Here is a 266,516-nt window from a genome sequence, read left to right as displayed (position 1 = left end):
AAGCAATTAGTTTGACATAAACTGTATTTCCTGGAATGTAATCAGATGGGCAGCATGCAGTCTAGACTTTTGATGCAGTTCCCAGAGGACTGCAACAGTTGGATAAGGATAGGTTATAAATGTGACAAACATTTTACATTCGAAGTTAGATTACTGTAGCAAATTTCCTAACCTACTACCAGTCCATTAGTGCTAGAATACAACAGTGCCATTAAAGCCCTGATAAACCAGTTACAGGTTTGTTGAAAACTGAGTGCTTTTTTTCTATCACACACCACTAATAGGCACAAGACATTGATCCACTGCTATATCATGACTCATACAGTCCATTGTCTTACAAAAAATCATTTACAGATATTCTGTCCCAAAAGAGAATTTTCTCATATTTATTGCTCCTCTTTCCACTCCATTTTTGAAGATATTTTCTTAAAGATGGACCACGACATGGGTAAAGGGATAGGGAATTAGTCAGAAATTTGGCTCTCACCCTTCATCATAATTAATTAACATTAATAATATATAATACAGCTATATATATACATAATAATACGGCTACATGATATCCATATTATATATATAATAATACATAATAATAATGAGCGGCACTGTGGCACAGTGGATAGCACTACTGCCTCACAGTGCCAGGGACCTGGATTCAATTCCCAGCTTGGGTCACTATTTGCAGATTCTCCCCATGTCAGCGTGGGTTTCCTCCGGATGCTCTAGTTTCCTCCCACAGTCCAAAGATGTGCGGGTTAGGTGGATGGGCCAGGCTAAATTGCCCCTTAGTGTCAGGGGGATTAACTTGGGAAATGCATGGGGTTATGGAGATAGGGCCTGGGTAAGATTAATGTTGGTGCAGAGTCAATGGGCCGAATGGCCTCCTTCCATCCTGTAAGATGCTATGATTCTATGAATATAGCTATACCATATTATAGCTATAACACCACGTTAGCTGTGTGCAGGGATGGTAGAGACTCCAACATTTTTCTGTTGTTCTCATAACCAGAAATCCCTCCCAAACCAAGACTTGTTATATACTCGTGCTACTCAGAAATACAATCATCTATGTGTGGGACAGGGGTGTGGATATCAGTGGTGGCACAGTTGTTAGCATTGCTGTCTCACACTGCCAGGGACTCCAGTTTAATTTTTGCCTTTGGTCACTGTCCATGCAGAGTCTGCACCTTCTCTTCGGGTCTGAGTGGGTTTTCTCCAGGTGCTCTGGTTTCCTCTCTCAGTCCGAGAAACATGCTGGTTAGGTACGTTGGCCGTGTTAAATTCTCCCTTAATGTACCTGAACAAGCGCCGGTGTGTGGTGACTAGGGAGTTTTCACAGTAACTTCATTGCAGTGTTAATATAAGCTTACTTCTGACAATAATAAATAAATAGATTGACCAGTAGACAAGGTCTGTGACAGAATATCACATGTCTACCTGATGGATGTGATATTCAAAATTATATAGGGCCTTGGTGAGGTCGCACCTAGAATATTGTGCTCAGTTTTGGTCTTCTTATCGGAGGAAGGCCTTCTTGCTGTAGAGGAAGTGCAGCAAAGGTTTACCAGATTGATTCCTAGGGAGGCAGGACTGACTTAAGAGGAGAGATTGAGTCAGTTATGATTATATTTGCTGGAGTTAAGAAGGCTGCAGGGGATCATTTCATCCAAAGACATGCAAGTTAGGTGGATTGCAATGATAAATTTGTGGAGTTACAGGGATAGGGCAGGGGTTAGGGAGTGGGCTTGAGTAAGATACTCTTTCACAGAGCCAGTGCAGACTCAATGGGCAGAATGGTCTCATTCTGCACTGATTTTATGGTATCATCTTATCGAAAGCTATAAAATTTTAATAGGACTAGACAGGATAGATGCAGAAAGGACGTTCCTGATGGCAGGGATGTCCAGAACCGGGGGTCATAGTCTAAACACGCGAGATGCTAAGATAGGAGAATCAAGTTGCTGAAAATGAAATGGACCAAATGGGTGTTCTTCCCCGTAATTCATGCTGTGCCAATGTTTCACTCATGCAGACTAGATAGAACAAATGGTGACATTGCTTAGACTCTCAGCTGCAGTACTCTGCATTCAAATACTTACACTAATTCTGCCATGCATCACTATAAAGATAATCTGATTCATTGGGCAGCGATTCTCCACTTCTGCAGCTGTAAATGAATATTTGGCTAAGTGCCAAATTCTCCATTCTCGCTAGCAGTGGGGCTGGGGTGCACAACACTGGAGAATTCCAGCCACTGTGCATCACCTGTTTTATTGTGCTGGGACTTTCCTTGTTGTTGTTAAGCAGGCAAACTTCAGTGTCCTTCTTCTGCAATCACAATAATTTATATGGTACTTTCTCTCTTTGTAACAAGTTCAATGGAGTGCTGTGCATTAAAGTTAATAAAAGAATGTGCGCATCATTTTAAAATCTAAAAGAAGAACAAACATTCCAGTTAGTATGGAGTGCTAAAAGAATAATATTGCCAGTAATCCAAATAGCACTTATCAGGCTTGTTTCATGAGACTCCACATCAATAAATGTGGCTTTGCACATGGCACACACAAATAGCTTCATTCTGTTTATTCACTAATCTCTAACAAGGCCTGAAATCATTAAATTGTACTGCATATTGATCGTTAAATGTGGGCATCACTGGCAAAGCTGGCATTTGTTATTTATCTCTAATGACCCTGACAGGATGGTTGTGGGCCGCCTTCTTGAATCACTGTCACGGCTGACAAATTACTCAGAGGTAGGTTCTTTACTCAGAGGGTAATAGGGGCGTGGAATGTCCTGCCTGCAGCAGTTGTGGACTCGCCAACTTTAAGGGCGTTCAAATGGTCAGTGGATAGGCATATGGATAACATTGGAATAGTTTAGGTTAGAGGGTCATTAGATTGGTTCCACTGGTCGGCGCAACATCGAGGGCCAAAGGGCCTGTTCTGCACTATAATGTTCTATGTTCTAAATTTGATGACGTGTTGCAGAGTTGATGAGGGTAGAGTGGTTCAGCTTGTACACATAAACTTTTAAAAGGCATTTAATATATTACCACATAATAAACTTGTTCACCAAACTGAAGCCTTTAAGGTTAAAGGGACAGTTGCTGCATGCCTATGTAATTGGCTCAGAGACAAAATGCAGGGAATAATGTTAAATGGGCATTTTTTTTCTGCTGGAGCATGATGTACAGAGGTATTACACATTGGGGTGGTTGTGAGAACCACTGCTTCAATTTTCTATTCAGTCATGGGATATGCACATTGCTGGCTAAACCAACATTTATTGCCCATCCGTTATTGTCCTTGACAAGATGCTGGTGAGCTGCCATCTTGAACTACCACAGTCCACATGATGTGGGTACACCCACTGCGCTGCTAGGAAGGGAATTCTAGGATTTTGACCAAGTGAAATACCAGTAAGAGAATAGTGGTTCAGTTCCAAGACAGGGTGATGTGTGACTTGGAGGGGAGCTTGCAGGCGGTAGTATTCCCATGCGTCTGTTGCCTGTTTTTCTAGGTAGCAGTCATAGGTTTTGAAGGCATTGCTGAAGAAAGTTTTGGTGAGTTTGTGCAATACAGCTTTAAATGGTATACACTGCTGTGTCTGTGCGTCTTTAGTGAAGAGAGTGAATATTTGTAGATAGGGTGGCAACCAAATGGGTTGCTTTATTGTTGATGGTATTAAGCTTCTTGAATGTTATTGGAGCAGCACTCACTCGGTTAAGTGGGGAGTACTCCATACACTCTTGTCTTGTGCTTTGTAACTGGTGGACAGGCTTTGGGGAGTCAAGCGGTGAGTTACTCCTCTCAGGATTCCTAATCTTTGAACTGCTCTTGCAGCCACAGTATTTATATGGCTAGTCCTGTTCAATTTCTGGTCAATGGTAACCCCCAGAATGTTGATAATGGGGTGTTCAGCAATGGTAATGCCATTGAACATTAAGGGATGATAGTTAAGTCTTATCTTGTAGGAGATGGTCATTGTCTGGCACTTGTGTGGTGTGAATGTTCCTTGTGTTTTGTCAGCCCAAGCCTGGATATTCTCCAATTTTACTACACTTGAAAATGGACTTCTTCAATGTCTGAGCAGTAGGAAATGGTGCTGAACAATATTTGATCATCAGGGGACATTCCCACTTCTGACTTTATGATGGGGGGAAGGATACAATATGCTACCAGCAGGCTAGTGATGACATCTTGGGTGCAAAGGGAATGGGCAAGCTAGAGAGAGGGGTGAGGTGGGTGGGATGGAGACCAGGAAGGATGAATAGTGTGTAAAATAAAAAAGCCTGCACACTCCCATCTGCCCACAATAATTGTATTGTGGCATGGGCAGCTCAGGGGTGAGTGGGAAGATGGTGGACTTGCCACCACTCATACTTCATTTGTCCTCCACTAAAAACACACCAAGCAGGAGAGACCATTAAATCCAGGCCAATGGCCTGAGCTTGATGACACAGAACTCAAAAATATAGTGACGAACATAAAAGCAAATCTCAAGAGATTTATTTGTCTCCAGTTCAGCAAAAAATGAAATAATATTTGATCCAGGAATTGAAGTAGAACAAGTGAACTGTGTTACAGTAGATTATCTAACTCACAGTGACCATACATAATTCAGCTTAAAGCAATTATGGAAAGAGACAGACAATATTAGAGTTATCAACTGGGGAAGAACAAATTGCAATGATTTGAGAAAGAACCCAGCACAGCTAGATTGGAAAAGACAATTACAGGGTGAATCAGTAATGGGGGACATTCAGGAAAGAGATTGTTCAGCTACAAACTAGGCATGTTCCTTTGAAGGGATGTGGTGGAGCATCCAAAGCTATGCAACCTGGGTTACAGAATAAATAAAAGAAAATAAAAGTAAGTTTATGACAAATGTCAGTCTTTTATCATATGTTCAGAGGCTAGATGGATTTGTTGGGGGTGTGTCTATACTCCCAAAGTAAGCTGCTTGAAACTGTTGTTTGTTAAAACCATTACTTGTTATTTACAGGTACTTTCCACATATTGGGAACTCTTCCCGAGATTGGAAGTTCTCCTCCCTCCAGATCTCTGTAACTTAATCAGGTAATGTTACATTATCATTATATCAGCCTCATCTGTGTTTCTGGTGTTAACCCTTTATGTCTGTCCCACAATTCTTTATACCTATCATATTTACATCCTCCTACATCTCTGCCCAAAGACTCATACTCCACAGTGTTGGTCTGTGAAGTGCCTGACCAAACTCCCTGAAGTTGTTCTGATCTCTTTCTGAAATCAAGAATATTCCACACCCTTCCTTCCATCTGTGTTTGTGTTTTCCTGGGTGGCACTAGAGCTTTGCCTTATTCCTCCTTTCTCTTCAGGAGCTAAGTTGAAAGCCCAAGTTTCAATTGGCTGTCTTTCAGAGGAGACTAAACATTATTTAATCAAATGTAAATCATGATATTTTCTCAGTAACTTCATTGCAGTGTGAATGTAAGCCTACTTATGATTAATAAATCAGTTTTACTTTTTTTACTTTATTTTACGTGAATACAATGACTGGCACAATGTGATTTAGCAATTTGATCATAGGTGTGACGAACTCACATTTTTCATTTAATGTTAGGCCTGTATCGGGCCTAAGGCTCTCAGGACTTCACTGACCCAGTGATCATGATCTTGTCTCATGGAGCCATGTATAAAGATGTTGTCCAAATGGCATTCTACTCTTCCCATGCCTTCAAGAGTATAAAATTTCTGGACTGGATATAATTCCAAATGGTAATCTATTGAAACAATGAAGACTGAAGGGTGTTATGAAAGTAGTCGGCAATCTAAATTATTTATCCAAGGCAGCAACTAAGGCCTGCAGTTTCATCCAATTTGATGAATAGTGTACTGTTGGCTATTTGGGAAGACTGTCATCTACTAAGGTAGATCTCACGTTCCATTGATCTGCTTTGTTGCATTAAATCCATGCAGACTTTTATAATGCTGTTTGGATTGGGGCTACAACCATTCCAGAACACCATTGGCATGGTAACCAAGGAGGTAACTCCTTGCTGTTATATTTTCTTATTTCACCCTTGACTTTCTACAAGAATGGGTGAGGGACTTTCCTCAGTACAAAGGGGCAATGTGGTTAAGCATCCGCTCATAAAGTGATATAGTACTCAGTCTTTAATTTCCCTCAACCGGTAATAATTTTGAAATTCATTCCTGAATTTACTGCTACAATGGTCATCAGTAACTTCATCCATTTTATAGGATTGTTTTCATTTTGAGCCTGCCTTTCAGCTTAGCAGAGAGCATTCTTGATTTTTAATAACATAGAGATGTTTGAAAATTATTCTATCTTTATACTTCAACTCTTCCGTAACTTAATCCTTGACTTTCAATGTTGTGTCACCAGGATCCTGTAATTTGATAGTTGAGGGTTACAATGTAATCTGCTTGAGCCATTTGACTTTGTCTGACAGAACAGAAACTCCTGCTTCAGTACCTAATTTTAAACGCCCTAGGGTGTCCATCCATGTCAAGTTTAAGGCTTCAGTGTTTGTTTTCAATATCATTGACAAGAAAGACTAGCAGACTGGCATGGGGAAGCAGAGGATGGCATGTCTATTGTTTTTCTGTCATTTTGCTGGTCGCAGGAAATGTCATAGACAGCCTGCCTACCCAGAGACTAATTGAGGCACTAAAGTGACCAACTGAAGATCTTTTTCCCAGCTCATTGGCATTTTACCAGTTCTTGGGGAGACCTTCCCAAGTGTGGGAAGACTGCTGCATAACCCTTTGCCTCCTTTCTCTGATCATCAAACCACTTCGTACTCCTTTAGGCCAGGATAGCAGGTCTCCAACCCATTCCATAAAATCCAGCCCGCAACGTATAACTGGTTTGCTCAGAAAAAGATTGAGACAATGAAAGACCCAATATAACATCGTCATGTATAGTCAAAGAATATGGCAAATGTAGTGAATGAGCACTGTGCATCTGTCTTCACAAAGCAAACAGACGCTGTGAGAGCTGTGTTAATAAGATGAGAAGGAATTTATACACAGGACAATGATAAATAGAGAAGACACACTGAAAGGATTATCAGTGGTAAAAGTAAGATATCTGGAATGAACAGAATGGATCTTAATTTGTCAAAGAAGCAAAGGTAAACATAGCAGAGGCATTGCTCATAATCTTTTAATCCTAGTATAAGAGGAATGGAGGGTTGCTCGTCTAAGAACACATTTCAAGAAAGAAACGAGGAGGGCAAAAAGTCAACCAACATAACATTGATCATGAAGTGTTTTTGAAAGCTATTATCAGGGACACAATAAACTTTCAGTTGGAAAAGCATGGGTTAATTGAAGAAAACCAACAAGGATTTATTATAGGCAAGTCCTGACTAAATTGATAGTCAATCTTATCCGTTACCTCATCAAAGGATTCAATAGATTCTATGTATGGATTTTCAAAGGCTTCTGCAGAATGTCACATTGGAGGCTGATAAAGAGGATGGAGGCCCATGTTATTAAGAGAAAAGTGGCAGTGTAGATACATAATTGTCTCAGTGACAGTGTGCAAAAGGTTATGGTGTATGCTGTTTATCAGACTGGAAGGTGGTTTGAAGTGTGTTCCACAAAGTTCAGTTTTTTTTCTGTTTTTGCAATGTTTATCTAGACCTGGACATTGGGAACAACATTATAAAGTTTCCAGATGGCATGAAATCATGATGAGGTAAGTCATATGCTTCAGAATGAGATCAGCAGAAATACAACAGATGGTTCAGTGTCAAAATTTGCTATATAACCCTCCTTATAAGAAATAGGAGCAGGAGTAGGTCATCTAGCCCTTCGAGCCTGCCCCGCCATTCAATAAGATCATGGCTGATCTGTCGTGGCTCAGTTCCACATTCCCGCCCTCTCCCCATAACCCTTAATCCCCTCTCTTATCAAAAACCCATCAACCCGTGTCTTAAAAATATTTAGCGAGGTAGCCCCCACCACTTCAACGGGCAGAGAATTCCAGAGATTCACCACCCTTTGAGTGAAGAAGTTCCTCCTCAACTCCGTTCTAAACCGCCCCCCCTTTATCTTGAGGCTGTGCCCCCTAGTCCTACTGTCCTTTCTGAGCGGGAAGAGTCTCTCCACCTCTATCCTATCCTTCCCATTCATCATCATATGCGTCTCAATGAGATCTCCCCTCATTCTTCTAAACTCTAACGAGTACAAGCCTAGTTTATTCAGCCTCTCCTCATAGCTCAACCCCCTCAACTCCGGCATCAGCCTAGTAAACCTCCTCTGCACCCCCTCCAAGGCCAAAATATCCTTGCGTAAGTACGGCGCCCAAAACTGCACACAGTACTCCAGCTGCGGCCTCACCAATGCCCTATACAGCCGCAGCAAGACCTCCCTACTTTTATATTCAATCCCCCTCGCTATGAAGGCCAGCATCCCATTCGCCTTTCTGACCACCTGCTGCACCTGCAAGCTGGGTTTTTGTGACTCATGCACAAGGACCCCGAGGTCCCTCTGCACCGTCGCCTGCTGCAGTTTTTCGCCACGTAAGTAATAATCCTTCCTACCATTATTCCTACCAAAGTGGACCACCTCGCACTTGCCAACATTAAATTCCATTTGCCAGTTCCTGGCCCATTCGCCCGGCCTATCTAGATCCTTCTGCAGACTCTCCACATCCTCCGCACAATTTGCCGTTCCACCAATCTTGGTGTCATCAGCAAATTTCGACACCATACACTCGGTTCCTTCCTCCAGATCATCTATATAAATGGTAAATAGCTGAGGCCCCAGCACCGACCCCTGGGGCACTCCACTAGTCACCAACCGCCAATCCGAATAGCACCCATTGACCCCCACTCTCTGCCTCCTATTTGACAACCAATCCTCTATCCACGCTAACACCCTACCCCCAACTCCATGTCCCCTGACCTTCTGCAATAACCTCTTGTGAGGTACCTTGTCAAACGCCTTCTGAAAATCAAGAAAGACCACATCCACCAGCTCTCCTCTATCCACCGCCTTAGACACATCCTCATAGAACTCCAGTAAATTTGTCAGACACGACTTCCCCTTAACGAAACCGTGCTGCGTCTGCTCTATCAAGCAATTCCCCTCAAGATGCCTCGCTATTTCCTCCTTGATGACGGATTCTAACATTTTACCTACAACAGACGTTAAATTACCGGCCTATAATTCCCTGCCTTTTGCCTGGCACCCTTCTTAAACAACGGTGTAACATTAGCCGTTTTCCAATCTTCCTTTGAAACACCGTGTAAGAATCTATTACAATACAGTAAAAGTGCTGTATAAAAACCTTTTGTTATTATTTATTTGGTTATTGTCAATGATAGCCAAACAACTTTTCTTGTCCAGAAAGTAAAAAACTGTAAGTGTGGTGCCTCCTTTCCTCAGGTTGGAGATAGTTGTGGGAAATTTTTTAAAATAATAAAGTTAAAATTTAACATTCCTTTTTTCTTATTTTTCTCTTCTTTTTTCTTATCTCTATTCATAAATCCAATCTTTATTGCCTCTTTATTACTCTTTTTGTTTGTGATTCGGCATTGAATTCACCCACTCTGCAATTCACCCTCATGCCTAGTCCTTCTGCACATTACTTTGTCCTTTAATTTCGTTAGTTAAGGGGTTAGACTGTTAGTCTCATAGTTCGGTAAGGAGTCTCACAACACTGGTTAAAGTCCAACAGATTTATTTGGTAGCAAAAGTCACTAGCTTTTGGAGTGCTGCTCCTTCGTCAGGTAAGTGGTAGTTCTGTTCACAAACAGGGCATATAAAGACACAAACTCAATTTACAAAATAATGGTTGGATTGCAAGTTTTTACAGGTAATCAAGTCTTAAAGGTACAGAATGTGAGTGGAGAAAATTAAGTACAGGTTAAAGGAATGTGTATTGTTTCCAGACAGGACAGTTAGTGAGATTTTGCAAGTTGTTAGGGTTACAGATAGTGTGACATGAATCCAAGATTCCTGTGGCCATGTCTCATAGTTCACCAGGGCCCCTGTTGCTCTGTTCCTGTCACTGCCCTGCTACCAGCTCACAGTTCCAGCAAGTCTGTGGGCAGAAATTATGAATACCTAAACATACACAGACAAGGCTTGCCAAACATGGCAAGACATAGGACAAATTTATAATTGATTTAATGCATGAACTCTCTTGAAAAATGCACTTTGCTAGTCAATTTCATATTCTAACTGCCTCACTGTCTACAGATAAACAATCTCTCACTGTCCTAATCTACACTAATTCTGAAGACCTCTATCAGGGTAATTTACAGATGTAATCAAAAAACTATCTAGTGTTTCTTTTCAAACTGTAATACATGACACGTAATGCCATTCTAATGAATTTATCCTGAATTTCTTTACACTATTTTTGTTTCCTCTTTCCAATGGAATCTGGAAGCTCAAAATCATCCAGGACAAAACAGGTCACTTGATTGGCACCCTCATCCATCATCAAAATCCATTCAGCACTGACCTGAAGCAGCATCAGGATGCAACCTCTACAGATGCAGTGCAGCAACTCACCAATGTTCCTTCAACAGCACCCTCCAAATCCATAGCCCCACCACCTAAAAGCAGGTACATGGAAGTCTCCCCTCCAAACCATTTGCCGTAGAACCATAGAATCCTTCCAGAGCAGAAAGAGTTCATTCAGCCCATCGAATCTGCACCAGCTCTCTGAAAGGACATCATGTCTAGGCCCTTTCCTCTACCCTAGCCCTGTAACTCCACGCGTATGCCATGGCTAATCCTCTCAACCTACACAGTTTGGGATATTAATGGGCAATTTAGTACGGCCAACCCATCTAACCTGTACATCTTTGGACTGTAGGAGGAAACCAGAGCACCTGCAGGAAATCCACGAAGACACAGGGGGAACATATAATCTCTAGACTGACAGTCATCCAGTTGAACCCAGGTCCCTGACACTATGAGGCAGCAGTGCTAACCACTGTGCCACCATATCGCCCTGTATAATCACCATCCTGAGTTGGAAATGTATTGCTGTTCTTTCACTGTTGCTGGGTTAAAACCCTGGAACTTCCTCACTAACAGCACTGTGGGTGCACCTACACCACATGGGCTGCAGTGGTTCAAGAAGGCAGCTCACCACCACTACCTAAAGGCAATTAGGGATGGAGAATGAAAATGCTAGCCAGGCCAGTGATACCCAAGGCCCGTGAAAAAAATTTAAAAATCTGTAGCGCAGCCACTCACTAAAATTCCTTCAACAACATCTTGAAACGCTTGGCCTCAAGGTGAACAAAGGCAACCGATGCAATGGAACATAACAGCCTGCAAGTTTCCCTCATAGTCACACAACATCCTGCCTTGGAAATATATCGCCATTCCTTCATCACCGTAGCGTCAACATTCTGGAGCTCCCTCCCTAACAACACTGTAGGTCTATGTACCACATGGACAGCAGTAATACAAGATGGTGGCTCACCACCACCTTCTCAAGGGTAACTTGGAATGATTATAAATGATTGCCTTCCTATTGATGCCCATTTCCCAACAACAAATTTTAAAAAATCTTCAAATCCGTTCATATTATTCCATTTGGAATCTCAGTGAGGATTTGGACAAGCTTAACATTGTCTTCCTTCTTTTGAATTATGTGCTTTTGGATTCAAAATGACGGATTCTGTTTATCTTTTTTAATGGCTAGATTCACGTAGCTGACATCTTTTAATAACAAGAAGGTTGGCAAACAGAGCATGCCTTTTAGAAACTGTACTGAGTGGCCTAAATCATATTTTTCTAAGGTCATAGTAATTTAATCTTGCATTTTATACCCCAGAAGTTGATCAACAAGAATTAGATAATTTTTTGATAGGCTAGAGATTCAAATGTTATGTGGGGTAGACAAGAAATTGGAGCTGACACCACAGCCAGATTAACCATGATCTTATTGAATGGTGCAACAGGCTCAAAGCGCTAAATAGTCTATTCCTGCTCATATGCTTCTATTCCTGTGGATTATGTGTTATTCCAGTTATCTTGTTGACTTCAAGTTTGCACAGAATTTTGGAATATTCAACTTATCGGGAGATATTGGTCCAATTATAAGGTCACTGGCTAAGTACTCCAGAAATCTAGGCTATGGGTTCTAATCCTGCCACAGCCTTCTGTGGAAATTAAATCATTTGATAAGTCTGGAATATAAAGCTACTTTCAGTAATGGTAGCCAAGACAGTTATCATGGATTCTTGTAAAAATCATTTAGGGAAGGAACCCTGCCATCTTTACATGATCTGATTGTATTTTCAAGCAAAAAGAACATAAGAACATAAGAGCTAGGAACAGGAGTAGGCCATCCAGGCTCTCAAACCTGCTCCACCATTCAATAAGATCATGGTTGATCTTTCTGTGGACTCAGTTCCACTTACCCGCCCACTCACCATAGCCCTTAATTCCTTTACTGTTCAAAAATTTATCTATCCTTGCCTTAAAAAGCATTCAATGAGGTAGCCTCAACTGCTTTACTGGGCAGGGAATTCCACAGATTCACAACCCTTTGTGTGAAGCAGTTCCTCCTCAACTTAGTCCTAAATCTGCTCCCCCTTATTTTGAGGCCATGCCCCCTAGATTTAGTTCTACCTGCCAGTGGAAACAACTTTCCTGCTTCTATCTTATCTATTCCCCTCATAATCTTATATGTTTCTATAAGATCTCCCCTCATTCTTCTGAATTCCAATGAGAATGGCCCCAGTATACTCAGTCTCTCCTCATAAGCCAACCCTCTCAACTCTGGAGTCAACCCAGTGAACCTCCTCTGCGTCCCCTCCAGTGCCAGTACATCCTTTCTCAAGTAAGGGGACCAAAATTGTAAATAGCACTTCAGGCGTGACCTCACCAGCACCTTATACAGCTGCAACATAACCTCGTTGTTTTTAAACTCCATCCCTCTAGCAATGAAGGACAACATTGCATTTGCCTTCTTAATTACCTGCTGCACCTGCAAACCAACTCCTTGAGATTCCTGCACAAGGACGCCCAGGTCCCTCTGCACAACAGCATGCTGCAATTTTTTACCATTTAAATAATAGTCCATTTTGCTGTTATTCCTACCAAAATGGATGATCTCACATTTACCAACATTATACTCCAACTGCTAGACCCTTGCCCACTCACTTGGACTATCTATATCCCTTTGCAGACTTTCAGTGTCCTCTGCACAGTTTGCTCTGCCACTCATCTTAGTATCATCTGCAAATAAATAAATTGCTTGAGCCATGCAAAATAGTATTGGGGCTTCTGGTGGTGAGGTGGAACCACCACATCACACCCTCCCCGCCCCCAACACAGACTTTCCAGCCTGTGGGCAAGGCCACCACCTCTGAGTTAACTCCCAGCCATTGTCTCTTTCATCTCAGTTGTGGTCAAAATGCTGGATATTCGCCTTCTTTGAACATCACACATTGGGTCTTCAGTACCTGTCGTTGAATTACAGTTCATTAACTCAGTAAGATATTCTTCCACCCACTTCATCCCCTATATCTTTGCAATTTCCTGCATTAAAATAGTGATGGTATTTCAAGATATTTGATTAGCTGTACTGCTTTGAGCCATTATGAAGATGTGAAAACATTAAACATTAGTCCTTCTTTCCCTGCAGTCTTGGATTCATTCTACTATTTCTGGCCTCTATTGCACCCCAATAACTGACTCGGGTTTTCCCCAATATCAGTAAAGGCTGATGCCAGACAGAAAAAGGGGCATTGATACAGATGGTACAGATGACGCTGCTGTAAAGGGCAGCTTTTGAAAAAAATAACTTCAGGTCATGGGTTCCATCATGATTCTCTGGCAGGTGACCCCACCAGCAAGTTACAAATGCAATGAATGGGGCACCATTTTGAAAGGCTGTCCCATCACACAGTGAGAAAAATTTCACTCTGGAACTGCTGCTGTCACCCACCCCCCTCCCAGAAGCAGCTTGGACACTCCCTCTGGCACTGGCTGGGCATCACCAGCACTGCCAGAGCAGTACCAATGGGTGCCTGGGTAGTTCCAGGAGGCAATTGAATTGATTTGAATCGATGTATTATTGTCACATGTTTTGGGATAGTGTGAAAATTATTGTTTCTTGTGAGCCAAACAGACCAAACATACTTTTCATGTAAATTGGGGAGAAGGATAGGGTGCATTCCTTCACAGTCCAATCATGATTCATGCCATTCTGCCATCATAATGCTGTGGATGGATTTTCTGAGGTGTGGGGGATGATTCTGGTGTAGGGACCTAATAATCATATATTAGTTTACTATAATGATGTTGACTGAGATGTTAGGGGACAATCACATCACATACTTACACCAAAGTTAAATGCAACTTTGCACTTCTCACAATATTTTCTGCTCTTGTTGTCGAATGTGCCCAACATGAACAGGAGTAGAAAATCCCGGCCAGGCTCTGCTGCACCTTTGATGGGAGAGTACTGGAACTGTCTTGGTTCCACACTCTGGAAACGCCTTTACCTAAACCCTTGTCACATCTCTTGATATAACCGTCTCTTCAAACATATTTCCTGTGCCATACTTATCTCCCCCTTAACTCTCTGCTCTTTCTCATCAACATTTTTCAAATCAAAACAACTGCACAAATGCATGCTTTTAACGCACATTATATTTAACACCCCTATTATATTACTTTGAGTAGGGTTTTAAAAAATTAAACTTGAAATAATGGATGTTTAATTTCTCCCTCCACAACAATTGCAATATTAGATTCAATTCGAAGATCATTATGTAAGGAATTACATTGGACCTTTTAAGTTCATAGATTTAAATTTGAAAGCATTTTGCAAACATAAATGTCCAATAAAAAGGTTTAATTAAAATGTATTCTCTATCATCTTATACTTGAATCAATATTTGTCTACATAAAATTTTAAGTATCCCATTTGAAGGGGAAAAATACTTTACCCAGAAGTGGTTGAAATCCATTAAAATCAGGATGTATAACTTGTGTGAGTGTTATGGGTTAAATATTTAAATATAGGGAGAAAGACTCATTCTGTATGCCAACTGAATTGAAATTGTTCATTTATTTACAAAGGTAAGATACAGTTGAAGATCTGTTATTTATTTTTCAGAATATTAGATGTCCAACTACATCAACCCAAATGAGTTATTTTGGCAGTTGCAAATGACTAGAACAGGAGTAGGCCGTTCAGTCCTTTGGGTCTGCTCTGCAATTCATTTAGAACATGGCTGTTCCATACATGAACACCAATGATACTCTCAGATCCTGGAAGTTCCAATTGCTCTAGCATCCAAAGTTTTTTGCCAGAGAGTTCCAAGTTTCTGCATTCCATTTTGTGAAATAGTGCTTCCAGATTTCACTTCTTAATGCTTGAGACCTAATTTGAAGATCGTGGGCCTGAATAGAACATAAGAACATGAGAAATAGGAGCAGGAGTAGGCCATCTAGCCCTTTGAGCCTGCCCCGCCATTCAATAAGACCATGGCTAATCTGAAGTGGATCAGTTCTACTTTCCCGCTTTCTCCCCATAACCCTTAATTCCCTTGTCTATCAGAAATCTATCTACCCGTGACTTAAATATATTCAGCAAGGCAGCCTCCACCACATCAATGGGCAGAGAATTCCAGGGATTCACCACCCTCTGAGTGAAGATGTTCCTCCTCAACTCTGTTCTAAACTGGCGCCCCCCCCCCTCTTAATTTGAGGCTGTGCCCTCTAGCTCTGCTATCCTTTCTAAGCGGGAAGAATCTCTCTACCTCTACCTTATCTAGCCCCTTCATTATCTTGTAAGTCTCTATAAGATCCCCCCTCAGCCTCCTAAACTCTAACGAATCCTCCTAATAGAGAACTAGTTTCTCCATATCTACTCCATCAAATTATTTTACGGTCACAGATTAATCAGATCACCTGGCTTGTGTTATTATAACATAATACCTTGGGCCTGGGCTTACTGTACAAAACACAAGGCACTAATCACTCATAAGGAATTGCTTTTTTTAAAGTTTATTTATTAGTGTCAAAAGTAGGCTTACATTAACACTGCAATGAAGTTCCTGTGAAAATTCCCTAGTCGCCACACTCCAGCGCCAATTCGGGTAGAGTCAAAGAGTAATAGAGATTTACAGCATGGAGGTAGGCCCTTCGGCCCAACTTGTCCATGCAATCCCTTTTTAAACCCCTAAGCTAGCCCCAAAAGCCGCGTTTAGTCCATATCCCAACTGACCCATATAGCTGCCTAAATGCTTTTCAAAAGACAAAATTGTACCCATCTCTATAATTACCTCTGGCAGTTTGTTCCAGACACCCCCCAGCCTCTGTGATAAAATTTGCCCCTCTGGACCCTTTTGTATCTCTCCCCTCTCACCTTAAGCATTTGTCCTCTAGTTTTAGACTCTCCCACTTGTGGGAAAATATATTGACTATCTATGATCTATGCCCCTCATTATTTTATAGACCTCTTTAAGATCACCCCTAAGCCTTCTTCACCCCAGAGAAAGAAGTCCCAGTCTATCCAGCCTCTCCTTATAACTTAAATCATCAAGGCCTGACAGCATCCTGGTATATCTTTTCTGCATTTTTTCTATTTTAATAATATCCTTTCTATAGTAGGGTGACCAAAACTATATACAGTATTCCAAGTGTGGCCTTACCAATGTCTTGTACAATTTCAACAAGACATCCCAACTCTTGTATTCACTGTTCCGACCAAAGAAACCAAGCATGCCGAATGCCTTCTTCACCATTCTGTCCACCTGTGACTCCACTTTCAAGGAGCTATGAACCTGTACCCCTAGAACTCTTTGTTTGAGATGACTGGCACGATGGCACAGTGGTTAGCACTGCTGCCTCACATTGTCAAGGACCAAGGTTCAATTCTGGCCTCGGGTGACTGTGTGGAATTTACGGATTCTCCCTGTATCTGCGTGGGTTTCCTCCAGGTGCTCTGGTTTCCTCCCACAGTCCAAAAATGTGTGTGTAAGATTGATTGGCCTGGATAAATTGCCCCTTAGTGTTACAGGGATAGAACAAGATCTGGGTGGGATTGTTGTTGGCACAATCTCGATGGGCCAATGGCCTCCTTCTGCACTGTAGATTCTATGAACTCTCCCCAAAAGCCTACCATTAACGAAGAAGTGCTGCCCTGATCTGATCTACCAAAATGTATCACCTCACATTTATCTAAATTGAACTCCAACTGCCACTTACTAACCTACTGGCCCAGTTGATCAAGATCCCATTACAATCCTGGATAACCTTCTTCACTGTCCACTATGCCACCATTCTTGGTGTCATCTGCAAACTTACTAACCATACCTACTAAATTCTCATCAAAATCATTAATGTAAATAACAAATAATAGCAGACCGAGAACTAATTCCTGAGGCACACTGTTGGTGACTGGCTTCCAGTTTGAAAAACAATCCCCTACAGCCACCCTCTTGTCTCCTGTCAAGAAGCCAGTTTTGTACCCATTTGGCTATCTCACCCTGGACCCCGTGACATTTAACCTGATGCAACAACCTGTCATGTGATACCTTGTCAAAGGCCTTGCTAAAGTTCATGTAGACAACATCAACTGCACTGCCCTCATCTAACTCCTTGGTTACCCCTCCAAAAAACTCAATTAAATTTGTAAGACATGATTTTCCACTCACAAAGCCATGCTGACTATCCGTAATCAGTCCTCTTGTCTCTAAATGCCTTTAGATCTTCTCAAAATACCTTCTAACAATTTACCCACTTCAGATGTGAGGCTTACTGGCCTGTAATTCCCAGGCTTTTCCCTGCAGCCCTTCCTAGGCACCCTTCTTTCCCTGCAGCCCGTCATTTGCCACCCTCCAATCTTCGGGCACTTCACCTGTGACTATCAATGATTCAAATAATTCTGCTAGGGAACCCATAATTTCCTCCCAATCCCCCCACAATCCTGGGATACACTTCATCAGGTCTAGGGGATTTATCTACTTTGATGCACTTTCAGACTTCCAGCACCTCCTTCTCTATTACATGTAAACTGCTCAAGACATCACAATTTATTTTCCCAAGTTTCTTAACGTCCATGTTTTTCTTTCAACAGTGAATATTGATGAGAAATATTCATTTGAGATCTCACCCATCTCTTGTGGATTCGCATATAGATGGCCCTGTTGATCCTTAAGAGATCCTACTCTCTCACGAGTCACTCTTTTGCCCTTTGTACATTTGTAGAGGCTCTTTGGATTCTCCTTTGCCTTATCTGCCAAAACCATCTTGTATTTGCTTTTTGCCTTTGTGATTTTTCTCTTAACTCTACTCCTACACCCTTGATATTCTTCAAGGGATCCATTTGATCCCAGGTGCTACACATGTCATGTGCCTCCTCCTTCTTCTTGACCAGGCCCTCAATATCCCGAGTCATCCAGGTTTCCCTGCTTCAACCAGCTTTGCCCTTCACTCTAAGAGTGTTCCCCTGAATACTGGTTAACACACTTTTGAAGGCCTCCTATTTGCCAGATGTCCCTTTGCCTTCCCACGGACTCCCCCTGTTAACTTTTGAAAGTTCCTGCCTGATACCATCAAAATTAGCCTTGTCCCAACTTAGAATTTTAACTGCAATCAAGCAACCTGCCCTCTAAACATTGGGTGTGTTCTCCATGGATTCCCAAAATAAAAGAGGAGGCCATTTGACCCATTGAGTCTGCATGACTTTCCAAAAGAGCTGAGATGACTGACCTCCAACAATCACAGCCATCTTCTTTTGCACTCAGTGTGACTCCAACTGGTGGAAGGTTTTCCTCTGATTTCCATTGACTCTAGTTTTGCTTGGGCTCTTTGATGCAACAAATGATCAAGTGTGTCCTTAATGAAAATAGCAGTCATTCTCACCTCACTTCCTGTGTTCAGCTCTTTTGTCCATGAAGTGAACTGGGTGGATCTACTGGAACCAAAAATGAGCATCAATGAACAGGTTATTGTCAAGCAAGTGCTGTTTAAAAGCACTTTTCGTTACCCAATCCATTACTTCACTAATGATTGAGTGTAGACCGATAGGGTGGTAATTAGCTGGATTGGATTTGTCCTGTCTTTTTTGTGCAGGGCACACCTGGGCAGTTTTCCACATTGCTTGATAATTGCCAATATTTTAGCTGTAATGGAACAGAGTGACAATGGGTGCAGCAGGTTCTGGACCACAAGTCTTCACTACTATTACTGGAATATTGTCAGGGCCCAAAGACATTTCAGTATCCAGTGCCTTCAGATGTTTCTTAATATCATATAGAGTGAATCAAATTTGTTGAAGATTGACATCGATGATGTTGGGGCAGCCAGATGAGGCCGAGATAGATCAGCATCTGTCAATTCCAGTTGAAGATTATAGCAAATGCTTCAGTGTTAGCTTATGCAATGAAGTGCTGGCCTCCCCCATATCTAAAGATGGGGATATTTGTGGAGCATGCTCCTCCAGTGAGTTGCTTAATTGTCCACTACTGTTCACAGCTGGATGTGGCAGGACTGCAGATCCTAGATGGTTGTGGGATTGCTTAGCTCTGTCTATCACTTGCCGTTCATACTGTTTGGCATGCAAGTCATCCTGTAATGAAGCTTCACCAGGTTGACGTTTTATTTTTAGACATGCCTGGTGCTGCTCCTGGCATGGCCTCCTTTGATCTTCTTTGTTCTTTGTTCTTCATTGAATAACTGAGCAACTGGACAATCTGCATACAAATTGCAGCAATTCAGGAGAAGGTTCACCACCTTCTCTTCTCAGGGCACTTATAGGAATGAGCCACCAGCACGGCCCTGCCAACATTGCCTCGACCCAAAGAATAGAAACAAAAGTTTGTTTTTCTCTTTGAAATTTGTTTTAAAGCAAAAGCTCCGAGTGCCAACATTAAAAACCACAACACAATAGCAGTTTACTTAAAAACCCACACAAGGAATGCAAAGTATACCATTAATACATCTTTAGTACCTCATAATTTAATGAATTTATTCATTATCAGATTAGCACTTACTGCCTGGCGTAAACAGAATATGCTTGAAGGCCATCATGCAGGCTGGCGAGGTGAGATACCACTTATATACATTGTGACTCATAACTGCATCCTTGCAACTAATAACCAACTAATTGTTTGATGCAAAAAATGAAATCATATTTTCATAATCTATTATTTCATCAATCAAACTTTGAATTTAGGAATTGTTTCATTTGTTTAGAGGATGTGGGCAGCATTGCTTAGGCCAGAATTAATTGTCACTTTCTCATTTCCATTGAAAGCTGCTCATGAGCTGCTTCTTGAACTGCTGCGGTCTATGTGGTACATCCACAGTGCCGCTAATGAAGAAGTTTTGAGATTCTGATGCAGCAACCGTGAAGAAACAGAGATATATTTCCAATTCAGGATGGTGTGTAGTTTGGAGAGAAAGTTGCAGGTGGTATTTTACCCATGTGCCTGTTGCTCTTGTCCTTCTAGACGGTAGAGGTCATGGGTTTGGATCGTACTGCCAAAAGGAGCCTTGGGAATTCCTGTAGTGCATCTTGTGGATGGTACACACTGCTGCTACAGTACATTGGTGGCAGTGGGAGTAGATGTTTGAGGTGGATGGGTTGCCAATAAAATGGGGCTGCTTTATCCTGGATAGTATTGAGATTCATGAGTGTTGTTGGAAAGTGGAAACTTTTCCATTACACTCCTGACTTGTACGTTATAGAAGGTGGACAGGCTTTGTGGTGGTCAGGAGGTAAGTTACTCACACCAGGATTCCTCGCCTTTGGCCTGATCTGATAGCCTATTTATATAGCTTGTCTATTTAAGCTTCTCATTCATCGTAACCCCCAGGAAGTTGATAGTGGGGATTCTGCGATGGTAATGCCAATGAACGTCAAGAGACAATGGTTAGATCTTCTCTTGTTGGAGATGGTCATTGCCTGGAACTTGTGTGGTGCAAATGTAAATTGCTATTTGTCTGCCCAAGCCTGGATATTGTCCAAGTTTTGTTGCATTTTGACATGGACTGCTTCAGTATCTGAGGAATCGTGAATGGTGCTGAACATTGTAAAATCATGAGCGGACATCCCACTTCTTCTGACGGAAGGAAGGTCATTGATGAAGCAACTAAAGATGGTTGGGTCTAGGATACTCACCTGAGGAACTCCTGCAGTGATGTTATGGAGCTGATATGTTTGACCTCCAACCATCTTCATTTGTGCTAGATATGATTCCAACCAATATGATTCCAACCAATGGATGGTTTTCGCCTGATTTACATTGATTCCAATTTTGCTAGGGCTCCTTGATGCCATAATCAGTCAAAAGCTGCTTTGGTGTCAAGGGTTACTTCGATTCTGGCATTCAGCTCCAAGTTTGAACCAAGGCTATAATGAGGTCAGGAACTGAGTGGTCCTGGCAGAACCCAAACTAAGAGTTGTGAGCAGGCTGAGTATGTGCTCCTTGATAGTGCTGTCGATAACCCCTTCCATCTCTTTGCTGATAAACAAGAGTAGACTGATAGGTCAGTAAGTGGCTGGGTTGGATTTGTCCTGATTCTTGTGACCAGGACAAACTTAAGACAATTTTCCACATTACCGGACAGATGCTGGTTTGTAGCTATTCTGGAACACACTGGATAGGGATGTGGCAAGTTCTAGAGCACAACTCTTCAGGATCATTGCCGGAAAATTGTCAAGAGTTGACAGGCTTTTCAGTATCCAGTGCCATCAGCTGTCTTTGATATCATGTGGAATGAATCAAATTGGCTGAAGATGGGCATCTGTGATGCTGGGGACCTCCGGAGGAGGCTGAGATAAATCATCCACTTGGCACTTCTGGCTGAAGATTGTGGTGAATGTTTCAGCCTTATCTTTTGCACAGATCTGCTGGGCTCTGCCAGCATTGAAGATGGCGATATTTGCGGAGCTTTCTTCTACAGTGAGTTGATAAATTATCCAACACTAATCATGGCTGGATGTGACAGGACTGCAGAGCTTGGACCTCACCATTTGATTGTAGAATTTTTATACCTTCATCTATCATTTGCTGTTTAAGCTGTTTGGCATTTAAGTAGTCCTGTGTTGTAGCTTCACCAAGCTGACACCTCATTTTTAGGTGTTGCTCCTGGCATGCCTTCCTGCATCCTGCATTGAACCAGGCTTGATCCCCAGCCTTGATGATAATGGTTGGGTGGGGGATAAGTTCAGCCATGAGATTGTGGATAAGTACAATGTTGCTGATGGTCCACAGCGCCTCAAGGACATCCAATCTTGAGTTGCTAGATCTGTTTGAAATCAATCCCATTTAGCATGCTAGTAGTGTCTCATGATACAATGGAGGATATCATCAGTATGAAGATGGGACTTTTATAAGGTTGCATGTATGAAACAGTAGGGATAATTTTGCAATACGTAAAACTGGTGGGAATAAAATTTCATTTCACGATTCCCACCCACTCCCCACATTACCCACTGTAAAGTGCCTTGGGATGTCCCAGGCTTCTGAAAGGAACTGTATAAATGCAAATCTTTCTGACTATATTTGAATATAATCTTGCTTATTTCTGCATAACACGAATCAATACATTTATCTTTCACCTAAAAAAAGCTGTGAGAGGGAATCTAAATATCAGCAAAATTACCACGGTCATACCCAATACAGCAGTAGCCTTGTGGCACAGTATTTGATTTTGATTTGATTTGATTTATTATTGTCACACGTATTAACATGTGAAAAGTACTGTTTCTTGCACACTACACAGACAAAGCATACCATTCCTGGAGAAGGAAACAAGACGGTGCAAAATATAGTGTTACAATCAAAGCTAGAGTGTGCAGAAAGATCAACTTAATGCAAGGTGAGTCCATTCAGAAGCCTGACAGCAGCAGGGAAGAAGCTGTTCTTGAGGTGGTTGGTACGTAACCTCAGACTTTGCCCCGGCAGAAGTAGGTGAAAGAGACAATGTCCGAGGTGCATAGGATCCTTAATTATACTGGCTGCTTTGCCGAGGCAGCAGGAAACATAGAGAGAGTGAATGATGGGAATCTGGTTTGCGTGATGGATTGGGCTACAATCACGATCTTTTGTAGTTCCTTGCGGCCTTGGGCAGAACACGAGCTATACCAAGCTGTGATACAACCAGAGAGAATGCTTTCTATGGTGCACCTGTAAAAGTTGGTGAGAGTCGTATCTGACATGCCAAATTTTCTTAGCCTTCTGAGAAAGTAGAGGTGTTAGTGGGCTTTCTTAACTATAGTGTGGGCATGGGGGGACTAGGACAGGTTGTTGGTGATGGGGACACCTAAAAATTTGAAGCTGTCAACCCTTTCTACTGCAGTCAGTAGTATCCCTGCCTCTGAGACAGTCGCTATGGGTTTGATCTCACTCCAGGACTTGGTGCCCAAGGAAGGTGTATCAGCCTGCAAAATACTTCCAACATGCCAATGGCAGATGATAAGAGCGGGAGTGGTGTCCCTTCAAGCTGCAAGCCTCTGGTGACAGGCTAGTGATCTGTTCCAGGAAATAAAAACTGTTATAGGAACAGTCTGTCTTGTGCACCACTAGGTATGTGAAATGAAGCAACAACAACCCAATAAAGTCTAACAACAACAATTTTAGCACCAATTACACCAGTTGCTGCCATGTTCAATCTTGAGTAAGCTAGGAGTAGGTTCACCATTTAGTTTATCAACCAATTGGCTCAATGATAGTCACTTTAACTCTAAATCAGATTGTGGATTCAGCCTTCACTGTAGAGATTCAAGTTTCTCATCCACACTGACACTTTAATGCTCCATTGTCTGAGGTGCTGAGCTGGACTTTCTGTTTAGGGTTGAAATCCCAGTGTCAGGATCAAGTATGGGTTCTCACCCTACACCATGTTGGGAACAATCACCCTGAAGATGATTTTTGCAGGGTAGGCTTTAATGGCAATTAATGTCGCTCACTGTCCTATAAAGGAAGGAAGGAACCCCCCAGTAATGTGCCACTTTGGTGGAAGCTGCTGATTTCTACAGAGACATAGTTACCTGACTGTGATTCTGGTGGGGTAGCACCTGATCACCATGACAGGTATGAAGGATGTAGGTAGGGGTGGAGGGGGGACTAGCGGGATGAACATTGGCCTTTCTCCCCTCTCCGAAAGGCTACTTTGTTTAACTGGTCATTTTTCCAGCCACGATGTGGGACTCACCTGGCAGGCTGGCTAGAAAATTCCACTAGGAAGTCTTGATCAACCACTTCATTACTTCAATTGGTTACCTGATGCTTTCAAGTGGGTACCCGTGTCACCCACCCCAACCAAGCCTTCTCGAACATGGTTTGGGGAGAGGTAGTGTTGGCAAACCTGCACATGGGCCAATGACAGGAAATTCCAGGCCTCCCAGCCCCAGGTCCTGCCCTAACCAGGCCTCGAAGCTTGTCCCCAGACCTTTGGATGAAACATTGAATTGAAGCTTGGTCTGATCACTGAGGTGGATAGGATATATCCCAGACTACAATTTGCAAAAGAGCAGGGGCCTCTGTGGTACCCTGAGCAATAATTATTCCTCAAACATCATTAAGGTTGGATTATCTTCTTTTTTATCTTATTGCTGTTTGTGGGACATTGCTGTGCATAAATTGCCTCAAATAGATTTCCATTGGCTGTGAAGCACTTTGGCAGGTTGTGAAGAAATTTCTGCTTAGCTCAGTCGTAAATGGCCGACCCCTTATCCTGAGACTATAGCTCCAAAGTCTAGGCTCTCCAGACAGGAGGAATGGCTTTTGGGGAGTCCTCAATCGTTATAACCTGTCATTGTGCCTCTTCTGTGTTGCTTACTGTCCAAATCCTTGTTGGGGACTGGAAGACTCATTTGCTGCCAGACAGCATGTTTTTTTGAAGAAAGCTTCCAGATAGTAAACAAAAGCTTCGTGTAAGCTTTTCCCTGCTAATTGAAACTACTCAGAGTTTGTGAAGGAACCTTGAGATGGCCCCCTTCAAGCACCGCTGTCAAACTTCGCTTAAAATATGTGCATGGGTCCACTTCGAGATCACTAAACACAGGGGCGATTCTCCCAAAAGATTTTGAAGTGTCGAAGTTTGAAATGGGAGTTTCAAAATGAATCTCGCACGCTCTGTGCACTGCAGAGTGCAATCGCATAAGTCCTGTTGAAAATGTGAGTGGGGAGCTTTTTCCACTGAAGAGGCTGGCAGCATAGTGCTGAGCTGCCCACTACGCTTGCACTTCCCAATCGCTGGCCAACTCAATCGCTGGCCCGTTTCACGACCCCCCACACTGCTGGCCCCTCCAAACATGACAGGATCAGCCTCAATACCCACCCCTCACCACCCCCACTCACTGAGGTGGTACTGGAATTGCAAAGCCCACCTGGACAGAAGTTTGTAAAAAGAGTTGTACAAGTACACGTATCCCACTGAGGATTCCTTGATTTATTTTTCAAAACCGCAGCACAGCTCACAGCTCCTTGGCTGCTCATCAGCTCCAGTCAGATATAGCAATTGGAATAGTCACATCTGTTCCCAAAACATACTCTGCCAAGAATTTATGGTTAACAGGAGTCTGGGGAAGTAGAGGAAACTGCTCTCCTAGCTCTTAGCTCACTTATACGACCCTGGTCAGGGTGGACACAGATGCACTTTATCCCTGTACACTGCTTTCTGAGGTTTGAAAAAGAAACAAAAGCACTGTAGAAAGGGCAAAAGAAGATTTATATGGACGGTTCCAGTATTGAGATTCCATATTCCAGGAAAGGTTGATCTTTTGCCCTTTAGGAAAAAGACCTGAGAATGTGACAGAGTAAATGTGGAAAGAATGGGCCGAATTCACTGACCTCATTCACAGGCAGGATTCTCCCGTCCCATTGCAGGGAATGGAAATTTGGCTCAGTGCCAAATTCCCCATCCTGCTGGCAGCAATGGTGAGGTGTGAATCGCTGGAGAATTCTGGCCAATGTTTCCACTTGTGGGAGTGTCCAAAAGGGCCACAAATACGTGACAGTTGTATACATGTACAAATAGTTGTATAAATAAACTCAGAGGAGGCAAAAAGGAGAAATGTCTTTACACAGGTAAGAATGTGAAATTTGAGACAAATCACTTTGGTGATTTCAAATTGAAACTAGATGATCAGATGAAATTAAAGGGAAGAAAGAAAGGACTGAAATGAGATAAATAGAATGGCAGAAGATTTGTTTAAATGACAATATGATTATTGCAGGAAATGGCCCATTTCTGTGCTGAATATTCAATTTAATTCCACATAAGTAGGGAAGACCTGACGAAGAACATTCCAGCTTTTGTATTTATTTAAAGTTTTGAATTTATTATTGTCACAAGATTACATTAACACTGTAATGAAGTTACATTTTCTGCTAAAGATGCAGATTTGTAACAAAAGTTAATTTTCCTCACCATTCTGGTCCTCAACCTGATACTATTAAGGATTTATAAAATATCTGGGGAAGGTAAACTGCCATTCTTACCTGGTTTGGCCTACATGTGACTCCAGACCCACAGCAACGTGGTTGAGTCGTAAGCACCCTCTGAAATGGCCTAGAAATTTATTCAGTTGTATTCAACTGCTACAATAGAATAAAAGTGGATTAACCTTCCAACATTGATCTAGGTGCTAGAAATAACAATGGCAAACCCAGCCCTGTCACTGCAAAGTCCTTCTTCCTAACATCTGGGGGTTATGCGCCAAGTTTGGGAGAGTTGCCTCAAAGATTAGTCAAGCACAACCTGATATAGCCATACTCACAGAATCATATCTTACAGGGAATGTCCCAGACACCACCATCATCATGTCCTGTGTCACTGGAAGGACAGACCCAGCAGAGGTGGTAGCACTTGATATACATTCAGGAGGGAGTTACCCTGGGAATCCTGAACATTGATTTTGGACCCCCTGAAGTCTCTTGGCACCAGGTCAAACATGGGCAAGGAAACCTCTTGCTGATTACCACATACCATCTTCCCTCAACTGATAAATCAGTGTTCCTCCATGTTAAACATCACTTGGAGGAAGTACTGAGGTCGGCAAGGGCAGAGAATTTTGTCTGGGTGGGGTCTTCAATGTCCATCACCAAGAATGACTCACCTATGACCAAGCTGGCTGAGTCCTAAAAGACATTGCTGCTAGGCTGGGATTGTGGGAGGTGGTGAGGGAATTAACAAGAGGAAAAAGCTTACTTGAAGTCGCCCTAGCCAACCTGCCTGCCACGTATGCATCTGTCCATGACAGTATCCGTACTAGGTTGGAATACGTTTTGAAGTAAAACAGAGAAGACCAGAGACAAGTCCCCCAGTGATCTGATTTTATCATTTTATTCATTCATCCTAACACAGTAAACAGTTGGACCCCGACTTCCCCCAATCACTTTGAGTCATACAAAAAAATTAAAACAAATTCAATAACATTAAGATTTTTAAAAAGTTAATAAAACCACTCTGTATTTAAAGAAAATATCTGCAATGAAAACACCAGAAGTAAAAAGGCAAATTAAATCAACCATCAGTAATGTTTTGCAATTGCAACGACCCAAGCAAATTTATGATTCAGTAGGGAAAATATATTTCCCCTCCTTGATCTTTGGAGTGAAACCGGTAAAAGCTGCATTGAAAAAAATTACAAAGGCAATTTTGTGCTTCTTTGTGGTTCCAATGCAAATCTGTCTGATTGCCACAATGAGAAACAATTGACATTGGTTTCAGGCTTTTAAAGGGATCAAGATGAATTATGCAGCTTTTGAAGGATAAAAATTATAAACCTAGTTATGTCTATTGGTTTCTGTAGATTTCAGTCCACTTACATGGGAGGTAGAAAAGGAAATTTATAACTACGTTGTCACATGGTGTCTAAGTGAAGCTTCATAAACATGAGTGCAGGGAGATATCCGAATTATTAAAACATCAAAAGAATTGAGGCTTAAAACTGTCTTAGTGAAGCCCTTTTTAACTGGAGGAATCACTAGAATTCTTCTCCATAAGCAGAATCGATTTTGTTTTCAGCATTTTTTCTTTTAAAGTTATTGTGCCCATTTTAACCATCCCTTCTAAGCCAAGAATGAACTACATTGAATTGAGGATTCTTATCACCATCTTGTCAAGGGATGGTCAATTGATGCTAGCCTTGTCAGTGATGCTCACGTCCTATGAAAAAACAGTAACTGACCAGTTTGCCAACTGGTTTATACAGGATTTATGCTCCACAAGAGCCTCTATCTACCTCTCTTCATGTTACACTTCAGTGTATTCTTCTCTTTCTCCCTCATGTGTTTAACCGGCTTCCCCATAAATATACCTATGCTATTTAACTCAATTATTCCTTGTGGTAATGAGTTCTACACTCTAATTACTGTTTGGGCACAAGGGCTAGGAAGTCTGGAAAGGTGGTTAACATGGTGATTTAGTCAAATTTATCATCAGGACACATTTGATTTTCTCCATCACTACTTTAGACACAAATCTTGTTCTGCGAATGTTTAATTCTACAGGTTTGAGATAGCCTCTGTGTGCTTTTGTTGCTGGATGTTGGGTCAAGTACCAAGGAAATAGGGAACTGTACCAAAATACACTGGGTGGATTTCTCCAAATGGGTTGGATGATGGGAGAAGGAGAGGGGATATGCCGTGTTGTCCAGAAATCGGTTTCGTGCAGGTGTGAATTGACAATGGGGTCTTTTGCTGGTGACTGCCATGGTAGGGTTGGAAAATCTGCCAGAGGGTGGCATGAACCTCATTTTCATCCTGTTAATGAGTTGCAGATGAAGGCCTGAGTCCATATACCAGATTCTCAATGATGCTGGTGAGAAGCATGTCTGGAGTTCAGGATGGAGGCTACCCACAACCATAGAACACCACAGCAGTGGGTTGGCGAGCATCTGCAGGTGGACCTTCCAGATTAGTTCTCCTGGAGAAGGTCCATATTCCAGCCTCAGAATGTTCCTGGAGATCCATCCTTGTTGTCATGATATCCATCTTCCGATCTCAGAGATCTAACTTCTTCAATAGTGGGTCAGTGATGTTGATGACTTTTCAATGGATACAATGATTTTCTATGTGCCATCCAGCTCTGTCCCACCATTGAATACGGTGTGAAGTACCTGGATAAGTGATTACTGAGATCAGAGCAGGAAGGTTTGGCATATTTGCCAACTGATCACCTCAGTGAGAAGCACTCCAGGTTCTTGTGCCTGCCATTGCACTAAATCTCAGACCGGAAGAATGCCTCCCTGTGTCTAAAGTTGTATTCTTTTCGCAGCATAAGCCTATGATGAACTTGCTCAAAATTATTGATCAAGTTGGAGCGATTGACATTCTTCTACCAAATTATTCAGGTTAATATTTTCAGCACGGCACGTTTCTTTTTTTTCGTTTGCTCTTTGGATGTGGGAAACACTGACAAAGCTGAATGCATTGCCTATTGCTCCTGGTTACCCTGAGAAGGTGGCAATGGGCCCACTTCTTAGGTTGCTACATATAAGCCTCTGAACCACGACTCTCTTTCAGTGCAATGGAGTCACTCAGGGAAACAATTAAGACTGTCACTAATAGTAACCACCTGCCTTGCCTTGGCAGGACTGGAAGATCTTACGATGGGGAGGGCCAGAAAATTTGTTTGCAAGTTATGCTTATTGCAACTTAATAGTGATTTAGGTGGCTTGGTAATTAAAGGGAGAATGTCCACATCTGAAATTTATCAAAATGATGAGCAGAATATGAAAAAAATTATAATCTGATGCTGAAAAAGGAATGGAAGTCTGCTGAAGAGTTTCTCAAAGTCAAAATGGTAATAAGGAAAACCTCATGTAAATGGGAAAGTGAAGTCAGAAAGGGCAAGCAATTTTCATATAAACATCCTCCTTAACTGGAGTGTTTCAGTAACATTTTGTTCTTTGGGTGTGGAAATGACATGGATTGTTCTGGAAAAGTGTTACTGAAATGTGAAGAATTGGAAAAGCATGGAGCTGTATCCATGTGGAGAAATTATGGGTCCAAACTGCACATTTTTCTCTAATCCAATTCATAAGACAGTGGGACAAAAGGATGAATGAATGCTCTGATATTTTCATCCATTTCTTGCTGTAAAGTGAAAGGATTGCAGTCTTCTCCCAGACGGCATCACATGAGTGTTCTGCTCAAATGTCATTTACATGGAATTTGCTCTACGTACGGAGTGACCAACTGAAAATATTACAAGAAGGGATTTTTAAAATTGAATACCACAGTTGGCCTAGTTTTTGGGAGGTGGGGGCGAGATGAACCAAAAAAATCAATGGAATGAAAATATCATCAATGATCTGATCAGAGTGGAATGCATGAGATGATGGGTACTTGAAGGGGAAATATCAAATGCTGACTGTTTGCTTGTCCTGATAAAAGAAGGGAAGGGTATAAACAGGGTTGACGGCATGGTTCACAAAATCAATCCACTTCTGTCAATCCACACGGTCTCTTGAACTCTTGTCCTCTCTCATGTATCCATTTGTTGGAAACTGTGAATGAAACAAAACAACAATTAATGAGAGGTTACAGATCTGCAACACATCATCTAGTGTAAGATTTGTAACTTGTAATCAATCTTCATATATCCCTTCCAGAAAATGAAAAGACATTAATCATGACTCTTTCATATTTCCTTCATTCCATGTTTTACTTCATCACTGTGACCATTTTTATTTTTGCTGCTTACACAGGATGAAAAGAGAGAAAGTTGTTGAATATAAAAGCAAAATAATGCAGATGCTGGAATCTCAAACAGAAACAGAAAATGCTGGAAAATCTCAGCAGGTCTGAAATCATCTGTGGGGAGAGAAAAGAGTCAGCATTTCGAGTCCAGATGACCTTTCATCACGAAGGATCATCTAGACTCGAAATGTTGGCTCTATTCTCTCCCAGAGAAAGTTGTTTCCTGAAATAAGCAGGTAAGTGACTGGAAACCAGGATTCCTGGCTGTTTTGTTCCTTATCCATTTGTGAAACTTAAATATCAATGGGTTGTTTTTACAATCTAATGTTAACATGAATGTCAATTCATCGCAGATGCTCCTTATTTCTCACTACAAGGCAATGAGATCTGTTTTTGGATGTGTCCCATTTATCACCAAACACTCCCTTTATCCAATAAAGACACAGATTCACGCAAGTAATGAAGTATCTTTGTTGCGAAGTTAACACTAGTACCGAGGGGTCCTTGAAGCAATGTGACAATTTGGGTATGGTGGTGGAGTGAAAAAGTTACTGGGCTAATAATCCACAGATCAAATCTCACCCTGGTGAATTAACAAGTTATATTCATCTTAAAAAAAATCTGAAATTAAAAGCTCATACTAAAAATCATACTTTAGGGAAGTAAACAGGTCTATTTAGTCTTGTCTACTTTTGCCACTTAACTGCCCTGGAAATGGCTTACCAAGGTCCTCAGTTCTGTCAAACTAGAAATGGGCAATAAATGCTCACATCCAGAGAATGAATTGTTCCTTTAGTTTTTAGGGCGGCACAGTAGCATAGTAGTTAGCACTGTTGCTTCATAGCTCCAGGGACCTGGGTTCGATTCCCGGCTTGGGTCATTGTCTGTGTGGAGTTTGCACATTCTCCTCGTGTTTGCGTGGGCCTCCTCCAGGTGCTCCGGTTTCCTCCCACAGTCCAAAGATGTGCAGGTTAGGTTGAGAGGCCATGCTAAAATTGTCCTGAGATGTGTAGGTTAGAGGGATTAGCGGATAAATATGTATGGATATAGGGGTAGGCCCCGGGTGGGATTGTGGTCGGTGCAGACTTGATGGGCCGAATGGCCTCTTTCTGTGCTGTAGGGTTTCTATGTTTCTTGCATGGAGCACACTAGTTTTTCACCTGTCAGGATAGGGTTAAAATCCAACAGCATAACAGCACTGTGGGTGTGTGAACTCCACATGGTCTCTGGCAGTCCAAAACAACTCACCGTACCTTCTCAAGGGCAATTAGGGAAGGGCATAAATGTAGGTCTAAACAGTGGTGCCCCATCTTCCATTATTAAATTTTAAAATATCAGCTGCCAAGTTCAACTGGTGATGAAACTAGACAGTTCAAATGGCGCTCTTAATTGGAAAGTGCTCATAAACAGGAAAAACAGTGTCAGTCTTATTCAGAGAGGATAATTGGTATGAGAAGTGGATAAGAAAAATAGATTGATGGAGTCAAAATTGTTCTCTTAAACAATGGCACATTGATTGGTTTTTGAGAGTGTGGGGAGCTTTATTCTGAATTTGGGCTTTCCTATACTTGTCTTGGGAGTGTTTGACATTTTCATTGAATGCCAAAGTTGGCGGAAAAAATCTAATTGCATGACTGAACACAGGCCTGTCTCATCTGAACATGACCATCAATAAACTTACCCAAAATAAACTGTTAAAAATAGATCTTGTCCACAAAAGAACATGCCACGTTTTGATAAAACCAGGAAGCAAATACATACAGCTCTCTTCATTCACTTTACACATGAACCACAATAAATAAATAAGCACATGGCTATCAACAGCAGGACATGGTGTAGGCACTTACCCCATTTACTTCCTACTAATACTGGACAGGCTGCATGCCGTGTTCTATAATCACCTTCTCCACTTTTAAAAAGGTTATACCAGAAGACTGATGTGCCCTGAAAATGAAAAAAGATACTTAAATTGAGCCTTTAAAATCATAATGCATTAGACTGACATTTGTTTTGTAGGAAGCTGTCTTGTATTTTTTATCCAGAATTAGAATTAAAGAGTTTAGAATCGTTTCCAATTCCCTTTATGCCAGGAAATTGTTGGAACAATATTTGCTTTTAAAATTTGGAAAGGCATTGCATTGTTTGGACATTTGAAAGCTGACGTGTGTTACAACTCCAGCTGCTGTTACTGTTGGACGGAGGATTCCAGAGCAGAATTCTGGCTCAAAAGATTGTAACGTTTACTTTTTTTTAGAAAATGTGGAGGAACAGAGTCACAAGACTGCTAATTAGTTTAAACAACAGGAAAAATTATTTATTGAAAACAAAAAGTTTGAGTATGACACAATACTTCTTTGCTCCTCCTTAGCTTCACACATGTACACAGATTTCAAGGAGATGGCCACATTCTGAAACCAAATAGCTGATGCCATTCCATTGATCACCTGTGAATTTCTTCTCGCAGATCCCCCCCATGACTGTCACGAGTGTTTCCAAATTCCACTCCCCAAAAGGTCACACTTTAAAATCTTCTTTCAAACAATGCTTTCCATTAGCTGTTTTCTTTAAGAATCCAGTCTAGGGTTTTCCAACTATCTTTTCAAACAAAGTCTCCACTCTGTTTTTAACAAGGAATCCAGCACTAGGTTTTCCACCTTTCCTTTCAGGCTTCCTTTATCTTGAATTGCAGCATGCATCCAAAATTCTACAAAAACTCAGGTGCACAATCCCCAACAGAATATTATTGCTTCAGACACTCAAAATAAGGACACCAAATCCTGCGATTGCTCAATATATGTGGCTTGTCTGTAGTCAACCTTATCAGTTCTTCTCTTCCTAGGTCTGCCTTTGACTTCCATAAACAATATCTTGTTTAAAAATGTACTTCCTCTTTCATCCTTTTTAACTTGGCAATATTCTTCGAGTTTCTTTTCCATTCCCTGGTTTCTAGAACTAACTGTCCTTTAGTTCCCCTGGAACTTGCTTTTGTGATCTTACTTCACTGTATGGCTTCACTGCTTCTAGGAGGAATGTGAGAGCTGCTTTCTCTTTCACTGCCAGCTCCAACTGCTATAAATCCAGCTAAAACTAAAACCCTTCCCACCCTAAAGGTGGCCCTGGTTACTGAGCAATGACTTAATGCTTCTCTCAGCGTGTTTATTTTTCATGCTGTAACATTCTCCAAGCACAACAGAAACAACAGTTTGAAATAAAACCAAACCTCCACATATACAAACGTATTTGTCTAGCATGAATCTAACCCTTCATACCACAGCAACACTAAATTAAATTCACTTAAATCTGTATCTTATTTCTATAATTCATCAATACAAATATAAATCCCTTAAAACTACCTCTTTTCCTGACACCTGGAATTTATTTTTTAAAAAGTCATAGGCCGCAGTTCTCTGGCCTTTACACCCCACTCATGCCAGTGAGAATTTGGCAATCAGCCAAATCTCCGTTTACTGCAGAGGGATCGGAGAATCCCAGCTGCGGGCGAAGTCAGAAAATCAGCCCATAAGTTTATCTTCGACTTTCAACAGCATATGTCTGCATGGGTTTCCTGAAGGTGCTCCAGTTTCCTCCCACTGTCTGAAAGACGTGCTGGTTGGGTGCATTGGCCGTGCCAAATTTTCCCTCAATGTACCCAAACAGGCACCTGAGTGTGGTGACTAGAGGATTTTCACAATAACTTCATTGCAGTGGTAATGTAAGCCAACTTATGACACTCATAAATAAACTTTAACATAATAACTTTTCCAGAAACTGTATTACTTCAGTGAACTGACGAGCACGGACCTTGAGGGGGGTAAAGGTGTTTGCTTATTTGAACTGAAATTAACTTAATTGATGGGGAAAAAAAAACTCCATTCAAGGAAAAGGCCCTGGTGGTTTACTGGAAATCACTGACTTAGACGAGCTTCAAGTTTTGAACTAGTTTTATGAATTCAGTTAGGAATAAACTGAGAAGTAGAAAATCTGCCTAGCTTGCGTGTTTTTTGCATTGCCTGAAATACAGTATCTAGCTAGGAATCCTCAGCTCAGTAAAACTGTCTGTATTTGGAAACCTGAGAGGCTGAGACAAGTTGGCTGTGTTCTCCAGCTCTATTATCCTCCATGCCAAATTTGGAGAGAACCTGCAGACACTTACTTGGACTAGTGACCTGGCTCCACATGCGGGAGCACCAGATTGAAATAATCAAAACACCAGAAATGTCACCTTTTTTATAAAGTTTTTTTTCTCCAATTGCCCATCTCTGCAAAGAGCCTCATTTAATTGTTCTTTTTATGTATGTGTGTATGTATGTGCTGGTAAATTCGAAAAGAGATAGAAAATTACAATTTCAGATTACAAATTGCGTGTTAACCAAAAAGCCACTTCAGAAGCTTTGTTTCATAATAAATAAATCATTCTGAGTTTATTGAAAAAGCCTGGTTAATATATTTTATTCCGAGTCTAATAACACTGAAGGTAACTAATTGGTAAATTAAACTCTTAAACTAATGGTGCACTCTTTTGAGTAGTGGAGCTAGAAAGGCCGCACACTCCTCTCATCCCAGTTATAATAAAATGGAATACATTTTTGATTGAACAAAGATTTAATTTCATCAAAAAATATGTCCTGCTCTATAATGATCGGGATGAGAGAAGTATGTTCAGCTTTTTCATGGGTTGTGAGCATCGCTGTCAAAGCCAAGATTGTCCTCATCCTTAATTGCCTTCAAGAAGATGGTGGTGAGCCACCTTCTTGAACAGCTGCAGTCCATCTAGTACTGGTACAGCCACAATGTTGTTGGCGAATTCCAGGATTTTGACCCAACGACAGTGAAAGAGTGGTGATATATTTCTAAGTCATGATGGTGTGTGAACTTGCACGTGGTGATGCTCGCATGCATTTACTGCCCTTGTCCTTTCAGGTGCTACAAGTTGTGGGTTTGGAAGGTGCTGTTGAAGAAGCCTTGGTGACTTGCTGCAGTGTATTTTGTATATATTACACACCATTGCCACTGTGCACCGGCAGTGGAGGGAGTGATTGGTTAAGGTGGTGGATTGGGTGCCGATCAAGCAGGTTTCCTTGCCTTGGATGGTGTCCAACTTCTTGAATGCTGTTGGAGCTGCACTTGTCCAGGTAAGTAGAGAATATTCCATCACACTCCTGACTTGTGCCTTGTTGTGCACTCAAGCGTACTCATTTGATATTGCTAGGAACAAAACTAGAATCTAATCGAGGCAATGAAAGAGGTGACAGAATATTTCCTTAATATATAGACCACAGTAGCATGAGTGTATAACCTTATCTGGTGTTTGGATTCAAACCTAGTCCAGTCACTAGAACTGTGAGTTTTCTGTGGGATGGCCAGTATAGCACAACCTGCTAAAAGCCAGACTTTGCACCCATGAGTTGGTTTCAAACATGGTCACCAGAACAAGGGGAGGATATTCAGCCCCTGGAACTGTTCTGCCATGAAACAAGGTAAAGTTGATCTGTGCCTCAATTCAATTTACCCTCTTTTGTATCATATCCCTTATCAAATTGCAGATTTCCACTCCCCTAGGTTTAAAAAGGTTTTATTCCTGTTAGTTAATAATTATGATCAAATTCCATCACCTGACTCAGACTATCTAGTGGCTTTTCTTCCAAAATTCTCAATTACAAAGTGAAACAAGCATTGTTTTTTTTAATCACTTTGTAGATTTAATATTTAAAGTATTAAAGGAAACTTGCCATTCCTGCAGTATTTTTTCTTAATCTCTGCGTGAGCTTATAATTTTGGGGGTAGTGAGTGGATCTGAAGTTATACTAACATTGCAGATCCTGGACTACCTAACCTTAGGTATCTGCAGAGACCCAGTTCTGACAGGTGAGATATATCAGGAGGTGGGGACATTTCAGAAGAACTAATTTAATGACAGGTTTAGGCATAGTAATAGCACTGAGGAAAACCATTGACTTTTGCTAATGAAGGAAGAATAAATAATTGTAACCAGGTAAATCTCCCACAGTTTCAACAGGACACTTACCCATTCACTTCACACAGATACAGAAAACAAACAATTAATTAGCAATGCAAAGCTTGTGTAACAGTTACCTTCTTTGGATATATGGCAGCACCAAAGTCAGGAAATACTGTGGCTCCTCCTGCAGGAACATCACTCATCTGGTTCAGAGAATTGCAAACAGATTTGTAAATATTGTGCCAAATGACTGATTCGAGAAGCTGCTTTCATGTTAAATGAATGCAGCTGAAGCTATGGAAATCTTGATTTAGAACTGTTACGTTAAAAGCATGCGGCTGATGCAACATAACCCAGCAATTACAGAGACTGAAGCTGCACACAGTTAACATCGTGATAAGTAACACGTATAAAACAATAAATAGACAGCATAGCTTGGCAAATGACCAAGAGAATGCAGTACAAACTTCTGCCTAGGACTCTCACATCATAGAAAGGCTCTAATTTTTTGTTTGAATCTCTGATGGAGACTCACAGCTATCACTACCCCAACTTTCTCTGTCAGATTTTAACTGATCTGAAGTGCTTTTTAATTTTTTTTTGTTAAATCTAGGTATGTGTCCTTCTATTCCTCTTTGGTATTTCTCCGTCACAGCTCCATCGCCCTTGACTTCACCTGGTTGCAACACCTGTGGCTGAGAAATTGGCTATGGGTGCCACTGCATGTCGAGTTTTGTCCTGGCCTTGTGGGGTAACAGAGAAACATACAATAACGGCTCAGCAATGAACCTATTATGTCACGAAGTGGGTAGGTGCCTGGCTTCTACACCGCAGAGCCACACAGCAGCACAGTTATGCTTGAGAGTTTAGTGCAGGCAAGGCCAAACCTCCATCACCCACACCTAGGTGTTAGTGGTTTCAGGTCTGGCATCATCCCAAATTATTCTTTTTACTTCATTAAGACTTTTTTGTTAACCCTCTTCCTAGGGCACGGAGTCCCTGCTGGAGATAGTTCCCAGGGCACCTGCAGGTATCTTGCACATCTCTACTCTTCGTGTGAATGTCTGGACAGCAAATATGACCACTGCCAAAGTCACTGCCGTCACGAAATGAGCACGTGTGTGTGCTAGCAGGGCTCACTGGATTGTGTTTGTAAACCCAAATCAGCTATTCCCTCCCAAAGCCTAGAAATTTTAGCCTAAAGACAATAAGGTTAAATTACAGATTTGTGAATTTGGAATTGGAACATGGACTCAGTGAATTATAAGTTCTCAGTTACTGACGTATTAAATACTGGTTCCATATATATGGTCCTTGCCACTAAATGGCACACTGACCTTTGGCATGAGTTCAGACAGATTGAGTGAACATTTGGAAACTCGACAAACCAGGCCACAGTAAGGAAGGGTGGTTGGCCTTTGGCCAGTGCTTGGTTTAGTTCTGCTCAATAGGTCCTGTAGCCAGGAAAGAGAACCCTTCTCCCAACGGTTCATATCGGTATCCAAAAAAATGACATACCCCAAAATCCTAACCTTACCCACTCTGCCATTCCCAGCACAAGGTTCTGTCTGAAGAAAAGTGCTGATTCTCTTACTTTCCAACAAGAAACACAAGAAGTTTATTGATATTTGCTATGATCTGCACTACATGGATCTGAAAGTACTGTATGCTGTTACTCAAAACTTATAGGCTTTGTTGAATTCCATAAAAAAGCCTTTTAAAAATGAATTCAATGAGTATTTACTTTGAGACATTTGAGATCAGATGTTATAAACATAAAGTATTTCTAAAATGCTGCATTCAAAAAAAAATGAAACAAGAAACAGTTAATGGATGTTGCAAATTTTGACACTGGACAGCCAACAGGACAGATAGTGAACACTGAGACATCAACAGAGCTATAGACATTACACAAAGAACTCAACGTTTAACAAAAAGCATGACATAAAGAAATAACTTTCTGAGTGCTGAAGCAACATTGCAGTAAACACCCCTGAACAGCAGTGAGTTAAAAAAATGTCCATTCCTCTTAATGGTTGGACAAGCCACCATAAGGGAAACTATTGGAATATATTCAGCAATGAAAGACAGTCATGATACACAACACCTGATTTCAGTACCTGCACAAATGACCTGCATCAAAGGAAGGCCACATTAACCTAGCATTTACCCTGTGCATTTTACACTAACAGTTGTTGGGCATGATTTCCTGAAAGTTTTGCACATATCACAACACTTTAAAAAAGTATATAAATCTGCACGATTCTACATAAAAATTACAACACAGAAAGAAAAGTCTGTTTTGACATTTCCCCTCCATATGAATAAGAAACATTTTTTAAATAAAGAAGGTACACAGTATCAAAAGATTGAAACACTTTGTAAAGCACAAGGTAAAGCCAGCATCAGAGTCTTTTTAAGTTAGTTACTCACTACAGGTTGCGATATATGTAGGTTGGGGTGCGTGCTGTCCCTTTAAGAGTGCAGATGAGATGACCCCGGAATCAGTCTAGGACTGACTGAAACTGGGGAGAACTGAAATAATCTGCTCCCTTGTTCAGTTCTACAGGCCTACATCATAGTTGTTTTATACATTATAAACAAGACACAGACATAATAACTGGCGATGAGGATGAGTCATGACCCACAAACTGTGTACAATGGTCATATTTTGAGGGGGGGGGGGAGATTGAACCTTTAAAAGTTTTAAAGTTTATTTCTTAGTCACAAATAAAGCTTACATTAACACTGGAAGTTACTGTGAAATTCCGCTCCCTGCCCCCATCCCCAGATTTTGGAAACAACGTGGGACGGGCCAATAGAGGAAGGTAGACAAATCTGTCAAAACATGCGCAGTTAAATTGGAAAGCTTTTTCATGACACTACTGAGGAGAAACTAGGATGCATCCAAGGCAACCAAGAGGGATGAGGAGAAAAGTTACTAGTCATTTTTGATTCTGGATTCAACCACCAATGAGATAAAAACTCAAAAATAGCCCATCCCAGATATTTAGACCTATAAAACCCAAAAGAGATATCAGTGAATAAGAAAGTTTGGCTCCAATAAAACCAAGTTGCTTCGATTTTGAAGGCCGAGTTACGGACCTCGGGTGGGCTAGTTCATAAATCCTTACTGTTGCAGTGCACGTTAATGATCCTTTCTCTGACCCTATTCCAATTTGCATGCATTATATTTCTGTGAGATGCCTTGAGATACCTTCTTACATTAAAGGCCCTATATAAATGAAAGTTGTTGTTTTACAAGGCAAATCACAGGATACATATGTTCTGGTTCCTCTTCAAATCGTATCTGAACTAAATGAATTAGTCATGACTTTGTAACAGTGCACAATGTAATGATGGGTCTGATTTTTACTCAAAATGCTTTGAGTGAGCTGAGGTTGGGTCCTATCTCTCTGTGAAAATGTATGTCAACAACTTGACCTTTAGTCCCCCTCTCCTTCCTTTATACTGGAGGTCAGTCCTATAAAGAGGATTCTTTGAGCTGACCAGATGGCAGGTACTACCCAATGCACTAACCTATCATTCTCTCTCTGATGCTGGCTTTTCAATGTGCATTTTCAGTTATTTTTGTACTCCAGCTACTGCTGTTTGCTGTTTTTTTTAAATTCCATTGCTGCAGTATCAATTCAGCACAAAGATAATGAGATGCAAAATTTTTTTTTTGAAAAAAGGATTAAACATGTTGGATATAAGAATTCCCAGGCACTAATGCATACACATGCAATGAGAAAAATTATCAAATTATATCATACATGTTATCTTGCACGTTATCATAAACTCCAGCAAAATCATGCAAAATTAGAGTTAAAAACCTTAAAGGAGGGTACACAAGGCTCAAATGCCTGCTGAATACAGCTGACACAATCATTGGTCACCAATTCCTACATGCCTTTTACCCCACTTGCTTCAATGGATCTGAATTTCTGCCACTTCCATTCAGGTTTGTTTTTCAATCTCTTCTCCACCTGCCATTTGACTTGTCTACAATCACCTTAACTGCTCTCTCATTGGGGACGATAAGCTTATACCATCACTAAATTCCCTAAGTAACTCCCCCAGCATTCACCTACCTCTCCTCAGCAATGCTAACAGGCTGATGACACTTTGGTGGCCTAATCTCACAAAATCTCAAGTTTCCCTGTTATCTTGTGTCACTCTTGCATGCTGCTCTACCTACCTGACTGCTGGGCTATCTTACCTGGTTAGCCTTCAAGATTCAAGGAAAATTGGTTGACTTTAAAAGAGTGGACAGTTAAACCAAGCAATCCTAGTAAAGCCTGCCTGAGAATAATCCATTCAGAAGGAGCCAGTGAAATTTGTCTTAAAGAAATCACCAGGATTGGGGAGAGGGGGTGAAGGAGGAGGAGGAGAATAATAGTGCTATGGAGCCAGATTTTTAACCCCTCCACAGTGGTGTTTTGTGGCAGTGGCCTGCCATTGCCCAGTGGCAGGATCTCCTAGTCCCACTGATGTCTACAGGTTTGGTGTATCCCGCATCCTCTTCTGCTGCCAGGGAATGTGCTGTAGGGGGAGGAGGGTAACATCAGCAGGACTGGACAATCCCAATTTGGGCTATAGAATACCACAACACTGAATGAGGCCATTCAGCCCATTGAGTCTGCATAGACTCTTTCAAAGAGTGATCCGGTTAGTCCCACTCCACTGTTTTTCCCCATAAAACAGTTTTTACTCAAGTCACCTCTGGTTCTTTCAGTCTTAAATCTGTGGTCCCTCGTTAACGACTCTTCAGCCATTAGAAGCAATTCTCCTTATTTATTCAGTTTAAACACCCTCTGTCAAATCTCCTCTTGGGTTTCCTTGCTCCAAGAGGAACAACCCAGCTTCTTCAGTTTCTCCGTGTAACTGTAATCCCTTACCCATGGCACTATTCTAGCAAATCTCTTCTGTTCACTTAACTTTAAACGCACTAACAATCATTCTATACTTCACCCTGCATGACTTGAATCACCAGCTCAGTAGTATGAGAGGAAAACGTATCTTCCTCTCAACCAGAAAGCCGCTAAGAGTCAATTACCAGGGGGCCAGCTGCCGCCAAATTCTGCTCATTTCAGGTGGGAGAATGTTCATTCTTGTGAAAAGACAGCACTTCTGAGTACTTCCACGTGAGTTTCCCTTTCGAAGGATGCGCTGTATAGTTGACGTCGATTCTCAAGAAAGATAAAAGGGAAACTATTTTTAATATTAACCATACTGAAAACAAGGAAATGAGGCAACAGATTGCAGCAGAATTTCTGGCCACTGTTATTTAAACATGGGAGCTTTTGTGGTCCCATTACAAGCTTCAGGGTATTTTCTGTTGTGATCAAAATTAGTTTGTAGGGAGGTGGAGTCTAATACCAAAATATACGTGGGAAATTTATTTACATTAGCTTCAGCGTGAATATTAATAGCATTTCTGCATGTCATAGCAGCTGAATACAATGACAGCTTGTGTTGCTGGATGGATATTAAACCATCACTCCTGTTTTCTGACTGTTTGCTGGGGGTCAATGATTTCAGTTGATTATAGCAGCAGCTGGCTTCAACAATGCTTGGCCAGAAGGCAGAGCAGGGTTGGGGGTGAGAGTGGGGAACAATAATCTAAATTTCTGATCTGCCACTGCAAAAAACCTCTGAAGCACTTTGGGAAGCAAAGGCTTAAACACGTGATTGCTGTCCACTGACTCCTATTAGAAAGCAGGAGGACCATCAGGAGAGAACTGTATCTGTTGTTCCTTTCCTATGATTGAACAGGCTGCTGGTAAATGAATAGGTTAACAGATAACCAACGAGGGCTTCCAGAACCCTGGAGCTGTAGTCCTTCTGGAGAAGACAGTGGAAAATGGAAATGGAGGGTAACTGTTTTCTCTACTTATTTAGAGATTGACACACCAAAATTCTGTGGTTCCTTTAAATGGACAAAGGAATGTGTAATCTGGAAAAGGTCCAGGTTTAATGAGAGGCTGAGGTGAGCTTGTAAATCCCAGCAAACTGCAGGTTTACCAATAACCAAAGATGACAAGAGTCATATTTCTGTAGAATGTGAACCAGCACAATTTCCAAGTGGTTGCATTCAATTCCTGAGAGAAAAAAACAACTAGAACTGATATCTAGCTGTAACCGTGCCACTGTATCGAAATGCAAAGCCTCCACTGCTTCGCAAGTCTTTTCCACTGTAATGCTGGTTGAGGAGAATAATATAGATGCATTTAAGGAAAAGCCAAGATAGGAACTTGAAGGAGAAATGAATGGAAGGATGTGCTGACAGAGATGCATAAATTATGGTGGTAGGAGTCTCCGGAATAGTGACTCCCCAGTGGGTAACTTCAGCCTGGATGATACATTAGCGCCTGCTGTGGCAGCACCCCAATTTTAAAATTCTCATCAAGGTTTACAAATCTCTAGATGATTTTGCCCCTCTCCATTTTTGTAACCTCCTGGTGCCCCACACTGCCCAAGATCTCTGTATTCCTCTGATTCTGACCTATTGTGCATCCGCAGTTTTCACTGGTCCACCACTGGCAGCTGTGCTTTTGGCTGGCGAGGCCTTGAGCTCTGGAATTTCTTCCCTAAACCCATCACTGTTCTTTCCTCCTTTAAGACAAGATTTAAAACCAAGCTTCTGGCCACTTCTCCTAATGTCTCATGTGGTTTGGTGTCAGATAGATTGATATTGCTCCTAGGACAGCATGGTAATTAGTACTGCTGCCTCACAGTGCCAGGGACCTGGTACAACTCTGGCTTTGGGTGAATGTCTTGCACATTCTCCGTGTATGCATGGATTTCCTCTGAGTGCTCCGGATTCCTCCCACGGTTCAAAGATGTGTGGGTTAGCTGGATTGATCATGCTAAATTGCATCTAAGTATCCAAAGATGTGTAGGTTAGGTGTATTAGCCATGGTAAATGTATGGGATTATGAGGATAGAGCAGTGGGGAAGGCCTGTGTGGGATGCTGTTTTGGACAGTCAATGCAGACTTGATGGGCTGAATGGCCTCTTTCTGCACTCGAGGGATTCTATAGTTCAAAGAAGTACACAGTGATGTTTTAATATGTAAAAGGCACTATTGAAATACAAGTTATTGTTGGTGATGACGGATTAACTATATCTTATACACAAGTCAATTTTTCTTTCCATTGACATCAATGGGAGGCCTCCTACCAGTTTTCAATCCCACTCCCAGTTCCCCTGCCCTTTCAATGGTAATAAAAATTGCCTCATCAAGACTGTCAGAGGAATAAAAGACTATGGGTGGTTTGGAGTTCCATAACCTTTTGAGCTTCTGAGAAAGAATGAATCGTGACACTAATTGCAAGATAGTGAGAGTATAGGATGACCATAAGCACATGAGTCTGGCTGCTTGGCGAATAGGATATTCTTGAAGAGCAGTACCTAACGATTAAAGAGATATAAAAAAAATGCAATGGAGAAAACTTGAAATGTAAAAATGAGGGGTAGATCCCCTATTAGATGATGAACAGTTACTTCACTTTCACAATGATCTCTTGAAGTGAAGATTCAGTAGCAATAACTGGACCAGTTCACAGATGAGGCATAAAGTCAGTGGGAGAAAGCTGCTTGTAATGTCAGCACATGAAGGGTGCATCTAGATCATCCAAATTGAAAGAAATTGGACTGCATGCACTAAATAATCATTACAATGCTTTGGCATATGTTTTCTTAGTGACAAATAAATTACCTCCATGTGTAGGTCTAAAGAAAGGCTCTATTTGCCAGCATTAAGGTCCAGCCTTGGTTTCTTAGAGGATGCAAACTTTTACAGGAATTGTTACTGCACTCTCGATTCTACCTGCTGCTAATTAACAACAGCATACTGAGGGATAGCGAGTTATATAGTCATACAGTATAGGATAGGCCCTTCAGCCCCTCAAGCGAGCACATCAGATGTGTTCATGAAACGGTACATGTACGGAGGCTACATTACCTGTCACAGAGGATAGGTAACTGCATTTGGCCTAATCACGTGGATCTGAGTTCAGTGATTGAGTCGTCATTTTAAAAATACTTAAGGCAAGGGAGTTAAAGGTTATTGGGAGTAGATGGGAATGTGGAAATTGAAACACAAACAGATCAGCTATGATCGTATCAAATGGCGGAGCAGGCTCGAGGGGCTGAATGGCCCATTTCTGCTCCTAATTCTATTATGTATGTTCGTATAAGGCATTCTTATATTTATGCTTCTGTAGTTCACGGTGTGGGAGAGCCATGTCTAGACACTCCATGTTGCCAGAACTATTTTAACAGGCCCTCAATTAGGCCGTTGAGAAAAATAAACGTTTAAGCAATGTAAATGTAGCAGGCCAGTTCACAAAGGTCACATTCCTGTGATCCAAACATCAAATACAAAAAGCATCTTTAGTTCTCCATCTTCTGGGGTAGTATCTCAGTGTGCTACTAAGAAGTTTCATCAAGCTTTTGCACTGAAAATCTTTCTTTCCACCTTTGATAAATGCCAGACAGCCCCTGAAGCAGTCGGACATTGACAATTCAGTAAAAATGTGCGATTAGTGTGTGAAAAGTGTGTATTATAAAATCAGCTGAAAGCAAAATACAAATGTTATGTTAACTGATAGGGGGCTTCCTGTGCTTTGGGGTATTGTGCACAGTGCTCTAAATACTGAACCAGATTATAGGCAGACAGGTATGGAGTCTGCTTGTGTAGATGTGTATTTTTTTATGACCAGTGAAACAGTCAATATTTCAGCATCAGCAAGCCACTTTTAAATATTAATACAGAACTTTTTCCTTGTAAAAGTAAAAACCTACAGAGAACAGGGAGCCAGGAAAGATTCAAAGTTTATTTGTTGAATTATTAACATTCTTTCCACTGATAATGGATGCTTAGAAGACTGCATACAGGAGGTAAACCACTCACATCATTCATTATTTATTAATACAAACATATCCATGCTTTGCTGCCAATCACCACAGTCAGTTATTTGATTAACATTAAAACTGTACCAGAACCCCGTAGGATTCTGGCCAAACAGAAAGCTTCCTTTCTGACAGTTCACAATAGCATTTTATGATACTGGATAAAGTGCTGCGGGTTGAGGGCAGTGGGACAATCCTCAATTAGGGGCCAGTAGCCCGAGGTTGCTCTTTCCATTTTCCTCCACCTTACAGTGTGCTGCCAGTTCCTGTCGGACTAACTGGGGACCCATTAGAACTACAGGCCCATGTTTACCCTCCTCTGGCAGAACCTGGAATCCATTAAAATTTAATACTGTTCACCTCCTTTATGCTGTTGTTTGTTTGGTGTACCTGTGCAGGCACTGCTCATGGGAAATTATCACTGTAAGGTCACCACAAGAGTCTCAAGCAAACTCGTGTTCCAATGTCAAAGGGTTATTGGAAAAGAACAGAAAATGGAACAAAGTGGATCACTTCTTCAGAAAGTTTGCAACGGAATGATGATTTTTTTTTTCTGTACTTTTAAGCTCTATATCATTCTGTTACCTCATGATAACTAACATTTCAACACCATTAAATCCCAACTGGGAGATTATACAGAGAGATGGTTTTGGGGCAATTTCACTCAAACTTACTTGAGGAATTTTCAGGTTATGCTCTCTTCCTTCCTCTGCTTCTTGTTTGTTCCTTCCTCTGCTTCACTACCTTTGGCATTGTCTTGCAACATCACCTTCCTGAATGACTTTCCCTGCGCCATCAAATGCTTGCTACAACCTGTCTTTTCAATTGTGTCTTTGGCCTCACACCCTATATTCATTCCTTCAAGCTCACTTTTGTGTTTAACTGCATCATATTGTAAAGCACTCTGAAATGAGAGATGTGGCGTACAAATATTGGAGTGGTCCAAATGTACACATTACACTTTGGGTTTTGAATGACTGGCAAGGGGAATGTAGCAACCTCATAATGCACATCCAGAAAGTATTTGCTACTATCACTGGATGTCATATCCAAATATGGGGACAGATTTTTCAGTTGTTGCAAAGTCCATATTAGATTGCCTACTGCACTGTGTTTACAGTAAAACAAAGTAAGAAAATCATATGCAAATCCTGCGCAGGCAATTTTCGCTTCTTTTTGAATGACTAGACAGAAAGTTGAGCAGGGTCCCTTATGGATGTGCCGACATCCAATGGATCCAGTATGTTCAGAGGCAATAGCAGGAATTTCTTCCCTCACCTTCAGCTCCTCTCGTGCTGAAGAGCACAAGAAGCCATAAAACCATACCGGACACCCAAGAATGATGGGATCAGCTTACCTGCTGATTAATTTGGTTATTAAGTGTATCTCCTACCCAACCGATCTTTGCACATACTTACATAATTTAATAAAGTGGCAAGACGATTCCCAGTGCCTAATTCTCTGAAAGCATCAGGTTCCTCTTTCTATAAAATGAAATGAAAATGAATACACACACAGCAAGAACACACACCATGGACGACCACTCACGGGTACTTACATAATTTAGAAAGGTGGCTAGTCTATTCCCCAGCGTCGCAAGATTGCTGTCGAAAGGGCGCTGCAACAGATTTTATTTTGAAAAAACAAGTTTATCCCAGATGTCCTCCTCTTAAGGCTGTAAACCCTTATTGGCTGTTTTCACCACACAAATCCCAGCAGAAAGGTGGATGTGAAATTCTGGTTTACTAATTTTGAACCAATTGAGTCAGTGCCTCAGACAATGATGCAAACGGATGTCTATTCTTCATCTGACTCAAAAGGAGGTTTCAATGAACTCAGCATTACGCGAGCGGAAACTGGAGTGGGGTCAATCAGAATTTTATCAAATAAATATTCCCTCAATAAAGACATTTTATTCCAACTTTCACATGGATTTGTGTCAGTGAATTGATTAAACGATGAATATAGACAGGCAATGGAATTGAACAATGCCTCAATATTGTGCGACTGAGCTCTGACTGCATAGCGAAAAAGAACGAATGAGATGATTGCTGAAGTCTTCAGACTGCTTGATTACATTCAGGCATGGCTACGACCCATAGTTAATGGTTGTTCGACTGGCACAAATCAGGCTTAAACCTTTTGCTTTGCTGACAGTAACTTGCGCTTTAGTAGATTTTCTCCTCTTCCATTTTACACAGAAGTAGTTAAAGTCATACTCAATGATATGAATAGATAGATGCCCATCACAATCCCAGGTTTCATTCAACCATTGACTAGGAATCATAGGCCAATGCCCTTTAGCTGATGACAGGCAGCTGGATTGGAGGAGGTTAAAGATTTAACGTTATTGTTTAATTTACTATTTAATCATACCTTAATACTGGAGAAGACAACTGATCAATAGTCAAGTTTGTACAAAACCCCATTTCATTTAGTCTGTCAAGGCAATTGGATCAAGGAATGTTCCCCCGTAATTCCCAAGCATTGCTTGGTCATGGATATAATGAAATATCATTCTTAAAGATAAGTAGTTCATTCTCAGTTCTCTGGACATTTCTCATAAAATTTAGGAAATCCTATATGGACAGACTTTCCAAGAATTTGCAATTGATTGAGACACATTCAGATCCATAGCTTTCTTGATTACAACACCCTTACGATAGGTTAAACATGACAGATCTAGTTTGATGTCCGAATATCCATCACAGAAATCCAGAAAAAAGTATTTTGGAAGTTCCATTTGATGGCTTGGAGATTGGGAGATTGTACACATCTCTGGAAGCCTGTGTGAGACTAGAATAGTCAATACCACATCTAATTCTCAAATGAAGCATTTCAATTTGGAAAGCACTCAGAATTTATTGCCAGCACATCTGGACAACATAAATCTCTCTCATTTTTATTTACAACAACAGATGAAATTGAATGTGACAATGAAACAAATCATTCAGACTATTGAAAAGGGGGTTTGATGAAAATCAGGGCATGATGATACGCAGGTGTAATTCTATCAAGGGGTTCTCAATTCATTCAGAGGTCAGACTGATAGGTAGCATCTGGAAATTGTTTGGAGAAGTCAGCATTTTTAGATTTTTCATTTCCTGCATTTTTAGATTTTTGAGTTCCTCCACAAGAGCTTTCAGCCAGGTAGGGTTGTATACAGCAGTAACAGGTATATTTAAAAGACAAGAGTGTACCAAATTTTTCAAAGGTCCCACACAAGAGAGTAGCAGGACTGTTTTGATGGGCATTGGAGGAAATCATTGCAGAAGTTGTTATTCAAGTATCTTGATGGTCTAAGACCTACAATAAGTTCAAAAGAAGACTTGGATCATACGAAACTCTGATAAACTGGCCAAAGTTCACTGTGGACAATGAACACTTCATTCACAACAAGAAGCGCATTAACACTTGAAGACACTAAGCAAAGAATAACATGCTGCTTATGGCAAAGAGGTAGTTTTAAGCGATTGCAACAATTAGTACATATTTATTGGCAGAATTCACCAGCCATTCACCCCCCACTGCCGCAGCCAGTGAGAGCGGAGAATTTGGCGCTCAGCCAAATCTCCATTCGCTGCAATGGGACCAGCGATTCTTGGGGGCGGGCGAGGTCGGAGAACCCGGCCCATTGCCTCTTATTTTTGCTCCTGCTGATGCAAGGAATGGGTCAATAAAAACACTCTCTCAGAGAGCTGAGAGCTTTCTATCTCTAGGAACAACTGGCTGAATGAAAAGATACAAACAGCGGCAAGATCCTAACTGGATGACAAACTCAAATTGATGGCCTCTTTGTCTTTTTAATGATATTGTGGTTTATTCTCTTTAATTGTTTAAAGAATATTTCTTCCTGCTCAGCTAATGACCTCAGTGAATATGAGTAGCATTCGACAGACATGCAGCTGCTTAATTTTGCCTTTCTTTCCTTGCTGCAGGAAGTTAAAATGAAGAGGTTCCATGAAAGGCCCAATTGTGAAGCTATGAGATCATCCTTTTTAACAGTTAAGGAGCCATTGTTGGAACTGGATATAAGTGATGAAACACATTAAAGCTGAGCTACAAGTAACCAATTATTGAATCAACAAATAACCTTTGCTCACTCTCCTCCTGACTTTATTCATAGAGAGCTTATCCATTCTGAGCCCTTCTGTCTCACACACTCTGCTCACACAAGGCAAATCATTTCATCCCCAACTCCATTCATATAGGTATTTCCCAAAGAAGAGTTGACAGGTGGAACAGATCATTGACTGACATGTTGAATGCTGATTCAGTAAATCCCCTCAAGCAAAAGCTGGTCCTGTTTCTGGCTGGGATGGAGGGATCACTTCATACAGAAGTATGTACAACATAGCATCAAAGTGATTTCTAAAATCATAGAAGGGCTGCAGCACAGAATGAGGCCAATTAGCCCATCATGTCAGTTGCCTGAGGGGGCAATTTTACTAATTCCACTCCTCACTCTTCCGTCTCCCCTCCCCCACTTTCTCCCTAATTCTACACAATTTCTCTCTTCAGATGCTTATCCAATTCTCCTTTGAAAGTCATGATTGGATCTGCCTCCACCACACTCTCCAGTGGCGCATTCCATATCCAAACTAATTAATGGGAACAGATTATCTCTATGTACACTGATAAATCTATGTTGTGTTCCTTGCCTGTATATCCTTCTTAAGGTATGATGCTAAAAACCGCCTCATTGCCATAGCCTGTCACTCTGATCTCAATGCGTCCTCTGATTCTTACTCACAGAGGATTTCAGGATAAGTCCTATATTAAGAGGAAATAATTCAACCCTCTTCTAGCTGTAGGTGTGGTAGTAGGAGCTCTGTAGGGAAGCACCATTGTCATCTCATAGTACAATCTGATTTGTTTTCAATCCATTGGGTAGATTCGGGAAATAAGTTACACTGGTCGGGAATTCTAGAAAAAATGGTATTCAAATGAGATCCGGAAGTTTCAGGACTAAAATGAGGAAACAGTTTTACCCAGGAAAGGTGACAGAAATTTGAATCTCTCTCCTGCAAATGCCAATTGATGCTCAATAAATCAATTTTAAATTTGAAAATTGCATTGATAAGTTTTTTTTGTTAGCCAAAATAATGAAGGGATGTGGAACAAGAATGGAATTAGATCAGCCATGATCTCAAGGAATAGAGGAACAGACTTGAGGGGATAATTGGCTTCTTCCTTTTCCTATTTGTTGATGAGAGGATAGGTCAGACTGACAAACTATATATTGCTAGGGTTGCCAACTCTGGTTGGGCGTATTCATGGAGGTTTCTTCATGTGACCTCTCATGCAGCCCCCTGTTCCCCCAAACCTGCCTGCCCAGTCAAACTTTTCCTTTTCTTCATCACAAATATTTTTAGAACTAATAAAAACGTTTTCAATATAAATGAATAAAATGTACAAATTTGTTCTGCCGCTTTGGGTTTTCTCCCTGGTGTTGCTCACCACAGTGCCAGAAGACTCCAGGGCAATCCTGGAGTGTTGGCAACCTGGATCTGAGCTAACAAGAGGAGAACTTGGAAGTTTTCGATCCTGATACCAAGATAACACAAGGGGTCAGCACAGAATAAATGGACGCTATGTGAATATGATCAAGCAGAGTACAAATAATATCCATTAGCTGAATCAATGCCATCATGTAGTTTGAACTGATCGGGTTTCACCATTTTACCAAGTGCTTCATCCAGTTTCAACAAATTCCATCCCATGGTTTAAAATAAATCAATGACTTTTAGTCCCATGTTTTTATCCATGATTCAGATTTTGGAAGGGCCATTCATTGCAAACTGAGTTTTAAATTTTGGGCAGCGATATAACTTCAAACCATGGCCTGAGGTTTCCGATTCTGAATGGTTGCATTCCAGGGTAAGGATCGGACTAAGAGAATAAAGCTGTAAACTCTAGACCTGAATGGCTGTTATGGCCACTTACTCTGGAGAAATCGAAGTGAGGCTCATACTGTCCTCCGACTCCGTAATTTGCCACCTGCAACAGAGAGACAAACCAATGAGAGGCTGTAGGGTTTTGAGTGCTCAGACAGAACACAGCCAGCATTTTTCACAGAAACACATCTTAGCTGTGGTATAAATATCACACCACAAAACAGGAGGCTTTCTGACCGCAAAACATCACATGAGCAAATTCTAGGTGACACTTTCAAACTTGTGGTTGGCTTCAATTGCAGTTCAGTTATATATGCTCTGCTTCACCCTCTCATCCATTTAACCCTTCAATGACAAAAAAGCATTTTCTGCCACTTTTTGTTTGGATGTGTTGCATATTGGAGGGTGCAGTGAGAAAGCCGGCCCTCATTCAACAAAGCCAACTTCTTACAAAGAGCCAGCGGAGGTACAATAGGCTGAATAGCCTCGCACTGTACTGTACAGTTCTCTGTTGGAATGTATTTTAGCTGTGAAAATATCTTGATTCAGCATCGCTCCAGTAGAGGAAATTTGCCATTCAAGACGGTGCTAGCAAGGTCAAGTTGAAAAATTTGCGTTACCTCGTGACTTACAGCAGGGGAATAAAGCTAATTGGATTGCTCCTAATCCCTGCCCATCTTACACTGCAGATTCCAAGATTTGAACTGAGTACCTGAAGTAACTCTGCAGTCTCCATTTCCAGGCCTGTGATGTCTGCTATCCGTTTGTTGACTCGATTCACAACGGGATCTTCGTCGTCAGCCAACCACGCACTACAGACAGGAAGTGACGCACAAAATACAACTGAGCAAAAACATAACTGCGAGATGCATTCAAACTCAGAGACTGTACGTGGCCAAAAGCTGAACAATACAAAGATACAATAATGAATGATAAAAGGATATGCTGTTACAGCAACAGTGCATAACCAGAAGTCTGCTGATGATCTCCAGAATCCAGATGTCAAAGTTGGACCAGACAGATTGACAATTTTGTAAAATTAAAATCATTAATTAAATTTATTTGGTCTAGCAATTTCCCACAGAAATACCTACAGGAAGTTCTTACGGGTAATATTGCCTTTGAGCAGGAGAAGATGCAAAACAAACTGACATCAGTATAGACTGATATGGGACAAATTAGATTAGGGTTACAAAAAGATAGTGATAGACTGGATCACAATGACTAATGAAATACTGTGCACATTTTTAATTTGAAACCAGCAATTTGTATGGTCCAACTTTATTTTGCTTTATTTCAGAAATGTCCGCCATGGACATGTCTGCTAGATCAGGAAAGAAGAGGCAAATTGGTAAAAAGTTTCAGGTTAAATTAAGAGCCCACTGTTTCAGTAGCATGCCTAATAAGGTTCATAAAGAATACTGCTAATCAGTTTGTGATCTACCAATGTGCCTGCTGTTTAATGACAACTTCTCCAGCTGGAACGTGTGAGTAAAATGTGATGAAACAGCAACTCATTTTACAACCCCTCAGGATTGACATCATTATGCAAAACAGGCTGCTGATTCACTACTATCCATTTTGCACTACAGCACAAAATGAAAATGACACCCTCGCAGTGCAATGTAACGCTACAGGTTATAGGAGCCAGGTGCCAGAATCGTACAGCCTCCAGTTTACTAGGAGTGCTAGCAGGCTGTAAGGGGGACCTGGGTGTCCTTGAATATGAATCACAGAAATTCAAATACAGCAAGCAATCAGAAAGACAAATATGTTATGTAATTAAGTATAAGAGTCAAGAAGTCTTGCTTATAATTATACAAAGCCTTAGTGAGGCCAAATCTAGGGTAGTGCATGCAGTTCTGCCCTCCTTATTGAAGGTGATATACATGACCAAGAGGGAATATAATGGGGCATTTACTGGTTCCTTAGATGAGGAAATGTCTGATGTGGAGAGATTGAGTAGCCATCATTTCTTTCATGAGGGAGAATGGAGAGGTGATCTCATGGAAATGTATGAAATTCTGAAGATACTGGACAATGTAGATGCTGAGAAAAAGGCCAGGATTTTGTCAGTCGACTAGATAGCGAACTGGTGGTGAACTCCTGTCAGTTCCACGGCCAGTTCAAGGTCAACAACCTCCTCTTGTCTGATGCTGGGTCCCTCAGCAGGAGTTTGTGGAGTGATGTGTTTGCAGCATAGAAGGAAGAGGTAAAGGCTCATGGGCTTACGGCCCACATCCATAAGAATAGAGATACACTACGAAGATTGGAGACCAAGACTGAGTGAGAGATTTCCTGTCACTTGATTTATTTTTTGTCTCCTGAACATTTTGGATTTTATGGGGCTTACAAACACACATCATGATGTACATTAGAACATAGAACATAGAACATAGAACATTACAGCGCAGAACAGGCCCTTCGGCCCACGATGTTGCGCCGACCAGCTACAAAAACAATGACCCACTAGCCTATACCAATCCCTTTTCGTCCATAAACCTATCCAGAGATCTCTTAAACGCCCCCAAACTAGACGCATTTACAACTGCAGCAGGCAGGGCATTCCAATCCCTCACCACCCGCTGGGTAAAGAACCTACCCCTGACATCCGTCCTGTAGCTACCCCCCCTTAATTTAAAGCCATGCCCCCTCGTGCTAGCTTTCTCCATCCGAGGAAAAAGGCTATCACTATCCACCCTATCTAAACCTCTAATCATCTTATATGTTTCAATAAGATCCCCTCTTAGCCCCTCTTACATTGTCCCTCATGCTATCTCCACTCACATTGTCTGCACCTTTTAAGACTTGAGTAGCAGATTAGCTGTAAAGACTCACATTCTTATCAGTATTCTGTACACAGTGTGCATTTATATGCCCTGTTTGTGATCAGAACTCTCCAATCACCTAACGAAGGGACAGCATTCCGAAAGCTAGTGGCGTTTACTACCAAATAAACCTGTTGGACTTTAACCTGGTGTTGTGAGACCTCTTACTGTGTCTCCCTCAGCAGGCACAGGGTGCCTGACTACAACAACGTTTGTTGGGTGGTCTTCCCATGCCATGAGAAAGCCATGTGGCTCCCACTTAAATTCTGAGCCACCACTAAATTACAGTGGGCTCAAGGACAATGGATGTCATTAGTGCTCATTAGGGAGCCTAAAACCCATCCCACCATTGGTAATCCTTAAATCAAAGGAGGTTTTGCTGCTGCCAGGACACTGACATGGGGCCTATCCCATGTTGATGTACTGCCAAGACATTTCCCATGGTGATGGGTTGTATTAATTCCAGTTCAATGTTTCCCTAAAGTTGGTGACTGGGAGGGTGCTGGAGAGAGGCTAAGGCCATTTAGGAAGTGTACTGTCAGTCAGTAGGGGCTCTGAAAAAGAATGGACTTATATTCTTTTATGAGACACTTAATTTTCTCACTCACACAAAACATAAATCTACTCTTTGCTTTTAGACGCTAAGCAACTCATTGCACATTCATGCTACTTTCATTTGGAGAAATTCTTGTTATGGGAGCAAGGAAAAATAGAAATGACCTGTGTAATTTTTGTCATGAAAATTACACATGCAATTGATATCTGTCACACAATGGTTCACATCACTATGTTGTATGTTTGTAAGCCACCCACGCCCCATAAAATCCAAAAATGTTCAGGAGACAAAAAATAAATCAAGTGACAGGAAATCCCTCACTTCGCCCTGGTCTCCAATCTTTGTAGTGCTCTCTATTCTTATGGACGTGGGCCGTAAGCCCATGAGCCTTTATCTCTTCCTTCTATGCTGCCAACACATCACTCCACACACTCCTCCTCCTTCCTCTATTCTTGGTGTGGAAATTAAGTCATACTTTCCCTCAAATGCTGCTTTTTGGAATGTTTGCTCATGATTTTAATTTATTTCTCTTTTTCTGACATATTTTCTCCCTTCATGCATGCTCACCTCAAATTGTTGCTGAGGTGCAGTCCCATGGATGCTGCTTACTCTCCATTATCTTGTCCAAATGGCTACGCTTCATTTGAGGCCTGACAGCATACGAAGCCTGTTTAACTACAGAAACCATCACAGTTGATCCTGTACTCAACAGATGCTTAGACAGCCACACTTGCACCTGATGGAAATTTTGGTCAATTTTCTCTTCCATAACCCAAGATGTCAGGACCAATAGCTCAGCAAGGGCCAAATATCCAGTGTGTGTGGATTAGTTACTTACTGGCTCAAGCAACATTCAGGAGTTTCTATCACCAAAACACAAGGTTGGTGTCAAACACATGATTAATTCCTGGTTTACTTTGGTTTCCCACCTGCTCCTGTTAACTTTGGCGGTCTCCTGTACTTTGAGCACTGGCCATCTCCGATCCTAGTTTTCACAAGTTAAAACACCTTGGCCATAATTTCTAATAGGATGGTACCCATTTAATGCAGGAAAAGCCTTAGTAACTTCTGAAAGCTTTCCATGAATTTGAGGAGGAGAGAAACTGAATGTAATTAACACCATACTTTTACCCAGCAAATCCATGTTGGAGAGACAATAATGGTTTCCTTAAAGTGTCTTCAGTTCAGTTCCTGGTGGGCACAAATCTACAATGCAGCCTGTGACCCTTCACTATCTGGGAAAACTCAAAATGAGACACCCAGAACAACTAATGTGAGTGACCATCCAAACTGACAGAACTTGTCCCTGCAAAGACCTGACCCGAGGGAGCGGAATACATACACAAATGGAGAACATTCTCTGGATTTATTCTTCTAATGTGTACATTCACTGGCAGGTCAAGTAAATTGGAAAAATAGCGCAAAAGATGTGGAAAAACTGACTCCACTCACCAGCAGCTACCTCTGTTAACTAGTCAAATATTTAACAGCAGAAAGGCATCACAGGTCTGTGCCAGAGAAAACGTAGTTATTTAAACAGTTTTATGTTGCCATCTGCTGTTGATCTTGATAATGGTCAGCTTGTACCTGGCAACCTTTCTCACTGTATAAATCATAAAGGCCATTTCTCAAGCATTTTCCCAAGTAGTCATGAGGTCTGTTTGAAATTCAGTGAGCTAAACGATTTTGAATTGTGCTGGTTAAATATCGCATTTATCATGAGAAAGAAAATATAGTATAATACAGCAGGGTGGAGGAAGCCATTCAACCCATTCTGTTAATGCTGCCTCTTTGAAGGAGCTACTTAGTTAGTTACACATCTGTGCTCTTTTCCCATATCACTACAAAATTTTCCTTTCTAGTATTCATTCCATTCCTCTTCTTAAGGTTCGCACTGAATTTGCTTCTCCTAAAATTTGGGCATTGTGTCGCAGATGAGAACAACTGATTCTGTATAAAAAATTCCTTTTGCCAATTATTTTAATTATGTATCCTTTGGTTTCTACTACACATTGGTAAAAATATAATGGGTGGAATTTTCCAGCCATTCACGCTGACAGAATTTTCTGGTCACGCTGCAGTGAATGGGGATTTGGCTGAGTGTCAAATTCTCCAACCTTGCTTGCTGTAGTGGCAGGATTTGAATGGCTGGAAAATTCCATCCTTAAGCTTTAAGATGGTAATTTTGAAAATATATATTCTTTTACAAAATGTGGGCAAAGCTGGCCAAACCAGCATTGTTGCCCATCCTAATTGTCTTTGAGGAGGTGGTGTTGAGATGCCTTCTTGAACCGTTGCAGTCCGTGTGGTGTAAGTACACTCACAGTGTTATTGGAGAGGGAGTTCCAGGATTATGACCCAGTGACACTGAAGGAACAGTGATCCAAGTCAGGATGGTGAGTGACTTGGAAAGTAACTTTCAGGTGGCAGTATTTCCATGCCGTTGCCCTACTAGGAGGTGGGATTGCAGACATAGAAAGTGCTGTTGAAGAAGCCTGAGTGTGTTGTTGCAGTGCATCTTGTAGATGCTACACACAGCTGGCCTCCACACACAGTGGTGGAGGGAATGATATTTAAAGTGGTGGACGAGATGCCGAGCAAGCGAGGCTGCTTTGTCCTGGATAGTGTTGGGCTTCTCGAGTGTTGGAACTGCACGCATCCAGGCAAGTGCGGAATATTCCGTCACACTCCTCACTGATGCCTTGTAGATAGAGGACAGACTTTGGGGAGTCAGGAGGTGAGTTACTCAGGATGCTTAAACTCTGATCTGTTCTTGAATATTTAAATGGCTGGTCCAAAATATGTATTTTTAAATTAAAATCTGCGACCTTAAAATTCACACGTTTACACCAACTCCCTGTGTGTTATAACCCTCTCAATCTGAATCATCTCCAGTATCGTAAAACTGTGAAAAATCTCCAGCTCCCACTCTGTCCTCCCTTTCAAAACCCCTTTGCGCCATCTGCTACTTATCTCACTCTCTGCACCTGCTTTGCTCAATCTGCATATTCCACATCATGGGCCTGTACGTTTCTCCCCAATTCCCCCTTTCATTACTGCCGCTGTTCTTATGTCTTTGGTTGTGGAATAACCAAATCTGGACTGCAGGCACCTCTTTGATCTCTCGAGCATATTGACTGGAAGAATAGCTGTTACTCAATGATAATTCTGCCAGGGAACATGGGAACTGACAAACTTGCACAATGACTACCGATAGCTCAGACAGGGACAAACTTCTTAAAAATTTTAAACTTTAAAACTTTAAACTTTTTATATGTAGTTGGCTCTCAACTGCTCTCATGGTGAATTAGACTTGGGCAATAAACGCTAGTCTTGTGAGTGGGACCCGCTTTCCACAAAAGAACTAAAAACGCAGATTTTAAATATTTTGCTGACCATAGAGTGTTGAAAGGCAGAATTCACTGTCACAATCCTGTTGACATGGCAGGGAGTGAGCGGAGAATTCTCCGGCTATTCACGCCAGCGGGATTTGCTGGTCCCACTGGCAATGCACCGCCAGGTGGCATGGAGTGACACCAATGGAAAATCCCATTAACAGCAGCAGGATCAGGGAATGCTGCTGGCAGTGAATAGCATGCCACCTCTCGCTATCAAGAAACACACGGCTGGGAGGCTGGAGAACTCCCCCCACCCCCGAGGGTTTACAGATTATAGTAGAATTTATATCTTTGCTCAAGAAAGAAGAATATTAAAGGCTGTGGGGATCAAGCAAAAAATTTAAGTGGAGATAAAACACTGGTAAAGATTCATTGGGCTGATTGATAGCACAAAAATAGACCATTTGGTTTCACATTGCTTCAAGAATGTTTACACTGGAGTGAGACCTGCACATCAGATTTTGCAAATGTACAGTCACTACTTTGTGAAGCCTAATATTAGAAAGAAAAGAACATTGGCCTGAATGCTACCGAAACAGTGACAGGTTGAAAAAGATGCTTGTTATTTGCAAGCAGCTTTTGCACTAATACTAAGATCTGCACCTTGACATCCTCTCATGCAGTGTGAATGCTACAAGCCATTTCTCCTTTTGTTCTTCTGAGGTGCCTTTAAGATCAGACTATACTACGGCACCCAGAGAACCATGGCTTTCTGTTCAAACCTTACCTTTTTGACACTCTGTAATTGGCTACAGTTAGAACACCTGTTTTAGGGTCACGCACTGTTGCTCGAGCCAGCTGTGTTAAGAAAAAGAACGTGATAAATCACAGGACAAGCACAAACTAAGCCAACACGCAAAGCCTCCAGGTTTTATTTTTGATTGGCCATCTGTTTTGACAGAAGGCAAGTTATCAAGGGTTACAAAGCCAAACAAAGCCAATCAAAGACCCTGTTTGCTTTGGTTGCATGGCAGTCATCTTACCTCTTACTGATTCTATAGTTCGCTGTCTCTAGGATCCCAGTGACTGAGTTCCTAACTGTGGCTCTGGCCAACTGTGAGATTGAAAGATTAGAAGATAAGTTGACTCTTTGCACAAGAAACAATGGACTGACATGTGAACACTTTTGGATTATTTTGAGGTGAATCCCCAGCTTAACCACCATTAGGCCAGTAATTGCCTTTGATTTCATATCTGTCAATAAAAGAAATGGTTTCATCCGAGCTGCACCAGTGAACAGTTCTAACAGAGCCAGTCACATCCCATTAGTTGGCAGCGGGTTTTGGCACTGGATCTTTCTACAGTTGCCGACCATAATATTCATTACCAGGAAGGTACAGAACATAAAGGTCCAAGTCATTCTGACCAGTTGGCTCCATGGTCAAAATCAATGACTGTACACATAATAAGTACAGAACTTTGTGAGGAAGGGCTGAGAGTGAAGATTCAGCCATCCTTGTGTTTTAGGGAGGCTGCTTTGTTGCATCAGTCAATCACTATCTCAAGACAATGGTGTATGCTGTCATTAAAACATAACTGGCTCACCTAGGTCAGTGTCTATTGAGAGACATTCATTTCAGGGATAGATCCATTCTCAAACTCACCTGTTCCCCCCATAGATGTTGTCTGACCTGAGTGTTTAGCAGTATTTTGTTTTCTTGATTCAGATTGTTTTGCTTTTTGGTTTACTATTGTTCTCCAGAGACATACCAACCTATCCACTTCTGGAGTACATATAGATCAATCATACAACACACATTTGACTCTTCATGCTGCAGAGGTGGTGGACAAGCATCTCAGCTGGAAACAGTCACTATGATGTTCAATAATAGGCAAGAAAGCAGACTGACATATTTGCAATGACCCAAGTCTTTCCTGTTTGGTCAAACTGCAATTAAACTACCTTTGAGAGCACCATCAGCACAGGACAATGGCAATTCAGGAGGAAGGGGGGGGGTTACTACAACCAAATGAGGTCAACCAGGGCAGTAATAAGTATAGCCTTTTCTAAGCCGCCCACATCTAGAGAACATAAGAAAATTACAGCTGGGATTTTCTGGCCTGCCTTGGGGATGTGGAGGCCCACTCAAAAGACAATCGACTTTTCGTGGGACCAGATGATGCCAGTGGATGAGGGGAGCTGGGGGTGGGGGGACACGACAAAATCCCAACCTACATTTTTGCAATTCAAATGACAACGTCGTATATTGAGTCACATCGGGCCTATGTCCGTGTCAACACTCATGCCCCATACAAGCCTTCTCCCACACTTCTTCAACTACCTCTATGAAATTGAATTTTCAATTGGCAAAATGGTATTAAATGACGCCTGTTTTGATAAGTGGCTTCTTTTTCCGGTTTTCGCTCAGACATGAATGAACCCCAAATCTGCCAGGAGCCAATGCAACCAGGCAACATTTTACAATATCAGTCTCTAAATTAAACAATTTGCTTTGGAGTATTGTCTTCCCTGGAGCAGAGAAGACTGAGGGATGACCTGATTGAGGTGTTCGAGATTATGAGGGGCATGGACAGGGTGGATAGGGAGCAGCTGTTCCCTTTAGTTGAAGGGTCAGTTACAAGGCGACACAAGTTAAAAGTGAGGGATGGGAGGTTTAGGGGTGATTTGAGGAAAAGCTTTTTACTCAGAGGGTGGTGATGGTCTGGAATGTACTGCCTGGGAGGGTGATATATTCTTTAAATAAATACCTGGATGAGCACGTGGCATGCGATAACATTCAAGACTTTGGGCCAAGTTCAGGCAAGTGAGATTAAGTGGGCAGGTCAGGGCCTTTCATGTGTCAGTGCAGACTGGATGGATTGAAGGTCCTCTTATGGAATCTGCATTGTGGAATCCTGTAATCTGTATACCACATTACAGAATCATTACAGAATCCGACAATACAGAAGAGGCCCTTCGGCCCATCGAGTCTGCACCGAGCATGAAAGACACTTGCCAGCACTTGGCCCATAGCCTTGAATGTTTAAGTAAGATAGCTAGACATGGGTTCATCATAACAAACCACCGTAAATAATTTTAAGTTAATGAAAATGACTCTTAAAAACATATACAGGAGCTTTTGCGAGTTATGTTGGGGAGCAGAAGTAATTTCCTTCCTAACTTATACACAAAAGCTTTTAAATCATGTGTTACATTGTCAGAAGGAACGGTTTAATTTTTGGAGCTCATCAAATGAGAGCGATCAGAGGAAATGGTGATTACTTCAGATTGGGAGTGCAGATAGTTTTGTGGGTGGGACCTACTGCTAACATGATTTTTAAAAACTAGTGCAAACATTGTGGTGACCTAGGTCACGCTGAATGTAATTTTTGCTTAAAATTCTGTGATCTTTTGTGAGCATGGCAGAATTGATGGCACAGAAACAGGCTGTTCGGCTTTAACTGACTGTACTGGTGTTTATGTAACAGATGAGTTTCCTCCTAACCTCTTCATCTTGCCCTATCAACATGCCTTCTGTTTCTTTCTCTCTCATGTTCTTATCTAACTTCTCCATAAATGAATCCAAGCTATTTTTCTTAAATACTCCCAAGTGGTATTGCTTCTAATTTTTTTTAACTAGTTTTTGGGAAGAGAAGTTTATCCTGAATCCCCAATTGGATTTAGTCATTCTCTTTTATTTTATGACCACAGGTAATGGACTCCCTACAAGTGGAAAATTTTGCCTGCTCATCAATCTTTCATTGTCTTAAAAACCTCTATCAGGTCACCACCCAAGCTTTCTCTTTCGTAGACAAAGGATATCCAGTCTGTTCAACCTTTCCTATATTGCAGAATCGTCAAAGTTACAAAACTGCATATTAATCTTCATATGGAAATGTGCTTCTCCAATTCTCCCACCACCACAGCCAGTGATAATAAGATCCCATATCCCGCCATCCAGGACTCACACAGAAAGCCATTAACACTTGAATCTGGCCCAGAAACTGGTAGCGATCTATCAAAATTTGACCTTGAAGATTTCTTTAAAGCACCATTTTTGTGAGACAATTAGGAATGTTTTCTGATGTCTCCTGGAGCCTCTCCACTACTTGCTCCTTTCTTAAAACACTCCTTAACACCATTTTTCCCCTTTTCTAATATCTCCTTATGGGGCTTAGTATAAAATTTTATTTGATAACACTCCTGCGAGGTGCCTTGGTATGTTTTACCAAGTTGGAGGCACCATTTAAATTAATGTTACGTGTTTCTTATTGGTAGATACTAGCACATATTTCAGGGAGAAGGAAAAGCCACTCCGCCCAAAAAAATTCATTCCTCTCCTCTAGTAAATAATGGTCCTCTCATGGCAGAGGTAAAGATGGAATAAAAACTGAAATTTTTTTCTTTATTTAGGAGTGGGACATGGGCGTCAATGGCTGGCCAGCATTTATTGCCCATGGAGGCAGTTGAGAGTCAACCACATTGTTGTGTCTCTGGAGTCACATGTAGGCTAGACCAGGTAATGACGGCAGATTTCCTTCCCTAACGGACATTAGTGAACCAGAAGGTTTTTTCCGACAATCAACAATGATTTCATGGTCATCAGTAGATTCTTAATTCCAGGTATTTTTTATTGGATTCAAATTACACCACCTACAGCGCGATTCGGGCTCCCCAGAACATTAGCTGACTTTCTGGATTAATAGTTTATTAATAATACTACTAGGCCATCGCCTCCCCAAATGGGTCTAATTTTCCCAAAAATCAGTGATCTCAGAACAGACATTTTTTAAAAAACTATATTGGACTTTGCATTATTTGCAAAACAGAAAGCCTTAGCCTTTCTCATCTTCTCCAGGGACGTTGCAAACTGGTGAATAATTGAAATTCCCCTAAAAACCCCAAAGTTCCAATTCTTGGAAAGTATCTACAATTAAATCATTAGCCTTATCTCAAAAATGTGCTTTCATTTTCCAGGTACTCTTGTCAGCATCCCCATTGTGTTACCAGGTAAACAGCTGGCACTTGCGACTGGCACAAAAATGGGGTGATAAAATATGCAACGTGCAAAAAAAATCGTTGGCTTCACATCTTCAGTTATCTGGCGGTGAGTCAGGCACTAACATGTGGTTTATATTTCTATGTGGTTAGTACTGTATGAGTTGCTGGAGAACTGGTGTCACAACATTCCTCTATTAGCCCAGTCGTTAAATGAATCACTATATGAGGTACTAAGTTATGCAGAAAAGAAAGGTCCCAAAGCCATGCTGAGTTATCTCAACCGGGGCAATTAAGGCATTTCAGAATCCCTAGGCTAAAGAGAGAATGGGAGAAAATGGACATAAAAATGTATTGATTAAATCGATACAGGTCCCTCAGTATTGTTGGTGAGCTGGAGGAAGGAATACTTCAGAAGAACACGGGTGTTATCAGTATGCGTAATTTGAGAAAAGTTACAAGTAGTAAGTATGAAACATTAAAGAAAGTGAGTGAATGTAGATTATTTACTGTATTATTGGGTAATACCTGGGGGCTCTGCGGTCAAGATCAACTGCTGTCTTTGAGCGAAATTGAGTTAGAGCATGGGAAATGCTTTGGATATTTAACTGCAAGTTATTACAACGCACACAGAAACAACCCAGGATTTATTTCACAGTCATGTATTCAAAACTCAAATTTTACTTTGAAGTTATTATTTCTAATTGAATAGTAAAAGGTGAGGCAAGGTGGAGTAGGTTGGAGAACAAGAATTTCTTTGCAGTAGCTGAGTTCCCTTTCCTTTCTCCACCCACTCTCCCCCCCACCACCGCTCATCCCACCCAACCAATTCCTCCATCTTGGATTTTTGCTGAGGTTACCAAGGCTGAGATTGCATTGAGGACTGCTGTTTTAACAAAACCTGCTTTAAAGTAGCAGTGAACATGATAAATACCTCCTCAGCAATGCATGTGGTAAGGCAAGTGCATCATACCTAAAGGGACAGATATTTAAACTGAGCACAGTGATTTTAAGGCCATCCTTTCCTTTCAGCCAAGCATCGACAAAGGGACAATCAATGTTTTGGATGAGCCCACAATGACTAACTTAGACATGCAGAATGAATGTCAGAATCACACAATGATCTGATGGACAAATGCTGGGTGTTGGATGGAGGCCAGGGAATTTGCTGAGATGGCCATTTTTCATCTGGATAAAATTATTTTTTAAAATCCAAATCCACATTCTTGCACTCAGTTGAACTTGGACATTTTACATTGGTGCACTGAAGCAGTCAGGTTTGTACATGGGAAATTCTCCTGTTAGCTGGTTCCATGTATTTCACAGCACTCAAATTTAACTGTGACTAGCTGGCTGTAATATTTTCTACAGTTGATTATTCATGCACAAATGATGAAAGAATCATGCACAGAAATTCCAAATGGGCCTTAATGCCACAGTAAAGTATGCAGACTAGGACTATAGAACACCAAGACCTGTCAGTTTGCTAACAGTGGTTAGCACTGCTGCCTCACTGTGCCAGGGACCTAGGTTTGATCCCAGCCTTGGATGACTGTGTGGAGTTGCACATTCTCCCCGTGTCTGCTTGAGTTTCCTCCGGGTGGTCCGGTTTTCTCCCACAGTCCAAAGATGTGCAGTTTAAGTGGATTGGCCATGTTAAATTGCCCCTTAGTATCCAAAGATGTGTAGGATTAGTGGATTAAATACATGGGGTTACAGGGATAGAGCCTGGTAAGATACTCTGTTGGACAATCGGTGCAGACTCAACAGGCTGAATGGCCTCTTTCTGCACATTAGGGATTCAATGCTAAAGGCCTTCATGGACATGGCCAGAAACACAGATGTCTCTTCAGCCCATTTTATTAATGGATTAACAATTCATTCCCAAAGGTCAAGCACTCAAACAGCTGCCACAGTACAAGGCACCAGAAGATATACAAAGCAATGTTGCAATGCACTTTAAATGAAGTTAGATATGGTTCTTCACTTACCATGGGCTTGGCTATCTCTTTAATTTTTTCTATTTCTGCATCAGACAGCATCTCATGGTAACGGACAATGTGTGGACTGTCCCACTCATCCTCCTCTTTGATTGGCGCGATAATTAAGCGTGGGTGGTTGTTATTATTATGATACCGGCAGAAGAGTCTGCTTTGTCGTCGAGTAGTCTGCAGGAAAAGTGAAAAACTAATGAATGAAATCCCTGGGTGGGATTTTACTGGCACGCCCGCCCCGAAGTTCGTACAATCCCACTTGAGGCCAACGGAGAATGCCATTTGTCGAGCCTCACCTGTCCCCGGGATTGGGGCGGACATGCCGGTAAAAGTCTGGCCCCTGTGTGTCTCTAACACACTTTCCCTTCTCAAATGATGTGTTTTAAGCATTTTGTGCAGATAGCCCTGGTTATTGACCTCTTGTCAATGGCAACAGTTCTATGCTGGAAAATTCCATTGCATGAGGCGAGTTCATTGGATATAATCATGGAATGATATAGCACAGAAGGAAGCCATTCATCCCATCACACTGTGCTAGCTTATCAAATTGAAATAGTCTGTCAAAGGGAACAAAATCTAGTCTTTGTATATATCTCCATCGAATCATCTCAAGGCTTACCTATCTCAAAAGTGAACAGCACTAATCTTTCAAGCTTATTTTGGTAACTACGGTGATTTACTAAAGTGGCATAATTTCATGGCCCTTCACATCAAGAGACCAAAGCCGGGCACAATACTCCAAATTTGGTCCACCCTAGGACTTGTGCAGGAACAAACAGATTATACATTGCTTCACATTGAACACCCATTTTAATAAATTAATAGCCTCGTTGTTTTGGCTATGGCTTCTCCATAAAAGTCTCATGCCTCCAGATTAATGTCCAACAGGTTTATATGGCAGCACTAACTTTCGGAGTCTCAAGTTCCTTCATCAAGTGACTGAGGACTTGTGTTCGCAAACAGGGCATATAAAGAAACAAACTCAATTTACACAATAATGGTTGGAAGCTGAGTCTTTACAGGTACTCAATTCTTAAAGGTACAAACAATGTGAGTGGAGAGAGAGCCAAGCATAGGTTAAAGAGATGTGTATTGTCTCCAGCCAGGACAGTTAGTGAGACTTAGGTCATGAGCCATTAGGAGCTATAATACCATGAAACATTCCATTTTAACTGAATCCCCATTCACAATGTAAGCACGTTTGGCCTTGGTCATTCCCAAAGGTGTAACACAGCATTTATCAAGGATAAGCACTATTTGCCAGAGTTAGGCCTGTTCTGCACAACATCTAAATCTGTTCTCCTCCACAGTCCTGGGAGTTGCACATACTTTTGTAGTGTTCATTAACAACATTGCTCCAACATATTTAAATCATTTATCAAGCTAGTACAAAGTGAAGATGTTAGCACCTATCCTTGTGGAATACCAATGGTAACCAGCTTTCAAACAGATCTACAGCCATGAGTAATAGCATTCTGCCTTAGGAAATGCTGCCACTTCTTAATCTACTGGGGCAACTTCACACCAAACTTACAAGGTTCCACTGTGTAGAGAAACAGATTTCACGGCTGCTTATCAAAGGCTTTCTATAATTCCATGTAGACAGTGTCTTTTGGGGTAGCCTCATCTTCCAACCTAGTAACTTTATCAAGACACTGTAGCAAATTAGTAAGACATGGCTTCTGGTTCAGAATCTTTACCTAAATGATGATAAAGTGCATCTTCCTTATAACTGGCATCAGACTATTTGGCCTATAGTTCCCTTCATCAGACTTGTTACCCTTCTTGAAAATCAGAATTAAATGAGCATCTCCACCATGCAAAGAAATCAGACGAGACTGAATTCTTCAACACAATTTTAAACATTTCCCCTCTGTACTCTCTTACAATTTTGACTTCTTCCTTTTGTGCTTTTACCATTTTAATTCCTTCTCCTCTACACAGAGCTTCATATGAATCCCGTTCAGATATATAGTTATCTGGCCGCATGTCGACCTCCTTCTTTGACTGAGATTGATAGAATTCTTCATCCATTCTTTGATCACTTTGACCCTCTTCAAGCAGTAATTTCTTAAAGTAATGGAGGTTACTCTTTGCCCGTAAATGTGTTGGATCTAAACATGGAGGAAAGAAGTAAGTTACAATTAAATTCCAACAGAGAGATTTTTTTTTTAAATGACACAGTTCAAGAAGTATCTCAAAAGGTAAGCACTGTTGGGGTAATACCCCACTGGAATACAGTGTGCAGCTTTAGTCATATACAATCATTATTCAAACAGTGGTGTTGAGAGGTTAGAAACATGACCAGTAAACAAGTATAAAAACAAAGGTTCCTCAATGCTGCTTGATTGGCACTGAGTGTTGCTTTGAGTGCACAGACTGCCAAGCTGGGAGTTTGGTGAAGAGAGGAATTATAAATTAATTAATGAAAATAAATTTATTAACACAGACAGTTGGCGAGACAGGTCATGTGTCACAGCTGCAGCATCTAGGAGTTCCTGGATGCTACTGCAATCCATGGCAACCACATGTGCAGTAAATGTCGTTCACAACTTCTGATACTGAAGCAGTCCATACCTGTGAGCAGCAAGGCCTAGACAGCATCCAGGCTTGGGCTGATAAGCGGCAAAAAAATAAGCTGCACAGAATTGGCAGATAATAACCATCTCCAAGAAGAGTCTAATTACTCCACTGTAACATTCCAGTATAGGTGCCAATGTTCTTCAGGACTGTGCTGGAGTTGGTAGGATCATTTTTGCTCTTGATAGCAGCCGTGTTTAAATGAACAATTTTAATTTTTGGGTGCTCTACACATAGAACATAACAATGCAGAACAGGCCCTTCGGCCCACGATGTTGCGCCGACCAATTAAAAAGCAATGACCCTCTAACCTAAACCAATCCCTTTCCATCCATAAACCTATCCACGGATCTCTTAAACACCCTCAAACTAGGCGCATTTACAACTGCAGCAGGCAGGGCATTCCAATCCCTCACCACCCTCTGGGTAAAGAACCTACCTCTGACATCCATCCTATAACTACCACCCTTTAATTTAAAGCTATGCCCCCTCGTGCTAGCTTTCTCCATCTGAGGAAAAAGGCCATCACTGTCCACCCTATCTAAACCTCTAATCATCTTATATGTTTCAATAAGATCCCCTCTTAGCCACCTTCTTTCTAACGAAAACAACCTCAAATTCGTCAGTCTCTCCTCAGAGGACCTCCCCTCCATACCAGGCAACATCCTGGTAAACCTCCTCTGCACCCTCTCCAATGCCTCCACGTCTTTCCTATAATGTGGGGACCAGAACTGCACACAATACTCCAAGTGCGGCTGCACCACTTCTTAGAAGAATGTTTCACAGAGTCTCTGTTTTCCTGAACAGCACATGTTCAGTTCCAGCTGCATTTAGGACAGCCCAATTTCAAGCAGGGGGTAGTTAGGCTTCTTATCTACATATGCAAAGGGTTTAATGTCTGCTTCAGCCATGGTCTGTGGACACCTTATTCTTCAGCCTTTACCAACTATGCTTTGTAAAGAATGTCCACACACTGTCTGCCACAAGCTTCCTTCCACTTTTGCACCGTAAATCTTTGTTCTTGTTCGCGGCTTGGATTCTCTGGTACTGCTGAAAATAAATGGGGTTTTGGCTGGAACGCTAAGTTCTCTGGACTTACGTGCAGTGCGGCAAACAATGTTGGAGAATCCCGCCTTTGATTTGTAAAATAATATGGTGACAATGAATTTCTAGCCCATCGTGTTTAAAATAATGAAGTAAATGTCAGAAGTGTGGCCCTTACAGAGGAAATGAAAGTTTTGGCGGGCATAAAATTCCCAGAATTCTCATCTTAACAACCCAGGTGGCCTAAATAAATGACACAAAAAAATGCTTTAAACAGCTGAGTAAGAAAATATCAAAACACTTAAGCAATCATTAGAAGGAGAAGAAGAAGAAAGGCAGCAGTATGATGAAAGGAACGTTAATGCTTAAGCCCCTTAAAAATGCTGGATCCTTTCCCCCTTCACAGCTGCCGGCCGACAATTAAAAAATACTCTCTCAAGAGCACAGTGAGTTTAACTGGAACCTTTCTTAGCTGAGACTGGAAGATGTAAGCATTCTGGACTATTTCCAAATTGGACATGCTTGCTTCACAGATGTTCACTATCAAAACGTTATAGAAAAATAATTTCAGCAACATGTTATATTAATTAAGAGAACTTGGACAGATGTACAGCTGCTATGATTTAATAATGAAGGATAAAAGAATCCACATTATCTTGACTTATATTAGGTATTTCTTACAAGCCTGTATCAGAGAATTTCTATAGAAAACTTTGTTAAATGCCACAAACACAGTACAAAAGGCAGCAGGGGATTTATTAAACAGTGGTATTATAAATTCTATAGAAACATAGAGAATAGGAGCAGGAGAGGCCATTCAGCCCTTTGAGCCTGCTATGCCATTCATTATGATTATGTTTGATCATCCAACTCTCAAAAGATAGATATGAATAAACAAGTTCCTTTTTTACTTCATCCTTTCAGAACACCAACCATCACCTAGTCTGAACCCAATTTCTGTCAAAGTTTAAACCCTGTTTCAAGAAATTGCCGCTTTAGCTTGAAACATGCTCTTTACAAAAAAAAATCTATTCTCTCAGGGTTATAGTCTAGTTGTCTTGGCAAATTTGATCATGTTATTTCAGGTTTATATAGTCAATTATGGAGTGCAGCTGTTTGGCATCTGCATTAGGAGCTTCATTTGCCTATAAATAAGAAAGTTGGAAATTCTACAGGCAGGAGAAGGTGGTAGTTAACCCCTTTTTAGCTTGTCACACTTGGTATTTGATCCCGTGTCTGTAGTTTAAAATCTTCAGACAAGTCAATATTTGACATATCTGCTTAAAGCCCTCCTTAAATGAAAACTTAAGCAGTATTGCTTTCAGCTCTTTGAGCACGCTCCATATTCAATTAGATCATGACTAATCTGTACCTCAACTCTATCTAACTGCAGTAGTTTCATATCCTTTACAGGGAAGGGTGGTGTGGCACAGTGGTGTTATTGCAAGACTATTAATCCAGAAACTCAGCTAATGTTCTGAAATAACAGGTTTGAATCCCACCACGACAGATGGTGGAATTTGAATTCATTAAAAAATATCTGGAATTAAGAATCCACTGATGACCATGAGATCATTGCCTGTTGTCAGAAAAACTGATCTGGTTCACTAATGTCCTATAGGGAAGGAAATTTGACATCCTTACCTTGTCTACATGTGGCTCCAGAGCCACAGCAATGTGGATGACTCTCAACTACCCTCCAAAGGCAACTCAGGATGGGAAATAAATGCTGGCCAACGAGGGGTGCCCATATCCCACAGATGAATAAAAAAAGTCTTTACCTCACAAAAATTGCTTCATCTCAGAGTTGAAAGTTTCAACTGATCAAGTGTGCACAGAATTAAAAAGTTTCTCCTTTGCTTTGTGAAACAGTAGTTCCTGATATCCCTCTCAAGCGGCATGGCACTAATTTTAAGATTATGCCCCCCTTTGTTGTTGATATCTCACAGGAAATAATTTCTCTGGAAGGAATTTTTTGGCTAAGTGTCAATGCCGGCAAGAAAAGCAAGGTCGGGCCCATTGGTTGCATTTTTTTATTAGTGGCGTTTGCTACCACTGAAAGCAGTTGAGGCCAAAACATTGGATGTTTTCAAAGCGGAGTTAGATATAGCACTTGAGGTGAAGGGGATCAAAGGATATGGGGGAAAGCGGGTTCAGGCTATTGAGCTGGTTGATCAGCCAGATCATAATGAATGGTGGAGCAGGCTCGAAAGGCTGAATGGCCTCTTTTTGCTCCTATTTTCTATGTTTCTATCCCGACTTTTAAAGTGTGGATTCACATTATGTCATTGGCAAGGATGGGGGCAACTGGGTAGTGAAATTCCATTCATGTAAAAGCCCGTTGAAAACCTGCTGTTGGATAATTAAGTGCCTGAATGAATAAATTAGGAGCAGGAGTAGGCCACTCGGCCCCTCGAGCATGGTCCGCCATTCAGTAAGATCATGATTAATCTGATTGTAATTCCAGCCCCACATTCCAAAGGCACTTACTGGGCAAGCCTTCCTCAAAAAGAGACCACAGTGGGCTCTCACTGGCAGAGCAAGACCCCTGTTGCACAAATTAAATTCTGTACTAAATTATGTTTATTCATCAAATTTTGGAAAAAGGACATAATTTGCAAAATACTGTGGTTGAAACACAACTTTGATGAATTGAAGAGAATCGCTGGGCTCATGTCACTTTAATAAAGTTATTCCCCACAATCTCCAACACCCCCACACTCCCAACACTGGCTGCTTGTCATGTCCTAAGTGGCATAGCTAGCCAATTGGAAAACAGATACATTGGTGAGGATTGAGTTCTCATGACAGGCACAACATCATCCTCTTCTCCCCTTCCGCATCCAAATCACTCTGCACCACCACCACCACCACTGCACACCCCTCCCCCCACCCCCCAGCACTCGCACCTCCCCCCCCCCGCCTCCCTTTCCACCTCCTACCACTGGCTGGAGCATTACTGGGAGCTCTGCAAATTTTTCATGAAGGATGCCTGATGCTATTTAAGAAATAATCAGGTATTAAACTGGCCAGCGTCAAGTTTTCCACGCAAACACACCTTCAGTGGGGCCTAAATCCTGCCAAGAGCTGCTGGGCAATCCAAGTCCATGAGCACACCATTGCTGGCAGTGTCACAGGGAGTGGAGGCTGCAGTTGGTCATGCTCCCAGGCCTACCTAGAGGATCATCACCAGTTCTAGGAAATAGGGGAATGGGGATTTTGGGGAAGTGAAGTGGAGTTAGCCAAGTGGTGGCTTTCAGCATTTCCTGACTGCCACTTCAGTGGTAGTTATTGTCAGTACAGACACGATGGGCAGAAGGGCCTTTCCTGCACTGGACAACTCTAGCTCGATAAAAGCAAACTCTCAGCAAGTGACTTTTGGAAAACACAGTTCATTCCAGCATTCATTTATTCTCTGGAAATATCTTTTAACTACGATTCAAAACATGAAACAAGCTCAATGTCCAAGAAAAACAAACCATTTTGATGCTTCAAAGCAGAACTGTAAACCCAAATCACTGAGGTATTAATGGCAGGCTGCGTGAACATACGAGTATTGGTCAAAGTATTCCTACTGGTTAAACAATCACAGTGTGAGTGAAGAATAAGTTGCCAAATTCAAACTCTCTGATACACTACCTTAGTCACAAATCTAAATTTAAACTATTTGCAGTAACATTGCAGAAAATAGCAATTTTGGCATTTGAAAGACAAAGGACATGGTCATCACTGGCAAGGGCAGCATTTTTTTGCCCATCCCTCATTGCCCTGAGGCGGTGGTGATGAGCTACCTTCTGGAATGATTGATCTCTGTTTGACAGAACCCAGTAACTAGTGAGGTTAATCCAGAGCTGAGAGTCAAGACTGTTGGTGCAGGACTGGAGGCAAATATATGGCAGACAGGGTATACATGGCAGGTTTCATTCCCTGTAAACCATTGACACATGTTGGTTTTTGACATTAATTCAACAGCTTCACGGTCACTTTTACCGACACGAGCTATTTATTTACAATAAAAACCCAAAATGGTGAAAGCACTCTGCAAGTCAGGCAGCATTTGTGGAGAGAGAAACAGCAGTTAATGGGCCCGATTTTACCATCAAGTTGTGCGCATTTTCTTGGTGAAGTTGGGCATGGGGTGAGTAGCGCGATTCACGCCCATCTCCACACCGGTTCCTCCTTTACGAAGGCCTGAAAATGGCCACGATCAGGACAAAAGTCATGACATCCATTTAAATGCATTTGCATGCATTTCAATAGGCTTAATGAACTGCACACCCAACTTTACTGGCACTTCCCCCTTTACCACCGCGTTCACCCATCCGGAATTGGCGTGAAACAGAAACGCCCCATAAAAGTCCGATTCGGGTGCTCAATTGCTGAGGATTAGTGAAGAGCTAAGTGCTTAACGTCCAACAGCTCTGTGCTGCTAATGGGGGGTCTTTTCATTGCGGCTATTTTGTTTTTCAGGTAGTGGGTGGAGGGGGAGCTCTGCAAGTGTATGGAGGTTGGGAGCTGTTGCTCAGCAGGGTGTCTGATGTCTGATTTGCAGTACGGATCTGGGTCTCAGCACTGACCTTGGGTCTTGTGAATGCTGCTGGGTCCTAGTGCACACAATGCTCTTTCAGCTGAAGGATATGCACAAAGTCCTTGCAAGTTGAACTGCTGCAGCCTCTGAACTTTTCTGGGGAACACGTAGGTGGGGGGAGGGGGATCCCCTGCTACTCTGCCTGAGATCGTTGCGGGGGGGGGAGGGGGGGATCTGCTGTCTGCCTGAAATCAGTGGGGGAGGGGTAAGGGGGGGGTCGTCTGTAGCCACTCTGCCTGAGATTGGTTGGGGAAAGGGGGGGGATCTGCTGATACTCTGCCTGAGATCAGTTGGGGGCGGGGGGGGGATGGGATTCTGCTGCCATTCTACCTGAGATCAGTGGGGAGAAGGAAGGAGGAGTCCACTGTCACTCTGCTTGAGATCTGTGTGGGGGGTGGAGATCAGGTGCCATTCTGCCTAAGATTGGTGGGGGGAGAAGGGGGTTCCACGGCCACTCTGCTTGCGATTGGTGGAGGGCAGGGGGCCATGGTTGGTCTGGATGGTGGCAGGGTGGGGGGAGAAAGGGATCAATAATGTTGGAGGGGTGGGGCAATGTCTGTGGGTGCTGGGGGAGGCATTATTTGGCCCGGAAGGATGTGGCAGGGGAGCAGCATTCTAGCCTTTCTTTTGCCATGGAAGTGCTGATTGGAGCTGCAGGGTTTTGGGCGCGTTAAGCCTCACCCACAAACTTTTGCAGTACGATTCGGGATCACTGGCATTTTTTGCAGGCAGGGAGGGCCTGGAGGCTTGAGAACAGGTCTAAAAGTCGGATCTGAAACACCCCCAGTTTCAAGTCTGCCCAAAAAAGTGGCAAAATAAGGCCAAATGTTTCAGGTTGTTGACCTTTCAAAAATAATTAGATGTGTAACAGACTTTGAGCAAGAGAACATAATAAAAGGTTGGGCCTCTACCCAATGGAGTTAAGAAGAATGAGATGGAAGCTTATTGAAATATATAAGATCCTGATGGGAAATGACAGGATAGTTCCAGGGGAGTGTTTTTTCTTGAAGGAGATATACAGAATTGGAGAAATAGGAGCCATTTTTTGCTCCAGAGGTTCATTGGTTTTTAGAATTTACTTCCCAGTGAATGTTGGGTCATTGAATTTATTTAAGGTTGAATTCAATAGATTGACAAGAGAGTCAAGGGTTATGGGAAAGAAAACAGGAAAGTTGAGTTGAGACCACAGCTAGGTTCATCATGATCTTATACAATAGCAGAGCAAGCATGAAGGACCACATAGCCTACTCGTGCTCTTAAACCCAATGTTTCTATGAAAAATGTACAAAAGGGAAGATCTGTAACAGGATGTAGGGGAGGGGAAATTTTCTTCCCAGATTTTGTTTTGATTTTCAAACTGCCATAGCGCGATTTGAACTTGTGTTCTCTGCCTGGGTTTCGGGGTCACCAGTCCAGTAACAGAGCCACAATGCTGCCATGCCCTTCTACTGTCTAAGTAAATCTGTATTCTTACCAACAGCAATTAGGCGCTTTGTCAGTTCAATAGCACGGTGCATGTCGCCCATTTGGTACACAGAGTAGCTGAGGTAGTCCAGTGCTTCGGCCTGTGTTACAACACTAGGCTCCCCTTCTTCAAGCTGCCTGAGGGTTTGCTGCATCCAGAGTACGGTGTGGTAGTAATCACCATCATTGTATGCTATCTTCCCCAACTCAAAACAATCCTCAACAGTCAGAAAGGCGGCGTGCTGTGCACCTGTAAGAGAAAGTTGGCAACTGTACAAACTATCAACAAGAACTTGCATTTATGTAGTGCCTTTATAGTGCAACATCCCAAGGTGCATCACAGGATTTTTATCAAACATTTGACACTGAACAAGACAAGGAAATATTAAGATAGGCAAGTAAAACCTTGTGCAAAGAGATAGATTTCAAAGAACACTGTAAAAGAGGCAGTTAAGTTTAGGTAGGGAATTTCAGACGATAGGACCTAGGTAGTTGAAAGCATGGCCAGTAATCGTGGAATGATTAAAATCAAAGACGTGCAAGTAGCTAGCATTTAAGCCTGGCTCTGGACATTGCCCCACCCCTCCTTGATTCCTCCTCCACAGTTGCCTCCCCGATTTCAAACCCCCCCCCACTTCAGCGATCACCACCCTGATCACCCCTCCTCCCCCATGGCCGATTGCCAGCCCCTTCCTGGGCTATAGATTTCACCAGCAGAACGGGGCCAGCAACATTACAGGAGGTGAGAAACCAGGCATGAGCCCAATGTTTTGCCCAATCTTACTGGCTCGCCACACCAAGGAGCGGTAAGATTGTCCGCCATTGCTTTTATTTTCTGCATTAACTATGACGTGGCACCGTATCAAATGCCTCCTGGAAATTTAAGGGACATCCACTAATTCTCCTTTACCCACAGCATATGCTACTTCTTCAAAAAACTCCAATAAATTGGTTGAACATAATTTTCCCTTCCACAAAACAATGTTGACTCTGTCTGATGACCTTGAATTTTTCTAAGTGCCTATGGCAGCTTTAATAATTGTTTCTTCCATATTCCCAATGACAGATGTAAAGTTAACGGGCCTGAGATTTCCTGCTGTCTGTCTCCCTCCCTTTTGAATTTAAGAATTACATTTGCTACTTTCCCATCCAATGTAATCTTCCACAGATCTGGAGAATTTTGGAAAATTAAAAACAAATGCGTCAACTAAATTACTAGCTACTTCTTTGGAGACTTTAGGACAAAGTGTATCAGGATACTGGGATTTGTCACAATTTGCTCAGGATTGCTTCCCCAGTAATTATAATTTTCCTGAGTTCCTCCCTTCCACTTACTTGCTTCTCTATAGTGAAGACTGATGCGAAACATCAGTTCAATTCATCCGCCACCTTCTTGTTTTCCATTATCAATCTTCCAAACTCATTTTCAGTAAGACCAACACTCACTTTTTCCTTTTTGAAAATATTTAGAGAAACGCTTGCTATCTGTTTTTATGTTGCTGGTTAGCTTTCTCTTGTACTTTATTTATCCCTCTTTTTGTCATTCTTTGCTGTTATTTTTATATTCTGTCCAATTTTCTGACTTGCCACCCATTTTTACACAATTATATGTTTTTTTTTAACTTCATACTGTCTTTAGCTTTTTTGGTTAACCACAGATGATGGGTACTCAGAATTTTTCTCATTGGAATGTATCTATTCCATATGTTTTGAAATATTGCTGTATTTTTGTGACAAGCTCCCGTTATTTCTTCCTTTACACCCCAGGGGTCACTGTTAGAAGGCTTGTACATCACTACTCAATTATACAAGGCATGGGGCTTTGGTGAGGGCACATCTGTAATACAGTCTTGTTTTTTCATTTTTAATGAAAACATGTCTGCACTACTTATATCAGCTGGGTTTACAACAGCATAAATGCTGTATGATTGACATTCATTTACCGCTTTTGGATTTTTTTCTCTGTTGCCTATCAATCAATAGGCTAAGAAATATTTCACAGATATTGCTGATGTTTAGGGCATATAGTAGGCCTAGTGGATACCTTCAGACACTCTCTCAATGTCCTAATGAAGAAACTGAAAGGTTGAAAAGGTCACACCAATAGCCATAATTGATCCTGTCGAAGGGGATTTCTCCCTCCACACTGACGGCTGTAACAGTTCTGGGCTTTTTTTTATTTTTAAATTTTCTGCAGGAATCTTCTGTTTTGAAGTGTTTTCACACTCTCTTTTCTCCCTGAGCAGTGTCCAGTTCTGGAGGCCAATGCTAGTGTGGCCTCCCACATTGGTATTCCATCTTCTGTCCTTAATTGGACAGCAAAGGAGGACATGTTGTTTTAATTAGCCATTTTCTGTCAGATTGAGCTGGGGTGCTGGTGCCAGACACCAGTGGTGTCAAGGCTTGTAAAAGGATATGAAAACCTATTATTTAATATTTTCTTTTGTCCTGTGGGGAAGCAAAGGAAGTAAATCTGAGCACTGGCTTATCAAACTCAAAGTTGAGTTCCTGATAGTGGTGGGAAAATTCAGTCCTAACTGGCTACTAAGAAGGCAGTACAAATTCTATTTTGTTTTTTCCTTACTTTAAAGAAGCCCATTATTTGCTGTAATATTTCTCCCAGGTATTGTTTCTACATGTCATTTTTTGGCTGTTACATGAATACAGTGTGTGGTACCATGCTACCCAAGGTGTATACTTCAGAAGAAGCTTCCTGACGCAGAGTTTAAATTCAAGCCAAGCAGCTGCAATGCAATAGCTGGATACAAGTCATGCTTTGCACATTTTATCGACATTAACCCATATTGTGTCGTTCTATATACCTGGCAGCTTGCCCTTGGATATACTTTCTGAATCCAGTCTGTAAGTGTCCTGCAAACGCATGAGGGCCTTTGCTGCACCACTCTCATCTTCATCTGTGGGGAAGTTCTCCCGTTGGATCGAGAGGTTAGCAATGAAAGCTACCGAGCAACAGAAAATTTAGAACTGTAAGTCAAACATAGAACAATACACTTCATAGATGATTTATTTAACATAATGGTGCCAAATTGCTTACAAAACCAGAAAAAGGAAAGCAGAGTTGTCCAGCACTAACATAGTAAAGCCTGTTGAATAATGAAACTATACCTAGGTGCCCAAGATTCATCACAGTCCATGTTAAGTTGACTAACAATTCATGAACTTATGAACTACAGTGGGAGTAGCTTTAATATTTATGAGCTAAAGCGGGAGTAGCTATTATTCCAAGTTTCCCTGGATCAGAAAATAGAAGAAAGAAAGTAAAATTCAACCAGGCTTCTTGCTTCTCACCAACAAAAAAAGTATAAATAAATACTGGGTGAGATCAGCTGATTTTATCAGCCTGGAATTCCTTAATGTCACAAAAGCTTCAGTCACAACTTTTAATACGGGCACAAGCTGACTAAAATGGGGCAGTTGAGTGGAATGGGCACAATGTGACATCAGCAACAGTCTATGTACATAAAATGGTGAGGAAAAGTAAAACAATAGGATACAAAACCAAACCAGGAAAACAGAGGATAAATAGTATTTTACTCTCGCACACTTGGTTAATATCTAAATAAGTGACACAGTGGTTAGTGGCTGCCTCACTGCGCCAGGGACCGGGGTTCGATTCCGGCCTTGACTGCCTGTGTGAAGTTTAAATGTGCTCCCCATGTCTGCATGGGTTTCCTGCAGGTGCTCTAGTTTCCTCCCAAAGTCTAAAGTTGTGCAGGTTAGGTGGACTGGCTAAGCTAAAAGTGCGGGGTTATGGGATAGGGCAGGGGGTGTGGTGGGCATGGGTAAGAAGCTCTTTCAGAAGATCGGTACAGACTTGATGGGCTGAATGGCCCTCCTCTGTACTGTAGGGATTCTATGGTGCTGTGGTGAGAGTTGTGGAATCAGATTCCATTAGAACTTTCAAAAGGCAATTAACCACATGCTTGACAAAAAGGATTTGCAATATGATGAGGAACAGGTTGGAGTGTGAGACTAAATTGGACAGCTCTTTTAAAAGAGCCAGCATGGGCACGAAAGACAGAATGGCATCCGCCAGCAGTCTTAAAGGCCTGATTTACCTTTCGCACAACTGCTAGAAATTAGTCAAGAGTTAGGAACATGAGGCCCATGTGTCTGCAATTTAAAACTCATTTGCAGCCCACTCCATATTCTCCGTGGTGAGAAATGTGGTGGGGCAGAACCCTGCACATACGCCCTATGACGTCAAGGTTGCCATTCTAAAGGCCTAGGAGAAATTTAAATTTCATTCCCACCCACCATCCCTGCCTGATGATATTTTGGTTGTGATGGGAGGAATTTGGAAGCCTGTGAGAATACCACTGGAAAAAGAACCTTGTGAACCTCAGGGAATCATAAAACCATAAGACATAGGCACAGAATTATGCCACTCAGCCCATCAAGTCTGCTCCGCCAAGCAATCATGGCTGTTTTTTCCTCATCCCCATTCTCCCGCCTTTTCCCATAACCTCTGATCCCCTTATCAATCAAGAACTTATCTATCTCTCCCAAAAGGGAGAACTGGTGTGCGATGGGGAGCTTTTTGGCAAGCAAGTTTGAAAAGATCTTAATTTCTCCTGTCTTTATTAGGTGCTGTCTTACAAGATAGATTTGCCTTTAATGGAATGGTTTATCAGGATTTATCCTGAAAAGTTGGCCAGTACATTTACCAGCAACTGCTGAGATGCATTAGAGTACTTTATTCCTCGCCTCTTGGGGATTACCTAAGGAGAAGACAGCAGGGTTTCCTAGCACACTTTGAATGCCTGCAAGCACTTTCCCTAATGTACGGGCCAACTTTTCAGGACAGATCCCCGTGATAAACCATTCCATTAAAGTAATCCCCAACACGATTTTCCACATAGAAATTATTGCCGTCACTCTCCACGTAATTAAGAATGCCTCAGAATAAGCATGCATTAGAAATAATACCCCAATTACTTTCCCTTCAAACAGATGGAGATCCCAGTAGAAAATAATTCCATCACTTACCATCAGAAGTCTGCTGCAGAACCAAATTCTCCAGTTTTAGCCAATCCGTGTTCAATCGCTTCATCAGTTTGTATGCATTCACTGGATGACCCAGATATCCTTCCGGGTCAGAGGTTGATATGTGTGTCAGCTGATCCATCTTTTCTGCCCAGCTATGAATACAACACAAGATATAATTATTTGGGGTTGAAACTTGTAATTCCATCAGAGATTTTATCCCGCAAAGGACTTCTTTCTTTTTGCTAAATCCGTGTAGGGACTGGACTCCCTATTTCTCTGTGGTGCTGGAATAGCCATCTCTCATTGCAACTTTGAAAAGGTGAATGGCTAGTCAATGCATCCCTATAAATTGCACTACAGCACTGACTGAATAAGAGGTCTTGGATAGTGACACAGTTATGAAACAATGGGCCCATTTGCACGAAATGATGATTTCATTCTGTCATAAACCTGTGTGTTTTCAGCAGTGTGATGGAAATGAGCGCTGAATAATATAAGCTTTTAATTTTAGGCACCTTGTGCTAACAGGGAATGATGACCATGGGTCCTAACATCAACTGGAGGCACAGGCTCAATCTTTATAACATTAAGTATAAATGAGGAAGATCTTCCACAGCTTTCAGGAAGTAAGCAGCTACATAATCGTCATGTTACTAAACTTTTATTGCAAAATATTGCCAATAACTACCTTTTAATTTCTGTTAATTTACTCTCTTCTGCTTTTATATATTCTTTCAGAGATTTCACCAGATCTTTTTCCACATAAATTAAGTCTGTCATCTGACCTGAAAGAAAGAGGAAATATTTCAAAGACAGTTAATTGAAGAATGCCGAAGCTCTAATATTTAAGCTCTTGGATGTGTATAATGAAATAATATTAATTAGCGTAAGCCAAGATTTCCCTGCTTTTGCAAATTAATCAACAAAACTCAAATCATTTTTGATGCTTTTTATTTGCTTTCAGGATTATGAACCAAACTATTGAAGCAAACAAGATTATCTGAAGGAGAATAGCCAAGGTCATGCACAAGATCATTAGTAGTCTTTACTGTGCGAACGATCATCAAAAGTCTTTACATACATGACCACTACATGGTCGACATTCAATGCTGCAACAGCCCCTTAAGAATTTACTCGCCTTAAGGTCTTTGGCAAGTTGCTCCAAGATAACAATGGGATTTCAGCACTGAGTCAAACCAAGAGGTGAATGCAGTATAACTCAATAACTAAAACAGACGTGCTGGAATACTCCAGATCACTGCTAATGATTGATTAGTCAACTAGAAACCTAGAGGGTCTGAACACTGGGGGCTGGGTTCTTCCCAGTCAGCCTCAGGCAATCCTGAAAGCCAATCCCCCAGATTTGAGAAATCCTAGTGGAACAAACTACATTGGCAAAGATCTGGTTTAAGGTGATTAAATTCACACACTTAGGAGATTAAGCCTTGGCACTGCCAATCTACATCCAAACCTTTTAGACTGAGGTTAGTGGATATATGTTCCTGTGGAACAGTGTATGTGCTTAGTTGAAATTCAATGGAGGGAAATGCAAAGTGTTACAAGAAGGGAGGACATGCAACAGAAATTTAATGGTACAATTCTAAAGGAGGTGCAGGATCAGAGCGACCTGGATGTATCTGTGCATAAATCACTGAAGGTGACAAGGAAGGTTAGGAGGTGGTTAAAAAGACATTGGCCAGGATTTTCCCAGCCCACTGCATTACTTGAGCAGGTTCACTGGTCATGAGTCTCCCAAGTGCTTGATTTTAGCGCAATCAGCTCCCTGCCGGAAATCAGCACAGAGGTGATGATCATATGGAAATGCCATTGAAACTGACATTTCCATATGATTGGCTGGCCCAGGTCGATATTCTCTGGGCCTGCTAGTGGCCTCCAATGGGAGGGCTTCCCACCAGTGGGGTTTCCAACTGCTCCTTACTGAGCAGTGTCATAGGGAGCAGTCTGCTGATCAGTAGGGGGGGCCCTCTAATATTCTGCAAATGGGATTAGTTTGGTGGGGGGAGGGGGATGACAGCGATCAGGGTTGGACATGGAGGTGGGAGTGGGTATTCGGGCTGGTAATCGAGGATGGGGGTTTTGGTGGGGGGGGGTAGGGGGTGGGGGAGGGGCGCCAGGGGGCGGTGTGTGGTGGTGGTGGTGGGCGGGGGCATGCACCGATTTCAGCACTGATAGAAGGACACATGTGCAGTGGCCCATTCAGCACTGTGCTACTGGCACAAATGATCATTGAAAGGAGCACTGAAGTTAATTTCAGCTTAAATTATGATAATAATTTGCAAGTGTTAAACCCATTTTGGGAGCTATCACAAAGAACCTGTTCATCCCTAGGCAATCTTGCTTAGGGGATATCCTCGATCATTGTACAAGACATTCTTGCCTAATGCAGCCAGTTCCATGTTTACCATATGTTTCAGTGTAAAGCACTTGTCTCACCAAACTGGTGGAAAGAACCAGGATCCAGACAGCTTCTAAAACAAATGAGTTTTTTTTAATTTCACTGTTTAGAATACTAAAAGCTTGCCAGCCAGACAAGTTCCAAGGTCTACATTTTCAAACATACTTCTGAGGGACCGACTTGTATTACTCAACACAGTGCTGAGCTTTCAAAGCACATCAATAAAAAACAGGGGACTTAAACAGGTCTGCAGCTGAGCTACATCTCCTGTTAATCTGCATTTGCTGCTGCCTCGCTGAAATAAATCTGGAATAAAATCAAGGGTGGGATTTACTTTGAATACTGAAGTCAGAAGGAGAGGCTAACTTTGGATTTTTATTCATTTATTTGGGATGACAAAATTTGACAGAGGAGCCTTGTGGAAATTGATGAGTTTTCCTAACATTTCACAGTATGAAAAGATATTACCAGTGCTAACCTTCCTCTGCAAAATAGAGGAAAAATATAAATGTTCTTCTGGCTACCCTCAGATGTTTTTAGATGCAATGGGCCACTGTTTCCATGGCAACCAATGGCCACACTAGGGCCAGAATTTTCCAGTCATTTACATCCTACCACTGCTACCAGCGAGCACGGAGAATTTGGCACTCAGCCAAATCTCCATTCACTCCAGCGGGACTGTAAAATCCCAGCTGCAGGTGAGGTCGAAGGATCCGGCCCGAGCATTTTAAAAACTTCCAATCCTGGAACGAAGGGATATCTTCTACATCTTGCGGAGGGAGGGATTTAGCCTGTCACATAAAGACATTTTTATAAAAGTGACCCAGCCATGAATCTGAACTGATGTAAAAGGTCCGAAGGGACCTTTTCAAGAAGTGTGACTTTGGGATACGTGATCAATCAAATCAAGTCCAGCAGAATATCATTGCATTGAGCAGATTTTTCTCAATGCTAGAGGGGTTGTTGCTTTCAGCTCCTGGTGCCTTGAAGATGGTTAGGCCAGGAAAAAGTCTCTGTGTTGATTGTGTAGGCCCAAAGCTCGCCCAACATTGGATCCTGTGCCCTAATTAAAATCAGACAGGCAAACTTGCCCACAACTCCATCTCCCTCCTCTATACTGGTTACACACAATGACACCCAACCTCAATGCCTTGGAATCCATTCCCTAAGGAAAAGTCGAAGTGAATAGCGTAGATGCTTTTAACAGAAAGCTGAATAAGCTCAGGAGGGAGAAAGAAGCATGCTGTAAGAGTTGGATGAAGAGGCGGCTTGTATGGAGCATAAGCACCGGTATAGAGCAATTGGGACTAATCAGTCTTTTTACATGCCATTCATTCTACAGAATTCTCGTTCCATGAATGTCAATCTCCCTATCCTTGTTGAAATCTCTAAACTTCAACCTCTGCAACATTTATTAGCTCAGCACCTATTTTATCTCCTCCCATCACTGAAAGTTTCATCTGTTTTTTCATTACTTTTAGATTTTCGATTTTTATAAGGCCCAGATGTTCATTAATTTGTTCTATACCACTGCAGAGTTGGCAGCAGCTCACTAATTTTATAGATTGTAAAATAAAACCATTCAAAATGAGACAAATCTCATTCACTTCCTGTCGGGTTTCTTTTCTGAAGGAGATCTGGGGGAAAAATACACGACAACTGCCCGAATGATAAAAATTCTACAGAGCAACAACATAGTGAACAAAACAAAATGTCTTCAAAAGGATTATTCCTCAAAGTCCAGACTCTGAAAGCAATTAAGGTAAAAACCCTAGCTTCACATTTTATTAAAGAACCATAAATACCACTGAATCCCTGCAGTGCAGAAGGAGGCCATTCGGCCCATTGCGTCTGCACAGACCACAATCCTGCCCAGGCCCTATTCCCATAACCTCACATATTTACCCTGCTAATCCCCTGACATTAGGATCAATTTAGCATGGCCAATGAACCTAACCCGCGCATCTTTGGATTGTGAGGGGAAACTGGAACACCTGGAGAAAACCCATGCAGACACGAGGAGAATGTGCAAACTCCACACGGACAGTGACCGGAGGCTGAAATTGAATCCAGGTCTCTGGCACTGTGAGGCACTCTTTCTTGGCATAATCTTTACATTCATTTTTGGCACAGACTTTCTAGGCAAGAAGCTCCCAGAAGAGATTCTGGTATTCAGTTGAGAAAGGCTGTATGAACATTAATTGAGGATGTGGTTTGATGGTGGCGCAGGGGTGGAGAGAAGATAAGGAATCAGTCTCTGCTTTCCCTAAACCAAAGGGGTAAATGGCAACTTGAGCAAGATCGATACATCTGTGCGGGTTCCATAATCCTATTGTGGCATAGTCAGAAAACTATCACATCAAAGTCACATTACTCATGGTGCATTACTCTACAGATCCTCGTGTTACCAGCAAAACAAAGTAAAAGACAGAAGCAGAAGGAAAGAGAAAAATTGGATATGGATATGTTTTCAGGGCATAAAACGAGGCATTAAATACCTGATTTCATGGGAATATATCCCATATAACAAGGGTGCCTTATAAACAGTTGGTGCAATATTAATTCAGATGATATTCAGATGTCCTTCGTGGCCACTAAAAATAGGCAGTAGGCTTCCTGAATATTCTACTGATAGGTTACCGGCTATTTAAGGCCCCCACTTTGAAATTGGCTAAAACAAAGGGAGAATTTGTGCTGTGCAAGCTGCAACTAGTTTTTCCAGCTTTGAAGTGGTCTTGACAACCTTTCTACTACTCGAGGCTGCAGACAAGGCAAGTCCACTTCTTCACTTAACTGAACATGGAGTCAGGAAGTGCAGGAGAGCTTGGTCTGACACTGCAGCAATACTGTGGGCCCTGACAAAAAAGACTTATTTCCCATTCCACACATCCCCACTTGTCTTCCCAAGATCTAGATAAGGGCCATTGCAAATGTGTGGACCAACTGGTCTCACTCTGAGGCCAATCTCTGAGCACTGTTGTGCCAAATTTATTGTCCAATTTTAAGGCATCTTCTCAACTATACCAGACATGAATTCCAAAACCCCAGACACTTCCCTTCATTCAATGGATGGGAAGGGAAAAAATCAACTTAAAAGAGTGAATTTTAATGAAAAATGCTGGGTTTCTAACATACGGTTATCTTAATGTTGAGGTGCAACACATTATCACCATCCCTGATTTGAGTCAAAAACAGACTGCAGAAATGTCCTACAACCTTAACAGTGCACCAAAAGAACATTTCAATGAGTCTTACCTATAGATGTGAAGAATTCAGCCTCTATTTGCCAGATATTGCACCCGATTGCCAACAGAAGAAAAAGAGCCCAATGCCTCATCTTCAAAAAGCGCGGCAGAAATCTGAAGATTTAAAATATCGCGTCATTAAGGAATCACCATCCAATTCAGTAAGTACCAAGATACCTCCATGTATATTACAGTAACATCTTTTCAGATTGAATTATGAGGCAAACCTGATAGTTTAGCCATGAAAATACTTCCAAGCGGAAGGACATCTGTTCCAGATCCCTAACTAATATTCATAGCATACAGCCCTGAAGTGGTCAAGTCTTTTCTTCAATGAACAGCAGACTATTCCAGTAAGCAAACACTGGCCTGGCCAATATTTATCCCTCAATCAACATCAATACAACCAATCAGAATTACTAAGACAGAAGCAAATTACTGCTTTTCTGGAATCTGGAACAAAAACAGAAAATGCTGGAAAATTTCAGCAGGTCTCACAGCATCTGGGGAGAGAGAACTAATGTTTTGAGTCTGGGTGACTCTTCAGAGCTCAAATCACTATAGTGTCCTCCTCTAAATGCCTGGGTGTAACATCAGGCAGAACAGAAATAAGGACTTTTATATGGATAGTTACATATCCCTGAATATTTATTCCCAGTTAGATGCATGCTTGTTAAAGCTACTGCTTCAAGAAACTTCAGAGCAGGCACAATTGTTTCCCTGCCAATATGAATAAGTCACAGAACATTTAATTCTGCCAAAACCTAGCTTAATAATAAGGCTTACTGTTTAATTCAATCAAGATTAGTGAATAAGAAAGCTATTGTCTGGTATTAACCAACTGTTTTAATTAGGGATTAGATATTAATTAGCTACCAGTTGGCAACTAATGATTGAATAAGTAATGAATCTTAATTGAGTCACAATTAACAAATGAAAAATGGATCACAAGTTATATCAGAAAGACTGAGTTTTATTTTAAAAATGTGACACCTTTTTTGCTGAAGAAGAATGTGCAATATGTCAGCAAGAGAGGTCTTGAAGCTCTGATTAGCCTTAAAAACCTTAAAGCCTATGAAGAACCAAAATAATTTGATCCTGCAAGAATAGTAGATTGTATAAAGGGATAATATGAAACAGTTCTATGGCGTTCCTGCTTAAACTAATTAAGAAAGCTGCCTTATTGGAATCCAATTAAATTATTCTAATAAGAAATTGACCAAGTGTCATGTAGTAACAAACCCAACTTTGGTGTAAGATAAAAGTCACTTTGAGGACAAAAGTAGATGTTCTGAAGCTCTCTCTTGCTAGCCATGTATTAAAGATCTCCTAAAGCAGAGGTTTATAGATTTGTTATTGATGGAATTGAAGATTTTCGATGCAACATTCCTGAGGAACAACTGTCAGAGAAGGAGTTTGATGTTTATGCTACCACAGGCTGATCACCTGCAAGAAGTTGTAAAAGTCTGCCTCAAGTTGATAAGTATTCTTTTCCCTTCCAAGGAACCTCTTGAAATTCACCATTAAAGAGTCCTGCCTTTTGCTTTAATTGGTTAAGAATTTTATGAAGCAAAATTCAGTCATTTACCAAAGGGAATAACCAAAATCAGTCAAATAAATTAGAAAACATTCTAAAAAATGTCAAAGTTTCAACCCATTCAGTCCTGAAGAGTTGAAACCAATAAGAAGATTACAAAGAGTGTTCTGGGACTTAGTGTATTACATAGAAGTGGAAACAGCTACTTCCCAAGGTAGAAAAGGCACTGGCAAAAGGTCACTTGGAGCAGAATAATTTGGTACACTGAAGTTGTAGATTTTTGTAGATTTGGTAATTGGTCCTCATGGTGCTCCCACAACAAATTATCTACCAAAATATATTATCTCCAATCTTCTGATCATTATCAGCTCTCAATTTTCTCACATTTCCAATAAAATGAAGCCATAACTCCCACATGATATTGCTTCAAAATCAGAGATCCAGCATTATGGCATTGTCTTCTTTATATTGTTGCTTCCAAGTCAAGTTTAAAATGCCAAACAGTTACATTACTTATTCCAGTGAATAGCTCAGCAGTTAGCATGCCAACAATGGTGTGAAGTTTGTATGATAGCGCAAAAGAAATATAATTAATTCCACAATGCATGTGCCATCTTTAGAGAATTTTTTTAATATAGATACAATTCTTTCATGTCTGTTATCTGATTGCAAGTGTCCAAGTGGAGAAGTAATCTTCAACTGCTAGTCAGCCTTGCCAATCTTTAATTTTGAAAGTTATTGATCCCACTAAGACTAGCAAGCAACTCCTTAGCCCTGGGCAGACGAAATCCATGAACAGCCAAACTATTCAATTGGTGCCACAAACCCTTAAATCACCATCAAATTTTGCTGCAGAGACAGTGAACCTTACCCAGTTGTTGTGAGTGATACCTTCTATTTTTTATAAGGACTGATATTTCCATAGGGCCTTGACTGGTGAACATCTTAGTATTGGTCCATTTTAACAACAGGGTACAAAACCAATCTCAGCCTGCAGTGATGCACCTTCATTGTTATCTGATTTTCATACCTAACTTAGAAGTTTATTACTAACAATGGATGTCCATTGTAAATTTTCAAAAAAAGAATGTTGGTTATTTATTTTCTGCGGGGCAGGTTTCCCAAATTTCTTCACAAATACTTTTGGTGATAAAAATCCCCAGTGCCCAAATCAAAATCAAACATGATACCATTCATCCAGTGTGGTCTCCAGTTTTGTACTATTCCCTTTCGTGTTGTTGGTATATGTACAGAAAACAGGCAACTGTCCTTCAGCTGTGTCATTTTATAGTAGTTTCTTCCTCAGGTTCCTGATCAGAATTGATATTGTGCACACTGGATTTTGTTTGAATTCTCATACTTTTGTGATACAAGCTTAGCCCTTTTATTCAACCCAAAAGAGAAAACGCTGGAAAGTCTCAGCAGTTCCGGGAGTATCTGTAAGGACAGAAAAGAGCTGATATTTCGAGTCTAGGTGCCCACTTTGACAAAGCGTCATCTGGGCTCAAAATGTCAGCTCTTTTCTCTCCTTACAGCTGCTGCCAAACCTGCTGAAATTTTCCAGCATTTTCTCTTTTGGTTTCGAATTCCAGCATCCACAGTAATTTGCTTTTCCCCTTTTATTCATCCTCCTGCATCGTCGCTAACAGCACTGACTAACTTATATGCAATTATGGTGTGTAACCTTCTCACATAAACATTAGTCTGGAAGGGGCATATGTTTACAGCACCTAAGACACGGTCGACTGGTTCTTTTCAATATGGACCTGTTCTACTCTGAGCTGTGTTTCGCCAGCTCGTCTGGCAGCATTCTCCATCCCAAGTGCTATTTTGAGAGCTCGAGCACATGTGGGCCTGGCTTCACTGAACAGCTTCCACTGTATCGACATTTCCTTCCAACCACAGGCACTCTTATTGCATCATCTGAATGCCCACTAAAGTCATACATTTTGAACCATTTCCTCAGTTCTGCCACAGACTGAGAAATGTTTACATCATCCCTCCGTTTCCTCTCGTTAAATGAGAATGAATCCACAATAACAGTGGAGTGGCTTTGGGCCCAGACATTCTTAGACAATCAGGGTCAGAAGCAATTAAATTTTTAATCAATGCATGTGTTGCAATTCGACAGACACTGAGAAAAACTGCTCTCATTCCAAAAAAGTTAATTTGCCTCAAAATAAAAAATTAAGTTTTTCTAAAAATTTACTCGAGCTCCATTCAGTATTATTCAATTTCCCCAAGCAATGACAAAATTAAATTCCAATAATGAGGTAGAGTTACGTAACAACTTGATAACAATGCATTGTCAGTTATTCTCGGTGCAGCTTTTAAATCCAAATAATCACTCAGATTGGCAAAGACAAACTGCTTTTATTAATTAAAAAAAATTGACATGAAAACCCAAAACCAATGGCATTCAGCACCACAAATGTTGATCAAGTAAAAGGTGGGACAGAAATGGCCAATCAGGCTAACAACGCTTTAGATTTAGAGCAATTCAATGGTTTTGAAACTGATCTGGAATGGGAAATAGAGATGCAGTGTGTTAGTTGTATCTGGGTGATGGGAATTAACTGGATCAGTTCTCTTAGGTGAGATCTTTGGAAAGATGCAGCTTAATCTGGGATAGTCAGCACGGTTTTGTGAGGGATAAGTCTTGCCTCACAAATTTGATTGAATTCTTTGAGGAGGTAACTAATTGTGTAGACGAAGGTAGAGCAGTTGATGTTGTGCATATGGATTTTAGTAAGGTGTTTGATAAGATTCCCCATGGTAGGCTCATGAAGAAAGTAAGGAGATGTGGGATAGAAGGAAATCTGGCTGATTGGATAAGTAACTGGCTGTCTCATAGTAGTCATGATGTGGATGTGCTGGCATTGGACTGGGGTAAACACAGTAAAAAGTCTGACAACACCAGGTTTAAGTCCAACCGATTTATTTGATAGTACACTCACTAGCTTTCGGGTTAGCCCCTTCGTCAGGTGAATGGAGGCCAGAATCTGAGGCCAGAACTCTCCATTCACCTGACGAAGGGGTTAACCCGAAAGCTAGTGAGTGTACTATCAAATAAATCGGTTGGACTTAAACCTGGTGTTGTCAGACTTTTTACTGTGTCTCATAGAAGACAGAGGGTGGTGATGGAGGGAAAATTTTCAGACTAGAGGCCAGTTACCAGCGGTGTACCACAGGGATCAGTGCTCAGTCCTCTGCTATTTGTGATTTTTATCAATGACTTGGAGAGGGGGCTGAAGGGTGGGTTAGTAAATTTACTGATGACAGCAAAATTGGTGGAGTAGTGGATGAGGTGCAGGGCTGCAAAGAGACATTGATAGGATGCAGAGCTGGGCCATAAAGTGGCAGATGGACTTTAACCCTGATAAGTGCAAGGTGATTCATTTTGAATGTGGATTACAGCGTCAATGGCAGGATTCTGAGAAATGTGGAAGAACAGAGAGATCTTGGGGTTCATAACCACAGATCTCTGAAGGTTGCCACTCAAGTGGATAGAGCCATGAAGAAGGCTTATACTGTGTTAGCGTTTATTAACAGGGGATTTGAGTTTAAGAGTTCTGGGGTTATGCTGCAACTGTACAGGACCTTGGTGAGACCACATTTGGAATATTGTGTGCAGTTCTGGTCACCTCACTATAAGAAGGATGTGGAAGCATTGGAGAGAGTGCAATGGAGATTTACCAGGATGCTACCTGGTTTGGAGGATAAGTCTTATGAGGAAAGGTTGAGGGAGCTGGGGCTTTTTTCTTTAGAGCAGAGGAGGATGAGAGATGACTTAATAGAAGTTTATAAGATGATGAGGGGGATAGATAGAGTAGACGTTCAAAGACTATTTCCTGGGATGGATGTAGCTGTTACTAGGGGGCATACCTATAAGGTTCATGGTGAGAGATATAAGAAGGATGTCTGAGGTAGATTCTTCACTCAGAGAGTGGTTGGGGTGTGGAATGCACTGCCTGCTGTTATAGTGGAGTCGAACACTTTAGGAACTTTCAAGTGGTTATTGGATAGGCACATGGAACACACCAGAATGATAGGGAGGGGATAGCTTGATCTTGGGTTTGGACATAGCTCGGCACAACATTGTGGGCCAAAGGGCCTGTACTGTGCTGTACTGTTCTATGATTACAGTAGGAACCATGGTTTGCAAACTGAAAAATGCTAAATCTGTTGCCTGCAGGTCATCTCATTACGTTGAATTCATCAATCCAAATGGTTTGTTGCTCATCACTTCATCTGCAATAAAGTTAGATTGACATCTTTGAACTTATTCGTAACTGTTAAAACAATACTTTCATTTCTATTTGAGTTGTAATAAGGTGTTTTAATCGCCTAAAATGAATAATAAATACATACAGACCAACTGCCTGTTTCTCTGCTGAAGCAAAGTACATATCTGGGTCACTTGGTGCTCCTGGGTAGGGGACATACAAGGAGGAATTTTCACATCCCGTTTGCCGCCAGCATCGTAGCAGGCAAGACAGAATATTCAGTTGACCATGCAAAGGCCTATTGACCTCGGGCAGGAATTTCCAATCTTGGGACGAGTGCAGCTAGAAAATACTGCCCAATGTGTCTGCCAGTATTCAAGGCCTTCAAAAATCAGTAGGCACTAGGTATATTGGACTGCATCATTACCTGGGAATGTAATTTTAATTTAATTTACATTTTGGGTTTTTTTTAAACAGTGGTAAGTGGTTTCCCTTTCAAATAAGACATTGTTAATCAAGAGGAACCAATCTAAAAGGTTTGTTCAAAAGAGGTATAAAAAAAACACAGACCACTATTGTGTTTTTTTGACTGTTGGAGGTGTTTATTTGTAATCTGTAGGTCTAAATAACTTCATATGAAAATGTATAAGGGCGCGGTCCATTTATTTTCTTCATCAGCTGATGTACAGCACACTGTTTTTGTCCAGAATTGGGGCCTGAGTGGTTGGTCCTTATATTGCTGCCTTCCATTCACACCAAATAGGTACCAAATTATCTCTTATTCACATTAATTTATGATCTTATCACAGTTAAATTGAGATAACAACATACACAGACCGAAGAAGCCAGAATATTTTTAGTTTAGTTACGGCATCATGATTGGCACAAGCTTGGAGGGCAATAGGGCCTGTGCCTGTGCTGTACTTTTCTTTGTTCTTTGTATATCTTGTTGCCAATCTACAAAACATTCATTTTTCAGTTCAGTAATTTTGGTTGGCACAGTGGGTTAAACATTGCAGTTTGATCCTTGGAACATTTTTACTAATCATAATTGGATTAAAGTCTTTTCTTTCTTTTGGCTTTCAGAGCTCCTTGGGAAATAAATTTAGGCAGTCTGATAGCCCAGGTTTTGCTGCAACAACAACTGTGAACCTTTCAGCATTCACTCCCACTAATCCACTGAAACTGACAGCCACTTTAGAGTCTGCACATGCGCAGAATAACACAGAAATACAGAAATTGCTGCTAGCAATTTTTCACTTCTCCAGAGGGGATGTTATTATGTAATACTTAATCCACAAACTGAAAAAAAAACCTCAGTTATGCTGTTAGCCTCATTACAAATGTAATTGAAAAGGTCCTGCAGTTGAATGAGGTGGAACAGAGTTTTTTTGAACAGTGCAGCATTAACTTCATAATTTCTACTGAAAATTGTTCTGCCCTGTAAAGCTAATTTATATTTGTGGAAATCTCTCTTATTAGGATAAATTTTCTGAAAATTCTTTTTAGAAAGTGTATTTGAACAGATATTGGCCTAAGTTTTCCATCCCACCCACCATGGGAATCGGTGCAGATGGGGCAGAGAATTAAACAGACAAGCAAAAGGTCCGTTGACCTTCCAGTACCAGGGCAGTTGAGACTGGAAAATCCTGCCCATTATATTTCAGCTTCTATACCTAATCATAATACTTTGTTATTAATAATTTATTTATTTTGAAAATTTTAATAAAAGGTGAAGAATAATCACTGCTTTCAACTGCCTGGTTTGCTGTCTGTAAGAATACTTCAATATGACTGGTTGCTTGCCCTTCTTGCTGACATCACTGCTGCTAGATGCCTGGAGAATCCTTCAACTTGCCACCAGTTTAAAACTGCCATCAGGAAAGGGGAAATCCATGCCACAGAGATTGTTACATCTTTACAGGAGCTTTATTTGAGGCTAGCGTTGAGCTTAATGTCAACTTGTCTATTTTCTCCATGATGTCAGCAGGCTTGCTGAGTGTTTTTTCCATTAATATTTTAGGTATATGTTAGGTATATGTTATGATCCAGTTGACTGTTTTATATCTGGCCTGGGATTTAAAATTCTAATACTTCCTAACTGAAGGAGCGTGACTGGTTCCTGCACCCTCCTCCACTCCTGCCCCCGTACTCATCAAGGGTGCAGCCTATGTGGAGCGAGTACACTCACAGTACTGTTATGGTGGGAGTTCCAGGATTTTGATCCAGCGATAGTAAGGGAATGGCAATATGTTTCCAAGTTAGGACTGGGAGAGGAACTTGCAAATGGTAGTGATCCCATCCATCTGCTGCTCTTGTCTTCTTGATGGTAATGGTTGTGGATTTAGTAGATGCTATGTAAAAAGGCCTTGAGTTCCTGCAGTGCATCATGTAGGTGGTACACACTACTGCCACTGTGCATTAGTGCAAATAGCCTCATTATGAATGCCTGACTGAGAGCTGTGGAAGTTAATCACTGAATATATCTAAGGTTGAATTAGACAGATATTTCATTAAAAAAGGGGTTATGGGGAACAGACAGGGAAGTGGAATTACGGCCATGATCAGATCAGCCATGATCTTATTAATGGAACAAATTATGTACTACAGCTCCTATTTCTTACACTCTTATGGACTTCCTCCAGAGGCAGCAACCCCATTCCATCCAGCTCCTGACTCCCCAGGACAAAAAGGGATCTTTTTAAAGAGATTTGTCTTCTAAACTGGGAAAAATCCCCACTCGAGCTTCCTGCCTCTGGCTCTGTGATTCTGTGGGGCAAATTTTCCTGTTCCACCTGCCACGGGAATCATAGCGGCTGAGGAGCAGACCATGGAAAAGTCCATTGATCTCAGGCGGGATTTTCTGGTTTCGAGGTGAGCATAGCTGGAAAATCCTGCCTTGTGTGTTTCATTCCCTGTCCTTATAAAACACAAAATTGACCTTATTTTTGGACTAATAAATCCCTCTGAAATTCTTACCATTTGACATCTATCTATAAAGCACACTAAAGACTGCGTTGCAGAGCTGGTTTTATACCAGAAGCCTGTAATTGTACTCACTATAGAACTAGAGACAGTTTCGCTCCCAAGCATGTTGTAATTTCCTTTCATGATTATCTTTAAATATTAAGTAGACACAATCGCTTATGACCTTCTATCTCTTGACAGAATATAAATCTATATTGTGTCATCAATGCTGTTCAGTAAACAGAAGATTTATTACCAGTTGATAGATTTGTTTACTAGATTCACTGAGGCTAAAAGCAGCTATAGCAGTTATCTGGAGCTTCTAAAGTGCAAGAAGATTATATCATGATGCATGCCTTTGCACTGAGTAACTAAGACATAGTAATGAAAGGGACAGGAATAGGTCATGCAGCCCCTGAACCCGCTCCACTATTCATGCCCATATTTCCTGATTTCCTTAATGTCCAAGAGCCTTTGGTAGAGAATTGTGTGTTTGATTTCTCTGCTCGATATTGTACCAGTAATGTTGATGAGTGTCCACTGCAACTCAGTTGAACCTCAAGGTTCCAGGTTCAAGTCCCACTCTAGGAAGTGAGTGTTTAAAAAAAAATACAGTTGCCACTCCAATGCAACACAGAGGCAGCACTGTGCTGTTGGAACTGCCATCTTTCAATTGAAACTTTAAATCAAAATGCCACCAGTCTGCTCAGTTTTTTTTATTCATTCATGGGATCTGGGCATCACTGACTAGTCATGATATACAGATGCCAGCATTGGACTGGGATAAATACAGTAAGAAGTATCACAACACCAGATTTAAGTCCAACCAGTTTACTTGACAGTAATCCCACAAGCTTTCGGAAACGGTGTTCCTTCGTCAGGTGTGTGGAAGGTTCTGATCAGAGAACGGCATATAAAGATACATACAGTTTACAAAATATTGATTAGAATCCTGGATCTGGGGTTCATGTCACACTATCTGTAACCCCCATGACTTGTCTGGGCTTGTAAAATCTCACTGTCCTGTCTGGAGATGATGCACATCTCGTTAACCTATGCTAATGCTATCTCCACTCACATTGTCTGCATCTTTAAGACTTGAATAGCAAGTTAGCTGCAAAGACTTGCATTCTAATCAATATTCTGTAAACTGTGTGTGTCTTCATATGCCTTTCTCTGATCAGAACCTTTCACACACCTAACGAAGGAACACCATTTCCGGAAACTTGTGGGATTACTATCAAATAAACTGGTTGGACTTAAACCCGGTGTTGTGTGACTTCTTACTGTCATCACTGACTAGGCTAGCGTTTATTGCTAATCCCGACTTGTCCTCAAAAAGGTGGCAGTGAGCTGCCTTCTTGAACTGCAGTAAGAAGTCTGACAACACCAGGTTAAAGTCCAACAGGTTTTAGTCTGTGTTGTGAGACTTCTTACTGTGTTTACCCCAGTCCAGAGGTGGAGAGACTCTTCCCGCTCAAAAAAGACAGTAGGACTAGGGGGCACAGCCTCAAGATAAAGGGGAGGTGGTTTAGAACGGAGTTGAGGAGGAACTTCTTCACTCAAAGGGTGGTGAATCTCTGGCATTCTCTGCCCGTTGAAGTGGTGGAGGCTGCCTTGCTAAATATTTTTAAGAAGCGGGTTGATGGGTTCTTGATAAGAGAGGGGATTAAGGGTTATGGGGAGAGGGCAGGAAAGTGGAACTGAGCCACGACAGATCAGCCATGATCTTATTGAATGGCGGGGCAGGCTCGAAGGGCTAGATGGCCTACTCCTGCTCCTATTTCTTATGTTCTTATGTTCAACACCAGCATTTCCACTTCTTGAACTGCTGCAGTCCATGAGGAGTGAGTACGTGCGGTACTGTTAGGAAGGGTATTCCAGGATTTTGATCCAGCGGGCGTAAGTGAATGGCAATATATTTCCAAGTCACGATGGTGTGTGATTTGGAGGAAAACTTTCACATGGTGGTGTTCCTATGTGTCTGCTGTCCTTGGCTTTTGGCTGTGGGTTTGAAATGTGCTGCTGAAAGAGATTTGATGAGTTCCTGCAGTGCATCTTGATGGAAGGAGTGAATGTTTGTGGATGGGGTGCCAATCAAGTGAGTTGCTTTATCCTAGATGGTGTCAAGTCTCTTGAACGTTGCTGGACCTGTACTCATCAAGGCAAGCGGAGAATATTCCATAACATTCCTGACTTGTGCCCTGTAGATACTGGATGAGTTTTGGGGAGTCAGGAGGTAAGTGAGTACAGGAACTGACCTGCTCTTGTAGCCACAGTATTTATATGGCTGGTCCCATTCAGTTTCTGACCATTGGTAACTCCAAGGATGTTGATACTATAGGATTCAATGATGGGGGTAATACTATTGAATATCAAGAGCCTATTGTTGGATTCTGTCTTGCTGGAGATGGTCATTGTGGCATTTCTATGACGGGAAAGTTGTGTGGTAGATGGAAAAACCCTGTAGCATTATTTCAGTGAAGAACAGGGGAGTTATCCGGGTGTCCTGGCCTGTATCAGCCTGTCAATTAACATTGCAATATCACAGATTACCTGGTCATTATCACTTTCGTAACCACATTCGTAAACATTGGCAGAACATTGATGTTAGTCTGTGATGCCAACACAACCATAACAGGAACAAACTGTAACAGATTCAGTTCTTTACTGTAATGATTAATTTGTTACTGACTTGGTTTACAAGCTGGAGGTTTTTTTGTTTACATATTCAAGTATAGTTCACAACGCAATGCCTTTTTCAATGGCCTTTCTCCCTATTTTGACCTGCTGCCATTATTGTTCCTACACCCAGAACATAACTATAGTGGAACCTATTAAGCTCAAACTAAAGCTCTTCCAATGGTTTGAAAGAAAAATTGACTTCTCAATCCTTACACTGCAGTTGTGACCCTAAATGGGGTCAGGGTTTCCAGCCTTTAGCAACATCAGCAACCCTCGCTGTGCTTGTAAAGAGCAAGATGAAAATCAGACTCAGTTTTAAAATGTTCTCTGCAGTTAATCTACCCTCTAATAACTTGTCATCAATGTCCACAGATGACAATGGAATAACAAGCACCCTTGGCGCCCTACCCAGCCAACTGCTTCAAAAACAGAATTAACTGGACAGTAAGAACAAAACTTGTTTCTACTGCACAATTGCTTTTTAATCCGTGAAAAATGCATGAACTGTACAGTGATTTAAAATGGATGCTTGAGGAATTGGGTGACTCAATGTTTTATTGACAATGTTGACAATTACTCATTGCGTTGGGAGTACATTGGATTAATGACCCATAATATGAATAATTTCATTCTCCTCACCTCTGAGCAAGATGAAACAGGGCTTCCTTGAGCTCTTGGGTGGAACCAGACAGACTGACAACTCTGAACATAAAACAATTTGCAAAGCTTAATTTGAAATACTTGATACCGTCAGCCTTGGAGGTTTTGCAGCATGGGCTTGTAAGAGAGGATGAAGTATCATTTGGAACAGACTGTGATCAGGAGGACTCCCTATCTCGCAGCCAAGGGTCACAACGTTTTTTAACCCTGAGCTCAGGGTTAAAAAACTCAGGGTTAAATAACAACGTGAAGAACATTCTTTTAGCTCTGCCACAAAGCAACGCTGTGGGCTTACTGCCAATGTCTTTAAAGAAATCCTCTCCCCCTTTTTAATGCCAGAACTGAATTGGTGAGCTGTGAATTCATACTGAAAATGAGCCTGTGGGAATGTGATTTGCTAAGAGTCACATTTCAAGATTCAGAGGACTGTAAGTGGTCCTTGATTCCATTCCAGGTACCTATGAGCTAAATTGTGTAAAAACAAGTAGTTCCCAGTCAATCCTTGCAGATCCCTGGTGCATTGGAGCACTCAGAATAACCTCACCATTACCTCAGCTAAATCACTATACAGTATTACCAACAGTAACCTTAGCCTGATCTGGAATGCTCCCAGCTCTATTAAAGCTAAACTTGTTCCAACAAGTTGTTCTGTTGCAGTGAGGCCACAACTTTGCTCCACACATACGACTCGGTCAAAGAATTCAAAGTTAAGCTGTTTTTAAAAAAAATACACGTTTCGTAATTTAATAAATGTACTCTGAGGCTACTTCTTTTAAAAATGCATTTTATATTGAACAAGGAGGCAATTGATTCCCAAAGATCCAATTAGCCAAACGTAGCACAGCACTATTAAGGCCATAAATTTCCGATCTTGCATGTCCTGCTACCCTGGCCAGCGAGAATGGAGAACTTGGCACTCAGCCAAATCTCCAATCACTGCGGCAGAACCGGAAAATCCTGGCTGCAGGCAAGGTTTGAAAAGCCAGTGATCAATTTGATAAGGCTCTTGTCCAGGATCGTGGGACATTTTATTATGTGAATGGTAAGTTATTGCTGTTGTACATTGTGCCCCACCCAGGCCTGGTTAAGAATTCTTGGTACTTAAACACAGGCACATACCATGCAGACATTAAATGAGCCGGTTTCAGAACTCGAAATAAAAACCATTCTGAGTGAACAATAATACATATACTACTTTGTTCCTCGATATATTGCCAGGAAGATGCTGGGATGAATCTATACACATTGTAGAGGAGATGAGAGATTTAGGAAGGCCTAGTCAGCGGAAGTTATAATAACATCAAATTTGTATCCTATGGCATAATGCCTGGGAAACAGGGCCAGTGAAGAATATGAGATTCCATCTGTTCCAACATGCAGAAAGTAGCACTGACCAAATTCCTATGCTCAGTTCCAATCACAGTAAAAAGTGTCACAACACCAGGTTAAAGTCCAACAGGTCCAACAAGCCAATCAGTTCCATTCAGCCAACTCAGGAATAAAAATTTGTGATTAAACTTTATTTTTAAAAATTATTTTAAAAATTAAACTTTATTTTTATGCTTTGTTTACTAGTCCACCCCAAAGTGATTTGCCACCATGCAACAGACAGAGTAGGAAGAGGATAATAGACCAGAGATCTGAGTGTCAGGTCTGGTGTCTGGTTGCACATTTAGCAGTGTTTGAAGGTTATTGGCCTCAGGATTTGAGCTGTAATCTTTACTAACGCTGCCCCTGTTATTGAAACTCTGCTACCTGATTAAGAATCATCCTGTAACTGAATACTGGCGTTGAGCTCACCAGCAGCAGTCACTATAATCAAATTAGTTATGTAGCAGATCAAGTTTCCATTTGCTGACTTTCAGATGTGAAATTGTGTGCAGGGTGAAACCCTTTATATTTTGGCTCAGCCACAAGTCAAATCGGTGATAAACCTAGACCTGCAATCCATTGTACGTAATAGTTTAAGGATGGTGATGATGATTTTGGGCTGCATACTCTGGACTTAGACTAAAACAATGTTATAACTTGACTCCCATACAAAAGCCATGGTTGGTTTAAGTATTTAAATACTGTGGTTAAAGAAAGTATCGTTCACACCCTAAGGTTGTCCCAAAGCAATTTGCAACATAAGAACATAAGAAATAGGAGCAGGAGTAGGCCATCCAGCCCTTCGAGCCTGCCCCGCCATTCAATAAGATCATGGCTGATCTGTCGCTGCTCACGCTAACACCCTACCCCCAACTCCATGTCCCTCGACCTTCTGCAATAACCTTTTGTGAGGCACTTTGTCAAACGCCTTCTGAAAATCTAGAAAGACCACATCCACCGGCTCTCCTCTATCCACCGCCCTAGACACATCCTCATAGAACTCCAGTAAATTTGTCAGACACGACTTTTGATATGCAGGCGATCTGCACACAACAATCAGATAATCTGTTTTACTAATGCTGATTTGGAGGATACTGCTAGCAGAAGTCCGGGGAAAGTACCCAGCTCTTCTTCTTCAAAGGATCGCTATGGCATCTTTCACATCTACCCGAGAGGAAAATAGGGCCTTAGTTTGACATCTTATTTGAAAGGCAAAACCTCCACTATACGATATTCTTTCAGTACTGTACTGGGGACTAGCTTGAGTTTTGTGATCAATAACTCTGAAGTTAAATTGCTTCTCTATACTCGGCGGTGAATTGAAGGAGTCCCAGATTTTGGACCATGAACCTGTATATAATCTCAGCATCAGCGTGAATACAAAGATGGCCTGTGGGCTGCGTCCATCATGATCCAATCTACAATCTTGCACACATAGTGGTCCTCGACATTCGCATCAACCTTCGAGTTTCACCGGCAGCCAATCACAGTTCCTCGATTTGCTGGGCAGTCCTCTGGTTCATGATGAGGAGGCGATGCCGCGACCTTGGCTGGACTTTCATTAACAAGGCAGGAAATGAATTGGGAGATTTCATGGCTCTGCAGACCAATCCCCATAGAAACAGCTTCTGTATGCACTTATTTCCATTCAAGGAGTTAGGACAGGATCGAGATAGGCCTGCTGACCCCAGAGTAGTTTGGTACTGGCCATAAATGCATGGGAATGCTGAAGCAAACTAGTTATCAGTACCTGACTGATTTCCAATGCCCACAAATGAATTAGCTCTGCTTGGGTCTGCTAACAGGCTAAAGTAGAGTGCTAGCTTTGATTGACATCTTTATGAGGTTACAGTATGTATTTTCTTTGTTATACTATTTCAATGCCTGGAAGTTTATTTGGACAAGATGAAGAGATGCAAAATGGGGTAAAGCTTCTATTAATTAAACTATGAATGCTAGTGCTTGATTTTATAAGGATGGAACACCAGCAGTTCTTTTTCAAACCAGATTTCTGAATTGATTATTTTTTCCCACGAGCATTTTAAGAAATACTATTGTATCAAACCAATGTTAATATAATAACACTGTGCATATTCAATTGAGTGGGCATAGAGGATGCAGGGGGTATGGAAGATATGAGGGCCATGGAGCTTGAGTTTAATGAAATATATATAGAAAGGGCATGAGTGAGCATGGAGGACAGAGAGGCACGTAGCTTGCATGAGCATAATAGAAGGCATATGGATGGGGAGTGGGAGATATGAGGAGGCATGGGTAAGAACTTCTGAATTTTTCTTCCAAAAAGATTTTTAATCCAGATTATGGTCCCCATCTCCCATGTGGGGCTGTGAAATATGATTCCTCAATAAACTGACATGACTGTACAAAAATTAGGATTAGTATGACTGACTATCCTTGCAATGGAATGGCCAGCTCTGGAGTACTGGGTGTAGGCTCATTAAGTTGCATATAATTTTACTTCTACCTATCTTCTCCTGATAATATAATACCTCCAGATTAAAACTTGGTTTGAGAATCCTTATGACTGTTGTTAGCAATGGCTCGATTGGTTGAATTCTTCCTTCTGATTTCAATGATTTCACTGAATCCCACACTGAAAAATCAGGCCTGGCTCGCAACATTTCTGCAGGCCACAAAAACTGACAGCACCAGGAATCTGGGAATCTGGTCTTGCCTTGCCTGCCATTTTCCTGCGGAGTCAGCCCAGCCCCCTGAAAATCTTTGTTTTGAGATTCAACCACAACCAACGGAATCAGAGGGGCATTCATCCAACCAAGCCACAGCTGACAACAGTCATAAAGCTTCTCAAACTAAATTTTAATCTGAAGATACTTTATTCAGTGGATAACATGGGAAGAAGTAAAATTTAAAGTTATAATTTATGCAACTTATATCCACTGGAGCAAAATTTTGTTTTAATATTCAAGTATTTTTAAAATTCCAAAATTTCTATTTACTTTAATTAAAAATGTGTAGTCCTTTTCTTTCTTTAAATAGTAACAACCACCGTTTCCTTCATTCAACCTTTCCATCAGGAAATCTTTGGTTGTGGTGATTGGATAAATAAACCTTGTTGAATGGACAACTTGAGAGCACCAAAGTCAACCTGAACCAGAGCAACCAGAACTACAGATAGGGTTTCATAATTATTTCCCATCCCAGCTCTCAAAGTGAGGGATCAGCACAGAAATAACAGCACACTCTTTAATCAGTATGCTGTTAACTAGTGGCTCAGACATCCGAAGAATTTAACCTTGATGCACACAAAACACCAAATGGGATCAAGCCCAAAGACTTCAGGATATGTTTCCTTTGTCAGCGAGGCATTGTAGAAAATCAGACTTGAAACGCTAAACCATATCCCAAAGCAAGGAACAAAGTTGCTTCAAGTAGCATCTCCTACACTCAGCAAACTGTGCGCTCAACCTCTAAACTAACGATTTACGGCCCTACCACCATGGTTCATTTTGCTTGGCTCATCTTGCTTCAACCTTTAGAAAGTACAGACATTTGTAGAATATACTCCATCCAGTTCAGACAAGCTACCGCATTCTTTCACCTCAGAAATATTCAGCATTCCAAAACTAACAGGACAGACATAAACAAAGCACACAGTCATGTCCACTGAAGCAGCATTTACTGAGAACAACTGATTTGTGAATAGATCAAAGTACACTGCTTGTTTGTTCACCATAACGCTAATGAATATACTGAGCTAATACCATCTGCTACATCCAATATTATAATTACTACATTTAAAGACAAGGCCGGTTTTCTGTGATGAATTTCCAAGTTCCAACATACTATGGGAGTTCTGTTCAGTAGTCTCTGTACTGCAGCACTATTAATACATTATAAACCAAGACCGGAATTTCACCACCTCTCAGCTTGTTAGGACAATAAATCGTTAGTTTTGAGGTTGAACGCACTGTTCACTAAGTGTAGGAGATTCTACTTAAAGCATGGTCATAAAATACTACCCATCTCTTTGCTACATTATTTTCCTTTCCACTTCAGTAAAGGAACTTTTGCTGTACCTCAGCAGTGAGACAAGCATATTGTTCTTATCCAAATAACAACTTGCAATCATATAGTACCTTTATACAGAAAGAAAATCTTTAAACACCTCACGGAAGCATAATTAGACAAAGAAAATGGCTACTAAGTCAACAGATATTGTTTGAATTGAATTTGAGGATCAACACCAGATGACTTCAGTCTTTGAGGCTCTTTGGTATTTCTCCCATATGACTCTGAAGTATTTTTCATGATTCTAATCCTCAAACATAAACAGCAAGGAACTGGAGAGCCAAAAAAGCTCTCAGGGTTGATTTATTCTTCCTTTGACTTTTAAAGTTTATTTATTAGTGTTACAAGTGAGCTTGAATTAACACTTGAATGAAGTTACTGTGAAAATCCTCTATTGTTCATGATCAATGTCTTTGCTCTGGTTACAGGCAAAAAGCAATCAGATCTGACTTTAAACAAATGGATTAATCATGGGAAAATATTTTGCATACCCCAGCTGGTGCTGAATCCCCTCATTATAGATGGTTCCCAAATGGAATTCAAGATTAAGCAAGCTCATCTGTGAAATAAGGCCACTGCCAATGCTACCCCGTTCCCCCTCTCCCCCAAATCTGCCACTGCAACCCCCTACCCTATTTAACTCTGACAGTGGATTTTAGTGCCAGGATTGTCCTTGACAGTTCTCTCATTCTATTGTAACTTGAGTGGAACATACTGATGAGATATGGCACTGTGACACAATGGTTGGCACTGCTGCCTCATAGTGTCAGGGACCTGAGTTCAATACCAGCCTCTGCTCACTGTCTGTGTGGAGTTTGCACATTCTCCCCTTGTCTATGTGGGTTTCCTCCGGATGCTCCAGTTTCCTCCCACAGTCCAGAGATGTGCAGTTTAGGTTGACTGACCATCCTGAATTGACCTGAGCGTCAGGGGCATTAGTAGGGCAAATATGTGAGATTACGGGACTTGAGCCTGGGTGGGATTGTGGTGGAGCAGACTCAATGGGCTGAATGGCCTCCTTCTGAACTATAGGGATTCTTTGATTCTGTGAATAGAGTTTGGACCAATCTTCTAAACACCAGTTCAGAGAATCATTAATAGCCCCCTGCCTCCGCCAAGGAGAATCCTGGTAAAGGGTTACAATCCTAAAGTTGGTGTGTAAATAGTTTTAGCCCAGTTAACCCCACACTGGAGTTTGCCAAGTGCTGCTGTTTTCACAACCGAATATACGTGAGCCATCAGTACGAGGTAGTTAGTAATAAACCCAAAGAGGAATTCAGGAGAAATTCTTGATCCAGAGGATACATAGAATGTGGAACTTGCTACAACATAGAGTAGCTGAGGCTTCGTGGGGAAGCTAGAGACACACATGAAGGAGAAAGGAACAAAAGGTTTTGCTGATAGAGTAAGATGAAGAATGGTGGGAAAGGGCTCGTATACAGCTAAGCACTAGCATAAATCTTTTTGGTCAAATGTTTCTATGCTGTAAATACTATGTAATGCTGTAAGTGTGGTTTTCTACAATTTGGATTCAGTGTTGCACAGTAGAGCTTGATGACAACATTGCCAGTAAAGCAGATAAAATTTGTAAATTTAACCAAACATCTAAGCAATTGGTTACCCCTTTTAGAGTTGATGCTGGGGTCATTTCAATTGCTGGTGCATTTAAGACTCACTCAAACAGGGACACGCACGCCATGGCTCAGTATCCTCAACAGTTTGCATAGTATTTAAGCCCTAAACGTGTGATTAGAGTTTAGAAAACCAAAATATAACTGTGTGGGGATTCGCCTTTTCAGGATTTGATGCATATGGCACCTCACATTATTAATTCAAATAGCAATAGGTCATGGACAATTGGGGAAACCCTCCAAAACATTTCTGGTGTTTAAATCTCAATAGAACACCCTGCGCTACAGAACAAAGTGATAGTGATGTGCTGCAGTTCACGCAGAGAATCTGAATTACGTTTTTATATGCATGTTGTAACCTGGGGCTATGGATTGCGATGGCAGAGGTTCCAGCATTCTTTACAACATATGGCTGACCAGGAATCTCTCCTGTTCTTATCACTTGCCATTAACATGTTGGAAGGATTTGCAGGTCGGGACACAACCTGTTTTGGCCATGTTATGAATGCAGCAGAACAAAGAGCTGGGCCCAATTAAAGAGAAAATAAAATATACGCAGAAGGTCCCATAAACTTTGTGCAGTAAATGGTCAGGAAGCAACTTCAGAACATTGTGGATTTTCAACTTAAGATTGGTTTAAAGTTTTGATTGTGCCACGCATGCACATACTGGCCTCAAGGCAACTTCAGACCATGCTCTGGCCTGCAGCTCATTATAGTTCAGTGATCTGCTATGTATAAGGCCTAACGATCTAAATCAAGCAAGTGGTGCCAGCAACTCTGCGCTGTCCTCCCCAAGATTCTCACTCTGCATGACGTGTTGTAATGCTATAAGTTGTGGAAACTAGAATCATGACAACAAATTCCAGCTAGCCCACCCCACTATGAAGCAGACAGGACCGAGAACACTAAGTGTTTCACCCTGCCCACAAGCTACAAAATTCCAACTTCAATCCCTGCATTTATGGTCGTTTTGTTAACTTTTAAGTTGGGCAACCACAAGGGTGCTGCTGAATCACATTACCCAAGATCAATCAGGAAACACCATTTGTAAGCAATACAGTCCATCTCTTTCTGTGCAGTCTGTCACTTTCATACAGTGCTGAAAGTGCCACCATATTAAAAGTGCAATCAACAACAATTTGTATCTATCCAATGTCTTTAATGCTATAAAATATCCCAATTTATTATGATGTTCTCTTCACAAAAGCAAAATACACAAATATATGAGTATATAAAGGAAATATTAAGGCAGATGACCAAAAAGTTACTCAAAGAGTTAGATTTCAAGGAGCTTACCATCCATCTGTCCATCTTTTCTTCTATCCATCTACCCATCCATCTGTCCCAGCCTTGAATTTATTCAATAATGGAGCATTCACAACCCTCAGGGATATAAACATTGGAGTGGCAGTCAAGGTAGAAAGTCCATGGAGTGGCAATCAACATCAGATTGCCATGCTGCTCCGAGTTTCTTACTTGGAGATCCAGCCATTCCTTTATTGCCAGACTCTCCGACTCAGGCCGGGCAAGAACTGTCCAGTTTAAGTTTATTTTTTAGTGTCTCAAGCAGGCTTACATTAACAGTGCAATGAGTTACTGTGAAAATCCCCTAGCCGCCGCACTCTGATGCCTGTTTGGGTACACTGAGGGAGAACTTAGTGTGGCCAATGCACCTAACCAGCACGTCTTTTGGCCTGTGGGAGGAAACTGGAGCACACAGAGGAACCCTATGCAGTCCTACGCAGAACCCTATGCAGATTCTTCACAGAGTGACCCAACCCGAGAACCGAAACCAGGTCCTGGGGCTGTGAGGCAGCAGTGCTAACCACTGTACCACCGTGCCCTCCTTCAATGGGTTTCTGAGGCTGTTGAGGGCTGGAGGAGTTAAGGAAGCCAGGCCCTCCTTTTTAATGGCACTGGCTGTCATAAAGCATGCCAGTTTAAAGGTCCCGCCACTTTCAGAAGCCAGGGAGAAACTGGGTTTGTAAATTAACTGGATTGGATTGGAGTGTGGTGTGGGGGCAGGAGAGGCACTTTGTCGGAGAGGGATCAGTATCGGGTGGTTGCGTGCTAAGGGTGGTGGTGGGTATTTGGGTGGTCAGTGAGACTTAGATGATCAGACAGTTGGTGGGGGGGAAAGTCGGGTGGTCAGAGGGGGTGGGTGGTCAGTGGGTTGGGGGGATGAGAGTTGGGTGGTCAGTGGGTTGAGGGGGTGGGAGTTGGGTGGTCAGTGGGGGTTGGATGGTCAGTGGGGAGTGGAACGTTGAGTGGACAGTGGGGGTCTGAACCTTCCGCAGTCCAAAGTTTATGATTTATATCATACTTTCAAATGGTTCAACAGCCCAATTGCCCAATGAAAGCTTGAAGTATGACTGTGCAATCCTTACTGGGGACTCATCAGGGGCAAGGATTGGGGAATCCCCAGTGCATTTTTGGGGTACCGCTAGTTATGACTACACCCCAGAGCCCAGACGTTATCACCAAAATTCCAAAAATTCACAACTTCTTGACTGAAAAAATTTCACCTCATCTCAGTTCTAAATGATCGAATCCTTATCCTGATTCTACCCTCTCATTTTCAAGATTTTCTCAGCCCGGAAGGCAACCTCTCAGAGACCTTGTCATCTCTCCTGAATCCTCTATGTTCCAAAAAGATCACTTCTCAAAATTTTTAACTCCAGAAAATATAGGCCCAACTTATTCAGCCTCTTATCACGGGAAAACCGTCACATCCCAAGAAGCAGCCTAGTGTTCCTGCACTACATCACCTCCACGGCAAGGATATCCTCCCTTAGGACTGCAAACAGTTCCCCACGTATGGTCTCACCGAAGGCACATACAATTGGAGCAAAACCTTTTCATTCTTGTATTCCAAACCGCTTGCAATAAAAGCTAACATGCCATTTGTCTTCCTAATTACGAGCTGTGCCTGAAGGTTAACTTTGTATTCCTTGTACAAGTATACCCAAGCTTCTCTGAACATTAACATTTAAAAGTTTCACGTGTTTGAAAAAAAATCTACTTTTCTATTCTTCCTGCCAAAGTGAATTATAATACAACTACTATACAATTAGACAGTCAAAAGCTTTATCGCAGGGTGGAAGAGTCAATTATTAAGGGCATACGTTTAAGATGCGAGGGACAAGGTTTAAAAGAGATGTGCGAGTCAATTTTTTTTTAAAACACAGAAGGTGGTGGGTGCCTGGAACCCGCTGCCAGGGAAGTAGTGGAAGCAGCAATGATCGTGGCTTTTAAGAGGCGTCTGGACAAATACATGAATAGAATGGGAATAGAGGAATATGGTCCCCAGAACGGTAGGAGGTTTTAGTTCAGACAGCATGGTCAGTGCAGGCTTGGAGGGCCAAAGGGCCCACTCCTGTGCTGTAATTTTCTTTGTCCTTTGTTCTTTGTGAATAACCTTACAGTTCCCCACATTATACTGCATCTGCCACCTTGCTACCCACTCATTTAACCTGATTGTATCTCAATGCAGCCTGCGTCCACCTCTGTTCACATTCCCACCCAGCTTTGGAAATAGGTGGTCTTCATGATGGCAGAGATATGGGCAGAAGCTCTCACTCAGGTCAAATATGACACATAGTTGCAGATTGTCTGTTCAAGTCTCCTAGAGTTGCCAGGGGAGAAGAGTTGTTATCTGGGGAGCAGAATTTGTCCTAGGGATTGAAAGCAATGGCTTTAGTCTTCATACTATTTATTAAGAAATTTCTGCTCATCTCGTGCTGAATGTCAGACAGTTAGTCTGGCAACGAACAGCTGGAAGAGGTGGTGGTGAGGCAGAGCTGGGTAGGATCAGCATACACGTGCAAACTGAAGAGTTTTCAAATGATACTGCAAAAGGGCAGCAATGCGTGGAAATAAGATATTAAACCGAGACATCATCTATCCAAGCAAGTGAATGGAAAAGATTCAAAAACACCATTTCAGAAGAGTTTGGGAATGCTCTAGCACAACTAACCCTCAACCAATATCACTTGGGGAAGAAAGAGATTATCTGGTCATTATCACATTGCTGTGCAGCTTGTTGCGCACATTCGGACTGCTATTATTCTTTCACAGGATGTGGGCGTCACTGGCCAGGAGATCATTTCATGCCCATCCCTAATTGCCCTTGATAAGGTAGTGGTGAGCTGCCTTATTGAACTAAAATAGCCTACGTAGTTTCGTTGCACCCACTTATATTATAACAGTTACCGCACTTCAAGAAAGTACCTTGTTGGCTGTAAAGCCCATTCTAAGGAGGCTGTGAAGTTGCTATATAAATGCAAGTCTTACTTTTCTTTTTAAGAAGTACCAGGATGCTTTCAACAATTGGGAAATAGACAGAGAAGAAGGAATAATCTACAAACTGCAACTACACACAAGAGTCTCTGGATTCCAATGATCTCAGTTTAATTATAGATGCCTTGAACTGAAATGTAACCTTCTAATTGCCCACATTTTGAGCTACAACATGACTGCAGTTCCCAAAAGAGTTTTAGCGAGATTACAAAAATTACCTGACTGTGTTTTGGGAAGACTGGAACTTTTGTCTGAAGTCTGTTCAAAGCTACAGGCAATCTGTTCAATCTTGCCTCTTCACCAAAATGAAAATCAGATCCACACCTCTTCAGTTTGAGACAGCCTACGCTCAGCAAAGTTATAACCGTTCTACAGCACTTAGTGTCAGGGTTGCTATGTCTCAGTTTTCTTTATAAGGAGTGATTTCTTTTCAAGTGCCTCAAAACATTAGGCCACTTCTTTTATTGTCTCCTTCACTGCAGCGAACACCCACAGAGCATTTTGTTTTACTTAAGAGGTGTCCTACTACAGAAATGTTCCAGTAAACCATTTTATTTGGCGAACATATGTGCACAGTAATGATAGAAGCTGCATCAAAACACATAGTAAGGTCTGAAATATTATGTATCCACAGCACTGTCTAGTGGTCCCACTGAGTCTAAAGAAAACGCAGTGCTTCTCCTTATTAGGCTCAAGCTCTTCAGTTGATCGAATACCAGGAAGGGTAACCTGATACAGTTAACTTTGCACCTGCATTGTACCAAGTGATTAAAATGACAATATTGCCTAGGGGCATGGGAAAGAAATAGCAGCCAGTAAAAACTGAGGGGCAAAGATTATAACGCTGCAGGAACTCTGGGAACCTGCATCATCACGGTCTAATGATAATCTCTCTGCCTCTTTCCCTCTCTTATCTCAATAATTTGCTGTCTAGGGAGCATTCAGACCCACTCCATGGGCTTTCAGTGCATAATCTAAGTTGACTCCCAGTGCAATATTGAGAGAATGGCACTCTAGATGTACTAGTTGCTTTTTAGATGAGATAGATGGATTTAAAAGACTTCATGGCACTATCTGAAGAAGAGCAGTGAGGTTCTCTCCAGTTTTCAAACCAATAATTAGGCTTCAACCAATTGCTATTCATGGGACTTGCTGCATGCAAATTGCCAGAGATAATTCCTACATTAGTAAATACTTCATTTGAAGTTGAACCAGTGTTCTATGCAAGTATAACATAACTTGCTTGCCTTTAGCACAATGCTTCAATCAATTTCGTGCAGGATACTGTCTGCTTTACTAACTGCTCTCAATATGTCCAGCCACCTTCAACAATTCAGAACCTGCTACTCCTTCAGAGTTGCACTCTTTTGTCTTCTTCCTTCCAGAAATTAATCACTTCACACTTTCTTTCATTTCTTCTTGATAATCGTTCTCTATGGTTGTTTACAAGTTAAAACTCTCCCTGATTTAGAAGGAAACTTATTAAATATATGACTGATAGTCACAGTATTCTAGGATAAGGACGGGAAGGACCAAGGAGGGAACATGTAAAACAAAAATTGGTCATGGGGCAAAACTATTCTTGTGCAAGGTTGTTAGGCTGTTTCAGAAGGTTGGGAATGAGATTTCTAGGGGAAAATCCCAGAAACTATGGGCAGAGCTGCTCCTCAGAGTTCTCTGTATCCTGCTATAGGCTGTTTAAATAAAAAAATCTAGATTAATAGACTGGATACTGACAAGGTTGAAAGGGTTAACTGAACAGGCAAAATATTCCAGCTGCTTTAACAGGAGCAGATTGTGTTATTTGGGCCAAGGGAAGTTCTGTGCAACCCCTCCTTCTATACTCAAGCAAAAATATATTTGAAATTATTGACCTTGCTAAACGTATTTAATCTTTCGTTCAACAGCAGTATTTGGTAACTTCAGATAATTTTAAAAGGTGGCGAAACAACTTGGAAGTGGGCAAAGGATAGTTAGTGTAACTAATTAGGATTGCTCATAGAAAGAGTAGGGACTGGTCAGACCAGATAGCCTCCTGTGCTGTATGACTACACTATCACTCCCCGACTTTAATCATAACTTTGAGTCAGAATCTCCAGGTTCAAGTCCCATTCCACGACTTGGAAGGCTACAGAGTTTGTGTTCATAGCACAGACAAACAGATTGAGTATCAACCTGCTAATTCTTCCAATAATCCTGATGGAAGTAGGGTGGGCAGGAATGTCACCTGGTCAGCCAGGACCTGCAGCGGGCAATGGCAAACCACTACAATACCTTGCCAAGGATAAGAATGGGCCAACACATGCAAATCTATCCGCCCTCTCAGGGCACATGGAGAGTCAGACAGAGAGAATTCAGCTCACTGGAACCCCGCCAGCCAACAGGGCTGTTACTGTTTGTGGTCCAGAGTTGTGCCCACTCACAGCTGGAAGCAACTGGAACAGACGTTGTGGCAAAATCTTGTCTGTCTTTCACCTTTTCCTGGGGCCTGAAGTGACAAATTGGTGTGCGCTACAACAAAAAGGATCGCTAAAGTACTAAGGTCAAAAACATCAACATTTCCACAGCAACAGTCGAAACATAAGTGTAACTAAACCCTTGTTAAAACTGAAATTGAATTATCTGGTCCTTTTTCAGCAGCAAGCAAGTATTATATTCAGTGAGAAGAACATTAAACAGGTATTTCCATTGCCGGCAATGTTTACAAACTTATCACTTTGTAACTGAACATGGTAAAGGGGGTGGGATTAAAGGGCAGCTCTAGAACATTCTGACAAAACATTGCTTATATAACAGCAGCGGGCACTCTTTCATTAACTTCAAACACAACTCTGCGAGGTGCAGGCGGCAGAGCTTCGGAAGGGACAGCAGTGGGGTTTCTAGAGGCTACAGATCTCCTGAAAACACACTAAACATGAGACGGTGGGGGCAAAGAACATGAGAGAGAGAGAGAGAGCTGCGGATGAGATCCATTCTCCGCGATCGGGTGTCTCTGCCTGATTTCTGATTGCTGTGGGAGATTTCAGGCTGAGATTTCAATCACCAGTTCTGTCTCTCTCTCCTTCTTCTGCAGGGGATAAGACACCAGGACATCCCAGTCACCCCGCAACCCAACAAATATCTTACCTCCTACACGGTCTGGGGTCTCTCCTTGTTGATCCGCGGCAGTTCGCCGATCCTCACCCTTTCTCTCTCCCTGGCTTTTCTGCTTCTGATTTCCAGAATCTTGAAATCTCTCTCTGCTGCCACGTAGTGATCGGCCCCCGAAAGCCAAACGTCTCCTAAAGACATCACCTTCTCAATTCAGCCTCAAGAGAACATTGCACTCCCAAGCAAGTAAGTGTGAAACTAGACGGGTTCTCCTAGTTAATGGGAACCAGACTAAAGTTTGCAAATCTTATTCTATTATTCGATTCAGAGCGAATAATAGAATAATATTGTTTTCAAATAAAACTCTATCTATTCCCTTAGATTGGATGCGAAAATATTCTACAATACAATTGGGGGAAAAAAATCACAGGGAACTGTTTCGGTGTTAAGTGATCTCAGAACTCACAGACGTTTTCCACCAAGATTGCCCTGAACCCATTAGAATTAAAAATAAAACTCAGTTTATGTTATGGGGAAAGAAAGCTTCTCCATTCCTTTTGTATCACTAGGAGAGTGCTTTGCATCAGTATGTGTCACTGGGAGACCACTCTTTTTTTTGTTGTTGTGTTTTAAAGGCAGAAATCAGGGTGGCCCGTTTGTTTTGATGCATTACGGTATCAGAAAGCTGTTCCATTTATTATCCTGGACTTTGAGTCGTGTATGAGTGCACGCTGCTTGTGAGAGTAAGGTGTGGGGGAGAGGGAGAGAGCATTATTGCAGTATTATGTTGGAACTACAATGTCTGACCTTTACTTATAGTAGGTGAGGCTGATGGAATAAGAAATACCCTTAAATCAGAAAATGCGACAGATACTCAGCAGATGTAGCTTTCAGTTTGGGAGTGAGAAACTTGGGGTCAGAAACAAGTGTGGCAAAGATTAATGGTAACCAGATGACACTAATAACATTCCAAAAATATTAAGAAATAAAGAGGGGGAGGAAATAAGTACAATAATTATCACTAGAGAAAGGAAGTAGCTACGGAGATAGTGGATGTACTGATAGTAATTTTCCAAGTATCCTTAAATTCTAGAATTGGAAAACTGCCAATGTAACAACCTAGTCAGAAAAGGAGAGAGACTAAAAACAGGTAACTATAGGCAAGTTAGGTTAACATCTGCCATTGCGAAAGTCTTGGAGTCCATTGGAAAGGATGTAATAGCAGATCATTTAGAACTGTATAATATAATCAACAAGAGTCAGCATGACTTCATGAAGGGGAACTCATGGCTGACAAATATATTAAAATTCTAATGAGCAGCATAAATAAAGGGAAACCAGTAGATGCAATATATTTGGATTTCTAACATGTGTTTGATACAGTATCACACAAAAGGCCACCAAATAATATAAGAGCACATGGTATCTGGGGTCACATACAAACATGGATAGGGGTTTGTCTAACTAATAGAAGGCAGAGATTTGGGATAAGAGGGGCATTTTCCGGAAGGCACCTTTAAATTAGTGGAGTGCCACAGGGATCAATACTGGGGCCATCATTATTTACACTGTATATCAATAATTCGGATGAAGAAAGTGAAAGTATTTTCGGCAAGTTTGTGGATGATACAAGAATAAGTGGGAAGGCAAGTGGTGAGGATAACACAAAAGAGGTTGCAGAGAGATATAGACAGGTTAATTTAGTGGGCAATAAACCCGGTACAATGAATATAATGTAGGAAAAAGCCAATTTTTGCACTTTGATAGGAAGAATAAAGGAGTTGAATATTATTTAAATAGATAAAGCTGCAGCACAGGGGGATTTGAGTGTCCTTATACATAATTAATAAAAAGCTAGCATGTAAGTTTAGCAGCTAATAGGAAAGGCAAATGGAATATTTATTTCAAAGTGAATGGAATAGGAAAATAAGGAAGTCTTACTAAAACTATGCAAGGCACCAGTTAGACCACACCTGAAATACTGTGAATAGTTCTGGTCCCCTTATCTAAGGAAAGATAAACTGGAATTGGAGGCAGTCCAGAGAATGTTCACTAGATTGATCCCAGGTATGAAGGGATTTTTTTATGAGGAGAGGCTGAGTAGATTGAGCCTGTACTCACTGGAGTTTAAAAGAATTAGGAGCAACCTTACAGATACATATAGGGCAGGACTTTACACCTTGCTCATCCTAAAACCCTAAAATCCTGCCCAAGGTCAACGGAGCTTCCCTTGCTCACACACCTTGCCTGATCCAATTCCTGTGGTGAGCAGGCCATTAAAATTCCATCCATAGGATTCTCAGGGGACTTGACAAGGTAGACGCTGAAAGGATGATTCCTCTTGTGGGAGACTCTAGGACTAGAGGGCATAATTTCAGGATAAAGATCACCCATTTAAAACAGAGATGAGGAAGGACTTTCCTCTCAAAGGGAAATGAACATGTGGAATTCTTTACCACAGGAGGCTGTAGAGGTTGGGTAGTTATGATGTTCAAGGCTGAGATAAACAGATTTTTAATCAGTAAGGGAATCATGGGTTCTGAGGAAAAGTGGAGTTGAGGATTATCAGATCACATCAGTCATGATATTGGTCATTGAATGACAGATCAGACTTAATTGGGCCAAATGGCCTACTTCTGTTCTTACATCTTTTAATGATTTTATCAGGTATACATGGAGAAGGCAACAGAGAGGATGTGTCCTTAACTCTGTTCTGTCTGCAAATATGCGAACAGGCTTACTGTGTATTTCCAACATTTATCATAACCCGTCTCTCATATTGATGCTGAAAAGAGAGAATTGTTACTGGCGTTTTATTATCTTGCACTTATCAGGACAAACACAAGAATGACAAATCTCAACAATTTACACCACTGGAGACAATAGTATTGTAGGGTTGGCAAGTTGACCCAAGTGTTGTCATGGAGAAAGAAATGGGGAACTATAAGTTCCCCAAGCTTCTGGGCATTTCAAGAAAGAAGAGATGGCCTTAACATATTCCTTTTGTTTAACAGAGAATAAGATCTCTGTTCGTAAATGTTGGCTGCTTCTAACAAGTGTAAATGAGCCATATTATGAGTTTGGTTGCTTATCTTAAATTGGTTGTTAGTCTAGCTATAAGCACACTCAGGAACATTCAGCAAGTGCTGGCAAATTGAGGAGTCACATTTAAAATTAATGGTTTTGTTCTGGGTTTTGTAAGAACGAGCTGGTTGAGTAATCTGTACTCTGCCGATTACGATCAAACAAAGGAACATGTTATTTGATCTTATCAGTCACTCATTAGAATGTACGGTCGACTAACCTGACATCACACCAGCAGTTGTGCCAACTTTTTCGACCATATGTCCCAGTGATTGGCTGATCCAAGAAAAGCAGCATGATCATTTGTTTGTTTGCAACAGGCTGAGTGCAGACCATAATCAACCAGCCAACACTTGAAAAGTTCGGAACAAAATGTCTACTGACAAGTGTGATTCCAGGTTTGGGCAGCTGCAAAATCCTGACTGGGTAACTAGCTACACTAAAAAACAGTTTGAGATAACCAGTTGAGTTTTTAATGTAGTTCATTTATGCTTGCTAAAAGCAACACACATTCAACACACGTTCTAGCCCTACACCTTTTTTGAATTACCTGGGAGTTTTGGGAACCCATAGTGCTCCATTACATTTTCCACAGCAATGCCTCAGCTAATCAGAGTTGCCAACCAGTCAGCATGCCAGCCTCCTGCAATATAAATTATTGTAATTGTTTAAAATTTGACAATCATGCATTTTTCCTGATGTGTGAGACAAAAAAACTGGCAATATTTCTATCTTTCCAGAAATATATATTTATGTGTATTTTATATATACATATATAGAAAGTGCTCAAATGTCATAGAACAGCAGAAGTCCATGAAGTAAAGAAGCAATTTAACCTTTGCCTGTGTCCCATCATCAGACACTTGAGTGCAATTAAAGGGTGCAAGTCAAAATGTAAACCTTCAGTTTTCTTTTCCATAATGTTCAATCTATTCTGTCTTTCTAATTTCTTTTTCCATTTTCCAGCTTTGACAATTTCCTTTGTTCCCTTAAATATATTTGTTTCTCCCCCCATGTCCTAAAACTATCTTTTATGTTGAAAATGTATTTATTTATTGAGCGGTCTGAAATGATCAAATACTCTTACAAAAACTGGACGACAGCAATTTCAGTAATTTAAACAACAGCTCACAACATAGTCTTACCCTATAAATTATATAGCCATCAACAAGGTACTGGGCTGTCTAGAAGTAACTAATATAGGGACAGCTAACTTAGGAAAGTGTGAATGACTCATCTAAATCTTTCAGAAAATACCTTGACATGACCTGTGCTGACATTCTGCCGGATGTGGACCTAGCCATTAGATTCAGCTACTTTGGACAATAGACCATGGCTTAAAAGGGAACGCCACTAACCACCTCTAAATACATTTTAATCAATGAACCTGGATCAGCTGGCAATGACCATGTTTGGATAACTCGTTAGTTTGTGACAGGAAGCCATGTGAATAGCAAGCTAAACCTTTTTGTGTTTTAAGAAACAGTTTCCAGTGACAGTCAGAATGAGACCAGAAAGACCCTGAGTTTGCACTACCTCTTTCTCTCTCTCTCTCTCTTTCCCCGTCTCTCACCAGCCTTCCTGCAAGGTTGTGTGCCATCTATTTTTTTTGACCAGTCACATCCCACAGGCAGCATCAATTCAGCAGCGATTGATTCCGGAAGTAGGCAGAACTCATGGGTCAAAGTTGTTACATCTGCTCAGTATAAGATCTAGAAAGACCATGAAGCCCTATCTGAATTATCCATGTCATTAATCTATAGGACCTATAAAAAATTGATTTATTCTGCACTAATAAACAATTTATTCTATGCTTTGTAATGTGTGTGTGTGTGTGCGTGCACGTGTGTGCGTGTGTTTGTGTGTGTGTGCATGCATGTGTGTGTGTGCACGTGCACGTGTATGTGCACGCGTGTACGTGTATGTGCGTGCGTGTGTGTGTATGTTTGTGTGTGTGCGCATGCATGTGTGTGCAGACTCATGTTGAATCCATGTGTAAGAAAGAGTTGGAGCCTTTTTATTTTCTTATTTAGGTTGGGTGTTAGGTACATAAATGAACATTAGCAAAAACAAACTATTTTCCTATTGTTTGTCTTTCTTTTGAATGACATAAAGCACCTCAATGATGCTTGGTTAGGAGGTCAAGAGGACAAATTTGCTTTCAGCAGTATTTGTAATAAACGCCGGGAGATTATTTTTTCCCTGTGTGCTTTCATTAAATGGCTTAATATATGTGGCAAAATATCTCACCGGAATATCATATGAAATATTATTGAAAACAATTTCACTCCACAGGAGTATTCCCATAGTTTATTTATAAGGAGAGGAGATTATAATGTCAAAGTCATCACATTACTGAACAGTGTAGATCTAGCCTTGGCTGCACTCAGTTTATACTGTGACATTCATTGTCGCAGTGTAACAGCTGAGATTTACAGATAATATGTTCCTTGGCAGTTCCTCTTGATTCTCTTGAAAAGTTCCCTCAGAAGGTGAAAATTTCACATTAACATATATATTGAACATTTTTTATGTGGATTTATAATCAGGAGAGCATCAAACTGTTGGAGCCCAAACTGGTAATAACATATGTACATACATACGAATTAGGAGCAGGATTCAGCCACTCAGTCCCCGGGCCGACTCGGTCATTCAATTATATCACGGCTGTTCTCATTGCAATTTCAGCTCCACATTTCCACCTCCCCCTGATAACCTTTCACCCGCTTGCTTATCAAGAATCTAAGATCTGCTATACAAAACTCAAGGACTCTGCTCCCACCGCCTTTTGAAGAAGAGAATACCATAGACTCACCACCCTCTGAGAGAAAGAAATTCTCCTCATTGCTGCCCTTCGTGGACAACACCATATTTTTAAACAGTGGCCCCTGGTTCGAGATTCTCCTTCAACAGGAAACATCCTTTCCACATCCACTCTGTCAAGACCTTCCAGAATCTTACATAATTCAATCCAGTCACCTCTTACTCTTTTATACTCCAATGGATACAAGTCTAGCTTGTCCAACCTTTCCTCATAAGACAATCTGTCCATCCCAAGTATTAGTCTAGTAAACTTTCTCTGAACTGCTTCTAATGCATTTATATCCTTCCTTAATTAAGAAATCCAAGACAGTACACAATACTCCAGATCTGGTCACCAATGCCCCCTATAACTGAAGCATAACCTCTCTACTTTTGTGTTCAATTTCCCTCACAATAAACAATAATATTCTATTAGTTTTCCTCATTATTTGCTGTGTCTGCATACTAACTTTCTGTGGTCATGCACTAGGATATCCAGATCCCTCTGCATCTCAGAGCTTCACAATTTAGATAATATGCTTCCTTTTTATTCTTCATCCCAAAATGGAGAATTTCACATTATCCCACATTATATTCTGTTCCCCAAACTTTGCCCATTCATCTAAGCTGGCCGTATATCTTTGTGGCTTCTGTAAGTTAATAGCTAAATCAGATAAACTAACAGAATTTTTGGTGTGGGGAATCGAAGAGCACTTTGGTGAAGTTAAGGTAGGTGTTCTAGGTTGTGATTTTTACTCTGAGCCTCGCCCACCCCTGGAATCGGGGCAGGTGTGCCAGTAAAATTTCGGCCTTAATGCCTGAGAAGAAACATTTTCCATTCTATTGGATATAATTCTGCTGCAATTTTATTTATTCACGCACTGTAAGCACTTGCATTTATATAGAACCTTTAATGTGCTAAAATGTCTCAAGGTGCCTCACAAAAGCATTACCAATCAAAATTTGACACCTAACCAAAGAAGGGACTATCAGGATAGATGACTGAAGACTTGTTCAAAGGAGTTTGTTTTAAAGAGCATTTTAAAGAAAAAAGGGAGAAAGAAATGCAAAGAGTCAAGAGGTTTAGGAAGGGAATTTCAGATCTTTGATCTAGGCAACTCAGGCCACCAACCATAAACAATGAGCGATATTTAATGAAGCAGACAGAGGTCTTGCCAGCTTGTTGGAGTGAAGACAAGAGGCCTACATTTCTTCTTCTAGGGATGGCTTGTTGCATTAAGTGCCACCCAGGCATTTTACAGGAGGCAATGGATCTTCTCCAAGATAAATACCGTGAGGGGAGAAATCTCACTCACCAGGGGAACTGCCCATCAGTGGTTGGAAGCTCCATTGAACGATGATGCTACTAGGTAGGCAGTGGCTGCTGCTGGTATTTCACCCAACCAGGATAATGGATGGACCCAAGCCAAAGATTAGTGATGGCAGGATGGACATCATGGAATGGAGGAAGTTCAGCTGGAAAGGGCAGGAGGGTGGCTTTCAACCGAAACCTATTAATGATGCCAAGTCCCTTGATCAGTTCTGAGTGTCTTTGAATGGGCAGCATGGTGGCACAGTGGTTAGCACTGCTACCTCACAGCGCCATGGCTCTGGATTCAATTCCGACCTCGGGTCACTGTCTGTGTGGTGTTTGCACACTCTCTCTGTGTTTGGATGGGTTTCTTCCGGGTGCTCTGGTTTCCTCCCACAATCCAAAGATATGTGGGTTATGCGGATTGGCCATGCTAAATTGCCTCTTAGTGTCAGGGAGACTGGCTAGGGTAAATGCATGAGGTTGTGGGGTTGGGGCCTGGGTTGGATTATGGTTGGTGCAGACTCAATGGGCTGAATGGTCTCCTTCTGCATCGTAGGCTTCTATGTTTCTATGTTTCTATGAATGAGGGGCCAATCCCCTCCTCCACAAGCCCACAAGCAAATGTGGGGAGCAGGCGAGCGGCCTATTGGTTTAATACCATGGCAGTGGGATGAAGTCCTTAAATAGACATTAATTGCCCACATAAGTGCCTCAATTATCAGTGGGAGACACATTCACATGTTTTAATTGAGGTGGAGGGAGCACAGGCAGCAGTGTACCTATCCACTCACCCCTCCCGTCTGATTGTGGCCTCCCCACCAGCGAACTCACCATAGAGAGGGCAGTAAATTCTGCCCAAAGACTTTGCTCAGATGAATATTTATTTGGAGGAAATTTCTGCTTATCCAATAATCCAATACTAGATGGCGGACACATGGAGTGGATTCAGTTAGACAGTGACGAGCATTAGTGAGGTTTCACTAATATTATACTTTCTTGGCTTACCTATCCTTGTTGAGTCTTTGCATTGCTTCAACAGATTAGAGATAGTCATTGTAGTTTAACTTCAAATCTTTTATTAAGAACTATTTACAAGGATGTTTAACTGGCAGGGGAGAGTAGATGATCAGGCAGGTTGATCTCCCATGCTAAGGTAGAGGCCATGACCTGGGTGCCAATGAGGTTTAACTGAGGTGTCATTTGATGCAATATTTCAAAGGCATGTTGGCCTGTTGGCTAAGATAAAGGAGGGACTTTCCTGTTCCGCCCACCACGGGAATTGTAGTGTGTGGGGGATGGATCATGAAAAAATTTGTTGACCTTGGGTGGGATTTTCTGGTTTTTGAGCAAGCGCCCAGAAAATCTTGTCCTTAGCATCAGATCCAGCTCGATATGGAGTGTAACTCACATGTGGATGTCTCTCCCACTGCCAATTGAGACATTTATGTGGGCAATTGGACTTGTTAGATTGCATATTTTCATCTCTCTTATGGAGCCCCATGAATTGGATTCAATTTGAATTTGTTTTTTTTTGGATGGACTAAAAATTTGAAAAAAAGATCTTAAAGGAAGCACATTGTAACCAGGATGCAGATTGTTCTGCTCCTAGCTATTTTGCAGGCTTTTCATCATCTTGTTATTGATGTCACAGCTACATCATTAATAGCATCATGGCCTCATTAACATATTCATTACCCATTACTCTACAGTGAGAGAGTTGAGTGTCATCAACCAAATCTAATTTAAATAAACATGATAAAGATCTCATATGCACGTAAAGCACAATTTCATGAGGCTTGAATTAGCAGTGAGCATGTCAGAAAATAAGGATGTTACAGCCTATTCTCTAACGTGTTTTCATGTGGAGCAAAGCTCTGCACTGACAATGGAACCTTTAATCACTGTTGTAACATTACCGGATTGATTTTGTGTATAAAATTTGTATCATGTAACTCACAACAATTTGCTGGGGGAAGAACATAAGAACACAAGAAATAGGAGCAGGAGTAGGCCATCTAGCCCTTCGAGCCTGCCCCACCATTCAATAAGATCATGGCTGATCTGAAGTGGATCAGTTCCACTTTCCCGCTTTCTCCCCATAACCCTTAATTCCCCTATCTATTAGAAACCTATCTACCCGTGACTTAAATATATTCAGCGAGGTAGCGTCCACCACTTCAACGGGCAGAGAATTCCAGAGACTCACTACCCTTTGAATGAAGAAGTTCCTTCTCAACTCTGATCTAAACTGCACCCCCCCACACTTATTTTGAGGCTGTGCCCTCTAGTCCTGCTATCCTTTCTAAGCGGGAAGAATCTCTCTACCTCAACCTTACCTAGCCCCTTCATTATCTTATACGTCTCTATAAGATCCCCCCTCAGCCTTCTGAACTCCAACGAGTCTATTCAGTCTCTCTTCATAATCCAACCCCCTCATCTCTGGTATCAGCCTAGTGAACCTTCTCTGCACTCCCTCCAAGGCCAATATATCCTTCCGCAAGTGCAGTAACCAAAACTGCACACAGTACTCCAGCTGCGGCCTCACCAGTACCCTGTACAGTTGCAGCAAGACCTCCCTGCTTTTATATTCTATCCCCCTCGCTGTAAAGGCCAACATTCCATTCGCCTTTTTGATCACCTGCTGCACCTGCAGACTGGGTTTTTGTGATTCATGCACAAGGATCCCAGGTCCCTCTGCACCATAGCATGCTGCAGCTTTTCGCCTTTTAAATAATAATCCCTCCTACTATTATTTCTACCAAAGTGGATAACCTCACACTTGTTAACATTATACTCCATCTGCCAGGTCCTCGCCCACTCACTCAACCTATCCAGATCCCTCTGCAGACTTTCCACACCCTCCACGCAATTTGCTTTTCCACTCATCTTCGTGTCATCAGCAAATTTCGTCACCCTACACTCAGCCCCCTCCTCCAGATCATCTATGTAAATGGTAAACTGTTGAGGCGCCAGCACCAATCCCTGCGGCACTCCACTGGTCACCAACTGCCAACAGAATAGCACCCATTGATTCCAACTCTCTGCTTCCTATTAGACAGCCAATTCTCTATCCACGCTAACACCTTACCCCCAACTCCGTGCACCCTAACCTTCTGCAGCAACCTTTTGTGAGGCACCTTATCAAACGTCTTTTGGAAATCCAATTATATTTTGTAGTGATCCTTCAGTCACTGTATCTTGCCGGAGAAATAACCTTGCTATAGCTTCGATCATGAGTTCTGTGCCTGTCAATTAAAACCAATGTCCTACTCACCTCATCTACAATTGACTTAATAGTGTCAATATTCTCTCCAAATATTGAATGTGAAGTGATTTGCAATATTCCTGAGAGGTGTGTTGGGAGGACAGGCAATTGATTACTCTGCTGAAATTACCCTGCAACTCTCTGCTTGAAATTATGCAAGTTTTATTTCCATTTATTCATGGGATCTGCGTGTCACTGGTTAGACCAGCATTTATTGTCTACCCATCCCTAATTTCCCTTCAGTAGATGCTGCTGCCATTTTAAATTATTGCAGCCCATGTGTTCTAGGAATACCCATAACACTTTAAGGGAGGGATTTCCAGGATTTTGACCCAGCAATTGTGAAGGGATGGTGATATAATTCCACCTCAGGATGGTGCGTGGCTTGCAGGGGAACCTGCAACTGGTGGTGTTCCCATGTACCTGCTGCTGTTGTTCTTCTAGATGGTAGAGGTTGTGGGTTTGATAGGTGCTGTTGAAGTTAGAGACCAACAGTCCAACAGAGGCATGAAAATCTCTTAAGCAGTTTGCTATTCTTTGATGACTGGCTGCTTCTGCTAGCTTGAGCATTATACCTCCCTCTTTGACCAGAGTTTCATACATTTTGCAATGGAGCCAAGCGATATGAAACACAAAGAAGGCTGTTGCTCTCAATTCCTTTCAGCAGTTCTATCGTGGATTGGTTTACGTGAAAATCTGCTATACACCATTTGATCCCTGGAACTTTATTTCTAGATATTAGAATTGGTGATCAAATCCCTAGTCAAAGGGATTTTAAAGGAGGAAAGCCAATGGAGGGAGAATTCTAGAGTGCAGGATCTAGACAGTTTCACCATGAGCCCTTAAATGTTTGCAGTTGTCAAAAAAATACTAGCCTATGTGGTGATGGTAAGGTGAATTAAGCAAGGGGAGGGATGCTGATCTGAATGGCATTACTGTCATTTGAAGTTATCTAGTTTTGGAAGGCAAAATTCCTTTAATTGGTACGTTGTATGTCTTTTAATCTCAGTGTAAAAATGACAGTTGAACAAATTTTTTGTTTGATGACAATCCTCTGAAATGCATTGGAACTTCTTACAATAGTAAAAGTGTTGTATAGATGCAAGCTGTCGACACTGTTGTTGAATCAAGTGGAATCTGCAACTATGTATTCAGGTGGCTGTTTGTTTTGTGCGTTTGCATGGAAAAATGTGTAAATGTGCAGAGGGGTTTTCAGGCACCAGTTGTATCCAGACATTAAACATGGATTTACTGTCATAACATTGATGCATTGCCTGAAGGATTGGTGACAATTTATATTTTTTTTAGCAATTTGTCCTTTCTCTGGAGATTCTGCCAAGCTTCTGCACAGTTACAGCATTTAGTCAGGAGAACCGCTGACATTTTAAGACCAAATCTTTCAGTCTCCAGTTTGTTGGAGATTGAACGAATGACTGAGACACACACTGGGACCCTATTGAGGTCCTGAGGCATAGGCTTATGTGGAAACTGTGAGGAAGTCTCAACTGCCAATGGGCAATTGCACTGTCCCCCAAACCCTCCACAAGTTGCTCTGACTCTGAGTTAACGTGAGAGACTTGGGAACGTCCCAACAGTACTTACCTGGAAGGCTACCTAGGAAATGTTAGACATACTAAAACCTTGCCTAACAGCTTAGTAACTACACAACCGGCTCGACAATCGCACCCCCAAACTGGTCTGACTAACCCCTTGACTTGGACCACTAACACTTGACACCACTGCCCATCTACCCCCTTACATGCATCCACCTACTCACTTCACATAGCTGACCCACTTACCTACCTCACCCACTTATCCACATCACTCACCTCATCCATTTACCCCCTTGCATACTTACCCACCAATCCAACTACTCACTTCAACCCCAATCCCTTATTGACCCTACCCTCCTTGCCCACTTGCCCACCTCAATCATTCACCAACAGTCAAACTGGACATTTCAACTTGTCATATGACCAGTTATGTTTTTAGTGGAATCTGAGTGTCACTGGCTAGGCCAGCATGTATTGTTCATCCCCAATTGCTCTTGAGAATCTGGTGGTGATCTGCCTCTTGAAGCACGACACCCACAGTGCCGTTAGAGAGGGCATTTCAGGCTTTTTGACCCACTGACAGTGAAGGAACGGTGATATACTTTCAAGTCTAGATAGTGAGTGACTTGGAGGGGAACCTTCAGGTGCTGGTGTTCCCGGGAATGCTGTCCTTGTCCTGATGGTAGTCCTACCCTGAGAACAAGTAAAAAGTAAAGAGTGACTTTAAAGACCGTGTAATTTTATTTATTGATAACACAATTTAGGACAAAAGAGAAGCACATACAAATGGGTAGAAATAATGCCACTGTCTGATCAATCAGTGTTCTCAATGGATATCTAAGAGTTTGCAAAATTGCAGAGTTCTGTAGCAACTAGGAACCAATATTTAATGCTGAAATTCCAACACAACAGAAAGTTATATGTGTTGCTCAGGAAAGGCAAAATCCACAGGATACATAAGCTGATGAAATTATTACAAAACTGCTTAAACTAAGAGCCAAGAACAACAGCAGTTCCTATCAAAACCTCCTGCTAAATCAGACGGGTGATTATGTTTTTTTTGCAATCGGATTTTTGTTGTTTGGACTGTAGAGGATTCAAGGGTGTTCTAATGCCAGTGTTTATGTTTGATAAAAGGATTTGCGAGGGTAGGCGGAGAAAAGCTATTTTCTCTTGGGTGGGGTTTCAGAACAAGGGGCAATAACCTTAAAATTAGAGTGAAGCCATTCAAGGGTGATTTCAGAAGGTACTCTTTTACATAAAGGATAAAAATGAGTAACGAGCTCAAGGGGCTGAATAGCATACTCTTGATCCTATGTTCTGAAGCCATCAGGTTGTGTTTAGAAAGTTCTCTGTTACAAATGCCAGCAATACATTCTTGGGCGTCCTGATCTCAAAGTATTCTCTTTCCTGGATTATTTGTGCTGCTTTGGTATGTAAAGAAAATAGTGGGCTCTCTGTTTTCAGCAACACTTTTAATAGGGACACCAGAATTTTGTGAATTGTTTAAATAATTTCAAAGTTTGTGAGTCTCTGCTCCTTGCATGTCAGAAAGACACTTAGGGAGAGCACAGATTGGAGGCTAAGAGGTCATTATGCCCACTTCACCAATACTTTCTGAGGGTGATTCCATTCTGTTTGAGGATATAATATTGATAGTTTCATATATCTCCAGAGATGAATCAACTGTGATTTATTGCATGAGGACATCACCAATCCCAAAAGTCAATGTAGCCATATGTAATGTTATGGTTCTGCAGGGATGTGAGACCAAATTTTCCACACTTGCTAGGTTCCTCTATTGTTCACACATGGGACTTACAATAATAATGAAGGCAACACTCAAAGCTGAAAGTAAACACAAAAATTTTCACTAGGTTTGATCAATACAAAAGAAATGTTAACAATATATTCATTAATGATACAGCTATTGATCACAAATATCTATGATGACCTGGTGAGTCGTCACCTCGTTTTTGATATCTTGCAGTTGATTAAATGCCCAATTTAAGCACCAAGTTATTCCGTGTAATGATTTTTCCCCTTTTCTTTCTCGAGGTGGGCAGGACGTTTTATTGAAGAGATTGGACTGTCCTATCAAAATCCATCTTAAGCTGCAATTGCATAACAAGGCGCCTAATTATTTGTTCAAACTATGATATTAAAGACAGCTTTGATGGTGTACACCTCTTTAAACTTCCTTCAGTAATTCAATTATTTGTGAATGCTACAAACATCATCAAGATCTTTAACAGTAAATGCAACGACTTCCTTTGTAGCCTTTTAAATTACTGACCTTTTATAAACAGTTGCTTCAAGTATTAAAGGCAGTTTTTGTTGATAAAGCATGTAAACAAGACATGTACTTTTGTGGCATTAGATTCTCTACATTTCAAAAGAAAGCAACCTCTGTCATTATCAATCAGTGCCACTCTCTTGCATTTTTCAAAGCACTTTAGACCATTTAAGTCAGCTGATTTAGTAGTTTTTGAAAACATGTTTATTAATCATGTCAAGATCTTGTGCTCTTCCAAAGTTCTAAATTGGCACCAAAACAAAATATAAGTTTGAAATATGTCTGTTTATTGGTTTCAGTCCATTTTATGATTTTTATGCTTTTTACTAAAGTTTCCATAACGTTGAAATGTTTTTACCAATGACTTTTTTGTCTTTAATAACAAACTTCAGCTGTTAATAGGTTACTGTCGTTTGAAAAACTATTTTGACCTTCATAATGTCTGCTGTCCACATTCTATCAGATTTTTTGTGCACTTTCCTGCAGCCAACAGCATTCTGTATTTCATTTTACATTGTCGATTTTCCCTCCTGAGTTAACTATCTTCCACAAATCTTAGCTACAAATTTCAATTGAAAGTAAGATTAAGCAGTCAAATTAGTTTTTTCAGTTTCTTAAAGGAAGTTAGCTCTACAAGTTATGGGTACTGGATCACTGCTTATGTTTGTGATTGGAAAGAGGACATTATATCTCTGGCTGTCTCTTCATTGGATTGCGTACGTTTTATACGGAAAATAAATAATTTGGTAATTAAGACTTCCTGCAGTAAACTGAATACAACCAAAAGTAAAAATGGTCATGAATAGTCTGTGGTTAAAATGTATTTGGAACAAGGTCAGTTGAGGCAAGAAACTAGAATTGAGGATTATAAAAGTTGAAGAAAAACAACTATTCCCCCAGATTAGGGGTGAGGGGAGCGAGTGAGGCATCAAACTGCTGTCTATCCTTTAGATTTGCAAATTAGTTAGTTCACATTGTTCTGCAGAGAGTCTCAAACCTTTTCCTGCTTCGCAGGTGATTGAATTGCAGGAAATAGCTGCTGGGAAGCTGTTCAAATATAAGCAGTCCTCGGACTTAAGACACAATCGGTTCCTGGAAACCATGTTGTAAGTTGAAATATCATAAACTGGAACCAATTTCCCTATAGAAATAATATTGAAAATGAAGAATTGGTTCTGCCAGTGGGGCTAGGGTTAACTTTTGCCAGATAATTTCCCACAGGTTTTAAACATTCAACCCAATGCATTCATAACTCTGGCAGCGGGCTACAGAAACCGTTCTCAGTAACTGGCTGAGCAAAAGGCTTCAGACAGCAGGTTGGAAAGATCCCTTTGTAATCAACGGGAGATCAACAAATGGCAAAGGAGGATTTTTACCGACAAATTGCAGCCTTGTTTCCCCGTTTTGAAAAACGTTTTTCAGGTTTCTGGCTCTAGCTAAGGTACTCAGTGCACTGCTGGCGGGATACAGCGGCTGTTCTCTGTAGCAACATTCTGCTGTAGAGTTACAGATGGGTGAGGGAAAGGTGCAGGGGCCCAGTGTTTCAGCAGGAGGTTTCACCACTTATCTGTGCATTTGACCATCCCGTTTATATCTTCCTGTAGCCCAAGACTCTCAGCCTCACTGTTAACCATCTGATCAATCTTTGTGTCATCTGCAATCTTCCTAATCCTCTTCCCCACATAGTCATCTATGTTTATTTTATTTATTCGAGGGTCATGGGCGTCGCTGGCTGACCAGCATTTATTGCCCATCCCACTTTGTGCGAGCGCAGTTGAGAGTCAACCACATTGCTGTGACTCTGGAGCCACATGTAGGCCAGACCAGGTAAGGACGGCAGATTTTCTTCTCCAAAGGACATTAATGAACCCGGTGGATTTTTCCGACAATGAACAATGGTTTCAGGGTCATCAGTAGATTCTTAATTCCAGAATTATTTTAATTGAATTCAAATTTCACCATCTGCGTTGGGCTTCTGTGGCATTGTAAAATCAAAACTGATGTCGTAAGTTTGAAACAGGGTGATGATTTTTAAACATTGGAAATAGTGTTAGTCATACCTTGAATGTTGCAAAGTTGAAGGCTGCCGGTATTTGCAATTATTAAGTGACTGGCTCCCTCTGCAGGAAATTGATATAAACATAAAAACATAAGAGGGGCATGAGCTTGCTCTGCCATTCAGTAAGATCATGGCTAATCATCTCTATCAACTCCATTTTCCTACCTAGATTGCTCAAAGCAATCTAAGCCCTGAATCTACTAAATCTATGCATGAGGTTTGTTGGGTCTTAGAGATGTCGACCACAGAGCTGAAGATGAAGATTAGTTTTAGCTTAATTAGCTAAATTTTTAACCACAGAAAGACAGCATCATATAGTGCAGAGGAGACCCTTTGGCCCATCAAGTTTGCACCGATATGTGAGAACAACCTAACGAACCTACCTACTTAATCCCATTTGCCTGCACTTGGCCTATAGCCTTGAATGTTATGATGTGACAAGTGCCAATTCAGGTAGTTTTTAAAGGATGTGAAGCAACTCGCCTCTACCACTCTCCCTGGCAGTGCATTCCAGACTGTCATGACCCTTCTGGTAAAAAAGCTTTTCCTCACACCTGCCTCTCACTTTAAATCTGTGTCCTCTCATGACCGATCCTTCAACTAAGGGGAACAGCTGATATCCACCCTGTCCATGCCCCCCATAATCATGTAGATCTTGCTCAGGTCACCTCTCAGTCTTCTCTGCTTCAATGGAAAAATAACAAAGCCTATCCAATCTCTCTTCAAAACTTAAATGTTTTTATTAATTATTAATGATCTGGATGAGGGTATAGTTGGGTGGATTAGTAAATTTGCTGATGACACCAAAGTCAGAGGTGTGGTAGATTGTGAGGAAGGGTGTCATAGTTTGCAGGGAGACTTAGACAGGTTGCAGAGCTGGGCCGAGAGGTGGCGGATGGAGTTTAATGCGGAGAAGTGTGAGGTAATTCACTTTGGTAGGAATAACAGATGTGTTGAGTATAGGGTTAACGGGAGGACTTTGAATAGTGTGGATGAACAGAGGGATCTAGGTGTATGTGTACATAGATCCCTGAAAGTTGGGAATCAAGTAGATAAGGTTGTTAAGAAGGCATACGGTGTCTTGGCGTTTATTGGTAGGGGGATTGAATTTAGGAGTCGCAGCGTCATGTTGCAACTGTACACAACTCTGGTGCGGCCGCACTTGGAGTACTGTGTGCAGTTCTGGTCCCCACATTACAGGAAGGATGTGGAGACTTTGGAGAGGGTGCAGAGGAGGTTTACCAGGATGTTGCCTGGTATGGAGGGGAGGTCCTATGAGGAGAGACTGAGGGATTTAGGGTTGTTTTCGCAAGAAAGAAGGCGGCTAAGAGGGGATCTTATTGAAACATATAAGATGATTAGAGGTTTAGATAAGGTGGACAGTGATAGCCTTTTTCCTCGGATGGAGAAAGCTAGCACGAGGGGGCATGGCTTTAAATTAAGGGGGGGTAGTTATAGAACGGATGTCAGGGGCAGGTTCTTTACCCAGAGGGTGGTGAGGGATTGGAATGCCCTGCCTGCTGCAGTTGTAAATGCGCCTAGTTTGGGGGCGTTTAAGAGATCCGTGGATAGGTTTATGGACGAAAAGGGATTGGTTTAGATTAGTGGGTCATTGTTTTTTAACTGGTCGGCACAACATCATGGGCCGAAGGGCCTGTTCTGCGCTGTAATGTTCTATGTTCTATGTTCTATGTTCCATCTCAGGCAACATCTTGGTGAATCTCCTCCGCACCCCCTCCAGTGCAATCACATCCTTCTGATAAAGTGGTGACCAGAACTGCACACGGTACTCTAGCTGTGGCCTCACCAAAGTTCAATACAACTGCAACATGACTTCCCTGCTTTTGTAATCCAAACCCCGACTGATAAAGACAAATGTCCCGTATGCTTTTTCACCACCCCACTAACATGCCCTTCCGCCTTCAGAGATCATTGGCAAACACATTGGCTCTTTGCTCCTCAGAAATTCCTAGTGTCTTACAATGCATTGAATACTTCTTTATCAAATTACTCCTCCCAAAGTATATGACCTCAGATTTTTCAGGGTTAAAACCCATCTGCCACTTATCTGCACGTTTGACCATCCCATCTATATCTTCCTGTAGCCCAAGACGCTCAACCTCATTGTTGACCACCTGGCCAAGGCATTGGTGAGACTGCACCTGGACTATTGTGTACAGTTTTGGTCCCGTTATTTGAGGCAAGATATAGTGGCATTGAAGGCAGCTCAGACGATGTTCACTAGATTGATTCCAGAGATGAAGAGTTTGTCATATGAAGAGAGATTAAACAGTTTAGGCCTATACTCTGGAATTTAGAAGAATGAGGGGAGATCAAATTGAGGTATACAAGATGATAAAAGGTATGGATAAAGTAAACATGGACTGGATACTTCCTCTTGTGGGGCATTCTGGGATGAGATAAGGAGTAGCAAATTTAAAACAGAGTTGAGGAGAAACTATTTCTCCCAAATTGTTGTGAGTCTGTGGAATTTGCTACCCCAAAGTGAGGTGGATGCTGGGACAATGAGTAAATTTAAGGCAGAGTTAGACAGATTTTTAATTGGTAATGGATTGAAGGGTTATGGGGAGAAGGCAGGAAAATGGGAATGGGGAGCACATCAGCCATGATCGACTGCTCCATGGCGGAGCAGACTCAATGGGCTGAATGGCCTATTTCTGCTCCTATATCTTACGAGCTCATGAACTGCAATCTTTGTGTCATCCACAAACTTACTAATCCAAACCCTATGCCATCTATGTTGTTTATATAAATGATGAATAATAAGGGGCCCAGCATGGATCCCTTTGATACGTCGCTAGACACTAGTTTCCAGTCACTGACACAGCTTTCTGTTATCATCCTCTATGTGCAACAACTAATCTAACTTTGAATCCACCTCCTCAAATTATCTTGTATCCTATGTTCATTTGCCTTCTTTATAAGTCTCCCACGTCAGAGACTGTGCTAAAATCCATATGAACTACATCGACTGCACTAATCTCATCTACACACTTGGTCACCCCCTCAGAAAATTGAATCAAATTTGTTAGGCATAACCTCCCTCTGTCAAAGCCATGCTGACCATCCCTGGTCAAACCTCAAGTGGAGATGGATTCTCTCCTTCAGAATTTTTTCCAATTGTTTCCCACCACTGATGTGAGACTCACTGGTCTGTAGCTCCCTGGCTTATCTTTACAATGGTAGCCATGATGTGGAGATAGTAGCATTGGACTGGGGTAAGTACAGCAAGAGGTCTTACAACACCAGGTTAAAGTCCAACAGGTTTATGTGGTAGCACAAGCCACAAGCTTTCAGAGCGCTGCTCCTTCATCAGGTGAGTGGGAGTCACGTTCACAAAAAGGACATACAAAGGCACAAACTAAATTTACAAAATAATGATTGGAATGCAAGTCTTTACAAGTAATCAAGTCTTAAGATACAGACAATGTGAGTGGAGAAAGAGTTAAGCATAGGTTAAAAAGATGTATTGTCTCCAGCCAGGACAGTTGCAAGCCCAGGCAAGTCATGGGGGTTACAGATAGGGTGACATGAACAACTATCCCGGTTGAGGCCGTCCTCATGTGTGCAGAAGTTGGCTATCAGTTTCTGCTCAGCGATTCTGTGTTGTGTGTTGTGAAGGCCGCCTTGAAGAACTCTTTCCCGACAATCAGAGGCTGAATGCCCGTGACTGCTGAAGTGTTCCCCAACAGGAAGAGAACACTCCTGCCTGGTGATCGTCGAGTGGTGTTCATTCATCCGTTGTCATAACGTCTGCATGGTCTCCCCAATGTACTGTACCTCGGGACACGCTTCCCTGCGATGTATCAGGTAGACAATGTTGGCCGAGTTGTAAGAGTATGTACTGTGTACCTGGTGGATGGTGTTCTCACGTGAGATGATGGCATCCGTGTTGATGATACCTTTAAGACTTGATTACCTGTAAAGACTCACATTCCAACCATTATCTTGTAAATTGAGTTTGTGCCTTTATATGCCCTGTTTGTGAATATGACTCCCACTCATCTGATGAAGGAGCTTGTGGCTTGTGCTACCAAATAAACCTGTTGGACTTTAAACTGGTGTTGTGAGACTTTTTACTGTGCTTATTTTTACAACCCTTCTTAAGTAGTGGAAACACATTAGCTGTTCTCCAGTCCTCTGGCACATCTCCATGACAAGACAGGAATTAAAAATTTGTGTCAGAGCCCCAGTCATCAACTCCCACAGCAGCTTGGAACACAATTCATCCAGACCTGCACATTTATCTACTTTTAAGACTGTAAACACCTCCAATATTCCTTTGTCAATTTGCTCAAGAACCTCGCAGTCTCTCTCCCTGAGTTCCATAACTTCATCCTTATTCTCTTGGGTGAAGCCAAATATTCAGTAGTCATCAATTTGAATCTTTTCTCATGGCACATTTGGGATTTTCATGGCACACAAATGTGCTGTGGCACACTGATTGGAAACCATTGATGTTACATCCTGGTGATGTACCCACTGCTGCCACTGTGTGTCAGTGGTTGAAGCTGACGGGTTGGGAGCTGATCAAACAGGCTACTTTGTCTTTGTTGTGTACATGCAATTGTTTGTGACCGATCTGCCAACAAGGAAAAAGGATTTCTGAAGTCCCACACCATGGGTTAATTAAGCAAACAAATGTAGCTTTATTTACAAAATGTTGACTGATTGTAGTCCAATGTGGAAGAGAGGTAAAAACCCACGAATATGTCTGGTGATGTCACAGCACATCATATGTCTAATCAGACAATACATTGCTTTACAGGACATAACATCCCTTTCCTTTTATTTTAGAATGACTACAAACTTTTAAACTTTAATGATTATCCACTATGAACTTCAGTTCATCAGAGTATTATTATCTGCATAGGTACAATTAAAATGAAAATCTTTTTGATGGACATCAGTTTTGTTTTGATAAGATATAATGTTCCGGAGTCTGATCCACAGTAGCCTGTTGCTCCCGAGTATCAGGTACTTCATCTTGTGAAGTTGATTCATTGTCAGCTTCCAGAGAGGTTGGTTGTTCTACTGGAGTAGAACCTGAACTTAGCTCTGTAGTTATCTTTGGTTCAGGGATTTCACAATCTTGGATGTCTGATGTAAGGCTTTCTGATACTGTTTCTGCTAATTTGGAGTGAGGGTTTGATCTGTGTGTCTCTGCCACATCCTCTCATCATATATAGGAAATTGGGCCTGTCTTAGAATGGGTACCTATTTCTTACTTGTAAAATAGTTTGTCACTAAAATTCTTTCTCCTTGTTTAAATTCTTCAGTCTTGATATTTGTTCACAGTGAGTATACTTGTGTTTGTTGTTGTTGCTCTACTATCGTAGTAGAACCTAGAACCTAGAATATAGAAAACTACAGCACAAACAGGCCCTTCGGCCCACAAGTTGTGCTGATCATATCCCTACCTACTAGGCCTATCTATAACCCTCAATCCCATTAATTCCCATGTACTCATCCAGAAGTCTCTTAAAAGACCCCAACAAGTTTGCCTCCACCACCACCGACGGCAGCTGATTCCATTCACCCACCACCCTCTGAGTGAAAAACTTACCCCGACATCTTCTCGAAACCTACTCCCCAGCACCTTAAACCTGTGTCCTCTCGTAGCGACCATTTCAGCCCTGGGAAATAGCCTCTGAGAATCCACCCTGTCTATACCTCTCAACATCTTATAAACCTCTATCAGGTCACCTCTCATCTTTCGTCTCTCCAGGGAGAAAACACCAAGCTCCCTCAACCTATCCTCATAAGGCATGCCACTCAATCCAGGCAACAACCTTGTAAATCTCCTCTGCACCCTTTCAATAGCTTCCACATCTTTCTTATAATGAGGCGACCAGAACTGCGCACAGTACTCCAAGTGGGGTCTGACTAGGGTCTTATAAAGCTGCAGCATTATCTCTCAACTCCTAAACTCAACCCCTCAATTGGTGAAGAGATTACGTATTCTATATTCTACAGCATGACTGACATTGCCCCACTTTCATTTTTCTTTGTGCATCAGGTACCGGCCACTAAAATTAGGTTTGTGTGAGGTCTATCAACCATACTACCCCTGGATGCCCTTCTGCAGTTGATCCAGGATCAATCGATGGATGGTCACCCTGATGCCCATTGCAATACTGCATTTTGGACAGTTAATTCAAGTCCCTTCACTATATAAGGTCTGAATTCAGGATTCTTCTTTTGTTTCTCCAATGATATTCTTCTTTAAACCTTTACCTTTGCGCCTGAGGTGATGTTCCTGGGATATTCTCTATCTAGGTGAAGTATAATACGGTGACGCAGTTGTCTTGTGATTCAGTTTTTTCCTGAAGTTGCAATCTCGATAAGACATCTGTGTTGGCATATTGTTCTATTCTCCTATATTTGATTTAATAATTATGCATTGATACTATTAACATCCATCTTTATAAATGACTTATGGCTAATGGGGGAATGTGGTTCCTATTTTCAAGAAAGGGAACAGGGATAGCCCGGGAAATTACCGACCGGTGAGTCTGACCTCAGTGGTTGGTAAGCTGATGGAGAGGCTTCTGAGGGACAAGATTTATGAGCATTTGGAGAGGTTTAGCATGATCAGAAATAGTCAGCATGGTTTTGTCAAGGGCAGGTCGTGCCTTACGAGCCTAGCTGAGTTCTTCGAAAATGTGACTGAACACATTGACGAAGGAAGAGCAGTGGACGTGATGTACATGGACTTCAGCAAGGCGTTTGATAAGGTCCCCCATGCAAGACTTCTTGAGAAGGTGAGAGGGCATGGGATCCAAGGGGCTTTGGCCTTGTGGATCCAGAACTGGCTTGCCTGCAGAAGGCAGAGAATGGTTGTGGATGGGTCTTTTTCTGCATGGAGGTTGGTCACCAGTGGAGTGCCCCAGGGATCTGTTCTAGGACCCTTGCTGTTTGTCATTTTCATAAATGACCTAGATGAGGAAGTGGAGGTATGGGTTAGTAAGTTCGCTGATGACACGAAGGTCGGTGGTGTTGTGGATGATCTGGAAGGATGTCAGAAGTTGCAGCAGGACATAAATAGGATGCAAGACTGGGCAGAGAAGTGGCAGATGGACTTCAACGCGGATAAATGTGTAGTGGTCCATTTTGGCAGGACCAATGGGATGAACGAGTACACTATCAAGGGCAGGAGTCTTAGCAGTGTTGAAGAGCAGAAGGATCTTGGGGTCTGGGTCCACAGGACTCTTAAATCGGCCTCGCAGGTGGAGGATGTGGTCAAGAAGGCGTATGGTGTACTGGCCTTCACTAATCGAGGGATTGAGTTTAGGAGTCGGGAGGTAATGCTGCAACTTTATAAGTCCCTTGTCAGGCCCCACTTGGAGTACTGTGCGCAGTTCTGGTTGCCTCACTATAGGAAGGACGTGGAAGCTATTGAAAGGGTGCAGAGGAGATTTACAAGGATGTTGCCTGGATTGGGAGACATGCCTTATGAAGATAGGTTGAGGGAGCTGGGACTCTTCTCCCTGGAGAGGCGCAAGTTGAGAGGTGACCTGATAGAGGTTTATAAAATGTTGAGAGGAATAGATAGGGTGGATTCTCAGAGGCTATTTCCCCGGGTTGAAATGGTCGCTACGAGAGGACACAGATTTAAGGTGCAGGGAAGCAAGTACAGAGGTGATGTTAGAGGTAAGTTTTTCACTCAGAGGGTGGTGAGTGAATGGAATTGGCTGCCGTCAGTGGTGGTGGAGGCGAACTCGCTGGGGTCTTTTAAAAGACTTCTGGATGAGTATATGGGATTTAATGGGATTGGGGGTTATAGATAGATCTATGGATTGGTAGGTATTGATGTGATCGGCGCAACTTGTGGGCCAAAGGGCCTGTTTGTGCTGTAGTGTTCTATGTTCTATGTTCTATTCCCTGGTAGAGACCAAAATAGTTGTTAACAGCCTGTGGTCAATCAGCAAAGTAAATTGTCTGCCATACAAGTATTGGTGAAATTATTTAATGCCAAAAAGTATGCTGAGCACTTCTTTCTCAGATTGTGCATAATTTTATTCTGCGCTTGTGCTGCAAACACTGTTGGCTGTTCCTCTCCAGTTGCCATAATGTGAAATACAGCAGAACCCACCCTGTAGGCTGTTGTATCACAGGCTAGTTAAATTTTCAACTCTGGGTGAAAGTGGACCAATAATTTGGATTGCTTGAGCATGTCTTTAACTCCTTTGTGTGCATTTTCGCACCCCTTTGTTTAGTCCCAATAAAGTATGAAGTGGCTTTAGTAGTGTTGCAAGGTTTGGGATGAACTTCCTACAATAATTGATTGGAACTAAAAATAATTGCAGCTGTGGCATATTCTATGGTCTTGGTGCATCTGGGATCGCTGTCATTTTCTTCGGTTCTTTGTGGAGGCCATCCTTGTCTATTACGTGATCTGGATAATTGATGAATGATCTCCAGTGTTTCCTCCAAATTTTTAAATATTCCTGACAGTTCTGCTTGAGATTGGAATATTGGATAACACAAGATACCATTGATGCCACTTAAAATTTGGTCCATTAATTTCTGGAATATGGCCACAGCCGATGTTACTATGAACAGTAGGCGCTTATATTGGAATAATCTGTTGCAACTCAATTGTTACCCTCATCTGGAGGAATGCTTGGGATGACTGACAGCCAGTCTAATGAATAGGCCATCCATTAGCGGCAAGAGATACTGGTCAATGCACAGTACTGGATTTATTGTCCTCTTAAAGTCCCTGCAGATATGTACAGAACCATCAGCTTTAATAACTAGAACAATTGCGGTTGCCCATGGGTTACCTCAACAAGCCAAGTTGTTGCCTGATTGAAGTCTAACATGGATGAGAGATAAAACCCCATGCATGCCTCTGATGATGACACAGCACATCATGTGACTAATCACACAGCGATTCATTGTTTTACAATACATAAGAATCTCAGATGATGACGAGCCTCTTGAATGTTGCTGGAGGTGCACTTATCCAGGCAAGTGAAGAATATTCCATCTTGTGGATGGGAGATAGGTTTTAGGGAGTGAAGAGGTGAGTTAGTTGATCTGACCTGCCCTTTTAGCCATATTATTTATATGGAAATGGTAATGTTTTTGAATGTCACAGGAGAATGTTTAAATTCTCTTTTTGGAGGCGGTCATTCCCTTGCACTATGTGGCATGATTTTTTTTAAAAATTCTTTCATGGGATGTGGGTGTTGCTGGCTGGGCTAGCATTTGTTGCCTGTGCCTAATTACCCTTTAACTGAGTGTCTTGCTGGGCCATGTCAGAGTTAAGAGTCAATCATATTGCTGTGATCTGGAGTCACAAGTAGTCCAGACCAGGTAAGGATGGCAGGTTCCCTTCCCTAAAGGGCATTAGTGAACAGATGAGTTTTTTGACAATCAGTAATGGTTTCATGATCATCGTTTGACTTTTAATTCCAGATTTTTATTGAATTCAAATTCCACCATCTGCCTTGATGGGATTCGAAACCTTGTCCCCAGAGTATTGTCCTCTGGGCTACTAGGTCAATGAAAATACCACTACCTTAACAAAGTCTGCTTTATCCTGCTTTTATTTTTATAGTGTCCAAAAAGACTTTACAAACAATGATGCACTTTTGAAGTATGATCACTTGCTTGTTGTGGGTAGATATAACTGTTGATTAGTCAACAGTGAGGGCTCACAAGCAACAATCAGTTAAATATCTACTAACCTGCTTGTAAAATAGTGTTTGCTTGATCTAAAATATGTTTTGCAATTGACACCTCTTCAGTAGAGGAAATACTCCATTATGCATTTCTGAGAAAAGGTAGGTGGTACGTGGTTGACAACAAAGTATTGCTGTAAATAGAAATAGGTCTTGTAGACGGTACAGACTGTTAAAGAGAAAAGTGCATATTTTTAAGCATGGCCTGTTTCTCTGAATTTCCTAACTTGTGAACCAGTCATAATGAGATGAGTGACTTTTCCTCCTCTTTGTACCTAGCAGCACTGCTCCAAGCTTCCACCACTCGCTGTGTTACTGCCTCTATGTCTGATCTGCATCTCCTTCTCCACTCGGACCCTTCTGTGTCAGTTTAATCAAATCAGAACTCGATGCTGAAGAAAATATGTTCTGAAATTCTTGGTGACTTGTTGATATTTGTTTCTAAATGAAGCCGAAGATGTCAATGCTTCCATACTTCAAGGGCAGCTTCAGAGTTTATTTGAAACAGGAGTTTTATCTGAATGTTGCTGGAATTAGATTCGAGAAGGATAATAGCGAATAGAACATCACAAAGCCCTTTCGAAAAATGTTATCAATCAATGTTTGACTCTGAACTAAGAGGGAGGCTTAAGGACAGTTAACCAAAAACTTGAACAAAGGAATAAGTTTAATGGAGCATTGTAAAGGAGGAGAGAAAGACAGAGGGGTTTAGAAAAGAAACTCCTGGACTGAGGACAGAAATAGCTGATGATAAATGCAGGGCATGTGCAAGATATTAGAATTGGAAGAATGGACAGATCTTGAAGGTTTCTAGTACTGGAGAAGGTTAGAGTTAGGAATGAGGCCATGAAGGAATTTGAAACAAGGATGAGAAGTCTAAAATTCCTGGACTGGAAGCACGGGGAGTGATGGATGAACAAGGCTTGATGTGAGCTAAGATATGGATACATGAGATTTTGATGAGCATAAGTTTATGTAGAGAGGAAGATGGGGCCCCAAACACAATATCATTATTGACAGCCTCCACAAGACCATTGGAAGCTGAATTTAGATGTCAAAAAGGGAAAACAGAAGATAAGCTAAAATTAGATGGGTATCAGGTGATATTATGCAGGTGGAAGTGGGTTGTATTTGTGATGGTATGGATATATGTTTGGAAACTTATCTCGAAATCAAACACAACACCAAGGTTGTGATTTTCTTTCATTTCTGACAGTCACCAGGAAGAGATGGAAACAATGACAAAGAACTAGAGTTTGTGCTGGGGATCAAAGACAATGATCTGGATTTTTGTGGAGTTACAGAGAGGCGGTGCTCGACAGACTGGAGGGGCTGATTGTGGACAAGTCCCCAGGATCGGATGGAATACATCCGAGGGTTCTGAAAGAAATGGCGGAGGTGATAGTGGATGCCTTGGTGGTTATTTTCCAGACGTCGCTGGATTCCGGGGAAGTGCCGGAAGATTGGAAAATGGCTAATGTTACGCCGTTGTTTAAGAAGGGTGCCAGGCAAAAGGCAGGGAATTATAGGCCGGTTAGTTTAACGTCTGTTGTAGGTAAAATGTTAGAATCCGTCATCAAGGAGGAAATTGCGAGGCATCTTGAGGGGAATTGCTTGATAGAGCAGACGCAGCGCGGTTTCGTTAAAGGGAAGTCGTGTCTGACAAATTTACTGGAGTTCTATGAGGATGTGCCTAGGGCGGTGGATAGAGGAGAGCCGGTGGATGTGGTCTTTCTTGATTTTCAGAAGGCGTTTGACAAGGTACCTCACAAGAGGTTATTGCAGAAGGTCAGGGGACATGGAGTTGGGAGTAGGGTGTTAGCGTGGATAGAGGATTGGTTGTCAAATAGGAGGCAGAGAGTGGGGGTCAGTGGGTGCTATTCGGATTGGCGGTTGGTGACTAGTGGAGTGCCCCAGGGGTCGGTGCTGGGGCCTCAGCTATTTACCATTTATATAGATGATCTGGTGGAGGGAACCGAGTGTATGGTGTCGAAATTTGCTGATGACACCAAGATTGGTGGAACGGCAAATTGTGCGGAGGGTGTGGAGAGTCTACAGAAGGACCTAGATAGGCTGGGCGAATGGGCCAGGAACTGGTAAATGGAATTTAATGTTGGCAAGTGCGAGGTGGTCCACTTTGGTAGGAATAATGGTAAGAAGGATTATTACTTACGTGGAGAAAAACTGCAGCAGGCGACGGTGCAGAGGGACCTCGGGGTCCTTGTGCATGAGTTGCAAAAACACAGCTTGCAGGTGCAACAGGTGGTCAGGAAGGCGAATGGGATGCTGGCCTTCATAGCGAGGGGGATTGAATATAAAAGTAGGGAGGTCTTGCTGCGGCTGTATAGGGCATTGGTGAGGCCGCAGCTGGAGTACTGTGTGCAGTTTTGGTCGCCGCACTTACGCAAGGATATTTTGGCCTTGGAGGGAGTGCAGAGGAGGTTTACTAGGCTGATACCGGAGTTGAGGGGGTTGAGCTATGAGGAGAGGCTGAATAAACTAGGCTTGTACTCGTTAGAGTTTAGAAGAATGAGGGGAGATCTCATTGAGACGTATAAGATGATGAATGGGATGGATAGGATAGAGGTGGAGAGACTCTTCCTGCTCAGAAAGGACAGTAGGACTAGGGGGCACAGCCTCAAGATAAAGGGGGGGCGGTTTAGAATGGAGTTGAGGAAGAATTTCTTCACTCAAAGGGTGGTGAATCTCTGGAATTCTCTGCCCGTTGAGGTGGTGGAGGCTACCTCGCTAAATATTTTTAAGAAACGGTTTGATGGGTTTTTGATAAGAGAGGGGATTAAGGGTTATGGGGAGAGGGTGGGAAAGTGGAACTGAGCCACGACAGATCAGCCATGATCTTATTGAATGGCGGGGCAGGCTCGAAGGGCTAGATGGCCTACTCTTGCTCCTATTTCTTCTGTTCTTATGTACAGAGATGCCATAGGGTTTTAGAAATGTTGGGTGGGACCCAAATTCATAAATGTCATCTCACTTTCGGCAGATCTTTTTTCTTGCCACATTTTGGAAACCCAAACTCAGCATGGAATTGGAGTGGCAATTTTTTTAGGTATATCCTACGTTCTGGTCGGGTAAATAATGTTTGGAGAACCTATAAGCTGTGATTTTTTAAAAATCTCCAGCCCTTGACATATTAAAAATAGACAGCCTATGTCAATAAGAGTTGAAAAAGATCTGTTCTAGATGCCCTAGTAGCTGCTTTTTCACATTACCACAAGGGCTAGCATTATGTCATCAGTAATGTCTGACAGCTTTCAACAAATTATCATTAGCATAATATTTTTTTACAAGGGATTAAGTAATTGAGGTGATTCAAATATTTGAAGGTAGTTTAGGCTTCACTGTTTTCCATAACTTATCATGAACACAATTTGCTTTTTTAAAGGATTAAGTAGTTGAGGTGATTTAACTGGCTTTCATGCATGGAAGCTGTTTCAAAAGTCATTCAATAAATCATTCTACCATTATTTTATTGTGTTTCAACTTGATTCCTAAGGTCCATCTATGGTGGATTCTGGGTAAGGTAGTATGGAGTGTGTAAGGGGAAAGGTTAGTGAGTGCATTGGAATGATCATCATGAATTTGACATGACGACAGTAAGAGAATTGGAATGGATGAGGGGCATGGAATTGCATGGAAGTTCGAATAGCTGTTGTGTGTGGGGGCCATGGGTTGTCATGTATTACTATGGATGGAGCAGTTTTGATTTGTGGTGGTGTGCAGTGGCAGGTCTAGCCACATCCCAAAATCCTCCCCCACCCAGGACCAAAGATACTATACCAACACATATCTTTCCACCCACCCCAAGGTTCCTCATACCCCCCCACAATGCCCATCCATGCCCCCACCATTTGGGTGAGTCCCTCCCAGAGCAGGTGCAACTGGACACAAGACCATTGGAAGCTGAATTCAGATTCCAACACCCACTACTGATTCTGGAGTGAAAATCTAGGCCAATGCTGTGCTTCTCCCTACGTCCAGTCACACAGAAAATTTTAATGTTGGACAAGCTGAGTGGGAAATCAAAGGTGGTGGGATGATGGAAAGAGTTGATAGATAGGTAGGAATGTGGAACACACCTTTATGTTTTTGGGTGATTTCACCAAGACATAGCATATAGATAAGAAATAGAAGGAAGATCAATGATAAATCCTTGTGGTTCTCCATATACACAGGAGAGAGGAGAATGTGATTGCAGATGATTTTCTGGTTGAGATGAAATAGGTAAGAATGGAACAACACCAATGACGTCTGAACCCTGAGCTGTAATGGAAGAGGAAGTATACTTGATCTGTAGGCTGACAAGAAACACTTCAACATCAACATCAACACCTTGCTGCAGAGTAACGAAAGAGTACCTCACTTTATGTATTACTGCGTCGGGGACTTTGCTATTCAGTCTCTGGACTTCTGCATCTTTCCCACAAGGTAGGAAATTTTACGGGAAATATACTTTTGTTTTTAAGGGTTAATTTAAATCTGGTTTATAGAACTGAGTGCAATGTTCAAAGATCTTGGCTGGAATTCTTTGGCCATTAATGCCTGTTGTTACCACCAGGAAGAATGGAAAATTGAGTGCTCAGCTAAATCTCCAATCACTGCAGTGGGACCAGGGAAGCCTATCCACGGGCAAGGTCAGAGAATTCCAGCCCTTATTCCTTTTCTTAATCTTTCATTTTATCAACCAGTGTGCAGCATGGTGGCACGGTGGCCTCACAGCACCAGGGATCTGAGTTTGATTCCTGACTTGGGTCACTACCTGTGCAGAATCTGCACGTTCTCCCCATGTCTGCATGGGTTTTCTCCAGATGCTGTGCCAGAGCCCAAAAGCCATGCTAGTTAGGTGCATTGACCATGCCATGCCAAATTCTTCTTCAGTGTACCCAAACACACCCTGGAGTGTGGTGACTCGGGGATTTTCACGGTAACTTCATTGCAGTGTCAGTCTAAGATATTTGTGTCATTACTTGTGTCACAAATAAATAAGCTTTAAAAAAATTTTAAAACAAAGTAAAGGCAGTAGAAAGGCTAAAGAGGAGGTTTAGCAGGGTGTTACCAGGGACTTGGGATCTCAGTTATGAGCACAGTTGGGAATAAAGTAGGCCTGTTCTCCTTTGAACTGATATGGTTAAGAGGTGATCTAATGCAAGATGATGAACGATGATGATAGAGGGAAAAGGAAAATAATATTTCCTCTTGAAATTTGTTAAACAAATAAATATTAATGATTCAAAATCATTGGAGATGCACTGAATATTTTTCGCTGAGATTTGACAGCATAAATGTGAGATGATGCATTTTGGTAGATTGAACCAGGACAGGGCGTACTCAATTAATGGTAGGGCACTGGGGAGAGTTACAGAACAAAGTGATCTAGGAGTACATGTTCTTTGGTCCTTGAAAGTGGAATCACAGGTGGACAGAATGGGAAGAAGGTACTCAGCATCCTTGGTTTCATTGGTCAGAACATTGAATACAGGAGTTGGGACATCTTGTTGAAGTTGTACGAGACATTGGTAAGGCCACACTTGGAATACTGTTTACAGTTCTAATCACCCTATTATAGAAAGGATGTTATTAAACTAGAAAGAGTGCAGAAAAGATTTACTAGGATGCTACCAGAAATTGATAGTTTGAGTTCTGACGAGAGGCTGGGTAGACTTGGACTTTTTTCTCTGGAGCGTAGAAGTCTGAGAGGTGATCTTATAGAGATCTATAAATAATGAGGGGCACAGATCAGCTAGATAGTCAATATCTTTTCCCAAAGGTAGGGGAGTCTAAAATAGAGGGCATAGATTTAAGGTGATAGGGGAGAGATACAAAAGTGTCCAGAGGGGCAATCTTTCCAAACAGAGGGTGGTGAGTATCTGGAACAAGCTGCCAGAGGTAGTAGTAGAGGTGGGTACAATTTCATCTTTTAAAAAGCATTTAGATAGTTACATGGACACGATGGGTAAAAAGGGATATGGGCTAAATACAGACGATTGGGATTAGCTTAGGGGTTTAAAAAAAAGAGCAACATGGATAAGTTGGGCTGAAGGGCCTGTTTCTATGCTGTAAACCTCTATGACTCTATCAGTTATTCTCTAGCTGAAGAGTTGGCGGAAGTTGATTTTACAGTCACATAAAGTTGAATTAGACAGATACTCAAAAATGAGGTGTTTGCAGGGTTACAGAAACATTTTGGGGATACAAGACCAACATATCAGGTGGGACTTTCCAGCCTCATTTGCCGCAAAACCGGAAAATCCCACGCGAGGTCAATGGACCTTTCCATGGTCCGCCCCTTGCCTGCTCCAATTCCCGTGGCGGGTGGGATGATAAAATTCCAGCCATCTCCTTCAAACAGCCAGTACAATATGATGGGTTGAATGACCTCCTTTTGTGCTGTATATTTCTATGATCCCATCATTTTATAGAATCGGATCTACCATTGCCTTCTGTTCCTCTTTGGACTAAATAAGGGAATTAGGAATTTAATTAAAATATATAAAAACAAATTACTGCGGATGCTGGAATTTGAAACCCAAAGAAAAAATGCTGGAAAATCTCAGCAGGTCTGGCAGCATCTGTAAGGAGAGAAAAGAGCTGATGTTTCGGGTCCAGATGACCCTTTGTCAAAGCTAAACGGCATAGAAAGTGGGAGATATTTATACTGCAGGGTGAGGGAATGAACAATGAGTCATAGACACAGAAATCAGGGAAAAAGACTGCTAATAGCTGTCCACAAAGACAATAAAGGGTGTGAATGGCTAAATGGCAAAGAAACTGTAAGCTGTGACAGATGAAGATGTTGGTGGGGAGGAGGGGGGAAGCTGGGACAGAGATAAAATGTAGAAAAGGGGAAGTGGGGGAAGAAAAGGTGAGGGAAGGGGGATAAAGTAGAGGAAAAGAGTGGGGGAAGGAGAAAAATGAAGGAAGACAATAAAGAAATAAAAGATAGAGAATAGTAAAAGAATAAAATAGAATGAAAACAAAGGAATTTAACTATTTTGTTTTCTAGCCTTTTTCATGAAACCTGAAGAGGGAGGTTTCTCATAATAATTGCCACTGCTATTTTCCACTCTCCAACCCCTTTCTGCTTGTTTGTAGGTTGATTTTTGCCTTTAACTAGAATGGTTTCCCAACTAGCATTTGGTTTTGTTTGAGTTTTTCTTTCTTCTTAATTTCGTTGAAACATCAACTAATTTAGTTGAAATGTCTCCCATAGAAATAGGAAATTAAAGACTGAAAGGATAATATGTGCAGGATGTTACTGCCCTGCCCACCACCGACATTGAAGTGGGAGGGTCACAGACCATGAAAAGTTCTGTTGACCTCGGACAGAATTGTCCGGCCTTGGGATGAGCGCAGCCAGAAAATCCCGCCCAACGAGTGGGGAGGCACCATAATTTTTGTACACATGATTTGTATCCCTTAGTGCAAGCTTGATCACTGTCCCTACTCTTTGTTCAGCTCCTTCAGTGAATATGGTATAAGAGAAAGCAGAAACTCGAAATGACCATCTAATTGGAAAGATGGCAGTTACACCTTACAGTTTTATACATTAAGTTACATAGTTATTATTGTAGGTAAAAGATATATCTGAGACTCGTTATGAGTCAAGGTACAGCAGGTTTATTTCAAAAGCTTTTGGAGAGAGCTGGCACCTAACAGGTTCTCCAGGCCTCTCCCCGAATACAAGTTAAGAGTAGATATTCATACCCCTCCAGTTACATCTGCACTTTCCCAGGCTCCACAGGTTCTCTGTGGCTTGTCCTCCATCGAGTGAACGTTGCTGCTTCACGATTGTCTCAAGGGCACAATTGTCTCAACCTTGCTCCTCTTTCAATCAGCCGGTATCACATCTCAACACCTCTGATTAGCTAACGTCCAAGCTGGCACAAACAAGTTAACAGGCATACAAAGTTACAGGGGCCTGTATAACAATTTTATGTTCGCAGGTACCTGCATACGTATGATATTTCAGTAAATAGTACATAATAAATGTATATGAAGGCATGCATGTAAGCTCCACTACGTTAAACAGAAGTTCATAATATTAAAAGACACAAAATAGATACTAGCTGGGTTAGCCACATTCCTGAACACAATTAGCTGGGAAAAAATCATAAACTGGTGTACAACAGCAGGGACAGCTGCTTCTGTTATCTGTCTTGGTTACACAAAAACAAGTCTTACAATACTCTTTACAAATCTCTGACTATTACAAAGTTCATTAACCCTTTCCTTCTTCATTCCCCCTTTTGATTGGGGGCCAGGCCTAAACATGGCCCCATGACCAATTTAGAGCCTAATGTTACCAGCATAAGGGCCTACCTCTATTCAAAAAAAAAACAAAGGACAACTTGGGGTTCTTTGTGTCCACACAATCAATAGTCATCCGCCCTACCAACAATAAGTTATCTTACAGGAAAATACTAAAGTTCAAGTCCAATATGAGACCTTGACTTAATCCTGCATGACTGGCAAGCCCCCAAGCAGACACTGGCCTTATCTGTGCATCAGTCTCAGTCGTCTTCTGCATAGTCTCATTCTTTGGTCTGGCCTGACACTCTGGCTCTGGTCTTCCTTCCTGCCTTCTCAGGATTTAATCCCTTGTCAAGGTTGCAGCTTATTTGTCTCCATCTTTAAATTGCAGCCTGTTGTTTTAGTTCTTGCCCAATTGTCCAAGAGTGCTCTACAAATCGGCATTTTAGATGCTCGTTTGGCCACAGTCCTCCCTTTGATCCTGAACGTGAAGCATGCTGGATCACAAACTCAGGACCAGTATCTGTCAGGAATTCCCCAGACACCCAACAGTCAAGCAAGGCCCAGGCATTGGCTTGCATAGTGATAATACATTCCTACAATGTACTGACATTCCAGAAGCTATAGGCAACAACATGCTACAAATACAAATAATCACATATTCTAAACACCATTCTAGGTTCAGAGTTACGCGCAGAACAATAATAAATCATTGATATAGAAGCAAAGGGAAATAACATATAAATTTCAATTTTGGAGGGTCATATACCCAAAAGTGCTGAAGAGGTACGTTTAACTCTCCAAAGTATTTGTTATTTAAAAATGATCCAAATTTTGTCACGGTTCCCATTTTAGATTTAAACTTCAAATCACAAGTAGGGGAAGAACATTAAAATATTAAAGCCAACAACAACAAAGACATCTACCACTTTCTGAAACACACACAGACACACATGGAAGCTTCCAACATGCATTCCAAAATAGATTAAGACAGTTGTCTTTATTCTTTTTTCTTCCAAATTGTAATTAAACTCAAAAACAGAAGTAAATTCAAGAAATCTTACACTTAAATTTTAACAGTTTTAACATTTCCTCAGCCCCGTTGAAGTTAAACCAAAGTGTAAAGCATTGCATTTATTGCCCATAATAAATACTCCACAAGAACAAACAGGCTTCAACAACCCCTGCTCTCAATCTAATGCAATCTTACCTGTCTTGGATACACAAAAACAAGTCTTACAATACTCTTTATAAATCTCTAAGTATTACAAAGTTCATTAACCTTGTCCTCCTTCAGTTACCCTTTATCAGTGTTGGAGAGATGGTACAATGTCTCCTGATAAACCAGCCTCTGACCTACTGTGAGCAGCCTCAAGTTAGACATACAGAATTATTTCTGGATATTTATAATCAGAAGGATTACTGCCTATTGACATTTATTTGGATCTTTCAAATGTCAGATAATAATTGGACTCCCATCAGCTTGTCCGATTGATCCTGGATTTGGTCACATGTGTAACTCGCAGCAGTAGATACTTATCTTCATGTCACACTTTTGAATAAGCCAGACCTGGGTCTTGAGCAGATAGCTGAACAATTACATGTGGTTATTTTAAAAGTATGACACAAGATAACTATCTACTGCTATGTGTTACTCACATGACCAAAGTCAGGACTAGGTAAACCTTGAATAACAGTGTGACAATTTTGTTATTGTCCAACATTTTAAAGATTTATTGCAAAATTAGTTTATTTCACTGATCATATATATCTTATTTGTAATTACAAATATACAAATCTCAAATTTCACATAATGTTTAGACAAAGGATCCTAAATGTGAATTCTCAGATATAGCTCAATAACAGATTTACATCAAATTCAGAATAGTGTTGATAGAATCCCACTTTAGGAACCTGAGCATGTGATGTATCTGGGGAGTGATGCATCGTTAGAGATGGTTACCTTTAATTGATAATTTAAACTGATGCATTCTCTGCTGGCTCAGGTAATTTTTAGTGATGTGAGTGCACTGCTCAGAAATAATGGGTATCAGTTGACTCAACAATGAGCCGAACTAACATCCCACCAGCGACAGTCAGCGATCGCAGTTCCCAAGACAATGGACCACATTAAAGTTAGCCCACAGTGTTGCGAGTTGATATCCTTGAATGCCCTTTCACTGGCATTGGCTTGAATGTGTTTGGTTTGACTCAGAAATGATTCTAATATCTTTGCTCCAATTCCAGACTGTATTCACCCCTGGACAGTGTCTTGCTAAATAGGCGGTGTTTTTAAGATGTGGAATTTCCTACCATGGTGCCACTTATGGCTCTGAGGAGCATTAATTGACTGGAAATGCAAACTCTTCTCCTCATTAAGGAAGAAGTTCAACCTCAGCAAACTGCCTGACAACTTGATAGACACACTGCAAGGACTGTGTTCCAGTGGGGAATGAATTTAAGATTTGATGGATAGAATCAAGCTTGAGCTTTTTTGCCTCTGCACACATCCTTGTCAGTGGAGCATATTCCATTCTTGACTTGAATCTAGGATTTGATTTCTAATCACAAACTCAGGACCAGTATCTGTCAGGGATTCCCCAGTCATCCAAAAGTCAAGCAAGGCTCAGGCATTAGCAAGCACAGGATAATACATTCCTACAACATATTGACATTCCATAAGCTACAGGCAAAAAAATGCTACAAATACAAAGGTTCAGAGTTATGCGCAAGACAATAATAAATCATTGATACAGATGCAAAAAGAAATAACATTTAAATTTGGATTTTGGAGGCTCATGTCCCCAAAAGTGCTGAAGAGGTGGGTTTAACTCTCCAAAGTATTTGTTATTTAAAAATGATCCAAATTTGCATAATAAACAGCTTTTGTCGCAGTTACCATTTTAGATTTAAACTTCCACAGTTAAAGCTCAAAATCTATCATCTTTTGGCATATACAAAGTATGTTCATCTATGACCCAATTAACACAATGTAACCAAAATACAAGTTAAAAGTAATTCAAATGATTTTCTACCAGTTTAACAAATTATAGGGGAAACTCCTCCATCATTCTGTCCACTTTACCAACTTATTTATGAATAAATTTGCACAAATGGTTTATTTGTCCCCTTTTAAGCATGTTAACTCCTGTAACCCCAAACAACCAAGTACTAGGAAAAATCCTGTCATCTGTTGTGAAGTCATTGACACTCTCCAAAGCCCTTAGCTTTCCAAAAAAATTAACTCCCAACTTATTAGCATTTACATATATTGAACCAAATGAACTTTACACGTGAACACGAGGATTACCACAGATAAGATTTACTCAGTATAGGAAAGTCACAAAACTAACTGATATTACTTTGTAAAATTATCTCACATTCAAATGATTACATCATAAACTGAGAATATGTTTCAATGCATCCCTCTATGAAACACAAAACCCATACAGACTCTCTTTCTATTATCCGTTATCTGTCAAAATTTAGAATTCAGGCAACGTCCCATTTATAAGTTGGTTATTTTGTGTGCTCAATTTATTCTATCAATTAAACGTCAGAAACTGTAATGATTAATTTGAAAGTTAACAATGAGAAAATCTGAATGAGCCAAACTCTTCAAGTCTCAATTATCACTAGGTTGTGATAAACAATCTTGGAGTCTTGAACTACTAGACTTGTTACTCACAAGCCATCCATTTAAAACAAAACACAAAAAAAACTTTCAGCTTGGAGCCAAATGAATTAACTTAGTCTCAAATGACTTCTTCAAGGCAAATGGTTCCTTCCAAGGTTTAAATCCTTTCTTAACAAAATTTGAACCCAGGATTTTTCAAAATTCAAATTGGTTATTTCAAACTTCAAACTATGTACTTTGATTTTGAAATCTCAATTTACATCCCAATTTTTATTTAAACGCTGTGTCAAACCCACTGTCGTAAAATCACAATTAGGGGAAAAACATTAAAACATTAAAGCCAACAACAACAAAAACAGCCTCACAACCACTTTATTAAACATGCACAGACACGCATGGAAGCTTCCGACATGCATAGATTAAGATAGTCATAGATTAAGACAGTCGTCTTCATTCTTCTTTCTTCCAAATTGTAATTAAACTCCAACACAGAAGTAAGCTCAAGAAATCATACACTTAAATTTTAACAGTTTTAACATTTCCTCAGCCCCTTTGAAGTTAAGCCAAAGTGTAAAGCATTGCATTTATTACCCACAATAAATATTCCACAAGAACAAACAGGCTTCAACAACTCTTGCTGTCAATCTAATGCAATCTTATCTGTCTTGGATACAAGAAAACACATCTTACAATACTCTTTACAAATCTCTAATTGTTACAGAGTTCATTACCCTTTATCAGTGTTTGACAGATGGTACAATGCCTCCACCCTGATAAACCAGTCTCTGACCTACTGTGAGCAGCCTCAAGTTAGACATACAGAATTATTTCTGGATATTTATAATCAGAAGGATTACTGCCAATTGATATTCATTTGGATCTTTTGGATAATAATTGGACTCCCATCTGCTTGTCTGATTGAGCCTGAGTTTGGTCACATCTGTAACCCACAGCAGTAGATACTTATCTTAATGTCACTCTGTTGGATGAGCCAGACCTGGGTCTTGAGCAGATAACTGAACAATTGCCGTGTGATTATTCTAAAAGTGTGATACCAAGATAATTATTTACTGCTATGTGTTACTCACATGACCAAAGTGAGAACCAGATAAACCTTGAGTAACCCTATGACAATTTTGTTATTATCCAACATTTTAAAGATCTATTGCAAAATTAGTTTATTTCACTGATCATATATATTTTATTTGTAATCACAAATATATAAATCTCAAGTTTCACATAGTGTTTAGACAAAGGGTCCTAAATGTGAATTCTCAGATATGGCTCACTAATAAATTTACATCAAATTCAGAATAGTGTTGATGAAATCCCACTTTAGGAACCTGAGCATGTGATGTATTTGGGGAGTGATGCATTGTTAGAAATGGTTACCTTTAATTGGTAATTTAAACTGATGCATTCTCTGCCGGCTCAGGTAGATTTTAGTGATCTGAGTGCACTGTTCCCTGAATTACCATGGGTTAAGATATAATGGGTGTCAGTTGACTCAATAATGAGCCTAACTAACATCCTACCAGCAACAGCCAGCAATCCCAGTTCCCAAGACAATGGACCCCATTAAAGTCAGCCCACAGTATTACAGTTATCCTCGAATACCCTTTCACTGGCATTGGCTTGAATGTGTTCAGTTTGACTCAGAAATGATTCTAATACCTATGCTCCAATTCCAGACTGATTTCACCCCTGAACGGTGTCTTGCTAAAGAGGCAGTGTTTTTAAGATGTGGAATTTCCCACCGTGCAGCCACTTACAGCTCTGAGGAGCATTAATTGACTGGAAATGCAAACTCTTCTCATTGAAGAGGAAGTTCCAGCTCAGAAAACTGCCTGACAACTTGATAGACTCACTACAAGGACCGTGTTCCAGTGAGGGAATGAATTTAAGATTTGATGGACAGGATCAAGCTTCTTGAGCTTTTTTGCCTCTGCTCACATCCTTCCAAGTGGAGCAAATTCCAGTCTTGACTTGAATCCAGGATTTGATTTTGAAGCTTTGGCAATCAGGAGTGAGCCACTGGCCTCAGAACATTGAGCCCTGTTCATGATGTCATTGCATTATGGCTGATTGAGTTGAATTTTGGATCATTAGAATCCTCCCGTTGGGTCACTCAACAGTGAACTGCAGGCACGGGGAGAATGTGCAAACTCCACACAGTCACCCAAGGCCAGACTTGAACCTGAGTTCCTGATGCTGTGAAGCAGCAATGCTAACCACTGTGTCACTGTGCCACCCTTCTTTTTTTTGCCTTCATGGTCTGAAGTGTTGAACATATTAATGGGATATGGCTTAGTTACACTTCATTTTTTTTTCTGCTAGCGTCTTTATATATGTATTGATATCTAAATGTATATTTCTTACAGGGAAAGAGACTGTATTTGCAAAATGAGTCTACAATTTACCTGCAGCAAATTGCCAGCTGCTTTGGTGTTCAGTTTTTTTGTGTTTCTGCTTCCACCCATTTTCACATAAAGTAAGTGACTAATTTCCACCAATCACTCATGTTGTTTCGCTTTAACATTGCGCTTAATGAATTCACACACTTAGTCTTCAGAAATAAATTAATATCTTTATTATTATTTCCTACTCAGCACAAGATGTATAAGTTTGCTTTTCAGATTTCTACAATGGAACAATTTAATAAAATAAAAAAAATTAGAGCTTATTTCTCAGTGTTCAACTCCTTTTCCTGATCTATTTATAAATCTCTCTATCAATTAATTCCAGATTTTTATTGAATTGAAAACTCACTGTCTGCCCTGGTGGGATTTGAACCTAGGAGCACAGAGCATGTCTCTGGATTACTATTCCAGTGACAACATTGCTACGCCATCACTTGTCTCAGGCACATGTTTGTACACTTGTGGTGTTGCATACTGTCCTCATTCTATAACCCAGTTGATTCCAAAATCCAGAAATGCCTTGGCCTCAAATATTTCAGATGGAGAACTTTCAATCAAACTTGAATTATGAATCTGCTTTGGATGGATGAGCAAAAATAGAAGCAATGATTGATGGAGTGTTGTTTCACACCCTGTACGCTTCTGTATCTGGATTTTATATTACATATAATAAGCGGAAGTTAAAAAATAATTGAGGCTAGAGTTTCCTCATAATCTAATTAGAATGTATTTGAATGTAAAAATAGCTGTGAAGGCAGTTTGTGATTAAAACATACTTGGAACAGGGTCCACATATGTCTATCTGAATCACAGGGAAAGGTTGACCTTAAACCGTTCAAATATTGCATTTTTAAGTGACTAGCTTCCTTTGCAGGAATGCAGTGGAGAGGCAGTCTTGACAAGAATCCACACGGTCATCACCTTTGTCTGGAAGGAAGAGAGCATGCTGGGAGATCTCAGGGTCACCTTAATTGTGACCTTCTTCAAGAAAGGAGACCGGTCCGATTGTGGAAATTACAGAGCAATTTCCCTACTTGCTGCCACAGGAAAGGCCATCAGGAGAACACTCCTCAACTGCCTCCTCCCAGTGGTTGAAGAGCTCCTCTCTGAGTCTTGGTGCAGCTGCTCATTAAGACGCGCAATGGACATAAACTTCACTGTGACAAATCCAGGAAAAGTGCAAGGAGCAGCATCAACCTCTGTACATGGCCTTTTTCGATCTCGCGAAAGCCTTGAACTCAATCAACCATGGGGGATTGTGGAACATCCTCCTCTTATTTGGCTGCTGCAGAAATTCATCACCATTCTTGCCTGTTTCAAGATTACATGCAAGCAGTGACCCCTCACCAATGGAACTACCACAGACCCAATAGAAGTGCAAACTTAGGGTCAAAAAGGGCTGCGTTATTGGACCAATGCTCTTCTCCATCTTCCTCACAGCAACACACCAGCCCATCACCTTGAAGCTCCCCGTAGGAGTGGAGCTAACCTATCGGACAACTGGGAAACTGGTCAACCTCTGAAGCCTCCAGGCCAGAACCAAGACCATTCCAACTTCTGGCATTGGGCTGCAGAGCGCAAATGACACCTGTGTGTGCGCATGCTGAGGCCAAACTATAAGCCTCATCAACACGTTCATTGAGGCATATGAGAGAATGGGTCTCGGAATAAACATCCGGAAAACAAAGGTTCTGTACCAGCCTGCTCCGGCAAGATCCCCAGTGAGCCCATGGAAAACGTGAATCATTTCCCATACCTCGGGAGCCTCCTCTTGTCACAAACATACCTCAGATATGAAATCCAACATCTACTTCAATGCACCAGTGGTGTCTTGAGACATCTGAGTAACAATGTTTGAAGACTGAGACTTCAAATCAAGCAGCAAGCTCATGGTCCACAGAGCAGCTATAGTTCTCGCCCTCAAGTATGTATCAGAAGCATGGACAATGTACAGCAGTCGACTCAGGTCACTGGAGAGATATCATCAACATTGCCCCTCCAAAATGCTGCAAATCCACTGGCAGGATGAGCATATTAATGCAAGCGTACTCTCCCAGGCCAATATCCCCAGTTTCATGGTACTGGTCATCATTGACCAGCTGTGATAGATGGGCCACATTGTCCACATGTCCAACACAAGACTCCTGAAACAAGGTATGGGAAATCCACTTTGAGCATCAGAAGGTGGAGCATGTGGAGGCCAAGTATAAATAGCTGAAAGACGGCACAGAATCCAGAGGGTGGAATTTTACCAGCACATCTACCCGAAGTTAGTATGATCCCGCCCGAGGCCAACAGAGAATACCATTCTCTGAGCCTTGCCCGCCCCCGGAATCAGGGCAGTGTACCGATAAAATTCCAGCAAGAGTGTCCCACCTCATCAAGCATCACTTGCTAAACCTGTGGCAGACTCTGCAGCTCCAGGTTTAGACTATGCTGCCACTGCAGAGACCATCCCCTCGGAGTGGAAGCAGTCATCCTCCGCCCTGTGGGACTGCCAAAGAAGAAGCATTTTTAATTGACTGGCTCCCTCTACAGGAATTCAGCATAAAGTGCACTTTGAAATGCTTTCCAACAAAAGATTTCCTGGTAATATGAAAGCAAAAAGCAAATTACTGTGGATGCTGGAATCCAAAACAATAGAAAATGCTGGAAAATCTCAGAAGGTCTGGCAGCATCTGTGGGGAGAGAACAGAGCTAACGTTTTGAAACTGGATGCATCTGTCCTAGGGAAAAAGTTAGAAGCCATTATTAAAGATGTTATAGCAGGACACTTAGATAAATTCATGGCATTTAGGAAGAGTCAACATGGTTTTGTGAAAGGAAAACCACATCTAACCAATTTATTAATGTGCTTTGAAGGGGAGACATGTTGTGGATAAAGTGCTGTACTTAGATTTCAATAAAGCGTTTGGTAAGAATGATAGAATCACAGAATCCCCACAGTGCAGAAGAAGGTCATTTGGCCCATTGAGTTTGCACTGACAACAATCCCACACATGCCCTATCCTCGTAACCCAATGCATTTACCCTGCTAGTCACCCTGACACTAAGGGGCAATTTAGCATGGCCAACCCACCCACCTTTGGATGTGGGAGGAAACTGGATGAAACGTATGCAGACACAGGGAGAACGTACAAATTCCACACAGACAGGTGCCACATCAAAGCCTATTGTACAAAATAGAGGCTCATGGTATAGGGATCACATACTGGCATAGATAGAAAATTTGAGAACTAACAGGAAACTGATTTGGCATAAATGGATCCTTTTCTCTGGTGATTCGTAAAAGAAAGAAATGATAGATAATGGGTGAGATTCTCTGGCCTCCCAGCCGCATGTTTCCTGTCGGTAGAAGGTGGCATGTTTGCTAGTGGTGGGATTCTCTAGTCCCACCAAGTGTTAATGAGAATTCCCATTGATGTCACCTCACGCCAGTGGGAAACTCGCGGGCAGGGGTGCACTGGATGGAGAATCCTGCCACGTGAATGGCTGGAGAATTCTGGCCAATATCTCATTCCTGATTCATCAAACTAGAGAACAGGGGGAGTCACTGAATTTGATTTTAGGACTAAACACTAACAAGTCCCTTGGACCTGGTGACCTGCATCTTCAACTCTTAAAAGAAGTGGCTGCACAGATAGTGGAAGCATTGGTTGAAATCGGGTTCTTCCAAAATTCCCTCGATTCTGGAAGTGTCCCATCTGACATTAGCAAATTAAATGCCTTTATTCAAGAACAGAGGGAGTCAGAAAGAAGGAAACACTAGCATAATATCTGTTATGGGGAGAAGTCTAGAGTCAATCGTTCAGGATGTAATAGCTAAGAGCAAGACATTTAAAAAATCATTATACAAACAGGAAATGGTTTAGTGATGGGTAAATCGTGATTGACTAATTTATTAAGTCTTCTTTCAGGATGTAATGTGCAGGGTGGCTAATGGGAAATGTAGATATAATGTATTCTGATTTCCAAACAGTCAAGGCACCAAGTAAGAGGGGTTTGAACAAGGTAAGAGCTTATGGAGCTGGGGGTAACATATTAGCATGGATAGAGGATTTGTTTGCTAACGGGAAGCTGAGGGTCAACATAAATGAGTCATTTTTGGGTTGGCAAATTATCACTAGTAGAGAGACACAGGGATGATTGCTGGTGCCCCAACTAGTTGAATTATGTTAATTACATGGATGAAGAGACTAAATGCCTGGTTGCTAAATTTGCTGATGACAAAGATAGATAAAAAAGTAAGTTGTAAAGAAAACACAAAGATCTGGAGCCTCTCCATTATGGTGAAAATATTTTTTCCTTCATTCTTTCATGGGATGTAGGTGTCAGTGGAAAGGCCAGAGTTTATTGGCCATCCCTAATTACCTTTAACTAAGTGGCTTGCTTAGTCACTTCAGAGAGTAGACAAGAGTCAATGGCATTGCTGTAGGTCTGGAAAGGCCAGAACAAGTAAGGATAGCAAGGTTCCTAATAAACAAGATGAGTACCCATAACAATCAATGATAATCTCATGGTTACCAGTACTTTGTAGTCCAAATTTATTAACTGAATTTAAATTCCACCAGCTACTGTTCCATCCAGCATTAGCTGAGTCTCTGGATGACTAGACCACCAACAACTCTGCTACTTTTTTTAATATTCATTCGAGGGACATAGACGTTGCTGGCTGGCCAGTATTTACTACCCATCCCTAGTCGCCTAAGGGCAGATGAGAATCAACCACCACATTGCTGTGGCTCTGGTGTCACATGGAGGCCAGACCACGCAGGGACAGCAGATTTCCTTTCCTAAAGGACATTAATGAACAACATGAGTTTTTCCAACAATCGTCAATGGTTTCAGGGTCATCATTAGATTTTTAAACCTTTTTTTAATTGAGTTCAAATTCCACCAGTTGCCATGGGGGGATTCAAACCCAAGTCCCCAGAACATTAGTTGAGTTTCTGGATTAATTGTCTAGCGATAATACCACTAGGTCATTGCCACCCCTCCCCTTACTGTTTCTCCTAAAGGCAGTCAAGGATTATAGGACGCAGGCACCAATTAGATCAGCCATGATTTTATTGAATGGTACTGTAGGCACGAGGAGCCAAATGGCTTTTTCCTGCTCCTATTTCCTATTATTTATTTGTCTGTTCATTCAATTATGTGTTTGCTTAGCTGTTGGATGGAAGTCCCGCCCACTGTCAATCAATGCACAAGTGAACGTTAAGTAGTGGGATATCGAGAGTTGGTGGTTTTATGTGACATATCAACTTTCAGGATGGCAAGCACCAATTGCTCATCATCCTTATAATCCTTCCCTCTGTTTTTCTCTTCACAGATACTGTCAGACCATGCTGAGTTAATTCCGCATTTTCTGTTTTTATTTCAGATTTCCAGCATCCGCACAGTATTTTGCTTTTATCATATAGACTTAAGTTCTCGTAAGAACATAAGTTAGCGAGGGATAGGAATAGGTGCAGACCATACAAACGTACAAGCATACGAATTAGGAGCAGGAACAGGTCACAGAGGCAGTTGAGTATACTCGCCCATTCATTACGATCATGGGTGATCATCCAATTCAATAGCTTTATCCTGCTTTTTTTCCCAATAACCTTTAATCCCATTTGCCCCAAGTGCTATATCCAGTCACCTCTTGAATGCATTCAATGTTTTGTGGTAATGAATTCCACAGGCTCACCACTCTTTGGGTGAAGAAATGTCTCCTCACCTTCATCCTAAATGATGTACCCTGAATCCTCAGACTATGACCCCTTGTCCTGACTCCCCCACCATCAGGAACATGCTTCCTGCATCTACCCTCTTAGTTCTGTTAGAATTTTATAAGTATGAGATCTCCCCTCATTCATCTGAATTCCAGCGAAAATAATCCTAAACTAGTCAATCTCTCCTCATACATCAGTCCCGCCATCCCCAGAATCAGCCTAGTAAACCTTTGCCGCACTCCCTCAAGAACAAGAACATCCTTCCTCAGAAAAGGAGATCAAAATTGCACACAATGCTCTAGGTGTGGCCTCACCAAGGCCCTGTATACTTGCAACAATACATCCCGGTTCCTGTGATTCAATACGATCATAGCTGATTTTTTTTAGCCACTCCTCATATTGCTTGATTTGCTGAGAAACCAAAAATCTATCTGTCCCAGCCTGAAATATAATCAACAAATGAACATCCAAAACATGCTGATGTGAGAGGCTGAGTAAATTGGGCCCATACTCTCTTGAATTTAGAAGAATTAAAGGTGATCTCACTGCAATATATAAGATTCTGAAGGGGCTTGACAGGGTAGACACTGAGAGGAGTTTGTTTTCACTGGCTGGCAAATCTGGAACATAGTGGCACAATCTCAGGATGAGGGAATGGCCACTGAGGACTGAGATGAGGAGAAATTTCTTCATTCATAGGAGTGTGAATCCTTGGACGTTCTCACAACAGGAGTACCCTTTCATTCCAGAGACCAACCTCGCAAACAGTCATTGTACTGTCTCCAAGGCAAGTATATCTTTTCTTAAATATGGAGGTTAAAACTGCAAACAGTAGGTATGACCTCACCAAAATCTTGTACAGTTGCAGCCAGGTTTCTTTCTGAAAGAAAATGGCTTGCACTGCTTTGATTAAGACTTAGTGGTTAGCACTGCTGCATTACAGCACTAGGGACCTGCGTTCGATTCTGGCCTTGGGTGGCTGTGTGGAGTTTGCACATTGTCCTCATGTCTGCATGGGTTTACTCCGGATGCTCTGGTTTCCTCCCACAGTCCAAAGATATGTGGGTTAAGTGGTTAGGCCATGCTAAATTGCCTCTTTGTGTCAGGGAATTAGTGGGGTAAATGCATGGGGTTACGGAGTAGGGCCTGGGTGGGATTGTTGTCAGTTCAGGCTCAATGGGCCAAATGGTTTTTTTTCTGCACTGTAGGGATTCTATGGATTCTACAATCCCTGAATCCCAATCCTCTTGTATTAAAGGTCAACATGCCATTTACCTTCCTAACTGCTTGCTGCGTCTACATGCTAACCTTTTGTGTTCCTTATTGGAGCATACCCAAATCCCACTGACCTGCAATACTTGCGCACTATGTAGAAAATATTCTCATACATGACCAGAACCACTCCTTCTGGAGGTCACCATTCTCTGTCTCATCTTGGTTTTTTTTCAGACTGATGACTCACTTCAAAAACCCACTTCTCCAAAGACAGTTTCTTTCTTTCTGCAATTGCTAGAAACTGTCTGCAAATCAGACAGCAACTGTGGGGAGAGAAATTCCCAGACATCTCACTGTCTGTAAATGTAACCAATGTGTAGTTAGTGACTGAACCAATTGAACTTCCGTTACATCTAGGATTAATGCTGAATCATTTCAAATGTGAATATTTATAAATGAGGGAAGTGGTGACACTGTTGTATTGTCACTAGACTAATAATCCAGACACCAGGGTAATGCTGTGGGTACCCAGGTTAAAATCACAGCACGGCAAATGGGAGAAGTTAAATTCAATAAAAGATATGGAAATAAAAGTATAACGGTGTACAAATTTTAAATTCCCCTTGAAAAGGCCAATTAAGCCATTCAGTTAGATTCAACCGAAAACAACAAGTATCAACCTGAGCACCAGAAACAACAATGGCAAACCCGGCCCTGCAGAGCTGCAAAGTCCTCCTTGCCAACACCTGAGGTCATATGCCAAAATTGGGATAACTGTCTCACAGACTAATCAAACAATAGCCTGATATAGCCATACTCACAGATAGTGGTCCGATATCAGCACTTTTGGTGTGTCAATCATTCATGGGGTGTGGGCGTTACTGGCTAATCCAACATTTGTTGCCCATCCCTGATGTCCCCTTGTACTGAGGGACTTGCTTGGCCTTTTTAGAGAGTAGCTAAGAGTCAACCACAAATCTGTCCATCTGGAGTTACATGTTGGGCACAGCAGACCAGACAAGAGTGTCAGATTTCCTCCCTCAAAGGATGTTAGTGAACCGGATGAGATTTTACCACAATCGCATCGTTTTCATTGTCTTCAGATTTTTATTGAATTCATATTTCACCATCTTCCCTGATAGGTTTCGAACCCGGGTCCCCAGACCATTAGCCTGGGTCTCTGGATTACTAGCCTAAAGTAAACGCACTGCACCACCACTGTGGGAAATCCAAAACAAGGACATTGGTCAAAATGAAGGCCAACAAACAAGGCTGGGGCCTTGAGTGGAGCAGTGAATGAATATATGAAGAACATTGGAACTAAATGGCACCAGATAAATGACTCTCCCAGTCTTGAAATTGAAAATGCTGCATTTGAAGTGGCAGGCCTGTTTATCTGCAAACAGGCAGAACCCAAGGAGAAAATGTTGAAGCAGTATGAAATATTTGCTACCAAAGGTGGGTGGGATGTGGTATGAGAACTGGACACGATAGCCTTTAGTCTGTACTCTACAGCAATAACTTTTTCATATTTTGCAAAGAGAAAACCCACTGTGATTGTGAATGCACTGTGAATGCTGCATAACATCTGCGTTGTTATGAAAGTGAAAGTAATCATTTCTATACGTTTCCTTTTCTCATTTCCTGCTATAAGCCATTCTTTTCAGATGTCCACTGTCCCAAATACTGACAGTCTTAACAATTATTAAGATGTTTGGAGACACTCTATATCTGTGTTATATATTTCTGATTTTGAATTTTTTTTAAGGCCAGGCAAAGAATAGAGTTGTTAATATTTTTCTTTTATTCATTTGTAGGACGTGGACATTGTTGGCTGGCCAGCATTTATTGCCCATCCCTAGTTGCCCTTGAAACTGAATGGTTTACTCGGACAGTTGAGACTCAACCATATTGCTGTGGCTCTGGAGTCACATACAGGCCAGGCCAGGTAAGGATGGCAGGTTTCCTTCCCTAAAGGACATTGGTGAACCAGATGGGTTTTTCCTACATCGGTAATGGTTTCATGATCATCATTAATGCCAGATTTTTTTTATTGAGCTCATATTCCGCCATCTGCCGTGGTGGGATTCAAACCCAGGTCCCCCAGAACATTAGCTGAGTTTCTAGATTAATAGTCTAACAAAGAACAAAGAACAGCACAGCACAGGAAACAGGCCCTTGGGCCCTACAAGCCCACGCCGCCCATTTTAACACTCAGTGAGTGCCTTATTCAAGTCTTTCGTCAATCGTCGATGTCTTTGTCTACCTCTAGTGGACTCCACAATAAAGGGGGTGCAAATTTAGGGAATACTACAAGGTAATACTAGGTATCGATAATACTACTAGGTCATCACCTCCGCAGGTATACATCACCGTTCCAATATTGGGTAGGTTTTTATGGCCTTGCTCATCCTGTATCTGTAAAATCCCACCCGAGGTCAATGGACCTTCCCATTGTCCGCCACTCGCCTGCTCCAATTTTCCTGGCAGGTGGGGTGGTAAAATTCCGGTCATTTAGTTCACATCCAACTTTGAGTGAATCCGCAACAAAGCAATAGTTCCAGGAATTTGATTTCTGCCAAGGCATGTAAAGTCATAGAGAAATTAAAGTTTTATTTCGTATCAGTCCAGGATTATATACATGAAAGTGCATATTAGAAATATTATGTCAATTATTGTAATGTTCCCTCACTTATTGTGTCACAATCCTTGCAGTATTTAGATTAAGATCTCAGGATGTGGCCTTCCATTTGCAAACCTGCAGGCTGAAGTCTCCTTTAATTCCCCCATTCCACATAACCCACCTTTCCTGCCCCCACCCCAGGGTCATGGGGCCAGAGAATAATGGATGCAGGCCTTCCTGTGGAATGGTATGCCACGTTGGCCTGGCTGCTGTGGGCAAAGTTTGTTTAACTTTCTGTTCAACATCTTCAGGAGGTGCTTCCACTTTGATCTTATATACCTCTATTAGATCCCCCCTCAGTCGCTGTCTTTCAAGGGAAAACAGCCCCAGTTTGCTCAATTCTTCCTCATAACCCAGTCCTTCCATACCAGGCAACATCCTGGTAAACCTCCGCTGCATTCTCTCCAGAGTCTCCGCCTCCTTCTGGTAGTAAGGCGACCAGAACTGGACGCAGTACTCCAAATGCGGCCTAACCAACGTTCTATACAACTGCAACATTAGACTCCAGCTCTTATATTCTATACCCCTTCCTATAAAGGCTAACATACCATAGGCTTTCTTCACAACCTTCTCCGCTTGTACTGCCACCTTCAAAGACTTGTGCACTTGCACCCCCAGGTCTCGCTGCATTTCTATACTCTTTATAGGCTTACCCTTTATCATATAACTCCCCCCTACATTATTCCGGCCGAAATGCATCACCTCACATTTATCCGGATTAAACTCCATTTGCCATACATCTGCCCAGTATACTAGCCTATCAATATCCCGCTATATTGCCAGACACTGCTCTTCACTGCCCGCCAATCCAGCCTTCTTAGTGTCATCTGCAAATTTGCTGATCACACCACTTACCCCCTCTTCCAAGTCATTTATATATACTACAAAGAGAAGAGGTCCCAGTACTGAGGTCCCAGTACCAAGATTGGTGGAATGGCAAATTGTGCGGAGGGTGTGGAAAGTCTGCAGAAGGATCTAGATAGGCTGGCGAATGGGCCAGGAACTGGCAAATGGAATTTAATGTTGGCAAGTGTGAAGTTGTCCACTTTGGTAGGAATAATGGTGGGAAGGACTATTACTTACATGGCAAAAGGGACCTCGGGGTCCTTGATTGGTCCTTGTGCATGAGTCGCAAAAATCCAGCTTGCAGGTGCAGCAGGTGGTCAGGAAGGCGAATGGGATGCTGGCCTTCACAGCAAGGGGGATTGAATATAAAAGTAGGGAGGTCTTGCTGCAGCTGTATAGGGCATTGGTGAGGCCGCAGCTGGAGTACTGTGTGCAGTTTTGGGCGCCGTACTTATGCAAGGATATTTTGGCCTTGGAGGGAGTGCAGAGGAGGTTTACTAGGCTGATGCCGGAGTTGAGGGGGTTGAGCTATGAGGAGAGGCTGAATAAACTAGGCTTGTACTCGTTAGAGTTTAGAAGAATGAGGGGAGATCTCATTGAGATGTATAAGATGATGAATGGGATGGATAGGATAGAGGTGGAGAGACTCTTCCTGCTCAGAAAGGACAGTAGGACTAGGGGGCACAGCCTCAAGATAAAGGGGGGGCGGTTTAGAACGGAGTTGAGGAGGAACTTCTTCACTCAAAGGGTGGTGAATCTCTGGAATTCTCTGCCCGTTGAAGTGGTGGAGGCTACCTTGCTAAATATTTTTAAGACATGGGTTGATGGGTTTTTGATAAGAGAGGGGATTAAGGGTTATGGGGAGAGGGCGGGAATGTGGAACTGAGCCACGACAGATCAGCCATGATCTTATTGAATGGCGGGGCAGGCTCGAAGGGCTAGATGGCCTACTCCTACTCCTATTTCTTATGTTCTTGTGAAAAACTGCAGCATGCAACGGTGCAGAGGGACCTCAGGGTCCTTGTGCATGAGTCGCAAAAACCCAGCCTGCAGGTGCAGCAGGTGGTCAGGAAGGCGAATGGAATGCTGGCCTTCATAGCGAGGGGGATTGAATATAAAAGTAGGGAGGTCTTGCTGCGGCTGTATAGGGCATTGGTGAGGCCGCAGCTGGAGTACTGTGTGCAGTTTTGGGCGCCGTACTTACGCAAGGATATTTTGGCCTTGGAGGGAGTGCAGAGGAGGTTTACTAGGCTGATTCCGGAGTTGAGGGGGTTGAGCTATGAGGAGAGGCTGAATAAACTAGGCTTGTACTCGTTAGAGTTTAGAAGAATGAGGGAAGATCTCATTGAGACATATAAGATGATGAATGGGATGGATAGGATAGAGGTGGAGAGACTCTTCCCGCTCAGAAAGGACAGTAGGACTAGAGGGCACAGCCTCAAGATAAGGGGGGGGGCGGTTTAGAACGGAGTTGAGGAGGAACTTCTTCACTCAAAGGGTGGTGAATCTCTGGAATTCTCTGCCCGTTGAAGTGGTGGAGGCTGCCTCGCTAAATATATTTAAGACGCGGGTAGATAGGTTTTTGATAGGCAAGGGGATTAAGGGTTATGGGGAGAAGGCGGGAAAGTGGAACTGAGCCACGACAGATCAGCCATGATCTTATTGAATGGCAGGGCAGGCTCAAAGGGCTAGATGGCCTACTCCTACTCCTATTTCTTATGTTCTTATGAGCCCTGCGGCACACCACTAGTGACAGACCTCCAGCTAGAAAAGGACCCCTCCACTACTACTCTCTGTCTCCTCTTAGCAAGCCAGTTCTCAACCCATCTAGATACGTGGCCCTGTATCCCATGAGCCTTAATCTTTTCTACCAACCTACCATGAGGGACTTTGTCAAACGCTGTACTGAAATCCATATAGATGACATCAATGGCTCGTCCTTCGTCGACCGTTTTTGTCACCTCCTCAAAAAATTCTACCAGATTCGTAAGACAAGACTTCCCCTTTACAAAACCATGCTGCGTATCCTTAATCGGATCGCAACGCTCTAAGTGCTCATACATCCTATCCCTAAGAATCCTCTCCATCAACTTGCCTACCACTGACGTCAAACTCACCGGCCTATAGTTACCCGGGTTATCCCTCCTACCCTTTTTAAACAACGGTACCACGTTCGCTATCCTCCAGTCCTCTGGGACCTTACCTGTGTCCAAAGAAGAGACAAAGATTTGCATCAGAGGCCCAGCAATTTCATCTCTCACCTCCCTAAGCAGCCTAGGATAAATGCCATCAGGCCCTGGAGATTTATCAGTTTTAATGCTACCTAAAAGCCCTAACGCTTCTTCCCTTGCAATCGATAGTTCCTTCCATTGGTCTACAGCTCCCTTGAAGACTGTACCAGACATCAAGCCCCTCTCCTTCGTGAATATTCATTCAGTATCATTCTTATTCCCCCATATAAAGGAACTTGTTTATATAAATAAATAACAAAGTTTAAAAATCATTTAGCAGAACAGTAATAATTATAACACAAGCACTGGGTCTTGCTGGCAGAACTCTCCCTTGCAGATTGAAAAGACCCCCACTACCCACACGTGCTCAGAACCCTCAACAGATGCCAGTAAAACAACTACTGAGGAGAAAAGGCTTATAAGATCACTCTGTACTCAAAATGACATTCTGTAACAATGTTATTTCTGGTCTTGGTGCTTTTGGTTGTTGCTGTGCTCATAATAGTGTTGGTGGTGATGTTGGTCTTGCAGTTGGAGCTGGTGATGTTATTTATCGTGTTTTTTTTGGTGCTGATGGTAGTGCTTGTGTTTTGTTCTGATTTTGGAGTTAGTTCAAGCGCTCATGTGTAATAGTCATTTTGGATCAGGTCCCATGTTTGAAGATGAGGTTGATTAATACGTCAGATCAGAACAACAAGAACAAAAAGGTAAATGAGATGCAGAGCCTTTGTGTGCACTATTATTATGCATGTCAACAATGCTTTCCTTCATATGGACAGCATGGAACAGATGAGCTGAATGGTCCCCTTCTATGCTGTATCATTTCTATTGTTCTATAACTGTCTATAACGCATGCCTTCTGCAATCCTAACTCTTGCTCTAAGTGTTAGAAATTTTCGGGGAAAAGTTTGATTTGTTGCTCACCTGTGGGGGCCTTATGAGATTCTGCATTTCATGGATTAATTTGTGTCATGTCATGTAATGACCTTGAAATTAATGCCATCTTTTAATGGTGCGGAATCTTTACACTAGACAGTGATCAATGGACTGGTTCCCTCTTGTTGCAAAGTTGGGTAGAGTAATAGTAGATTGGGAGGTGGGAAGTTAAAAGGTGGTGCTTTTTCTGTGCTTAGAAGTTTAAAAAATGCAAGTACACAGAGAGCCCAAACTGAAGCATTAGTATCAAAAGGCTAAGCAACAGTTTACCAAGACAACAGGCTTTTGAATTTAACCAATGAATTAGAATTAGGCACTTAGATACCACAAACCTATTAAATTTAAATGTAATGGTTTTGACAACCTAGAACCAATCTTATTGTGGGAAATATTGATATATCATCATGGATATGAAAGGAGGGAGCAGTGGAACAAAGAGAAGAGAGCAACTACCACCTGCCAGAGCTATCAACTCTCAGCTCTCGAAAGAGAGATAATCATTAGCTTTCATAGCTTCATCTACGTCTTAGAGAAAACACTATCTAGATAGCAAATGTACAAAAGAAGAAAGAAGTTCCAGCAGAAGAATCAACAGAGAAGGTCCAGAATATTCCAGAAGACACAAAACCTGGTTATAATTTAGAGAGTAACTAAATTCTATTCTGGTTAATGAGTGAGAATTGCATTTATTTGAAAAGCATACCATTAAAACCTTGTTTTATTTGGGAATAGTTAATAGTCAGAAGGGATTTATTCAGGTTTTTAATAGTTTTGTTAATTTGTTCGCTATTAGTTAGATTAATAAATTGTTATGTGTTGATTTTAGAATGAGTCGTCAGAGATTTATTTTATATTTAACCATTAGGAGTTGCTGAACAGCACGTCACACTACTTCACACACATTTTTTACAGATTATAATGTGAGGTACTCCTCTTTGGGTGTTTCAGTGTTAGTTCTCAGAGGGGGTTTCCACCTCTGTTTTATAACACTTTCCTCTTTTGTAACATGCGCTTGTTCCTTCTAAATTGTATTGGTTACTTTACTAGATGCTCCATCCCTCCTAACTATGAATTTTTGAGACATTATTAAAACAGTACTATTGTTTAAATGGTAATGACAACTGAAGGTTATTGCCCTCACTTTCCATGTTTCTACAATTCCTTATCTATCTCTTTATTTCAGCTGAAATAGGTAAGAAGTATATAAGTTACTGGCCAATCTTTGACCATAATTTGATTGACCTGAACTGTAAACCTAAGTCCAAGTGCAATCTGTCCATGTGATATTGGAGAAATGACTATCAGACAACAGAAATGATTAGGCTTATATCATCCACAGACAAGAAGGATAAAAGGAATACAAATAAATTTGAGATTCAGAATCGAGTCAGCCTGCAATTTTGACGGGATGAGCTTTCCTCTACAGGTTTCTCCAGCAAAGTTTGAAGATGCAGGAACCTATCAATGTACTATGCACACGATGGAACTGGTGACAGTTGAATTGATAAGTATACAAGGTATGTCCAAGAATTTCAAGGCATGAGGGATGAAATTATTCATTGGTTCCCTCACTTTCCTGAAGTAATTCTGGTGGGAGACTGGCAGAATAAACAACTGTACAGGGTACTGGTGAGGCCGCAGCTGGAGGTCCACAAAGGTTTCAGTAGGAACAGCAGTGTAGTTTTGTTTTTAGATGTTCACAGTACGGGCTTCAGGTCCCCAACTGACGGCAGCCTGTGGACACCCTAATGACATTTGAAAAGGGCTATGCCATGCACATAGCCGGAATTCTACCACCTCGCCCGCCACGGAATCGGAATGGGCAAGGATCCAGCAACAGAAATGTCCTTTGATCTCGAGCGGGAGTTTCCGGTCTTGTCTGAGTGTCTGTCCAGTAACTCCCAAAATATACAACAGGAAGGTTTATATAAAAACATTGATGGGAGGTGGTCATCACTGTCAAGGCCAGAAATGATTGCCCAGTGCTCATTGCCTTGAGAAGGTGGCGAGCTCTCATCCTGAACGTGGAGTAACATGATAAAGGTATTCCCAAAGCGTTGTTGTGGAGAAATTTTTCAGGATTACATCCCAGTGGCAATTCAGTTCCACCTCAGGGTAGTGTGTGAACTTGCAGGAGAACCTGCAGGTGGTAGTTTTCCCATGTTTACCTTGGCCTAGAGGTCATGGGCCTGGAAGCTGCTGTCACAGCTTTGGTGAATTGTTGCGATGCATTTATTGATGGTACATACTGCTGCCACTGTCTGCTGCTGGTGGAGAGTCTGGATGTTCTGGGGGATGACTGCTTTGTCCTGGATGGTGTCAATTCTTGAGTGTTTTTGGAGCTGCACTCATCCAAGCAAATGGAGAGCAAGTATTGCATCACATGACTGACATGTGCCTTTTGCTGCTGGATAGATTTTGAGGAGTCAGGAGGTGAGTAATTTGTCATCAGAATTCCCAGTCTCTGATCTGCCTTTGAAGCCATAGTATTTATGTACATGGTTCAGTTAGGTTTCTAGTCAATGGTGACCTCCAGGATATTGAAATTGGTAGCTTGACAATCGTAAATGTTTGTGGGGTGATGATGGAGGGGGGGAGAGACAGTGGCAAGAAGATGTGATTTGACTTGTCAATCTCTCCTCATTCACAAACCCTGTCATCCCAGGATTCAGTTTAATGAACCTTCACTGTACTCCCCCAATGCCAAGTATATCATTTTTTCGATAAAGAGATAAAAACTGCACACAATACTCCAAGTGTGGTCTCACTAAGGCCCTGTACAACTGCAGTAATACATGCTTGTTCCTGTACTCAAGTCCTCTTGTATTGAAGGTTAACCTACCATTTGCCTTCTTAACTGCTTGCTGTATGTGTATGGTTGTTTTCAGCACTGGTGTACTTGGACACACAGGTCTCTTTGTATGTCAATATTTCCCAATCTATCACAATTTAAGTAATACTCAGCCATTCTGTTTCTCTGTCTGAAGTGGATATCTTCACATTTATCCATGTTATACTGCATCTGCCACATATTTGCTCACTCACTCAACTTGACTCAGTCTGTGGCCAAATTCCACTCCCAGACACTTTCAAGTTTGCTGGTGACCACTGTAGACAGAATACAGGAAAGAGATAGACAGTCTGCTGAAATGGCGCAATGATAATAATCTCTCCCTCAATGTCAGTAAAACGAAGGAGATAGTCATCGATTGCAGAGTGACATCAACAGCACAGGTTCGATTCCCGTACCAGTTGAAGTTATTCATGAAGGCCCTGCCTTCTCAACCTTGCCCCTTACCTGAGGTGTGGTGATCATCAGGTTAAGTCAGCACGAGTCAGCTTTCCCTCTCAAAGGAGAGAGGAGCCTGTGGTCACCCTGGACTATGTCGACTTCACCTTTACATAGCTGAGGCCTCAACACTGATCTTTGTGGCACTCCACTGGGATGTTGAACTCACAGCACAAAATTCTCACAATAAGAGATAAATATTGCTTAGATAAATAAATGAGCCTGAATGTGAGACTGAGGGAAATTGGCTGACCAGAAGAGGGAGCTAGAACACCACCCTGGCAATAAGAGGCTGTTGAAAACATGACTCAGCCAAATTGCAAAAGATTCATCTATCCATAATTCATGGTCATAGAGTTTGAAAGCACAGCAGGGGGACCTTTGACCCATCATGTTTGTGCTGGCCATCTATTCTAATCCCATTATCCAGCACCTGGTTCTTTGCCTTGCATGCATTTCAAGTGCTCATCAAAATATTTCTTAAATGTTATGAGAGTTCCTACCTGTACCACCCTTTCAGGCATTGAGTTCCAGATTCCCACCCCCCTGCAGGTGCAGGGTAATCACGCCAGTAAATTGATACTTCGTCTTTGGAAGGTTTTAGCTGTTAATTTATTGATGGCTCCTTGAATTTATCCAGAGTGTACTGTTATACCATGCAGACAAGTAAAGCACTGGGCTTGATTTCTGGTCCCTGATGTTGCACCTAAGCTGAGGTCATGAACACAAGGCCACTGTAATTAGCAAGTGAGTTAGAGTTGCCTAAAGCATTCTGTCTGATTGCTCTGATTGCTAGTCATCACCTATTCGGATGTGCACAGTTGAATGTCAGGGAACGATAGCTCTCCAAGGGCAAGAAGCTTGTTGCTTTGAGGCTTAAACATGAACAATAAACATGTGAGTCAGGAATCATCGTGTAGACTGTGCTTGTGGAACGTTATTAAATTTAACTTTCAGGAATAGGGGGGCAGAAGTTAGCCAGGAACCAGATAAAAATTCATAAGTCAATTTGCAACTTCTGTTGTTTTCTGATGGGAATTGAGACTTTTTTGTTGACCTATTTTAAACAAAACTATAATTTTTGATGCTTTCTCTTTCTGTGAAATTAATAAATTATCTTTATTCTTTTTGTAATAAGCTGGTTGATGGAAAACCCGAAGATTTTTACCAATAGTCTAAAGGTGAAGTTGGCATAGTTCCAGATGACCCTAGGCTCCTCTCCCCTTTGTGGAGGGGAGCTGACTGGCAGCAATTTAACATGAGGATCACCACACTTTAGACAATGGACAAGGTTACAAAGGCAAGATTTCATGAATAACCTCAGCTAACATGGGAATTAAACCCACCTTGATTGGTGTTAGTCTGCATCATGAGCCAGCCATCCAGCCAATTGAGCTAACTGACCCAATACTATACTGCAAGCAGATAGTGGAAATAGTTTGTACCAATTAAGTTGAGTTTGGTATTGAGAAATTATTTCATAATATTCAAATTTTTAAAAAATATTTTGTATCTAAACAATCAATGGTATGATTTTTTTCAGAGCAGAATAAGTACGCGTATCTGAATTACATTCTCATTTCTCTCATTTGTCTGCTTCTTCTAAGAACAAAGAACAATACAGCAAAGGAAACAGGCCCTTCGGCCCTACAAGCCCACACCGCCCACTTTAACACTCAGTGAGTGCCTTATTCCAATCCTTCTTCTATCTATGACTTTTGTCTACATCTAGTGAACTCCACAATACAGGGGTGCAAATTTAGGGAATTATATGTGCGCCAGATTAAGGGAGATCCAATTTAGGGACAATTTACTAATACCGATCAGCCTAAAAGCATGTTTTTGGGGTGTGGGAGGAAACCGGAGCACCCGGAGAAAACCCACGCAAGCACGGGGAGAATGTGCAAACTCCCACAGACACTGACCCAAGCCGGAGATCCGACCCGGGTCCCTGTAACCGCACAGCAAACAGTGATAGTCACTGAGCTGTCGTGTTGCCTGTCAATTGGTCCAGTTTAAGCGTACACGAACGACGTGAAGCACTAGGCAACTCTCAAAGCAACATCCAAGAGCAGCCCTCACACGACCCACCGCGTGCATGCCCCTTGTTAGCCAACAAGGAAGACCGAATTGCCTGTGGATGTAAAAAAAAGAGACATCAGTGCGTTATTGCATTAATAACAAATCACTTTGCAAAGATCAATGCACCAGGTAAGGGAAATAGCTTTTGGTAGGTGAATCAAGCACTAATACCAGACAGAATCACGATGGACACATTAAGCATAACGCACCATCGTCTGCTGTTACTCTGATGAGTGCACATGACTTAGGCATTTTTAAACGACTGTGCTGGAACATTTGCCAAGCAGAAGAGGTGGAGGTGCCGTGCAATGCTGAGGCAAAAACTCACGTAAGGATCAGGTCACATGCCAGTTTTGCTGCGGAGAACAGAGATACTGACTTGGGAGATTGAGAATTTGAGAGAGAGAGATGAATTTAATGTGTAAGCAATCGCTGAACGTATGGGATTTCCTATCAGGCAGTTTCCGAAATGTCAGCTATCAAGTGTTTGGTCAGTTCACTGGACCCAGCAGTTTAAATCTCACCCCCCCACCCTCCAACCCCACCACCTTTTCCAGAAAAAGCTGTAATAATTATGCTATAGTTATTTAGGCTATTGCTTAAGCATTTGCTCTGTGTTGGATAGATAGGGTAGAGAATGAATAATGGTTAAACTTGGATTATTGACCTTCCAGAATCTACCCTCTCACCGATTCTGGGATGTATTCATGGGCAGAGAAAGTTGTGACTTAATCTTTCATAATAACATGTTTGTTCTTTGATTGTCTGAGCCATTATACATTTTGGTTGCAGACAGCAAACAGTCCAGGCAAAGGCAGAGCTGTGACATTCTGCACCATGCTGACAAATACTCTATGAGCGAATAAACCCATGACAGCATCCATTCTCCCATCTTAAAGCCAAAACGTGGTAGCAGTGAGGTAAGTAAAGGAGCTTTGTATCCAGGCATTATAAGTACTTGAACCCTGGTAAGAAGTCAATCCTTCAATTAGCCAGTAACCCATAATGTTATCAGCACATAGAGAGTGTTCCTGCAGTGGTCAATCCTTCAATTAGCCAGTCAAGGAAATCAATCCTTCGATTAGCCAATAACACCATAATGTTATCAGTGCACAGAGAGCGTTCCTGCAGTGGCTGGCAAGTTTCCAAAGTTAGTTAATCTGAACATCAATATTGCCACATCGGGATATGCTCTTTGATTCTAGGTGGAAGGACAGGAATATATACTGGGCATAAATTTGACAATCAGGTTGTTTAGCTGAAGCTCTCTGCCCAACAACACAAGTTGCTGGATTCTGTTGGACCTTCTGACTTTCTTGCCATTCATTATGTTGTTAATATCCTCTCCCTCATTATGCTGAATGGCAAAGTGGCCCAATAGTGCAAATATATGCAACATTAAGCAACCAGTAACCTGCAGGATAGTTTTCTTGAGCTATACTGTTCTGGTACCTGAATCCTTGCCTGTGTGTTCCAAGGGTTTGCTCCATAGGGACTCTGACAGTGACTATAGCAGATTCTGATGTGCCTATGTTCCTGAGTGGATCATATGTCAAGGGCACAAAGAATAGCGCTCATATTTATTCCGTCTTAACAAGGGACAGCAGTGGGACAAATTCTGTGCAAATCCTTTCTGGTTCCCTGTGAGATAGGCCCATCACAGGAAAAGTACAAAGGAACAAAATGCGCTGAAAAAAGTTTTATTTACCAATCCTAGCAACATGAACCAAAACTGATACTGACAAACAAAATAACTTGCTGAATTTCTCAAACTGTAAAATAACTCCCAAATTCATTCAACTCCTCTCAATAGCTAATGATGATCGAAGTGGAACTGCCTTCAGTAACATTTTCCAAACTCCAAGACAAACATTGAAGAAATTCATTATGCTTCTGTTATTTTTCGATAGAGGAGACCAGGTAATTAAAATGCTATATTTTTACAGCAACATTTTGATAATTTTCTTTCCTAAATGTTAACTTCACTATTTAATTGTACTTGCATCAAAGGCCCTACTCATGATGAACAATCTGATCTGCAGCCCTCAGTAGATGTAAGTAGATAAGTTTACATGTTAGTTTTAATGTTATAACTTAATTAAAAAGTTTTAGGATAAATCTTTAAAACAATGAAAAAGTGAAGCTATCTAGTGTCTTCTTTCATATTCATTCAGATTCGAGATGCTGCAGATGGAAATGATTCATTCGTAATCTGTGGCACAGAAATTAAGTAGAACATCCTAGTTTGCATGCAGATAATTGGAGGAAGAAAGGATGGAAGAAAACCTTTTTTCAAAGTGTGGCTGTTCTTAGAACTGGCATTATTTTTCCATTTCAAATATTTATCTGATTTTCTTCATATAATTATTCTAGACTCTGTTTCTACTATCCTTTCAGGCAGCGTATTCCAGATCATCATAATTCACTGAGTTAAAACTATTCTATCCACCGCACTTTTGGTTCTTTTTCCAATGACCTTTGTGATAATACTGTGCCTTTATTACAAGTATATTTTATCATGTTTCTTTCAAGGGCTATGTTTGAAAATTCAGCTCTTTTTTACACGCTGCCAATTTGTCTGGGCAACAGTCAACTCAAATGTTGAGAATGCAGGATATTGACTGATTTTAGCTAATGACATGTGTGTCTAAACAGAGTTAATGCATTTGTGTTTAGTTAGGTTTTCCCTGGGGTTTCAGAGTAAGGTTTTGATTATGTTGATTGACAAGAGTCAGACTCATATGCTAATGGGAGGAGATAAGCTTGCAGGGAATATACACAATTTCTCTGTTATTTTAAAACAGTCAGTTTTCTGCCAGATCCTGAAAAAAGCAAGAGGTGTTTTTTTGTCTCTTTCTTTCTTCAGAAGTGTTGAAAAACTTCAGGACTATTAACAAGAACAAGCATGAAAGCCTGTGATGTTTGCTAACTGATGTTGAAGAGGTTTTTTCAGTCTATTAGAGGAAATTGTTTGAATTGGAACTAATAGAGATAGGCTGGCAGTTAAGAACTGTATCTTGTCATGTTCAATAATTGTTTAATTGGTAAATGTTAAGCTAATTCATTTGTTGTACCTAAATTATGTTGTTAAATAAAGTTTAATTTAATAAAAGATTTCCAGTTTATGCCTGGAGTGAAACATTATATCCTTACATTAATGCCCAAATAGAAAATAGTTTTTTTTAAACTTTATTCCAATCCAATCAAGTCAAATTAAAGCCAATTCAGAGTCCAACAAGTTGGGACATTCCCGATCCAAGCTGACAAGATAGGGCTCTCACCACCTGTCTTGGGCTTGACTTAAATGATCTAAGCTGATTGGAGTAGGTATAGCTCCACCTCCAAGGCTTGATCTAATTTGCATCTTAGCCCAAAGGCCCAGTTGCCGCTTTAAAAAATTGCTTCAAATGAAGCTGAAATGTAACGTAATGACTTCAACCAAGTGCAGCATGTTGATGCTACACTTGATCTTAGCCAAAAGGCCGAGAAGCGAAATAGGAACTAGTTGGTGTTTCTGATCTCATATCCTAACACCTGTGATTTCTGTTTTTTCAAGAATTCAGTCACAGACTATGACCAGCAAAGTCAGCATTAGTTGACCTTTGAGACGGTATTGGGGAAACCACTACCATCTTGAACCACTAGAGAGGTCTGTGGTGAAGCAACTTCCTGCGTGCTGTTTGGTTTCAGGTTTTTGAACCAGTGACAGTGAAGAAACAACAATTTAGTTTCAAGCCAGCATGGTTTGTGGCTGATCGGGGACTTTGGGTGTGGTATTCTCAGGGACTTTTTGTCCCATCTTTCTAGTCGGCAGAGAGGGCTTGGGTGGTACCATGGAAGAAATCTTGGGAGGGATGAGAGGAGACACATGGAGCATTAATACTGCAATGGGCCTATTGCGCTGTGTTGTAAATATTTAGTGATTAACTCTGATATTTAGAAATTGACTTTGTGAAATCACAAATTACAGTTTCCTGAAGAGCACACCTCAAAAATTACATAATTTATAGGTCTTTTCAGGGTGCTATTGAGCTGCATAGAAAGTAAAATATTTAACAACAGCGGTTCTTCGGGGAGAATCTCAGTAACATGTATTGTCTCATTAATTAGCTATAAATATTGAGCTGCATATTGACAACTTGAAAATTAAATCTGTACTTCTTTTTTCCAACACAATAACAACTTAGTATCAAACACAAGTTGATGCCAAGTCACCAAAGAAGTGATAAAAAGAGGTAACTAAAAGCTTGGTCAAAAAGGAATTGTTTTTTGAAGCAGTGTGCCAAAAGAGGAGACTGAAGTGGAGAGCCATAGGAGGGAATTCTAGAGCTTAGGGTCTAGGTTGCTGAAGTTGCGGCTATCAATGTTTAGCTGATATTGGTAGAACACAGACTTTGGAGGGTTGGATGGTTGGAGGAGGCTACAAGAGCAGCTCCATGGAAGGACTCAAAAACTCAGCTGACAGTACTATGGTTGAGGAGTTGTCAGACTGAGGGCTAATCCAAGTTTGACCAAGAGCAGTAGCGATTAGGGCAAATTTAATGTGGTGATGAATGAAGGCATATCTGGAGGTAACAAGTTCATTGATGAGGATCTCAGCAGCAAAGAAGCTGAGGCAAGGGATGAACAGTATTATAGAGGTCAGAGGTCATTTCTTGCTTCATTACTTCAGTGCATTTTGCCATCTGTCTCTGAGGCAATCATATTCATGTTACCACTTCCCTGGTAAATCAAGATGTTATAATGTGGAAATTTATCAAATTCATTTTGAAAGTCAGGAAGACAACATCAGCAGCACTGTCCTCATCAACCACTGTTATTTCATTGAAAATCTCAAACAAACTTCACACATATGACTTAACAGACCGATTTATTAACACATGAGTTTTCAAGTGAAAATATATTTTCTTTATAAAGTGTTTTTGCTGCAGAAAATGGGTATTCTTACTGTTTCCAACTGTTCAGGCTGAGAATTATCTCACATAATCCCCTTTGAATCTTTTTATAGATTATTATTAAAACTGGTTGCCCTTGAGTTCTAGATTTCAAACATATTTCCTCTTCTCGCTTCCACTTCAATAAAATTGCCTGTCTCCGCCCCTCTGCATCAACACATCTGGTGACAAAACTCAATTAATCCAGTTCACAGAAGGCCAATTGCTCTCCTTCACTTTCCATAAACTTTAGCCCAGCCAACACATTTCTGATCATATTTAAACCTGTACCGAATCCCACATACCCACCACTCCTGTGCTTATTGTCTTACATTGGCTTCCAGCCCCTGAGTGCCTCAAATTTAAAATGATCATCTTGATGTTTTGATGGTCTTGTTTGTTTCTATCTCTGTAAGACCCTCCAGTGTGTCAACTTTCTGGGAACATTATTTTCCTTCAACTGGATAGCTCTACACAGAGCCAGTATTGTATTGATGGACTGAATGGCTTCCTTATGTGCTGTGATAATTCTATGACTAAGATTGTAGCCTCAATGCTCCTCCAACCCTTTTGCCTCACCATTGACAGTCAGTGATGCGTGATCATGATGTACCAGGAGTTTGCCATGATAGGGATAATGGTGAAAGGGGTTATGGCAGTGGGGATTGGCGAACTCCTTGCCCCTGGTACCACCCAACCACACTGGTCAGAATCCACATGCTGCTTGTGCCCTGATGGTTGAGTCCATTCCTGTACTAATGAAGGCAAAACAGTGTTTGGTCACACTCTCCTGGACTCCAGAATCCAGTGAGGATGTCAGCCTTAGGATCTCAGCAATCAACGCAGGGATCTGAGTGCCTGCCTCTACCTCTGCAGGCCATATCAAAGTCCTATTAGAAAAGGAACAATAAAGTTTTGTATTTGCTCAAGGGCATGAAAATAGGCGTGCAACATGGGAGCGGATCCTGCAAAGTTCCTCAAGCAGGCTTTTTTAGCCTTGGGGCGAGTGGGGCTGGAAAACCCTGCCCAGTGTTAAATTTCTAATGCTAAATTTTTGACTGTATCATAAGTTGTTCATCATTTGTTTCCAACACTTTCAGGCATTACCCATTTTTGACAAGGTGATGATTTGAAATTTGAGGCACTCAGGGGCTGGGAGCCAATGTAAGACAACACGCGCAGGAGTGGTGGGTATGTGGGATTCGGTGCAGGTTCAAATATGGACAGAAATGTGTTGGCTGGGCTAAAGTTTATGGAAAGTGAAGGAGAGCAATTGGCCTTCTGTGCATTGGATTAATTGGGTTTTGTCACCAGATGTGTTGATGCAGAGGGGCGGAAACAGGCAATTTTATTGAAGTGGAAGCGAGAAGAGGAAATATGTTTGAAACCTAGAACTCAAGGGCAACCAGTTTTAATAATAATCTATAAAAAGATTCAAAGGGGATTACGTGAGATAATTCTCAGCCTGAACAGCTGGGAACAGTAAGAATACCCACTTTCTGCAGCAAAAACACTTTATAAAGAAAATATATTTTCACTTGAAAACTCATGTGTTAATAAATTGATCTGTTAAGTCATTTATGTGAAGTTTGTTTGAGATTTTCAGTGAAATAACAGTGGTTGATGAGGACGATCATTGGGATTGGTGGTCAGAGAAGAATTGAGGCTGTGAAAGGGTTGCTGGATTGTTTGGAGGAGCCGGGGATGGATTGAGATAGTGTGCAAGTGACATTTGTATGTGAGCGTTGGAAGGGCTTGTGGAACTTGGGTTACACCTCCCCATTTCCAGTGAAGTACCTCTTTAGGCCTTTGGTTTGATTTAAATAATAAATGAGATCTAAGAGAACCTTACACACAATCAGTTAGTAGGTGAATGTCTGCCTCCACTTTCATGTCATTTCAGCAGAATGGGTGGACAGTAGGACCAGATTGCCATCCCAGAAATTTGCTGTCTTTTTGTTGTTATATTCATTCCCAGCGAGTGAAGGCTGTTGGCAAGGCTGACACATTTATAGCCTATCTATAGCTTCTTATTACTGAACCATTTACTAGGCCATTTCAAAAGTCAGTTGAGGGTCAACTGCATTGACTTCTGAAACACTACAGCACACTGAATGCATTATACCACTCGTAATGTTCTTGTAACTTGACACTAAACAGAAAAATGAGTTAAATTTCAGAATTTGACAGAAACGTCAGAACTTTTCATTTGGTCGATATAAGGATATTTTTATGAGGATGTAGTGGTTACTGTCCTGAGTACACCCATGTATAACGTTGAGCAAATACGTGCATCAGAAGCAGCAAAGCAAGATTTGGTGGTTTATGAGACAACAAACTGTGGCGAGAACTTAAACAGTTTAAAACACACAATGCGTAGGTGTGAGTCAGCTGCAGGATCTGACTCTATAATGTTTGCAATGTGGTTAACCACACACTGCTGAAATGTCATTTGACAGTTTCTGCGGAGGCAGAGCGACAACACAGACCTAGAAATTAATCAGAATTTTCTTCAGTGGGTGCAAGGGGTGACTTTGGCGCACAAGGCAGGGGGGTGCAGTGGCAGCATAGTGGTGATGCAACCAAACCAGTACTCCACAGATCCAGCCTTGCTCCAGGGGCACAGGTTCAAATCCCACCATAGTAGCTGGTGGAATTTAAATTCATTTAGTAGACTTGGAAGTTATAGCTGATCTAATGATCACCATGCCTGGAACTCGCTGCCACGGGAGGTAGTGGAAACGGATATGATAGTGACTTTTAAGGGGCGTTTGGACAAATACATGAATAGGATGGCAATAAAGGAATATGGAAGGATATGGGTTTTTGTTCAGTTGAGCAGTATAGTAGTGCAGGCTTGGAGGGCAATTTTCTATTTTCTTTGTTCATAAAATCATTGTTGAGAAAAATCATCTGGTTCAATAATGTGCTGTAGGGAAGGCAATCTGACATCCATATCTGGTCTAGTCGACATGTAGTTCATTGGCCCAGATGTCTGAATGGAGATATCCTGAGGCTTGGACTGAAAAAAGTCTTGTTGTATATCTCTACATAGTTATACTCTACCAAATACATACTGTTCAGACTCCAAGGTTGGAATTTCCTGCTGCCATTCTTCTCAGATAGGTTTGATGATAGGAGCAGAAAACCTCACAAGAGGCACAAGTTGCATTTTACATCAGTGGGATTGTCCCCACTCCTGCTAGTGACAGGATGGGATTCCTGATGTTCAGTGTCAAAAACAACATTACAGTAAATTTGAATCTCATTATCAGTGCTTTCCACTTGAATCGCAGCCCAACCCACCTCCTCCCACCCTCGCTCCATCTCCCCGTAAGGTCATCTTTTCACATTGGTATGAGGCAGACAAGTGTGAATTACAGTGTAGCCCTGATGAACAGACCTCTCAGGAAGTTCAGGTGAGTTAATTTCTCAGGGGGGTATAGGATCGTGCCCAGGCAGCACCAAGGTAGAGGGAAAATTAAATGCAGTGGGTGACCACTTTAATCTTTTCTTACTCTATAGGTGTGCCCTGACTTTCTAGTGACTTGCCATTTTAATTTGCCACCTTAATGCTCACATTTCTAACCTCAACCTGCTAAATTGTTCCAGTGAAACTCAACATGATGGAAGAACAGTCCTTCATCTTCTGATTAGACATTTTACAGGCTTTTGAAAAATATTGAGTTCAACAGCTTCAGATCATGAACTTATCCTCCATTTAATTCTCCCCACCATCCCGAGGGTGTGTCTATATCTTGTTCTTATGTTTTTGCTTCAGACACTACTAGCCCAAATGCTGCTATTCAGAGTGGGGATCAATGCCAGACTGTGAGGGCAGAGAGGGGGGGCTGGGTGTCAGAGCAGAGCCTGAGTGATGGTGGGGCGGTTATTGGGCCATAGCCAGAGGGAGATTCAGATCTGGAGGGAGGGGGTTAGGACAGGAACCAGAGGTGGTCAGACAGGGAGGTGGAGAGGCTGCGGGGGGGTTGTGGGGAGGGGCGTGGGGAGGGGCATGGCCTGGGGGGTGGGGGGTTGGTGTTGAAATGGACTTCAGAGGAAGGATTCAGAGCTGGATGGGAGGGAGGAGAAACTGGAGCTGAAAAGGTTTGACTGAGAGGGGGGTGGGTCAGGCTGGAGCTGGGGGAGGGGTCGGGGATGAATACGAAGTGGGGGTGAGGTGGATCCTCAACAAAACTGGGTATTTAAAGTTAGAAGAGATTTCTCTCTTTCAGAGTACTCCTTTCACAGTAACTATCTGGGTTAAACTGGCCAAATCATTCACAATTAGCGTTTTAAAGCTCTTCTGCGTAGCATAATTGTCCAAGGGATGTTAGCAATTGCCGGGTAAACCCTTAGTGGGAACTTCCTGGAGGGATTCCCCAGCGCATCAGTGGGTTATTCCCAAATCAACAACGGAAAACCCAGAAGTTATAGGCCAAAGTTTTGAGTTCAATATGACTTTTACTCATAAATGGAACCCCACTGAATATCATGTTAAACAAATATCAATCCTTTCCAGCTATTGATATGAGCTGGAGGCCAATAGTATTTTAATTACCTGTGCAGATCTATTTGTGCCATTTGTTTCTTCAGTAAAGGACATGCAATGTTACCAGGTATGTAGACATGATGCAAGAATTTAATCTGGAGTGCTTAGTCAGGAGATTCTGAAAGAACAGCAGCAAAAGGTGGAACTCACATCAATGGCGCATTAGCCAAGCATAACAGTAGCTGCTTCTTTGAGTGAATTTGAACTAAATGAATGGTGGTGGATATTACATGTTGACTCTTATGAAGGCAGTCACTCAGGTTTAAATAATACAGTTGAATCATTATTCCTTGTTATACTCCTGTGATTAATGAGGCAAAAAAATTACAGACAACTTTCAATTTACTTTTCGTAATGTAGTTGTATTTTGTTCAGATAGCATCTGCAGAAGTTGTGAAAGGAAATTATATTAAGAGGATTTTCTTCATGCAAGCTATTATTCATAGGCTATATACATGTTTGAAAAGTATAACGCAATGATTGTGTTAAATTGGAGCAGATACGAAGGAAAAAGCTCCATATCCGCTCTCAGTTAAAAAATATTAACCTCCAAATGTTATATTCCATACACTAATACTTCTGTTTTTTTTTCACAGTAACCTCATTGCAATGTTAATGTAAGCTGACTTGTGACACTAATAAATAAACTTTCAGCTTTGCTAACACATTCTTCATGTCTCTTCCGTGAATCTCATTTTGTTGGTGCTATTTGTGCATAGATAATAACGGATGAATCATCATCAGCCAGCTTCTGCAACAGAGAAATTGACCAGTTAAAATCAGGTGTATTGTTATTGCATATCTTTACATCAGGCAACAAATTTGTTGCGGATAATATTGTAGAATGTGCGATCACGGCAGTAAGAATCAATGTACTTACAGTATCTGAAGATTGTTCATTTCTCTGCCTGCCATATCGGATCCCTGTGATAATTGCAAACATTGCAATCAAAGGATAATATTAACAGATCAGACTGATAAAAAACTACAAATATGATCTATTAAAGCTTCAAAGTACTACATCTCACTCATATAGATTGACAATGAACAGTATCTTTGCTTGACTCAGATCCACATTAAGCATTGCATTTATGCAAAGACACACAGGGAACATCAGTGGGAGATTGCGTGGCCTACCACTCAAGTCCTCTTGGAAGTAAGACACTTCTCACAGCAGAAAATACAGGGAAATAAAGCTGGAGGAAGCAGGAACCACTTCTTTAATCTTACTTTCATTGAAGTATGGGGCAATATGAAAGGAACTGAGGTCTATATCACAGACCACTAGCCTTCCTATTACTAAAGAATAATTGTTTATTAGTTGCAATTAAGAAAATCAGCTTTATTTCAAAAAAATTTGGGAAGAATTTGCTGTGTTTTCATATTTCAGGACATGTAACACAAATATAAATCCTTTCCTGCTATTGACACGATGTGGAAGCAATAGGCATTATTCCTCGTGTTTTAACTTCATGTGCAGATTTGTTTATCCCTTTTGTTTCTTCAGTAATGAATATGTACTGGCAACCTTTTACAGTTTTATCAATGTGTTTTAGAAAGCATGCTCCCAATAATCCAATACCCTTGGAGCTCTCATCCAATGCTGACATCATTTTTTTTTTACCCAGCATTAACATTCTTAGCACTGAAGAAATCAAAAGTGAACAAAAATACCTGGCGCTTTTTTCTGAAAAGAGATAGATCCATAATGAAGATCGTCTTTGTTTGTGTCTGCAGAGAACAAGATTGAAATAGAGAACATCTAAACATATTGTGCCATATTACTAAATAAATTGTGCATTATTTTTCAAATGCAGGTATCATCATCAAGTAAATAAACACTGTAAGGTTTGAAAAGCAGTAAATGAGAAAATAAACAATCTCTTCTGATAGCTTTGATTGAGGGAAGGATTTTCATCGGTCAGTTCTTTAACACGCATCAACACTTGGCTGAACTGGAAGGCTGCTTTGGAAAATGAATTACTCCCTTTGTGAGGATTGGCTGGACAGCTGGATTTTAATGTGGAGTGACCCCAAAATGCAGATTCAAATCCCAAACCAGCTGAGGTTATCCATAAAAGCCCTGTCTACTCAACCTTGCTCCACACGTGAGGTGGGTGACAAGATAAATCATCATCAATCAACTCCCCGCCCTCCCCACAAAGGGGAGAGTGTCATCTAGGATTATGATACCTTTCTCCCTCGGAAGTGGTCAAGATCAGAAGTGATTTGATTTATTATTGTTACATGTATTAGTATACAGTGTTTCTTGCGCACTATACAGAGAAAACATACTGTTCATAGAAAAGAAAAAGGAGAGGGTACAGAATGTAATGTAACAGTCACAGCTAGGGTGTAGAGAAAGATCAACTTTATGTGAAGTAGGTCCATTCAAAAGTCTAATGGCAGCAGGGAAGAAGCTGTTCTTGAATTGGCTGGTTTGTGACCTCAGACTTTTGTGTCATTTTCCTCAGCACAAGAAGGTGGAAGAGAGTGTGTTGGGGTGCATGGAGTCCTTATCATGCTGGCTGCTTTTTTGAGGCAGTGGGAAGTGTAGTCGGAGTCAATGGATGGGAAGCTGGTTTGCATGATGGACAGGGGTTCGGTCATGACTCTTCGCAGTTTCTTGAGGTCTTGGACAAAGCAGGAGCCATACCAATCTGTGATACAATGAGAAAGATGCTTTCTATGGTGGGGCTTGAACCACAACTTTCTGACTGGAGTATAAACAAAATATATTTGTTCCTGAAGATTTACTGGACAATGTGAATGAGAACCATGGTTCAGGCATAATATTATAATTTCCAATGGTATTCTCTTTCCTTTCACTACTCCAGGAGATGGTGGAGTAATGGTAATGCCAGAGAACTAGAACTAAGATAAAGCCACAAGTTCAAATATGAACATAACAGCTGGTGAAATTTAAATTTAATAATAAATCTGGAATTGAAAACCAATGTTAGTAATGGTGACCATGCAACTATCATCAGTTGCTGCAAAACTTAATTTTTCACTTATGTCTTTCATGGAAAGAAATCTGCCGTTCTTCTCTGGTCTAGCCTACATGTGATTCCAGACTCACAGCAATATGGTTTACTCTTAAATGCCCTCTGAAATGGCCTAGCAAGCCACTCAGTCAAAGGAAATTAGGGACTGGCCTTCCCAGTGACACTCACATCCATGAAAGAATAAAGTCTCTCGCTAGGTTAGGGTTTTGTAAACTAGGTTTATTAGATATATCCAGGGGTTCTGCAGTTTGAGAAATGCTATGAAGCTGCTTGTCCAATCAGAGGCTAGTTTCCCCCTGCATTGGCTGTTTTCAGGGTCAATAGTGAGCCTCTGGGTGACCAATTGTGATCAAATGGACAAGGCCTGAGAAATTAGGCCCAATATAAAGCTGGAAATTTTAAATAATTCCAGTTAAAAACTGCCTCTCTGAAGTTACCACAGCTCAAAAGCCAAAAGGAACACATACTGAAACTATCTTGCATGTCGAGCAGAGGTACTTCACTTTAACTATAGGGAAGTCATCATGACCTGAAACCAGAAGGCAAACCTTTTACATATTGAATGGAAATACTCAAATTTTCAACGGTATAGTCCTTATGGCCTGAAGCCTATCAAAAAGTACTCAGACGGGAGACATTATGATTGTGTATTCCCTGGTTTCAGCCAGACTCCTTGCTATTAAAAAGATATGTACACCTGCGCTGGCATGGTCTAACCTCGTGGGTGTTGTGACCTCCCTGCCCTGTCACCCCATTGGCTGAAAACCAGTGAACATTCAAAGAAGGGGGATAAAAAGAGCCATATTCAAGAGAAATTCCAGCGAAGAATCCACCAAACCTACCGTGACCTGGGACAACGCAGGAGGGCATGGGAGATCTACCTTCATGCTAAGGGGACCCTGAGTTCATTTATTGCCATGAGCTCAGTGAATCCAACACCCAATCGATTTCGTCAGACCAGGTAGTATCTATTTCTCAGATAATTAGCCTACTGTCAGGAAAGTTAACTTAATCTATGGTGTAAGAATTGTTTCCTTAATCCATGGCTGTTTTTAATAAAGCTGAGTTGGAACCACAGTCTTTTGTCTCATAAAGTTAAGGCACATGAGTAAGTTTAACAAATCGGTTGAAGTGTCTGTATAGAATATTTCACAGACAACATAATGCAGTGAGAAACCAGCCTCTGATTGGACAAGCTAGAAAAATAGGGAACTAAGTCCTCAAGGATCTTGGCTAGGGCGAAAGTGAGGAAGAGAGAGATGGCAGAGTGAAGTAGGCAGGGATTGGGGGCAAGGAAGGCAGTGACCTTACAGTGAGGGCCAGAGAGAGATATGTATGTGTGTGTGTGAAAGAGAGAGTGAGGGGAGTGTGTGTGAGAGAGAGAGTGAGGGGGCAATGTGTGTGTGCAAGAGTGAGTGAGGGGGGTGTGTTTGTATGTGAGAGAGAGAGTGTGTGTGTGTGTGTGTGTCAGTGTGTGTGTGAGAAAGATTGAGGGGAGAGTGAGTGTGTGTGTGTGAGAGAGAGTGAGGGGGAGTGTGTATGGGAGAGAGAGGTAGAGAGTGTGTGTGAGGGAGAAGTGAGAGAGGGGAAGGTGAATATATGTGTGAAAGACAGAGCTGAGTGTGAATATGGGTGTGCGTGAGAGAGAGAGGGAAGTGAACGTGTATGTGTGTGTGTGTATGAGAGAGAGGGGAGGTAAGTGTGTGTGAGAGAGGGGAAAAGTGAATGTGTGAGAGAGAGGGGTAGATGAGTGTGTGAGAGAAAGAAAGTGGGGGAGGTGAATTTGTATGAGAGAGAGGAAAGTGACTTTGTGTGAGCTAGAGAGAGAAAGTGAGAGAAACATGAATGTGTTTGAGAGAAAGAGAGGGAAAGGTGAGTGCCTGTGAGATGGGCAAGAAGGTGACTGTGTGTGTGTGTGTGTGTGTGTGTGTGTGTGTGTGAGAGAGAAGGAAAGGTAAGTGTGTGTGCGAGATAGACTTGATTTGACTTATTATTGTCACATGTATTAGCATACAGTGAGAAGTATTGTTTCTTGTGCTATACAGACAAAGCATACCGTTCATAGAGAAGGAAAGGAGAGAATGCAGAATGTACTGTTATAGTCATAGCTAGGGTGTAGAGAAAGATCAACTTAATGCAAGGTAAGTCCATTCAAAAGCCTGGCAGCAGCAGGGAAGAAGCTGTTCTTCAGTCGGCTGATACGTGACCTCAGACTTCTGTATGATTTTCCCGAAAGAAGAAGGTAGAAGAGAGAGTGTCCAGGGTGCAGGGGGTCCTTAATTATGCTGGCTGTTTTGCGAGGTAGCGGGAAGTATAGACAATGGATAGGAGGCTGGTTTTCGTGATGGGTTAGGCTACATTCATTGTCTTTTGTAGTTACTCGCGGTCTTGGACAGAGCAGGTGCCATATCAGACAGAGAGAAAAAACAAGAGGGGGATAGGTGTATGTGTGAGAGATTGAGGGAGAGATAGTTCACATAATAAGACCTTTAAGTGGCCACTTATGGACCTTATTCCAAGCAGCTCAATTTTTATTCTTGTGGATGTGGATAGAGCGGCACAGTGACATTTACACTTTTCCTCATCTCAGGTGGGAAGTGGGGAGTGTGCTTCACGCTAAAAAATCTCTCAGAGTTGGAGTGACCCCCCCAACCCCGCCTCCGGGATATTGGAGCTTCAGGACTCGCTCTGCCCTGGCCCATGGCCTATACCCCAAAGCTGCAATCTGCCCCCCATCCTGAAGCCCCCTGGAGTGCCTTCCCTCTTGCCCAGACTCATCAGGACTTACCTTTAGAATAGTCCGAGGATTTAATTCCAGTCAGACTGCTGCTGTATCTCTTCTGGCCACTTCAATGCTGTGTCTGGTTGGATTGAAGGACTGTTGACCAATCAGTTTGGCTGACAGTTCTCATGGCCGGAGCTTCCTTCCAAGGCTGGATGGAAATCCAGTCTACTGGAATTAAGGCTCATTTTCCACCACCCCTTCCCCCCCACCCCCACACACCAGCCATTGAGCCCATCAGTGGGGTCTTGGGAGAACCCTGCTAAAAATTTTAACATGATGAAATCATACGGTTTCCATATTAAACCATCTAGAGATACAGATGGATAATATGATGCTTCTACTTACCATTTTCTATTGCCTTTCCATTGATAATTGCATATTCATCAAAACTGCTTGTTCGAGGCATATTATGTCCTGGGAAAAAACATATTTTATTTCTTTAAGTTTTTAGCATGAGCTGATTTTCCAAAAGCTCTACCAGGTCTTTCTATAAAGCCACTCCCTTGCTAATCAAATATATTTGAAAGTTCAGAAAAGTGGAATCAGTCTCTCAGCGAAAACACTGGCAGTAATCTTGCTCCTGGATGTTGTTTCAGAAAAGCTCCAAAATTGGGACCTTTGATTGATCTATGTCACACAGCATCCTGTAAACTAACCTTTAGAAAGAAGGCGATAGTGCCTAGTGGTACTATTGCTCGACTATTAATCCAGAAACTCAGCTAATATTCTGGGACATGTGTTTGAATCCCACCACGGCAGATGGTGGAATTTGAATTCAATAAAAGATATCTGGAATTAACCATGAAACCATTGAGGATTGTTGGAAAAACCCATCTGGTTCACTAATGTCTTTTAGGGAAGGGGATCTGCCACCCTGACCTGGTCTGGCCTACATGTGACTCCAGAGCTACACTATGTATCCTTGGGTAACTAGAGATGGACAATAAATGCTGGCCAGCCAGCGACGCCCATGTCTGATGAATGAATTTTTAAAAATAATTAGCCTTTAGTGAACATCTGATAGCAAAAATGGGAAGTGGTTACAAAGGATAAAGATCATGCATTTGCATTCTATGGGATATTTAGATGTGGAGATGTCGGCGTTGGACTGGGGTACGAATCATAGAATCCTACAGTGCAGAAAAAGGCCCTTCGGCCCATCGAGTCTACACCAACCACAATGCCACCCAGGCCCTACTCCCACATCCCTACATATTTTCCCGCTAATCCCTCTAACATAAGCATCTCGCTAAGGGGCAATTTTAGATTGGCCAATCGGCCTAGCCCACACATCTTTGGATTGTGGGAGGAAACCGAAGCACCCGGAGGAAACCCATGCAGACACGAGGAGAATGTGCAAACTCCATATAGACAGTGACCCGAGCTGGGAATCGAACCCAGATCCCTGGAGCTGTGAAGCAACAGTGCTAACCACTGTGCTACAGTGCTACCCATGGTAAACACAGTAAGAAGTCTCACAACACTAGGTTAAAGTTCAACAGGTTTATTTAGTAGCAAACGCTACTCAGGAAAAGCCCCGAAAGCTAGTGGTGTTTGCTACCAAATAAACCTGTTGGACTTTAACCTGGTGTTGTGAGACTTCTTACTATATTTGGAAGTGACAGAGTAGGGTAGAATATAAGTGGGTTTTTCCCATCCCAACCGTCACTTGAATCGCAGTCGGGGGAACAGGACCATGCAACCGTCTGTTGACCTAGGGGAGGATTTTCCAGTCTTGGGGTGAGCGTGACTGGAAAATCCTGCTCTATTTCTCTGTTTGAGTGCAAAAGAGAAAATGCTGGAAAATCTCAGCAGGCCTGGCAGCACCTGTAAGGAGAGAAGAACAGACGTTTCGAGTCCAGATGACCCTTTGTCAAAACTAGAAGGCATAGAAAGTGGGAGATACTTGTACTGCAGGCTGAGGGAAATGAAAGATGAGTCATAGCTGCCGCATCCTGAAAACCACACTCAGTTCCATTCGCCGCCACATGAAGACACTCGACATCTCTCTCCAGCAACGCCGTCTTACTCTCTCTCAAAACTGTCCCTATCCCCAGTTTCATTTTATCCTCCGCATCATTCAAAGTCTTAACAAAAAATCTTTTCCTGTTTCTTGCAGATGTAAAGGAATGCAACTTCAACAACTTATCAACGCCAGTCCCAATCTCTCGAATTCCATCTCTTCTAGCCCCAGCCCTTGCCATGTCTTCACCATAACCTCCGACCTTCCCTTCTCTCAGGCTGAGTGTGCTGTTCTCAGTAAAGGACTCAGCATTATACCCTTATGTCCCTACCTCAATGAATTCCGGGCTCGATATGATGTTGAGCTCTTCTTCTGTCACCTTTGTTTTCATGCCTACTTCTTTGGGCAAGAGTCCTCCCCCCGTTCCACAGATCCTTTCACATGCCTCCAATTAGACATCCCTGCCGGGACAATTACTTTCCTTTTCATTGGGAATTGTCATTGGGACATTGGTTGTCTCAATTCTGCTGCCCCCCTCACCCATTCCAACCTCACTCCTTCTGAACTTTCTGCCCTTTGCTCCCTCAGGTCCAACCCTGACATTGTCTTCAAACCTGCTGACAAAGGGGGCGCTGATGTCATTTGGCGTACTGACCTCGACCTCGCAGAGACTGAGCACCAACTCTCAGGTACCTCCTCCTGGACCATGACCACACCATTGAACATCAAGCCATTATCTCCAACACTATCACCAATCTCATTTCCTCTGGATGCCTTCCCACACAGCTTCAACTTCACAGTCTCCCAACCCTTCTACCCACTTCCCAAGACTCACACAAAGGACTGCCTATTAAGCCCATTTTGTCAGCATGCTCCTGCTCCACTGAACTTATTTACTTTTACCTTGATTCCATCCTCACTCCCCTGGTCCATTCCCTCCCCACCTACATCCAGGATTCCTCTGATGCCCTGCGTCATATTGACAGCTTCCAGTTCGCAGGCCCTAACTGCCTCCTGTTCACCATGGATGTGCAACCTCTCTACTCCTCCATCCCACACCAAGACGGCCTGAGAGCTCTTTGCTTCTTTCTTGAAAAGAGGCTTGAACAATTCCCATCCACCACCACGTTCCTCTGCCTGGCTGAACTCGATCTATCTCTCAACAACTTCTCCTTAAACTCATCCCACTTCCTCCAAATTAAAGGAGTAGTAATGGGTACTCACATGGGCCCTAGCTACACTTGTTTTTTTATGGGATATGTGGAACATTCCTTGTTCCAGGTCTACCCAGTTCCCTTCCCACAACTCCTTTACCAGTACATTGATGACTATTTTGGTGCTGCTTCATGCTCTTGTCCAGAACTTGAAGAATTCATCAACTTTGCTTCCAATTTCCACTTCTCCATTGCTTTCACCTGGTCCATCTCAGACACTGTCCTTACCTTCCTTGACCTTTCTGTCTCCATTTACGGCTATAGGCTATGTAGCAATATCCATTACAAGCCCACTGAATCCCACAGCTATCTGCACTACAGCTCTTCACACCTCACACCCTGTAAGGACTCCACCCCTTTCTCTCAGTTCCTTCGCCTCCGTCGCATTTGTTCTAATGATACCGCTTTCCAAAGTGGTGCTTTTAATATGTGCTCCTTTTTCCTCAACCATGGATTCCCACCTACAGTTGTTGACAGGTCCCTCAACAGCGTGCAGTCCATCTCCCGCGCCACGACCCTCAGCCCCTCCCCTCCCTCCCAGAACAAAGATAGAGTCCCCCTTGTTCTCACATTTCACTCTGCCAGCTTCCACATGCAAAGCATAATCCTCCGCCATTTTCACCAACTCCAGTATGATGCCACCACCAAACACATCTTCCTTTCACTCCCTCTGTCAGCATTCCACAGAGACCGTTCCCTTTGGGATAACCTAGTCTACTCCTCCACTATACCCAACACCTCTCCCGTCACTCATGGCACCTTCCCATGCAATTGCAGAACGTGTAACACCTGTCCTTTTACCTCTTCCATGCTTACCATCCAAGGTCCAAAACATTCATTCCAACTTAAGCAGCATTTCACTTGCACCTCTTTCAATTTGGTGTTTTGCATTCACTGCTCGCAAGGTGGTCTCCTGTATATCGCAGAGAGCAAGCATAGACTGGATGATCGTTTTGCTAAGCACCTTCGGTCTGTGTGCAATCAGAACCCTGACCTTCCAGTTGCTTGCTATTTTAACACACGATCATGCTCCCATACCCACATGTCTATCTTTGGCTTGCTGCAATGTTTCAATGAAGCTCAAACTAGAGGAACAGCATCTCATCATCTGGTTAGGCATTTTATAGCTTTCTAGTCTCAACACTGAATTCAATAACTTCGGGTGATTTGCTCCACCTTACCTTGGCCCCTTTTGTTTCCATTCTATTTTATTCAATTTTTTACTGATCTCTACCTTTTATTTCTTTATTGCCTTTCTTCTTTTACTTTCCCTCCCACTCTTCACTTACTTCGTCCCCCTATCCTTCCCTTTTCTCACCCTATTTCCCCTTTTCTACATTCTACCTCTGTCTCATCTTTTCCACACCTCTCCCAACATCTTCATCTGTCGCAGCTTACAGCTTCTCTGCCATTTGGCCATTCACAGCTTTTATTCTCTTTGTGGACAGCTATTGGCAGCCTTTTCGCCTGGTTTCTTTGCATATGACGCATCTTTCATTCCCTCACCATGCAGTATCAATATCTCCCACTTTCTATGCTTTTTAGCTTTGGCAAAGGGTCACCTGGACTCAAAACATCAGCTCTTTTGTCTTCTTACAGACGTTACCAGACCTGCTGAGATTTTCCAGCATTTTCTCTTTTGGTTTCAGATTCCGGTGTCTACAGTAATTTGCTTTTATCTCTGTTTGAGTGACCTTTTCAATGTAACTGAAAACAACAAAAGACATAAATCATTGGAATAACAAATGAAGCACAGCACTTGTAAAATTATATTGTTAAATATTGAAATATAACCTTGCATTTGTTGCATCTCATTAATATTTGAATAAATCGGAGGTCCATTGGCTATATTTTCCTGTGGTTCCTGATGTCTTGGTTTTTGATTCCCCAAACCTGTTCATACAAAGGTTAAACGTTAAATTATATTCAGTTTCCCTTACAAGCAACTTGCATTCTAATAAAAAACTTTTAAAATGGACCATTAGCAGGAATTTGATGGACATTGTCAGAATCACAATTGATTGTTCTGTAGAACACAGATACAGACTTGGTGATATTTCACTGGGTTCAAACTCCACTCCAGGACCTGATCACATTTTATGCGATACTTCAGTGTAGTACTGAAGGAGTGCTGCATTGTTGAAGGTGAACTGGCATTCCATCTGTTCAATCATAGGTCAAAGCTCATGGAGTTTTTCCAAAATTCTGACCAAAATTTTCTGTCAAAAAAAGCACCCCAAAAAAAACAGATTATGCAGTTGTTCATCTTATTTATTGTTGCAGGATCTTCATTGACTAAATTTTATTGAAAAGTTTGTGTGGACAACAATAGTAATTATGCTTGAAAAATGTCACTATCAGCACCTTGCACGGTCTTTCCCACTGTCATTCACACTTCCTGTGTCCAGTGCCCTACCAATCTGCAATCTCTTCTAGCTCCTGTGTATCACGTATCTATGATCTTCTACTTTGCTCCACCTGCTCCAACCCTCTTATAAGAATATAATCCATCACATTTCTTCTTCTGTTTAGCTCTGATCTAGAGCCATATCAATGTTGGCCAATGTGATGAGTTTTTCCAGCAATTTCTGTTTTTATTTCACAGTTCCAGAGTAGTTGGCTGTGCAGTGGAGTCAGCAAATTAGATGGATGATTCCTTAGCCCGTTCTTTGTTGCTGCTGGTTGTCAGGGAAATTTTAGTCAAGGCACTGGAGGAACCTAGTAAACTTTGACAGCCAGGTGTCAGTTTAATATCCAATTTGTTTCTGATAATGTATCATTCCCTCATAAACACCAGCTGAGGTAGTGTGCTCTCTTGCTGAACTAATAATTTAGTTTAAATCTGTAAATAATGAAGCTAATGGATTAAAAATACAACTGATTCACTAATTCCTTTCAAGGAAGTAAACCATCCTTAACATCTCTGGCCAATGTCTATACACTCCAGTATCCTGGAAACTTGGTTGACCCTAATGGCCTAGCTTGTCACACACTTACACACTGGAATTTTACCACCCCGTCTACCATGGGAATTGGAGTGGGCAAGGGGCGGGCAAAGGGAAGGTCCGTTGACTTCGGGCAGGATTTTATGGTTTTGGGATAAGCAAGACTGTAAAATACTGCTTATACAGTCTGCAAAAATGGGGATGGGCAATATATTCCAGTAAATCCCCACATCCTGAGAATATTTTCTTTCAAGCACAAAGCCTTCTATTTTCCTCTACGTATTACCACCTTATATTCAAACTGTCATCATTACATTATTACTACCCCATCTCCCCTGTGGACTTAGAGTCATAGAGACATAGAATCATAGAGTTTTACAGCATGGAATCAGACCCTTTGGCCCAACTTGCCCATGCTGCCCTTTTTTTTAAAACCCCTAAACTAATCCCAATTTTCCACATTTGGCCCATACCCCTCTATACCCATCGTACCCATGTAACTATCTAAATGCTTTTTAAAAGATAAAATTGTACCTGTCTCTACTACTACCTCTGGCAACTTGTTCCAGGCACTCACCACCCTCTGTGTGAAAAAATTGCCCCTCTGGACACTTTTGTATCTCTCCCCTCTCACCTTAAACCTATGACCCTTAGTTTTAGACTCCCCAACTTTGGGAAAAGATATTGACTCTTTGGCTGATCTATGCCCCTCATTATTTTATAGATGTCTATAAGGTCACTCCTCAGCCTCCTACGCTCCAGAGAAAAAAGTCTCAGTTTCTTCAGCCTTTCCTTATAACTCAATCCATCAAGGCCCGGTAGCATCCTGGTAAATCTTTTCTGCACTCTTTCTAATTTAATAATATTCTTTCTATAATAATGTGACCAAAATTGCACACAGTATTCCACGTGTGGCCTTACCAATGTCTTGTACAACTTCAACAAGATGTCCCAACTCCTGTATTCAACGTTCTGACCGATGAAATCAAGCATGCTAAATGCTTTCTTCACCATTCTATCCACCTGTGACTCCACTTTCAAGGTATTGGAGGGGAGGCTGTTCCAAATCAGAAGGGGCCTTCAGATAGGAGCAACCCCCAACCACTGTTCCTACCCCCTATTCCCACCTGAGATGTTGACTCATTCATTTCTTGGTATCCCATCCTGCTCTGACCTGTCTGACCTTTCCTCAAGGAGCTATGAACATGTACCCCCAGATCTCTTTGTTCTGTAACTCTCCCCAGTGCCCTACCATTAACTGAGTAAGCCCTGCCCTGGATCAATCTACCAAAATGCATCACCTCGCTTTGTCTAAATTGAACTCCATCTGCCATTCGTCAGCCCACTGATGATTGATGAAGATCCTGTTGTTATTGGAGATAACTTTCTTCACTGTCCACTATGCCATCAAACTTGGTGTCATCTGCAAACTTACTAACCATGCCTCCTTTATTCTCATCCAAATCATTAATATAAATGACAAATAACGGTGGGCTCCACACTGATCCCATGGCCCCACAATTGGTTTCAATGGCAACTGTGACAGAATTTGGCAGGAGTCTAAATATCGGCTTCATGTCGGCGTGAATTTCCCAAGGGATTTTCTGCCGTTTCCCACTATGGCAGATCAGGAAACCCACTGGAGGTTGGCTAGAAACTGACTAATGAGATACAAATGGAAGCCCATGTGGAATCATCTCCCCACTCCAGATTCTCCATGATGCCAGTGGGAAAGCACATTTGTCCTGAATATATCTGGAGTAACTGGCATGCAGAGTTCTGGACTCATGTGAACAATGCCTGGATTTGCTCTAGAGTTCAGGATGGAGGCTGCCAACAATCCTGGATCCCGGAGCACCACAACAGTAGGTCAGGGAAGCTTCTAAAGATGGATCTTCCAAATTCTGTGCCATCGAGAATATCTATCTTCCAGCTTCTGTGCCTTCCTGAGGTTCCAACTTCTTACTTCAATGTTGGGTCTGTGATGTTAGGTGCCTTTTCAATATAGCATCCAGATACGATAATGGGACCCTCAGCATCAAACCCCCCTGACCACCAGTGCATAATTAATAAGGTAAAGGCCCGAAAACAGAGTGTAGTTTCTTGCCAGTCTCCTCAGCAGGAAATATGCCAGGTCTAGAATATAAAATTGCATGGACAATATTCCAAGATTACCCCACTCAAGACAGAATTTCAACATAGGATACATAGGGCCTCAGATGGGAAAGTTTTTTTGCCTTCCATGTGGGCACAGATTTATTTGATTTGATTTATTATTGTCACATATATTAGTATACAGTGAAAAGTATACTTGCGCATTATACGGACAAAGTATACCCTACATAGAGGAGGAAAGGAGAGAGTGCAGAATGTAGTGTTACAGTCATAGCGAGGGTGCAGAGAAAGATCAACACAATTTGAGGAAGTCCATTCAAAAGTCTGATGGCAGCAGGAAAGAACCTATTCTTGAGTCAATTGGTACATGTCCTCAGACTTTTGTACTTTTTCCCCGATGGAAGAAGGTGAAAGAGAGTATGTCCAGAGTATGTGGAGTCTTTAATTATGCTGGCTGCTTTTCTGAGGCAGCGGAAAGTGCAGACAGAGTCAATGGATGGGAGACTGGTTTGAGTCATGGACTAGGATTCTTTCATGACCTTTTGTAGCTTCTTGCAGTCTTGGACAGAGCAGCAGCCATACCAAGCTGTGATACAACCGGAAAGAATGCTTTCCATGGTATATCTGTATAAGTTGTAGAGAGTCATAGTAGTTTTGCCAAATTTCCTTTGTCTTCTGGGAAAGTAGAGACATTTTTGGCTTTCTTAACTATAGTGTTGGCATGGAAGGGCCAGAGGAGGTTGTTGGTGATCTGGACATCTAAAAGCTTGAAGCTCTCAATCATTTCTACTTCATCCCCTTTGATATAGACAGGTGCATGTCCTCCAATATACTTCCCGAAGTCAATTACTATCTCCTGTGTTTTATTGACATTGAGGGAGAGATTATTCTCATCACACCAATTCACCAGATTCCCCATCTCTTTCCTGTACTCCGTCCCATCATTGTTTGAGTTCCGATCCACTACTATGGTATTATCAGCAAACTTGGAAATTGAGTTGGAGATGAAAGGTCAGGCAGGTCAGAGCAGGATGGGATACCAAGAAATGAATGAGTCAACATCTCAGGTGGGAATAGGGGGTAGGAACAATGGTTGGGGGTTGCTTCAATCTGAAGGCCCCTTCTGATTTGGAACAGCCTCCCCTCCAGTACCTGCAAGCTCCAACTTTCCCTCCCCAAGACTTTCCTTTCCCATCAATGCTGAGAGCATCCCAAATCTGACTCCCCAGTGCATCGCCTACTCTCCAGCGCTTACCTCAGGAACAGTCCCTGGACTTAGTTCCAGGCAGAGTGCTGCATCTCTTCTGGCCACTGCAGTGCTGTGCCTGGATGGGCTTGAGAGCTCTTGGCCAATCCTTCCAAAGGCAATGGAACTTCCACCCACTGCCACCAGAGCTCAACTGAGTGTGAATGGTAGTGGACCTGTGGGAGATGTGGGGGCTAGTTACATGCTGACTCTCGGCATTTGCCATCCTGAAATTTCTGCCCACAGAGTATCTGTTAAATTCTCAAAGGCTGGGAAGTGTTGAACATCAAAGGGACTTGGGTTGACTTGTTCATAACTCACTGAAAGCTAACCCCAGGGGCTGTGCATAAGAAATAGGAGAAGGAGTAGGTCATCCAAACATTTGGGTTAGCTCCACCATTGAATGAGATCATGGCTGGCATTCAACTTCAACACCTTGTTCCTGAATTATCCCCATATCCCTTGATGTTTTTAATATGTAGAAATCTATGATCTCAATCTTGAACAAATTCAATGACTGAATATTCACAGCCCTCTGAAGCAAACAATTCCAAGATTCACCATCATCTGAGTTAAGAATATCCTCCTCACCTCAATCTTAAATATCTGACCATTATTCTGAGACTGTGTCCCTTGGATGTAGATCCCTCGGTCAGAAGAAATGTCCTTCCTATATGCCCTGCAAGAATTTTACATGTCTAAATGAGATTGCCTCTCAATCCTCCTTCATCATAGAACAATCCCTTCCTCCCAGAAATTAGTCTGGTGAACCGTTGTTGCACTCCCTTTATGGCAAATGTAGATTTCCTAAGGTAAGGAGACCAAAGTTGCATACCCCCAGGTGTGGTTTCACCAAGGCTGTATACAATTGCAAGAAGACTTCTTTGCTCTTATTCTTGAAACATCTTGCAATAAAGGCTAAAATGCCATATTCCTTGCTTGCTGTGCCTGCACATTATCAACATGAGTTAACCTGGAGTTCAAACCTATCAGCGGCATTACAATTCAGCCTCTTCACAACAAATATATAATTATACGGAACGTGAAAACTCTAGATCACAATCAACATATAGAATTCAACATGTTACATTTCATAGAAAAGCCTGAGTTAGAAAATGAATGGAACTGTATAGAATATTCTAATACTTATATGTTGTATCCTACAAGTAATTTAATCACCAAATATAACTCAAAGTAAGCAAAGAATGTATGTAATGTGAAGCAATTTCAATACAATTAATTAGTTCCTCCATGGTTCTATTGTGAAATCAATACAGCTGGATAAATAACCCACATTTTTCCTGGGCTTTAACGATAAATGAAATAATATTCAGAACACCTATCTAACTTTACAACCATTTTGATCTATCAATTTCTAAATGTTAAAATTCTCATCCTTGTTTTCAAGTCTTTCTTTGTAGAATGAGTCATAGCAAGGATTAAGGTGAGATTGGGAAACAGTACTACCCACAGTGTGGTGTAAAAAGACACACAATCTGAGATGAAACTCAATTTTTGAACTGGATAGAGACCTGTGCAGGAGCAATATGGAGTTAACTCATAGCTTGGCCAAACCCTATATATACATATACAATTCTATCAATAAATACCTAATGTTCAACCATACAAGACTGAGAATCTCCTTGTGAAACCTACTGGGCATACAGAATTCCTTACCTCTGTAAATCCTTCCATTTGTACATCCATTTGATCTCTGCATTCCTCCAAATCCAGCTTCCTGTGCACCCAGACTCCCAAACTACTGTGTCGTGTTACCTGTCCCTCCTCCCGAAAGCCTAAATTTTTGTCCAAACATTTGCTGACCTTTCCCAAAACTGGTACCCAATTTTATTTGATTAGTCTCTCTGAAGTGAGTGGGATCTTTCACTGCATTGAAGACATTACATGAATGCAAGTTGTTGCTTTTATTTTTCTTCTATGATTTAGCCATGTATAGAATTATAACCATTCCAGCAATTCAAAAGCAATTGTCCTCCTAAAGCATTTCCTTACATATACTATGATTAATTTTAAACAAAGATTTAATTCTTAATTTTTGGAATGACGTGCCACATGCACACTTTCCTTTTACAATGGAATTTACAAATCTTACCTCTAATTTTGTATTTATATACACACAGTGCCACTGCTAGGATAATGATGAGGAGAAGTGCCAGACACCCAAAAATAATGTCATATTTTGAAGTGTAAGGATCTGCCAGGAGAATAAACACATATTTTACATTTAGTTAAGAGATCAGCTTTTGCCAAAAGAAAAAGATATTCTGGGATTTAATTTATGATTTCAGACAAATTAATTCCCGATCTAAGTTAACAGAGATCACTCAGAAATATCACAGCATTACAATTGTCCTCAGGAAAATAATAAATCAGGGTTCTAGTTCTTGATTGCAATTGCTGAAAGGAGATGCGTGCAGTAAGGGATCTGATTCAGCTTGATTGAACCCAGCTGTACGATGGGCAAATGCTGTTCATTGTTTAAGCTAATACTTCTATCATGGCTATTTGAATTTAAGTTGCATTCAAAAGAGTAGATTGTTACCTTGTGCATTGGTGAAAATGGATGGTAATAAAAAGAAGAGAGAATCAAAACAAGGGAGCAATTAGCTTCCAGCCATTTATATTATTGCACAAAGCAACATCAAATGTGTGAAGAGCAGAGGAAAGTGGGGGAAAAAAAACCAATAGTGAATCAGGAGGGATAATTTGTACAGTAATAATACTGAGCAAGAATTAATCTTTGACATTGAATTCTCAATATTAGTACCACAATGCATTTATGAACAGATTCTATCAGGTAATGTCTGTGACTATGATGTTGGGAAATTAGCCTGCCACTGATGGCATTTAGGGACATTTGCAGCAAGCTTTCATGCTAATATAACACACAGCTTTGGCCTTGTTGCAATATTTTCTACTCTGGCTAGTGTTGGATGGAATAGGCGACTGTCCCAGCCACTATCTCAGATTAAAAATGGTGCAAAAAAGACAAAGAAAGGACAGATTGTGGCATTGGAAATATTAAAACCAAAATAACTTTTCAAGATTATTCACTCCAAGTACCTGCATCCATATAATGAATGTTTTGGCAACTCATTTTGCAAAGAAGCCCAATTTGTGGTAAATTTTATTCCTCACTTTCATTACTGCACAAGGGTCTGAACAAAATGTCAAAGTTTTTTATACTAGACTGTTCTTTTATTATCAAATTGAGCCAAAAATATGGTATAAGTGATACGATCCTGGCATAAGCATAATTGCTGGAATTTTGCTGCTCCACCCACCATGGGAATTGGAGCGGTTGAGGGCGGAACCACGGAAAGGTCCATTGATCTCGGGCAGAATTTTATGGGTTTGGGGCGAGTGAGGCCATAAAATTCTGTCCAACATATAAATGGACTCCTTTTTGACTAATTGTAATGTTAAAATAAGGCTTTTACTCACTAACTTCACTGAATCAATTTGCACAACCATAGGCTCTGTCCCAAAGATTTAAAGGGTAATTCTCCAGATTTTAACATCAGAAATATACCTGAAATATAGGCAGTATACACAGGAACAATGGTTGCAAATCCTGTGCTCCCATTTTGCACCTGAAAACCATGAGAGCACTACAAACAAATTTCCTGTCTGCTTTTCAGAAATTACAGTTGTATTTCGTTGACTCATATAGATTCCATGCAACTGTGTCAGATTCCTGTGCATTTAGATTGTCTTTGACTGGGTGCAGCTGAGAGGCAAGTTTACAACAAAACAAGGAGCCTAGAGCTTTAACTTCCTAAGCTAAATGTTAGAATTAACAGTAAATAGAATGTAAATTATTGCTATTCTCTTCTCCTCCAATTTTACCTAGATGTGGCATAGACAGACAGATGGACAAACAAGCGGCCGGTAACTTAGTTTAGTTTAAATTAAGTTAGATTGATTAGTAGATAGATAGATAGATTGATTGATACGGAATATAGAACACTGCAGCACAGCACAAGCTCTTCAGCGCTCGATGCTGTGCCGAGCTATGTCTGAACCCAAGATCAAGCTATCCCACTCCCATAGATAGATAGATAGATAGACAAACAGATAGACAGACAGATGGGTAGATAGATAGATAGCCTTTTCTATTATGGCTCATTGAACCCTCTGTCCTTTCACAGCACCACCCCCCCGCCCCCCAACCACTATCCAACTGTCAACCCACTTCCCTAGCCAATCAACTGTTTATTCACAGGATGATTATCTAGTTACTCCCTGACCAATTATCCCAATCGTTCCCTGGTCAGTCATTCAATCATTCATGAGCAATCAACCTCTCCCAATTGCTTCCATTTCCAGAAGTGATTTTGGTCAAATATAAGTCACATCTAAGTGAGTGGTGGCAATGGATTATAGAATCATAGAACCCTACACTGCAGAAAGAGGCCCTTCGGCCCATTGAGTCTGCACCAATCACAATCCCACCCAAGCCCTTCCCCCATATCCCTACATATTTTACCCACAATCCCTCTAACCTACCCATTTCAGGACACTAAGGGGCAATTTACCATGGCCAATCAACCTAACCTGCACATCTTCAGACTGTGGGAGGAAACTGGAGCACCCAGAGGAAACCCATGCAGACACGAGGAGAATGTGCAAACTTCACACAGACAGTGACCCGAGCCAGGAATTGAACCCAGGTCCCTGGAACTGTGAAGCAGCAGTGCTGACCACTGTACTACCATGCCACCCTGCACCATTAATGGCAAAGAAGGTGGCAGCACCAATTCAGCACTACAGTGGTAAAACCAGTGAGCAAACTGGTGACACCACCTATGAAAGTCAATGATGTTGAAGGCAGATACGTCACAGCTTTGTGCTCTGCTGCCAGCAAGCTGAAGAAACTAGACCAAGTGGAACAGGAACTATGCAAGATAGTTTCACGAATAAAAGATCCAATGTGATATGTTACTCATTAACTTCCAACAGGGCAGCACTGAATGTAAGACAATGTATTAGATTACTGGCAGCTAGTTGTATAATGGCAGGAACAGAACTCAAAGATATTAAAAATTTCTGCTCTTCAGCTTTGAGGTACAAAGTTTGACTTTTGATATTTAACTATTATTTGTGAGAAAGTATGATTATGAACTCTCAGCAATGTGGAGTGCAATAGAATATTAAAAAAAAAGTAAATAAGGAAGGCTGCCCTCAACTGCTCTCCAAGGGCAATTAGGGATGGGCAATAAATGCTGGCCAGCCAGCGATGTCCATGAACAATGAATGAATAAAAAAGTGGTTAACATAGAAATTACAAAGAGTAAAACAGGAGACACATACTGTGAACTTTCAGATAATAAGGAATGAAAACCCTAGGAGTATTTTGATGAAACAAAACATACATCCAGTTTCTTCTGTCTCTATCAGCTTGTACATGCTATTTCACACTCAGTCCCCCCCAAGCAAAACCACTGGCAGGGGAAATGTAAAATGTAAAAGCTAAAATTCAGGTCAAAGACTATAATCATAACTGTTTTTTATCCATTCATGGAACATGGGCATCACTGGCTGGCCAGAATTTATCACTGATTCCTAATTGCACTTGAACTGGGTGGTTTGCTAGGCCATATCAGAGGACAGTTGAGAGTCAACCATATTGCTGTGGCTCTGGAGTCATACATAGGCCAGACCAGATAAGGATAGCAGATTTCTTACCTAAAGGACATTAGTGAACCAGTTGGGTTTTTCCGACAAATCGAAAATGATTCTGTGATCATCACTTAATTGCAGATATTTTTTATTGAATTCAAATTCCACCATCTGCCACGGTGAGATTTGAACCTGTGTCTCCAGAACATTGGCTGAGTTTCTGGATTAATAATCTCGTGATAATATCGCTAGGTCATTGTCTAGTGTAAGCCAATATGGAAAGTAAACACTCACCGTAAGAAAAGAGCAATGAGAAATTTCAATGGAGGGAAGAGTGAAATCTGAGACACTTACTGTGAACCTTCAGATCATATGGAATGAAAATCTTGGGAGTATTTTGATGAAACAAAACACATGTCCAGTTCCTTCTGTTTCTATCAGCTTTCGGAATAATCAGCTGTAACAAATCTTCTCCCTGATTCTGATCCTTCAATGTTTTCTCCACAACAGTTTCCCCATCACTGCTGATCCAAACAAGTCTCATTGGTTCAGTGACATCAGAGACAGAGCAGGTCAGGGTGACAATGTCCCCCTCACTCACTGCATCAGATGGTTCAGCCGTGACTGTAGAAACAAGAAAATCATTTAGATATTAAATAATGACTTGATCATTGAAAACAACAGCAAAATTCTGCCTCTTACCTTTAACTGTGATCAGTTTAATGGTCACATATTTATATATTCCCAGTAAACATTTGTAAACGCCAGCATCTTCAAACTGCACAGGAACAATCCGCAGATTGAAGTTTTTGCCGTTAAAACGTATCTGTGTTTGGACCAATCGATTCCCAAAGTAGGTCCTATTTACATTAATGGGCTGAAATTTTGATAAGGATGCGATTATTTCCTTTTCAGTCTGAAAATAACGTGACCTCCATTTCCATTTAGCTTTATTAAGATCAAAGGAAGCTTCACAAATCAGTTCAAGTTCACTGTGATTTGTGCTTGCTCGATAAAGTGTGTATTCAACATTGTATAAATCTGTAACACAGAGAGAGGAGACAAGCAGTTACATTTTTATAGTTGCTGATATTTAGATATTCTGAGTTTCCCCAGGGACAAACATCACCCTCCTGGCAAACATCAGCTGGGAGAGCAGCCTGGGGCAGAAAAATTGCCAGGATCTGGATATACTGGCTGTTCACCAAGACACTGGATTATGCCACAATGCTCAGCTGCTCCAAACATGGATCCCATCAGAGAGATATAAAAATAGAAAATGTTGGAAATATTCAACAAGTCAGGCAGCAACTGTGAAGAGAAAATGTGACCAAGATTCCAGTCCATGGCTTTCATCAGAATCTTGTTGTACTTAAGTTCATGAAATGTTAACTGTGTTTTTCCAGAATTTTCTGTTTGTTTTGAATTTCTGACATCCATAGAATTTTGTTTACTTCCCCCACCATTAAAATGACGTAGTTTCACCGTGGACTGTTGCTGATTGTTATGGTAACCACAAAGGCCATGGGGGATCATCGATAGTTCTTCCCATGGCCTTCATAGAGTACAAGTCACCTTATTGAGTGAGTGAAGGCTTGCCCAATGGGAAGCAGCCAGTGGCGGTTTCTATACCTCGAACTTTATCTGGAAGAGAATGTAGCTCTAAGGTGAAGATTACCTGACTGTCAGCCAAGGGAGAGACGTTTTCCTTTGATTCACACTAAAAGGTGTTGGTGATGGGAAACTGGCATTTGTCTGAATTACTACATTGGCAATGAGGATAAAAATTCCTTTTCCTCTCAATTTTTCTCTCTGGACAATCTCCAAATGTTAAGAAATTATCGGGAAAGAAAAAGCCAAAAGTTCCTTTTTGGGAAATTTGAGCCCTATATTGGGGAAGACTGGGTCCATACACAAATGTGAGTTAATGCATTTGGAAGGTCTAATATAGATGGTAAATATACAATAAATGACAGAGCCCTTAAGAGTATTGATAGGCAGAGAGTTTTGGGTGTACAGGTACACAGGACACTGAAACTGGCAATGCAGTTGGAGAAGACAGAGAAGAAGGCATATGGCATGCTTGTCTTCATTGGCCAGGGCATTGAGCTTAAGCATTAACTATGAGGAGAGGTTGGAGAAACTTGGTTTATTCTCACTGGAATGGTGGAAGTTGAGGGGGTGACTGAAAGAAGTCTGCAAGGTTATGAAGAGCATGGACAGAGTGGATAGTTAGAAGCTTTTTCCCAGGGTGGAAGAGTCAATTACTTGGGGGGCATAGGTTGAAGGTGTAAGGGGCAAGGTTTAAAGGAGATGTGTGAGGTATTTTTTACACAGACGATGGTGGGTGCCTGGAACTCGCTGCCGGGGAGGCAACGGAAGCAGATATGATAATGACTTTTAAAGGGCGTCTAGACAGATAGATGAATAGGATGGGAATGGAGGGATATGATCCCTGAAAGGGTATGGGGTTTTAGTTCAGACGGGCAGCATGGTTGGTACATGCTTGGCAGGCCAAAGGGCCTGTTCGTGGGCTGTAATTTTCTTTGTTCTTTGTTCCTCCATGCTAACAGCATTGAAGGAGATGAAAAGCAAAAAGTGATATTTCTAACAGCATGCAGGGTCCCAACTTTCAGTTTGATAAGAAATCTGACACGTCCGGATGCCCCAACACAAAAACTTTTAATGCGCTGGTGAACCTGGTAAAAAACCATTATGAATTGAAGACCCAATAATTCTCCAGTGATAATACTGGGAGAACTTGTTACTGAGTTCTTAGCTAGGATGTAGAAATTTGCTGAACACTGCAAATTTGGACTGCCTTTTAATGAAATGTTGCAAGACACATTGGTATGTGGCATAAATGACCCAACCCACCAAAATAAGTTGTTGGCAGAGCCCGATTTGAAGTTCACAAAAAGCCATTGAAATAGCCTTGTCACTTGAGAATGCAAAAAGAAATGGGTCTCAGGAGCTACACGGGGCATCAGGCAACAATGTTTTCTAATTAAGGGGAGGGACTTCATGCAACCACACCTCAATTATGAGTTCTTGTGTCAATCAGGTATTAAAGAGCCCATTCAAAATAGCAATCCTGATGACACTACCATCGGTTCAGAAATGGCAGTGCAGACTCGAAGAGTATTAAAGGATATACTCCAGAAGGGTGGTAATTGCTAGTTGATGGATTACTGCAAGCATTGTCAGAGATACAAAGGCCACTCAGAGCAAAATCAAGGAACACAATATGCAGTAAGAGCTTACAGTGGTGTCTCTGTTCACTCTACTTTGTATGGAACAGTTTTATCTCAGTAACTATTTAATATCTACTGCATGGGAGCTCTGAACTTACCCCGAATCACATCAACATTCGTGCTTCCAGTCAGAACAATGGAGTTCTTTTCCTGCACTTTCCATGTATACAGATTCTGATTTTCTGCTCCAATATGTCTGACTATTAGATAGGCTGTATTATTCAGATGGATCTCCTCAATGTTCTTCCTCCTGTTCTGCTGAAATGGGTCTTTCTGTTTCCAGTGAAGACTGACTGTATCTGGGAGTCTGGAGATAGTACAGCTGAGGGTGATGTCACTGCCCACTACAGGCCACTGTGAATCGATCTCAACTGTAAAAACAGATAAATGATGAAGATATATTCGTTCACGGGTTCTCTGTGATATATTCTATACAGCTTTTTCTTCAAACTGTCAGACATATTTAGCAGCCTCAACTCCCACATTGAATAGGATTACATAAGATATAAAGAGAGTTCTCCATGGAGTTAGCTCCCCATTGGATCAGCTTTCTTATGTTCACAACATACAGTCCTATCTTTCTGTTGCCTCTCTCAGCGTTCCTATTGCCTCTGTGCTATCAAGTGTTTGCTTAACATCTTTAGAGGACAATCACCTTCAACTCTCACCACAAACCCCAATCTCCATCAGTTACCAGTTCCAACAACCCCATGGCCATTGTGCCAGGAATTTTATGAGGATGGGCAAATACCTGTGAACAAGTGTTAATGCAAGGAAAGGTGATGGCCCAGTGGTATTATTGCCAGACTATTGATGCAGAAATTCAATCAATGTTCTGGGAGCCCAGGTTCAAATCTCGCCATGGCAGATGGTGGAATTTCAGCTCAATAAAAAATATGTGGAATTAAAAATCTACTGATGACCATGAAACCATTGTCAGTTACCAGACAAACCCATCTGGTTCACTAATATCCTTTAGGGAAGAAAATCTGCTGTCCTTACCTGATCTGGCCTACATGTGACTCCAGAGCCACTGCAATATGGTTGACTCTCAACTGCCTTTGGACAATTAGGGATTGGCAATAAATGCTGGCCAGCCAGCGACACCCATGGCTCATGAATAAATTTTTAAAATCATCCACTAGTTCTAATAGAGAGAGGATTTTTTTAAACTGAAATGGCTGTTTCAGTAAGAGATCCATTTGGATTGAATGATGAAACTGGATGATCATGATATAATGCTAATCTTATGTGAGAAAGGTTTGTGGAATTACTCACATAAAAGTTCTTGTCCTTACCTTTGATCCCAAACACTTCATATTGTTTCAGGATTCTCTTATTGGGCTGTGTCTGACTCCAGGTGAACAATCCCGCAAGTTCAAAGGCGGGGTTACTGATTCTCAGATTAAGGGTACCCCAGTCCTCAAAGATGCTCTGTGAAATGGTTGGTATATTATTGTACTCATTACTCCATTGTACAGTCCACCATTGACCCTCTCGGTGAAAAGTTCCCAGTCGTTTTGTAGTTTGTTGCTCTAAGTGTGGTCTCCATTCCCAGACAATGGGGCCATTTCCAGGATTGTCCGGCCCATTCAATACAAAGTTCCCTTCCCGATGGAGGAAATAAATATTATTCGGGCTTCCTGTGACGAAAGAGGACAAGCATTAGAAAATCAGATTTCAATCCCCTGAATCTAATTTGTGAAATTATTAACTAATAGAACACTTGTTTTTAATAAGTTACAGTGCATTTTAGAAATGTCACAGGAGACACATTTCAATAAGGAGGTGTATAGCAGAAAGTCTACATTATTAAACTGATAATGTTGAATTATTTCTTGTCGGACATTTTCTTTGCATGCATTGCTTCAGAAAAAGTTATATTTATGCTCTTTTGGTGAACAAAAACCGTTGCAAAACCTGCTCCAAAAGCGCTAAGGTGGCACTAATGCATAAAAGAACTGAAAGACAAAAACATTGAGGTGAAAATTATAAGATATAACTAAATGTCCAAAAAAAACATTTAGAGATTTTTCTTAAAGAGGAAGTGTAATTGTGGGAAGGTTTATTCATAATTTCAAATCATGGCTGCAGTTTGAAGACCAAGGATATTCATGTATGTTCTAGGAAATGAAGGAGAAACATGTTAAGACTCAAGCCAGAAACTCCAAGGTGTTTTGTGAAGTTAATCTGGACCCTAAGTTTTCTATTTGATTTTGGCATGGGTGAGCGTAAGTGGGGACGGGTGGGGTGGGGGGTGGAGTTCTCCCATCCTGCCTGCCACAGGAATCATAGTGGACAGGGGGCAGACTGTGCAAAGGCCAATTGACCTCAAGCGGGATTCTCTGGTTTTGTGGTGAGGGTGGCCGGAGAATCCAACCCAAAAATCAAATCAAATCAAATCAACTTAAATATAATTCAAATGAACTTTTATCAAACAAAATTTATTTAAGAACATAGTTAAAATATAACAAAAAATGCTTAACATAACTTTTACCAATTACAAGATTTATGTCAGTGTAGCTCCTAACAGCTGGCTATCTCTGCTATTCCAAGTTAAACACCAGCCCGCAGACATACACCCCTCTTCAGACTTGACATAGAAACAAGTATGCTCATGTGATGCTGGATTTACAGCTTTTTAACACCTGCTATGAATTGGTCTTTTGAATGTTGGATCAAATCTCTAAGGCTTCACAGTCCTAAAACTTTCCAAAAAGCCTCTGAAGAGACAGAGAGACAGACAGACAGACAGAGACACTGCCTTCTTCCACCAGTTTCAGGCAGCAACTGAGAAATTAAACTAAAACTCGACTTTTCTCTGAAGCATAGCTGTCCCTCGCCACGTGTCATAAATGTTCAATCAATCTCAATCAAGCTCCATCCATCAATTCCCAAAGGACCATTAAAACCCCAGAACACTACATTAGTACAGACTAAAATCAACGTAACATCAATTATACTGCCCCAGCAGCAATAAAGGATATGGTTATATAGGAGAGCATTTCATATGCTTTCTTTACAACCTTATCTATTTGAACTGCTGCCTTTAGGGACCCATGCAACTGTATACCAAAATCTCTAACTTAATCTGCCCCTCTTAATATATTCTCATTTATTGTGCACTGCCACAACTGCACGACCTCACACTGTTGAAATCCAGTTTACTGCCCACTCCACCAACCAGTCGATATAGTTTTGTAGATTATAGCTATCCTCTACACTATCCACTACTTGGTCAATCTTTGTGTCATCTGCAAATTTTCCAATTATGCCATCCACGTTCACATCCAAGTCATAAATACTTAACTCAAACAGCAAGGATCTCAACACCAAACCCTATGGAACACCATTTGAAAAAACTTCTCTTTCACAAGGGAATCCATCGATCACTACCCTTTATTTCTTGTTATTAAGCCAGCTTTTGATCCAGTTTTCCACATTAACCTATACCTCTTTTTTTTGCATTTTTGACTAATCTTCCATGTGGGACCTTGTCAAACGCCTTGCTAAAATCCATGTACACAACATGCACTGCACTACATTCATCAACCCTTCTTATCACTTCCTCAAAGAACTCAAACAAAGTTGCATGGTTTTAGCAAAAGCACGCTGACCAGTCCAGCCTTCTTATGTGGAGGTTAATCATATCTCTCAGGATTGATTTTACTAATTTGCCCATCACCAATGTAAGACTAACTGGCCTGTAATTGTCTGGCATTTCCTTCAATTCCTTTTTAAACAATGGAACTACTTTTGCACTGGAGCCAGTCATCTCTCCTCATTTGGGTTTGTAACAACTTTTGGGAATGTCCCAGCTAGATGGTGACAAATCGAGGGGTCTCACCCAAATCAATAACTTCTGGGGAATGTTACCTGGAACTGGTCATAACACTTCCGACAACAGGGATAATAAGTGACAAGAATTTTCAGTGGAGATGACAGCTATAGTGAGAAAACACTGAATCACTTACCACTGTGCTCCAAATAGTATGGGACTAAAAACTGAAGCTTGTTTTGATGAAACAAAAGGCATTTCCAATTTCCACTGCTTCTCTCAGCTTCCTGAATAATCAGTTGCAATGATTTCTCATTCCCATTCCATTCATTCAATGTTTTCTCCACAACAGTTTCCCCATCATTGCTGATCCAAACAAGTCTCATTGGTTCAGAGACATCAGAGACAGAGCAGGTCAGGGTAACGGTGTCTCCATCACTCACTGCATCAGATGGTTCAGCTGTGACTGTGGAAACAAGAAAATCATTTAGATTTTAAACAATGAAAACATTGAAAACAATGATCATTGAAAACAACAACAACATTCTGCCTCCTACCTTTAACTGTGATTAGTTTAATGGCCACATATCTAAATGGTTCCATCAAACATTTGTAAACTCCAGCGTCTTCAAACTGTACCGGGACAAGCCTCAAATTGAATTTCATGCCGTTAAAATGTGTCTCTGTGGGAGCCAGTCGATTTCCAAAGTATTTCCTATTTACATTGATGGCCTGATTTTTTGATGCAGTTGCTATTTCTTCCTCCTGACTTTGATAATGATCTGAATTCCAGCTCCATGTAGCAGTGTTGGAATCGTAGTTACTATAGCAAATCAGGTCAAGTTCACTGTGATCTGTGCCTGATCGATAAAGAGTATAACTCTCTTGATGTAAAGCTACAAAAGACAGACAGAGAACAACGTGCAATTTTATTATGGCTAAGGTTAAGAGAAAATTAAAAATTGCTGTTCTAATTATGTGATTGTGGTAACTTCAGATCATTATTACACAACTTGACCAAATTGTTTTCAAAGATGTGAACAGTTTAAATGTTGTAAAAGTTGCATATTGGGGGTGGTGGCATGATGGCACAGTGGTTAGCACTGCTGCCCCACAGCACTAGGAACCCAGAGTTCGATTCCCGATTAGGTCAATGTCTGTTTGGAGTTTGTATGTTCTCCCTGTGTCCGCATGGGTTTCCTCCGGTGCTCTGGTTTCCTCCCACTTTCTCAAGAAGTGTGGGTTAGTGGACTGGCCATGCTAAATTGCCCCTTAGTGTCAGGGGGACTAGCTAGGATAAATGCATGGGTTATGGAGATTTGGCCTGGATGGGACTGTGGTCAGTGCAGACTTGATGGACCGAATGGCCTCCTTCTGAACTGTAGGATTCTACGATTCTATGATCAGATATAGTAGACATACTAATTACTCAATATACCAATGCATGTGACAATAATAAATTAAATCAAATCAAATATCATCAGCAAAGAGAAAAGTAATGAGGTGCCATACCTGTCAGTTAAAGTTTATTAAGGAGATGTTGTTTGCTCCAGGACCATGATGGAAGATCCCTTAAAAATCCATGAATCTCTTTGCTTACATCACTACAAATCATGTGACATTATAATAGCAGAGATGCAATTGCTTTAAATGCATAACATCCCTCCCCCTTTTCCTCTTTACTCCCTAAATGACATATGATTGGGTTGGACCATATGGAATAGAAGCATGGGAATCCAAGCCAGTCAGGGGTATATCCTGGTGACTGGGGGATTTCAGTTGGAGCCAGGAAGGTGAAGAGAGCAAACCTGTGCAATGTTTTGGTCAGGACCTCAAGTGTAAATAGTTATCATTGTTAAATAAGCCCTTCTGTTGTTGGAGCCACATCACATCGCCTCCAGTTATTACACTGGTGACAAGGAGAAACTATGTCAGTCATAAGAACATAAGAAATAGGAGCAGGAGTAGGCCATCTGGCCCTTCGAGCCTGCCCCGCCATTCAATAAGATCATGGCTGATCTGTCGTGGCTCAGTTCCACATTCCCGCCCTCTCCCCATAACCCTTAATCCCCTCTCTTATCAGAAACCCATCAACCCGCGTCTTAAAAATATTTAGCGAGGTAGCCTCCACCACTTCATCGGGCAGAGAATTCCAGTCATCGAGAGATCACAACGCGTCATTAGAGGGGGAGGCAAGTGATTGTCAAAGCCAAGAAGCAAAAGGTATATGTCCATAAGATGCCTTTAATCGGGAAAATGAACTAATTTGATCCAGAGGTTGAAAGCTGGGGGCAATGCATCGAAAGGTTGCATTATTTTTTCAAGGCTACAGAGGAAAAACAGAAAGTGACTACTCAGTCTGTGGCCCACAAACTGACCACCTGGTGAGGAGCCTAACATCGCTTGAAGCTCTGGATAAAATCTTTCTTTCAAATAGAGGGACTAGTCAAAGACCATTTTAACCCCCGACCTCCAATCATCATGTTGAGTGTAAGTTTACAAGCCGTGAAGATGGTCCAGGTGACAGAATGTGCTGAGCAAGGTGTAAATGGATGACAAGGTATGCCCAATGAGGTTAACTGTTTGTGGTGAGAAATGGCTGCTGTGAAAAACAGACCAAGTAAGGATGCAGCAGATCCCGAGAAGGATAGTACAGCACCAAGGATGGGTGCATGTTTTCGGTGTGGAGGAAAGAATTTCCAGGGGATGTGCCAGTGTAAACGTTTTACATGTTTTTGCTGCAAGATAAAGGGTGATTTGCAGGCTTGGTGCAGAATAAGGCAGGCAGGACAGAATGCATAAAAAAAATTGATGGTTAAGGCAACACCGCTAAACCAAATAGCTCAACTAGGTCCAACTCAACAGGATACCACCTATCAAGATAGCCTTGATCGTCAACAGCTGATCTCTGACGATGGAAGTCAATACTGGAGCCACAGCGAACAAGCATTCAGATGCTTCCAGAAAGATCTGCACCTTTGAGGTTGAGATTGAGTTATTTTGAGGCCATTGGGTGGGATGCTGAAGACAATAGGGTCAGTTGCAATACTGGTATTCAATAGGAACCAGGCAGCACAGTTACCGGTTCTCGTGATTAAGAGTCGCAGGCCTTGTTTTATGTTTGGGACTGGTTAAAACAGATAGAATTGGATTGGTTGGAGATATTAAATGTCCAAGATGAAGGTTTTAAAGACACCCTGTGCAGATATTCAGAGATTTTCCAGAAGGAACTGGGTAGAATAAGAAGGGGTAAGTTTACTTGAACCTAGAGGCTATGCCTCACTTCTTTCGAGCTTGTCCAATGCATGACCCCACTACATCATAAAGCGGAAGTGGAGTTGAGAGGATTGGAAGACTTGGGTGTTATAAAACCAGTAGCTTTTCTGAATGGGCAGTTTACAACTGGTCACTGGCTCCCCATTCAGTTACCTGGATTTATTCTACACTTCACACAAATACTAACTCTGATTTTCTGTTCAATGTCTCTCTCTGCTTTTCCCCTCTTTCTCTCCCAAAGCCCCACTCTGAGCATCTGTCATTTCCCTCTGTCCACCATCTCTCCTCTACATTCTCATTATTTCCATCCTTCACTCTCTCGGTCATGGTCATTGATTCCTTGTCTTCTCTTCATCCTATTCTCAGTTCAATGTTTACTTGAAATGTTAATTTCTGCACCCCATTCTCTTCCTCCACCATGGACACGGGGGCTCCCCGATATTAGTATTGGGGGTTCTTGCCCTCATACCACCCCCAGAACCATCAGTATCGAGCCCCCCCCACCCCGCACCATAGGCATCATGTCTCTCAACCCCCCCCCAACCCCACTCACCACAAGCATTAGCACCAGGGGCTCTCCCCCAATAAACAAAATGTGAACCCAGGCCCCAATAGGGTTCTTCAGAGGGTCTGCCCTGGCACAGGTTGGCATTGCCAGTGTCAGGCATGTCTTTCTCCCCCAGGTGTGATGCTTAACCTTCTGCTCTTGGGCTTGGGGGGAGGGGAGGGGAGCTGTGGAGGAGGTCCTTGGACTGATACACGTTTTGAAAAAGCTGTTTTAAAGTTTGCTGGTATGACTTGATGCTGGCAAGGTTTAAATAATCAGTGAGGGGGAATCATGTGGTGATGGTAGGGGGATTTGGTAATGGTATGAAAATATATATAAATCTATTAAAATGAGGTTCTCACTCTTTGTGGGCATGAATCTCATTACATCACTGGTGAGGGGATAGGGAAAATCGGGAAATTAGATCTCACCGGTGAGAATCTCCTTTCCCGATTCTCACAAGAGTTTGCACCCATGTCGCCATTCTTGGTGATGGTAGATGCAAGTACAAAATCATCCCTTTGGAGTGTGCAATGGCTGAAATCATTTCAAATGGCAGTATTGAGGGGAAAGAAGACAGGTTTTTTTCAATGTTAATGTGTGCACTAACTTTCACATGCTGACAGGACATATGAAAAACTGATCAACATGTATGATTCCACTTTATAACTAAAAGTTTTATATTAATAACTGTTTAATATTCATGGTGATGAAAGTGCACTTACCCTGGTCCATGGAAAAACTTGCTTTCCCTGTGAGCACATTAGATCCACTTTCCTTCACTTCACACTCATACAAATCCTGATCTTCTGCTGCAACATGTTTGACTATCAGATAGACTGTGTTACTGAGTTGGATCTGATCAGTTTTGCCTCTGTTTAGCTGAGTTGAGTCTCTCTGTTTCCAGTGAAGACTGACTGTATCTGTGGGTTTGGAGATGGTACAGCTGAGAATAACGTCACTGCCCAGCGTAGGCCGTCGTGGACTTGACTCAACTGTGAAAAACAGATTTAATGTAAACAAGGGCAGGTACAATCCAATGATTAGCTTCTACCCATTATCAAGATGTGTTCCTTGCTGTGTTAGAAAGTTAGGTGAGATTGCACACAAATGCATTTGAATTGTAATAAGTTCCTGAAATTCTGAGTTTTGCCCCGTCAGTGTAAGTAGGCCAGAGCAAGACTGCTGACCTCTACCTCTGAACCTGCTGGAGAATCTGAGCTCAGATCAAAGTCCAATAGTCAGGATGATATTTGTTGAAGCACACACAATAGATATGTAATTGTCACTCAACAGCAGAGGCTGTAATGGAAATGTGTTTGCAATAATACCGGTCATGAAATATACACCAGTTCTAATCTGTTCTCCATTTGATTACCCAAGGCATGCACATGAAACAAACTGAGGAAGAGACTATTCGAGGGTCAGCTTCTCAAACCCAATACTAAGGTCATGGCTTGCAGGGTAGCAGTGATACGTACATTCAGTCAAGGGATGTGGGTGTAGCTGGCTGAGTAGTCATCACTAATTGCCACTCAACTGAGTGACTTACTTGATGATTTCAGAGGGCATTTAAGAGTCAACCTGTGAATCTGGAGTCACATGTAGGCTAGGCAAGGTAAGGATGGCAGATTTTCCTCCAGTAAGCAGATTGATTTTTACCGCAATCAACCAAGCTCATCCTTAAGCTTTTAATTCCAGACATTTTGGAATCCATAGAATCTATAGTGCAGAAGGAGACCACTTGGCCCATCGAGACTGCACTGATGATAATCCCACCCAGGTTCTGTCCTATTCCCGTAACTCCGCATATATTTACCCTTTTAATCCTCCTGATGTTAAGGGCAATTTATGATGGCCAATCAATCTTATCTGCACATATTTGGATTGTGACAGGAAACCAGAGCACCTGGAGGAAACGTATGCAGACATGGGGAGAGTGTGCAAACTCCTCACAGATAGTCACCAAGGCTGGAATTGAATCCGGGTCCCTGTCACTGTGAGGCAGCAGTGCTAACCATTGTGCTACCATGCTGCCTCAAATTCAATTCAATTCACACATCTGCCGTGGTGTTACCCTGTGTCTCTGGATCATGAGTCCAATGACAATACCACTATGCCACCACCAACGCCTACAAGCTTCAGACATCTGAAGCAGTACCTTTTTGTGGAGCAGATTATTATACAAAATTATCTCAGGAGGCCTCAGGTACAGAATGATCCTTTACTGAGGGAGAATTTAGCTTGGCCAATGCATCTAACCAGTGCATCTTTAAGACTGTGAGAGGAAACCAGAGCATCCAGAGGAAACCCACATAGACATGGGGAGAATGTACAGATTCCACAAAGACAATCACCCAAGCCAGGAATTGAACCCAGGTTCCTGGCACTGTGAGGCAGTAGTGATAACTACTATACTATCGTGCCACCCACATGTGATAGAATCTGCAGATCATGTACTGGAATTATCATCTATTTCAGTATACATCAATCAAGAAGGGGGAAAAAAAATCATCCTCAATTTTAGGAGACAAAATTGTACATGCCTTTACTATTGCCTCTGGCAGCTGGTTCCAGACACTCACTCAAGAGATTTCTCCTCTGAGCTCTTTGTATCTCTCTCATAAGAACATAAGAACATAAGAAATAGGAGCAGGAGTAGGCCATCTAACCCTTCGAGCCTGCCCCGCCATTCAATAAGATCATGGCTGATCTGAAGTGGATCAGTTCCACTTTCCCGCTTTCTCCCCATAACCCTTAATTCCCCTGTCTATCAGAAACCTATCTACCCGTGACTTAAATATATTTAGCGAGGCAGCCTCCACCACTTCAACAGGCAGAGAATTCCAGAGATTCACCACCCTTTGAGTGAAGAAGTTCCTCCTCAACTCTGATCTAATCTGCACCCCACCCCGCTTATCTTGAGGCTGTGTCGTCTAGTCCTGCTATCCTTTCTAAGCGAGAAGAATGTCTCTATCTCTACCCTATCTATCCCTTTCATTATCTTATATGTCTCTATAAGATCCCCCCTCATCCTTCTAAACTCCAACGAGTACAGACCCAGTCTATTTAGTCTCTCTTCATAGGCCAACCCCCCCCATCTCCGGTATCAGCCTAGTGAACCTCCTCTGCACTCCCTCCAAGGCCAATATATCCTTCCGCAATATACCCTCTCACATTAAACTTATGCCCTCTAGTTTTAGAGTCCCCTACCTTTGGGAAAAGATATTGACTATCTAGCTGATCTCTGCCTCTCATTATTTTATAATGTAATGTATAAGATTACCCCTAAGCCACCTACATTCCAGGGAAAAAAGTCACAGTCTATCCAGCCGCTCCATGTATCTCAAACCATGAAGCCCCAGTAGCATCCTAGTAAAGCTTTTCTGCACTCTTTCCAGTTTAATAATATTCTTTCTATAATAAGGTGACCAGAACTGTACACAATATTCCAAGTATGGCAACACTAATATCTTGTACAATTTCAACAAGACATGCCAACTCTTTCAATGTGCTGACCACTAAAACCAAGCATGCCAAATGCTTTCTTCACCACTCCATCCACCTGTGACTCCACTTTCAAGGAGCGATGAACTTGTATCCCTCAATCTCTTTGATCTATAACTCTCCCCAATGCCCTACCATTAACTGAATAAGTCCAGTCAGGGCTCGATCTACAGAAACACACCACATCGCATTTATTGAAATTAAGCTTCATCTGCCAGTTGGTTAGGATTATATTTTAAAAGTTTAAAAGAATGAGCTTTCATTTCAATAATGAGCTATAAACTCATTATGGCTATAAATTTCAATCAGGACTAGGCAGGGTAGATGCAGGAAGGATATTTCCTCAGGTGGGTGAAACCAGAAATATGGATCACAGTCTTAAGGATATGGACTGAGATGAGAAGAAATTTTTTCACCCATAGAATGGTGAGCCTGTGGAATTCATTACCACAGAAAGCAGTCGAGGTCAAAACATTGAACATTTTCAAGAAGGACTTAGACATAGCTCTTGTGGCTAATTGGATTAAAAGATATGGGAGGAAAGAGGGAATAGGTGAAAGAGTTGTATCAGCTGTGATCAAAATAAATGATGGAGCAGGCTCAAAGAGCTGAATGGCCTACTGCTGCTTCTATTTTCTATGTCTTCATGTTTCTATAAATAAATTAAAACAACTGCAAAATGATGAGGTGTGTTGCTGGTAGTACCGTTAAGTGTGCACACTCTGATTTGCTAATTGTTGGTCGATGTGGTTTCCACCTAGGCCACAAAATTTCAGATTTCATTACAGCCTCGGTCCAGAAAAGTAGTTGAATTCCAGAGCTGCAGTGAGAGTGCTTGTTCTTGTCATTAACAGAGCATTTGACCAATTGTGGCATCAAGAAGCCCTGGTGAAATTGAACTGAATGAGAATGAAGGGGGAAACTCTAATGGCTTGAATCCTAACCAACACAAAGGAAGATGGTTGTGGGCAGATAATCATCTTCTGCTGGGACTTCCTCTCCTTTACTGAATACTCACTGGGCGCCAGCACGATTTACAGCAGCTGCATAATATCCAAAGTGGGAATCAGCAGTGAGTGCTCAGATTACCATTACTCTCCAGGGTGCCAATTGCAGAGGGGACACTGGAGAAGGCAATGGAGACTCAGATAATCGCAACATGGGGTTGGGGGTTGGAGGTCAGTTCATTATCAGCTACGCAGATGAGGGGTGGGGCGGTGTGGAATCTGTCACAGACTTTAGTGGCCCTTCATGGATGAAAGCCTCTGGGTTAAACGTGAGTCAGGTGGCTGATATGCAAGCAGTGCTTCCCATGTCCTCCTTGATGAGCTTGTGGTGAGATTACCACTTAAGGATTACCCTTCCATAGAGGTAGTTGGAGAGCGGGAGGGAGCGAGTAACTCCATATGATCAGCTCAGGCGGCAACTGTCCCTGGATGTTCCATGAGATGACAGGCTGCATGGGCAGAATGGGCGACTCTGACAAGGAGTAATTCCCTTGAGTCCCAAAGACAGACATAGGGAGGAGGATGACTACAGTGAGAATTAACCTCCAAACACACGCAGCACTTTGAAGCCAGAGGGCAAGAGATATCTGGAAGTTCAAGGCCACAGGTTATGGAGGCCAGGCTGTTGGGAATTAATGTCTGGATGCCTGGCTGTTCAAATTGGAAGGCTAATTTAATTGGCAGCCCTTGAGAGCTGGGGGCATGAGGGTGAAGTTCACATGCTTCGGGAGGTTTAGTAGAAGGATCTGGCACCACATTGAATTCACAGAATCTTCAGGCTGAGTTTAATCCTCTATTTCTTTTCAAACTTCCAGTTTCATGTGTCTCTGGAGCTTCTCTGGTGTGTTTTTTCAGCATCTTATCTTCTGTGGTGAGGATGTTTCAGTGCAGAAAGTGTCGAATGTGTACTTTTCTTTAGCTTTTCACCATTTTAATGATGATGTGGACATTTTATCCCATGTTATTATCATGATGGATGCCATTTTAAGTTCTGTTAAGGATACTGCTTGGACATCAGGAAACAGTCTTGTATAAGTTACAAGAAAGTCTTTTTGTTTAACAATATCAAACGTATTTGCAGTAGTTATGGAGAAGTCTCCATGCCACACACTTAGACATCACTAGACTGGCCCTAGCTCTGGGTCATGTTTTCCTCACATCACTTATATGGGTGATATTGCACTCATATTGTCTCAGTTAGCCTTTTTGGTGGCAGATCCAGAGAACGTATTAATATTGTTGATTTATTTTCCAAAATTCTTTGGACTTTGGAATAGTTTCTACAGATTGAAGGGTAGCTAATGTCAGCCTGCTATTTAAAAAGGGAAGTACAAAGAACAAAGAACAAAGAACAAAAACAGGGAGAAAACAGGGAACTATAGGCCAGTGAGCCTAAAGTCGGTACTGGGGAAGTTGCTGGAGTCTATTATCAAGGATTTCATAACTTGGCATTTGGAAGGCAGTGATACAATCAGGCAAAGTGAGCATGGATTTACAAAAGGGAAATCATGCTTGAGGAATCAATTGGAATTTTTTGAGGATATCACTAGTAGAATTAACCGAGGAAAAACAGTGGATGTTGTTTAATTAGACTTTCAGCAGGCCTTTGACAGAAAGATCTCACATACCAGACTACTACACAAAGTTAAAGCAGGTAATCTCTTGAGTTGGATAGAAAGCCGTTTAACAGATAGGAAGCAAAGACTTGGCATAAATGGGTCTTCTGCTGATTGGCAGTCAGTGACTAGTGGGGTTCTGCTAGGACCCCAAATGCTCACAATATATATTAATGATTTGGAAGAGGGAACTGAATGTAATATCTGCAAATTTGTAGATATACAAAGTTCGGTGGGAGGGTGAGCTTTGAGGAGGATGCAAAGATGCTTCAGCGTCATTTGCACAGGCTGAGTGTGTGGGCATGTACATGGCAAATGCAATATAATGGAGATAAATGTCAGGTTATCCACTTTGGCAGCAATAATAGAAAGACAGATTATTACTTGAATGGGTGTAAATTGAGAGAGGTGGATATTCAATAAAACCTTGGAATCTTTGTGCATCATTTATTGAAAGTAAGCATGCAAGTACAGCAGGCAGTAAAGAAGGGAAATGGTAAGTTGGTCTTCATAATGAGAGGAATTGAGTATAGGGATAGGGATATTTTGCTGCAATTGTATAGGGCATTGGTGAGGCCACACCTGGAGTATAATGCACAGTTTTTCTGTCCTTATCTAAGGAAGGATGTCCTTGCTATAGAACATAAGAACATAAGAAATAGGAGCAGGAGTAGGCCATCTAGCCCCTCGAGCCTGCCCCGCCATTCAATAAGATCATGGCTGATCTGAAAGTGGTTCAGTTCCACATACCCACCCGCTCCCCAAAACCCTTAATTCCCTTATTGATCAGAAATCTACCTACCTGTGACTTAAACATATTCAACGTGGTAGCGCTTCTCGGCCTTTTGGCTAAGATCAAGTGTAGTATTGACATGCTGCACTTGGTTGAAGTCATTAGGTTACAAAGAACAAAGAACAACACAGCATGGGGAACAGGCCCTTTGGCCCAACGAGCCCGCGCTGCCATCTTCAAAGCATTTTCCTACCCCTACCTTGACCCGTGTGTATGCGTATGGTACCCCCATTGGAAACCAGATTCAGGGGAGAATAGTTTAGGGACAAGTTATGACACCAATCAGCCTAAGAGCACATCTTTGGGGTGTGGGAGGAAACCGGAGCATTTCAGCTTCATTTGAAGCAATTTTTTAAAGCGGCATCTGGGCCTTTTGGCTAAGATGCAAATTAGATCAAGCCTTGGAGGTGGAGCTACACCTACTCCAAACAACTTGGATCATGTAGGTCAAGCCCAAGACAGGAGGTGAGAGCCCTGTCTTGTCAGCTTGGATCGGGAATGTCCCAACTTGTTGGGACTCTGAATTGGCTTTAATTTGACTTGATTGGATTGGAATAAAGTTTTAAAAAAACATTCAACGCGGTAGCCTCCACCGCTTCAATAGCAGAGAATTTCAGAGATTCACCACCCTCTGAGAGGAGAAGTTCCTCCTCAACTCTGTTCTAAACTGACTCCCCCTTATTTTGAGGCCGTGTCCTCTAGTTTTTGTTTCCTTTCTAAGTGGAAAGAATCTCTCTGCCTCTACCCTATCTAGCCCCTTCATTATCTCTATAAAATCACCCCTTAGCCTTCTAAACTCCCACAAGTAGAGGCCCAATCTACTCAATGTCTCCTCATAATCTAACCCCCTCATCTCCAGTATCAACCTGGTGAACCTTTTATTCACTCCAATATATCCTTTTGCAAATAAGGGGACCAAAATTGCACACAGTACTCTAGTTGCGGTCTCACCAATACCTTGTACAACTGCAGCAAGACCTCCCTGCTTTTATATTCCATCCCCCTCGTGATAAAAGCCAACATTGCATTCGCCTCCTTGATCACCTGCTGCACCTGCAGACTGAGTTTTTGCGATCCATGCACAAGGACCCCCAGGTCCCTCTGCACAGTAGCATGTTGTAAGTTTTCATCATTTAAATAATCGTCCATTTTACTATTATTCCTTCCAAAGTGGATAGCCTCACACTTGCCAACGTTATACTCCATCTGCCAGATCCGCGCCCACCCACTCAGCCTATCCAAATCTCTCTGCAGACTTTCCGCGTCCTCCACACAATTCCCACTCATCTTTGTGTCATCAGCAAACTTTGTTACCCTACATTCGGTCCCCTCCTCCAGATCATCTGTGCATATGGTAAACAGTTGAGGCCCCAGCACCGATCCCTGCGGCACACCACTAGTCACCAACTGCCAACCAGAAAAGCACCCATTTATTCCAACTCTCTGCTTCCTGTTAGACAGCCAATCCTCAATCCATGCTAACACTTTACCCCCAACTCTGTGTACCTTAATCTTCTGCAGCAACCTTTTGTGAGGCACCTTATCGAACGCCTTCTGGAAATCTAAAAACACCACATCCACCAGTTCCCCTCTGTCAACCACAGAGAGAGTACAGTAAAGGTTTACCAGGCTGATTCCTGGGATGGCAGGTCTGTCATATGAGGAGAGACTAAGTCAGTTATGATTATATTCACTGGAACTTTGAAGAGTGAGAGGGTATCTTACAGAAACTTATATAATTCTGACAGGGTTAGACAGGATAGATTCAGAAAGAATGTTCCCAATGGTGGGAGAGTCCAGAACTGGAGGTCATAGTTTGAGGATAAGGAGTAAACCTTTTAGAACTGAGGTGAGGAAAAATTTCTTCACCCAGAGAGTGGAGAATATGTGGAATTTACTACCACAATGTAGTTGAGGCCAAAACATTGTCTGATCTCCAGAAAAAAATAGATATAGCTCTTGAGGCTAAAGGAATCAAGGAATATGTGAGGAAGGGGAATCTGGATATTGAATTCGATGATCAGCCTTGATAAAGATGAATGATGGAGTAGGTTTGAAGGGCCAAATGGCTTATTCCTGCTTCTAGTTTCTACGTTTTCATATTTCTACTCTTCTACAAAATATATTCTACACTGGGAGATATAAGCCTCATCTGATACTCGGAATCTTATGGTTACATATGAAATTATATATTGTTAGATTTTGTTTTAACTTACCTTTGATCCCAAACACATTGTACCATTCCAGGATTCTATTATTCTGCTGGGTTTGCATCAAGATGAATAATCCTGCTAGCTTAAATATGGGATTTTTGATTTTTAAATTGATGGTATTATAATCCCGTTCTATGTTATCCAGGTTGCGGTTTCTTAAGTCTTTGTTCCACTTTGCCTTCCACCCCCAATAACTTTTCGAAAAAGTAACAAGTGGCTCAATTTCTTGTCCAGAGTGTGGTCTCCATTTCCAGTCAACAGGGCCATCGCCAGGATTGTCTGGTCCTTTTAATGAAATATCATCTCCCTTATCCAAAAAATAAATATGGTTTGCGTTTCCTGTTAGAGAAAAGAATAAGGTAATCAGCAATGCTGCAAATTTGATCATCCCCATTTCTAAACAAAAGATAAAAGTTATGGACACGAGAGGCATGGTCCTTTTCTGGGTCTTACCACCCAGTATTAAAATTGCTTTGGGATCATAATGCTACTTCTTGTAACAGGAGATTTCTACTTTGTTCCAGTTGAAGTTGTAGCCAAGTTCCTGCAGTGACAATATGGTTTGGTTCTGCAAATTTCTTTTCTCTTAATGGATATGAGGAGGGGCTTTCCCTGTCTGGGCAGGCTCTCTTCCCTCTCTGGTTTTCTTTGTCTCCCAGATTAATGCACCCGAATCTGCTCTCTTGGTGTGTGTTAATAAATGTTCCTGATCACAAGCTGGCTTCTGTTTGGCAATCATAGGGTCCTATTATACCATTTTACCACTTTGGCAGAAATAATAGTAGGAGGGATTACTATTTAAAGAGCGAAAAGCTGCAGCATGCTACAGTGCAGAGGGACCTGGGGGTCCTTGTGCATGAGTCGCAAAAACCCAGTCTGCAGGTACAGCAGGTGATCAAGAAGGCGAATGGGATGCTGGCCTTTATAGCGAGGGGGATAGAATATAAAAGTAGGGAGGTCTTGCTGCAACAGTATGGGGCACTGGTGAGGCCGCAGCTGGAGTACTGTGTACAGTTTTGGTTGCTGCACTTGCGCAAGGATATTTTGGCCTTGGAGGGAGTGCAGAGGAGGTTCACTAGCCTGATACCGGAGATGAGGGGGTTGGACTATGAAGAGAGACTAAATAGACTGGGTCTGTACTCGTTGGAGTTTAGAAGGATGAGGGGGGATCTTATAGAGACATATAAGATAATGAAAGGGATGGATAGGGTACAGGTAGAGAGATTCTTCCCACTTAGAAAGGATAGCAGGAGTAGAGGGCACAGCCTCAAGATAAGAGGGGTGCAGTTTAGATTGGAGTTGAGGAGGAACTTCTTCACTCAAAGGGTGGTGAATCTCTGGAATTCTCTGCCCGTTGAAGTGGTGGAGGCTACCTCGCTAAATATATTTAAGTCACGGGTAGATAGGTTTTTGACAGACAGGGGAATTAAGGGTTATGGGGAGAAAGCAGGAAAGTGGAACTGATCCACTTCAGATCAGCCATGATCTTATTGAATGGCGGGGAAGGCTCGAAGGGCTAGATGGCCTACTCCTGCTCCTATTTCTTATGTTCTTATGTTCTTATTTTGATGATTGACAATCATAGGGCTCTATTTGACTGATTTTGATTCAGAATCACGCTGCAGAAGCCTGTGGGCAGAGCTTAACATGCCTGAAACCCTACGGCTCCGATCGGTGCCTCCAACTGCACAGAAAAAAAAAGACAGAATGCTGCTCCCCTGTCACATCCTTCACAGGCCAGATAATGTCTCCCCATGGCCCCACAAACATTGCCCCCACCCCACAACATTATTGACGCCCTTAATCTTCCACTCGCCTGCCACCCAGACTGATCATGAGCCCCTCCCACTGATCTCAGGCAAAGTAATCCACTTTCTCCAATTCCCCTCGCAATCTCAGGCAGAGTGGCAGCTGATTTTCTTTTTCTCCCACTGACCTCAGGCAGAGTGGCAGCGGACCCCTCTTCTCCTCCCTCCATTGATCTCAGGCAGAGAGCCTTCGGACCCACCTTCCCCCTTCCACTGATCTCAAGCAGAGAACTATTGGATGCTTGGCCCTTACTTCTTCACTAACTGGAGCGCCCAAATCAGATTTATATGGGGTATATCTGTTTCACACCAATCCTGGATGGGTGAACATGGTGGTAGAGGGAGAAGTGCCGGTAAACTTGGTCATGCAGCCCATTAAGTCAATTTAAATGCAGGCAAGTCCATTTAAATGGCTGTCATGCCCATTTCATGGTAATTTGCGGGCCTTGGTAATGGAGGAACCAGCACGGAGGCAGGTGCAGATCGTACTACTCGCCTCACGCCTGATTGTACCACATTTTCACGCCCAAAAATGGACACAATGCAATGGTAAAATTGGGTCCATCATCTCATCTTTTGATGTCCGTACAAGTGGAAACATCTTTTACTCTTGTAAGAATCCTCCTGATGTTAAAGCACTCCAGTCAGTCACCCTGGCTACATCCAAGAATCAATTTCTAATTGTACGGATGGAATGATAGAATTGTGGAACAATGACAAATTAATTTTTAAATTTTGTTAAGTTGTTGTATTGTTGGAATTTGCAAAGAAAACCCCTGAATCTTATTAAAAGGAACTGCCATGTGGAATTGAAGAATTTCTCCACTCCCACAAACCCCCCACCACCCTGAACTGCCCCCCTCCGCCCCAATCCTCTCTCACTCACATACACTTTTCTGCACAGAAGTTTTGTAACTTCGTTAGATGCCACAATAAAGTGAAAAGGAGTTGTGTTAGGGAGGAAAAAAATCACTTACTTTGTGTGAGAACAGTCTGAAGTGAAAACAGCAAAAAACTGATCACAAAACCAGCTGACATTTTCCTGCAGTGAAGTCGTTGGCTCAGTTCACAGATTCACTCTCTTTCCCTGCCAACTGCCTCATATAAAACTGAAGAAATGAGGGACAGCAGCTTGCAAAATTGTTGCTCAACTGGGAACTCTAAAATGTACAAGAAACATCTTGTAATGTAATCCACCACTTCCTGTGATTACTGGAACAGGAGTCATTTCATAATATTTTAAATAATACATGCTCCAACGTCTCGGACCCACCATCAACAGAGAATCTCCACTTCCAAATAAAATAATCAAAGTAAAAAACTCGAAATGAAGGATGGGATTCTCCCAAAAGTGCTGAATTGGTGGGAAAACTGTTCTAGATCACAACTGTTTCTTCAGTGCAGCTTCACACTTGAATCTCCCCACTCTGTGCAATGTAGAAGTCCCAATCGTGAATCTCGTTAAAAACCCAAGGGGGGCAGGGCCTAATCACGCTAGGGTTTTGACAGCTCCGGAACTCTGCATCTGCCAGTCTCCCTGGGACCCATGCAGTGCTGCTCCTCCAGTCCCCCACCATGGCCCAATTGTGGCCCTACGACAATTCCCAGGTCAACTCTGTGAGCAATAGGTAAAGATGCTGTTAACACATATATCTGTACAGCATAGAGAAATAGCTTAAAGTTAGGTAGACTGGATATAGCCAGGCACATTGATAACCCACATTATGGAAACAACTGTGAGTTTAGTCACAAACATAGGACATAAGGTTCGATGCTGCTAACACAGCAATAGTTAGGGATAATAAAAAGACTGCCTGTGGTGTGGAGATAACACCAGAGGTGTGATGTGCAGTGAAGCATACACCACATCCTGAAGGAATGTACGAGGTCCAAGTTACAAAAAGCAAATGGTCTGCAAGATGTGTTGTTTCTACAACTAAGCATAAAAGGGGGAAAAAGGTCACTGAGATAGTCGGGACAGCAGTGATTAAGTTGGCAAAGGATTGATTACCGCCAATCTGAACTGGACATGTAACAGTGTTGGATAAGATGGATGAGTTTGCTAATGCACTCTTGTGATAACAGGAGACATTGTTAGATGGGGAGTAGAGGGGATGGAAACTTGGGGCACCTTGAGCCAATAGGGGAATGACAACACATAGATGGGACAGGGACCACCAATTAGGGGAGAACAACACATTGCAAAGCCATTACAATGCTTGTAAAAAAGTATAAAAATGTGCTGCAAATCGATGTAAGGTGTGCCTATTTTATTGGACACCCGGTCTTGCAAGAACGTTAAATAAAATATCTTGCTCCTTCAGAACTTGACTTGACTAAATTGTTTGACTGTGAGCTGCGTTTCTCACAACTCTGACACCCCTCCCCCACCCCGGAGCACCCCAATGTCCAACCCACTGCCCCCCAGCAGTGACGATTCCCCCACCCCCTCAGCAGGCCTCCCCCATTGACCCCGCCCCCAGGGTCAGCTCCCCCAGGAAGCAGGCCCCTCTGGCAGACCACTACCCACCCCCCCCACCCTGACCTGATTCCTGGCTTTCCTCCAACCCAGACTGACTGCCATGTAGTGTGGCAGTGGGACACCCCAGCCCCACCAATCGTCCCCTAGACCCTGCCCACAATAAGCCCTATTCCCTTGGCAGTGCCTGACGCCCAATGGGCAGTGCTAAGGTGCCCCCAGGCATGGGTACTTTGGGGGCACAGGTTGGCACTGCCTGGATGCTCAAGCTCAGGGAGCACCATTCCCCTGCTGCCCGACCCCCTGGGGGTCCATTATTGCGCCCCTCTTCATTCTGGCGGGATCTCCCACTTGTTCCCCGAATGTGGGAAGATATTCTGAACCTTGCCGGATTGAAATGCTCCTGGCAGGGTGGGAAATTCAATCAGGCCTGGCAAGTTCCCGATAATCACATGCAAAACATATTTAAAAAAGATTCAAATCACATACCTGTCTTCCCGCCGGTTTCCAGCGTGATCTGGGCTCTGACTGTTCTCTGGCTCTGAGAGATGCACATGCATCCCCCACACATGTGCAAATCCCGGAAAAAGGCCTACGATGCCATTCTCCCGACTGGACCCATCAGAAAAGTTACGGGTAGTGGTGGGAGAATCTGGCCCGTAATTACCGATTGTAAGAAGACAGAGAAATAATACAGTTGCATAATACTTCACCTAGTTTCATTTGCACATGATTAAATTAAATTAATTAGAAAACTGAATTTTATTTAAATATATAGATTAACAGCAAGTAGCATTTTCTTATCCACGGCTGCTTCATTGATGGATGTTGATAATCATTCTGCAACTTCCTTTTGAAGTTCATCTAAACAGACAAATTAAAGAATTTTATTCTTTAACTTGTCCTTTTGCCGTATCCTTTTGCCCTCCACCTTCCCTCTGTTGTCATTTAATCTCTCCTGCTTTTCACCCTGTCAAAGAATTTCTCTGTTGACCTTTTTCCTATCTCTTCTTTCCTATTTTACAATCAAGGTAGAGGTCAGCAACTTTTCAAAAGATATTGGAACTTCCAGTGAATAGCTGAAAGGATAACCTGACAAATTTCATATTTTAAGACTTTTACTGCAACAAGACAGCTAACAGCAACATTCACTTACAACTATTTCAGCAGGCAGTTTATACTCTGAACTACAGACCAGAGTTTTCCCCCTTTACTTTTAACTTAAAGGCCAGAATATTCTGGTCGTTCATGCCCCACTGCCATCCCCAGTGAGAACGTAGAATTTGGCAGTCAGTCAAATCTCCGTTCACTGCACTGGGATGGGAGAGTCCCAGCTGCAGGTGAGGTCAGAGTATCCAACCAAAGTCACACTCTGCTATTATTGTTACACTGCTTCATAAGTAGAAATTCAATTCTGCTAAGTGATGCTTAGCTCTCAAGGATTTACTTCCATTCTTTTCCTCAGCCCGGACATTTTGACACCAGAGTTCATTATTATGGTTACAGTAAGAGGTCTCACAACACCAGTCTAACGGGTTTATTTGGAACCATGAGCTTTCGGAGCTCTGCTCCTTCATCAATCTTCATTAGCCCACCCGAGTCCAATGATGGCATCTCCACCTCATGATTATTGTGGTGTCAGTTTCTCTTTACTTACTTAAAACAGCTGAACCCTCCAGTCTCCCTTTTAATGCCTCATCAATTTGCTCATTTCACTTTTAACATAAGCTCCCATCCACATTCCTGTGCTGCGAACCACATGGGTGTTGTAACCTCTATCTTATCACACTCTTTCGCTCTTGCAGACTGACATAGAAGATCATAGGATCCTTAAACTGCAGAAGGAAACCATATGGTCCATATGACAGGGTGTTTTAGCCGGGTCCTCTCCACCACCCTATCTCCTACCCTACACATTTACCGTGGCTAGTCTATCTGACCTACATATTTTGGGACAATAATGGGGCAGTTTAACATGGCCAATCCACCTGACCTGCAAATCTTTGGACATGCTTGTGAAATTTCAAGATATTTTTTCAGTGAACCATGTAATCCAAACCAACAATGCTTTCCTATAGACCCTTCACCTCTGGTCACCAGACCTAAAGCAATGTGGTGAACTCTTAACTACTCTTTGAAATGGCCAAAGAAACCATTCAGATCCCAAGCAATAGGCAATAAATGCTGGCCTTAAAAGTGATGCTCAAATCCCATGAAAGAATATTTTAAAATGTTTACCCATAATAGATTACTTCTTTTTCTTTTACATTTTATTTTATGACTCTTTGAGTTCTTATTTCTTTTGGAGATATTTTCAACTATGGAATCGGCTGCCGTCGGTGGTGGTAGAGGCGAACTCACTGGGGTCTTTTAAAAGACTTCTGGATGAGTATATGGGATCTAATGGCATTGGAAGTTACAGATAGTTCTATGGCTTGGTAGTATAGATGTGATCGGCGCAACTTATGGGCCGAAGGGTCTGTTTGTGCTGTAGTGTTCTATGTTCTATGTAACTAAATTGAGCCTCACTGATCAGTCAGGGAATTGAATAGTCAGCTGAACCTTGGGTGGTCAGGGGTCCAGCTGCTAATGTCCTAAACACTGCAATTTCCTCATAGGACTGATGGCTGAAAAATTCACGCCTGAGTGTCAAAATGAGACAATAGGACAGATTAACAAAATCTTGATGGATTTTAAGGGGTACCATTAATATAAAAGAGAGGTAAAAAGCTGCAAATGTTTACATTGAGAATTTCAGAGCTTCCAGCTTTGGTAAGGCCACACTTCATAGAAATCATTGAAACCCTACAGTGCAGAAAGAAGCCACTTGGCCCATCGAGTCTGCACTGACCACAATCCCACCCAGGCCCTACCCCCATATCCCTACATATTTACCCGCTCATCCCTCTAACTTTCGCATCTCAGAACACTAAGGGACAATTTTTTTAGCATGGCTAATCAACCTAACTCAAAAATCTTTGGACTGTGGGAGGAAACCACCTGAAGGAAACCCACACAGACACAAGGAGAATATACAAACTCCACACAGACAGTGACCCAAGCTGAGAGTCAAACCCAGGTCCCTGGAGCTGTGAAGCAGCAGTGCTAACCACTGTGCTACCGTGCCACCCACTTGTAATACAGTGTACAGTTCTGGTCACCCTATTATAGAAAGGATATTACTAAACTTGAAAGAGTGCAGAAAGATTTACTAGGATGCTACTGGGACTTGATGGATTGAGTTATAACGAGAGGCAGGATAGATTAGGACTTTTTTCTCTGGAGCATAGGCTGCTGAAGGGTGACTTTATAGAAGTCCATACAATAGGGAGGGGCACAGATCAGCTGGATGTCAATATCTTTTCCTAAAGGTAAGGGAGTCTAAAACTGGAGGGCATAGAGAGAGGGATGAGATACAAAAGTGTCCAGAAGGGCAATTTTTTCACACAAAGGTGGTGAGTGTCTAGAAAAAGCTGCCAGAGGTAGTAATAGAGGCGAGTACAATTTTGTTTTTTCAAAAAGCATTTAGACAGTTACATGGATAAGATGGGTATCAAGGGATATGGGCCAAATGTGGGCAACTGGGATTAGTTTAGGGATTTAACAAAAAAGGCAGCATGGACAAGTTGGGCTAAAGAGCCTGATTCTATGCTGTAAACCCCTATGACTCCATGACTCTATGGCCGATGAATTCAGATTCCTCAATGATAGGAAGATTAAAATCAGAGATATTCAGGAGGCTTCCTTGGAGAATCAGAGATATCTCAGAGGATTAAAGGACTTGAGAGATACAGAGGGTGGAATCCTTGGTGGGATTTGAAAACGGTCATGAGGATTTTAAAATCAATGGGCAGGTTTTTACAGCTTCGGTCCAAAGTCAATGGACCTTCCTATTGTCCGCCCCTCGCTTGCTCCAATTCCTGTGGTGGGCGGGGTGGTAAAATTCTGGCAAATGTGTTGCTGATTGAATTCAGCGAGCGCAGGAGTGATGGTAAGCATAATTTATTTTGAATTAGGACTCAAGGAGCAAGTTATTGAAGCCTTTAAGTTTCCAGGAGAAAGATTGCGTTTTTAAATTTATGTTAATGAGCTTCTCGCCCATTTTGTACACGAAGCTGTTTTTGCTTGCAAAACAGAGCTGGGAGGATAGCAAGTCAGTCAGATTTTTATCTTCGCACACTATCTTCCCAGATCGCCACGATGATTGACTGGCTGATTGTGTTGGAGGAAAACCCCTTTTCAGGAGTTTTATGCAAAACAAGATGAAACTGTACAAAGAACAAAGAACAACACAGCACAAGAAATAGACCCTTCAGCCCAACAAGCCCATGCCACCATTTTAACATTTTGCGTGCCCCCTTCTACCTATGACCTTTGTCTACGCCTATTGGACTCCACAATAAAGGAACCATAACCAGATTGAGGGAAGACTAATTTAGGGACAATTTGTTAACACCAATCAGCCTAAGAGCATGTCCAGAGCACCTGGAGAAAACCCACGCAAGCACGGGGAGAATGTGTAAACTCCCACAGACACTGGCCCAAGTCCATGTATCTGCACAGCAAACTGTGATAGTCACTGTACTGTCATGTTGCCCATCAGTTGGTCCAGTTTAAGTGTACACTAACAACGTGAAGCACTAGGCAACTTTCGAAGCAACATCCAAGAGCAGCCCTCGCATGACCCACCGCGTGTATGCCCCTTGTTGGACAACAAGGCGGACCAAATCACCTGTGGATTAAAAGAAAGACTGTATAGATAAGTGATTGATATCCTTTTTCAGTCCAAGGAATGAAAGATAAGAGATGAAATTTGAAAAAAATTCAGTAAATTGCTTCTATTCAAACACATGTAGATTATTTCTTTAAATAGAATTCTGTTTGCTGTCATATAACCTGCCTTGCGAGAAAGACTTTTGACGCAGTCCAGAGAGCCAGTATCAGCTCTACAGATACGTAACTATTATTCTCAGTTATTACACCACGTACAGTGTTTGACGTTGTCACTTGTGAAATTATAGGAGAAGCGAGTTTCCTGTTCACTTTCAGCCCCAGATTCCGACATCAGTGGAGTTGTGGGTGTTTGAGATGCAATAAATGTTCAAAAGAGGAAAGAGAAGAGGACATGAGAGAAAGGAGAAGTAGTTGGCTATTTGGCCGTTCGAGATTCCTCGGCTATTCAATTAGATCATGATTGATTTGCTAACGATCTCAACTCCACTGAGCTTCCTTTATAGGGGAGGCAGGAGCACAATGGTATTGTCACTGGTCTAGTAATCCAAAGAACCAAGTTAATCCCTCCATGGCAGAAGGTGAAATCTGAATCCAATAAAAATCTGGAATTAAAAGTCAACCAAACTATTGGTGATTGTTGTTAAAAACCCATCTGGCTTACTACCATCCTTTAGGGAAGGAGAACTGCCATCCTTACCTGGTCTGGCCTACATTTAACTCCAGATCCACAGCAATGTGGTTGACTCTTAACTGCCCTCAGAAATGGGCAATAAATGTTGGCCCAGCCAGTGACACCCACATCCCAAAAATGAACTTAAAAATAAATGTAATCTATCCAACTCAACATTATATATTGTTGCTTAGCGGCACAGACTTTGAGAATTGCTGCAAAAGAGACATGCTTTGGAAGCTTTTCATCATATACTCATCAGGATAGACACTAGAATACGAAATGGCAAAGGGGGCAACAATTTATACTGCATGAGTAAAGGGTGCTGATTAGTTGGAAAGTCAAATCTGATTTATTGAGACATTTCTGTGGAAAATGCACCAGGGAAATATTGTCCCCCACTCAGCTTTGTTTAATTCAGAAATGATGCAATGTCTGGACATGTTCCTTTTTCCTGTAGAAGACAAGAGCTCTGAATAAATGTAACTTCTAGCAAGCATAACTGAGCCACATTGTGGATTCAATTGATACATCCATGTTAATGAAGAACAACAAAGAGCAAAGAACAGTGCAGCACAGGAACAGGCCCCTTGGCTGATCAGGTCTGTGCCGACACAGATGCCTCTTTAATCTAATGTTTCCTTGCCTATACATGGTCCATATACCTTTATTCTCTGCCTATTCATATATCAATCCAGATGCCTCTTGAATGTTGTTACAGAATCTGCTTCTACCATCTCCTCTGGCAGCGCAATCCAGGCATTCACTACCTGTGTGTGAAAAAATTGCCTCTTGCATCTCTTTTAAACTTTCCCCCTCTCAGTTTCTACCTATGCCCCCACGTAATTGACCTTTTGTCACTGGGAAAAAGAATTTGACTATCCATCCTACCCAAGCTTGTCATCATCTTGCAAATCTCTATCAGGTCCCCCCTCATCCTCTGACGCTCCAATGAAAACAAACCAAATTTGTTCAACCTTTCTTTATAGTCCATATCCTCCAAACCAGGCAACATCCTGGTAAATACGTATAAGATAATGAAGGGGATGGATAGGTTAGAGGTAGAGAGATTCTTCCCACTTTGAAAGGATAGCAGGACTAGAGGGCACAGCCTCAAGATAAGGGGGAGGTGCAGTTTAGATCGGAGTTAAGGAGGAACTTCTTCACTCAAAGGGTGGTGAATCTCTGGAATTCTCTGCCCGTTGAAGTGGTGGAGGCTACCTCACTAAATAAATTTAAGTCATGGGTAGTTGGTTTTTGATAGACAAGGGAATTAAGGGTTATGGGGAGAGAGCGGGAAAGTGGAACTGATCCACTTCAGCTCAGCCATGATCTTATTGAATGGCAGGGCAGGCTCGAAGGGCTAGATGGCCTACTCCTGCTCTTATTTCTTATGTTCTTATGTTATTAAATCTCTTCTGCACCTTTTCCAAGGCATCAGCATCCTTCCGGTGGTGTGACAACCAGAATTGTAAGCAATGCTCCAAATGCAGCTTAACCAAAGTCTTATGTAGATGCAACATGATTTTCCAATTCCTATATTCAATGCCCTGATTGATGAAGGCCAGCGTGTCATTTATCTTCTTAACGACCTGTCCACCTGAGTTGGAACTGTGGATCTGTGTTGGTTAATGTAATTCTTAGCACACTTTTGGGATTGTTCAGCAAGTGCTGTTCCATCACAGAATCTAATGGTAGTCATCATTTGTAGTTTTGCAAACACAAGGTAAAACATCCTTTTGGTTTCCTTCATTAAACCCCCTCAGAATCTTAAAGGTAAAATACTGCGGATGCTGGAATCTGAAAAAAAAAGGTTGGAAAATCTCAGCAGATCTGCCAGCATCTGCAGAGAGAGAATAGAGCTGATGTTTCGAGTCTGGATGACCCTGTTTTAGTTCCCTCAGAATCTTGTATGTTTAAATACGATCACCTCCCTTTCTTCCAAACTTCAAAAGAAAGAGGCATAACTTGCTCAACCGTTCCTCAAAATGGAAACTTTCAAGCTCCGAAACATTTAGTGATGGGCAGCAAAAGGATCTGTTCAGGAACCTGCTATGTTAATTGATACAGGAGGATCTCAGATGATAAAACTCATGGTAACTCAGAGAATCTACTGCTTTATAATGAAAGGAGTGTTGTGCCATGAAGCATAAAGGTGCAGTTCTGGGGTCCCAGCTCAGTTACTGAAGAGGGGAAGTCCTCCTGCTTCAGTTCCCAGCTAAACAAGGGGAACAAAGATCAAAAAACAAAAACAGCCTGGGAAACAGGCCCTTCAGCCCAATGAGCCCGCACCGCCATTTTAACGTTACCAGTCCCCTCCTCCACCCATGATCCTTATCTATTGTTTTATGGCAATCCACATTGAGGGAAACTAATTTAGGGACAATTTATTACTTCCAATCGGCCTAATAGCACATCTTTGGGGTGTGGGGGGAAACCAGAGCACCTGGAGAAAACCCACGCAAGCACGGAGAGAATGAGCAAACTCCCACAGACACTGGCCCAAATCCATATGTCTGCACAGCAAACAGTGATAGTCACTGAGCTGTCGTGTTGCCCAGCATCTGGTCCAGTTTAAGCACACACTAACAACATGAAGCACTAGGCCACTCTCGAACATTCAAGAGCAGCCCCAAGTATGACTCATCGCGTGTATGCCCCTCGTTGGACAACAAGGCGGACTGACTTAAAACCTGTGAATTAAAAGAGAAAAACATTATTATCACACCACATCCTTTTACATTACCTGGGACGTCCCAATGCTAATGAATCTTATTTAAAACAATCTCCTATATCCTCCTATATCCTCCCATCTCCACCCCACTCATGTGCCTGTCAAAGTTACTCTTAAACAACTCCAGCGTGCCTGCCTCCACCACCTTACTTGGCAGAGCATTCCATACCCCCACTACCCTTTGTGTCAAAAACCTCCCTCTAATATCCGTTTTGTACCTTTCCCCCCTCACCTTAAGCCCGTGGCCCCTCGTGCTGTGTGTCTCTAACATAGGAAATAGCTTACCTCTGTTTACTCTATCTATACCCTTCATAATCTTATATACCTCTATTAGATCCTCCCTCAGTTGCTGTCTTTCAAGGGAAAACAGCCCCAGTTTGCTCAATCTTTCCTCATAACCCAATCCTTCCATACCAGGCAACATCCTGGTAAACCTCCTCTGCACTCTCTCCAGAGTCTCCACGTCCTTCCGGTAGTAAGGCGACCAGAACTGGATGCAGTACTCTAAATGCGGCCTAACAAACGTTCTATACAACTGCAACATTAGACTCCAGCTCTTATATTCTATACCCCTTCCTATAAAGGCTAACATACCATAGGCTTTCTTCACAACCTTCTCCACTTGTACTGCAACCTTCAAAGACTTGTGCACTTGCACCCCCAGGTCTCGCTGTGTTTCTATACTCTTTATAGGCTTACCCTTTATCATATAACTCCCCCCTACATTATTCCAGCCCAAATGCATCACCTCACATTTATCCGGATTAAACTCCATTTGCCATATATCTGCCCAATATAACAACCTATCAATATCCCGTTGTATTATCAGACACTGCTCCTCACTGTCCGCCAATCTGTGGAATTATATGACAAATGGCCCAGTTAAATTTTATTGACTTCCGTATAGAATGATGAAATAGCGCAGTGACTCAGAAACCATTAAATATGATTGACAGCTTTGATGCCCATTCCTTCAACATTTACACTCAAGAACATAAGCTAGAAACCAGAAAATATTCATGTATTGAACACATCATTTTTTTCTCTGAGAAAAGATTGGTGTACTCCTAAGGGGGCGATTCTCCCAACCTGCTGAGCTGTTCTAGCAGCGCAATGGGCAGGGAGACATCAGTGGAGGTCATTTAGCGGGCTCCTTGCTGGGCGCCATGGCCTCCACATGTCTCCGGTTCCAGGCTTTCTGGGGTCATCAGATCCAAGCTGGAAATCGCAGTGGAGCTGATTTCAATGTTTAAGTTCATGTTTGCATCCCATTAGCGGGCTTGAGGCTGAAGTCTCCCAGCCCACTAGTGTCTCCCCACCTCTGCCAGGAGTTGTTCACTCCAGCAGGGTTTACAATAGCTCCCCCTAACGGGGAACTGGTGGGCTAACACTGCTGGAGTGAAGGGAGACTATGGAAGCCCCCCACGAGGTCGGGCATAAGAGTGAGCGTTACTCTGGGCATTATCTGCCTGGCAGTGCCAGCCTGGCCCCAGGCTGGCCATCTGGTGGGGGAGGGGACGGCTGCCATGGGGTCAGGAAGATCAGGACTGGCTGGGGATGGGGGTGGGGGGAGGGGTGGGGAACATTGGGGCTGACCTGGCAATGTCTAGGAGGCCAGTGATTGGGGTGTGGAGGGGTGTTGCATGGCCAGCGATGCAGAGTCATGGAGCTCGCTGACAATTGGGCTGTGATCAGTGATTAGGAGATCAGCAGTGCAGTGCTACTGCACATGCGTCAATCACCACTATGACAGATTAATGCATGCACAGTGGCCCACTCAGCGTTACGCTGCCAGCCTCTCCATCGGGAATAGGGCCCGTCCCCGATTTTCAGCGTGAATATTTGCTAGGGCGCTCTGTACTGCTCAGAGTGTAGGAGATTCATTTTGAAAATCCTGCGAATGACACCAAAGTGATTTATACCAGGTTTTACACGAATTCGACACTTGAGAGAAGCACCCAAAACAAGAAATTGTTTGGTAAAACTCAAACTTGTAACCAAAGATTGCTGAGTGAATTAATGACATTTTGGTGGCTATTAGATGGATGAATATTCCAGTGATCCAATCAGATGAAGGGAAACTCAGGGTTAAGTGAAATATTGCACAGTTAATCGATCGCTTATCACAGTTCTGAAATAAAGAGTGGGCAGAGAAATTTGGAACATTCGGTTTATTTTTCATAATGAAGCTTTTTCGTACATGGCATCTGTAGAAACTGTGAAAGGATTGTTGAAACAATATCAAGAGAACCATTTCTATTGAAATACAATATAAAAAGAAATTACTACTGATGCTGGAATCTGAAACAAAAACAAAAAAACGTTGAAAAATGTCAGCAGATCTGATAGTGAGAATCAACCTCAATCACAGCTGAAGACAATATTGTAAGTTCCTGTCATGTAGCGAAAGTGTGACACAATTTTTATGTTAATGCAGAGTAGTTACAGAGGAAGAAAGGTCCGATCTGTTCTGAAGTAGAAGTATCAATTCCCAAAAATACCACTGCCAGTGAGAATGGAGAATTTAGTGCTCAGCCAAAACTCCATTCATAGCAACAGAACTAGACTATTCCAGCCATGGCAGAGATTGGAGAATCCAGCCCATTATATTTTAAATATCCAATTCCAAACTCTTCTCATCTCTTCCGTGAAGATTATATATGTGTTATTTGTTCATAGATGACATATGGAACATCTTCCTTTGAAGGAGCCAGTTCCTGTAAGAGAGACATTAATCACTTATAATAATGGGGTTGATTATTGCGTCTCATTACATCTGACAATTTTGCAAATGTTGCAGATATTAATACTGTGGGTGTGATATCACAACTAGCAATCAAAGCACTTACAATATCTGAAGATTGTCTGTTGCACCACCTACTCCATGCTACCTGTCAACTCCCTGTGATAATTGAAAATTTCAGAACTAAAAATAATATTGACATATCGGACTGAAAAAGATGGCAATTAGCATAAAAACATCCTCATTTGTATAGCCAATGGGTCAGCATGACATTGACCGACAGTCAACTTAGGTTTAATCTGTATGACTCACATGCATAATAAGTACAGCATTTACACAATGTGCCACAGGAAACAACATAGATTAGTTAAGATCATTCCATTGCTGTTGGGACATTGCATGTGCCATTGTTGGCTCACTCAGCTGCTGCTGTCAGTGAGTGCTCCAGATGAATGGAAGAAAGTGAAGTTAAGGCAGTGGAAGCTGCTCCTTCAGCCTTATTTCCACTGAATCAACTAGGGCACAATAAAAGGAATGAAAATCAAGTGTCTCCACCCCTTTCCCTCTCATGAATGCCAAGTAACAGGTGTCACCTACATCCCCAGAGGAAATTCAGATTTATTTAGATCAATTTGGGATGAATTTTCATCATGTCTTTCACAACTTCAGGACATGAAAGCAAATTAATACTTTTATAGCTTAATCCCTGTGCTGGGTAACATATCAACATTTAGCACTCCCTCAGCCTAGATTGCAACAATGTTCAAACTTGTTACTTTTTATCTCAGACATAAATGTGATGTCACTGAGACACGTTTGTACTCAGGAAGTTGAAAAAAGTTTATTTCTCTATCCAGATGTTCAAAATTTGGCGTGATATAATTCAAGATTCCTTTTAGTCAATTTCCACATTGTTAGTGACTTCAATAGCTAGTTCAAAATGTGGTTGTCTACATCATAACTTCTTTCTAGAAACATTTCCATTGGAAAGACATGACAAATCCAATCAATAAAATTATCAATGATGCTAATAATTACATACGTTATTGCCTGTGAAGGAAGTCATATAGTTCCTGTGCCATCCTACAATGCATTTGTTCTGAGGAAGTGGCTGACCTTGGTCAGAGCCACACTTATTGCTCATCTCCACCTGGCCTAGGAAGATGATTATATATTGAAGCAATTGTCTGCTTAAGAGGCCACAAAAAGTTAACCACATGGTCTAGGTTAGAATCACAGATAATCATAGAATTATAGAATCTCTAATGTGCAGAAGAGGCCACTCAGCCCATTGAGTCTGCACTGACTCTTTGACAGAGCATCTTACCCAGGCTCTTCCCCCACCCCATCCCTGTAACCCCACACATTTACCATTGCTAATTCATTAAACCCGCACATCTTTGGACACTAAAGGCCTGATTCTCCCATCGCAACCCACTTCTTTTCTGGCAGGTCCGTTCAGGAGAATCGCGCTGTTGTCCTTTTTCCAGGATTTGCGCATGCACCGGGAATGCATGTACATCTTCCTGAGTTGGAGAACAGTCAGAGTCCAGACCATGCTGGAAACTGGTGGGAAGACAGGTAAGTAATTTGGATCTTTTTTTAATATGTTTTGCATGTGCTTATTGGGAACTTGCCACCCTGCCAGTAGTACTTCATTCCGGTGGGGTTTAAAATAGCTTCCCATGTTCAGAAAATTAGTGGGAGACCCCACTGGAATGAAAGGGGGGCAATCGGGGCCCCCCAGGCATTTGGGCTGTGGTGGGGTGGTGGCCCCTGGGTGTGGGCACCTTGACAATGCCAGCTTGGGTCCTTTTGCACCACCCATGGGGCAAAGTACCCATGCCCGGGGGCACTTTGGCATTGCCCATCGGGCCTGTTATGAGCAGGGCCTAGGGGTGATTGGTGGGGTTGGGTGGGTCCACTGCCACTTTGCAGACAGGATTGGTTGGGGTTGGAGAGAGGCGAATAATCGGGGTGGGATTGGTAGGGAGGGTGATGGTCTAATGGGGGAGCCTGGCTCCTGGGGGAGGGATCTGCCTCCTGACAGGGGGTATCACCTCTGCTGTGGGGATAGGCTGGACATTGCAGCACTCTGGGACAGGGGGAGGGTTGGAGCTGGCCCAGGAATTATCATGGGGGCTATAATTGGTCAATGGGGGGGGGATTGGAGGGGCAGAACTGCAGAAGTTCCAGGCTGGCCAGCGACCGAGCTGTCCAGCAAACGGGGAGACTGACAGATTGGAGCCACTGCTTACACGCAGAATTCCAGAGCTGTCAGACTCCAGCATGAATAGGCGCCCCCCCCGCCCCCCCCGCTCAGGTTTTTAATGAGATTCCCGATTGTGACCTCTGCAGTGCACAGAGTGGGGAGATTCGAGTGTGAAGCTGCACTGAAAAAACAGTTGTGATCTAGAACAGTTTTCCCCTTATTCAGCACTTTTGGGAGAATCACCCCAAGGAGAAATTTAGCCTGGCCAATCCACCTAACCTGCACATTGTTCAACAGTAGGAGGGAACTGGAGCACCTGGAGGAATCTATGATTTTGGATAGCGAACGTGGTACCGTTGTTTAAAAAGGGTAGGAGGGATAACCTGGGTAACTATAGGCTGGTGAGTTTGACGTCAGTGGTAGGCAAGTTGATGGAGAGGATTCTTAGGGATAGGATGTACGAGCACTTAGAGCGTTGCGATCTGATTAAGGATACGCAGCATGGCATTGTAAAGGGGAAGTCTTGCCTTATGAATCTGGTAGAATCTTTTGAGGAGGTGACAAAAACGGTCGATGAAGGACGAGCCGTTGATGTCGTCTATATGGATTTTAGAAAGGCGTTTGACAAAGTCCCTCATGGTAGGTTGGTAGAAAAGATTAAGGCTCATGGGATACGAGGTCAGGTATCTAGATGGGTGGAGAACTGGCTTGTTAAGAGGAGACAGAGAGTAGTAGTGGAGGGGTCCTTTTCTAGCTGGAGGTCTGTCACTAGTGGTGTGCCACAGGTCTCAGTACTGGGACCTCTTCTCTTTGTAGTGTATATAAATGACTTGGAAGAGAGAGTAAGTGGTGTGATCAGCAAATTTGCTGATGACACCAAGATGGCTGGATTGGCGGGCAGTGAGGAGCAGTGTCTGGCAATACAATGGGATATAGATAGGCTGGTATATTGGGCAGATATATGGCAAATGGAGTTTAATCCGGATAAATGTGAGGTGATGCATTTTGGCCGGAATAATGTAGGGGGGAGTTATATGATAAAGGGTAAGCCCATAAGGAGTATAGAAACGCAGCGAGACCTGGGGGTGCAAGTGCACAAGTCTTTGAAGGTGGCAGTACAAGTAGAGAAGGTTGTGAAGAAAGCCTATGGTATGTTAGCCTTTATAGGAAGGGATATAGAATATAAGAGCTGGAGTCTAATGTTGCAGTTGTATAGAACGTTGGTTAGGCCACATTTGGAATACTGCATCCAGTTCTGGTCGCCTTACTACCAGAAGGACGTGAAGACTCTGGAGAGAGTGCAGAGGAGATTTACCAGGATGTTGCCTGGTATGGAAGGACTGGGTTATGAGGAAAGATTGAGCAAATTGGGGCTGTTTTCCCTTGAAAGACAGCGACTGAGGGAGGATCTAATAGAGGTATATAAGATTATGAAGGGTATAGATAGAGTAAACAGAGGTAAGCTATTTCCTATGTTAGAGACACACAGTACGAGGGGCCACGGGCTTAAGGTGAGGGGGAAGAGGTATAAATCAGATATTAGAGGGAGGTTTTTCACACAGAGGGTAGTGGGGGTATGGAATGCTCTGCCAAGTAAGGTGGTGGAGGCAGGCACGCTGGATTTGTTTAAGAGTAACTTAGACAGGCACACGAGTGGGTTGGAGATGGGAGGATATAGGAGATTGTTTTAAATAAAGTTCATAAACAGTGGGACGACCCTGGTAATGGAAAAGGATATGGGATGATAATAATGTTTTCTTCTCTTTTAATTCACAGGTTTTAAGTCGGTCCGCCTTGTTGTCCAACGAGGGGCATACACGCAATGGGTCATACTTGGGGCTGCTCTTGAATGTTCGAGATTGGCCTAGTGCTTCATGTCATTAGTGTGTGCTTAAACTGGACCAGATGCTGGGCAACATGACAGCTCAGTGACTATCACTGTTTGCTGTGCAGACACATGGATTTGGGCCAGTGTCTGTGGGAGTTTGCTCATTCTCCCCGTGCTTGCGTGGGTTTTCTCCGGGTGCTCCGGTTTCGTCCCACACCCCAAAGATGTGCTATTAGGCTGATTGGAAGTAATAAATTGTCCCTAAGTTAGTTTCCCTCGATGTGGATTGCCATAAAAAACAATAGATTGGGGTCATGGGTGGAGAGGTGGACTGGTGGTGTTGAGATGGCGGCGCAGGCTCGTTGGGCCGAAGGGCCTCTTTCCCAGGCTGATTTTGTTCTTTGTTCTTCTTTCTTTGAAACGCATATAGACAGGGGTGGGGATATGCATAGTCTACCAAGCTCGGAATTAGCATCCCATTGAAATCACAGAGTAGGTGCCTTTCTCAGAGGACGTTAGTGAAACCAACTACTGCACGTTTTCTTGTACCAGCCTACAAATTGTGACATTCTTTGATTCATTTTCTCAACACAACATGGTAGGATGAAAAAACTTATGACTTTCAGGTTGATGGTTACTGCTATCCCCTATGTAGCCACGAAGGTACTTTAATATTTGTTCTTTCTAGTTTTTCTGCCTCTGTGCAGTTGAGTAGGATGATACTCGCAGGCAATACATTGCCTAATTTGACAGTAATTAGTAATTTCACTCAGAGGATATTGTCTGTGAGTGCCGAGTGTAATTGTATGCACCTGCACACATTATAATGTAAAGGTGCTCAGCAGGGCAAGGGTTAACACGGACTGGAGAGTATCGCTGCCCATAGTGTGATGTACGTAGTCATATGGTCAGAGAACAGTTTGGAAAGAACTCTTTAAGCAGCTAACCTGCATTCAAGGGAGCAACACCATGCAAAACCATACTTACAACTGTAACAAGTTAAAGCCTACCAAAAAAATGTGTTTATGCTTAAACACAACAGCCTCAAGATCTTATCAATGAGCCACTACCACTGCAACATAAATAACCCATATGACTTTTATTTTATTAAACCAAGCAAATGGAAAACTAGAACACTGTTGCATTAACAAGTATTCTTCTAAAGTTAGTGACCAAAAGAAAGCCCTGTATTAATATACTGCTTTTTATAAGGATATGACATCATATTTTAGAAATAATTAAGTACTTTTGAAATGTTCTGAGTGTTATCATGCAAGAAGCATGACAGGCATTTTTGTGCTACAGGCTTTCACAAACAGCAAGGTGATAATGACCAAATCATCCACTTCTTGGTGTTGATAGAGAAACAAACTTGCTCAAGGTAGCAGAGAAAGCCCCCCGTTATTCAACAAAGCACTGCAGTGATGTAACAATTTTATTTCCACCAGGTAGCACATACAGGGCCTCAATTTAATATCTCCTCAGAAAGACAGCGCCTCTGACAGTACAGCTCTGCCTCAGATTTTGTGCTCAGGTCTCAGAATTGGTTCTTGTTCCCACAGCTCTCTGACTCTGAGAAAAGTGTGCTCCCCACTGGAACATAGGAATTAGGAGTGAGAGTGGGCAATTCAGCCCTTCGAGCCCCCTCTGCCATTCTGTTTGATCATGGCTGATCTCCATCTCATCCTAACTCCACTTCCCTGCCTTTTCCCCTTCGCCCTTTATCCCACTTTTGATAAAATATTTATCTGTCCCTTTCTTGAATTGGGACACAGCTGACAGACACTCAGCACTTTGCAGTGGTAGAGTGTGTGGAGCTTTACTCCAGAACTGCTTGATGTTGATACGAAGGTAATTAAAGGTAAATTAAGGTGTATAAAAGTTAATTAAGGGTAACTAAGGTTTATTTCCCAGCATTAAATCCCCCCCACTTAATAAACAGAACAATGAAAATACGAGAGAAAATTGCAATGTTAAATTTTACTACCTGGTGCTTTTTTCTGAAAATTGATAGATCCATAATGAATAACTTCACTCTCTGCATCTGCACAGAATAAAATAGAAATATAGAATTTGTATCTATATGCTGTGTTGGAAATATCTCAAACAAGTTATGAATTTATTTTCAAGTGATCATAGTATGATATAGGGCATTGAGTTTCTGCTCCCGCAGCTTCAGGTGCGGCCTATTGAATTGGGCATGAAGGCCAAAATGGGAAATGCGCCAGGCGTCAAGCCAATTGAGATTTTCCCAGCTCTGTCCTGAAGTGGTTCCTGCATAGACAGGACAGGAACATCAGAAGTCCAATTAAAACTAAATTACCATCTTATTACCAGATTTGAGGCCCATTGCTCCAGGCTCCTGCTATGCTGGCCTCCACTCCCCCGCCCTCAGGTCACTAGCATCATAGAGATCTAAATTATTAAAGACTGCTAAGATGCCTCAGCATTTATCATTGCCGATCTGAAGAGCTTCCCACTCAAAGTGATAATCTAGAGCCAAAATTAATCATCATAAAACCCGGCAGTCGCTTTTTGAACAATGCTTATCCAGATAGACCTGTTGGGCAAAATTTTACGACCTTGTCATGCCCATTTTGTGGCAGGAAGAAGTCGTAAAATCAGGTGGGATGCAACTTGTGGGAATAATGCCCGTTTCCGCGCCCATTCCCGTTTTACCAAGAAAAATATCGGCACAATCAGGACCTTGCCCAAAACGGGCAAAAAGTTAATTTGCATTTATTTGCATTCATCACAATGCAATAACCAAGCTTCACTCCCAATCATCACAGTTCATTTGTCTTAAGTCGCATTCAGGCCTTTGAGCAGTGAGGATGAGCGAGGAAGTAAATCTCTGCTTTCAAAGTGTTCCGTGCTGCTGGGGGGGATGTTGTTTTGTTGTGGCCATGTTGTGTTTCGGGTCGGGGGTGGGGAGGGCTTGCGACTGTGTGGGGTGGTGGGGGGGCTGCTGTTGTCCATGGGGTCTGACTTTGGCCTCTTAGCATGACACGGGTCAGAGCACTGACCTCAGATCTTAGTGCTAACTCTGGGTCCTAGTGGTGACAGCAGCACGTACTGTTGATGGTGGAAGACACGTGGAAACTCTCTGAAGTGGCAGTGCTGCAGCCTTTGGACTTGTCAAGCAGCACTGTCTGTGGACACTCCTGCATGGGTTCTGCGTGTGTGTTTGTGAGTGTGGCGAGGGGAGGAGAGAATGGTAGGGGGGGTGCTGTGTAGCCATTCTGGGGGCTGTGGGGGGCATAGGAAGCGTGTGTTGCTGGGAGGCTGTGGGAGAGTATGGGAAGTGTGTGTTGCTGGGGGTCTGTGGAAGAAATTTGGAGAGTATATGTTGCTGGGCTGGGGGTGAGCAGAGTTCTTTAACCTCTCCATCTGTCTTTCCTTCCCAAAATCCACCCCCACTACTCCGCCCGACCCCCTCCTTTCAGTTTGATGAGATGGCTTTTGCATCTATAGCAACCAATTGATCTTCTGTTCCTTTGGTTGGGACTAACCCAAAAGCTTGTGCGTTTACTATCAAATAAATCGGTTGGACTAAAACCTGGTGTTGTCAGACTTTTTGCTGTGTTTTCCTTTGGTTGCTGCCAGAGCTGAGGAGAACGAGTAGAAGGATGAATTGTGGGTCAAGGAGGTCCAGGCCTTACCACTCGCAGGAGTAGAGAGAGATGCCCGTTGGAGGCAGGGCATGGCGCTAGTCACCCCAAGAGGGGGCAGGAGAAGGAAGTAGCAGAAACCCCTGCAGTTCCGCATGCGAGCATCCTTTGAGCAACTGTCGGACCTCTCGTGCCGCCGATGGCTCTGGCTCCAAAAGGAGACAGTGAAACACCTGTGCCATTTGTTGCAAGACTTGGCACCTTGTGGGGGGGCCCACTGCTGGTGGCTGTGAAAGTGACGGCCGCCTTATACTTTTACACCATCAGGTCCTTTCAGAACGCCAGTGGACATCTTTGTGATATTTCCCAATCATCTGTTCACAAGCGTGTGATGAAGGTCACGGATGCCCGGGCTGGCCAGTTTGTCAAATTTGTCCTGGACCAGGCCCAGCAAGAAGCCCATGCTGCAGGATTCGCAGCTATCACGTGTGCAGGGGGCTATAGATTACACCCATGTCACCCTCAAGGCCCCGATGAAGAATCCAGGAAGATTTATGAATAGAAAAGGCTTCTATTCAATAAATGTGCAGTTGGTGTGTGACCATCAACTAAGCATCATGAGCATTTGCACAAGACACCCCAGCAGCGTGCATGACAACTTCATCTTGAGGAGCTTGGATGTCCCAGAAGTCTTTGAGGAGGAGCCCAGGGTGTAGGAGTGGTGCATGGGGTTTATAGTGTACCCACTTCGAACTTGGCTGATGATGCCTGAGTGGAGGCCTGAGACTGGGGCAGAGACCCAATATAATGATGTCCACATTGTCATCTGTTCAATAGTGGAGTGGTGCATAGGGCTCCTCAGAATGCAGCTCAGGTGCCTGGACAGCTCTGGCAGGGCCCTTCGAGGTAGCCCTCCTGTATATCATCATGCATTGTGGCCGTGTGCTGTGCCCTACACAACCTGGCACAGCAGTGAGGAGACCTTTTGGAAGACGAGGAGGACGTGGAGCCGACCAGCTGGGAAACGCTGGGGAGAAGCCTGCTCAGCAAGAAGTTAAAGTTAAAGTTTATTTATTGGTCACAAGTGAGGCTTACATTAATACTGCAATGAAGTTACTGTGAAATTCCCCTAGTTGCCACACTCCGGCGCCTGTTTGGGTCAATGCACCTAACTAGTACGTCTTTCACACTGTGGGAGGAAACCACATTACCTGGAGAAACCCATGCAGACACGGGGAGAACGTGCAAACTCCACATAGCCAGTGACCCATGCCAGGAATTGAACCCGGTTCCCTAGTGCTATGAGGCAGTGGTGTTAACCACTGTGCCACCGTGCCACGCAAGGAGAAGAGGAGGAGAGGGAAGACGACAACAAGCAACACCACCCAGGCACTGGAGGGCTGATGGCAGCAAGGGTCAAGCATGCGAGGGAGGTCCTGACCACCATGCACTTTGGTTACTAAGGGTTTGTGTTGCCTCACATGGGTTCCATTTAACCACCACCACTCCTGTATATTCCTATAGTCTCCTGCAACATTGTAACACAGGAGTGCTGGGCCTGGGTACGTTGTGTTAGCGAGTTCCTGTGGCAGGCAAGAGGTCGATGACGACTTGTAATGCACCATTGTGGTGATGCCCTGGTGCAAGCTCCTACCTGAGCTGCACATGCACACTGGCACCAGGGCCCGCATCTGTGCAGTGTGTATAGGAGTACTAAACCCATGCAGGGCCCCACGGTGAGGGCAGTAGAGTGAGGGGAGGGAATCTCTTGTGGGTTTTGGGGATGCTATGTCAGATGCTGTAAGTCACTGCCAATGAATCCCACCCTCTGTGTCCAGTGAATTATTTGAGTGTCTTGATTTTCACAGTGGCGGTGAGTTGAGGGGCCTCCCCCATTGACACCAACATGCAGGGTCCCTCCAGCTAATGCTGGGATAAGTATATTTCTGAAAGAAGCTAATCAGAGACAAATTAGTCACAGATATGTAGTGAACTAACATTTATTGGTGCCAATAAAAGTGCCTTAAAAATAAGTGATAATATAAAAACATGTGAACATGAGAATTTAAAGAGCCTAAATATTCTATCTAACTAGTGCTGCCCTTCACCCCTGCCATCTTACTGCCACTACAACTTTTAAATTTACATGTACTACCACTATGTCTTGGTGTCCCCTCAGGACGTACTTCGGAGGTGGAATTGGCCAGTTGCCTAACATGCCTCGTGGCCTGTGATGCCTTTGACGATTATCTTCTGAGGGCCTGGAACATGAGGGCCTTGGCAGGTTTCCAGGTGTCAGGGACATATCCATGACACCCTCTTCATCCTGTTGCCTCAGAGATGACCTGGTGTCAGGAAGGGGGAAGACAGAAGGTATAGCCACAGTCACAGTCTCCTGGGTGGAAGTCTCCAGTGTGGGCATGAGCCCTTCCTCCTCCCTCAGGGTTCCTGTGGGCCCCTGGATCACGCCATAGGATGGTAGTGCTTCTGCAGTGAGCTCCAGAAGCTCCGGCATCACCTGGCCCTGCCAGTCCTGGAGGACACCCATGTTCTTGCCATGGTGGCCAGGCCTTCTGTGATACCCCTCTGATGTGGGTATGCCGGCGTTGGACTGGTGTAAACACAGTAAAAAGTCTGACAACACCAGGTTTTAGTCCAACCTATTTATTTGATAATATACTCGCAAGCTTTCGGGTTAGCCCCTTCGTCAGGTGAATGGAGAGTTCTGGCCTCAGACAGAGCATATAAAGCACAGACAGTTTAGAGATTACTGATTAGAATGCGAATGCATTCAGCCTCTGACCTTCGGGTAAGCATTCTCCAAGGCGGCCTTCACGACACACGACAGCGCAGAGTCGCTGAACAGAGACTGATAGCCAAGTTCCGCACACATGAGGACGGTCTCAACAGGGATCTTGGGTTCATGTCGCACTATCTGTAACCCCTGTGACTTGCCTGGGTTTGCAAAACCTCACTTACTGTACTGTCTGGAGACAATACACATCTCTTTAAACTGTGATCAGTGCTCCTTCCACTCACATTATCAGCCATTTCAGGTCTTGAACAGCAGGTTAGGTGTAAGGATTCGCATTCTAATCAGTAATCTCTAAACTGTCTGTGCTTTATATGCTCTGTCTGAGGCCAGAACTCTCCATTCACCTGACGAAGGGGCTAACCCGAAAGCTTGCGAGTATATTATCAAATAAATAGGTTGGACTAAAACCTGGTGTTGTAATACCCCTCTGAGTCAGGGAACACCTGTCAATGGCAACAGCAAATGCCTTCTGAGACTGGACCACACTCTCCAGCTCCTCAAGCATGACCCTTGGTGGCTGGGCCATGTTCTCAAGGCCTGCTACATCTCTGCGCTGTCCTGCTGGCTCTCCTGCAAGCTCTGCAGCCTCTCAGCCGTGATCCTCTAAGACTGGGCCACATTCTTAAAGGCTGCAGCCATAACCCACTGTGTCTCAATAATGTCCTGCTGGGTGTCCTACAAGCTTTCAAGCTTCTCAGCCATGGGCCTCAGAATTGCAAGAAGCCTGTTGAGACCCTTAGTTGTGGCCTGCTGTGACTCGGCTGTGGCCTCTGGGACTCTGCCACGGCTGCTGTGACTCGACCTTAGCTTGGACCTGCCACACCAACCCAACCATGCTGTCTGCATCCTCTCCTCTCACACAAGCTCCAGTGCCCACTCTCAAATCTCAGGTATACTACCCATTGCCTTCGCTCTCTCCCAGCGATTAGAACATAGAACATAGAAAACTACAGCACAAACAGGCCCTTCGGCCCACAAGTTGCTCTGATCTACCTACCTACTAGGCCTACCTACCTACTGACCTACCTACTAGGCCTACCTATAACCCTCAATCCCATTAAATCCCATGTACTCATCCAGAAGTCTCTTAAAAGACCCCAACGAGTTCGCCTCCACCACCACCGATGGCAGCCAATTCCACTCACCCTCCACTCTCTGAGTGAAAAACTTACCCCTGACATCTCCTCTGTACCTACTCCCCAGCACCTTAAATCTGTGTCCTCTTGTAGCGACCATTTCAGCCCTGGGAAATAGCCTCTGAGAATCCACCCGATCTATGGGTATTCTTTTCCTGTGGGGACAAACGGAGGTATGCCAAATCTGATAGCACAAGTCCTGCAGGGTTTCAGGGGGTGGCTCTCAAAGGCAAGGGTTTTGATACTCTTGGGGGAGGAGAAGGGAGGTGCTTGGGGGTCAGGGGCTGGAAGCATGCAGGCTGTTGGGGGTGGGGAAAACTGAGTTTCATTTAGGAGGAAGGTGCTGAATGATGTTAAACACTTACCTTTGTTGCCTGAATTAGGTCTTTCCATTTCTTGCAACACTGCTTCTCCGTTCTCTTGGCCAGTACCCTGGCACTAACGCATGCAGCTACCACCTCCCAAGCTGTGTTTCCATCCCTTCCTCTGGGACAGCGTCCTGCTCGGGAAGACAGTGTATCCTGCCTTTCCTCCACCACCTCCAGTAACTAGGCCAGTTCAGCATCTGAAAAATGGGGAGCTGTCTTCCTGGAGGCCATTTCTTCCTGCACTGCCTGCATGTCTGTCTGTCCATCCTTCCGGTTTTTAATAGAGGCTTCCATTTATAGGGCAGATCAGCTGCAGGCAGTTTGGATGGGTCACGCATCCATTAGAGCATTCCAGCGAATTTAATGCAGATTGCCTTGTTACCATGGAGGGGAAGCCAAGTCAGCACTTGGAGGTGTGCTGATGCAGAGGGGGAGGGGTGGTGCAGATTTGGGTATCTGCGAATATTAGGGGCAGGGGAGAGAGAGGGTCATATCAGCCATCCATTGGGGCCAAGGGAGGAATGGGGGGGCCATGTGCAAGGGGTTCAGTAATGTTGGTAGGTGTTTCCAGTGTCCACGGAGAAGGAGGGGAAGCTATATCTCTGCCTGGGGTGATCTATCAGGAGAGCTGGCTGCTTTTTTTAAAGCTCTTTCTGCACATGTACAGTTTGTTGCTCCGATCTGAGCTGCTGGCTGTCTGTTGAATTAAGCCCCGCCCACTGCCTTGAGTGGTTAGAAATGGTCTAGCCGATTTTTTCAAAGACAGAGTGCATAAGATTCACCGTGAAAACTCATCCGAGAAACAGATCAGGAAGTTTCCTGTTTTCACGCTAGCTGGACACTCAGAAAGAAAATCTCGTAAAATTCCGCCCATTATCGGATTCAATTACTTACAGTCTTGTTTTGTTTTTCTATTGACGATCGCATATTCATCAAATCCGCTTGTCTCAGGTGCTGGCATCGCATTATTCCCTGAAAAATAAAGAGTTTTCTGATTAGAACGTGAGAATTATTTGATTTGAAAGTGGTTGTATCGGGCATTTCTACAAAACTGCTGCATTGTCAATGACACATATTTAAATCATTTTGAAAGTGGAATATTGTCCAGACAAGATTGTTAATCTGCACTGAATCAATGATGCTAGTTCTGACAAGTGATTTTGGAAACTCTAGTATTCGTGCGTCAAGTATTGAAGGCATTTAGTGGATGTTGGGTGATATTTCAGGAAATGTATAATCACTCATAGATGTAAAGTGCTGAGGACTCAAGGTTAAACTATTGTTTCAGACGTGCTTTTAATCGTGATCCTTGAGTATTGTCTACAATACAATATTCTCCAAAATAAAGTTTAGAAAGTATCTGAATTACGAGAATCTGTAGTGAAGGCCAAACAGTGAAAATGGGAAATAATTATCATGTTAAAATAAATTCTATGTGTCTTCAACCGGGATATTTGGATGTGAGAGAATAAAAATGCACATGACTATAAAACTGAAAAGTACAAAAGGGGCTCCATAATTAACATGAATTAACAGAGCATAGCTCTTGTAAAATTCTTATTATGGTATGAGGGTTTAAATGTTACCTTGCGTTTGCCAAATTTCATTAACATTTGCATAAAGTTGAAATGCATCTGTTGTATTTTCCCTTGGTTGCAAAGGCTTTTGTCTTTGTTTTTCCAAACCTGTTCAGAGAACACCTATTAAAGTGCATTCAGCTTTCCTTATAAATTTCATACAGTCTAATAAATAAACTCAGTTCCAATTGGACCATGAGCCCAGATACAACAATTTTGGCTCTCAACAACTTCTACAAATGCACAATGGAAAACACTCTTTTTGGATACATTGTAGCTTGGTATGACCCCTGCTCTGACTATGACTGCAAGAAACTACAAAGGGTCATGAATGAATCAAGAAGGCGAATGGGATGCTGGCCTTTATAGCGAGGGGATAGAATATAAAAGCAGGGAGGTCTTGCTGCAACTGTACAAGACACTGGTGAGGCCGCAGCTGGAGGACTGTGTGCAGTTTTGGTCGCCGCACTTGCGCAAGAATATTTTGGCCTTGGAGGGAGTGCAGAGGAGGTTCTCTAGGCTGATACCGGAGATGAGGGGGTTGGACTATGAAGAGAGACTAAATAGACTGGGTTTGTACTCATTGGAGTTTAGAAGGATGAGGGGGGATCTTATAGAGACGTATAAGATAATGGAGGGGATGGATAGGGTAGAGGTAGAGAGATTCTTCCCGCTCAGAAAGGACTGCAGGACTAGAGGGCACAGCCTCAAGATAAGGGGGGAGCAGTTTAGAACAGAGTTGGGGAGGAACTTCTTCACTCAAAGGGTGGTGAATCTCTGGAATTCTCTGCCCGTTGAAGTGGTGGAGGCTACCTCGCTAAATATATTTAAGACACGGGTAGATAGGTTTTTGGTAGGCAAGGGAATTAAGGGTTATGGGGAGAAAGCAGGAAAGTGGAACTGAGCCACTTCAGATCAGCCATGATCTTATTGAATGGCGGGGCAGGCTCGAAGGGCTAGATGGCCTACTCCTGCTCCTATTTCTTATGTTCTTATGAATCCTAGTCCATCACACAAATCAGCCTCCCATCCACTCAGAAAAGCATAATTAAGGATTCCATGCACCTTGGACATACTCTCTTCCACCTTCTTCCATTGGGAAAAAGATACAAAAGCCTGAGGATATGTACCAACCAACAAACAGTTTCTTCCCTGTTGCCAGCACACTTTTGGAGGGCCTACTTCAGATTAAGTTGATCATTCTCTACACCCTAGCTATGGTAATAACACTACATTCTGCACTCTCTCCTTTCCTTCTCTGTGTATGGTATGCTTTGTCTGCACTGCGTGCAAGAAACAATACTTTTCACTGTATACTAATAAATGTGATAATAATGAATCAATTCAAAATCAAACTGAATCATTGTGACAAAATAATAAATATCTCTGAAAGTACAGGGCAGCATTGTAGCAAAGTGGTTAGCACTTATGTTGTGATTAATGGGATAAATTAAGAACAGATCTAGCAACAAAAAACTGGGTTTCTGTAAGGCACTATGGGCGATCTGCAACAGCAGAATTATATCCATCACAATCTGTAACCACACGGCCTAGCATATCACTCAATCTATCATTACCATCAAAAAAACAGTGCTGGGGTGGGGGCGGTGGTAACCCTAGTTCAATAACGATAGTAACAGGCGCATCTAAAAATTAATAAAAGCAAAATACTACAGATGCTGGAAATATGACATAAAAAGAGTCACACAGACCCAGAACATTAACTCTGTTTCTTTCTCCACAGATCCTGTCAGACCTGCTGAATATTTTCAGCATTCTCTGTTTTGATTACTTCTAAAAATGAGTTGCCAACTCAGTGAATCTCCAACTCAAGACATGGAGGGATCATCCGATCCCTCTGAAGGCAAAAGCCCACTGACAGTGCAAAGAATGGTGAGCCCATTGACAGTGGCAGGTCTGAAAAAGCCTACCGCCAGCCAATGGCAGGCCACCTCCACTACTGCAATGTGGGTGGCAGGGTTGGGGGGAGGGAAGGGCGGGGAAAATCCAATGCTATGGCATGTTAAACAATAAAAGCAGTTTTGATTCTGCCCTCCGGTCACTGTCTATGTGGAGTTAGCAAGTTTTTGGGCCCAAAAACAAGTGCGGCGTAATGGCAAATTCATGCCCATCGTGTCAGGTGAGAAATGGTGCAAATGGAGCGATAGCATAAGAAAAAGGCACAGATTGTGGAATTGGAAAAACATAAGAACATAAGAACTAGAAGCAAGACTGGGCAATTCAGCCCTCAAGCCTGCTCCACCATTCAGTACAAACATCTCTGTCTCATCTCCAACTTCCTTCCACTCCCAATAACTGTCATCCAGCAATTAATTAAAGACAAACCTATCTCCTCAAATTTGTTTCATATTCCGGTGTCTTCTTGGGTAGAGAATTCTATGCATTCATGACCCTTTGAATGAAATAATTCAAGTTTAAAGTTGAAGTTTATTTATTAGTCACAGGTAAAGCTTACATTAACGCTGCAATGAATTTACTGTGAAATTCCCCTAGTCACCTCACTCCGGCACCTGTTCGGATCACTGCACCAAACCAGCATATCTTTCAGACTGTGGAAGGAAATCAGAACACCTGGAGGAAACCCATGCAGACGTGGGAAAATACACAAACTCCACACAGAAAGTGACCCAAGCCGAGAATCAAACCTGGGTAACTGGCGCCTAGAGGCAGCAGTGCTAACCACTATGCCACCGTTCCTCATTTTCATTTTAAACTGCTACTCCTTAGTCCACAACTATGCCCTCTTGTTCTCAAATGTCCAACAAGGGAAACATCCATTATACATCTATCCTTTGGAATCTTATATAACTCAGTTAGATCTCCTCTCATCCTTTTGAACTCCAGACAGTATAGGTTTAAATCGCTTCATTCCTGGAATCAATCCACTGGAACTCCTCTGAATGGCCTCTAATAGATTGAATTCCTTCCACAAGTGAAGGGTCTAAAACTGTGTACAGTACTCCAGATGTGATCTCACCAATGCCCCACAGAGCTATTTTTATACTGTACTTCCATCTGCAATGAATACCAAAATTCCATTTGACTTCCTTACTACCGACTGCACCTGCATATTATAAAATTAACTTCCTTGTTTGTGATTATTTGTTCAAATAAATATGGTCATACAATGCGTGTTTTGATAAATCTTTATTCCTGACTTTGATCAAGTACTTAAAAAATTCACTGATGACTTTGTAACAAGAATGGCCTCCTGATATTATTATTCAGTTCAGCAGAAAATAGATAATATGATCCCAGCACAATCACAATCTCTTCCCAATCTGACTTCACATGGATCAGAAATATTGCGGCCAGATTTTTTGTGTGCTGTATCTCCCGCCCCATTACTGAACAAGTTCAGATCCTGAGGGTCCTCCCCTAAACCCTGCAGGCATTTATGCTCTGAGGAATCCTAATTGGCTGGAGGTGAAATTTTGCCAGATAAGTCACGAGCAGGCAAATGGCAAGAAAAGCAATCATGTAATGTTATGAGCCTCACCCATCCTCCTCTCCCTCACCTTCTCCTCTTCCCATCCTCCTCCTCTGCTTCTTCACCCTCCTTCCCCCATTACCCCTTACCACTCCTCCTCACCTCAACCCCTCCAGTCCCCGCAACGCCTTTCCATTGCATCTCCAAAGTGATATGGGTCAAATATTTGTCAGATGCAAATGATTGGTTAAGTGTTGCCACTTGTTTTATCGTCATCCAAGATAGCAACACTGGATGTAAGGAAATCAATTAAACTGCTGGCAACTAGACTGCTGCAGTGAATTGGAGGGATTTAAAGTTTAAAAGATTTCTTACAGATGTGTACTTGAGTCAACCATTTCCAAGCTTTTTCTCAAATCTGCTCTAAATCTATTGCTCCTTATCTTAAATCCCTGCCCCGCTCAGTGATGTCTCTACTAAGGGGAAAGATTTCTTCCTATCTGCCCTATCTATGTCCCTCATAATTTCTTATACCTTAATCAGGTTCCCATCACCCTTCTCTGTTCTCAGGAAAATATTGCAGTGCAAGGTAATACAACAATGAAGCCTTAAATCATGGCAATGATTTAGTGATCAACAGTTATAACTATATACAAATGAGTTCATTTCAGATACAGATCTAGTCCCTTTGACTCCTGGGCTCATGCTGCAGGATCCCCCCCTACCCAGACTCATGCCCCAGCACCTGATAGGCTAAGATTCATGTGCTCTGTTCTGATAGGCCCCAGATGGGTAATGTGACAAATGAATACTCATGCCTTTAAGGGGCCATGCTATCATATTACTCCCTCCCCTTAAGTTTCTTTACCATCATACAAAAAAACCTCTTATATTCAACCAAGTACAGTCAAAACAGAATTTCCAGAAAGGGAACAATTTGGCAAAGTTCGTAAAGTCAGTCTATCTGTGGTCTTTTGGGTTCTTGCAGAGTACCTCAACTCCATGCCTGTTTCCTCCATGTTGGAGGTATCAGAGTCTATGACAGTGGGAGGTGGATTCCAATGTTGAGCCAATGCTGTTCCCTTCTTCATCTGCTTCCACTGACAGATGAGTTTCTCCTGGCTAGCGCCGCTTGCTGTTGTCACACTGGATTCTATTACTGTGTCTGGATGACTGGTGGTTGGGCCTCCTGATTTTTTTTTAAATTCTTTTATGGGATGTGAAATTCATTGGCTTGGCTAGAATTTATTGCCCATCCCCAATTGCCCTTGAGGAGGCATTTTAAGAGGCAACCAAATTGCTGTGGATCTGGAGTCATATATAGACCAGAGTAAGAATGGCAGATTTCCTTCCCTAAGGAATGATAATGAAGCAGATGGGTTTATCCGTCAATTTGCAATGGTTCCATGGTCATCATTCGACTTTTAATTCTAAAATTTTATTCAATTCAAATTCCACCATCTGTTGTGCTGGGATTTGAACCTGAGTCCACAGGGCATTACCCTGGGTCTCTGGATTACTGATCCAGCAACAATGACCACGGTGCCATTGCTTGATGTGATCACTTTGTTGCCCTGCAGGTCAATGGTATAAGACAGTGGGTCAGTCCTTGCAATTATCTTCTCAGGTGTCCAAACTGGTCCTTCCCAATGTTTCAGGCAAAAGTTAAGTCATTCATTTCAAATGATCTGTCTCACTTAGCTGAGTCATGTTATTCCTTTTGTGAGGCTTGCTGAGCCTCCATTCTATTGTCAAATTTGGGAAAATGAAGTCAAGGCAGTTTCTCAGGTATTGACCCATCAACACGTTGTCTGGTGTAAACCCTGTAGCAGCATGAGGATCATATTTTATGAGAGCAGAAAATTGGCTGAGTGGAGTGGCAGGGGTCTCTTTGATTGCTTCTGTAATGAGGCTTTAAAGATTTGCACTGCCCCTTCTGCTAACCCTTTGGTAGCAAGGTGTTATGGGGCTGTTCATGTGTGTTGGATACCATTAGTCTTGACAAAGTGTTGAAACTCTTTGGCCATGGAAGTGGTGCCATTATCAGAAACGATCACCTCGGGTATATTATTTATTGTGAAACTTTGTAGCAGTTTGTTGATAGTGGCTGACAAAGGCATTGAACACATGATCTGAATGTTAAGCCATTTTGAGTGAGTGTCCACCACAATTCAAACCATAATTTCCATGAAAGATCTGGAAAAATCAATGTGCGGCCTAATGGAAGGTAGCAGGGCCATTCCCAGGGTATGTTTGCTATGGGCAGAAGGGTCTGCTGTGTCTGGTAATATTGACTAACCCATTCACTGACTAACCCACTCACATACTAACTCACTCACTCACTAACCCATTCACTAACTCGCTGACTAACCCATTCAGTCACTAACCCACTCAGGTTCATTAAAAACTTGGACCATTAAAAATTTACCTGACTACAGCAGCTACCATCATGGGAAGACAGACTATCCATTCCTTCCCTGATTCTACTACACTCACCAAACTATGCAATTTCAGCCTCAGCCAGGATTGGAAAGAAGAAGTAGTTCATTTTACTAATGCCACAAGAAGGCTTACATTAACACTGTAATGATTACTATGAAAACCCCCAGTCGCCATCCTCCAGCGCCTGTTCGGGTACACTGAAGCAGAATTTAGAATGGCTAATTCACCTAGCCAGCACATCTTTTGCACTGTGGGAAGAAAGCAGAGCACCCGAAGGAAAGCCAAGCAGACAGATGGAGAATGTGCAAACTCCACTGACCCAAGACCAGAAATCGAACCCGGGTCCTCCTCAGAAATAAGCAGGATGGTCAAATTGGTAAAAGGTTTGCGAATAACAGCAATGTGCTCAGGATTGTCACTGACTGGAAGGTCCAGGGCATCATGTTCAAATTACATACAAGGACATGTTGCACTGACTGAACACAGTGAAACTGATCAGAATTATTATTCTATATATTCGCCCAACATGAAATCAAACAGTTCAGCAATTCATCACTGGCCTTGTCTAACCAAAGGCTATTTTGATTCTTTATCAAGAAGGTTAAAGTATCTGTACAATAGGCACAAATAACCACTTTGATCAAAAGGGATCTTATTCTTCCACCCCTGGGCTATGTGATAATTTATTCAGATATTGGGCAGTGTGTGAAAATTCTGAAATGTAAGACAGTCAGAACATATTCGTGAGGTACCAGCTCTACTGAGAAAATGCCTCTTGAAAGACTTTAAACTTTTAGCACTGTGTATAATTTGTATTTCTTGATTCCAGAATCAACAGGAATCACATATACTGTATTTCATTGATGGATTTGAATTGTTTTGCGTTTTTGACTTGAATTGAAATGAACCCACCTGATTGATTGCATCAGTTCTCCATGTCTCCTTTTTGTATTTACACCCATGTCCCAGAGTAAAAATAAGGTGAATATTGTGCAGTAAAAACCCATAGTGGTGTCTGTTCACTCTAGCTTGTGTGGAACAGTTTTATCTCAGTAACTATTTAATATCTACTGCAAGGGAGCTCTGGACTTACTCTGATCCACATCAACATTCATGTTTCCAGTCAGAACAATGGAGCTCTTTTCCTGCACTTCCCATGTGTACAGATTCTGATTTTCGGCTCCAACATTTCTGACTGTAAGATAGACTGTGTTGTTCAGATGGATCTCCTCAGTGTTCTTCCTCCCATTCTGCTGCGATGAGTCTCTCTGTTTCCAGTGAAGACTGAGAGTATCTGAGAGCCTGGAGATGGTACAACTGAGGGTGATGTTACTGCCCACTACAGGCCGCTGCAAATTGTCTCAACTGTAAAAACAGGTAAATTTCTCAATAAGATACTATACCAATGTGTTAAGATTGTCTTTGACTATGAAGATATAAAATCAGACAAAGACTGACCAGCTGTGCTTAGTGCTGACAATTAGTATTTCCTAGATTAAATTCACTTGTTCCCCTTGGCTTCCTCCTCCCTCCCTCTTCTTGCTCCTCTATGTGCTGTTCTTTGGTAACTTTATCCAAGGACATTGGGTGAGCTTCCACAAGTACATTAGTGACCCTCAGATCTACCTCTCCACTATTTGTCTCAAACATTCCATTTCTTCTATGTTGTCATATTACTAGTCTGATATCTAGTCTTGAATAGGCCTTAATTTCCTCCAGTTACATATTTTGAGGGCATCTTTGGCACTCACAACAAACTCCACAAGGTTGTCTCCAATTCCATCTCCATCCATTGTGACTGGGCTGTAACATTCACATTCCCCAGCTTCAGATTGGAGAGATGGGTACCTCAAAGATAGACTTGAAAACCCCTCCCTGAACAAAGGTTTACATGGCAATTGCCCTAAAGTACAAATTTCCTCTTGGACATTTCTCTGCAAGATGGTTTCCATCAGGGAACCATCTGAAAATGTGACTTAAATCACAACTATCAGATGATTCTGAGTTATACCAATAAATTCTAAGAGGGTAGGAGAATTAAACTCCCCGCCACCCTGCTCCAAGCCCATCCCACGCCCCTGAGGTTTGATTGCACCTCCCCAACTGAAGGCCATTATATCTACCCTCACCACCCCCTGCCCCCCTCAACATCCTCTAGGCATCCAATCCCCCAACCACCCAAATCCCATCTTATCCACTTACATTAGACACTGACCTTCACCCTGGTCTATCAAGGACCTTTAACCTACTTAGTTTATGGCAGCTAGTGTCATAAAAAGTGGTGTGTCCTCATTCACATTAACAGAAGTGGACTTCGACACTGAGCCTTGAGGACACAATGTGCTGCCTGGACTTTGCCTGGTTTGAGTCAGAAACTAGCCAAGTCAGGATCAGAATAAAATCCCATAAATCATTGTGCACGGAGTGGGAATCCAATTTTCGCCACGCCGAGAAAGTTACAGCCCATTGTTTCTCAGTAATTTTGTGAGAATGGAGAAACATTTATAAATGAATGCCCACGTTGATAACCAATATTACAGCCCTTTGTGCATTAATTATTTTAAATAAACAGAGACCTTTCACTCACTTGACATTTTAGTGAGAAATTCACTCTGATTAATTATTGATAAATCTGAAGCCACAGATTTTGATCCCCACTTAAAACTCTGCTCTCCAGTTTCTGACTCCATTTTATTCACTGCCAACACTCTGCCATTAAGCTTGTCTGACACAAACTCAGTGTCATATTGGATTCCTGGATGAGCTCCCAACTTCATATTCATGCCATCACTAACATTGCCTCTTTCCGCCTCCAAAGCAGACTTTGCCCTTTTGTACGCTCAGCTGCTTCTGAAACCCTCATTTATTTGTTATATCTTGACTTAATCAGCGGGATCTTCCAGTCCTGCCCACTGGTGAGATTTTTCAGTATTCCTAAAGTCAATGAAATTTTGCTCAGCTCTCCAGGGCAGGGCTGGAAAATTCTGGCCAATGATTCCAATAACTCTTGGCTGTTTTCCCACATTTTATTCAGTATAAATCTGATCTCATTCATACCCAGATCTTAACTTGCATCAAGTCCCATTCCACTGTCACTCTTGTGCTCATCAATCTACATTGGTTCCCAGACAAACAACGTCATGGTTTGAAAATTCTCTTCAAAGACCACTCAGTCCTCCAAATCTCCAGAAGCTCTTCTCCCACAGTCCTCCAAAAATGCAACATATCATGAAATGTGGTTTCTAGCGCATTCCCAATTTTAATTGCTCCACCATTGATGTTCACACCTTCAGTTGCCGAGGTTCTAAAGTCTAGAATTCCCACACTAATGGAAATGGACATTCAGGATAACAAGGAAAGAGTGAGGGAATGGGACTTCCTGGATTGTTTCATGGACAGCTGGTAGAGACTTGATGGTCTGATTGGTTACATTCTGCATCATAAATAACTTGACAGATAGAATAGAATTTTACTCACCAGTGTGGGAACAATGGCAGGTGCTGGAGGGTGGGTGATTGAGTGGGATTAACGGCATTGGATTCCCAGCAGCAGGAAATTGGTCCCAAATTACGTCAGATAGAATCATAGAATCTATGGCACGAAGATAGGCCCTTCAGCCCAAACTGGGGTCCATGCCAACAAAATGCCCATCTAAGCTAACCCCATTTGCCTGCCTTTGGCCCATATCCCTCTAAAGTTTTCCTATCCACTTATCTGTCCAATTGCCTGTCAAATGATTTCAACCATTTCCTCCGGCAGCTCATTCCCCATATCCTCTGTGTAAAAAAGTTGCTGCTCGGGTCCCCATTAATTCTTTCCCCTCTTAACTTAAACCCATGCTCTCTAGATCTTGAACTCTCAACCATGGGAAAAAGACTGAGTGTATTCACCTTATCCAAGCCTCTTATGATCTTATACACCTCTAGAAGGTCACGCCTCAGTGTCCTATGCTCCGAAGGAAAAGGATCTAGCCTGTCCAACTTCTCCCTATAACTCAGTCCCTTGAATACCGGCAACATCCTTATGAATCTCTTTTGCATTGTCTCCAGTTTGATAACATCTTTCCTATAGCAAGCTGATCAAAACAGAACACAATGTTCCAGTTGCAGCCTCACCAATGTCCTGTATAACTGCAACATAACTTTCCAATTTTTATGCTCAATGCTGATGAAGGCTAGCATACCAAAAGCCGTCTTCACTGCCCTATTCACCTATGATTCCACCTTTAGAGAACCATGCACCTGAACTTGAAAATGCAACACCTTACATTTATCTGTATTGTACTCCATTTGCCATTTCTTGGCCCACTTCTCCAGCTTATTAAGATCCTGCTGTAATTTTTGGTAACCTTCCTCACTGTCTACAACACCACTTGCTGATCACGCCTTGTCGATTCTCACGCAAATCGTCAAAATAGGTAACAAACAGCAATAGGACCAGCACTGAACCCTGAGTCCCACCACTCGACACAGGCCTCCAGTGCAACAAGCATCCTTCCACTATTACCCTCTGCTTCCTTACCATTCAGTTTGCCAGCTCTCGCTGGATTCCATGTCATCTAACCTTCCAGAGCAGCTCTCATGTCGAACTTTATCAAAGACCTTACCAAAGTCTGTACAGGCTATGTCTACTACCCTGCACTCATTAACCTTCCTGGCCAATTCATCAAAGAACGCTAACAAATTTGTAAGGCATGATCTCCCATATACAAAGTCATGCTGACTATTCCAAATCAAACCCTATCTTTCCAAATGCTTGTATATCTTATCCCTCAGAGTCATCTCTGATAACTTACCCACCACAGACTTTAGGCTTACTGGTCTATAATTCCCAGGTTTTTCTTTGCAGCCCTTCTTAAATAAGAGCATTTGCTACCCCCTGGTAGCAAATATCTCATGATGTGGGTACGCCGGCGTTGGACTGGCGTAAACACAGTAAAAAGTCTGACAACACCAGGTTTTAGTCCAACCTATTTTATTATCAAATAAATAGGTTGGACTAAAACCTGGTGTTGTCAGACTTTTTACAGCAAATATCTCAGTCAGGACTCCTGCAATTTCTTCTCTATCCTCAAGTAACATTCTTGGATACACCTGGTCGGGACTAGGAGATTTATCCACCTTCATACATTTCAACATGTCCATCACCTCCTCTGCTGTAATGTGAACTATCCCCAACATATTGCCACTAACTTTCCCAGGTTTCTAAGTCTTCATCTCTTTCTCCACAGTAAACACAGAAGAGAAATATTCATTGAGAACCTTGACCATCTCCTGCGGTTCCACACATATGTGTCCACTCTGGTCCTCAAGAGGTCCTATTTTCTCTCTGGTTACTCTTTCTCCATTAATAAACTTAAAGAATCCCTTCAGATTCACCTTAATCCTCTCAGCCAAAACTACCTCATACCCCCGTTTTTCCCTCCTAGTTTCCTAAGATAGTGAAGGTCCTGACACAGGAAACCAGCTTGCTGAGTGTAGGATGTCAAGTTGGCTGATTCATGAACCTCTTGACACCAACTAACCTAAATCCATTGGAATGGATGGTGGCTCAAACATTTATGAACAAATCCTCATGTTAATAATTCATAATGTTGGGCTTGCCTATGGCCTCATGGGGCAGTGCCTTGTTCTCAGACATATTGGGTGGAATTTTACGACCCTGTTGAACCCATTTTGCGATGGGAAAATATCGTAAAGTCGGGTGTAAGGCACCTAGTGGGAATGGTGCCTGTTTTCATGCCTCTTGCGATTTTACGACACTCGGATTTCCGGTGTGGTCAGCTTCTCTCCGGAAAAGGCAAAACGCCGATTATTTTATTTAAATATATGGAAATGCTGTTTTGCATCTGCTTAGCAAGCCCGATGCTCTATGGTCCAGCCTCACTTGCTTTTGTGGCTTCACCAAAAGAGGTTCTCTCCAGCGAGGAAAACACCCAGCCACATGAACGGGGGACAGTCATGTTCACCTTGCCAATGGAATGAGAGGCCATTGGGAGCCTCCAGAGAGGCCAAGTGCAAGGCGGGGGTGCCCCTTGGGCAATGTCAGACTGGCAGTGCTACCCTGGCACTTTGGCACCCTGGCCAACCTGGCACCTGAGCAATGCCACTGGGCATCTTGGCACCATCCACCAGGCAGTGCCGGGGTGGGTTTTTAGGGGTGTGCCAGGGACACGGCCAGTGGGTTCAGACCAATAACGGGAAAAGGGAGGCTCACTGGCACTCTGCCTGAGATCGTTGGGTTGGGAGGGAGTGCCCACTGCCACTCTGTCTGCGATTGGTGGGGGGAGGGTGGGAGGGGGGCCCATTGCCACTCTGTCTGCGATTGGTAGGGGCCCACTGCCACTCTGCCTGCGATTGGTGGGGGAGGAAAGAGGAGCCGTGATCAGCCTAGGCGGCGGGAGGTACTGCAGCTCAGGCTGCAGGCCTCCACGATTGTGGGAGTGGAGTGGGGTGGGGGGTGGGTGCTGCTGGTTGAGGCTGCCTGTAATAGCAGGGGCCTAACAGTTTTCACTCTGGCTGCCAGACCCCTGCTCCTGCTAATGTGCATGTGCAGCATCAGAGGTCTGCACATGCATAATACCTCCCTCTACAGGCTGGCTGGCGAATTAAGCCCAGCCCACAGCCTGTCTGGCTGAAAACTGACCATCTCATCTTTTCAGAGACAGTGTAAAAATGGAGTAGGAACTCTCCCATTTTCAAGCTAGCTGGGCACTTGAAGTCAATCTTGCAAAACTCCCCCCTCTATGTTCAATCAATGCACCAGGCATCAGGAAGTGGGGTGGGGTGTAAAAAGCCATACCCTTTGCATTTGTCTTTAACTGTTCTTGCCTAGTAATAAGTCTCACAAAACCAGGTGAAAATCCAACAAGTTTATTTGGAATCACGAGTGTTTGGAGTGCTGCACCTTCATCAGGTGAGTGGACCCTCCTCCTCCTCCTCCCTCCCTCCCTCACTCACCTGATGAAGGAACAGTGGTCCAAAAACTTGTGTTCCAATATAAACCTGTTGGACTTTAACCTGGTGTTGTGAGACTTCTTACTATGCCCAACGCAGTCCAACGCCGACGTCTCCACATCATGCTCTTGCTTAGCATTTGGACAGTCCCTTCTCCTGAACTCCCACACATATAATCAGGGATCCAGCACTATTCATTGCACTCTCCATGAGTGCATTACTGGCAGCAGCCAATGCTCCCTCTACTGGAACTAACACATCTTGGCTGGGCCTCAATCCAAGGGAAGGCAAGATACCAGATAATTAATTGCCTAAAGGGCTTTGGTGAACCCCACAGAAGTGACCTGAGACTCCTATTGGTTCTCCAATCAGTAAGGGGAGGTTGTCATGGCAACTGAACCTTTGTCTATCACTCTAAACATCTCTACCTTCCTTACCTCTTTTAACACATGTCTTAAAACTAACCCCTGGCCTATCTAGCTTTTGGCCAGCTAAACTAAAATCTCCAAATGCGGCTTAGTGTCCTATTTCGTATTATAAGCTCCTGAGAAGCACCTTGTGATGTTTATGACAATAAGTGTGCTATATAATAAATTGTTGTTGTTGTGACAGAAGTGGAGGATAGTGACATGATTCTCACATTCTACTCAGAATATTAGTGAAATTACTCAGAGAAAAGCACAATTTGAACCCTTTCTAATGTTTGTGCTCCTTACCTTTGATCCCAAATACTTCATATTGTTTCAGGATTATCTTATTAGGTTGTGCCTGACTCCAGGTGAACAATCCCGCAAGTTCAAAGGTGAGGTTTCTAAATCTCAGATTCAGGGTACCCTGTTCCTCATGGATGCTCTGTGAAATATCTGGTATATTATTGTACTCATCACTCCATTTTACAGTCCACCGCTGATCCTCACTGTGAAAAGTTCCCAGTTGTTTTGTAGTTTGTTGCTCTGAGTGTGGTCTCCATTCCCAGACAATGGGGCCATTTCCAGGATTGTCCGGTCCATTCAATACAAAGTTCCCTTCCCGATGGAGGAAACAAATGTCATTCAGACTTCCTGCAAAGAAAGAGAACAAACATTACAAAATCAGACAGCAAATCCAATTCCAATTTTGTAATTATTAATCCTGAGGACAATTCATTTTCAGAAATTTGTTACTTCTGCCCACATGTGACCCAGCACTTACAAACCAGAAAAAGATACTGTGTCATTGAAAGAACAGAGGTCATGCTCCTAATCATACTGTCATTTATCAGATGTCCTTTGGCCACCAGTGCTCGGTGGCATTCTGCTCTCTGTTGTCTAGTCCTCAACTCTGGCACTATGATTTGTAACAATTTCCCACCATTGCTGGATTGTCTCACCTATCTGCGTGCATTGTAACTGATAAGCACCTCCCTCAGCACTCTCACTTGCCTGAGCTATTCCCATTGCTATATCTAATGCAGTCTCAGCCTCCGCCAGTGACTTATTTTGAATATTTAAATGATTTACTCTGCAAACTCATCTGTCTCACAGCACATTATTCAGTGATGACTCAAAGTCACGCTGCTCTGTTAATTGCTTTAGCCTCAGCATAAATGTAGCAGTTATGTCCCCTGGGTCCCTTACAGCAGATGTAAATTTATAATGCTGTATGATGACAGACAGTCTCGGAGATAATTGTCCTTAAGCAATGTTACAAGCTGGTCAAGAGACTTTGTATCTGGAGCCTTTGGTGATGTTAAACTTCTACAGCAAGTAGAATGACTTTCAGTTTATCCTCACCTATGATTCTATTTGTTGTGAAAAAAATAACAGAGTCCCTCAATACACTGGACCCATTGTTTAGCCTCTGGGTTGAAATAATTTCCCGATCGGGGCATGGTGTTTCACTTGCAACTTCCGGCAGCGGGCTTTTGTAGAGAAATTCAATTACAGCACCTCCTCCTGAAGTTTAGTCAATGGCAACTGGACACCTGCTTTACCTCATCGCCAAATGTAATAACCAGGAGGCATAACAACAACTCGGCAGGTGAAAACTAAATGAAGTAAATTATTGTGAAACAAACTATACTGAGCAAGATGATGAAAGCAACTTTACTCTCAAACTCCAGAGCTACATCTGAGGGACAGCTCATTCCTGGAGACACGCTGTCTGCCAAGATTGGCCTAGATTCACATGCTTTGCTGTGATAGGCCCACCGGGCCATATGATCCACAATTGCTCACCCCTTAAAAAGGCCATGCTAGCACAGGGAGGAAAACAAAATCGACAAACTGGCATTTTCACCTTAGCGATGTTTTGATTTTCCAAAGACTTATGTATCCTGGGCAGAGAAAAGTTCAGTGTTTCAGGTGAACTTTCTCACCCTCCATACAATGGGGAACACTTTCTGGACAACTTCAACCAATCGCCAGTGATTGAATATCTTGAACACTCCAGGATCAGGATATATCATTGAGATGTGTCTTCTTTTCCCACACATCACATCTTCACACTTCTCTTCTCACAGCCTCATTTATGATCATTTATACAAAATTATAAAGAGTTACATCTTTAAATGCATTACCTCTTTAAGACTGTCAACTTTTTTCAACTGCTGTTAGCAGCAGCTGGTTCTCTGTGTTTTCCTGCATGTTTGGAGTTTTGGCACAAACCTGCTGGTCTTCTCTTTTGAACTTTTCAGCACTTCCTTTTATTGATAGAAAACTCTCTCAGCAATTTCTGTATTTTGTTCTTTTGGCTGACTGGAGGAGCATTTTTTCCTTCTTCTGATGTGTCCATTCTGCCTGTTAATTTCCCTGCAAGATTCAGAGCTTGCTTTGTGGCATTATTTCTTTTAAACTTTGAAACTACTTCTTTCCAAAGAGGTTGAGGGCTTGGCTTCTCCATGAAATTTTGGAACTTGCTGCCTGCAGTCTCTCAGAGCTGGGCCTTACCCAGCCCCCTCCATGGGCTCTGCGTGGATTATGAGCCCAGCAATTTCAGCCTCTTCACTTTCTCGCACTCTGGAGACAGAAATACAACTTCTTGGGCATTTTTTTATACATTTCATTCAAAACAGTGCTGTGTTCTCCTTGTTTTCTTCTGAGGTAAAATACTTGCAGCAACTCTTTATCCTTTGTTTAAAGCTTA

The 266,516-nt window shown here is 42.1% G+C and overlaps 3 protein-coding genes, 1 long non-coding RNA gene and 1 other non-coding gene across 12 annotated transcripts; 1 reads left to right on the top strand and 4 right to left on the bottom strand.

The window, feature by feature from the left end:
* Positions 1–27,286: 27,286 nt before the first annotated feature.
* On the bottom strand, positions 27,287–112,144 carry LOC145351723 (prolyl 4-hydroxylase subunit alpha-2-like). Of its 8 annotated transcripts, none has more exons than XM_080201307.1 (16): positions 112,059–112,144; positions 85,515–85,618; positions 80,532–80,628; positions 79,844–79,995; positions 77,656–77,793; positions 74,844–75,083; positions 67,075–67,271; positions 65,155–65,331; positions 59,208–59,278; positions 52,155–52,254; positions 51,492–51,545; positions 47,104–47,163; positions 46,964–47,029; positions 36,761–36,829; positions 32,515–32,611; positions 27,287–30,474 (listed from the first exon to the last, which is right to left on the bottom strand). In XM_080201307.1, the coding sequence occupies exons 2-16, from the start codon at positions 85,594–85,596 to the stop codon at positions 30,404–30,406; spliced, it is 1,671 nt and encodes a 556-aa protein (XP_080057433.1). In that variant the 5' UTR covers positions 85,597–85,618; positions 112,059–112,144; the 3' UTR covers positions 27,287–30,403. The 8 variants fall into 8 exon arrangements, with proteins under 8 accessions (XP_080057433.1, XP_080057432.1, XP_080057437.1 ...); XM_080201306.1 differs by lacking the exon at positions 59,208–59,278 and adding an exon at positions 58,952–59,022; XM_080201311.1 differs by lacking the exon at positions 36,761–36,829.
* Positions 111,298–152,499, top strand: LOC145351725 (uncharacterized). The gene is made up of 3 exons (XR_013888443.1): positions 111,298–111,518; positions 112,006–112,268; positions 152,396–152,499. It is a non-coding gene; the product is annotated as an uncharacterized LOC145351725 (long non-coding RNA).
* Positions 152,500–174,735: 22,236 nt separating this feature from the next.
* Positions 174,736–174,927, bottom strand: LOC145352050 (U2 spliceosomal RNA). Its single transcript, XR_013888504.1, has one exon. It is a non-coding gene; the product is annotated as a U2 spliceosomal RNA (small nuclear RNA).
* Positions 174,928–182,573: 7,646 nt separating this feature from the next.
* On the bottom strand, positions 182,574–265,590 carry LOC145351648 (uncharacterized). The gene is made up of 9 exons (XM_080201208.1): positions 265,455–265,590; positions 264,110–264,454; positions 205,191–205,463; positions 202,541–202,879; positions 202,193–202,462; positions 198,309–198,410; positions 191,684–191,782; positions 187,058–187,126; positions 182,574–182,650 (listed from the first exon to the last, which is right to left on the bottom strand). Exons 1-9 carry the CDS (start codon positions 265,588–265,590, stop codon positions 182,574–182,576), a joined length of 1,710 nt encoding a protein of 569 aa, XP_080057334.1.
* LOC145351615 (uncharacterized) lies at positions 205,824–224,702 on the bottom strand. The gene is made up of 7 exons (XM_080201191.1): positions 224,615–224,702; positions 221,833–222,168; positions 213,419–213,688; positions 209,428–209,766; positions 209,067–209,336; positions 206,391–206,735; positions 205,824–205,843 (listed from the first exon to the last, which is right to left on the bottom strand). The coding sequence occupies exons 1-7, from the start codon at positions 224,673–224,675 to the stop codon at positions 205,824–205,826; spliced, it is 1,641 nt and encodes a 546-aa protein (XP_080057317.1). The 5' UTR covers positions 224,676–224,702.
* Positions 265,591–266,516: the final 926 nt, after the last annotated feature.

Source organism: Carcharhinus amblyrhynchos, chromosome 13 (assembly GCF_965287045.1).
Source record: "Carcharhinus amblyrhynchos chromosome 13, sCarAmb.v2.hapA, whole genome shotgun sequence".
NCBI classification, from domain to species: Eukaryota; Metazoa; Chordata; class Chondrichthyes; order Carcharhiniformes; family Carcharhinidae; genus Carcharhinus; species Carcharhinus amblyrhynchos.
The sequence above is the reverse complement of the archived record's forward strand: the minus strand, read 5'-3'. Positions and strand labels throughout refer to the sequence as shown.

Bases quoted from the DNA above. Each gene is read 5' to 3' on its own strand.
- LOC145351723 (XM_080201307.1), bottom strand. From the start codon at position 85,596: ATGAGGCATTGGGCTCTTTTTCTTCTGTTGGCAATCGGGTGCAATATC. The intron at 77,794-79,843 runs GTAAGTGATGGA...GTTGCTCGGTAG, and splicing joins TCTGCAGCAGACTTCTGATG to CTTTCATTGCTAACCTCTCG. The intron at 65,332-67,074 runs GTAAAAGCACAA...CTTTTCCTGCAG, and splicing joins GAGGAGAAGGAATTAAAATG to ACTACTCGACGACAAAGCAG.
- LOC145351615 (XM_080201191.1), bottom strand. From the start codon at position 224,675: ATGTCAGCTGGTTTTGTGATCAGTTTTTTGCTGTTTTCACTTCAGACT. The intron at 213,689-221,832 runs GTAAGTTAAAAC...TGTTTTTCACAG, and splicing joins CAATGTGTTTGGGATCAAAG to TTGAGTCAAGTCCACGACGG. The intron at 206,736-209,066 runs GTAAGTGATTCA...CTTTCGTCACAG, and splicing joins ATACTATTTGGAGCACAGTG to GAAGCCCGAATAATATTTAT.
- LOC145351648 (XM_080201208.1), bottom strand. From the start codon at position 265,590: ATGGCCCGGTGGGCCTATCACAGCAAAGCATGTGAATCTAGGCCAATC. The intron at 205,464-264,109 runs GTAAGGAGCACA...CTGTTTTTACAG, and splicing joins TGAAGTATTTGGGATCAAAG to TTGAGATCGATTCACAGTGG. The intron at 182,651-187,057 runs GTAAGTAGAAGC...TGTTCTCTGCAG, and splicing joins TGGAAAGGCAATAGAAAATG to ACACAAACAAAGACGATCTT.